This window comes from Tinamus guttatus, unplaced genomic scaffold (assembly GCF_059628265.1).
Source record: "Tinamus guttatus ecotype Peru unplaced genomic scaffold, ASM5962826v1 Tinamus_guttatus_pri_ptg001602l, whole genome shotgun sequence".
NCBI lineage: Eukaryota > Metazoa > Chordata > Aves > Tinamiformes > Tinamidae > Tinamus > Tinamus guttatus.
Window position 1 is genome coordinate 5,602,909 of NW_028290136.1, and position 288,358 is coordinate 5,891,266.

General features: G+C 39.6%; 5 protein-coding genes across 8 annotated transcripts; 2 read left to right on the plus strand and 3 right to left on the minus strand.

The window, feature by feature from the left end:
* Nucleotides 1-375: 375 nt before the first annotated feature.
* TTC3 (tetratricopeptide repeat domain 3) lies at nucleotides 376-48,676 on the minus strand. The gene is made up of 45 exons (XM_088539326.1): nucleotides 48,591-48,676; nucleotides 47,460-47,505; nucleotides 46,274-46,406; nucleotides 45,972-46,059; nucleotides 44,680-44,733; nucleotides 43,315-43,438; nucleotides 42,330-42,415; nucleotides 41,569-41,663; nucleotides 40,366-40,428; nucleotides 39,982-40,036; nucleotides 39,303-39,465; nucleotides 39,144-39,192; nucleotides 37,881-38,004; nucleotides 35,072-35,126; nucleotides 31,013-31,073; nucleotides 28,085-28,151; nucleotides 24,979-25,116; nucleotides 23,906-23,986; nucleotides 23,382-23,494; nucleotides 22,194-22,320; nucleotides 21,075-21,197; nucleotides 20,807-20,908; nucleotides 20,191-20,283; nucleotides 19,367-19,431; nucleotides 18,669-18,805; nucleotides 17,495-17,809; nucleotides 16,611-16,874; nucleotides 16,163-16,209; nucleotides 14,465-14,521; nucleotides 12,900-12,976; nucleotides 11,938-12,084; nucleotides 10,480-11,422; nucleotides 9,519-9,584; nucleotides 8,779-8,928; nucleotides 7,778-7,917; nucleotides 7,254-7,322; nucleotides 6,486-6,582; nucleotides 5,551-5,651; nucleotides 5,100-5,193; nucleotides 4,796-4,894; nucleotides 2,376-2,797; nucleotides 1,791-1,911; nucleotides 1,429-1,650; nucleotides 1,150-1,239; nucleotides 376-561 (listed from the first exon to the last, which is right to left on the minus strand). Exons 1-45 carry the CDS (start codon nucleotides 48,663-48,665, stop codon nucleotides 451-453), a joined length of 5,949 nt encoding a protein of 1,982 aa, XP_088395452.1. The 5' UTR covers nucleotides 48,666-48,676; the 3' UTR covers nucleotides 376-450.
* A 1,163-nt stretch (nucleotides 48,677-49,839) lies between these two features.
* On the plus strand, nucleotides 49,840-56,510 carry PIGP (phosphatidylinositol glycan anchor biosynthesis class P). 2 transcript variants are annotated; one of them, XR_015914350.1, is made up of 6 exons: nucleotides 49,840-50,028; nucleotides 50,830-50,902; nucleotides 51,693-51,811; nucleotides 52,827-52,968; nucleotides 55,113-55,200; nucleotides 56,390-56,510. XR_015914350.1 is itself a non-coding variant. In XM_010228382.2 (4 exons), exons 1-4 carry the CDS (start codon nucleotides 49,947-49,949, stop codon nucleotides 52,955-52,957), a joined length of 405 nt encoding a protein of 134 aa, XP_010226684.1. In that variant the 5' UTR covers nucleotides 49,840-49,946; the 3' UTR covers nucleotides 52,958-53,089. The 2 variants fall into 2 exon arrangements, 1 of the variants encoding a protein (XP_010226684.1); XM_010228382.2 differs by lacking the exons at nucleotides 55,113-55,200; nucleotides 56,390-56,510 and having other exon boundaries at nucleotides 52,827-53,089.
* A 4,177-nt stretch (nucleotides 56,511-60,687) lies between these two features.
* Nucleotides 60,688-65,181, minus strand: RIPPLY3 (ripply transcriptional repressor 3). Its single transcript, XM_088539365.1, has 4 exons — nucleotides 65,072-65,181; nucleotides 63,874-63,943; nucleotides 62,259-62,326; nucleotides 60,688-61,067 (listed from the first exon to the last, which is right to left on the minus strand). The coding sequence occupies exons 1-4, from the start codon at nucleotides 65,179-65,181 to the stop codon at nucleotides 60,920-60,922; spliced, it is 396 nt and encodes a 131-aa protein (XP_088395491.1). The 3' UTR covers nucleotides 60,688-60,919.
* Nucleotides 65,182-72,042: 6,861 nt separating this feature from the next.
* HLCS (holocarboxylase synthetase) lies at nucleotides 72,043-184,483 on the plus strand. Of its 2 annotated transcripts, XM_088539338.1 has the most exons (11): nucleotides 72,043-72,291; nucleotides 75,732-75,884; nucleotides 78,420-78,582; nucleotides 80,535-81,487; nucleotides 84,704-84,886; nucleotides 112,124-112,395; nucleotides 175,763-175,830; nucleotides 176,786-176,946; nucleotides 180,366-180,480; nucleotides 183,612-183,825; nucleotides 184,311-184,483. In XM_088539338.1, the coding sequence occupies exons 1-11, from the start codon at nucleotides 72,043-72,045 to the stop codon at nucleotides 184,477-184,479; spliced, it is 2,700 nt and encodes an 899-aa protein (XP_088395464.1). In that variant the 3' UTR covers nucleotides 184,480-184,483. The 2 variants fall into 2 exon arrangements, with proteins under 2 accessions (XP_088395464.1, XP_088395465.1); XM_088539339.1 differs by lacking the exon at nucleotides 75,732-75,884.
* Nucleotides 184,484-191,116: 6,633 nt separating this feature from the next.
* SIM2 (SIM bHLH transcription factor 2) lies at nucleotides 191,117-240,357 on the minus strand. Of its 2 annotated transcripts, XM_088539341.1 has the most exons (12): nucleotides 240,183-240,357; nucleotides 235,233-235,315; nucleotides 232,001-232,090; nucleotides 225,358-225,466; nucleotides 211,987-212,072; nucleotides 209,398-209,597; nucleotides 205,592-205,698; nucleotides 200,885-201,032; nucleotides 198,809-198,977; nucleotides 197,267-197,675; nucleotides 196,185-196,191; nucleotides 191,117-191,828 (listed from the first exon to the last, which is right to left on the minus strand). In XM_088539341.1, exons 1-12 carry the CDS (start codon nucleotides 240,355-240,357, stop codon nucleotides 191,117-191,119), a joined length of 2,295 nt encoding a protein of 764 aa, XP_088395467.1. The 2 variants fall into 2 exon arrangements, with proteins under 2 accessions (XP_088395467.1, XP_010218733.2); XM_010220431.2 differs by lacking the exon at nucleotides 196,185-196,191 and having other exon boundaries at nucleotides 191,117-191,844.
* Nucleotides 240,358-288,358: the final 48,001 nt, after the last annotated feature.

The window sequence follows — 288,358 nt, forward strand, 5'->3', positions numbered from 1 at the left end:
GCTGGGTTGTCCAGAAGACTGCTCGTGTATCCTGCAGATGGCCTATGGTATGAAAACAATTCCAGGGGGGCAGCTCTGGAAGAAATCCTCCTCCTCACAGGAGTTTCCTCAAGGCCGGGTGAGGCCTGTAAGTCGCTGGGGCAGTTCCGAGGCCCTCACGCAGCCCCACGGGCTGCCTGGGCCGCTGCTCCCGGCTGCGCTGAGCACCGAGGGAAGGGCTGCAGCTCGGCCTGCAGCAACCGGGGGGTACCGGCGCCGCGGCACAGGCCCGGCTCACGGCCTGACGCCAAGGGTAAAGTGCTGGAGTCGGGGCAAGTTCTGCTACGGTTGCAATCAAACCTGGGTTTCATCTCCTCCTAGGCTTCCTGTCACACCTGCTTTCCTTATCATGGCGGTTATTTAGTGGTAGTAACTTTGCATTTGATCAGCATTTGCTCAGCTAAAGCAAGGTTAAACATATTTGTTTCGTGCAGAAAGTTCAGGAAAGTCTTCAGGTAACAGAACATGAACACGACAGATGGGGCAGGTACTCGAATGTTCCTTAAGCCACGTTCCAACGCACTGCAAGAAGAGGGAAATTCAGAAAACAGCTCAAGTCTGGTGAAAAGAGCTCACCTTCAGTCGGCTGATATTTAGCATTCATAATTCTGATGCTGTGCTAATCAATCTACATTGGCGCCTATTTTCAATAACAAATAAGCAGTACACAAATGTGTCAGTGGATAAAGATCAGTAACAGCAGTAACGAATTATTAAAATATACTTTTTTTTTTTTAAACTACACAAAGTTGCATATGCAGCTACTATCAGGTGACAAATACAAGTTTTATAGTGCTAGCCCATGCTTTAAGTATTCTTCAAACAGAAAGCTGGGACTTGATTAGCAACCAGTCTGACTGCGCCCCTGAAGAGGAAACTTAAACTCATTCTGATCAGTTATTACTTTGGGTAGAGCTAAACACCCAAACTGGACACTTAACAAGACACAGAGTAGAGCAATTCCTGGTGTACAAACTACATAAAGGAAACCTCTGTGTCCTTTGTACACATTTCAAGTGCTCAAGGGTAGTGGTTTTCTTTTGGCTTTTAGGAAATGGGAACAATTGTGCATGTAAGCTCCCACAGAGAGGAGAACATAAAAATCCTTACTTCTCTGTGAAAACGATGCCCACATTCTAGCTCACACGAGTCTCTGCCTCGCTCCTCGTGACATATTATGCAAGGATCATCGTCGGAGGCCTGTAACAAAGTGTTATGTCATTGGGAAGCTCTCACGAGTTAATCACCCAACTCCAGTAAGCTAATGATTATAATGTTACTAAAGGTTCCCCCACTCCCCCGACACCCTTGGGTTACTCCATGTCTCATATTAGCTACAAACAGTGTGTGTCAATAACTTCAAGGCCAGTGAAAGAGTAGAGAACTTACCAGATCATCTGATTTTTTCCATTTGGATCTGGATGTTGCTCCAACGTTTCCCCATGGCTGGGAATTGGGCCGAGATGGATACGGGTTTTTACTGGGAGCACTTTTAGGTCTTGCCTTGGGTGGGCTGGGTACAGTTTGTTCTGCAGCTACTGCTTGAGCTCCGTTCTGTCCTAGCGCCGCAGGAGACACCGACTTCACAGCTCCCCCTACTGAAGCTGGTGCCTAGACAGGTAGCGGAAAACAGTTTTGAGCAAGTTTCTATCCCAGAGCCAGACAGTGACATTTTGGGCTCTTCTGGACTCTGCCACGCTTGTTTACTGGCAGAGCTGCACATAGAAACATCCGAAATATCAACACATTACCTTATTTTGATGGTCCAGAATGAGGTCTGTCACCCGACTAAGGATCTCCTCCAAGCGCAGACTTGACAACGTGTTTCCATTTTGCATTCGTACTTCTTTTATGAAGTTGACAAAGTCTGAACTGAAAGACGTAAATGATTCCAGCCTATTAGTATGATGGTTCTTGGGTTAATCTTAGTGCTAGAGAACACTGCCTCCTCCATGTCTGATTCATACCAAGAGAGCCTTTAAAATACATTAACTTTTCAAATACAATGCAACCCCGCCTGCAAGCACCTGCTTCCACACTCCCCTAATAGGTTCTAGGCAATGTAACTGTGTATAAAAAAAATCTAAAATATTAAACTGATGGTTTCAGTAAAAAAAAAAAAAAAAAAAAAAAAAAAAAAAAGTCAACACTGTAAATCTATTCCCTTACAGCCCATCCCCACAGGAAGAACAGAACCCCTTCCTCCTCCTCTCCAAAATTACTCTTCTCATGAAACATCTCCTAGAACACAAGACGTCTACTCAGAAACACATTCTTTTGTATGTTATCACTGGAGGTTTAGAAAGTTTTGCTACTAAGAAATGCATTAAAAATACCTGCTATAATTTGGGAAAATGGGCTGTAGGCTTGCAATGATGGTATCGAATGCTTTTGGAAGCGTTTTGTTGTTGGGAAGTCCGGGCGGCCTCGGCTGTGCGGCCGCGTCCCCGGGACGGCTGCGGCTCGGCCGCCCGTTCTGGGGAGCCCTTCCAGGAGCACGGGACGGACCAGCTGCCGAGACTTTATTGGCGTAGGATCCTTCCAGGGGGCTGGTGGCTGCTCTCACAGAGGCGTCGCTCGCAGCAGCAGCCCCAGAGCCCGCGTGGGTCGGCGCGGTCCCTGCCCGGGCGGTGGTGGCAGCCCCCGCCGGCACCGCGTCCCCGGGGCTGGCAGCGGCGGGAGGCAGAGGCGGCGGCGCCGACGCAGGGGAGCAGGAGACCACGGCCGGGTCGCTGAGGGGAGGGCGGCTCTGCTTCCCCTGGGGAGTAAAAGCAAATCCCCCCAAATCAGCAATCAAAGCAGCAGAACTCCTAGCAGCTACAGCGGGAACGGTGTGTGCTTGGTCACGCCAAGGAAACAGAAGTTTATCCCCACTTGCTTTCCTTGCTGAGCACAAGCGTATTTCCCAGAGCTCCTTGGTTTGCAGCACAGGGACGAACTGCCCGGCAGCAGATACGCGCTCACACGGCTGCCTTGGCCCATCTGCTTGCTAAAGAATCAGGGCTGGGGACAGCTACGAGTTTGAAGTACAGGTTGAGGCCAGCAGCAGAAAGTGCTGCTTTAATAAATGCCATCAATTTGGAAATTAAAAAACAAACAAACCACCCCACTCCTTTCAATTGATGAAGCAATCCACACAATGCAGTGTTTTTTCAAACAAACTATGTCAGCTATAGTCAGTGTTGGAAAACTTGGAGCTGACTCGATCCAGGAAGACTTTTTTTCTTCCTTTTTTTTTTTTTTCCTTTTTTCTTTTTTACCCTAGCAAGTCTCTTCCATAAATGGAAAGAACTCCTTAAAATGAGTTTGGTTGTTTGACAGCATTACTGCTATTTGTTCCAGACCTTGACTGCTTTAAAAACGTTTTTTTTCCAACCTACAGAACTAAAATTCTATACTTACTCATGTTTGAATTATAACCGCATGTTCTTGTTGTGTGTTCTGTGGTTTAACACCTTCCTGAAGTAATATTTTACCTTCTCTATAAAGCACTATACCCAGAATCTTCCCCTAAAACAAAGACTTGTCTCCTTTGGAGAAGGCAAAGAAATACAGTAACTTTTGGAATAAGGTATTAATCTAAGAAAAAATTAGAAAATCCAATATTTGCTTGAGAATACCAATTTGTTTTATATTTATAAGTAATCAATTGAGTTTTACCAAACCAAATATATAAAGGATGAACTGAAACATGACATAGTAAAGCAGTTTCAGTTTGCTAAAACTGAGATTAGTTTTTATAAGTTTCCATATTAATACATAGCCTTAAGTTTATTTTTGATGATCCCTAAGCTTTTTAAGCTGTATCAGATTATACTTCTTGCATATAGAAAAGTGCTAAGCTTCAAAGGTAGAATTAAGCAGTCAAGAAAGAAAGGATTTTTCATCACTAATGATTTTTCATTTGGATTCAGTATTTACATACTAAAGTTTTGAAGCTGAAAGAATTATAGAAGTATCTAAGAAGTTAACTTTGTATCTCTGTAGTAGGATGCTGAGCGCAGAACACGGGGATCACATTTCCCTCTCCTCCTCAACCTGCAAACGGACGGTAACCTGAGGATGACCACTGAGAGCAGCTGCACATTCTCCTCAGAAGGCTCTTGAGGATCCTGCACCGCACGGGGAAAGACACCTGGGAAGAGGCGGCGAGGGGAAGGGATTCGGGAGCAAGAGGAGCTCTGACGTCACCGTTGGTGACGGGCGGCACCGCAAGTGTGGACCCAGACCCGCTTCCTGCCTGCCCAGGGACCGGAGGCAACCAACACGACTTGGGCAAAGCAAAGTGCTTTTAATAGTGTTTATCTGGGATGTAGCCGCTAGAGATTAATTCCCATAAATGGCTGTATTCCATCTAGCTCACAACAGATGCAACGGGAAGTTAATTTTGGCATCCACAATCAGTTACACGTGTTGGCATAATGGGGCCTTGTCTCAAAGGATTTTAGTGCTACAAGAAAATCACGATATCCAAAAATATTAGTACTCATTCAGACTGAATATGAAGGATTCTGAATTTAACCATAAGCAACTTATGCCCCTAAAAGGGCTTGGGGATTTGTTTCTCACTGAGCTTCATCCTGCTAATCTGCTGACGCATTTTCCTTTAGGTTGGTAGCTGGAGATATGCAGAGCCAGGTGATTTTGTGCTCACAACTGCAAATTCTAATTCTAAGGTACATTGCTTATAGAAGACAGCCAAGCTTAACTTCCTAATAGCCTTGGAGCACATGGCTTTGAAATATAAAGTACATACCAAGACACTGGGAGGAGATGAAAGATCGTAGGCTTGCATCTTAGTGAGGCAGTTTTTTGCACCATTTTTCACCATTTGAATTTTTTCTTCATACTGAGCCTGCAGAGAGAAAACAAGAACTGCACTTATTGTTGCACTTATTGGTGCTTTCTTTTAACATCAAAAAACTGCTGTTCAATACTTGGAGGACAAGCTACTGAAGCTTTGAAAGCAGTAAATAAAAAAGAGAAATACAGAATTATTTAAAAGATACTTGTTCTTCCCTAATTTCCAAATTGGTTTGGTAAGAGAAATCAAGACTTACCTCTACTTCTTCCATTTGTTTCTTAATACTCAAAATAAATGTTTCCCAAGAATCAATCTGTGACTTCAGCTGAGGTAATGCTGATGCTGAACTGCTGAAATACAAAGGTTTGCAGTTGAAACTCCAACATTCCCACTCCATTTTAGACTAGTGTCTTAGGATAGCACCTCTCCCCGCCCCCCAGCTAAATCCAAGTTAAGGACTGGGAATTTAAACTACTGGCACCTAGATCCTATCCAGTCTTAGAAGTGGACTCCTCAAACAGAAATTAGTATGCTGGGGCAATCAAAATATGAAGAGGACTTTTTAAATACCTCACATCCTGGTAAATTATGACATGAAAAAAAAGGTTATATTTAAATACAGCACACAAAAAAAAAAAGATTAATCATGCAGTAGTTTCTTCTTCATAAGTAGCACTACTGAAATTCCTGATGTAAACTGTCCATACCTGCCCCCTGACTTTAGCACCCTGAGAGTTGCTTCTCCGTTGGCAGCTATGCTGTGGAGCCTGCAGACTTCAGTTTCCTTCCAGTTTTTGAGTACTGATACCTGAAAAGAAAAATGGTTTTGTTTGCTTATTCGTTTTGAACACAGTAAAAGCAGTTCCTTAGCACAAGGACTAAAAGCTCAAGCTGGGTTTCACTAAGGATCTCCAACACTAGTTTGCCAATACACAATGTGAAATCCATCCAGGCCCCCAGGGCTCCCAGAGCGGGGAAGGCCAAGTGCAGTTACAGGCACCACAAGCCCTGGAGCAGGACAAGGGCTACAGGCAGGAGGCATCTGCCTGGTACAGATAGAGCAGCAGTCAAACCTTTTGTAAAAGAAAACCCTAGTTCAACATAGTCATTCAACACATTTCCAGTATAAAGTACATTGGTTAGCAGAGATCTTGATATCTGTCAGCACTCCCTTCCTTGCAGTGAAATACTCAAGTGAATTGTTGAATTCTGATTCTATGAGCTACAGAGGTAACTGTATATTCACTTATGAGTGACTTCTAATAAGGAATTCTTATCTTCCTTAGGTTAAGGCATCTATTCATATATGTAATGGGGAGAAGTATTAAACTGTAGATCACTCACTGCATTTTATCTGGGGCAATACTAGATGCCCCAAGCATTCTGTCTATGCACTTTTAGTATTAAGCCAAAATAAAGTGCCTTGATGAGCTGAAAAGTTCTGCAAGGCAATTTCACAAACAGCAATTCTCAATATTTATCACTTTTGATGTATACTGCTAAAGAGCCCTAGAAGCTACTTAAAAGCAAAAAGTCTTCATTAAAACTTTTCATCAAGACTTCTCCAGGCATCTCCCCCACCTCCTGGCAGTGCAAATGACCGAGGTTCTAGCAAAAGTGTTTTAGTTTTGTTTGTTTGTACCTCTGCTGATACAGCTCTCTTCACCCACTCTTGGCAGTCAGCCTGGCTCTTTTTTATAAGTTCTTCCAGTTTTACTTTCTCATTAGCAAATTTATTACTGTGAAATTAAAAAAAAAAAAGGTGTAATTATTTGGTTAACATTTACATCTGAGTAATGATTCAAGATGATGGCAGTTCTGTACACCTGCACTAATACTGTCCAGCCTGGGGCTGGAGCACTGCGCTTGGACAGCCTCTCTGCGGGCAGCACCTTGGGATTTCGTCATGACATTTTACTGGACAAGGTAAGAATCTCAGAGGACTTTGAATACAAAACTGTTATTGTTCTGAGCCCAACATAACAGATATAAAAGATGCATTTGTAAATGGCTCCTTGGCTGTACAATACATGCAAATAAATAACTTTTAAAAGTGTTTAGATACATTTTTGTAAAATTAGAACTACAGATGTGCAAAGAACCTAACTGCATTCAACACCAGTATGTCTGTATCGCACACAACTTCTAATGTGCTCTAAAATATAGAAAAATATCATATATCAGAGGAAATACTTGAGAGTTTGTTTTCTGAAAAGCCTTTTTTTGTATTCTAAATATCTACCTAAAAGTAAATAACATTTACCGATGTTAAGTAACCCATATCGCTTATTTTGTTGGTTTACTTTTTGAAGTGCTTATTTCTTCTATGCATTCACTCAGAGTGAAACAGACAACTCTAATAAGGACAAGTCAGTAGAAAAGTGTAAATATTACTGAAAGGTAATTTTACCTGGTCTCAAGGTATGTACTGAAGTACAGCTTATACTGCTTTTCCTTCTCATCATTGTTTTTAGAATACCTGCCGTAATGAAACATTTATTAAACACATTCTGAAAAACTGTTCTTCACTGGCAAATAGGTTTCACATTCCTCTACAACCACAGTGACAGTTATGCAGTGAATCTGAACAGCTTATAAATCAGATGTATAAGTACACTGTAAACGTATATAGATATATATATATATGAACTCCTAACTAAGCACTAATCCAAGAACTGCATTTAACGCATTTTCAGGATGCTCTAATTAGGGTCACAACTTTGAGTTTTTGTTGTGCATACTTCTCTCAGCTACTCAATGCCTTTTTCTATGTTTTTACAGAAAAAAAAGTATTATTTAGGTGTAATCTACACAGTCAGTACATAAGACTGAAACTTGTAAGTCTGTTGGACATAACATTATTTACTACTGCTTGAAGAACAAAATCAAGCAAAGGGACAGTATTGTAGATCTGTATTCAAAATTAACACCTACGTTTCATTGGAATCAGTGTGCTTTTTGATTGTGTGCCTTATTGCTTTTAAGTTCTCTTGATTTTCTTTCTTCTCCTGCTGCCATTTTTTCTTCTTTTTTTCTAAATCTTGATCAAGCCACTCCAGTTCACTCCTTGATATCTAAAAGCAGAAAAAAAGCAAACATTATTTCTGAGAAACTATTTTACTGAAGTGCAGGTTAGAATAGATTGCTTTTCCATATGAGCACCACCGTGGCCAGGGAGGTCTGCAGCAGCAGAGCGGTGCTGCTGCTTAACTTGCACCCAGTGCTCAGCAGGGCTCACTGCAGCCCTCACTCACGTGGCAGCTTCAGAACACGTAACACCCTCTGAGGCAGGGGGCTGAAACAAGAAGGCTGGTTCCAGAGCGCTGTGTACATGTGCACACTCAAGTCCTGCACATGAGTGTGCAGTGAATCCCTACAGCTGTCACAACCACTTAAAAATCACCACGTCAATATGGAAACAGGCATCACAGGCACCTGCATCACCCTTGGGCAAGTTCACCTGTCCTGGCTTGCTCAAATCGCCTGAGCTTCCATTTCTAGTGAATACCCATAGGGAAACATGGACATGAGACTCCATTCTCCCCTACATGAAAGTCTGTCAGGCTCTTTGCACCCAGCGTTAAAGGAAGAGTTTGGGAGCTTCCAAGGGGCAGTGCATGGATTTACCCAACGCATTGTCTAACACCCTCTACTTGGGACTTCCTTCTCCTCAAGGAGTGGGGAGGCTCAACAGCATAGTGCTCTCCATTCCTTGGATTCAGCCAAAGCCAACACCTACCCAAGGACGGAGGCAACCAGTCCCCATGTGTGTGCCCACGATGGCAGGCAGGCAGAACTTCGGGGCTGCTGAGCTGGCTTCATGGTGGTGAGCTCTACCATATACGTCTCCAAAAGACAATTAATTGATCACATGCAATATAAAACTTAGCAGTCTGTCTTTACTAACCAAACCATTGCATGGATAAAAACGGTACCTCTATTTCTTCCGTGCTTTTTTTCACAAGTTCTTTTAAAGCACCGATCTCCTCTGAGCTTCGACTTTGTAACTGTTCATATTTTTCCTGTGCTTCTTTAAGCTGTTCTTTTAATACCTGGTGCTCTTTTTCCATACGCAGCATATCCCCCTGAAAATAAATTAGAAAAGATAATCCAATAGTCATTACCCCCAGGGCAGCAAACATTCAGGACAAGTCTGAAATGATCAGTCTACTTCCAGCTGAGATTCAAAAGTCTGTAGATTTTTTCAGAGGAAGTTGTGTAACAGTTGGAATAGTTTCAGCAAATTAACATTCCTATCTGAAATTAATGGATTATGAAGAGTTTGAAGGCCGTATCCTTGCTCATCTGCTGATAGAGCCTGAAGTCTCTATGCCAAGTGGAAATTCAACCAAACTCAGGATTTTTGACAAGAAGTACCAAAATACCCATGTACCATACTCTAACATCTAAATATCTACAAAAAAAAAAAAAAAAAAAAAAAAAAAAAAACACACAAAACAAACAAGCCCAAAACTTCCAAACCCACCTTCTTTATGGACCTACCTGAAGTTTATAAGAAAGGCAGCAAGAAATATATCTCAACACGAAGGGCTAAATACTTTTTCCCTCCAATAGCTGTTAAAACATCTTATTTACAGAAAACTACTTTTGTGCTACAGGAGATTCCTTTAACATCCCTTCATGAAAAATGTAAACACATACATAGGTTACTTACCTGTTGCACTTCAAATGGATGAAATGGCAAGGTATTAGTTTCCCTGTCAGCAACTTCACGAGTTACCTGGAATACAAAGTATCCTTAATTAAAAAGTGCTCCTGTCCATGTGTACAACTAGCAGGACCGTTTTTCTGCTCTGGAGAGCCAAGAAGACCTAATTGAAGTCTTACAAATTCACCATTTTGAAGTATATCCATCTATAATGTAAAAAGAAATTAAGCATTTGTTTGCAATAAGTGCTTCAGTCTGTAATGAAAGCACTTCCTCCTCCCCAATCTTTTTGTCTGACAATCTGACAGGTCGCCCAGCTCACAGAGGACGCGTTCTGTGGGGCCTCCGAAACTCAACATCTGCTGCACAAGCACCTCTGCTCAGCAGGGACCAGACCAGGGTCTCCAGCGCCCTGCTTGCTTTCCTCTAGTGCCACCTCACACAGGCCTCCTGCAGGAGCTGAGCTTCAGCGGTCTAATCATGCAACGCACTGTGTGACCTGGTAACACCCAGTTCACTCTGTTATCTAATGAGCTATTGCGAGTCAAATGTTGAATGACTTGCTCTACCACACACTGTTGTGCAGTGACTTTTAAGCTCTGCTTTCCCAAACTAAATCTAAACTGATGTGGACCAGGTCCCTCTCATTCTGGATCAAAGATCTCTGAAAGTTTCAGGTGTGACAAAATTCAGTGACTGCCTCTTTAAAGAATTGCAAATAAAAAAGGGCAGTAGTTGTAAAAGCTGTTAGCAACTCAGACTGGAAGCTCTCGAGCTGTTCTCTATCTAGTAAAACACATCTTAGTGCTTTCCAAACTGTGTCACGGTCTTTTTGACCATGACTCTCTCGTAAAGAGATAACTCAAAAATGAGTTGCTTTTTCAACAGAAATGCAGGGAAAGACGCTGAAAGTTTTCATTAATTATTAAAGCACACTACAAATACTTTTTTCATCTTCATTTCTTACCTGTAAAGCTGCCACCTTCGTATGAGGATTGTTTTTCAATAGAGGTTTCCCTTTCCTTTCTTTCTCCACTTTAATAGCTGGTTTGTCACGTTCAGCTTCATTCGTATTATTTGCAGCAGCAAAGTTGTCTTCAGAAACTGCGTTGTCCGAGTTCTCAAGCAGGCACTGGGGGTCTTTGTATGTTTGCATTTCAGTTGGCATAAAAATATGAGAGACATTTTCATCTGTAACTGTTGATTCACTATTATCCTGATGAGCTACGTGATCAGCATGAATATAAGGTTGCTTGGCAAAATTTGAAACAAGAGGCATTTGAAAAGGTGCTGGCAAAACTCCTTCATATTGATAACCTAGGGAAGTCTGAGGCAAAGATGCATCAAGATTTTTAGTATCAAGGCAGTCCAGTAAAACTTCAGAAAAGGAAGACTCATTTTCTACGGTATTTGCAGCATATGAAAAGGAAGACTCATTTTCCATGGTATTCATATTCTGACTATGGAAAAAATGCATTGATCCATATGAAACAGGTAATGAATAAGCCAAATTTTCTGGAATCTCATAGCTTGTGTCTGAGCTGTCAGTAGAGGATGAAATATGAGGTTGTTTAGTATAAGATAGTGGTTTGAATTCCTTAGCAGTTGGATTTAACTGTACTTTGTTCCAAGGTGAATGTCCTTGAGTATCACAGCACATATAATTTCCCTCTTCATTATCTCCTGTCTCGTTCAGATTTGTAATTTCTTTAATAAGAGGTGCATGCCTCACTAAGCCAACCACATTATCCACCATAACGAAGCGAAGAGAGTCCAGAAGAAAAGACTGCAGACCACCTGCATCTTCAACAATTTTTCGAGCTTCTTCAGGGAAATGTTCATATTCTCCAACTAATAACTTATCATTAATTTCCATGGGGCCATGCGCTTCCAAGATTTGAGAGAAGTAGCTTTGAAAAGAAAACAAAGTTGTTCGTCAAACCTCATTTAATCAAATCAATCAAAGTACCAACACAGGATAACTCAGTCAAACAGAAGCGAGAAGTATGGTCATTACAAAGTTGTTCAGTAGCCTCCAATGTAAAGCTGCTCATCTGTAAGTTGCTAATACACACAGATGCATATCAAATACAACCGTTAATAAAATTTGTCTTTAGTATGTACTACCTTACATGCCTTTATTTTAACTTGACTAAGAGCAACTATTACAACCACCAGTAAAATAAAAAAGGCAATTTCATTTTCAGATGTCAAAAGCACCATCCTGCTTACAAATGCAGGGCAACACTCCACTTTTTTTTTTTTTGTCTGTTTTTCTTAGTTACTTATATGCACATTCACAAATGTACGCTCAAGGCCTTAGTTTTCCTACACCAATTCTCTAATGCAAAAGTACAGAATTTGCATGCATACAAGCTAGAAAATTAAATCATTAAAACAACTGAACACAGAAAAGTATACATACTCATATAAACTCTCACAGGTTGGATCCAAGTTATTATCCAAAAGACTTTGGTAACTGTTACTATTTGAAACTTCACAGAGAGCTTCAAAATCCTCCATTTGAAGATAGTCTGGGATTACAAATGGTTCATAAAGATTCATAAAATCTCTGTAACAGTAAAAAAGCACATATGAACAGTATTTTTTTCCCTGCCCTGAGAAAGTAATTATATTTTTGAAAAATACTGAAAACAATTCATGGTAACTACATAGTCCTATAAAAACACCCCAACACCAAATTGTTTGCTATCAACCAGAACAAATATTATCCCCCAAAACACTTGACCACTAAATTTATTAGGATAAGACCTGCTACCAACTACAGTAACAAGGCTTCATCCTGCCTAGCTTTTTTCCCCCCACATCTAAGCCTGTCTTCCCTCTTATTAGAGAAAACAAGAGTTCAACTTCTGACAAATTTGGAGTCAAACACACTGAGCCACGGGCTGCAGAAAATCCCGAATCAGCATCACACCCACTTGAATTAGTTGGGATGGCAAAGATCAGTTGTGACTGAAAGAATCCATATAAATTTGTCAACCAATTTCTTCTTACATTAAAATGGAGTAGGAGGAAAGGAAGATCTTAATTGAAATAACAGTTTTTAGCCTAGAAAATGCACTGGCCTGCAACCAGGTCACCCTGCACTTGCCTCTTATAGCCTTTTTATAAAGTTAATTACAAAAAAAAAAAAAAAAAAAAACCCCTACACCCATCCTGGCTCTATGCAAGCTTATACCAAGTACATATATATATGTATATATATATATACACACACACACACACACATATATAAAAACAACAACAACAACAACAACTGAGTTGTGAACCCAGACTTGGTGTTTCTAAGTTTCTATCTTCTCTGTTACCTGCAAAGCACATCAGAGTTTGGGCAATGAAGCAAAATTGCACAATGGTACTTACAAAGTATTTTCTTCTATAAATATATTTTCTTCTTCTAGTGGTGCTGTACTGACTCCACTGGACAACACTAAAACAGACTAATTAAGAACAGATTATTATTTTTTAAGCTCACAGTAGTTTGTATAAGATGATCTGATCTAAACGGTTTGAGCAACTTATTGATCCAGAATGTTTTCCTGTAACTCCACTATGTTCAGATTCCAGAAAAGGAACTACAAATCTCTACCAGGTAACTGTAACTACCCATCCTGCACGCTTCCCCAAAAAGTTTTTCATAATTAAATTACCAGTTTCTTCTTCAGAACTTGGTCAGGATGGAGCAATTGGGATATTCAGCCTAGCTTGTCCTTTTCACTGATTTAATCTAAATCCTAAATGCACATGATTTTTCACCAAGTTCAGATTAAAATAATAATAATAATAATAATAATAATAATAATAATAATAAACACATCAAAACACTCTATGGCTTTGTTGTTGCTAACACCTTTGTTTGAGTTCTTTCCAGTAGGCTACGTATCAACAGTCTCTACACTTAAGAACCCATCAAACTTCAGTAACTTTACTGCAAGTTCTCAGTTACCTTCATACCAGATGAGGTATGTCTCTTATTCTTATGTTTACCATAATAAGCATGTTATTTATTTATCCAGTAACTTTAGAAAAACATAGCCTCGTATATGTGCATCTCAGACAGGAATAGAACTGCCCCCCATTAATGACAACAGTAAAGATCTTAACTTTTGAAATTCTGCTAAAAAAAAAGAAAAAAAAAAACAGGTTGGAAACATGGAGGGACAATCAGAAAGATTGTATTTGATGCTTTCAGTAAAGCAAGTTCCCCCAGAGGCAGGGCAAAAGACAGCAAACAGGCCAACTAGGATATTATTCCTTCTAACGTCTATAAAGTACTGAACATTTACTGAAATAATATTTTTCTGAGCATTAAGTGGAATATTCTCTGCTTCTTCAGTCACTGGCATACCCCTTAGAAACTGCCAGAAAAGACAGCTGAAAATACAACTTCAAATGTATTTTATCAGAGGTACAAGGACATATTTTGCTTTCTCAAGATGACTCTAGAGAGTCCATTTCCAAAATTATTACTTTTCATTGCAAAACAGGAGCATAAAATATTAATTACTTCGTGTAGCATACAGGTAACTACAGTAGTTCTGATTCTTCTTCTCATGCTCTACGGTATACAGTATGCACAAGATGTTTGTCTTTTTTCCCCCGCCACATCGGAAATGAAGACTAAAACAGGGGTTTAGTATGAAAACTTTCTCTTTTGGTGCAAAGACTGAGGGTATTTGTACAGGATCAAAGCTAGCACTACTTATAAACAACTTTTTTTAAAAATGGAAAACCTCTTTTATAGGGACATGTTCCTACTGTAACAAAACAATTAATATTGTACTAACTGGCTCTTTAGTGTATTTTCTATTTCAGAGAAAACTATCTCAAAACTGAGTCTGCACAAGTTATTTACCAACACAGCCCCTATACATATGCAGTTCCAGTAAACAATCTATTTATAACAAGCAGCTAAAAATATTACTGACCCGTAAGTCTTTTGTTTTTTTTTTTCTGTTTTTGTTTTTAACTTTGATACCATTAGTCTGAAACAGAAAAAAAACAAGTTAATATTTTCATGATCAGAATAAAATTATGTTTTCCAAACCAGTGTGTAATTTAAAATTTTCAAATTATAACTTGAAATTTTTGACTCTTGTGCGGGAAAAAAAAAAAAAAAATAAGAGCACAATTTACAGGCTTAGACATACATTTCCCCCACCTGCCCCAGTGAGAATACACAAACAGGAACAGAGTTTGCAAAATCTTATGTGTTCTGGTTTTCATCATTCTCTTCCTTAAACATGTAGCACATTTAAAAAACAAGATATTCAGTTATTGTTATATTTCTGCTGCTTAGTCTTTATATGAAGCAAAAATTGTATCTGTCATTCCATAATTAGGCAGCTGTAACATCACATAGCACAGTTTCATGTAGGAAATAAGACACAAACAGAACTTAATGAAAGTTTTGTCCAAATTTGTAGGAAGATAAGCAATGAAGGAACTAAAAAATACATCTTCGCCTTTTAAAAGGGCTGATTATAGTATCCTATCTACCAAAAGCATCATTAATCATGAATTTATTTTAAAGATAGTTTCTGACGGCTTTAGTTTCATTCTCTTGGTCATGAAACTCAAGAGCAGCAAAGGATTTCACATTCTCTTGAGATCTCTATTAGCTAATTAACTCTAAACATCTATTCTGTATATCAGAAGTAAATCAGAAGTAAATCTTGTTTTTGTACGGATCAGTTGATCTGGAAGCAAGAGTAATTTTGTAATTTTCAAGGAAAGTGCTTCAAACACAAGATTAACCAAGATCTCATTATGCATTTCTGCCAGCTAAAAAAACACCCTACCCTATTAACGCTCAAGACCAAGAAGTGATTCAGAGTGATGTAGTTTTTAAAAGTTACGGCTTTAATCTGAAAAACATCTACAAAGATTGTAGTGAGAAGGCAAAATGCTTGTCTCAATCACTTCAAATTTACTTTGGTTATTAGTAGAACAAATTACTAATTCCTAACCCTACACTCCAATGACATCTGTAAGTAAAGTTGGCTTGGGAAGAATCCTCACATGTTGTTTTGCACTGTGAAACACACAGTACAGCTAGCAACAACACAAATTATGTATATTCAGGAAAGAATTCAGCTTCATTTCCAATTCAATTCCAATATTACGGTGAATAGGCAGATATGGCAACAAGCAAAAGTCTGGTCCCCCCCAGAGCAGCATTTAACATTAAGCACTTTTTACATTTAACATCAAACTGCTGTTTTCAAGCACCATGTAAATGCTACCCCCATGCACCACACTGCCCTATTTGCCCCATCTGAAAGAACAGATGCAGCACAACACAGCATCCCTCTCCACTTCCACTGCAACTCCCTCTAATCTTCTTCTTTCAGATCCTCAAGCTAAAATGTATCCCATTGCTTCTCTTTAGAGAAAACTCTAAACAGATATTTTACAGGCAAAAGTTTAGGGAAATAGGAATGCAGTCTTCAAATACTTTAAGAGATGGGGGAAGGTGGTCCCAAAATAATAAGCTACAAATTTCTATAACATCTGAAGATGATATAAAATAATACATGTTTCTGCTGATTTGCTTTTGCGCATTTTTATGATATGCGAACACTTTTTTTTGAACTTATACCAAAATGGACATTAAGTTAACTTACTGACATATCTTCGTTTTCTTGCTTCTTTAATATAATGGTAGGGTCACCTATTGAAAGGATAACAATTAAAGTCACTTTTTAAAACAGAAACGGTGCTTTTTCATGTAACTTATAATATTGGGCTATGGATCTATTAATAAGCATTATAATCTTCCTTCATCAAACATGAGAACCTTAAGACTTAGAGAGTAGTTATTTTGATTGGAGTTATTTTGGCTAGACTGCATAAAGGTAAGTTTGGGCACCAATCTCAGACACACTTGGGAGACAAGCAGCAAAATGCAGCCTTTACAAGGACAGCTTGGTTTTTTTTGGACTATACTGTATTTTAAGCACGGAACAGAGAAGATTGTATGGATGAGGTGATTAGTGATTGGCTGAGTTTCATCATTTCATCAAGCGAAGGGTGGTACAGTGCTTTTAGGAATGAAGAGCTTTACATATTTACCCATTTTATCGAAGAATTCATCTAAAGCTTCATGAAGAAATGGATATTTTTCTCTGTTATCTTCTAAAAGCCATATAAAACAACGGGCTTTTTCTAAAGGCGCTTGTAAGAAATAATCAAGGATTTCTTTGTCTTCAAAGCTCGTCATCACATAGTCCAGTTTATTACCATACTTTTCATTCCAGAGTGTGGTTAAAATACTAAGATCAAGCTCTTTTAAAAAATGCCCATACTGAAGGAGAAAAGTCTTTGTAGCTTTCAGGCCTAAAAGAGAAAACAAAAAAGCCAACATTTCATTTACTTCACAGAACATATTTAGTGATTTTTTTTTTTTTTAGTGATTTTCTTCTTCAAAAAGAAACATTTTTTTCCAAACACTAAATATAAGGTAACTAAAACAGAAAATCTATTCTATCTTGGAAAAAAATCCACCATAAGTTATCAATGGGTTTACTTTTATTGAACAATCAGTTTAAGAAATATATAAATTCCTTAGGGACATGGAAGCAACATAATAGAATTCAAAACAAAACAAAAAAACCCAACCAAACAGAACCTTGTCCAAACTTTTGGCATCTTTCATCCCTATTTTACCTGTAAGAAAGCTCACATCTTCATTCAAATATAAATTCAATAGTAAACAGCAAGCCAACACTGCAGAAAACATCAAGTTGAATTACTTTTACAGACAACTAAATTTACATGACAAAAAGTTAAAAATAAATAAATAAAATAAAAATCAAGCAAATAAAACAAAGATAGCTTTGTTTTAGGATCTCAAGCTAAGAAGCAAGGCTGCAGGGCAGGGAGGTTATCTTTTCCTTCACAGATGAATGACTATGATGTGTCAAGTTCTTCTGTTGTCACTTAAACGTATGACCTACCCAAATTGTTAAGATGTTTCATCCACTTCTGTAATTTGGGATCTATTTCTTCCAGTTCACTTAGCACATGAATAAAAAGTCTTGTTTTAACTTTGTTTTTTTCCTGAATTAAGTAACTGATGAGCTGCTCCATCACTTCACGTGACATGCTGGTAATTTTGGAATATGACATGTAATCCTCCCCACTGATAACACACCATGAAAGCAATTCCTTTAATAGTTTGGAAACATCAAGAACAGCTGTTTTTATTTTCTCAGCATTCTGAATAATACACTGCAGGACCCTGTCACCAGCATACATGGACTGAGCATGACCTGCAAAAACAAAGGACAAAAACAAGATTTCATGTCTTTTTAAAGTTGAAATTCTTTAATTGCGGCAAAGCGGCAAAGTACAGATCACCTGGACAAAGCTGTACTTTCTTTGTACTTACCACAAAAGCTGGTTATGTTATTTAACCAAGTATTTATAGAAAATACGCTCACCATTTTAAAGTTGTGTTTGGTCAATTTTACGTGTGTTTTAGATCAAGAAACCACCCTTAGCTCCTTTCCTCAACTTGATATTGGAAGGGTATCACCTGCCAGCAATAGTAGCTTCAAGTAATTGTCTGTGCAGATTTATGCATGTGGCCTGCAGTGACCCAGTGCCAAGGCAGAAGCAAATCTTAGTCCCATCCCATTAAGGAACCATGGGCTAAAGTCCCCTTGACTTCCAAACTTCCTAATTTCCTAATAAACCTCCTATTTTCTCCAGTAAGGAAACTGACCTTCCTTTATCTGATCTCTGTTTTTATTTTTCCCGTTCCCTCATTTTTAGAATACAAAACTTAATCTAAATAGCACTTTTAAACAGGTCAGGTAAAATTTGAACCTCTGACTCAGTGCTTATTCCTGAATCAATGAAACAAGAATAGAAGAATAGAAGCTTTCCTAAAGAACTTAAAATGGTCCTGCACTAACAACATTTTTAAAAATTAATTTTACTTTTATTCTAGTTCTACTTTTAAGAATAAATACAAGTCTACTTGTTTGCTTATTTATTTATTTTAAACTCTCTTTTATAAGAGAATCACATTCACATTCTAACAGAATACTAAAAGTGATTTAGGGCATTCAGAACTCTAATTATGCTACCCCATATCTCTTAGCAATAATCTGTATTTTCACATACCACTGTGACCATTGCATTGAGATGGCTCAACTCCCACTTGGTTTGCTTCTATTTTCTTTTTAGCAGAATACAGTGCATCTTCTCGTGCACATTTTCTTCGTATTTTTTTTTCTTGTTTCATTTTCAGCTTCCTAAGACTGATAAAAGCAATGAAGCAGTGAGCCTAATGATAGCCAAAAGAAACACACTGAACTCCTCTGGCATAGCAGATTATTTTCTATTTCTTACAGTATCTATAAGCTTCCATTTCACCATAAAATATAATAAAGTTAGTTTTCATTTTAAAGCTCTTAAAAGACCACAATTTTATTACAATTTCATAAAGATCAAGTACATTAGTGTAAGAATAGCTTCAAGAATCTTGCAATTACTTTTACTCCCACTAATAATTTCCGAATTAGGATCAAGTGTCTGAAATGCTGTGAAAAGGTTTTTTAATGTCTACACTGTTATATTTTGCTCAATATATTAATATTGGATTTGACTTTTTTGACTGAGGCTATTTGTATTCAAAGGCTAGCAAAAATGTATTTTATTTCAACTAATTCAAGAACAATCTCAGAGCCAAAAGGCAACAATAGCTTTCCAAAGCATTTGTAGCAGTTTAGCAATTCTTAAAAAAAGCAAGTAATCCAATCCCAATGAAAAACTTTGCTTTCCATTTTATTCAACTTAAAATTAAGTGGTAGGGATCTTACCTTGAACATTTCTGTTTAATACTTGCCCTTGGAGGCTTCTTAGTTCTTGAGATTTTTTGTTCAAACTGTCAACATAAGTAACATTATATTGATTAAATTTAAATTAAATTTTAAGTGTGTGTATATATATATATATATATATATATATATATATATGTATTTTCATATAATGAAAGATTGACATATTCATTTTATGCCTAGGAAAAAAATAAAAGTAACAGTACAAAACAGATAACACAGCCTTGTAGGCTAATAAAGCCTTAGGAAGGCTACCTAACAGTAGCTTCCACTACCACAACTTGGACTATAGCAACTCATCTTTATCTCCAAAAAGGTAGGTTGAAAGAGTACAATAAAGGTGAAGAACAACTTGGAGGCCACTTTGCTTTACTAGTGGGCAGGAAGCAAACTTTGCAATCAGATTTTTGTTTCACCGAATCTAACTGCTCATCCAACTGATTCCATCTTCCACTGACTCTGCAGAGGGTAAAAACATTGTCCTAAGGGACCTATTTAGCAAGGGTGATTTGCTTGAATTTAAACACGTTCCGTCTATATCATGCTACTAAATATAAAATAACGCTGCAGTTCCCATCAATGAGAGCTCTCCTATGTATCCGTAAAGGAGCTACCAATACTATAAGGTAACATGTATTCCTCCAAGCTAAAAGAACAGTTAAAGTTTCTAAATAATATTCAGATTCTGTAACGAAGATAGCTAACTACAAACTCCTAGTAGTATAAGCCAAGACTAGAATGCATCTACTTCAATGGAGTAAGTATTTTAAAGATGACATTCATATTTCTTATTAATATTTACTTACTTCACATTTTATCAGACCAGAAGAATTGAAAATAACTATTTTTGAAATAAGGCCTGTACAATCAGGAGTGAAACATAACTCTTGAAGAAAATCCTGTAGGAAAAAAGATGAATTACAACAAAGATAATATTTAACTCGTACAAATTCTATGTTCTTATAGAGCTCACAGTTACGTAATTTGAGGTGACCAAGGTGTTTAATACTAGCATGGGCCTCAAATCTCACTGGATGAGAAAAGCAAGTCCTTAATACTGGTTGTCAAAGCTGTCTTTTTAGGTGCACAGGAACATCAGACTGTTGCTTCAACAGAAAGAACATGAAAGAAATCAAACTTCCTTACAGTATAGAATAAATGATGCGAGAAGAACAGGCTGAACATGGTTAGCCTTCACAGAAAGGCCTTTCTTCTGTAGAAAGCTGCAGGCTTTATCCACACTTTCATATTAACACAACTTTGCAGAGCTCTACTTCCCTGCCTCTCCTCCCACCAAAAGAAAAAGTAACCATTCAAGTATGGGTAAAACATCAAGCTGTAGCTCTCGATTCATCACAAACAACTAAAATCCTTACCCGAAACAGGAGGAATAAAATGTCTCCCTGGCGAGACATATCTTACCTTATCGCTTCTATCACTGAATTTTGTAGTTTTCAGTTTTTTCCAGCAGCTGATATGAAACTCCACTTTACATTGCTGACAGCAAGCAATACGTATAAAGCCCTAAAATTAAGAATTCAGTGTCTTTAAAAGGAACAGAAAACAGTTTACAATTTAAGACAAGATACGTCAGAACTATATTTTCCAGATATCCCTCTTCTAAGAAAGCACATATAAAATACGCAAACAGTAAGTTTTATTTCTGAAACTCTTTTAAACTAAAATTTACCTTAAAGTCAGGGTCTGTAAAAAATATTTGGACTTTAGAGTGGCCATGGCATTGCTGGTAACGGCAAACTGCATCTGGTTCTGGAGGAAACTTGCATTCTTCAATATAATTCTTTAACATCAACTACGAAACACAAAATGATATAAGACAACTTGCACACAAAACGGGAAAGGAACAAACATCTATTTATAAACTTTTAGGAAATTCTAGAGCGAGACACACATCATTTTTTGATCAGTAGACAACTAATACCAAGAAAATAAGTCTTTTCTAATGAAAGTTACAGAAGCTGGCCTTTCCATTCCAAAAATTTTTTAAAAAAGGAAAAGAAAGTTCAACTCCTGTCAGGTAAGTTAAAGACAGAGCCACTTTCATACACTGAATAACCTAGCAAGCTCTGCTCTGCCAAAACAGCTCCAAGGAGAGAGTAGCTCACATAACTAGTCTTTCATGGAATTACTTTATCAGAACTTCACAAACTAACAATGACTTGATTATTAAAAAAAAAAAAAAAAAGTACAGTGCCAGTATTCCCACTGCATTTACCAAGATCTAAACAGATAATAATACTGCTTGATTTTAACATCATCCCTGTTGTTATTTTCAACTTCACATTCTCATTTATTCTAATATTATTCAATTTTTTCTACCATTACATTGCATATACCCTTCACATGTAGTTGAAATGTGATGACATGCAACTAAGAAGTTAACCCATAAAAAATCACTTGTAAGAACAGATTGGAACCATGCTATTACATAAAAATATCCAAATGTAGACCCTTACGCAGACTCCCCTGCACTGTTACTGGACTGCCTTTCTATATACATTTAGTATCACACACACACACACACACACACACACACACAAAAGGAAAGGAACTAAACCAAAACTGCTCCTCCCTATGGGCCTTAGAATTAAGAGTGTGCTAGGCAGTGAGCAACACGACTTGCGGCTGTTCCACCCTGAACGCTCCTCTTTGCACCTCCCTTACCCTCTTTGGTCTCAGTGGTGGTGGTGACCCATGGATTCACACTACCAACCTTGGGGAAATGCACTAAAGTTTTAAAACACACACAGGAAGGTTCTGTTTGACAGAAGAGTACTTATTAACGTACCTGTAAATTCCCTGTCCGTGTCTCTTCAATGACCTTAGATGTTGTGGGCCATGTTAACACTCCGGGTACAATCTTATGATTAACCATGGTTTGCGATTTCATAAACTGATCCAGTGCATCTGCAAATCTGAAGTTGCAAACAGGAACAAAATGTTCAGAACATATATCAATAACTCTTGCACATGACATGTAAAATACTTCATAAAATAAATCACCACAGATCCAAGGAAAAAAAATATCCCCAGTCGTAAGAATCTGTAGAAAGAAGGAGATGAAAGAACATCTGGTTCATGAAGTTATTTAGTTAAGAAACATTCAGTGAAATAGAATAAACAAATAACAAGGAAAGTAACAAATTTAACACGCAGACATACAAAACAAACAAGCAGCGGTCGTGGAGACAGCAGGGAAGACCAGAACTTTTCAGCTGACTGATGAGCCATTAATAAACTACCCAGGCACAGCCTTGAATGACATCAACCTGAACTTTGTCACTGATCAAGTGGGGGAAACACGGTTAACACAAGGGGTATAAAATATGAGAGGGCTTGTGGGACTATGTAAAAGTTATTATGGGTCAAAGGGAAGGGTCAAAGGTGGAGAAAGGGAAGGAGCAGGCTGAACCTGGAGGAACAAGCCAGGGAGAATGAGAGGAGGAGGGAATAATGGGGCTGGTGACACGCAAGCAGGCTAGTGCTCAGTACATTGCCTGACTGAGCCCCACACCTGATTGCCACAGCCTGCCTTCAAACCCTTTCATATTCTTCCATGTGTAATCTCACTCTCTTCCCATGGGTGAGTGTCACTGTCTGTGGTAGCCTGTGCGGCCACCTGTGCCCAGTGCCCTGGGGCAGTCTATCTGCCCTCCTGAGGCACGAGCTCAGCCTTGCTACCGGCCACAGGCGCAAACAGCAATAACTGCCATGTCAGCCAGAGCGGGACAGAGAGCCCTGGACCTCAGGGGACACCCAGCTTGAGTGCAGCAGCCAGGAGGGACGATTGCCATGTCCTAAAGTCTGCTGGATTCAGTAGCTTGCCTAACATCCTTAATGGTAACAAATTTCAATTTGTAATAAGTCCGTCTAATATATGAATTTAGTCCTTAATAAAGAATAATGAAAGCAACACCTCCATGCCTTCTCAGCAATAATTTTTACATCAAATACTGAAGCTTTATATTATGCTAACCTGTTTTGTCTGAGGTATACTCTTCCAATTCCATAGTATGCCAAACAATCAAATCTTTCCGACTGGTACTGTTCAATTATTTTTTTAAACTGGTCTTCAGCCTTTATCAGTTCCTTCAAAATAAATTTAAGGCAAAGTATGTGTCATTTATGTAAATATTTTTCATTTTTTCTTTCTTTTTTTACCCCCCCTCCAGGAAAGCAGTAAATTCAATATATCCTATTCTATGAACAGTAAAGTGCAATTAAGAAATCTTATGCTCACATACAAAGGCTTTCTTTTCTTTAGGAAAACTTATTCTGTAAACATGGGCTCCCCAAAATAATGAACTGACTGAGCTTGTTGTGCTACAGAAACCCAGACATTTTTAAACATGTTGTCATACACTTATTTTTTAAAGAATACACAAAAAACAAGTCTTCTGTGCTAGTATTTTCTACAACCAAAAGCTTTTTTTTTTTTTTTTTTTTAAGAAAAAAATGTAAAGCTTTCATTAAAAGCAATATAGTTGTTTAATGACATACCTCAGGCTGTCCTATTCCAAGAAGGGCAGTGGCGTGTCCATAGATGATTACAACATAATTAATAGCACGAAGGTTCAGTTGCTGCAAATAGAGTTGCATTATAGTAGTGACACACACAGAAACTCTAAGCCAGTAACCAGAACTATTACTATTTACTGTGAACTGATTGTCATTACATCATCCTACTTATCACAACCTTTAAACGGATTAAGGTTACGGTTATCAATCAGAATAAAAAGTGATGGTTAACAAATTTCACCTTTTCTCATGGCTTTGTGATCACATGGTCACCCCATATATTTCAACATAACACATCCTGATTTTTTTGTCTTTAGAAACACTTTAATTGGGCCTTAATGTTGACTTCATATAACACAAGGAGTCCATGTTAGACTACAATACTCAATTTCTCAACTTATATTCAGAAGTGAGCAGATTCTACTACTTTTCAAATAAACAAAGAAAACAAAAAATAAAAAAAACTTTTTCTTATAAATAAATCATGACAGTTACAGATAGACTGATGCATTAGTTACTTTGACAATTTATAGAAGACTCATTCTTGGCACTGCAATAGCCCTTACCGGAGTGAGAGCTTGCAGTAGAAACATGCACATACACATAATAACACAAAGCTGAAACTACAATAAAGTATTTGCAGGAAATCTAAGATAAACAGATTAGTGGCCTAGATACCAGCACACAAAAATTCAGTTTTTTTTCCATCAAGGAGTTATTTGACCAGAACATACACACTTTTCACCCCTCACTAATATGAATAAAGGTTAAGATGACCTTGCACAGTATTGTTATATTAAACACTTTGACAAATATTGCACCTAAAAATCCATATGTATATGCTCAACATTAGGATATATCCTGTAATACTATAGCTTTCTTATCTGTTCCCCATTTTTCTCATTTGTGAGCTTCTTGTCGGAGCTTGCAACAACTATCGTGAAGTCAATTTTAGAGGCAACCATTCATTAATAAAGATTATTCTGGGAAGAGAAAGACTGAAACAGTTTTGAAAGCATAAAGCTGAAATACACAGGTTATTCTCCTCAATTTACCTTTAGTTCTGAAGGATTTAGCATGCTCAGTAACTGTGAAAAGGCTTGTTCAGCACTGCGACACCTTTGGTCCATCAAAGCTGTATAACCTTCATGAACAAGAGATGTCAACTTTTCTGGCAACATAGTTAAATCCACCTGAAATAATTAAGAAAACAATAAGTAAAAAGGAACATTCCTTTCTCTTTTAAATTAAAAGAGCTGTTTCCTTAAAATTTTCCAATAAACAATTGTGAAAATTCTGTTTTCTATAGCTTTATCAATTTTTAAAAAATTTTGTTTCAGTCACCTGAATTTTTAACAACTTACATTTTCCAGACTTACTACAGTTAATCTCCTAAAATCTAGTCTTTGTTCTATATCTAGATCCCATTCTCTTCACAAACTCTCACAATTTTAGTCCAAACATCATCATATCACCTCCAGCATGTGTAAAAGTACTCTTAAAAAAAAAATCTAAGTTATTTCAGCCTGCCTATTCTCTCCAGCTACATTCATAATTAACACTCAAACGTATCAGAATTCATTGAGGTATTAGCCTTTCACCACAGCTGCTGCTTAAAGTCAGCAGGACTTCCAACCTAAGGCTAATTCCAGATAGGCAGTTTCAGAATTAGAAACTTTTTTTTTTCCTTGATTTATTAAAACACTAAAATAAAGTTAGTTTTGGGAAGCAGACCATTGTGCTAGGGTAGAAGTAATTAGACTATTTAAGACGCTCACCCACTATTTATTACTGCAATCAGAAGAAAAATTAAATGAGAACAAGAAGGTCAAGCCATGCACCCTAGGCTCTTATACTACTATTAAGCTTTCCATTGGATGTCACTGTCCTACACTTTCAAGTTTTAATAAATTAACATTTGAGCTTATTTTTTCCACTGTGATTCTAAAGACAGCATTGGGGTAGGAAAGAAATGGACTGGGAATTTTTTGGCAGAATGGACATAAGAATTTTTCACTTGTCTAATTCCTCTAATGTCGTGCTTAACTGCATTCTTACGTGCTGAATTAGAATTTTGATATACTAAATTTAATGCTTGCTTAGAATACTAAAGAAGAGCAACGTGTGTTACTTTAGTGTTAATTCATGTGTTTTTTTAAACACAAAAAACAAATGTTTTGTTATTTTAAGTTTTTTTAAATGGAAAAGCAGTAATGCAAAATATTATGTTCTCTGTAGCAAAGGCCTTTACGCAGATACGTTTTTGAGTGTCTTAATGCTCACCTGGCAACAGTGTAAACTTAGTATTCAGAATAACACTGATGGCATTGCATAGAACAGAAGTCTTTTGTGCCACAACATATATACAAGATACTGTTTATAATGACATACACAACGTTTGGATGACTGACACCTGGATCTGTTCCCCCAACATAACCTAACCTAACACAGTCATTACTACAACCTAGCCAGACACTACTGCTGCATTAATCTAGTTTTTATAAGGATTTTTAGGAAGCAAGGAGTCTGAGTGAAGGCAGAACATGTCTTCTCTTGCATCTACTTCTGGCTTATAGGGTAATAAAAACAGATTAGTCAATTCTGGTATCTATTCCAAATTAACAAAGCGCAAAGGATTAATGAAATGCATCCCCATGGATTCATTAGGGAGTTTGGGGGTATTCATTAATAGTTGGTGATGAGAGTTAAGATGGGGAATTTTCAACTTGACAATTTTACTGGGTTCTAAATAGGCATTCAACAAAATGTTCCATGATTATTTTCAAACATACCTATCAAAAACAGGAAGCCACATTTAGAGGGAACTCTGGGAAGGGAACTATACACCTCTGAATGATTCCCAGTGATCTTTTACAATTTTTGCTTACAAATTGGGAAACAAGAGAGCTACGCTACTCATTTATGCTTCTAACTATGTTATTCTGTGACTACATAGGAAATCAATGTAACAAAATTCAGCAAGAAATCTTTTGGAATGTGAAGGTAACTTCATTGTACAAAAGTGCTGCATTGATTTTATAAATCTATATTCACATACCCACTTTTGTACCAAAAAATAAATGTTCAGGTGGTCTAGAGAGGATGACTTTGGTGTGACATAAAATGCTCCCTATTGACTTCATAGCATCTCTGAGGCCGATTTTGACTGGTAATGATCAATAAATTTCAGATTCACCTTTTATACCACTAGCAGTGAGTGCTGGTTTGGATCTTTTTCCTCTTTACTTTGTCTCGTCACTCAAAAGTCTTTGACTAAATTCCTTATTTTTTTCTGTTCTAGTTTTCCTTATCCAAGTATTTAGTGGCTTAAGTTTTGCTCTCCATGTTCTCGACATCTTTAAGTCAATTTTTCCCTCCTCTTCATTTGAAGGAAATCACACACACAGTACTCTGTGGCAACTGAGACTTACTTTTTAACAAAGCTGTAATTTTCTCTAGTGTTCATACATCTATATTTTTATTCATATTTCACTCACACTAAACTTAATGTTTAGGTAACAAGTTTCTGTAACTAACCCATCTTGACATGAGAGCCATAGGAACAGATTTTTCTTCCTGTTGGATGGAAAAACAGTTTGATCTGAAATCCACTAAGGGCCTGGGTTTACTGTGCAGTGTAAAACCATAGCTTATGGTCATTAAGCAGATGTATAAAATTCTAATCACCTCAATATAAAGCACATAGATTTAATATATAACCAGTGAAGTTATAATTATATACACATTAAGTAATTCTGAGAAAAGTAATAAAATCAGATGAACTTCTTGAAGTCAATAAGAATGACCTTGCTCTATTTTTCTATGGTCTCTGCAATAGATTTTATTTCTCCAAGGCAGATCTTCAATTTCAGAAGTATCTTCAGCATGAACCATCATTGAAATAGGCATACTTTCTGTCCAATTATGGTTTTTTTGTTTTGTTTTTGTTTTTGTTTTTTTTTCAGGAAGACACAGAGAGGGAAAGAAGAGTAGAAGAAAGGTAGAGAGAGCTACAAGCTAGGAGGAAATATAATTACATAAGCTTTGTTTCCTGATAGAAAACAAGCCAAACATGAAGCAGTAAGTTAGTGTTATAGCCCAAAGTAAGAACAAGGTTAAGGTCCAAATTAAGGTCTTACACTAACCAATTCCCATATTTACCTGTTGCACAGTACAAATGAGTTTATCTTGGAGGCTTTTATACTCTATCTTCAAATCAAGGTGATCTCTACAAATAAAAGAAGAATGGTATCATAAGCTTGTGGATAAGAGTAATCTAATTTTCAAGAATAGAGAAATATCTGTGCTTCTATCATCACACAACATTCACTTGTTCGCTGGAAATTATCAAGGCAGCAGCACTCTTTTCATTATAGCAATAACAATCATTGTAAAACTACCAAGATTGATACAATTGTTCAGCCTTCTGCCCTGGGAACCACTATGGCTTCAGGAGAACCAGGGCGCTCTCCATCCTCGTCTCCCCTCTGCATCTCATTCTGGGCTGATTTGCTCGCATTCAGGAGTGAGGGAACTTGGGCGGGGACCCTGCCCTATGCCCAAGGCACCAGGGCAAGAAGGCAGCCAGGGCTCCAGTCAGGCACCTGGAAAGGGGTTGCTCACATACTCAATTCCAATTACTCTTTCTCCCCAGGGAAAGCGAAAGGAGAAACCAAGCAGCAGCAAACCAGTTACACAACACTAATAACAGCTACATGACACTAATGACCTCTCTTGCAACAAAGTTTCATTTTCTAGTTACAGTGGCATTCAAAAAGTTATGGAAAAGCACAAAGACAATTATATCACAATAAATAAATATTAAAAGAGGGTAGGTTTTGTGGTCATGCTCAGATTACGAGTAGGGATAGCCAGATGCAGCTCGCAGGTTTTGCTATAGACTTGGACTCTTTTACTTGAGAAGAGTGCATTAAAAAAAAAAAAATCATGTCACTTAATAGAAATGCGGATCAGCTTCCCTATTTCAATAAGAGGTTATTTTGCTCAGTCTTGTATCTGTTTTTAATCATCCTAAACACAACTGAAAAAAAAAAAACTAACTGAAATACAAGCATCAAAGTACAGTCAGAGCTCAATCAGACTATTTCTACAACTCAGAATAAAACACTGAAAAAATTTTCCATCTCTGTATGGCCTTAAGCAATATGTCAGCATTTGCCTCAGTTGCCTTACAAAAAAAGTCACCGGTGTGTAGTTCTTCCTTTCTTCATTATATAACAGATCAGAAATCCTTCTGCAAAGGCCATCACATACAGAAGCAGCACCCTCCCCAATTCTGTTTGGATCACGCTGCCCCTAGTACCATAAGAAACACTTCTTGTGCTAATTTTTTTTAATTTTATGGCTGATAGGAACATGCATTTTTTAATTAAAATTCAAAGTACTTTATCTTATCTAACTCCATATTGGCCCTAAACCAGCAAAAGTATGCATTTACATTCAGCATGTTCTACCGGGATTATTCATGTAATTAGACAGTAACACGTTTTAGGTCAAGACTCAAGTCCCACTAAAGGACTTTAAGCAAAAGCTCCTTTTCAGTATAAGTTCAAGGCTGAGTTGCAATGCTTTCCTCATGTCCGCTTATCTTCTTCTAATTTCAGTAACTACATGAAGTATCAAAAATTAGAAACTATTTGGTACAAGTACAGAGAGGCCTTGAACGTAAGATAGAGCTTGAATTATGCTGTGGTACAAGTTTAAATACAGCAATTAGAACCTGATTCACATTTTCTTTTGTTGCAAAATTTTCACATTTATTGTTACGGCTGTGAATAGTGTGAAATGCTCTGGGGTAACTTTGAAAAAAAAAAAAAAAAAGGCTTATTAAAATTATGCTTTTGTTTAGAAATTCAATTGACCTTTAGCAAAATATTTAGTTTTCAAATAATAATTCAGGCTCCCCATGAGAACTGAATATTACGAAACTTAATCAACTGTCTTAACACGAACAATATCCTGAGGAAGATACAAGCAATGTAATCATATACTAGGTATGTTAAATTTTAAATAAAAAGTGTATATCAGATTTCTCTCATATATTCAGGCCTTTTCCCCTCACTTTTTCTTTCATAGTTTAAAAAACAACGAAAAGTTGCTTCTGTAAGAATTTCTCCTGCATACTACCAACAGTTTTTTGAGTTGCTTTACCAACTTCCATGGAAATAATCTGCAATGAAAAACATGATATACTTGTTCTGTTCTTATACTCTTCCCTTGAAATTTGGAAATAGCTAGTAGGCTGGACAAGAAGAGTGGTTCTGGTGTTATAAAGGCAAAAATCATTAAGATACAACTAAAGTGTAAATGGCTGAACAAAGACTAACTTTACTTTCTACTTTTCCTACAGGTCCTCTTCTCTATCAAAGAGAATCTGAATTTCCAACATTGATTATGTTGCTTGTCACCCTGGCAGAAAAAAAAAAAAAAAAAAAAAAGAATATTTTCAGTACACAGGCACAAATGTCATAAATGCTAGCATGAAGGCACTCCTCCTGCAACTCAGGAAAGTGTCATCATATGCACTTCTAGGAGCTGCTCTTGTGTTCCACTCATGAGGCTCCCAAACAGGGGAAAATTAGAATTTAAGTGTTCAGATTAAATCTTAAGATTAAATATTATAGAATAGCAAAAAAAATACTAGTAGTAATAACATATAAAAAACATCATCTTACTGGAAGTATTTCTGTTAGAAAGCATTCCTAAGGACAAATAACATGTGATATCTGGAAAAAAAAATCTGTGATTTGTTCTTCTATAGATTACCTTCTTTTCCTTGACTACTGAAATGATTATCTTTTATCTAAAATATAATCAATACTGCTTTGGAAACTGAGCCACTAATTAAATATAATGGATATTAGATTTAAGAGCTTACAAAGAAAGAAAAAAAAAACCTCTTAAAAGTAACTAACAAAGAGCAAATAGATGAAGCACTTTCAATAAAAAATGCATTTATTTCAACGATAAGCATTGTTCCTTCAATTGTATAAATACCAGAAGACAAAGTGACAGTAGCACTTTAAGTGCTATATAAGGTAACTCAAAATAATAAAACAAATGTCTTACTTTGTCTTTTCAGAATCACTGGCTTTGTTCTTTGATTTTCCTTTACATTGGTAACTCTGATCTGCAATGAAAAAAGAATTTCAAACAAAATGAATATTATCTTAAAGCCATAAACTCGAAATTTCAAAGTTCACAATTGACTTACAATATCTAAAACTAAAACAACTTGAAAAGTTTTTCAAAAAGCCACCTTTTTATGAACTTTGTGAATTTGATAATACATAATTAAAAAAAAGAAAAAAAAAATAGGCAGTAGATAACTAACTGCCGTTAGTTGATATCTATATTTTTAAGGGAATAACCAACCAAACGATACGACTGTTTGCCCTTACATTCAAGTTTGAATAAAGAAAGTCTCTAACGTGTTTCCTGCCTCATAAATACATTGCTAAAGGAATCAACATCAAACCGTATTAATCTTGGGATTGCAAACATATGCAATAGATCAAGGCAAATTTCCCTGATTATAAAACACAAGTGTTTGATAAAGTGAAAGTGCTGGGCCACAAAGACAAGACTGTCATATGATACCAATTCACTTCTAATTCTCAAAGCTAATGTCGAAGACTTAACAAAAAACTCTACTAATACGTTTTAATTTTTCAGGCATCTAATATTGTTGTTGATTAGCTACAGGGCTCTGCAAACTGAATAAAAACTTCATTAGTAACTACATTAGTAATTATATTAGTAACGAGGAAAAATAAAACACATTTTAACAACTACTGTTATTGTTCAGAATACAAATGTCCCACCATTCACGACAAATGATCTCTCATCTTTTTTCAGTATAATTAAAATGGAAGGTTAAGCATCTGAATGCGTATAAACGCGCTCATGAATAAATTTTTAATTTCCATGGATTTCACAAACCGAAAATTTAACACGTAGTGGTAAGCTTCCTTCTAGCAACTATATATTATACGATCAGGACAAAAAAAAAAAAAGAAATTATGTTTCTGGACTGGTAAAGAGCCAAGCAGCACCTGTGTTACTGTAAAAGTTACTGTAAAAGTTACTGTGTTACTGTAAAGTGTTACTGTAAAACTGCTAAGGATGATAGACAGCAAGTGTTCCTTAATATATGGAGGGGGAGGGGGATAGATTTTTTTTGCTGGTTAAATCTACTTGATTTTACAAGCTCATATAGGAAACTCTTCTGCCTCAGCTACCCTTCTAAAAAGAAATATAATCTCCAGCTACAATCTTTTATAAACGGTTTAGAAGATAACAGTGACTTCTTGTACTGGGAACCATCACAGAGACCGTACACATTCCAGCACTCGGATCGAGTTTACTAAAGTACTGGAGCCCAATAGCAAGGGACAGCAACTTCGGAAATCAAGCAATGTTTACTTAAGCTTAAGTTGATCTACAATGACATTTAATTAAAAACATGAGTTACATATAAAGTTTCAGTAACTACCCATGCCTAAAATGTCCACTGAGGAAACTTGGGAAAGTATTTCATTTTTGTAAGGTTAGATACAAAAACCCTGGAAGACTCTAATGCTGTAAAGATTTAACTGCATCCACTTGAGCAGTGCCGCTTAAGTCAGTAGTGTGTCTTGTGTCAAGGTAAATCATATACACTTTAATGTCTTACTCTACAAGTAACTTTTCATCTCAAACCACTCCGAGATATAAAATTTGAATTAATCAAAACAAAATTCAAGTATCATAAAAACTGGACCTGCTCAAAAAAAAAAATTTTTTTTGGGGGGGGGGAGGGGAGGGAATCATTTATTGAAAATAATACTCAAGCACTAGTTTAAACGGGTGTCTATTGACACAGTTCACACATAGCAATAATTCTGAAGCAACACTATATCACACTATTGCAAATTCCCCATAAAAGAAACCTTAAAATGCAAGAAAAAAAACAACCTGTTTGAAAGTCAGACCTTTCAACCACATTATTTTACCATACAGCAGTAGAGAATATACACCTTTTATTATTTAGGTTTCTTATACTTCAGGATTTGGTACATCATTCAAAACAAAATTTTAATGAAGATAAAAGAGAGAAAAATATGATTTTTCTTTGTATTACAAACTCTAAAGATTCCTGATAGCCTGGAAGTAAAAGGCTTTTCAAATATTATGACTAAAATCAATACGATTCTTTCTTCTCCCTACCAAAGAGATTAACTTATCAGCACTTTTCACCAAAGGAATTTCATATTAAAAGCTATTCAATAAAAATTACTTAAATCAAATTAATCCAGAAGGAATAACCTTTCAAAAATAAAAGTAAAAAAACAAATCCTACTGAATTATAATAAAAATACTTATAAGAGGATATGTTAATTCAATAGCAAATATAATTCACTTACCCCACAAATATTTTAAAATATTAGAAGTAATATTGCTTTTGTTAGTAATTCCCATTAGGAATAAACAAAGATATTTAACAAAAATATAAACATGCTCAGAAAAATAGTACATGCAAGCAACAAGTGAAATGAAAGAGAACAGCAAGATAAGATACGGTGGCATAAAGTTTCTTCACATTAATCTCCTGCAAGTCACTAGACCTCAAGTGAACAGAGAGTAAGAAAGTGAGCTCCTCTTCCCACCCACCCTAAGCTTGTATCAGTGAGTCATTCAGAACATGGCTCCTCCTTTCGAAGCAAAGGCAAATATTTTCCTCTACCTCAGTACTGAGATAATGAGTATGAGGAGGGAGGAAGAGGAAAGAACAAAGAAAAAACAAAGCTAAACAAAAAAACCACCATGGAATCAGTAAGTACTCATGTTTTTTTAATGATTTTAAGTTAAAGTTCAAGAAAACATTTCATGTTTCTATCATCTCTCTAGCCTAGAAGTATTTTCATTTCTCTCCTAACTCTTTTGTTACTCATCTCCCTCCTTAACTGCTCCAACTACTTTAAAATTCCCTATGGCAGCTGTGCAACTCACATTTTGCCCCTTCATACCATCTATTTCATCAAAATACCTTTTTCTTGCTAAATTTGCCTTCCTCTTTCTAAATCCCTTCCCCGAACTATACTTTCTCCACTAAATTCTTCAACACCTTTCAGTTTCTTTTTAATATTATTTTAAACCTACCATGTCACATTTTTTTCATCATTTTTGCTCAGCTTGTTTCTTTTGCAACCTTTATATATTTTCCATGTCACAATAAATCTCTCAGTTCTTCCAGCTGATCCTATATGCCCAAAATCTCCAAGAAATCATTGCACATTTACACATAACATTGTGATACACCTTAATTGGCTTCTTAAAATTAAATTTTCAGGTGTTCTGCATTTTGGCACCAGTGTAACTAAGTATATGAAGTCCAAAGCACAGCAGTGCGGTGCCCAGGGACTTCAGATTAACTTTTGCATAGGTAGGACTAGAAGGCCTTGGAGGTCACATCTTTAGAATACAGCACAAGAACACAGCTGGTTCAGATTCCATATTAACATCATAAATAAGAACGTTTTCTGAATGTGAAGAAAAAGATCTCTTAGGCTTTTTCAGTTATAGTAGGCTATACCAGAAGAAAAAAAAAAAGAAAAAGAAAAAAAGATTTCATTTTCAGAATGACAACCATTAAAGCTTAGAATGAACACTTCCACCACAGAATCTTTGGGACTGTGGGAGGTCTTTTACAATGGTTTGTGTGGAGCTTTGATTTTAGTACTCACAAATGATTTATGAACACTGAAATTATGCATACACTTCTCAAAATTAGATTGCCTCATTTAAATCCTTTAAAATCCTGAATCTGTCTTTGAATGAATAATAATTTCAAAAGCTTATATTGATAATTTGCATTTCTAGCCTATGACACAGCATTCTACTTTCTATTTGTACTTTCAATTCCAACTTAATCCAGATGAGTTAGAAGAAACCACAGAAACACAAAGCGAGTAAGAGCTACAAATACAGGAGAGAAAGTGTCTAAGTAACTGCATGATAACAAAAAACAGAAGGGTAACACGATAGTTTAGCATTGTAAAGACAACACTAGGTATACTTCTGGTTAATGGTGGCAACAGCAATAAGAAAAACTATCTCGGGTTTGATAAACAGTAAAGACAAACTTACCTGGTAGAAACTCCAAAGACCAATTTTTGTTTTCTGTTCTTTGTGTATCCGTTACCTAGTAATGAATACATGAATTTGGTTTTACAAAGACATATATTTTAAACAAAAATATACTCAAGCTTTATATTCACTACTTTCAATTTTCAGATTTAAAGACTGTTTTTACTGTTGATTTGCCCACTTCATTATTATCTGAAAAAGAAAGATTAAACAGTCACAGTGATAACACCATATAATGATGTACCCGCAAGGGGTGCAAAAATACTAAGATACCAGTTCATGAAGAATTTCACCTGGAATCCTCTTTAATGTGACATTCAAGACCAGCGACAAATTCGCCTGTATTTGATGGATTAGCCACTGGGAGGACAGCTCGATAGCACACAGCCACTCATCAATGGCTTCAGTCACGTCAGCGCGCCTTATGCCACGCCAAGCAAGCGGAATGCGATAGGAGCACTCCACCTCCCTCCCCCTTTTGCTGGAAATCGCTGAAATAAGTAACTAGCCCTTGCGAGGAGCTATGAGCAGCTGCGAGGCCTTGAGAGCTTCCGGGAGAGCTCACGGCAGCTGCAATGTCCACACGACACAGTGCACACGCTTATCTAACAGCTAAAGGTACATGGGAACGGCACAGTTAGACACCTGTTATATGGCAAAGGTATCCAACAAAAACATTAACCACAGCCCAGTTTGACCTGGGTATAAAACAAACCCATGGGGCTTCTGAGTTTGAGGCAAGTTCTCAGAAGCAGTGGGCCTGCAGTCAGGACAGCTAAGTCTCAAGCCCTTGAGTTCTTTCACGTTATCAGACATGTGTATGCAAAGTGATATCTGTATGAAGACAGTTTCAGCTACAGCCACAAGAAGCCGATCAGGAGACTGAATCTGTATAGTTTCAGCTTCAGTTCTGCTCTGCCAGCGACACAGGCCGCAAGCCCGGTTCATTTTCTCCTTCCTTTATTAACAACAAATGCATCAGTAATTGCACTTATTTCAAGAGCTCTCAGGAAATAGCAATGAACAAATTTGTACTGGGTAGTATGGGGGCACCAGTGTCCAACTATAAGCTGGTACTTCTGGCCTTTTCCTCCTTATTCTCCAGTGCAAAGGTTACTTAAAGAGCTTGTAATACACATTTCGATGGTAACAGAGGAGCACTGGAGCACATAAGTGAATGCATACATATATACATACATATATATATATATATATATATATACACACACATTTTGCTGGAAAATTCAAACATTCATAAACCAAAAATTTCACCTCATCAGTATCACAAAGGAAATAAGCATCCATAACAGTTTGAGCTTTGGGGGGAGGAAGCAGTGCTTGAGATTAACAGTTCTATTGCAAAACTATGATCACCCAGTGTTTATGACAAAGATTTACCATTTGCAATTGAAAAATAACCTACAACACTTTAAAGTAACCTGGGTTATGGTTAATATGTCCCTTAACAACCTGTCCCCATCATCCCCCCTGTCTCTCTCTCTCCCCTCCCCCCCACCCATAAAAGGGCATTATTTACACGAGATATTTCTAGCCATAGTTTTTACAAGGTAAATATCTCCACTACATTATACCTATGCTGTTTGGAGCTTATATATTATTTTACACTTATATTAAATATTTTCCCAACTGCATACCTAGTCCTATAATCTGATTTGAAAATACTAGTCTTTTTTTTGCAGTAGTATCAATCCCAAAGACAAATAAGATCTACATTGGAAAGTTTTCCTACCATAAAGGCAGATGAAAGTTTTCACAAGTTAATCAGAAACTTTAAGCACTTCTTGCATATTCTGCAGCTTGCTACTTTCTTTTTTTCAGCACATACTCTAACTTTTGTTTCCTTTCCTTGCTTGGTTTCATTTTCTCAGTAGTGCGTCATACTTTTTGCAGCCCCACCCATCCTGTGGATCCCAGAAACAGGATTTTCACATGTATATGCTAAGCTATGTTGATCCTGCTATTAAAGCTATATTATTTAACATCTTGCTTCTGTTAAGACATGACAGGATTGTAAAACACACTTGATATACTGATTTAGAATAAGCAATTTGTAGATTAGCTGACAACAGTAACAGTAAAGAAAATCAGAAAGAGCTACGAAAGTTTCTCTTGAAATAATAATAGTGTGAAAGAATAACTTTTTGCAAGCAGACTAAAGCTACTAAGTTATAACTGCATTTCAGTGCTGTTACCTCATAATTGCCATGGTCTGAAAGCAAATCCAACTCAGAATTAAGGCACAAACGTGGTTTGTGGCCCCTCCACAATTCTGTGCAACGAAATCATCCTCTATAACCACTCTTGTCTTCACTTAATGTCAGCGCCCGTGTCAGTGCAGAACATTACGCTATAGCAAAGGCCCTGTGTATGAGGCAACTTTTGCTCAAACATCTTCCACTGAACTTCATCACATTCCCTCACTTTAACTGGACCCTCTCAAACGCAAAGGGAAGCCCGTTTCTGCAAGCACATCAGTAGGCAGGACTGGACCACTCATTAAATCCAATAGGACTTCAAAGTCTCAGTAAATGTGAAGAAACCTGCTCTTTCTCACTACAACCTTCAAATTCACATTCAAGCAACCACTTCCAACCTTCTTTAAAATCTGAAATTCTAAACAGTTTTTGACAGTTAAACATGACTGGAAAAGTGCATTTAGCTGAGCAAGTAACACAGTTGCTACAAAATTTGGGCCACCACTTTTAATAAAACGTTTCAGGAAGAAGACACATTCAAGACTTTCAAGACTGTTAGTCTTGAAATCCTACTTGGCAATAATGTAACTTACCCTGGTATCATGTCTGTGATGACATTGATGATCTTTAAGATCAGACAGGGTTCTCTTCTCATCTTTTTCTATTTCCTTTTGTTCTTGAGAAACAACTAAATGAGATTCTAAAGAATTGCAATCTCTGACAAAGACAGAAAAAAATCCTTATGCTTCACACGTAAAACAGGTACTACACACACACTCTGAACAAACACAAGCAAGGTCTACTGCTTATAGAAGCGTCATGACATAAGCATATAAGAATTTTTGATCGTATAGTCATATTTGATACCTCAGATTGGACAGTCTATGGATAACCAAAGATCTGTAAGTTAAAAAACAAAATACTCTATTTAAAACAACAACCCCTCCCCCGCTCAACACAAACACACATTTTCTATGTAAGACACAGGAACTGAACTAGGACACGTTTAAAAAATAGACCTTGCCAAAGGCCAAGTGTTAGACAAGCGTGCAGTACAGAAAGGGAAATAAGAACGTAAGTTTCTCCAGAATTTTCCATTTTACAAAAAGCTCTTTAAAAGTTTGTTTGTTGGACTGTCTTTGAATAACAGATAGCACTGGTACTTCAAAGTGTACAGATAAAATCAAAAAGGTGTTTCAGAAAAATAGTTTCATACAAAAGTTAAGGCATATACTGTAACAGAGAACATGGGATTATGAAGTATTTCTTGCTCTCTCCATGCAAATCAAACTGTACCCGACTAAATTAGTTTTTCATTAATTAGTATGCATATTTGTTTTTACCATTGGCAAAATGCACAGATGAGTTTGTTAGCATTCAGTTATATATACATATATATATACTTAATATATATATTTATATATATAAAAAAGGAGCCAATTCAGTGTAATCTTCTAGTGCATCTCACACAGAAAAATTAGCATAAAACAGTGGGGTGATTTTACTGACATTTTTAGGCACTAAATTACCTCAACAGTTTAGAGTACTTCAGGGAGGGTGGAGATGAAATAAGAAAATATAATTGTTCCTTTTTACTTCCAAAATGGGTGAAGCTTAAAATACTGAAGGAAACTACTTAGAAGTGGGAAAATACCACAAAAGAGCTATTTCCTAATTCCTCTTCACTAATAGGCTACACTCCGATATTATTTTATTTCTTTATTTTTATTTGCTGATAGATAATGAAATTTAAGCAGTATCTATATATTGTACTACTTAATCGAATCTTACATTAAGCACTATTAATTTCAAAAAAAAAAAAAAAAAAAAAGCAAATAAATCCAATTGTTGCTTACTTTTCCCCAAGAAGTGATTTCTTCGGTTTCTGCTTATAGTGTTTAATACCTATAAAAATTATATGGGAAGAGAAAAAAAAATAGGAAGCTTCAAAGGAAAGTTACCAGCGAAGGAATTTTTTATTGTTTAAGGCAAATCTTGAAATCAGAAAATATTACCACTGATTTCTTCTATTGTCTTCTTTAACTTGTCATTTTGTTGTATAAGATCCTTCAGTCCTTCAAGAATATTCTTGCACAGTTCCTGACCTCTCTCATTAGCTTCCAAAGCCAATTCATGTTCCCCCAGTAAGGAGAGAGCCTTACAGAAGTGGTAATGACCCTAAATGAGCATCAATTTAAATGAGTATCAATTTAAATGAGCATCAGTTTTATGTTCTCTCTCTCTCAAAAAAAAAGAAACCCACTATCCAAAACAGCCTTCTTTACGCTTGGCTTTCTTTAGGCCAAGAAAATTTGGAGATATATTTTCATCATATTTAGCATCTTTTACTATGAAGAACTCTGTATATTCTTTTTGAATTAATGCAGTAGTGTAAGTACCCAAAACAATGTAATAAATGCCTTGTTCTGTCCTTGCATATTCAGTACACTATCCAATAACACCTGTAAGTATTCCAAAATAACATTTTTTAGATAAAAAGACAAGCAAACTATTTACTTGGCTGACTACAGCAAAATTTTCAGTTCATCAGATACTGCATTCATTCTTCTCTCATTAGTGAGAGAACATTTAACATCCACCATGGGCAACACTGTAATTCGGGGTTTGGGATCTTCATTGGTTTACAGTACTAACAAACGCAATTTCAAATGAATGACAAATGACAAAACAAACCTTTGGCCAATCCGGCTTCAAAATAGTGGCCCTCTTTCCATCAGTAAGGGCTCTCCTTTGATAAGGGAGGGAGGAAAAAAAAGAATTATTTATAATTCATATTTCAGAAAAATCTTCAGACCAGGGTTGCATTGTGCAAGGCACTGAAATTGTAAGACGAGTAAAAGAACATTCATCTATGATGCCAAAGCCTGGTCGGGCAGTATTTCTTAGCTGAAGTTGACCTGAGTTAAAACAGTGCTATCCTTACTATCTTACCCATCAGATATTTATTCTTTTCCTCCTTTTACTAAGTCTTTCAGCAGATCACTTTACTAAGTATATCATCAAACTGCAATTGCAGGAGAACACAGCATTTCAGATTAAAAACAAGGAGTTACTTACTTATATTGTCTTGTGTGAATTAAGCAAATAGCCCGGTTTCCATAAAGAAGGTGATTTGCAGGACTTAGGGAGGAAAAAAAAAAAAAAAAAAAGAGGATATATATATATATACACACACACACACACACACACACACACACATAAAGATAATGTACATTAATTCTAAGAAAAAAAAAGTTAAGTTTTCAGAATAGCTGTATGCAAGCGTTCCGGCAGCAACATTATAGACAAGTTACCCCACGTACTCCCACTCATTTACAAGTTCAGTCGCTGAGATGATTAGTATTATAGTTAATCATGCACTTTGATTTTAAAGATTTGGGTCCACAAATGCAACTTTCAATCAGCTCAAGTCACTAAACCTATTCCGTTTTCAAAAAAACAAGAGAAAGGTTTATACCCCTTCCCCAATTGAGAAAAGAAGTTGTGAGAAAACACAACAATTAACACAAATTTTACAAAACATGGGGCCCTTTTGAAACCTACCGGTACTTCCACAGATACACCTGAACTTGCCCAAACCAGCACCTGCTCACATATAACACAAGCAGCAATACCACAAGCAAACAATCTGCTGCTAACTCGCAGTACATATGAACTACAGCACAACCGGACAAGTGCTCTATCTGCACCAAAAAAATGCGGCTTTAATTTCTGACTGCCTGTCCCTCTATAAGGCCCAGAAAAATCTTCCAAGACATTCCACCATTGGGGGATAAATAGAACAAGAATTACAAAAGGAAATTAAGGCCATCACATAAAAAGATCTGCCAAGCACTTGATTTAAAAGAAATATATGTATTTATTGCTGCTCGCAATAGTTCTGCATCACACTTGAGATAAATATTTGCCAGTTAGTTCTGCCATTCTGCTAGAAAAATACTTAGGAGAGATAATATCAGAAGTGGCTGTTCATAAGGAATTTATTACTTAATTTTGGGTTTAAATACTTACCTTAGTAATCTTAGATCAGCTTTAAGCTCTAGGAGGACATGGAATGGAGGAGGAAGCAGGAGGAAATGGCCACCATTATCAAGAAATAAAATAATAACACAGAAATAAAAAAGTATTTTTTCTTTTTCTTCTACTTAAATATAATTTGTCCTCTTAAGAGAGCAATTCATGTGACAGCATACAAGAGAAGATGCATCAGAAAAAAGGCTGTATATGACATAACAAAACCATAACCAGCTCAATTCTTACCAAAACTCTATGGCCTTTGTATATGATATTATAGCACAATAGAAGTTTCCTTGGGAAAATTCTTCATTTCCTTTCTGTTTCATAGATTCACTGTTCTGTGAAGTCAAGGAAAAAACAGTTCTGCAACCACTGTAACTACACACAGCTGCAATGAGATGTAAAGACAACATCTGGCAAGAGTCGGTTCATCATCTTTTATGCTTGTATAAACAACGTTATATATTCACTATTAATTGTAATTTAATATTGTAATGAGCTTACAAAGCACAAAAATAAAAAAGCCACAGTGTTAAGAATACAGTTATCAACAACTATGAAGCAGGACTAACATATTCTTGGGTTCCAGAACATTGTCATTATCAAACGCAACCATGTGTCAAACCACAAGCAAAGGAGTCCAACCAATTGCAGAGCTCCTGAACTGCAGTGTTATAGGAAGGAATCAGTTGGACTCCGATAGAAGAATCAGCCTACACTAAAGGCGCACAGGACAAATATTTTTTTTCCTTCTGTGCTAAAAGGATTAAGTCAAACAATTTTCCATCAGTACTAACCACATTTCCTTGAACGTTTTGGGAGGAAGTCAGAAACATCCACTCCCACAAACACAGGCAAAATAAACAACTACAGTTCTGTTTATTAGGTCAGGAGCTTAGTTTTTCAAGTTTTTGAAACCTATGCAACTCTAACCATTCTATTCTAAAAAGGAAAAAAAAAAAAAAAAAGAAAAAGCTGAAGCGCATTCTAATCTCTACTCTTACCTTCCTACAATTTTCACAGGTCACAGCTTTAAATTCTTCAACTAAATTACAGTCTTCTAATGCAACTTTAGTAATATAACGTTTACCTGCAAACAAAAATCAAAATAATATAATAGCAGAAGTAACCAAAGACAAGAAGTTTATTTTCTGCTGTTAAGTATCATGGTATATTTTACAATTGGAAGTAAATTTTGACATACGAAATAATAGAAACAAATTAAGCAACAGAAATGTTCAAAAGCAAAGGAATTATTTATTACTGGGCAAGACCAGAATAGATTGTCACAGACAGTAAAATATTTAAGAATTTGCCTAACTACAAGCAACTGGGTGAAGCTATTAATATTACACAAAATTGGTACCTAGTACCTAATTGGTACCTACCTAGTCATAAAAAAAAAAATCCTTTACATGCTAAGTCCAACGCAAGACACACTATTTACTGTAATAGTTAGGTTAGAATGTGTACAGACAAACGGTAAGACTAGAATACAAGCAATTCAACAGATGCCAGAAAAAGCCTGTGAGCTTTTTGCCACTGCAGCAGCAGTTCTGCTGCTAGTGTTGATAACTTACAGCAAATCTGAACAGCTTTGCAAGCCAATTTTTGACATATTACTGTCCAACCTCCCACTAGTAATGCAATAAAAGGTATTCTTCTACAAAAGACAGAACAGAAAGACTCAAATAACAACTGAGACAACTACAACTTTTATCCCTAAGTTAAAGATTAAGGGAATGAAGGGCATACATACAGGATATATGTACACCAAAGTGGGAAAAGGGAAATCTGAATTCCTTTTTGGAAAGAACAGGAGCACTCTGAGTATGAGTCACCCACAGAGATACAAGGAAGAATTAATTGGTTGAAATTGATTGAAATTGGTTGAAATTTTAAAAAACCCACAACAGACACACTATTTTTTCTCCCCCATACAATTTATGGGAACTTACTTTTTTTTTTTTCAGCAGGGCTCATACTTACATTCAACGAAGAAAATTTCAAGACAGATTCGACCATAATCTCCAAGTTTCTTCAGTTTCTGCAGAATATTGACATCACCTATGTTCCTGACCCAATCGAGAGCATCGCCAACATCCAAGAAACCCTATTTCAAATGAAGAGAGAGAAGAAAATATATATAAAAATATATACATAAATATATATATAAATGGCAACTCTAAGTCTGTGCAAAGCAAAATCTCTTCAAAAAACAACCACAACAATGAAGAAAACCTTATTGGCAATAAAATGCAAGTATTTCAAATATGTAACATACAATACTGTTGCAGCACTTGTACTATGCACTTGCTCCAAATTTGTTAGTTTTTCAAACAGTTAAAACAGACAATAAATGGCTTAAATATTTTCCTAACGTATCTATCATGCTACAAGAAAACACAAGAGAAAAATGTTTAACAGTATTTATATTTAGAAACATTTTATTAAATATCTGGAGAACCTGAACACAGATTAATGTGGGAGAAGACATTTTTGTTTTCTACAGGAGACGGGGAGCCATTAAAATTACAAATCTTGCTTTAGAAGATTTTTTTGTGATGTATGTAAAATTCCTTTAGCGTGAAGTCACAAGACTAAGGTAACATTCTCTCAGCTGTTAAATATACAGACAGACGTTAAGACTTAATTCTGTAATTCATTACTCTCCTCCTATTCAAAATAAATAAGTGTTTGAGTTTGTTTTATTTGAAAGAATGGGATTACATGAAGAATTTGAAATCCCAGGTTGTTGCCTCGGATACTCTCACATTATTTGGCTCTTATTTAATTTAAAAATTCACATGACTAAATCAAATAGCAGTAAAAATTCAAGTACTGGGTTATCCAGCAGTAACATACAATTGCACCTATTCTACCTCTGCTATTGTTACCATCAGCTATGATACAGTCTTCAAAACTTCATTTTTAGCTCTTACAAACCAAGTTATATAAGCCAAGTTAAACGAAGTTGTGGGAAAGCAACAAGGGAAGCCACTAGCACATGCAGAAAACTGGCACTGAGGCTCCAGCTACACAACCGAAACCAACCCATCATGCTGCAATAGCAAACCTCAAGGGAAAACATTTATTTTCAGCCTTTGAAGTACTCCCAGAATTCTCACTAATCTTGGTCTTCTTACACAGATACTTATATCACAGGTCTTGTTATACACAGATTTTCTTTTGTGACTCACAGTCACAAACAGAGCTCAAGGACTATGTATGATGCATCCCAGTATGTATAACTCAGTATGTATAATTATTTTAACAGTTGTAGACATCTGTACACTTATTTTGTCTGTATCTATACATAAAGAAGCAATCTTAAAAGCAGTGTGAGAAACTTACATTTTCTATTCCGCTACCAATTCTCAGTATACGACTGATAAAAGATGGAACGTTCTAAGGAAGGGAGAGAAAAATCAAATGAAATAGTTAATAATTGATAGTTTCAGTTTCTGTCTGGTCATGTTCAACTCAGTATCATTCTCTGTTTTGCTTGAATGCAGTACCTTTAGGACAGTGGCTCTGGTCCATTTCAAAGTGCCAGGAAACACTAGCATTCAGTAGCAAATCCCTTACTGTTTTGTTAAAAAATACATAAATGCAGAAGTGGAAACAGTAAATACATGGAGGCCGTGCCATCTGTTTAGGAAAGTCGGCTGTTTTAACCACTTCTGCAGTTATCTACGTACCGAAGAACCAGTTGATACATCCAATGAATGACATCCAAAATAACAATCCTTTCTCTCCTCAGATCTTCTGATCCTCCAAATACATTCTACTATTGGATATACAACCTTTTACATGGAGAAAGAGATAAAGGCTGAGGAAGTAAGAAAAGGGAAGCAGAGGTAAACACAGGAAAGGGAATGCACCAAGACCCTCTAGTATAAAGAGTAAAAGGGAGACTACCACAAGAAGAACAAAGCTCCCATCACATGAGACAGAATGGAAAAACAGCATGGAAATCCTGAAGTACAAGGAGGTGAAAATAGGGTGCTCGGTCAGCCTAAAGAAGAAAGTAGCGAAAGAACATAAAGTTTGAACCCACAAAAACAACATTGTATGTGGCTGTTCAAACCTAGTAAGTTACCCACAGTAAGTGACACAGGAAAAGTAGCTTGAGGTTGCACACAATTTCAACAAATTGTAATTCTTAAAATTTTTTTTTTTTTAATTAAAATCCTCTGACCACTAAGAACATCGGTATAACCCTCTCTCCTCTGCACTGTTACACTGCCACTTTATGTCAACAACAATAGCACATTTTAAATATTGTTTACTCAATGAGTTAAAAATAACTGAGGGAAAAAAACATATTTAACTTACTAATCAGGGAAAAGCACTATTTGCCTCACTGATACAACGCTATCATGACAGCTTTTTATATAACAATCTAGAATGGCCCCCACATTGTGCGCTATACACATATTTAATAAAAGTTATCACAACTATAATAAAGGCCGTGAAACCACACTTTCTAGAAAAGTATAACTCAATTGGCTGTCAGAAGTCATACATTTACTCCAGCAAAGGAAAACGTCTAATCTAAGATATAACCACAAACTGCATAAGGTAAAGAATTAAATTATTTATTATACCTGAGAAGACATACAAAGTTAAAATATGATACTTACAGCAACTTTTTTAATTAAATCAACAAGGTCTTCCAAAAACTCTAAATCATAGAGTCTCCTCCAATTCTGGTCTAGAACCTGTGAACTGCTTAAAACAAACAAACAAGTTATCATTTAGAAAAAACAACATTATGTTACAAGGTCTTAGCTGCTAATATCTAAGAATATCTATTCAGAAACTGTGTCTTCTGACCTTAACTTAATTAACTCACTGATAAAAACACTAAGACAGTTTATCTTACTGGAAGCGTACAACAATCTTTCACAGGTAATGAAGAAATGCAAATAAAACAGTTGCTTACCTCCAGTCAGATACCAAAGAATTACTCTCACTTTTGAAGAGAAGCGGCCAAAAGATGCGTATTTTAATAATGTTGCAATATTCTCTTAATATGTCAATTGGCTGACTGCACCATGCTTCACAGGGGTCAACATCTTTAATTAAAAGAAAAAAAAAAACAGTAGTAGACCATCCAATTCAGGCATTACAATAATCAAAGTCTAATTAAACCTTCAAAAACATCCTTTTTTTTCTCTCCACAGTTTATCTTTGTGTATTATCTAACTAACTAGAACAAGATAACCTGAAAATTCTAAATATAAACAGTGACTTGTGGAAATTTTGTTTTGTTTTTCTTTTAGAGACTCTGGCTTTTATGGGTAAAGATCCTCATTCAACTACTGAGATGGTATCAACTGCTCTCAGAGGAGAAGCCGTAGTTTCAGAATGTCTGAGTATATACAAAATCTGATTCTACAAAGGTGACTGCATTCATCAGTTTCCCACATGTTATTTACTATAGGTTCTCACTTTGTATATTGAATAATTTTGAAGAGCTTGGCATAATCTGTAGCCATCTATTTTCTGCAACTATTAAAAACGAATATATATAAAGAGAAAGAGAGAGAGAGAGAAAGAAAAGATTATCTATAAATATATAATCTGTACAGAGAAAAGATTATCTAACTACAGCACTCTACACCTACAAGAATCATCTTGGACATTTCCTCAGATCTATATCACTACAATATAGCTATGATTACAGCACATGCAATCAACAAAATTTAAAATCTATGTTCTCATAACATTAACCGACTATATGAAAGTGTAACTGAGTATTCACACTGTTCTCACAAACATGTTATTCTTCTGTATTTTATATTGAAACTAGAAGATAAGAATTGTTCCAATCCAAAATTTCATAGAATCACAGAATGCTTCAGGTTGGAAGGGACCTCTAGAGGTCATCCAGTCCAACCCGCCCTGCACACGCAGGGACACCTAGAGCACGTGGCACAGGGTGACATCCAAGCGAGTTTTGAAGATCTCCAGAGAAGGAGACTCCACAACCTCTCTGGGCAGCCTGTTCCAGGGCTCTGTCACCCTCACTGTTAAGGGTGACAGAGCAATTTAGCAATGCCTCCACTCATAGAGACCAAGTAACAGAGTAAGGAAGAAAGCAAGGAAAAGAGTGAATTTACATATACCTGTTCTAGGTTTATGTGAAGACTGCTGTATAAGTACTCCATGACCCTAAAGATAAGCATATTAATTATTAACATTTCATATTCCACAAATATTTATCAAGTACAAGAAACAACTGCTTAAATGTCCCTAAATATTAAACCAATTCAAACTCCTTACATCTGTGAAAGGGATGAAGGCAATATTTAGGGTAATTATTAAAGATACTTTTACTTTCACATCAAAGATATGGGAGACCAATATCCAAGACTGTCTATGAGGATGTCTTTATCAGCAAGCATGATGAAATGGAAGGAAAAAAAAAAGAAGAATCTATAAAGCAAAGGAGCTGATGCTGAGGGCCTACTTGCACATTATACGCTTTTCAAGGGAGAGTTACTTTGCACTAGTTCAAGTCTAGTCACGTAGACTAGGCACTTATTAAAGGTTAATACACATTATATTCTTGAAAGCAAAGGTCACTTAAACTTATGCTATATATTTCTGCATGGGAAGAGGAATCATAGATCAGTGAGCCTGCATTTGGCAATACCACCACTGCCAAAAAAAAAAGACCTGTAACTCCAAGTAGCAAGAAGATGCAACTATCACATTGTTTTAAGATTCCTTAAGCATAACACAAAAGGGGGGAACAAAAGCTGCTGAAAGTATCTTTGGAAATACTAAAACAAAAGAATACTACATTTTATACAATAAAATCAACAACTAAAGTGAACACAGGAGTTACTGCACTCACAAAAACTAAAAAAAGTATAAAAGGTGACAAGAGCAAAGAACATATGGAGACTACACAATCAATTTGCACTCTTGAACTTACACAAACTTCTGTGTATTTCTGAATATTCTGTGATGATGAAACTGAATATACATGAAACCCTCAGGTATACTACCCCAAGCACAGGCCAGACAGCCAGGCAACAGATTAGTAAAACTGTATTAATAGGACGTGTATATGTATATCATTATCTAGTTTTATTTATCTATTGCAAGGGATTAGTTTACAATAGCATATTTGCTTTTCTTTGCATCAGTTGAAGGCCATCAAGACTAGTAATCAGTCTACAGATCAAACTTAAGTATAAACCGCACTGGATCATTCCGGAAATCCTTCATCACATTCCAAATCTACTCACCAGTTCACAACAAGATTTATCGCCAGCACAAAAAGCCAAGACTACGGATTCAGATTCAGACAAAGGCTCAGCCATCGTGCGTAATACTGGGAAAAGGAAAAGATGATAAGAACGATGCTGGGGGTGGGGGGGAAAGGAAAATAATGTATTGACTTTATAGGACAGAAAATTATCACAACTACAATTTCCAGTAGTTTCACTGAAGAGACGTATTTTTATGTGACGTCATTAAAAAAGACAAAGTGTTAGATAGTTGCTCAAGTTAAACTAACTAGGCAAACTGCCTAACAGCCCTGCCAGCCTCGGAACTGTCTGGTCCCTGACAGCACCCGAGCACCCTCACGAAAGCGAGGTTTCTACCAGGCGGGGAGGGGGCAGCAACGACGCCGTCCCTGTCCCACGAAGGCGCATCACGCACCGCGCCCGCCAGAGGCGCGGATGCCTCCGCTCCCCCAGGGCCACGCACGCCCGCTCCAGCCCGCCCAGCCGCCACCCCGCCCGGGAGCAGCGCGGCTCTCACCAGCGATGTGTCACCAGCTGCGGGACGGAAGAGCGGCTGCCACCGCTGCTGCCAGCTCCTCCCGGAAGGGCTCTGTGGCGACTGCCGGGGCCGCAGCGCTGGAGCAGCCCCAGGTGGGCCAGGAAACGGGCGTCCCCTCCCGCCTCCAGAAGGGGAGCAACGGTCCTGACACCGTGCGGGCCGAGGGCCCAACCGTCACGCACCGACACCAACGGCCGGCGTGAGGCCAACGGCTGCCAACGCCGCCACCGCCAGCACCGCGGCTGCGCCGCCTGCTCCCCTCCCTCCCCGCGCGCCGGCCTCGCCATTGGCCGCCTGCCTTCTGACGTCACGGGAGAGCCAAGGCCCTCACCCACGTGGTTCCCCGCCCGCCGCGAGCTCCTGCGCATGCGCCTGCTTCCCGAAGGCGTTCGGCGCGGCTTTTCTGAGTGCGCGTGCGCGAGGCGCCGCCGCCGCTAGCAGCGGTGGGATGCCTGGCGAGCGGTGTCTCCGTTCCGCCAGCCCGTAACGGCGCCCGGTGCGGTTTCCTTCGCGGGGAACCTGCAGGAAGCGGGTATACGACCGGCGAGGTGGGCGGCACGGGAGGGAGGGGGTCAAACAAGCCGCTACTTGCCCGTTGAGGGGCGGGCTGGGCGCATGCGCACTGCGGAGCGAGGCGGTAGGCAGCGGTGGTTGTTGTGGGGCGCGTCACATCTGCTTGGCGGGAGGGGGTAAATATCGAAATAAACGGTTTGTTCTCTCGTTTCCCTGCAGTGGTGTGCAGTGCTTAGCGAAACACCCTGAGAGCTGTGAGTGGCACCGCTGCTTTTCTTTTTCCCCGGAGGCGAAGGGTCAGCATGGTTGAGAACTCTCCAGCCCCGTTGCCTGAAAGAGCAATATATGGATTTGCTCTCTTCTTGGGGTCGTGGTTTGGCTTTAGTAAGTATGTGGTGTGCTAAGTAAGTCACTGAAAAGGGTCGCTGTGCTTAGGAGAAAAATAATTCACAGAAGCCCCATGACTTGCCAGATCTGTGAGGTGTTTCTTAGAAAAAACTAGCATTGCTCTAGAACACCTTATTAACAAATAAAAAGATGCTGTAAATAGATTGTAGTTGAGACATAAAGTAAGGGCATTATGTAAATCTTAAACATGTTTTGGAAGTAAGTGGCAATGCAACCAAGCTGCCTACCATTTTTTCTCAGTATTAGTTCCACAGTGAGTCACTGCAGTTCCAGGTTGTGTGTCACTGGTGACTAAGTTGTTCATCCTGGGTTTTGTTAAAACTTGCTCTGAATTTGTTGTTAGGGGGATTTTTTTTCTTTCTGAATTTGTTTCTTCCATCCGAGCCCTGCAGTTCTACCAACCCTTCTTTTAGTCATGTGACATTGTATTTTAATATTTGTGTGAAGAGTCGCATGGCATGCTTTTGCTGAGTCTTTCTGTTTTAGTTCTTAGTGCACAAAATTTCTGTCTGTCAACATAGGGAATTAAAAATTAAATCTTAAAGTAAATACAAAAATGGTAGCATATAATCAGCTACAAAAAGTTGTCCCTATACTGTGCAGCTTTTGTGCATGAGTTGTGTGTTCTGCCACATTGTGGTAGAGCTACTTGGGTTTAAAATGTGTAAAGGCAAAATATTATGACAGTATGTATTGGTATGGAAGTAAAACTTAAAACTTAACTGTAAAACTTACAGTATCACTTGCACTGATAACTTTTTTTTTTCTTTTGTACAGTTCTGTACCTTATCTGGGCATACATTCCTGAGACTTGGCTATTCTCATTGGGATTAACATACTGGCCTCAAAAGTAAGTTCAGACAATTAAAAACTCTTAAGCCTGAGAAAAAAAAAAATATATATATATATAAATAAATACACATTTATAATATACAAATATATATGTATATTCATATAAAACATATATGAGTATGTATGTATTCATATGTAATATATAATTATATGAAAATATATAATATATATGCCTGAAAATATATATATGCCCAACTATATATATTTGTGTATATATGTGAATATATATATTTTCGGACTTAAAAGTGTTCAGGGTGTTACAAATGCATACACATGCACACACATATGTATGTATGTATGCATTTATAACACACTGAGTTTCTCTATTTGGTATTTGAAATTATACTTTTATTTTTCAAATAGTCGCCTTATATTTAGTTTGTTTTTCCCAGTGGTAAAGGCCTGGTGTTTTTTTGTGAAGCATTATTTTATACCACTAAATAATTATTGTAAGGAAAGACATTGTGTGACAAAAGATACAATATAAATTTCAGTGTTTTATAAGTTTGTAGTTTAATATTAACCAAGTTTGCTGATGTGAATACAGTGAATTTTAAGTTTTACGTTTAAAAAAAAAAAAAAGGTGTTTTTTTTTTTTTGCCTGTTCTAGCAGACTGGCCACAGTGACTCTGTAGTCTTGGGAGAAACAGGGTCCATACTTAGTGGAGGTGTTTTCTTAATCCCATCTGAGTTTATGCTGGATACCATAACAGCCAATGTGTTACAATTATTATGTCATTGGACACTTTGTAAATATTATGTGCAAGTTTTAAATTTTTATTTTTCAGGTACTGGGCAGTTGCTGTGCCTGCGTATCTACTAGTTACTATTGGAATCGGCTATGTATTACTTTTTGGTATGAACATGATGAGTACAGCTCCACTCAACTCTACACATACTATTACTGGTAATGTTGTTGTGCTTTCTGGAGGATTTTGATACTTAACTGGCTATATATATGCACCTACATGCATGCGTATATATTTTTATATATGCATATATATTTATATGCATGTACACATACATCTTCACACATGTAAGTTTAAATAATATGACACAAATTTTAAGCAGTTATCTTCTCAGCTGAGTTATGTAGGAGAGGAGTTTCTGGAAATACTTAATGTACTGGAGCCAAAAGATAAACAAGAACTTGACTCTTCTTATTTTTACTATCTTATGACAATAGTTTTCAACTAATAAAACGTAGTCTGCTGATAAAATGAGCACCATGAGGAAACAGTATTATTTTATAGTGAACTGCAAACAAAAAAAAAGAAAAGAAGTCGGTCAAGGCTCTAGTTTAAATGTTGTACTCCAGTGCTTCTCCCAAAAGCTATAGTTGAGTTTTCCGTGCACTCTTAACTGTCCACTCAGTCACGTGTCATCATCTCAGTTTGTGTGAAGCCAAGAGTTTGTGTGGCTGCACAACAGATGGGATAGGAGAACGGCTGTCCTAAAAGGAACTATCTCGTCAGCTTTTTCCAGAAGGATCAAGTTTTCTAATTTTGTTCAACATACAACTGGAAAAATGTTCATGCTGATACAAGGAAGGGAGCTGCGTGGTGATGGCAACAGACCACCAACATAAACTACATTTCACAGTGGAAGTTCTAATATAAATTGTTCAAACAACAGCCTAAGCCATTGGGGAGGGGAGATGGGGTGGCTGTTTGTTTGTTTCCTATGCTTAGTTATTGTCATACAGAATCTCAAATGAAGTACCAGATAGTGAGTCCAGCAGGAAGGCAGGGTTGATTTCTCCAGTGACTTTGTGTTTCTGAATTGCTTTCTAGCTGCTTTCTAAGCAATTTGGAGTGCTTTTGGCAATACTTACACTAGCTAAATGTGTAGAATGGTGCATTTCTTATCCTTAAAGAAATAATGTCTTTTAATACACGGAATGTGTTTATTGTTTTCTATAGATAACTATGCAAAAAAGCAACAACAGAAGAAATTTCAAGAAGAAGCAATTCCTGCATTAAGGGATATTTCCATCAGTGAAGTAAACAGGATGTTTTTCCTTCCTGAAAAAGACATCTCCAATAACAAATAATTATATTTAAGGTCTATCTAAATCAAGTATTAGTACCAACACTGCAGAAGTGAAAGGCAAAAGCAAAATCTGTCCATGTCAAGAGAAGATACTTTCTGCTAATATAAGAAATGTTTTCTTCTGAGTTTCTATCTTGAAACATATCTTATTTAAACATACTTGATATTTGAGATGGCTGAGTTTTGTGAAAGAGCCTCGATAGTCTACTTCGGTCTGAGAATAATGCCAGATTAATTTAATTTAAACTTCTTGTGATTTAAAGGAAATACTATGTTAACTTATAGGTTGCTGCTATATTTTTCCCTCTGAGTGTAAAAGAAAAAAGAATTTGAGTCTCATTCAATTGTGTTTTTCACAGAATTCAGGGAGATTGAATGTACTCTGCTAGACTAATGCTTGAGGCTCTTGAAATTATGAAATCTTTCCAGTTTACTTGTTTGTCTGTTTTTTTGTTTGTTTGTTTTTGTTTTTTGGTTTACAAGTCACATAACACTGAAGTGTTTCCATTTTAAATACACAGTTTGTGTTTGTAAATAGTAATAAAGTACAGTTATTTCTACTCATTTTAAGTTATCTTTTTTTCTGTTGTTCTGAAATGTTTGTCTGGGGTCAAGGTATATAGAAGTAGATTTTCTTTACACTTGACAATCTGTTAATTTTTCTGCAAATTGGTTAGGACTTGTTTCCAGTAATCTTGGTATTTTAAAAAGGAAGATTACTGGAACACAAGTTGAAACAACCAACATTACTGGAAACAAGCTGTGAAGATTTTCTGCAGCAAGTCCTAAAAATGTTTTTTTTATGTTCATCCTTAAAAATACAGAAGAAATACAGAAACTGTAGTCTAGATCATAACGCAAAGCACATGTAGTTGTTTCACCAGTGATTCAGACATTTCTTCAGCAGTGCAAAGCATTTCTTTGTTTTCATATTTGTGTTAATGAGGAGACAGACAATACGTATTTACATCCGAGAGTCAAAAATGTAATTATTACTGCTTTTTAAAGTATATATTTTCAGTAGTAGTGAATATTAGTCATTTTCCTTGTAAAGACGAGTAAACAAGGCCTTATTCTGACTTGTTAAGTCTACAAGCCCACTTCTGATGCCAGAGAATAGAATTACAGAAATCCCTGTTTCATTAGAAGAATATAGAGCTTTCTGAAAATTTATGTACGAAGGCTCTTGGGCCTTTAGAAATAATTCAAAACAGCCATGCATTTCTGTGGGAAAATTTATGACCTGGTGGCAATCCATCAGCTTAGTGCAACTCTGAAAGTTGCTGTTTCTTGATCTTCTAATCTTTAATAGTTTGCTACTTTCCCCTTTATCTAATCAAAACAAAACAAAAAAGCTCGATCCTACAGCTATGAAGAGAAAAATACCTTCTTAATTTAGCGAAAAAAAAGCTGTTTGCGATTTCACTCTGAAGCAGTAATATTCTGATATATAGCTGTTAAGGAGCATTTTCTGAAAATGTGTCTGCCTAATGACTGTAAATATCATGCTTATTTGCTTGATAGTTTTAGGTTGTTGTGTGTATGTTTGTGCACACATGTGCTTTTTCAACTTGTCCCCCATTACTGTCATTGTCTTGTCCCCCCTCCTGTTCTTGCATTTCTATTTTCTTCAACTTATGCCTTCATACACGCATATGTAGAGTCAATTCAAGATTTTATGGTTAGCACACATGAAGATGTGCTTACTCTTTTGTCAGTAGTCTAAGCACAGAAATATTGACTGCAGAGTCATCTTTTCTTGTATATTTTCTGGCTGTGTTGTATGTTCTTTTTGATTTCTGAGAAAGCAATTTCCTTTAATTCTAAAGGGGCAACCAGTGAAGGCTATATTGCTGCTATCATTCAATGCAAGGATTAGTTTAGCCCCAGTTAAGGATACCCAAATCTCTCTGGGATCAAGAAAAGCTACTGAAACATGCCCTCAAGTCCTGAAAGCACACAAATTAAAGGGCTGTAAACCTTGGACAAAGATTTTATCAGTGATGAATCTGCTGTTTCATTTGACTACTGACCTCACAGTTATGGGAAAACTAACTGAAGCATCTCTGGGAATAGACAAACTGGGGCCATTTGTTTAAGTAAAATTTGCAGGCATGAAACTCAATCTTTGCTTTTCTATCACTGCCATGTGACAGTGCTTCAAAGACACTGCAGTGACCTTTTCTTCAACTTGAGCAGTCTTTGATGCGTCAGGAGTTGCCTCTGTCACCAAAACAAAGTTAGGTAACATTTACAGTGTAGGTTCTTTAATAAATCTGTTTAGGATTTTTGTTTGTTTGTTTTTCCCTAGTGGATTTGTAGGTGTTTGTGATCCAGCATTTTAAACGCTTGCATATAGCTGTGATTAAGGATGCACAGCCCTACCAGTCTAGCAGAGGAGAGATTATTCCATTTGTAAAGATGTAGCATCCTTTTGGCTATGGGTGTTTAGTGAGTTTTATGTAGATTTTGCCTTAGGGATTATTCCAAAAGAATTTGAAATGACTACAATGTGTTGACGGCACATTGTTTTTACTTTTAACAAAACATGCCCATTTAATGACATTAAGTATTAGATAGCCATTCTCCTCTTAGTTTGACCTGAATAAAGCTGAAAAAAGTCTGTATTTTTATCCTTCAAACTTAGTGGTGGCCTATTGTTGTAGTGAAAGCAGTAGTAAGCAGTAGAGTTAGACCAACTGCTTTGTTCCCGTTGAAGTATGATAATGATAAAGGGTCAACAATGCTTTTTAATGCAACTTCTTGGATTTTTAGGAAGCTTTCATTGAAGTGGGCATTCGTGGTGCTTTATACAATTTGGCGTAAAAAAACTTCATATTGTAAGTTCCCCGAAGACAGTAATTGAATGTATGTGTCAAACTGTCATTAAAAAAAAAATCAAAGGTGCACTGTTTCAAATGAAAAAGTTGTATGCCTGTGAAAGTAGTGGGGCAGCAATTACCAAATTCATTTGTATAGTAATGACAGAGCTCAAGTCTCTCTCTTTTCTATCTTAGCTGTAGAGAAGGGTAGCAGTGATGCAGATAGTGTGTTTACGATATTGAAGCTGAGTCGATGCTTAATTCAGAAAAAGAAATTGGGAGTAGAGAGTCATGCAAACACTCAGTTTGCATGGAAAATTGCAGTTCTTTTGATCTTTGGTCTTTTGTCACATTGCACTATATAGAATGCCATGAACTTCAACGCTTCAGGGCAAATGTGTGGTATATGTGTATCAAGTAGCAGATCACCAAAAATTCCTTTGTATCCAGATAATTTCAATTTTTATTGTAAGAAATTAATGCAAGAATTTGGCCACTGACATTGGGATAACCTACAACAGACAAGAAAAATAGAGGAACAAAATATGCAAGCAAGTAGTACAAAAAGCTAGCACAACTTTGTATTTCTTTGTGTTCACTCTTCCTACCAGTAGGGTGACCCACACAGGATAAGGAAAGAAAAAGAAGCATGGAATCTCCCATTTTATTTCAGTGAATGACCACAGCAGCAATGTCCTTGCAGAAAACTATACCAAGGAAATAAATGTCTTCTGACAGCAGTAAAATGCCTTGCAGGTAAGCACTGCTATTATAAGCAGGCCATCCTCAACTGCACCATTCCTAAAGCATTCTGACATGACCAGACCATCTTCAAACTATGTTGAACTTAACAGGGAAATCTGCCGATTTGATGGACTTTAAAACAATTATGGTATGTCATTTGGAAGGGGACAATTGACTAAAAAGTGAGTAACATTATATTTTTCTAGGCTTGGTTTGAAAAAAGTCCAGCTATCAGTAGCTACAAGCAAAGACACTGTCACATAAACCAGTAATAGGGTATCTTTTTCCTGTTCCTGTAGGCAGGGTTTCTGTAAGATTAGAAATCAGCCTGAATCAAAATGGCTTATAATGCTCACAATGTGTAGGCCTGAGATTTTCCTGAGAGTAGGAGAAAGAAGGAAAAGGAGAGAGAGAGGGAGGGAAGGAAAATTCACATCTCTGGTGAAGCTCTCACCTACAGGTACAATGACAGGCTCAATATTAAAGTTATTTTAAGAAAGACATTTTGAAGGCTTGGTTTCTTTACCAGGCAGTTCCTATGGACTCCCATAATAAAGTATTCTTGGTTTACGGTCAGTATAATTAATACATACAGGATTTCTGTGTGAATATTTTTGATTGCATAATGTACCTCTTTTAAGGGCACGTTACTCTGAGTGCTTAAAATTCTTGATGTAAAATCCTGCTTGCTTGTATACTGCTATGGTTTTGGTCAGCTCTAGAACAACTGAAATAATTTTTTAATCTCTTTCTTTTTTATGAATTGAGCTGTGTTATAAGCAGGAGGCTTTGGAAACATTTAGTCTTCTTGTGCCAGTGTCATTAAAGAAAGATTGCCAAGTACACTTGGTTGGTATGCTGTGCAATATCACAGAATCACAGACTGGCTGAGGTTGGAAGGGACCTCTAGAGATCACCTAGTCGAACCCTGCTGCTCCATCAGGGACACCTAGAGCACGTGGCACAGGGTGGCATCCAGGCGGGTTTGGAAGATCTCCAGAGAAGGAGACTTCACAGCCTCTCTGGGCAGCCTGTGCCAGGGCTCTGTCACCCTCACTGGAAAGAAGTTCTTCCTCATGTGCAGGTGGAACTTCCCGTGTTTCAGCTTGCACCCATTACCCCTTTTCCTGTCACTGGCCACCATGGAGAAGAGTTTGGCCCCATCCTCTTTACATTCTCCCCTCAGGTACTTGTACACATTGATCAGATCTCCTCTCAGTCTTCTCCAGACTAAACAGGCCCAGCTCGCTTAGTCTTTCCTCATAAGATAGATGCTCCAGTCCCTTAATCACCTTCATGGCTCTACACTGGACCCTCTCTAGAAGCTCCACATCCCTCTTGTATTGGGGAGCCCAGAACTGCACCCCCTACTCAATATATAGGATCATCTTAAATTTCAACTTGTTACTAAAAGGGGCTGATAGATTAATCCATTTTAGAAATCATGGTTATATGGGGTGTAACTTGCTTTATAAATATTTCAGTGAAGTTAGTGGATAATGCTTAAAAGGACACAACAAAATCATGAAAAAGACATGCTTCCATTGGGTATATTTATCCTTTAATAGCTTGTCATTACAACAGAGCTTGGAAGTAGAATTCAAGATCATTTTATATAATCATTTTAACTTTTAACAGGAATAAATAAAGTAGAAGCATAAACACCGTTGATATTGTGTGTAGTTACTTCTCTAGCATTCTGCCAGCACCAGTGGAAATTGTCTTTCAGTGTTGTAATTTTAGATAAAATAAAATAGAAATGGAAATGCTAAGGTAGTATTTGCTGGAAACATTACAGTTAAACAATAAAGGAAGTTCTGTGGACCAGAGATCCTGAACTAACATTTAATTTAATCTGGTCATGCCTTTGAAGTAGCGGGCTCATGATAAACTCATTGCGGGGGCAGGGGGATGCTTTGTTGTCTTTTTCCTGCAAATGATGAATGATTCGAAGGTTACTCAAGACTTCCCAAGGTCAAACCACAGATGAAGTCACAAACCAGAACCGAACACTGAAAGTTGACTGCAGTTATTTAACAAAGAGGCTATAATGAGTTCACTTTTAGCCACCTTCTTAATTATTAAGGAGCTGGTGTGTGTGTGCGGGGGGGTTACAATATATATTTTATTTAAGTGTGCACACAACAACTTCCGGTTACCCAAGGTGTTTAGGACAAATAGTCCCATCTGTTGAAAATAATCCCTCCGTTTTGAAACATCATCTTTATACAGGAGGATCAGTCTAGACGGCAGCTGAGACCGGCCTCCATTTATTTCTTGTGGACCTGCAGAGAACTGTTCCTCATTGCTCCCCTGCAAGCAGCTCTTGCTGAACAGGCATCTGCAAGTGTCCGCTGGTGTCCCCTGATGCTCCTGTGAAGGACAAGCACAGCACAGCTGCCGGCCTCCTGCAGGGCCAGCCGAGCCCCTATAAAGGAGGAAGGAACCGGCAGCGGAGTGTGGACAGGAAGGTAGGGGTCAGCAAGGAGGAACCTGCTGAGGGAGCAACAGGGAACCTCAGTGGAGACCTGAGCAGTTCAGCAATAACCAGACTGACCTAGTGGTTTCTGTTGAATCATGGGGAAAAAATACAGCCCAGCTGCACTAACGTGTGTCTTTAAAGGTGAGAAGAAGCCCTGCTAGAGCTTCTTGTAAGGAAGAAGCTGAGGCTTAATGTACAATAATTTGACCATTGTATGAAATAGGTAATTACTGGACCTGCTAAGTGACCTTGGGTACTCTTCCATTTAAATGTGCTACAAATCAATTATGATGAGCTTAAGAATATATAGAACATATACATATAGATACCTGGTGAGAAAAGTAAGGGACGTGTTATGTGTCTGCATGTTAGTTCCCCGTGTTGTGAAGGGAAGATGCATCACGCTGGGGCCTACAGATTCAACTTACTTCTCATTTCCTGTGTTAGAGGATGCTGGCTTATTGTGTAAGCATCCTTAATTACCAGATCAGTTTTTGAGTTTGTAAATGGAGCTGTTGTTGTTGTTGTTTGTTTGTTTTAAATCTCCATTTTAATATGTTGGTTCATTTGAAGTCCTCATTTCCCAGATTTACAATTTAGAACACTATCACTTTACTTAACTGCATTGTACTGAGAAGATCTGACACAAGTGTCTCTTACAACCATCACACATTATCTGACTACCAAAAGTTGTGTAGATAAGATTAAGAATGTTGGATTCTGTCTTTGCCTTGTCCCCAGAGAAAGTTTGTCAATTTTGTTTTGAAATAAGATAATTGAAGCACTGTAATTCTGAAACATGGTGTGGCCAAAAAGCCAATCTTTAAGCTACTTTAAAAATGCTGCCATAGAAGTGCAAATGCTGGCAAACTCTCTAAGCAAATATAATTTATGCAAAAAGAAGTTTGTTTTGCACAGAACAGATTTTATCAATTCTCTGAATGAAATAAATTGCACTGGAAAAAAAAATTGGCTATTTGACTGTGTTGGAATAAGTTTGTCTAAACTGTATGTAACAGTAAAGTTGCTTATGAAAATTAGTAACCAAAGTCACTCTGAACATAAGTTTAAAGAGAATTCCAAGGTAGTAAGATACACATCTACACCACACTAGCTAGAAAATGACAGAATGTCAGTTATACTAAAATCATAGATTCAAGTACGCTAAACTGTAGAAAGAAGATTTGAATATTCTGGTTAGGACAAAAACAGACGTAGAATTTAATGCATGTTTTAATGGGTAATTAAATCATAGTTTTAATCAAAATTTATATTTATTTCTGGCTAAGAAAAAGGCATTTTTCTGATTAGAGGAGGAAAATCTGGTAGTAACAGCATGGCAGGACCCCAGATAACATCCCAAGACATGTAGTATTTGTTTTGACAGGGGATTATACTGGATTCTGGAATGTGGCATATAGCATTCATATCCGCATAAGTATGCCTCAGAGAGCTAATAAGCAACAGACTTTACATTTCAAATAATTATTTATTTTTTAGAAATTTTATGTTTCAAAACCATCAGATTATTCTGGGGTTGTACATTATAGCATATACCTGTACATAATCATTTTAGTTTTAACAGGGCTGCTATGTAAAGGGATGAGTCACAAAATAGGGTGCTCTTAATATTCTTAGTCTAAGAGTCACTTACACCAACTTAATTTAAAATACTAAAATCTTTTGTTAAACTATGAGGTTTAAAAGTTTCTCAAAAAGGCAAATGGATTTCTACTTTGCTTCCAGTTGCACTGACTCATTCTTTTTGGCAAGACAGTTATAATAAACAGTTTTCAAACACTCTTTGATGTGTTTCTTCATTCAGTTAGATGTGTGTCCATATGTATGTTACAGTTCCTTTGTTTGCCTCTTGCTTTCTTTTCTCATGTATTTGTCCAAGGCTGACTGCTCTTTGTTATTGGGCTGAAATGATCTCTTCATCCTCCTCGGAGTCGATGTCATCATTGTAGAAGTGAATTGTAGCTTGCACTGGAAAACTCGCAAGAACCTTCTCTCCGATGTCGCTAAGAAACTTCAGGGATTTGGACCTGGGCAAATAAAGTCTAATAAGAAAACATGTTTTAAAAGAAAAGGTAAACCTATGTGGGTCTTTCACAACCAACCTAGTATAAGTGCTATAATTTATTTTCTCTTTTTTTTGTAGAGAAAAAAAAAGTCCCAGAGCTCCTTGATGCTGTCTCTTGCATTAAAATTTGCCAAGAGGTACTGTTGATTTTCAGTTACCTCAGTTGTATGGAGTATATCACATTTATCTAAGATTTCTCCCTGATAATGTGTTGCCAGGGCGATGACATGTGATGATTTTTTTAGCACCGTGCGGAATGCAGGTGTCCATTCCAATTGCGGGAAATTTGAGGAACATCCTGGAATTCTGGAAGGCCTCCTGATAACAAACCGAGACAGTGTTGGGTTGCTTTTTGCATAGAGGTTGATATTAGGCATTTTTCTGTCTTCAGGTGGAGGAAATGTACACTGAGAGTAGCTTGTTTCAAAATTTGTATTGTTTTGCATTGCAATTTTAACCCTACTGTCTCAATTTACCTTTCAGGTTTTCCCACAAAAGGAAACTTTTGAGGTCATACTATTTGTATATAAATATGTGTGCTTTTGTGTGCATGTCTCTTGTTTGTTTCCACTTTGGCCAGTCTTCAGTTAAATTTGACAGAGGGAGAGAGGTCACACAAAGTTTAAGCTTCGACAACTCCTGTGAAAACGGGCTTGTAAAGAGGAGGCATCCTACGGTCCTATGGTGATGCCATCAGTTCTCCTCCTTAAATAGAAAATCTGCATGAGAAGTTTGTAGATCATTAAGCCCTAAAGAATTCAACTGGGGTAAAAATTTTTATAAGTTCCCCCAACCTTTGGAAAAGTTTAACTAGATGCTCTTCAAGAGCAAATTTACCAACCTCAAGCCATTAGCAGCTCTAATGTTAATTATTTGGGTATGTAGATGCAGTATCATACTTCTAAATGTAAGTATAAATCACATTAGGCAGGATAACGCTGAGTTTCTTTTCAGATTTTTTTTTCCATATTTTCAGTATTAGCATATTGCTTCGGTTTTTGTTTAGCTTAGGCATCTTTGTGGGTGGATAACATTCTGTGGAGTTTGTTGAGTAGCTGAACTGCATCACTGAAAAGACATACTCCATAGACAAACTTTTCCACAGAAGGAATATGACTTTGGGGGAAAGTTTCACTTTTTCTGTATCAAATGATAAGGTTTATCTCACCTCACTGGATGTTGAAAACCCAGGGCTCCTTTTGATCTAAAATTTCTTAGTTGACCATCCTGTTCTGACTGCAAAGAGACATTTAACATAGGATATAAATGAAGATTTCACTATTTTCCTGTACAGATAACTGTAAAATTCTAAAGTAGTGTTGCTTTTGGTTGACGTGCTGCACACAAAATTGAGAAACAGCTATAGTCTAATATAATCTATTTATTATTAAAAAAGTAATGTTTTCTTCTTATATGCAAGTTATTAAACCTTATTGTAATACGTAAATAGAGAATATTGTCCTTTTTCTTTGCTTCACCTTTCAGTGGTTAGAATGCCTGCTGACCTGCAAAGTATTGGCATTTCCACACATACATTGCTTCTGGCAGGCAGGAAAAATGTTAACATTGAAATTAGCTTTTCCAGTTACACTTAGATTGAAACAATGCCAGGCTCTTAGCATGAAAGTGAAACACTTCATACGTGGTCTGTTTTCCCCACACAGATGGGCGGAATCTCAAGAGTGAATTAAAATTTTTGAGACGGTTAGGTAGAGTTTTCTACAAAACTGCAATTTCAGTCTAAAACTACAACTTCCTGATTCCAGAAACCTTATTTCATTGAAATTGTTACTTTAAGCATGCAGTTCTTCCTTAGCCAGTTTACAGGTGCCTCTGGCAAAGCTTGGACACTGCTAGGAAGGAAGGAAGTTGTTCCACAAGCTTGCCCCAAGTTTCCTGCCGGGAATGCAGCTCTCCTGCTGACCTGTCCAGCTACAACCTCCATTTACAGGAGGCAGCAAAAATGACAGAAAAGGCATTGCAAACATCAGAATATAGTAGAAATTTCCATCTCTACGGGTTTGCACTAAGGTGAGCCGTTTTGCACTAAGGTGAGCCGTTTTAGCCTGCTGAGCCTTTGGATACAAAATTGAAGACTGCTATGGATCTGATGTTGCAAAAGCTTATGCAGATGCTTAAAACTCAGCATGTGAATAGTACCTTTCAAATATATTTTTTACAGTTGGAAAGATTGGGACCTATTTTGAATGTGCTTATATCTCTTCTTTTTTCTTTCGAGCCTTGCTACATGAGTAAGTAAAGCCCATAATCACTGCGTGTTTCAAAGGCACTTATCAGAGATATCCATTTTTATATTGAATTTTCTGTTGATTTCATAGCTATTTCAGCTATACTATTATCCCTTCTAAAAATCAATCAACACAATTGTAATAAAAAATATGTTTTAATTTTTAATTAAAGTAATTTTCACTCAAAATCCCCTCCTACAATGCACAATAACACAGCTGGACCTGGCCTGAAAATGTCAAACTGTGGATATTCTTACTATCTTTGTAATTAAACAAATCAAAACTGATGTTAAAAAGAACATGCTTTCTGCAGCTCTTTAACAACTGATAATAAATCTATATATGATACAAAATTAGAGGTACTCTTTTAAACATTATCACGTATAGAGCAAACTGTAATATGAAACATTTTTAACACCAAATACATAATTTAAAGAACAAATGAACAGAAAACCAATCCTCACTTCCCATGTTCAAATAGAGTTTCTGCCCTAGTTTTCTATCAAGATTATTTTCTCCAGAATTTACACTCACCATTTTATGATTTTCTGTCATTTCATCAGCTCTTGCTGTGCGTATCCAGGGCCTCCATAGAGCAGGGTTGCTGAAAGATTGAGATAGATGATTGAGAATTAACACTCATCATTGAGATGACTGAGAATTAACATTCCCATAGTTAATTCGTGTAGTGATTTCCACACAACATTCTCCTTATTCTTTTGAAATAACATGATTTTTTTTCTCTTTAACACATTTTAATTTGGTGTATCTAGCATCTATGGCAATATTATTCTGTCCCCCGTTTAGACCAAGTAGATAATCACTCAAACATTTTTCACTGTGGTAATATTTCCCCTTGGGAGTTCACAATTCAAGGGACTAGAGCTGCAAATGATTAATACTGAAATCTTTTTGCTAAGCAGCATTGCATAACATACCTGCAAAATAAACATAATAAATAATCCTCCCTGCCTAACAGCATTTCTAATGGAAGAATATTACATATAGTCATTATGTGGCTGATTATTATTGATTGAGCAACTTCAGTGTTAAATCAACAAGGGTTATCTACCTGACCTAAGCAGGTAAGCGTAGAGATAGTGGTGGATGCAGCATCTGCCTTTTGTTAAGACAATTTTGGAGGGGGCTTACAATTGCACTTGCTGTTTTTAATAGTAGTTTTCTTCTCTGCAGCTGGGTAAAAGATCCATACAGTAGGAGAAGCAGAATGGTGCTTCCAGGTGGACAAGGTAAAGGAATTTAAAAAAAAAATATCGCACATTTAGTTATAATTCACGGGAGCTGACTGAAAATTAAGTTCTGAAATATTTGACTGAAAAGGATAAAATATTGACAGTTAAATTGGCAGTTTAAAATATCAAAGTGAAATGTTTTCAGAAATGTATTTTGCCATTGTTTTTTAGAAGTAGAAATTAGGTTTCATCATCTATTCCATGTCAAAATCCTTACATTAAAACTGTACTTGAAGCCCGAGCTTCCTAGTAGTCTTCCAAGGGCCTGCGTGCTCGCAGCACAATCTGCTCTATCGCTCGTGTTACGATTCCGCAGTCAGTGTCACTGTCTAAAAAGGGATATCACTGATGTCTACAGACACGCTCCCTCTCCTTGGCCGGCATCCCCGTTTTTAAGGGAGTCCTGTTGTTTCCAGCCGGCAGTTCCTCTGCTGGAGGTCTGGAAGGACGGCAGTGACAAGGCCCGCTCCCCGTCTTACCTCTGTAGCTGCTCTTGCGGCTGGGGCGAGCGCGGCCGGGCGCCTCTGGAGCAGGGGCAGATGCTGCCCGCGGGCTCCCGGGGCCGGGAAGGGGCCGCTGCAGCCTCCATCGCCTGCGATGCTCTCCCCGTCGGCGGGCCGGGCGCTCCCCTCGGCCTTTCGGCTCCTCCTTTATCTCAGCGCCCAAAGAGCATCTGCCTAAAGCAAACAAGGCCTCAGGTAAATGGCGAGAAGCTCCTTAATGAGCTTTCTCTTGACTCCTCCAGGTGTTTCAAAGACAGGGACCTCGCTCCCGTGGTCGGGCTGTGCTGGGGGGAGTAATTCTAGAGAGACAGAGGCTGCTCGTTAAGTTTCCTTAGCGGATCACATTGAAAACAGTCCCTGTCTTTTACCGTTCTGTCGCTGCTTTACAAAATCGGCAGTTGTTCCATAAGAAATACATGATATAAATACTCTTTTTGTGTATCTCTTGTCTGATTATTGGAAAGAACATGATTCTGAGCAGAAATCCTAAAAAAGCTTAATAGAGACTCAAATGTAAAATGAAAATTGGAAATTACAAGAAATATTTTCCAACTTTTAAAAAGATACCAAAATTCAACGAAAATAAGAGGATTTAAAGAAAGACCTTGTAACTTTCTCAAGACTCTAGGCTTTCATTTGATTCCTAGTTGAAGGATGGGAGAAAAATCCCATGCCAAGAAAAATTACATCATGTAGCAAAGCTGGATGGTTATGAATGCCGCTGCTTTGAGGTATCTTTTATTTCAAGATAGCTAACAAAGCTTTGACTTTTTCCAGGCTTTCTTCGTACTTCTCCCGTTTGTGCCATGCATTACTCGTAGCCCATTCCACTGCACGAGAGCAATTTATTACCTGGCTGGTGACATTATCTGGTTTCCACTGATGTGGTTCATTGCTCCAGTTCTCTTCTTTCTCTTATTTCTTGACCACTGCAGAGATGTGAGAGGTTTATAAGAACTTAAGGATGAATTCTCTCCCCACTGGCATTGTTTACTCACTGACATCAAAGGGAACAGATTGAGCTCCCAAATATAATTGGTTTCTCCTGGGAACTTTCTTCCCAGAGAAAGAAAAATAGTTCTGTTTACTGAACCAGGAATGGCCATTGATTATTTGATATGAACTGTGTTCTTTCTAGATTGCTGAGCTGAAGAAACCATCAAAACAGGCAGTTTGAGGAAATGCTAAGATAGTGCAGGCTCTCTGTGGGATACACGTTCCTGCTCTGTTAACTTCTGTGGCACTTTCCGGAGCTGTGATGCAGCTGCGGGCAGCACATACCCAGTTACCAAGAAGGGGCACAAATCACAGGTAAAGACTACTGGATCTATTCTTTTGAGAGAAAACATTTTTTCCCCAAAAGAATTTTTTTCCCTTCTTGAAGGGAATTTGCTAAAATTGGGAAATGAAATGTCTTCTGTATTAGAAGACATTGTATAGCTTTCCACGTATGTGATTCTCTTTGTGCCTTCCGCTGATTTTGTTTGAAGTTAAATGTCTTTCTTCCAGCCCCTGGGGAGGAGTTTAGCTCAGATTTGATTTTCTTACAGTGATGCAAGGTGCACAGTTGTGTTAGCTGCCTAACACTTATAACACTGCTAAAAAACATAGCACTGCACAAACTCTCATGTATTTGAAGCGATCTTTAGTAAAATATTCTAGAAGCTGATTTGTTGATGTCCAATTTTTACATTACGTTTTTCCTGTTCTTCAAAACACCTGTCCTTGCTTTGACAAATAGCCACGGTTTAAATTTAACGACCAAAGCCACTAAGTGCTGTTCTTAGAAGGGCTGAAAATACAGAATAGAGGTTGAAATCTGTCCTGTCCCATTCCCCTACACTCAGATACCGTGTAATGTTTGTAAATACATAAATATTGTATCTCAGAGGTGGTAATGTATGCATGCCCTCTATAAAATTAGAATGCAAAAGAAAGAATGAATGAAGAAGGTGAATAATGTCTAAATAAGCTATGTATTAAATAGGCAGCGTGGGTCCTAAGGAAAAAAATGGCAAACTTCTAGTAACCTAAACTGTGATCCTGCTGAATTACAGTCTTAAATACACATAAATAATTACATTAGCTCAGTTTCACTTAGGTCTAATTTAACTCGACAGTTGAAAGGGAGGTGTGCATTACATAACCAATGTCTGCAGTCTTGCTATTGCAATCAGATCCTTAGGTGAGTGTAAGTGACACCAGGTAGAATCTGCCAGCATGGGTATGAGTGCAGGAATGAAGCCTAAACTACCAGTGTGTAGCTCTTAGGAAGATGAGAGCTATCTCATCTTCATCCTTCAATAAAACCTTGCAAGTCCATATTTATTACAAAATTATTGGAAATACAAATTTGTTAATAAACCTATAATTGAATGCAACTGCTTCCGTGTCATTTGTTTTGTATATCTTTGTGGGAAACCTTTTTTACTCAGTTTTCCCATGAAAGAGCCCTCGCGCATTGGCATGAATAGAGGAGAATGCCATATGTAATTTAGTGCAGTGATGGAGACAAGATGCCTCTGAAGAAATTAGTTTTCAGTTTTAAATAATATTGGATACTAAACAACATGACACAGGCATGTATAGTCACTAATGGCATGCAAAGTCCTTCAAAGAGAAATGTGGTAGAGAAGCTTTTAGGGCACACAGAGAGAGGGAGGAGGAGGAAAAAATGTCTCCAAGCCCAGCGAGGCCAGTTTCATATTCTTCCTTTGAAGTCAGAAAAAGAGAGACTCCTCTGCCCTGAGGTTACCCGCGGATGTGGCTCCCTGTTCCAAGGCGCCTTCCTCAGGTGTCTTCCTACAGTGACTGTTTAAAGAGCCTGAGAAAATTGAATCTGTCTAGACTGAAGCTGGCCTTGCTAAGAGAGTCTCTGTTTTGGGGAGACAGGCTCAGCCAGCTTGCAGGCAGAGGTTCAAAATCAGGCCCTATTCACTTTCTTCAAGGCTTACCAAGTTCTCTTTAAACAAACTCGTGTCTCTGTTCTTCAGCTTGCAACAGAGTTCTGTAATCTTTTCTCTGTGATAAAAAGCCAAGTATGCTGGGAAGTCTGAGAGTGAGGATTACTCACCATCTCTTTCCAAGGCTTCCTTCCACCCTTTCTTAAAGGGAAAAAAAAAAAGACTGGCATAGTTATTTTGGGACACCTATTTTAGGAATTTTCCAAGGCCTTGTCTTCACAGTAATAAAAAATAATGCTTTTCAATGTAAATCACCTAACTTTTTAATCAGAGCTTATCACGACCAAGTCTAAGGTACATTACAACAGCAACTAGGGCAGGTTATCTACAGCAACTTTAGCAACTTGCAGTTGTTCTAATGGAAAATGTGCTGACATTTGGCTCTGGAGAGACTTGCCTTAAAAACAGTGTCTGTTTTTGCCCGTATATTTTTCTGCTTTAGGTTCTCTTGTATGCATGCCTACGTTTTGATTTCAGTTTTCTCATCTATTCTGGATAAGGAAGCCTTAAAAATACAAGGGCCAAAGTATAGCTGGCTGCGTCCATTGTCACTGCAGGATTAGCACAGTATGTTCCGCATTGTCCAAAGGTTATATAAACAGCAGCGTTTTGCGGTGTGCTCAGCAATGCACGTACTACTGAACCATGACAGAGAAAGTGGATTCCACAGCTTTCTTTGCAGGATTTTACTTTGCTTGTTTTTTGGGCTTTGGATGTGCCCATGCAAGTGTCTTGGCTTCCTGCATAACATAAAGTCACACAAAGAAGGTGGTCAGGACAATAGAGACTTTGTTCCTCTCTCTGCACCACACGTACAGGATATTGTGGCAGCACATGGCTGAATATTTTGTGAGCTAGAGATGGAGCGAAAGAAAGGTTTAAGCACTTTCCTTTTGCTACTGTTTCAGGCTTGTGCTGTGGAAATCAGATTTATGTCAAAGATTCCTGTCATTTTGGAGAGGCTTCTCATGGGGGTGCACATTTAAAGAAGAAACAATATATGTCTGTCACAGCAGTGGTGTGTTTTTTTTGTATGTGTGTGTTTTTGTTTTCATGTTGATGCCTGCTCCAAAATGCATGAGACCAGTTTGTTCTGTGTTTACCTCCAATGCCCAGTGTGCTGGGGCTGGACATCCATTTAGGACGCTGTTGCAGTTATTTCAGAAAACCCATTTTAGTAAATTTCTGAGCATGTACAAGGCCTTGGCTTCACAATAGTAAGAAAAAATATGCTGTCATGCCCTGTTCTGGAAATGACTGCTACAACTGTTCCTGTTTGTTTCCTTTTCCAGCTTAAATCCTCTATTTTTTTCCTCCCTTGTTTCCCCTTCTCTCTTCATTTACCCGCTAAATCTCTGCTAGAATCAGATTGAAATCTATGTTCTTATTACAGAGCTGAACCCTGTGGCTACACAGAGTACAGATACTTGTACTCTGTACAGATACAGATGCAATGAATGTTTTTCATTCTGTGAACCCAACTGCACCGAATGAACTGAAATCAAATCTACCACTTCAGGCTTGTTTTGCCCTCTGGTGGCTATCTTAAAATAGGCACGGGATCTTCAAACTGATGTTGCAATTACTGGGTTTGTAGTAAGAGAACACCTACTGCTTCTCTAAGAGATGATAAATTCAGAGTTAAGAGATGGCAATGTATCATTTTTGAGGAAGATGCAGTAAGTCCAAGCAGTAAGTACTTTGGCTGTTACTGCTTTATCTCCTAGACATACTTTTACATGACCAACAGCAGTAAGGCCAGATGCAGTTGACAGGATAACAAATTTCTTAGGTAGAAACCTGAATTCAGTTCTCTGTATTACAGTCAGTTACACTGAAGACACTAATGGGTATGAAGTACTTAGCTGAATGGCAGACCCCATAATCTTCCAACATAAAACTAAACCATTAAATAGTCACATTCATGCAAAAATTTTGTCCATCAAAACAGGGTTAACATTTGAAATCAGGAATTCAATGATTATTTGAGACTTGACTAAATTCTGAAGTTCTCAAATAGTAGGGTGATAAGGGCTGTAATAAGAGGTAGTTGAAATTTATTATTTCCATTCAGATTTTTCTGAATGGAAAAAGATGGGAAAAAATGGAAAAAGATTCCAGCAGATGAAGAACAAACACACCTCTGTGGACTCAAAACTGATAAGCTTTGCAATAATGGTTGCTTTAAGCATTAGAGATCATTGAGATCATTTAGGCAAACTGGACATCCACAAGTCCATGGGCCTTCGTAGGAGGCACCCACAAGTGCTAAAGGAGCTGGCAGATGTCCCCATCATCTTTGAAATGACATGGAGAACAGGAGAGGTGCCGAGTAATGGAAGAAAGCTAATGTCACTCCAGTCTTCAAAAAGGGAAAGAAGGACGACGCAGGAAACTACAGGTCAGCCAGCCTTGCCTTGATCCCTGGAAAATATGATGGAGCAGCTCAAGCTGGTTGTCATCTCTAAGCATATAGGAAGCCTAAGAACATCATCAGGAGCAGTCAACACAGATTCACCAAGGGGAAATCATGCTTAACCAATGTGATACCCTTCTACGATAGGGTGACTAGCTGGGTAGATGAGGGGAGAGCAGTGGATGTTGCCCAGTTTGACATCAGCAAGGCTTTTGACTGTCTCACCTAACATCCTCACAGGCAAGCTCAGGAAGCAGGGGATAGATGGGCAACCAGTGAGGTGGATTGAGAACTGGCTGAAAGGCTCAAAAGGTTGTGATCAGTGGTGTAAATTCTAGTTGCAGGCCTGGTGACCCCAGGGTCATTGACAACCCCAGGCATGACAACAGGGAGGAACAACCCCAGGCCCTAGGACAGACCTGGGAGTGACCTGCAGAGCAGCTCTGTGGAGAAGGACCTGGTGGACAAGAAGTTGAGCATGACCCAGCAGTGTGACCTTGTGACCAAGAAGGCCTGGAGTGCATTAGGCAGTGTTGGCGGCAGGTCCAGGGAGGGGATCCTCCCCCTCTCCTCAGCTCTGGTGAGGCCGCACCTGGAGTACTGTGTGCATTTCTGGGCTCCCTAGTGCAAAAGGGACATAAACCTGCTGGATAAGATGATTAGGGGACTGCAGGATCTCTTGTATGAGGAAAGGCTGAGAGAGCTGGGCCTCTTTAGCTTGGGGAAGAGAAAGTTCATGGGGCATCTTATTAATGTGGGCCAGACTCTTTTCAGTGGTGGTCAGTGACAGGACAAGAGGCAACAGGCACAAACTGAAACACCAGACGATCCCTCTGAACTTATGAAAAACCTTCTTGATGGTGAGAGTGACTGAGCACTGGAGCAGGTTGCCTGGAGAGGTTGTGGAGACTCCTTCCTTGAAGATGCTCCAAAGCTGCCTGAACACAATCCTTGCAAACTGAGCTTTCAGTGACCCTGCTTGTGGAGGGGGATTGGACCAGATGATCTCCAGAGGCCCCTTCCAGCTTCAACCCTTCTGTGATTCTGCAGCCATGAATACTACATGACAAAACAAATCCCCAATGCCCTTTTAACTTTTTTTTCCCTTTACATGTTGCTCAAACCAAAATTCTTTATTTTCTACATCTTGAAAAAAAAGCCATTTTAGGTGCATAAACGCCACTAGCGCGGCTCTACCGCTTCCACGCTGAACCTCGCCGCATACTGGGGCGTTCCCGCCCGCCGTGAGCTCGCCCACGGGGCGGGACGCGCAGGGAGAGGCCGTAACGGCGCCCCGCGCCGCCCGTTACCCACGGGCTCCTCTGGGGGGCGTCGTTGTGGGCGGGGGAAGGTTTCAAACGGGCGGGGCGGGAGGTGGGGGGGCCGCGAGCCAATGAGAGCGGCCGCCGCCCGGCCCAACGGGGGAGCGCCTTTCTCTTTGGCGCAGAGGGAGGCGGGGCGGAGGGAGACGGCCAATGGCGCGGGCGGGCCCGGCTCCGGGGGCGGGGCCTGCGCTCGGCGGCCGTTGCGGGCCGTTGCGAGGCCGGGCGGGGGCGGGGCCGCGCGCCATGCTGATCACGCTCTGCTATCTCTACCTATGGGCGCGCTGGGGGCGCAGCTCGGCTGCGCTCATCCGCCGCACCGTGCACCGCCTCCACCGCTCCCGCTGCTCTTTCACTTTCTGCTGCTGCGCTGGCCCGGCCACGCCACCGCCTTCCCGGCAGTCACGCACGCAGGGGCTGCCGCCGCCGCCGCTGCCCGAGGAGCGCGTGTGCCTGCGCATCGGGAACAAAGTCTTCTTCACGGGCGAGACGCAGGTGCGACCGTGCGGGGGGGGAGGTTGTCCCCGTGGTAACGGAGGCGGTGACGAGCGAGGCGGCCGTGGGGCGCAGCGGTTGCGCGGCGGGCGGGTCGGGCTGGGCCGGGCCGGGCGCGGAGGAGGCGAAGGTGAGAGCGCCTCGCTCTTTGCCTGGTGTGCGGGGGAGTGTTTGTAAAGCTGCGGTTACCCCTCGGCACTGCTGAGCGCTCCGGGGCCGAGCGGGGCTTTTGCTATCTGCGTATGCAACGCTGCTCCGCAAGCGCGGCTATGGCCAGGGGAGCGGTCAGCCAGGAGAACCTGGTGGTGCTTCTTGACTGATGACGTCCTTTTAGCTCAAACGTTTTTGCCTGAAGATATAGGCCGTGTTTATGCATTCAAGTTCTAGAGTTAAGAGATTTAAAGCATGGTTGAACCTCTCATGGAGTGAGAGTGTGGTTTTCAGGTACCGAGAATTGCACGCTCCTCTCAGTACGAAAACACCATTTTAATCGAGGGAGACGCGAGCTGAAAAACACGAGCTGCAGAACGCTTCCTCGCAAGGGGATGGGAGGGAGGGGTGAGGCCTTGGTGGACCGCGACCATGGAAAAAAATGCAGTACTCGAAACCGAAAGCTTTAACAATTCAGATTTAGAAATGAGACTCCCCTGCCTCTCGCTCCACCCCTACAAATCACTCGAGATATTTTGAACTACCATTTAAATTAATGTTGGACTTGCCTGCTCACTAACCACTAGGATTGGAGCGTTTAGGCGAGTTATCCTGAGCTGGCCGTTTTGTTAGTGTTTATGTGTGTGTTTGTGGGAGTTATTTCAGTTGTTTCCCATTCGCCTTAAGCGAGCATGATAGATGTATTTATGGAGCATACCGTTGACTAAAGCGTGGCTTCAAAAAACAGAAAAGCTTTCCAGCAATTGAATGGGTAAAGAGGGCAATTTTCAGAAAAAATCAAAATCACAAATACTGATGGGATTAGTTTATAAAATAGACTTTTTTTTTTGTGCTTCTTAAAAAACATGAGAGTCTCTAACTGAAAAGAAACAAATTATAAATTATATCTTCCATTGTGTAAAGGAATATAAATGAGCTAAAATCTGCTCTTAAAGTTGTGTGTGTGTGTATGTGTTCATATTTCATCCATGTGTTCAGAGGAATTTTATGTAAATTGTTCAGGATTATGGTTATGTAAATCATGCTGAAACTGGTCAGTGCTGTCCTTTGCTCCACTTCTGCTTGTTTTTGAAAATTTATCTGCTTCTCTTACGTTTTTGTTTACGGGAATTGGGAAGCCTTCTAGGGAACCATGCTGTGGCTTAAAGTTTGGCATAAAGTCATGTCAGATGATATGACAAACAGAGCTGTCATTCAAAATGTACTTATCTCCTAAAAATAGGTATTTAATGTTACTGGTTGTAACTCCTAAGTTCCTGTGAAAGATGCAAGCCTTGTTCTAAGAATTTTACACAGATGTTAAGCATGTCTGTAGTGGTTTGCATTCCTATACGTACGTCATTGGATAGGTATATCTTTATATATGTACTGTGTCTCTCTATATTTCCTAACCTAGCACTCAGGATCAAATTGTGTTGGCTGATCAAATCATATTTTCTTTCTTTCTTTGAATTCATCTATTTATGCAAACATTTTCCAAAAATACCACTTAGGTATGCTACAGTTTTTTTTAAAAAAAAAACTTTGATACTCAGTAGTGTGACAGTATAATGGTTCTGTCCTGACTGTGTTAGAGACAGCATCAGTGCAGAACTTTCCTTCTACTTTGTACATGAACATTATGAAAAGAAATAGATAACTTATCTCACTTTTCCAGCTTCTTGGAAGTTAGTTGAGCTACTTTGCTTCTGAAGTAGGTGTAAAAGCATCTGGACTGTGATTAGCATCTTCCTTAAGATAAGATACTGGAAGTCATAAATGGTGACCTCGAAAGGATTTTTTTGACTCTTCATCAAATCAAGTGCTTAAGATAATGCATAAGTTCAGTTTAGTTGACTTTCTATGGAAAATAGTTGTCTGCTCACTCAGAGCCTCAGTGTTCTGTAAGGCTGGTTGAATTGGCATCTAACCATTACATCCCCTGTAATTTTGCTACTATAAGCAAGACAATATTGTGCTGTTTCCATTTAGATTTGGACAAGTATACACACACGTGGCATGTTAGAGGGAAATTCGCTCCACAGTAAACTTTTCAAGGTGCACAAAGCATATGTTGGTTTGATCTGCTCCTAGCATAGTAGTATAAAAAAAAAGAATTCTTAGAATATTTTCCCCTTTTAAAGTATGAAAAGAAAAGAGTAAGTTCCATGCAATATCTGGAAAAAAAATGTAATATGATATAGAAACAGATTCTATATTTAGAAATTCTTTCAGAAGAACATTTAAACCTGTTTAGTCAGCTAATGCCAGCTATTGAGCTTTACTTGCTCCTAGAGAGGAAATGATTTTTGTAATGTAATAAAGAAAATAATTTACCCAATGATTTGCTGAGTGAATGGCAAATACCTAAATGGCAAATTTAAAAATGATAAATTTTAACTCTAATTCTCAGAATTGCATACTGAATGAATAATTTAGATTCTAACATATGAGGACCTACATATGTTTGAAAAAATATATTCTGAGCTAATATACTGTCTCTATTTCAAAAAAAAAGTTATAAATTAATGCTGAAGCTGTGTGTATTCACTGGCCTTAATTGACTTTGGAGAAGAAAAATAAAAAAGTCCTGGAACTTTGCAAGTTAGGTAAATTAGATATCCTGAAAATGAGACATGTATAATGTAAAGCCCTTGAGTTACTTGTGAGTCACAAGTAAAGAGATTGGTCTTTTGTCAGATAGGTTTAGCAGGTGTGTATTACTTAGCCTGTGGCTATATGTTCCTTAAAGGGCCTCTATCTGGCTGGATCGAAACCCCTTCTAACTGCTGGCCAGTCAGAGGGGCTCCCTTGTGCGTAGTCCCTGCCAAGTTGCAAACCATGCCCTTGAGTTTCCAGGAGCAGAGAGAGAAGCAACAGGGGCATCACCGGTGTTTGTGTAGTGAGAGGGAGGCAAGATAGGCTGCAGTGCATGGGAGAGAAAGATTGGACTGGATGGGAGATGCTGCCAGTCACACAATGCAATGTCGGAATGGCCCGTGGAAACTCCTAGTGGCTTTCAGAGGGTCACTTGGTTACACACTTCTGCTGTGAAGCTGGTACATGAATTGCTGGAAAAGCTCAGCTTGCCGTTTTTCACTTTACTTTTGACATGTTCCTGCTTAATGATGCAGACTTTTACCCCCTTTCCCTTCATGGGAAGTGTGAAGTTGTAGAGACTCTGCATTTAAGGTTGAAGGATTGGGTTAGAAGTTAAGCTGGGAATGATTTAAACATGAATTATTAAATCAGACTTTCTATGTAATTACTTTTTTTCTTGTTACTTTCAGTCCCTTGAAGATTTAAACAGGTGGAGTCTACTACTCATTTCTCCTTTTATTTATCCTGATAAGTTACTTGAAGCAGAACGTATAGCTTTTGTGACAGAAAGCATTTCAGTTCAAACAGATAACTCGCAGAAAATACCTGGCTGTTCAAAAGAGGTAAGCCGCTCAGTTTTCCTTGCTTAGGAAGTGGTAGTACTGGTAAGTCATTTAGTAGATATAGTTCTTAAAGCTTGATGGAAGAAAGCTAGGAGTAGACAGTTTATGCATATTTAGATTTTCTGTTAGAAATAAGAATGCAAGTTGTATGATACTGTCAAGACTACTGTGATTGTTAAAATCAACTTGATCACTGTTACAACTAATGGTTTTATATTATGCTTCAGATCAAGTCAGAGCTGTTTTATTCAGATCTTTTGTTAGTAGCAGTGCACTTCTCTAGCTGTGGCCAGAAACGGCGTTGGGAAAAGACACATGTGGCTAGATATGCTGAACAGGAAAAACTGAGCGTGAGAGCTGCATCTCTAAGCTGGATCAGAAGTTCATTTAGCCCAATGTCCTGTCTGACACTGGCTAAAGCAAATATCTTGGTAAAAATATAAAAAATAAGTGTATGTGATGTTTTCCCAAGTATTTTCCAAGTCTCCAATTCAGCCGTTGTGGAAAGTTGTATTTGAAATAGAAACCACTCTCGGAAAATTTCTTTGATCATGATTTATAAGTACAAGTTTGGAATTGCACATTTTGGATAATTTTAACCTTAATTCCAGTCCTGGCTTTCACCAATTTGAAGCTGGCACTTCCTCTTGTGCTAGAGCTGGGAGTTTGGTCCCTAATTTAAAAAATACAGCTGACCTTGTGACCTGTGCCAAGATACTGCCTGCATAATCCCTGCTTTTCCTTCTTTTTTATTTTATTTTATTTTATTTTTTTAGAATAAGTTTAATTGCTAATGATAGGGATAGGTGTTGACTTGGAAGGTACCTAGCCAGTTTTCTTGGTAGATCACCACCATGCCTTGGGGAGTAGGTGTGGCTATTAAGGTTGTGTGAAATCTAAGCTTCTTTGAACTTGTTCAAGGGAAATATTGTAAAATAGAAAGTCAGCGATAGCATGCATCATATTCTAAAATCTATTTATTGACATAGATTAAAAGGTAAGCTTACCTGACTTTCTTATAAATTATGAACAAGTAGAATGTCACTGAGCCTACGCTCATTTTATATACTCAAAATATATGCTTTCCTTACTGTCTTTAATCGGTGTGTTGTATTCTGTGTGTAATGGTAAACAGCAGAGCTTCATGATGGTGATGATAACATTGAAGTATTGGAGGTACTGTATGAAAATTGCACCGTCTTTCTGTATATTTAGAACATGCTACATGAGGAAGTCTTAAGTTTTTCTTAGGTCATGAAAGCAAGTGGTGCTTCATTGGCTCTAAAAACACCCTTGGAGGAGAACAATAACATTTTATATCCTATGGAGAACAAGGGCTGTGGAAATAAAACAATAAGTACTGATTTCCAGCTATGAGTCTGCAGACAGTTCTGTAGTCTTTAATTAATATGGCTGCCGTTCAAAACTCTTTTTGTGTCTGGTTGTGGTTTTTATAATTACACTTGCTATTTGTTCTTGAAGCCAGTGTTGTTGTTTAGTTTGGGTTTAACAGGCCTTCTTGGAAGGGGGAAAACCCAAGAGTGTCGCTTTGATAATGAATCTTTTTCTGCTTTTTCAGAGAACTTGTGCTGTTGTTGTTGTTGTAGATAAGTGACTTGTATCTTTGATCCTTTTAGTTAGTGCTTTTGACAGATTAAATTAATGAGTGTGTACTTTTTAAAACAGTAGTAATTGGCAGTTTGTATCAGTATTCTTTCCATAATTTGTGTTGAAAGCCATGTCTTAGAAATAGAAAAGGATAAAGATTTTACTTACAGAGGATGATAATGCTTTAATTCAATCTTGTATATGTTTCTTGAATCTTTATGGCCTTGATTTTCTGAGAAAGAAGTGTTTGTACTCCCTCTTCCCTTTCAGTTTGGTTTTGATGTTGCTTTGCTGCTTTGTTTCAGGATAGAATGCAAATGAACTCCTGTAGCTGGTACTGTTTGCTGTGTGACCCATTCCTGAATGGTGTTCTGAAATACTGTTTCGTTTGTATTTGGTATCGCAGATTGACATTTGTAGGCATGAAGGATACACTTTTGTGTGGAAGGAGCTTCCAACTTAAATTTTTCTTTCTAGTTGAGATGTTTGTTCAGTGATACCATTAAATGTATTAGTCATTTTAAACACGTCAAACATCATAGAAGAATATCTTAAAAGTAATTGTTCCAGTATAGAATTTAGAAACACTAAAAACAATCACAGATTGAGTGATGGTTGGAAGGGATGTCTGGAGATCATCTAGTCTAACCCTCTGTGCCCAAGCAGGGTCATCAAGGGACAGCAAACTATGCTTTTTAAAATTTTTGTTTTATAACAGTCTTTAACAAAATTCAAAGATCAGGAGTAATTTTTAGTTTGGTTATTTTGGTTTGTTAATGTCCCTGTGTTGGCTCTCTCTGTCTGTAAGTAAGTTTACTTGTTTGTTTTTGTGCATCATGCAGATTCATAATACTGTTGGTATTTTTGTGTTTTTTTTTTTTTTTTGGTAACATTTTTCAGTCTGAAAAATGTATGTTTTATTCTTAGGTTGTGAAGTGGTCAGATTATTGTTCACCTTTGGCCTGTAAACCTGGTGAGCCTTATAAATTAATTGCTGAAGCAAGTATTGATAACTTCAGTAACCTTGGGATAGCATTCATGGAAGATAGGCTGCAAATGGATAACGGGATGGTGCCACACAAGATAGTTTGTAAGTACCTTTGCAAATTGTTTTTTAGGGCAGATTGTGTTTTGTTTTGTGGGTATTGTAGGGCTGTGCCTAAAATCTTTACGTCTACCCACATAAATATGCTTTTGTTTTTGAAAGATGTTGTCTTCCACTTGCCATTTTAGGCAGTTTATCGCTTTGTCATGTTACTGTATTTTAAACTTAAGATTGCCAAATGCAGAGATTCTTGAAAAGTCAGAACACTTCTTGAATGAGTTCTTTACAGAGCATGTCACAAATGCAACATGAGAAATAGCAGGAAAATATAATTCAAAATATCATTTTTTTTTTCCTTTTGGTTGATGTTCAGTAGCCACTTTAATAATTAATTAACCTTAGTATGATGAGATCCCTCAATACCCAAGATACTGGGTTATCCTTTTGCAAGTATGTAAATGTATGAACACAAAGACAAAGATAGAAAATGCTATCTCCGTATGTTGCTGAGGTAAGTCCATTAGATCATCTGATCTGGGTGTAAAGTCTGGTAGTTGAGAAATTTTCCTGGAATATGAGAAATTTTGCTTCAGTTTTCTTTTCCAAATGAGTTGAAGAGTATATGGTTTCAAGGGCAAATGCTCTTAAGTGAAGAAAGTGAAATTTAGATCTAGTATGCTGTAAGCTAGTTGACTATTTTGTTAATCTCATTTCTCATTGAATTTCTTCGAGAAATCAGCAACAAAAATTGGACATATACAATATACAGATGACCTTGTGGGAGCAGAGAGGGATTAAGTCAAATGTTGTCTACTTCGAAACATCTGCCTTTGATATTTCAAATCAACATATGGGGGAAAAAAAAAAAGCTTTTTACTCTGAAGATTATTTTTTTTTCTCTCCTTGTCCTTAGTTGGTTTGCTGTCTGAGATTTTGCACTAACAGTAATTATCTCTGACCTTCTTGTCTCTTTGGGGCTTCCCAGGAACATATTATCTTTACATTTATTTATTTATTTTTTTAAGCAGTTGCTATTTGTTCCTTGGGTTCTTAGCTCATGTGTCTTGATATGGAAAGGTAAGTCTGCTTTTGTGCAGACTGGAAACAGTTTTGATTTTTCCTCTCTCTTTTCTTACTTGTGCCAAATTTTGATTTTTGCTGCTTTTAGTAATGCAAAAAACACTGTCAGTGTTTCCATCTTACCCAACAGCATCACTGCAAGACCTTTTTTCGAAATAGTTAATTTCAAAATAGCAGCATACAGTTTTCCACCCTGCATTCCTTAAGAAGTCAGATTTTTTCCATAGGTATTTCTCTTGCTTTCTGTCCCTTTTCACTCAAAGAGACACAGGCAAAATTAAACATTTAGAAGTGACACATTTACAAGATAGCCTCTTTACTTTCCTATTCTGCTAAGTAAGGATGGTATACAGTAGCTTTTTTGTTGTTTTATTTTTATGCAAATATGTCTGTACTCACAATGAAATTTATGCTTAAATATTTGCTCAACCGGAGTAAAATTGAGTGCTGTTCTCTGTCAGACAATTCTGGAACAAAAAGAGGAAACAGCTTGTGTTATGAGTATAAATGTATTATATTCTCGGAGTGGTAGTTTTTAGTGTGTCAAATTAGTGAGTTTTTAGTAGATGACTTAGTCTGAAATTAACCTAAATTCAGTTGCATGCTGCTATGATGAATATGATAATCTCTCTTTTGATATATTTTTATAATTTTATATATTTATTATTATATATTTATTATTTATTATTATTATACATTATATATTATATATAATTATATATATTATTATAATTATTTATTATTATATATTTTTTTATATATTTATATATTTATTATTATATATTTATATTATATATATTATATATTATATATAATTTTATATATTTATTATTATATATTTATATATTAGTTTTATATATTTATATTTTTGATATATTTTTATAATTTTATAATTTTATTATTCTTAACTTTTTCAGCTGTCCACTTACAGGAATCTATTCTGAAGGAGTTGGGGCAGGTGGAACCATCTGAAAAAGATAAAAGCATATGCACTGCACAGATGAATGAAATAACTGCTGCAGATACTTCTGGAACTCCTGCTAAATCAGAATTAGAAATAGCTGCAAATCCGGGTGATCCACAGTCAGAAGAGGAGGAATACAAGCTAGAGCAAGTAAGCAAGCATGAAGAAGAATCCAGTAGTCTGTCTGACAGAGAGATAGGTCCTGGAGAACATCATCACTTGCATCTTTCCAGCTGTCATGAATGTTTGCAACTTGAGAACAGTACTATTGAGTCAGTCAGATTTGCCTCTGCAGAAAACATTCCTGAACTTCCTGATGATTGCAGCAGCAAACCAGAAGATAAAAATGATGAATACATAACAAGAGAAATAAAAAGAGTAAACCTTGCTGGAAAACCCCCTAACATCCTGATTTATGTTGGCTGTGAAGGTTCAAAAATGCAATTTGAGCAGGTAAAATCAGTCCTTGAAGAATGTGTTGATGGAGACAGCTACACCATCTACCATCTGCGTGAGGAGCAAGTTCTGAAAGATCCCTGGGTTGATAATGCAGTACTGTTAGTCATTGCCACAGAGGAGACTATTTCTGAGGAAAATCACAAACAGTTTATCAAGTTTTTATCTAATGGTGGAAAAATTTTAGGATTTTCTTCCTCATTTGCATTTAATGGTATTCAGATAAAGCGAAAGGACAAGATGAAGACTGTTTGTGAATTAGTAGTCTCTAAACCGGACAACACTGAAATTAAGTTAGATTTTTTGATCAGTGGCTGCATTTTTGAGGAAGCGATGAAGGAAAACATCAGCAAAGTGAAACCTTTGAGCCGCTTAAGTAACGCTGACAGAGATCTGGTCATTGTTCGCCTGCCTTATGGAAACAGTGGAGGAGAAGCTGTTCTTTCCCAGGTACTGTGTATACAGAAGTACTAATTTGCTTCTGGCTATTCTATGTTGCGATAGGCACAAGTGACTTTTTTTTTTCTTGAGTATGTTGCGTACATCCTGGGGTGCTTGTCAGGGAATGAACCGAGGTCGATGTCTTGGTGAACATATGAGGAATCTGAGTGCAGGACAGTTCTCACTTTCCTCAAGCAGCTGGAAGAGAGGGAGAGAATGTTCCCACAGCTCTGTGTCTCCACCGTGTAGCTGTGCAGCTGTGGATTTTGCAGCAGTATGGTGTGACGCTGAGAGAGCAGAGGTGCTCAGTGAATGCTCATCTCCAAGAGCAGAACTCCCCGCTTCTTCCTGCTAGGGGTTGCTCCGTGGTACCACTGTGCACTCCCACACTCTAGGCAGTGAGAGCTGAATTGTAGGTGAACTCGAGGAAGTTTATATTGGCAACATTAAAAAAAAAAAAAAAGTCCTGCTTATACAAATATGAATTATACTGAGACAGAGTTGGAAGATGAGGTAAAATAAAACAAGAAACTTGAAATAAGTCTCCTCATAAGTATTAAGGTAGCCAGCCCCTTTGGAAATCTGTGAGTGGAGACTGAGAAAGTTCAAGCCTCTCTTAGCTGCATGTGATATTTAGAAAAACTGTTCTGCAGTTTGATGCTTGAAGAAATAACTATATTATAAAGTTTAGTCTCTGAAATGCTATTGTTGATTTAGGTCTGCGGGTCAGGTACCTTTTTGTAAGTATTGTTGTTTCATGTAAATTATGTTTTCTTCTTATCCTAGTGCTGCGAATGAACCAAATCACTTAATGGTGTTTTCCTTAGCAGTGTTTTGTTTAAGTTCTAGATAGATGTTAGGTTCATGGCATTGGTATTGGTGTTCTGTAATTAAAAATAGCTTTTTTTTTTTTTCAGTTTCCTCCCCCTACAGTTTATAATGAAAATTAAATTACTTCCATTGTTTACATTTATTTAACTTTCTAAAAGTTGTCATGTATGTTTTCGGTTACTAATATATACTTTGATTTTTGTGTGTTCTGCTAAAAACTCTTGCTTGTTACTTCCTCAGTCTTCCTTCAGGTTTTAGACTCTAAATTTTGCACCTAATAATACATAGCTCAGAGCATCTCTGCTGGAGGTGTGGGAGAGTGAAAGAATGACCCAAAATCTTATTTGTCCCACTTACCAGTACTAGTATTCCAGCAAGTGGGTACTTCTACAGTTGTATGGTATTGTAGTTTCCATTAAGAAACACACCTGTGCAAATCAATAAAATAATAATTAAAAAATAAAAAGAAAACAGCAGACAGATAGATAGGTACAAGTTGTTCAAAAGCTCTGTTGCTGTTACTCTGTCTTCCTGAGTAACGTGTGAGGAAGGTTACATGTTTGTGAGTAGCTGGCTAAGTATTGGGTACTTGGTAAAAGATATTATTAGCTTCGCAAATGAATTGGTGCTTTGGAAGTTTTCCTCTAAATGTCTGTGCTGTCTGACCTAGAGAGTTGTGTGCCATTTCCTAGTGTATATTTTGAGTTAGCCTCAACAGGAGCCTAGGTAAATGCTTTCACTTTAACATGGCTTTTCATTGTTATGTTGCTTACATTACATTATACTTTTGCTCTCCAGCAACACAGGAAGAAAAACAGAGCAAGATTCATTTGCCTGCTTTTAGGTAGATAAGGAACATAGTGGAGAACAAACTTTATAAAAGATGCTAGGAACTGTTTTTATTAGTGTTTTAGCTGTAAGGGGACTTTTCAAGAGTCCAGACCAGTTAATTCTAACCGCCTCCGTATCTGGTAGCACTTGCTCTTCAGCTTTCTGTAATCACTAGAAATATTCATCAAATTTCTCCAGTGTTTTCCTCTCTTGTCAGTTTATCAGACTAATGCTGCTAGTTTTTTTGAAAACTATTATACAGAGTAACATGTTTATAGTTTTGTGTGAAGGAGGCTTTACCACCCCGTGCTGCAAATGTGTACTAGAAAATCAATTAGATGCTGTTGCTCTCCATTTCTGCAAGCTGCATGGTAAAACTTGCCTTGTTGTACCATTTAAATTGACCCTTATGCTGTAGTAAAACTTAATACTGGAGTGGGTTTCCCCAGAAAAAGGGCATTACAGTATGGCTTCAGAAAATCAGATTAAAAGGATCAGAGTGTCATTTTATAATTTGAAATTACTTCCAGTCTGGATTTGAAAAGCGTTATTGTTTTCTCTTCAGAGCACTGACAGTGACATCAACCATTAAATATTCTGCACAGACTCTTTTTTTCTTTCTCTTTTTTTTTATCCTGTTTTTCTTTTGTTTCTTCCCTATTTCAGTAGTTTTCCACCAACATCAATAAATTGGTCATATATTAAAGAGACAAGAACATAATTGAATACAAAATTGTATAAACGAACACAAATAGTTGTGCTTTGTTTTTTGCTTGTTTGTTTGTTTTTACAAAATGAATGTGCAGGAGGTGGAGTACAAATGTTTTTTGAATGACCTGGTATACTTGTTTAAAAATATTAGGGAGTTCTAGACCAGATTTTTATTCTGTATTTCATTTCAACCATCAACTATCTGCTTCAGCCCTATCTGCTTAATCCCTGAAGAGTAATTCACTGCAAAGTTGCGTTTCAGATTTCTTAGTTAACTTTCAGACAGCAACATTTCTTTGGCTCCCCTGATAGTAATTTAATTCTTTTGACACTTGCTCTGAGTTTTTCTGACCTCATACAACCCCTGGATAAAGCACTTCCAAAGATAATGCAATTCTGCTCTTGTACAAGCCACAATATGAGCAGTATTGCTGTTGTCTCTAGGGGGCTTACAAATATAAAATTGGTTGGAAAAGGGAAGTTGGTAAGTATGTACAAGTTTGAACAAGTCCTTCAGGAAAAGACCAGTTTATTAAGGGTTATTTTGTATAGACTTCAAAGAAAATTGTAGTGTTTTGGCAACTGTGATCCCCCAAGGAAGTTATAAATGTACTGGGCTCTTCCTCCCCTGGTGTATTAGGATGGTAAAGCCCTCTGTGTAGATATGATGTGACGAAGACATAAGAAATTTGCTTTTAAAGCACACCAGACACACTAGGTATCTCTAGGTAGCTAACAACCATATTTAGTACAAAGCTGCTTTTAGAACTGTTTTGTCTATTTCTCCTTGCCACTCCAGAGTGTATGATACAAACTTTTTTTAATTCATTTTCTTTGCACATACTCTTCCAGGTGCACTTGGAGCTGGATATCAACTCTATGGATATCCAAACCGAAGAGGATTTTAATTCACTTAAGATAAGCAATACCAAGAGATATGAAATTCTGAAGGAGATTCTGATATCACTTGGCCTGAGTTGTGAACTAAGGGAAATTCCTATGTTAACACCTATCCATCTTCTGTCCTCTGATGAGGTAAGGCTTCTACTTCTCTTGGGTTGGTTGAAATATAGCCTACAAGGTAAATTCTGTGTTCATTTCAATATACATTGTTTCTTACATAGGTAGAAAGTTCTTCGTACATTGACAACAAAAGATGAAACCTGAGTTAGAGAGAAGGGGTTGGCAAACCAAAACTGAAGGACCAGAGTGAATGGGGAAGAGTGTGTAGCTAATGATATTCTTCGGCACAGCTTTCTGCTTGAAACTGGTTGTCGTAGCAACTAGGTCAGGCCGACCATTGCCCTTTCTCTGGTTGAATGTTGAAAACTTGCGAGGATGCAGAAGTCTCAAACTCTATGCAACCTGTTCTAGTGTTGCCATACTGTTCTAGTCCTGATGTCCAGCCTGAACTTCTCAAGCTGAACTTTATGGTCACTGCTTTTTTGTTATATAATCTTGCACTGCTCAGAAGTATTTGGTTCTGTCATTCTTTTGTCTTTCCTTTTAGTAGATACAGTATGTTTTTAGATTGTCGAAGCAACTCAGGTTGTTTCTTAGCTGCTATCTCAGCTCCCTCATCTTTCTCTTGCTGATCATTTACTCTTTCCCCCTAATAGTCTTAGTGGTACTTTGCTGGATTCAATGTAATTTCTTCATATTCCTCTTGAAATTGAGGCCAAACTTTGGTGCAGTATTTCAGATGCTATTTCATCAGCTGGTTCCCTTGATCTGCTGGATGCACTCTTTCTAATGTAGCTCAGAGTGCAATTTGTGTTATTTGCTATAAGAGTTCACTGAATAAGGCTGGCTGCTTGAAACCTACTGAACATGATGAGGTTTCTGTTTTGCTCCTAACTTAAGTTTGTGAAGGTCCTTCTGGATAGATCTGCCACTCCTAATGTTGGCCATTCCCCTAACTTAGGATCATTTGCAAGTTTGCTGAGGGTGAGCTCTGTTACAGTTCAAGCTGATGAAGACTGAATTACTTGAACTATATATTGCAACTTGGAGTACTCTGTCTGCAGGATGTCCAGCAACCAATCAGTTGATGTATGTTTTTAAATATGGTTTGTAAGAGGATGGGTTCCAGGATACTTCCAGGGACTAAGATGGTGCTGCCTGGCTTTTAGTTCCCTAGTTCCATACTTGTGTGTCCTTTTTTTCTTTTTTTGCGCTCTCCACTCTCACACTCTCCTCTTTTGGAAATTGGGAATTAATTCAGTTTTTTTTTTCCAGCTGTTATGGACCTCCTACAGACCCTGTGGCTTTTCATGGATCATATACAGTGACCTTGTAATTGCCTAAGCCAGTTCTTTTTCAGAACACTTGGTTGAATCCCACTTGACCCGTAGATGTGAATGTGTTCAGCTTCTCTTGAGTAGTCCCTAATCTGATGATCCCCCCATGTTTCTCTCCCATTTCTTTCCCAGATTGTGCCAATACACACAGATGCCTGGGAACACACTTTGCCTGTGACGACCAATATTAAAAAAAGGCATTAAATGCTTCAGCTTTTTCTGCATTGTCTGTCACCCATTTGTCTTCCCCATCTGTCATTGCACCCATGTTTTTTCTGAATTGCTTCTGAAACTAGCAAATCTGGAATCAATCTCTTCTTACTTCCAATGACCTTTGCTAATCTTAACATAGGAAGGTGAATGCCTGTCTGAAGTTTTATCTGTAGGTATGCAGACAATGCTTTTATATATTTTGTCATTATTTATTCGTAGCTGACCTCTCATAACTTTTCTTTAAAAATCAGTTTGATCTCCTGGACACCCTTCCCTTTCATGGTTGCTTTCTGAGGAATCTTAGCAACAATTCCTTGAAAAAGCCTAAATCTGTTTTTTCTAAGTCTGCTTGCTTGCCTCCCACACCTTCTTATGTTCTCAGGGTTGCTAGATCCAAGGCTGCTATCTGTGACAACATTTGAAATAAGTGGGGTTTGTTTGTTTGTTTTCTCCTGTTTGTGAGGAATAAACTAATAATTTGTCTATTTGTGTGGCATATGAGCCAACAAAACTAAACCTCATTCAGACTCTTTGACTGGTATTAAGGATGTAGTTGGAGTTTATGTCTAATTATCTTTCCTATGCTCTTGCAGTTTCCAAACTATACCATACTCTCGTACCATGAATTAAAAAAAAAAAAAAAAGGTAATTTCTATCCAAACTTGCCATCTAGTGGCATGTTACAGGTTGCAGGCCATTAAACCTATCTGTCAAATACATACGATATAGTTAAAAATTATATCAAAAATAATTTTAAAACTGTGAGAAAACAATTAGACTTTAAAACCATAGTTTTTCTGTGTTGGTTTATGCAGTCCTTCATGCAATATAATTTATGCTTTAGCCATGAAGTGCTTCCAGAATAGTGTGTGAAAGGAAGCTGTGACTTGTGAGTAAAAATGATAGTTATAAAGGAGAGACATACATTTAAAAGTGAGGAAGATGTTAAGCCTCCCAACAAGTTACCTTTTTTTTGGTATATGTATCTTAAGTTTTTTTCCTCACATTTCACTGTGTATTTTTGTTCACTGTGTATTTTTGTTCTCTAGAAAAGTATTTGATGGCAAGTAATTTGAGAAATAATTAAGTGACTTTAAAATCAAATGGAATCAGTAGCAGTGGAAATGGAGATGGAAAATGGAGATGTATCCAAAAACTAGTTCAGAGTAGGTCTTTGGACTGTGTTGGGTACTATATTCCTTCTCTGAGAAAGAGCCTAACTAATGTGCCTTCCACTGCCAAATGATTTTTTTTTTCTCTTAAGCTTCTCTAGAATGAGAAATACCACACTGGGTCAGTTGACTATCAAATTGTCTCAAAGCTAGATATTTAGGGAAAAAATGGAGGAATGAAATGCTCGTCTTGAGATTTCTGGGCAGATCATAGACTTTCCAAGCTGGAGGTTGCATCTGTACCAGCACATTTAAAAAGCAGGCTGGCCGTAATCTCCCCAAATTCGTCTGTTTCCTTCTAGAAACTGCAACTTCCTTTCTCTTATACTGTGGGAAATAGTGATTGGTTTTGCTCTACATTTTCTACTCCGCTAAGAGAATTCTAGCAACTTTTGGACATGTTTTTACTGACACTCTGTGCGGACTCAAAAGTTCTACTTCGCTTAGTTTCATCTTTATGATCTGTGCAGTTCAGTTTCCAGTAGATTTGTGCCCTCTTCTGCGTTGCTTGGTTTCTCTTTCCAAGCAACATGGAGAGCCTCTGTTCCAGCTTATTCAGCCTAATTATGTAGAATGTATTCAACATTAAAACTGTATAGACCTTATTCAACTTTATTGTATAAACAGATAGCTTCTCTTGGTTTTTCTTCTGCTTGTAATTCCTGAACAGTATGCATTTCTCCTAATTGGCCCATCAAAACTATTATGCTAGTTGGTATGAATTTGATTGTGGACTAAGACTTTCAGTTCTTCCTGTACATTCTCTGTGTCTTGAAAGGTAGATGTTTTTTGATGTAAATTTTGCATCTTTTGGGTGGCTTTTGAATTTTGAGGTGAGGGAATTAATATTTTCAAGTTTTAGTTTCTAGATCGTATATGATAGCTGTAAAGTCACAATGTTATTACAGAGATTGAACAAGCGCAGAACTTGCATTAGCTTTCTGAAAATCACTGTAACTTCAGAATTTGGGGTATCAAACTCCTCAACTCCTTTAAAATACTGATTTGGGAGAAGGAGGGGATTGAACTTTGTTTAAATGTCTGGAATCTCCTATGTATTCTCTGATTTTCTACAATTTATGTGCACTGAGAACTTGGGGCTGTGGTTTGATGTATGAAGATCTTGGCAAACCTATAATTATTTTAGGCATAATCAAATTTGAAAGGAGAATATTTTTCTTTGAGGAAGAGAAAAAAACTTGGAAAGGCAGTTTGTTTCATATGAGAAGTTACAAACTTTGTGATGTACTTTCTGCTTTTGGCATATGAAAAAAAAAATGTTTAGGGTGGAATGTAGATGATTTGGGAGGAAATATTTAAACCTTGACAGTGGTCATTGAAAATTATGCAGTTAAATTTTATCACTCAGGAAAATCACAATAGAAATGGGATGGTCAAGCTTTTTTTTTTTTTTTTTTTTTTTTTTTTTTTTTTTTTTTTAAAAAAAAAAAAAAAGTAGTATATTTACTACATTACTTAACATTATGTGGTTTATCCAGACTAGACTTATGCAGCTGATATTGTTCCAAAACAGAGGCTGAGATTTCCAGCTGTTCTGTATCCAAACTGGAGATTGGATGAATTGGAGGCTGTCCTAAATAAGCAGTGAATCTCATATACTCTTAGCAATTGAATATCTGGTTCTGAACAGTGGAAATTAGATCACATTGTTAATTAGTGTTGGGGAAACAGTTTTAGGTTACTTGCCAATAGAAAGCTGAAGTGTCAGAGATGTCAATTGGAAAATACAATTTATTCAATTTTTGTGTGTTGCAATCTTTCAAATAGATGATCCCATATCTGCAATTGATTCCCATATCTCAGGGTTTTTTTTCTTTTTTTCTTCTTATTTTTATGTTCAGCTAGTGTTTTCTTAATATGCACACAGGCTCTACCAATCTGGAATTGACATTTTGGCAATATTTTGGCTTGAAGTTCAAATAAAAGTTCTAATAATTGAATATTGGGTGATAATGTCCATCTGTTTAGATGTCTAGATCTTGTAATGTGTGGCATTACGCTAGTCTAATGCTCAGCTAGAGCTGGCTGCTGTTGGTGCTGATTGATTGCTATGACAGTGTGTGCACAGATTTTGTTCTTGTTCTACTTTCTTCAGACTAGAGTATAAAGTAATGGGCCTGGACAATAATAGCCACTGAGGCCACTCTTTATCAGAAAACTTCTTGCACTAAGACTCCTAAGTACGGCTTGCTTCAGATGTGCATGTGGACACTTGAAAATTCAGTTAATTGTGGAAAATCCATATTACATTGATACAGTGCTACCAAACAATGAAGACAGTGTTTAAACCAAGAGCAATATAGACGAAAGGCGGGTTGCTTGCTGGATAAAAGTTCAGTTAAATCTGCATGTACGTGTGCAGGTTTAACTTGGTTTTAAATATCATTTGAGAGACAAATACCGATACTGAAACACAGCACCTTCTTCCCCTTACTCCCTCATTCCACCTTTCCTTGATCTGGTATAAAGTAGTTTAGCAAATTGTAGATGTGTACATTGCAGTAGAAAGAAAATTCCATCTCACTGTGTTGCTGGGTGAAATCAAAGTGTTGAAACAAATGGTGATCCCTGTATGCCTGTTGTCTGGCACCCATATGTTCAGTGGCAGCTTCAAGCATACAGATCTGATTTTTCTGCAGCTTTGCCTTTAAACACTCAGAAATATTTACTCTTTCACATTGCCATCTCGCAGGATAACTTTTCAGACATAAAGGCTAGGATTGTATTTTATTGCTGTAAGTTTCAGCATAACATTTTGTAGCTTTCACAGAAACGCAAAACAAGAATTTGCTCCTTGAAGAATGAGAGAGATTTGTCAGAATAGTGGTGTGCCATTTTTTATGTTTTTTCCTCTGCTAGGAAGTACAGTACTGAGTCACTTTTTCAGTATCTCCAAATTGGATGGCAGCCAAATGATAAAATGCAATCTCAGTCTTCCTTGCTTTGGCTCAGCTAGTAACTGTCTTCTAAACAGTCTGTTCTTCCAGGTTAATAAGCAGTCAATATAAACATACTGGCACAAGTTTGAAGCTGGAGGTTTTAACCTTCCCGGAGGAAGAAAGAATATTTTTAAAAGTACAACTGAAAATGCTTCTTAAGAATCAGACTTTCCTTTAAGGCAGAATGTTTGAGATGCGGAGATGTGTACCCAGAAGGAAAGGGCAAGGCAGAGGCAGCGTTGCCTGTTCGGGTAACACTGCGGCACCCCAGCGCTCACTCAGGGCAGCCCTGCGAGTCTCGAGCTGCAGTTTGGGCGCTGTGATGCTATCGGCTGTTTGTAAATTCCAAGTCTATTATGTCAGCAAGGAAAATATGGAGTTACTTTATCCTTAAATAAATCTCTCTTTGAGGATGGGAAATCTGAACTCTCAGCTAACACTCTAATGAACACAGATTTCAGGGTACATTTTGAGACAATTGTTTCTGAAATGTTCCCCTATGAATTAATGTCTATTGTAGAACTTGAGATTCTGGCTTTTTCTTTTTTTAACTGCAAAACTGCAGAGCACTTAAGATTTCTAGTGCTAAAGTCTTGGATAGTTAAGCTAAATTTTAAAAGACTGTTTTTTATCCTTATCCGTTTTTTTTTTGTACTTTGAAATGAACCAAAAAAGTATATTATACAAAATAGGAGACTTATTTTCTCCTGTCATTCTTAAAGTGCAAGCATCATCCCTGTCTTTTAGCTAGTAGGACAAAAAGCTGGTGCTGTTTGCAAGTATTTTTTCCAAAAAAGAAATTTTGTTTTCTGCCAGTAGTTTAGGAATAATCTGAGGGCTGAGAAAAATCCTTGAAGAAAAGAAAAGGACACTGAGAAAGCTCTGAAAGGATCCTATTGATCATTGATAATATTTCACTGTCTCCCTCCCTTTTTTTTTTTTTTTTTTTGGGTGGGGAGAGAGAAAGGGAGGTAGAGGGCAGGGAGCATTACTTAATGTGTTATAAGTATTTCAAGTAATTGGTACTTTGTTGTTAGAAATCTTTGCCTGTACTTGAAAGCTCTGCCCATTTGTGTTTTCAGCTAAGAGGGAACACTATTGGTGAAGTTATTTCAGAAACTTTTTTTTCAGAGAAAATAAATAATGTAGATGCAGCTGTACTGGTAAAAAAAAAAAAAAAAAGTCTATTTGTTGGAATAGCTTATTCTTTTGGAGTAAACTAATTTAATCTATACCATGTGTCGTATTCTTTTTGCTCCTAAAAGGTGCATTTCTACTCGAATGGTTACTCAATGCAGTTCACTTGCCAAAGCATTTGAGATCTTGGAGATAGCCTGTTTTTGTCTTTTCAGATGCTTTCTGAAGAATTCACCTCCAAAATTTCACCCAGGGTTTGAGAAAAGAAAGTACTATCAATTCAAAAATATTTGTAGTTTACCTCCATATGTTTAACCTTTTTGTATAATAACTTCAGTCAAAGTTACCTGCTTGCTTGCAAACTTCTGAGGGGTGCATGTGGAGGACGGTTGAGTTTGCTATTTTTGATGTGTTTTGTATTTTGTGTTTCCATTACATCTGCTTCTTGTTTTCTATTCTTAGACTGGTCATTGATAGCAGGCTTTTTAATAATAAGTAAACCACATGTTTATATCCTGATTGCCTTAGTCCTATACGCAGGTTAAATTAACCTGTAAGCCTGCATACAGGTTAAATCAGTGTATACAATTAATAACTAAAACCTGTGCATATCACCTGAAACAGAATCCTGAATGAGACAACTGCTGTTATTTAATGACCCTGCATCTGTTTCAGATGTTTTTGGAGGACAGAGGAAAAGCTTTCAGGTGATTTTTAAGCGAGCCTCTTCTCTCAAGCAGTTGTCTCTGGAAGAGCAGTGATGGCTTTAGTTTGTTTCTGTTTTTCTTCCTCCAAGCAGTTCTCATTGCTCGGCACCCCTGCAAGTTATGCAGGGTCTGGAGCCAAAGCCTGCCCCTCGGCCAGTGGGCTCGCTGAAGGCGTGTGCAGATCGGGACGCGAGCGCGGTTGGTTTTGATCTTCTCTGAGCGTATGTTGCCTTAAGAGGAGGGAAGGGGGGATCCTTTTGGCTCCTTTGCACTCTGCTCTTTCCTTCAGTGTCATCATACTTAGTTTGTGAAGGTTTGCTGATAGCAGCAGTGGAATGAACTATTAGAGGGACAGTGGAGACTTTCATCTGTTGCTCCATTACCTTCTGATCCACCGTGGTGACAGTGAGTGTGATATAATAGAAAATTACAAAGCTCTTCTGTTGATTTAACAGTTGTTTGAGGATACAGCGGGGGGATACAAGCCATACCTGCAAGAGGAGTGTAGGAGATGGAGGCAGAATAAGCGCCATGTATTTTAAGGCATCTTTCTCCTTTCTCTTCAGCTGTCTGTTGTACTATATACCTTTATTTGCCTGGTTTTCTAGGAACTGAAACCTAGGGAGTTGTATATCAGTTTCTCAGTAAATTTTTAAACTCGAATTCCAGGAAAAAATGGTTTACAGGAACAGAATAACTAGATCTGCTACCTCACTAGATTCTTCCCTGTGGCTGAAAGAGGTGATGGGTACCTGGCACGGGGCACAGCGTGCTGCCATCACGCAGTGTACATCATTGCATTGCTGCACTGGCCTCACTCCTTCCTCTTCCTCTGCCCACCCCCTTCCCTGGAGGAGGCCTCCCAAGCCTTGAATCTTGACCGGGAGCCCTGGCCTGGCCTAGAAACCTCTTGGAAGCTGCAGAGAAACTCTTTTCATGGTTTTATCAGACAGAAGCAGCTTCCTTGGATCCAAGATAGACACTAAACTGGCATCTTACCTTGCAAATTTATTTGATCTTTAAAAATAAAGTTTTGCCTATGCTGCTGAGAAGCCTTTATGTGGCCCTGTTGAGACAGGAGCGAGAAGGCATGGGAGATGCTGAAGGGACGGTGCTGAGTGAGCGCAAAGGCCATGAAGTAAATGAAGATGGGGAGTTTTGCGCTTGAAGCATGATACACAGTTACAGGAAATTAGGTTTTCCTGATTCTGCTGCTCAGAGGATACCTTTTAAGCCAATCTTAGAGTACAAAAATGACTGTAAAATTGTAAATGGGTTTAATAATAACTTTTAAGACAAAATTTAAGTGTTGAGTAGAGATTGGTTTTCCTAGTTGCTAACTCTGTAATTCAGACTCGGGATCTTACTGACAACTGAGCTTCATTCTTGCAGACTCTTGCAAAATTATTTCTAGGTTATTTGTTTGTTAATACTTTTTTTCCCTCGGTGTTCTCTCTGCATCTGTTTAACAATTTATGAAAAAAAGATTGAAGAAAGGCTGGCACATTGCAGGTATAGTTGGTGAATTCTCCAAGGAACAGACTGGCTAGCAGTGTGAGACTCCAGTATTGATCCGAGTCTCTGCATGGCTGAGCTATAATAGTGTTGGCATTACATTAAAATCACTAGAAATCCCTATTGCTCTGAAAAGCTGGGAGCAATTGTGACTTTTTATCCAGCTCTTTTGGTAAAGGAAGAAGTCTTACCACTAGAGGTCTCATCTGAGCTGAATTTGGAGAACATATAGTTAAACAAAAATACGGAGGGGAAGGAAAGCGTTTTATACAGTTTGTTGTATATAGATTTACATTAAAATATCTTTGCACATTTGTGACAACTGGCATGTATAGTATTTCCTCAGTTTTAAAACTGCATCGTAAGTTCCACAAGAATGAAGGGCGTGTAGTGTCCAAATACAGTGAAACATTTTCAATTAAGACATTTTGATAAGGGAGGAGCAGTCTCCAAATGTGGAGCAATACCAGATGGTTGCTTTCTAAAGCTATCTTTTGCTTTTCTGTTATTCACATTCATCAAAGACTTATATATTGGAGAAAAAAAAAAAGAAAATGACAAACATTCCTTTTATTTTGCACTGTTCCTAGTTAAAAATGTGTTTCCTTTCTTAAATTGTAGTAAAATGTGTGCTGTGTATTCTGAGCAAGAGTGGGTCACATTTGTAGACAACATGTTACAATTTGTAAACAACTTTCAAGCTATGTATTGATTTAGTAAATATATTTAATGGCAGTTTGGAGAAAGCAAAGGACTTTGAGGCATGAAAGAAAGTATCATGTTTATAGCAATATCCGTAAAAAGGTTCTTTGTGCTGCCGTGAGAACTAAAAATTAATGCCTTTTATAGTGAGCAGCATTTCATCTTGTTGTAGAGTTAGCTCTGATACGAAATTAGCTCATGCTGGCAGCTTAACAAGTACAACTCATTGAAATCCTTTCTGCCGTGTTCCAAGGCTTGCTTAAATCTGCGTGTGTGATGCTTCACGATCATTTTCTTCAGTCGACTATAAGCCTTCTGTATCAGGTAGAATGGAAAATACTAGTTTTGGTATGACTGATACAGTGGCTATTTAAAGGATTTATGAGCTTGAAGTTCATGTTCTCTGCTAATTTCTTGCTCCTTGAATACGGGATAGCATCAGAGCTGAGTACAAGTATTCTTGAGCATAGGTCACTCATAACGCAGGGTATTGCAACTCAACAGACTAGGCTTGGTTTTTTTGGTTCCAGTTTATTTTTAGGTTTGCAGTAAGAACCTAAGTAATAAAAGCTGAAATTCCCAGTGGTGCTAATCCGAGTTTGTGTTGGCTCTGTCCTGTGCAGTCCCACATTCTAACTTGGTGTGAAGACTGTAATTAAAGAGCCTTGTCTGGGCTGCATTTGTTTCGGCGCTCAAAAAAAATGTGACTGATAAACCTGGAGCCTGGGTTTAGGGTAGTGCCTTTGAGCAGATGGGTGATTTTAGATAGCAAGACTCCGTTACTTGGGACGAGCGCTCTGAAGATTCATGGCAATTTGGCATCAATTCATTGGCTATGACCTCACTGGTAAAGATCTGACAAAAGTGGAGTATTTCCAAACTTAAAATACTGCCCTGACTGTCAGTGAGGCCTGTAGCTAATTTATGTAAGTGAGACTGGGAAAATGAGAGCAGGCTTGGCATCAGCTGGGAGCCTGTGAGATGCTATCGCATTACCATTGCTCCGAAATTGATGATACACCCCCGCAAAGAGAAATCATTATGCTGGTTATCTAACAATTTAATTACTGCTTATTTCATCTCTTTATTTTTAAGCAAATTATAGATAGACCTTGAACACAATAAGATTATATTTTAAAATTAAAGGGAGAAACTGAACAAAAATGCAGTAAACATTGGGAAATAAAAGGCTATCTTTATATATTGCCCTCTAAAGGAGACAAACTGTAAATTTTACGATAAAGACTACACTTGCGACATTGAAGGCTTCTGAATATTTCTTCAACTCTTACAATTCTTTGACAATTCAATGTCGTTGATACTCTGTGGGGGACAAAAAAGTATGATGACAAGGAAAAAAATAATTCACAAAGCTTTTTTATTTATTCATATCGAGCTGAATTTATTCAGGAAAATTATGATGGAGTTCACTAGGTGTATATTGAGTCGGAAGACTTTTCCAGTATTTTTAGAATATGGTGTATATATGGGAGAAGACAGAGACTACAGAAGAAGTCCAAGTATGGCTTGTATCAGTAGTTGATAGGAAGAGATTGACTTATGAAGTCTGTTGTATTTATCTTTTGACAGTATGTTTAAAAAAATGACCTGAGTTTTCTGGCACGTTGAGGAAATCCTGAAGCTCCAGGTGCTTTGGAAATGGAAATTGGCCCGTGATTATCTGGCTGACATAATGTAATTTAGTGAAATGCTGATTAAAGAACAGCTGTTAGATTAAATCAGATATTTGAATGATCGCTATAGTTTCAGCTTCAACTTTTGTGTAAAAGCTGCTTTAAATCTGAGTTTTAGTCAGCCTTTACAACAAGTGGCATGTGTTCCAGGTTAGCAAATCACTACACTCAATTATTTGACAGTTGTAGTGGTGAATTATAGCAGTGATCCATTCATGACAAAGGAATTGCACAAATCCTTTGAATTTTTGAGAAAGCCTTGCTTCAATAAATCTTGCTCTGTTTTTTTTTGGTATATCTTATATTCCTCTGGTAATGAGCTCCTTTGTGGAAGTGCCTGTGTAGTTAAGCCCATCAGGCGGCCTGCGTTCTTACAGTTGGCTTGTGCAGACCTGCGCTTTCTGGATTTACACAATTATCAATTATCAATTTTCTTAAAGGTCTTTTCCAACCAGAATGATTCTATGATTTTAAGGTTAAGAATGTCAGCCAGTTACTGTTTTTGTCCATAACAACGTTTCCTTGTATGCCCCAAAAGCTGCAGTGATGAGGAAGGTCTGCATTCAAGTGTGGCACTAAATCGGGATATAAAGAAATCTTAATTTATTAGGTGCATTGGCAACCTCAGGCTTTAGAAATCAAGTCACGTTTTCCTTCTTTACTCCTTCCTTAATTCCTAAACGTAATTAACTCTGTGGTATAGCAGAAAAGTGACGCAGGCCTAGAGATAAAGATAGGCCCTGGAGCAAAGGAACTCCCATCTGGAGGAAGAATAGAGAGATGAGAGTTGTTCTCCTTTGGTGTAGCTTGGAGCATGTTCCTGGACTCATGAGGATGAGAAGTTTTTTGAGAGAGAAAAAAATTGGGAAGAAAAAGCTGCATGGGAGGAGGACAGAGGGAATGGGGGCAACAGCTGAAGAGGCAGAGGTAAGGAACAAAAGCCTCGACCACGTAGAAAACAACTTGTCTTACTGCATTTCCTAGCATTCCCTGCAGCTGCTGAGTGTTACAGTGCCTGTCTAGAAATTATTAGCTATAAAATCACTAGGATGTGAGATACGGGACAGCACTGGATTTTGCAGCTTGCTTTATGCAGGCTTGTTTTCCTTGCTTCTTGTATCATTTCTCAAATGGGTGATAACGTTGTGTTGTTGCACTTGCTTAGCAGTTATTTCAAGTGCCATTTAATAAAACGTGTCAAAACATCTTTAATAAAAATGAGTAAATGCATAATTAAAACAAGTTTTTAATTAATCTAAGCCTTAACAGAATCATCATTCAGGACATTTCTGCAGTCTGTCTCTCTGTTTTAACAGAAACAAATCTTTACTGTGATTCAAATGTAGTGGCCATTATAAATGTATATTTTTTGGATGTGCTGAGAACTAAGATTTGAAGACAGAAAATAATCTAATTTTCCAACTTGAGATTCTAGAAATGAGTAATGATTGCAGAATATTTCCTAGAAATATTCTGCGGACAAACAGTCCACATGTAGCTTTTCGCTGAGCTTCTTGGTCTTCGACATAGAGTTTCTGAAGAAGTTAAAAACGGTGTTTGCTTTTCAGCGAAAGAATCTAAGGATAGGCAATTTTACTTGCTGAGATCCAAACATGAAGGCAGATGTTAGATGCTAATGTATATCACCAATTGGTATACCTAGCTTTCCATTTTTTCCTGTTTTGTCACAATGTTTTTAGGTATTACGCTTTTAATAAAATTGTCATAATTACTTTGTAAATGACCTCTCGACAGTTGCTCTAGGTCATAACCTTGGCAGAAAATATTAGATTATTCTCATTATTAAAAGAAAAAAAAATGAAAGGAAGAGCAATATCTAGTCACTGAAAACCAATCACCTTCTCCTGTATGTATTTGTCTGCAATGAACTGGAGCTAGAGATTCTCCACCTAATGTGCAAAACCAAGTTTTAATAGTTGAAAAACATCTTAGGATTCTTTTGGATGTAGAATAGAGAGAAGTAGTTTGTGGGAACATATCTCAGCGTTCCTGTGTAGTTGAGATTAAGAAATATCTTGCGGAATTGAATTTGTCAAATTTTTTTGATTAATAAGAAAAAATAGTGAGATTTTGTTGCACAATCTTTGAGATTTAAATAAAAAAATGCATACATCTTATTTTAACTGTATGACTCTCAATGAAATAAGCAATTATCCATGCATTTTTCTGGTCTGGAAGATGCACTTTTTTCCTTCCAAAATGAAAGCATTAGTGTTAGTTTATAGGCTACAGCTACCTGACAGGAACAGCAGCTGCAGAGGTAGAGATTACCTAATTAGTTTTCTATTTTTGACTACATTTTGTATTTATTCACTACTGAAACAGAAAATATGAGCAGATGCTCATTCTTCTTTTTCATTTATTGTAGAGAAAGAGATGATTTCCCAAAGTTAACAAAAGCAGTATCAGCTGCAAATTATCCTAACTGTTCAAGATGCATTTTTGAATTCCTGAAATTTTGTTAGGAATTCCTGAAAACATATAAAGGTACAATGCTGTCCCGAGCATATTTCGGGAGTTTCTTTAAAGGAGAATATTTGGTGTCAGAAGTGTTTTGCATTGGGTTCAAAGGCTGATTCATCTTTCTTGGAAGAATAATCTATTGGAGCTGTGAAGTGTCTGCCTCATCTTTGGCTCAGAAATCCTTATGATGTAGTTTGCTAGAGCAAGGGGTAATGACTTTATGCTGCACCATCTCCTAGGGGTCTGCCACTGACTGCTATTGGAGGCAAGGCACAAGTCTAAAGGGACCATTCGCTTGATATGTGATTTCCCCTCCCACCCCCCCAAGTATTTTCAGATTTTCTTCAAGAATTTTGGATGATCCACTCTCTTTAATGATGTTCTTCAGTTAACAGTCCAGCACTAGCAAATTAAATGTTTTTGGACTGCAGTAAACCTTACATCAATTTATTGCTTCATATGAAGTAATTTCTCCATATATTTAAATAATTTTTCTCTTCTTATGGGTACATTTTGAAATATTTGTAGAATTAAACTTTCACAGCCCTTGTCATGTTCCTGCCATACATAATAAACCTAGTTTGAAAAACTTGAAGTGACAAAACTTTAGACTTGAAATTAAATGATAAACACTTCATTCGTAGTCTCTTATTGTTTTGGTTATTAGGTTCTGAGAACAGAAACCCAAATAGTTTACTTATTCAGGAAATAAGTTTCAAAGTTGTATTTGTTTTTTCTGTGTTTCTGTAGTGATAAAGTAATACCTGAAATGATTTTCCTCAACTTGGTTTGTTTTTAAAAGTTAACTGTCTGGTTCAGGGGTCTCGGTCAAGTGCCTTCAACAAAGATAGTTCATACCTAATCAGCTCAAAGTTTTTCATTGGAATAGGTTTATGCAGTATTATTTTCCAGTCATTGGTAGCTTTTACTTCATTTTGACCAGGTTCTTTTTTTTTTTTTTTTTTCTTTTTTTTTTTAATACAGACTAAGTAGGGTGTAGCAGTTTTCTTCCTCAGTTCTTCAAGGCTGTCTTGGCCAGACCTTGATTTGTGCTTGAAGGGAACCTTTTATTCTTGCCAGGAGTACAACAGGGCACTGAAGTGCTGCTTCTACTCCCTTCCTGTGGACATTCTGCATGAAATATTATCAGTTGCTTTCCTGAATGTTGCTCAGCAAAATCTTATTTGAGACAGTCAGTCATCCCCGTGCACTTTCATTGATGGAAATAAACATTTCTCAGCACAGAGAAGGTTGGTTGTCCTCAGAGACAAATAGCAAGATCAAAAGATCCTCAAAATGAAGACTGTGCTTTTGTAATAAATGTCTCCGCCACCTTGTATTTGCTTCTGGTGACTATATCTTACACATCATCTGTCTTTCCCATGTGTCCTTATTTGCCTCTTCAAGAATGTTGTGTTACCTAATGTCATTCCTAAAAGACTACTTCAGCATGTGTTTGGCCTTCTGCTACATCAGCTACAGTGCTGTAAGTTCTGTGATCCAGTTCAGCCTTTTGGAGTAGAAGCTGGTGACTGCCCGCAGCACTGAGCTGACTGAAGTCAGCCCTTGAACTCAGCCCTGGAGCAGCTAATGAAAGGCTTGTCTAGATCAAGGAACTTCCTTATCCATTTGAGGACTAGATCTCATGTAAGTCCGCCTTTAATGACAGATTGAACTTTGGATTTTTTCCCCACTTCCCACTGTTAATTGCAGAATTGCTTTCAAATGGCTGCTTTCTGAGGCATCTCTGAAGGGAGTTCCAGAAGCTACAGGTGTATCAGGAGCTGTGAAGAGAAGGCACGGTGTATACTGTGCTCGCTATCTTGATATTTTTCCTATGGGGGAAATATAAATAAATAAAATTAGCTCTTATATTCTGAACAAGGAGCAGAAGAAAGTAAATTTTACATCTGCAGAAGGCAGCAAAAAGGGAGAGGATGATGGTTCCTGTTACCAGGAACCTGATAATGTGCAGATAGGATATCTGTACACGTAGCACGTGTCATTCATTTCTCTGGTTTAGCACTAGAGCACATGGAATAGAACGCCGTTTCTTCCTCTGTGTTTTTTTGTAAGACAAATGTAACCTTTTGCAATAAGATGAATATTATTGAACTTTTCCTCTTGAATTGATACCTGCATTTCATATGTCATGTTGCTCTCAGCACATGATTTTTGTGTAAGCATAAAGCATAACTCTTCTGACAAAATATGCTTAATTAAAAGCATATATTTGCTATTTTTAAAATAACATAATACTTGCATGCTAATTTTTATTCTTTCCTTTTGACAAGGAGACCCAGGTTGCAGTGACAGTCAGTAATTGTGGTCTTGATAATGTTTTCTATCTAAAATACCAAACATGTTCTTTCCATTATAACATATATTTTCCAAGGAATTATTTTCAGAAAGTCTCTTTTAGTTTATTTATTTTTATTTATAAACCCTGAATTCATCCCAAATAGGTTTTACAGAGAGTTATAAAATACAGTATGTGTTGAGTATTAACTTTACAATTTTAGGAACATATTTGTAATCTCTGAGTTCTAGTAGATGTGAAAACATCTTATGGTCTCACTCTAATAGTTCATAGACCTTTGCCTAGCTCAGTAAAAAAAAAAACCTGCAGTTTGATAGAATTGGAAGTTGCTGCTCACAAGAGGCAAAAACTATGTACAGCAGAAATTTTGTGCTTCAGGGTTAATCTACGTTTGCAGTGCTGTGCAGAGTATCTTTGGCTCCTATGTTACTGTTTCATATTCATGAACACTAAATTCAGTCACATTTTATATATATAAACCTGTTGAAAAGCAAAACAAACCAGATGGAAAGCCTTAAACTAAGAGCTGCTGTTATCAGTGCTAAGTAAAAATATTTTCTTAGGCTTTATTTACTTAACTCGTTCTACTACTGATTCCAAGGTTTTCAACAAACAATTTTATCTTCATTAAAAAAATCAAATAAAAATACCATTATGTGGTAGTTTTTTTTAACAGTTTCAGTCTTACCAGGTGAATATATTGCATTTAGTTTATTGTCCTATTAGCTGAGAACAAAATTCTTCTTTATTCTTTTCTGCTCAATACAGAATACTTTAGAGAGCAATTTAAAATAAATGTATACAACATTTTTAGTTAGATTTTATTCTTGTAAACATGTCTTTAAAGTTTTTTAAGAAAAAAACTTTAGTTTGCATAATGTTGCCTCTGCTGCAAAATTGAAATGTCTTTTCCTTTCTGTCTGCTTTCTCTGTAGTTTTTTAGCATGGTTGCACATAGACTCAATTTACTGTATACCATTCTTTTAAAAAAAAAAAAATAATGGTTTTGTTATGAAGTAGTTGTCAAGAAGAATTAAATACTCAAAATGCAATTTATTATGCCTTTTTCTTCTGGAAGGATAAATCAACACCGCCTGCTCTGTCTGATTCATGGTGCCTTTCATTGCAGCACTCGTTTTTGTGAGCTGTTACGCAGTGATGTTATGTGAGAGGTTGGCCTGGCTTGTTCTGACTGCTCCTTCACCCTCGGCCAGCTTTACTGTCAGCTGCAGTATGTAGAGGTTATCAAGGTGTTAAGATACCAGTTCACATTGCATAGGCAGTTATGTACCGTTCAATTCCTGAGATGACGAGCTACAAACTACAAAACGAAATTTTGTCATATAACTTTTAATTTCATTTAAAAATGAGCTTTAAAATGAAGCTTAAAGTTACCAATGCTAGTAAATTAATCTAAATACATTAAATTAAGCTAAATAATAAATTAAGCTAACTCTAAAATGTTGCCTTGATGCACGTGTTCTGTTCCTCACTGTGTTCATGTGCTGAACTATAAATATTCATATACTAAAGAATAAATATGCACATGCATTTTTATTTAAGTACATATTTATTCTTAAGTATATGAATATTTATCATCCAGTACATGAATTTCTATTTATATGTTAGTATAAAATTTGATTTTTTTGGTCTATGTTCTTTAGGTTTATGTACTTAAATGTAGTCCAAAAATAGCATACAATTATAACTTAAGTGCCTTTCATTTAAAACATGATTAAGTTCACATTAAGACTGGGAACTAACTTGGCAAAGCCTTGACAAAGGATTTAATTTTTATTTTTTAAAATTAAAAAACATTTTTACCATAAAATACAATTGCATTCATTATGCTGAATAACTTGCTTTCACTAGTACGTAGACTTCCACAGGTATCAAAATCGGTAAATCACCACAACAATATAAAATAAATGAAGGGGGTTCTGTGTGGAAAGACCTTTGCCCTTGCAGAAGGGTGCCCGGCTCCCTTTCACATACAACGCGCTGTTTCCTCCGTGTGGCCGGTCCGGGTGGTTTTCAAAGCCCGTTCCCGGCTGGGGCTGACGCTTGGCCCTGGGGCCAGCCCCTCTCCCACGAGGAGCAGCCTGTTGGTGAGCGCGGCTGCGGGGCAGGTGGCTGCGGAGCCTCCGCTCCTGGCAAGGTGCCTCACGGCCGCGCTGCACGGCGGCCGCGGGTCTGAGCAAGCCCCTCGCACGGGATCTGCTCGTGCGCTCTATGCACCTCCAGCACATCGTGCCAGCCCTCTGCAAGCTTTAGATACTTCCGCGTGGTCTAGCAATAAAGGCAAAAAAGGAGCTTGCTTCGTGGCGCCTATTTGTTTTGCGTGCATGGGTGGTAGTAGGTGCCTTTGAGCAATCTAACGCCTACGCGTAGCACTGTGTTAAAAACAGAATGGTACCTATGTAGAAGACTTTTGATACGAAGAACACTTTCTCCTTGCTGGTTGATTTCTTACCATATTATTTTTAACCTGGTGCCTTGCATTCCTCAACATAGCAGGAAGGTAATATCTGATGCATTTTGAATTAGTATTTTGGTCTGGGCACTGCAAACTACTTTTAAAATGGGCTGCTGCACGGGGGTAAATTTTTTACCTGCAATAAAGTGATTTTTTTAATTCAGTTTTTTTTTTTGAAAGCTAAATTTAGTTTTGGACTCGGACATAGGCAAGCATTCATAAGCAGCTGCTGAATATGCAGACTAAGACTGGATCCAAGTCCAAAGATACTACTACTTTGAAGAAGTGTAGCTGACATAAAAGATAAGAATTTTTGCAAGCTTTGAACAAATCCATGAAACAATAACTTAAAATTACTGTATTAAAATTCCTTCCATTTTCTGGACTCTGTATTCTGCAGGTCATTTGGCAAAATGGTCTTGCTTTTCCCATCCATGACTGTTTCTGCTCCTCAGACTACTGAGATGACACATTGAATAACTACTGTAATGTATTAAAAAGGGGAGGGGAAGGGGGGAAAAAAAAAAAAAAAAAGAAAAAGCAAACATTGAGGTTTGAAGACATAAATAAGAAACAGTGCCTGGAATGATTCCTGAAAATTGAGTATTTTTTTTTTTCTACTTCTCTTGAGGAAATATATAACAAACTAAAGTAACTACCGCAATCATGACGGGCCTCTGGAAATCCAGCTGGTTGCGTGTCCTTGATGTCTTTCCAAGTGCTCTTCCAAATTTGCTTTTAAAAGTAAAAGATAACTTTATGGAGGACCATCTCATTTTGCTAAATGTCTGGGTTTAGGAAGCGTTAAAAAGTTACCGAAGTAACTGTAGTGCCGTAGTATCCTGAGAATGCAGAGCAAGTCGGCCAACAAACTACTGACGTTCGTGAGAATGCGGAACGAGGATCCACCTAAGCTGTGCTGTAGGAAAAATCTTCATAAAAGTTTTTAGGGGGTGAGAAGAGTAGGTTGTGGAGAAATGGGAATTTCTCTCCTTAGGAAAATTTTTATGCTATGAGCCATAGCATAGAATCAAGAAAATACTGGCCCTCTGCCTCCTAGGAGCGCAGAAACCTAGTTTAGTGACTGCACCTAAAATATATATTTCTTTTTAAAAGCAACAATAAAGCAACCAAGTGAAATGATATAAGTAATCTGAGACTGGAATAAAATCGGCGAGTTAAGGTTTTTATTAGAGAGAAGCTCTATAGCTTGCTCTGTTTTACTAATGTCCTTGAACAAAGACTGAACTTTGAAATGAATTATATGTAGTTAATATTAGAAGAATTGCATTTTACATATGGTTTCTGAAAATTAATTCAAGAGAACAGAGAACAGTTCATATATTTCTAATTAGATTGTGCATGTTGCTGGGTTGTGAATGGCCTTTGTGTTTTGCAGTTCAGTTCTTTTCTGTGTGTTTGTTTCCGTTGTTGCCAAAATCCATGTAGCTAATTTTATTTAAATGTAAAAGGGTGACTGGTCAGGACTCTAACTTTGATTGTATAATTTGGTTACGCTTACTGCATGTTAATGACATCTGACTGTTATTTAAAGAGTGATTATCACTGTCTAGTGAAATCTTCTAATGTGATTGCCAGACTAGAGAGAGACATAGACTTTGGCCAAAAAAAAAAAAAAAAAGGGAAGGAAAAAAATTACAGTGGCCATTTTTTGTTAGCAGTGTTTACCTTGGGAAGGAAAAGTAGCCTTTCCTTCATCTTTGCAAGGGTTTCTGTGGAGCAGAGTCTATTGTGCCAGTTCCTCTGTATTGATAATGTTTAACCTGGGTGATGCTCACCAGCAGTTCATCTTTTCCTTTCCTCATTCAATGTGTTGAGAAGTTACTTTTTCTCTCTCAGCCTTTTCCTAAAAACAGAGACATTGTACTGGGTATTCCCAGTTAGAAAATGAAAGCAATGACTTCTGAAGAGTGGCTGAGATACTACATATTTATAAAATATTACAAAACCTAAATAAAAGGTAACATATATATGCAAGGGTATGAAAAGGATAACATAGCTTCACATTCTCTCTGCTATATCTATCTGTACAGTAACATTTTGGGTGCTTTTTTATTAATTATTTACTTCAGCTTTTTTTTTTTCCCTGCATAGCCTAAGTACGACTGTGGTTTCAAGCTGGATTTACGGTTGTGTTATGAAACCATCGTGTTCTTCAGATCTCCAAATATGCCATTATTGCAGGAAGTAAAAACACAGACAGCATCGGAAAAGCATTTTGTGTGCCTCATTAGGAGGAAAGGGCTGCCAAGAGCTTGCCCTCTTGTGCTAATAGCCGAGTTTTCCTGCCGCTCGCCTCCTAAGACGCGAGCGGTCTGGGCTGCAGTTGCCACTGTAGGTGTTTCTTGCTGGCGCCAGCCTACCGCTTACTACCACGTTGGACTCGAGTTTGTTTCTATTGGATTCAAGGGATGCTATGGGAGCTCTCCGGAGGCTAATTTAACACCTTTAAACTTGTATGGCTGTTAAGCAAAGCTGTGTAAGGCAAGGAGGGTGTGCTTTGTATGGGTGTTCATACGTGCGTGTGTTTTTTGTATTTTAAAGTTGAAATCGGATTCCAAATGCTGTACCGTGCTTTCATTATTTATTCTTTTCTATCAGTACTGTTGTAGACAAATCCACATAAAATATACACATTTAAGGTCATATCTGAACCCAGGGTTTCATATGCGAAAATGCCCAGTTCAGAAAAACAGCAGGTTAGCTGTATGAAGATGTGATGTCTATAAAAACAGTTATGCTCGAAATAGGCGATTCATGTCCTCTTCTAAATGACCAGTACTCTATTGCCATGTCATCTGCACTCTTTTGCAGTTAATAAATGTATATCATGTAAATATGTAATGTGTCTTGCTGCAAACTCAGCTGATATCTCAAAAATCTAGACATATTTTCTGCAAGACTCTTTTGTATGATGTTTGTGCAGACTGGCTTACGGCTGTTAAACTAGATGCTGGAGAGTTCCCGTATCATTCCTAGAAGCCAGTATAAGTATATGGGAGAGAAAGTTCAACAGCAACCAGTATTATTACTTAGATCAAATTCTGCTAGTCCTATCTCTCTATCTCTTCCTAAGTCAGATCTTACCAAATTTAGAAAATTGATCCTGTCCTTGCATCTTCCCTCTTTCTTGTCTCTTTTTTTTTTTTGGCTAGAGGCCTATCTTTTTTTTTTTTTTTCCATGTAGTCTCCAGGCCTTTTTCTCTGCTGAGATGTCCCTGCTGGCAAGTGTGGGTTTAGAGGTGTCCTTACCCTCTCCCCCGCACCCGTTAGTCAAGAGCACCACTGCGGCCCTGCACAGATGCAGAGCACACGCCGCACTGCGCGGGTGGCCAGGCACCCGCTCTGCACGCTCCCGTTCTTGCGTGGGAAAGCAAGGCACGTTCCTGCTGTTGCCCCATAGGCTTCTGGGGATACTGGTGCTGGATTTAAATTAGGTTGGGCACTGCAAGAAGCAAAGCCGTGGTAGCCTCAGCTGGGGCCGTGAGCACTGCAGCTCACGGGGTCACTGACCGCTCCTTGAGCGGCCTTTGTGCTCCGGGGAGCTCTGCACCACGTGGCTGCGTGGCTGGCACCAACTCAGCTAGTCAGGTGGTCTAAACCAGGCTTGGGTTCACTTGTAAAAGCTTGTAGTCATCCTAGCAGCATCCAAGGGTAGTCTTAAGTTATGCCCATAGCTGACCAATTCCTAAGAAACAGAGAAAAGTATTAGCCCGGGGGCTTGCTCCTATTGTAACTGAAATGGTTTTTGTTCCTGAATAAATTTGTGTAAGGATGAATTTATGTGAAAATAGAGGATTATACCAAAGCAGATACCTGCTTTTCACTTTGAAGGACTGTCTGTTATGCGGCTATGGTTAGTACGTTTTGTATTGCAGCTCTTTTTTGTTAATGTTATTTCTTGGAAGTGTAGCGGTTTGGTTTAAAAATGGTTATTTTGAGAAAATAAGGAAAGTCATTATTTTTCATTAGGTTCCATAAGAACAGCATATCTCTGACTGATATTTAACAAATGAACTCAGTAAAAATATCTTTTCAAAGTTTACAAATGGAAGTTTTCATCCAGTGTAATTTTGTTGTTTATCAAATTACTCAACTGTAAAGTTTTGGCTCTAGTGCAACAGTCTATTTATTTACAAAAAAAAAGGAAGTGTATAAAGAAGATGAAGCAATTTCTGAAATCTGTGCAATGTTGGTATGTTATTTATCTTTTTTGTTTTTTCTTTTTTTTTCAAGATCAACATCTGAGTCTAGGATGCACAGGGAAGCAAAAGTAGAGACAAGTACATTAGAAATATTTGCATTTAAGAAAAGGGAAGGAGAAATGCTAACTGTATGTCCACAAAATGAGCATTTGGTTTCACTTACTCAAAAGACAAGAGTTAAAATAAATGGCTATATTAGCCACATTATTTAATCACTGGGTAGAACATCCATGGCTAAATTGGTCTTGTTTTTTTTTCCCCAGGAAAGTAGGGTGCTAATGAATGTATAAGGTTTGTTCATTTTATGGCTTTATTTTTTTTATTTTTTATGTAATTTTGCCTTCATGTTTTTAATAGAAACCAAATGAGTATATGCTGGGACTTAAATTTTGTCCCAACAAAGAATCCCATTGATGCAGAATTTAACCTCTCTCATCATATAGTTTGGTGGAAAGGAGCAGCTCCCAAACATGCCTGTTGAGAGACATGTATATCTATATGCGTGTGTGAACATACAAGCATAAATGACAAAAAGTGAAGATAACATTTAAAATATATCTAAATAAAATGGTAGAATTTGAGGTTATTTTTAACCATTATAACTTAAAGTTTGTGCTTTGTGCCTAAGTCTGATTGGTTGATAGAGCCCAGATGCAAATAAAATCATCCCCATCAGGAACTATAATTTTTGTTATTTTACACTACAACAGGGAGGGGAAAACCATTTGCAGATGGTTTTTGTTTCTTATGTCTGCCTGTTTTCTCCTTTTTATTCAATTTCAACTGCTAAATAAACACTAGGAAAACATGAAACCAATGATTACAAAAACAAAAAGATTTTTAGAGAGCTTGCTGTGCAACAGTTGCTTCACATACCAGACCAAATGTTTATAAACATACAAAAGGATGTTAAATTGTTAACAAAATGTGTCTTTTGCTGTTTCACCTTACAATTACTGTTCCAACCTCAGTTCAACAGCTTGTGCGGACAGACCTCGAACCCTCCGTGCAGGAGCCCCTGATAAACCTCCGTGCCGCTCAGGGGAGCAACTGAGATTCGCTGGTATTTGGTAGCTCAGCTCCTTGGCTCTGTGAATTTTTGATGTCATGCCCCCTGTATTTCCCCAGCTGCTTCACAACAGCTTGTCCTTTAGCGATGCGTTCACTCTGACAGTTCAAACTGCGCTCATGGAAGAGTTTGTCCCTCTGTGCCGGGTCATTTAGACCGTCACCACTTGGAAATCTGAGGTTGCTTCTGTGCTGAGAGCTTCCACCTTGCACCTTGGACTGTCTGGGGACAGTTTGTTAGAAAAAAGGAGCCATTACCACATTACCCAGTTGAAATCTCCAGTTCAATTCTTCTTTTATGAGAGAGCACGGAGGAGCATCTTTGCATGAGAGGATAGTATCCAAAACCATGATTTTTGGTGATAGTTATTTTTACAAGTATCTTCCTCCTCCTGTATGTACATGTTTAATCTCCTGTACATTTTTGGTCTGCTTGTGTGTGCAGGCAGCTGCAGGCACCGTTGCCAGTGCCCGAGGACGTAGCAGGGCCGGCGTTCCCGACGGCACTCACTCCGTGCTGCTCCCGCACGCTTGAGGACTCGGCTGAGGAGCCACAGGTCGGGCAAGCAGCGCTGGGGAGCTCAGAGCTGCCCTCCCGCCCACCGCGGTTTGGGGCCTTGTGGGCCACCCCCGAGCTGCTCCCCGGCGTTGGCGAGTCCCGCCGCCCCCGGGAGCGACTCTGCTCGATCCAGCGGCCACCAGAGGTTGCTGCCGAGCGGCGGCCGCAGCCGGGGAAGCACCGCGCTCGCTCGGCCTGCAGCCCCTGGGCCGTGCGAGGGTCGCGCACAGCGGCAGACCGCGCCGTTCCGCTGCTGACCTCCTCATGCGCCTTCCCAGCAGGGTTGAAATAAAGGTTAGCCCTGGCTTTTTGGGTAAGCGTGTTTCGTCGTGTAAAAGCCTCCCTGATATCCCGCGCGACTGCGTAGCTGCGGGGACAAAAACACATCGCTTCAGCATCCGTGCTTCTAATCCCGTAAGGGACGTTCTTGCACTAACAGCTACTTTTGCTAGTGAGCATTTGGAAATTATTTTCCTTAAAAAAAAGTTTATAGTTTTTTCTTAGAAATTTCTAAAAATCAAGTGCTGCTTTAAGTTGCATGCTACCCATGTTTATATTTCTGATCAACTCAATAAACATTAGGGGGAAAATGGATTTGTAATTATATACACCTAACAAATCTTAAATGGTTCAATATGCTTTAGAAATGAGAAAATGAAATTGAGAAGTAAGCCTAAAGCTATGGAAAAAAAAATCACTTGAATGAATATACTCATGAATGAATATATTAAAAGGGTGAATGTTGCAAATTGTATGGCATATTTGTAATAATATAATATTGCACTTAATATTGTTTTAGTCCTTAAAATATGCAGTAGCAAGGGTGCACAGGATGTTCTGATGCATCGTATCAAACGCTGTCATTGTTTGCTAAGAACTACTTGATACTTTAAGAACCTTTAGACACTTAAAGAACTTTTAAAATTAATGTCTGTTTCTATAAGCCTATAAATCTGCTCATCTGTGAGTTAAAATTACGTTTTTGTGTTTGGGACTTTGCATGTTCAGACATTCATGCTAAGTGGATTTCTATTTTCAGAAAGCAATAGGAAATGTGCTTTCTGCCTAAGCAGTTTCTGTGTAGCCCTTCATGAGAATTAAAGCCATGACTTTTCTAAGCACTACCAACTGTGAATAAGTTACTATGTGGGTAAAAAACAAGCAGGATTGTACGTAAGAATTTATCAGCAGTCTGTCAAGGCTATAATACTACTCTGAGTGAAGATACAAGTGGTTTATGATGATCCATTCAAAGAAGTGCTCATAAAACTTTTAATGTCACCTCATCATGTACTGTGCGTGTGCCAAAAAGAAAAAAAGGAAAAAATGTTTAGGGCATATTTTGTCCAAGAAGCAAAATGGAAAGAGTTCGGTTGGAGCTTTAGAAAACCAAGAAATGAGAAGTAATTTTTCTGTAAGTAAAATTTAACCACTGACTGCAGCACTGTTAGATCCTTTTGGGATTTAGAAGCTAGTGCTAGATTGCACTAGGAAAAAAATATTCCCTTCTTCATATTATGCTTTCCTACTTGTACTAGAGGTCTGCAAACCAGTAAGTCTGTTGACATTCAGTATATAAAGAGCAACACACAAGAAGTAATGTCCATCTGAAACTTTAGAAGATGTCATTTTTGAAGATGGAAAATTCATAAAAAGGTGTTACAAAAAGAAAAACATTTCTCCTTCTATATGGATATAACTGTGGGATTTGAAAGACTGGAGCAATTCTTTAGGTAGATAGCTATTTATAGGAAGTTAGCTGTTAATTGCAGTTTGGGGATTGGACTGGAGCTCAGGAGCATCTTCTTCAAGACAGTGTAGCTTGTTTGTAGCTTAGGAAAACTTGGAAGTTAAGTCTCCAAGCCACTGCAGTAGTGGGAAGGAGGGGCACATGCTGGCTTAGAGGATGCATTTATATGCAACAGTGTAAAATAAATGAAAGTCAAAAGCCTTCCTCTTAGAAAATTGCAGGGTAAGAATCCTTGTAACTTGTTTTCAGTAGAATATAATACCTAGCTTCCATTGGCTTTTTCAGGATAACTGTTATCCTGGAAAGGAGAATATAATGAAGAGTGCCAGATTTAGAATTGTATTCTCAAGTGCTGTTTAGGTAGCTATGCTCATCTTGTAATATTTTTAAGGAATCATTTGTCCATACATTTCAGCATCCTCTTGTGCTTCCTGCACTTTTGTCCCCCAGAATATTACTTGAGTTTCCTACTTCAATCAGTGATTAAGTAGCTTTTACTTCTTGCATTCAATATGTTGTTTAATTAATTTATCTTTTGATACCATTATCTTTCTTTTTTTATTTTTGTAAATTATCTCCTGATTCAGTTTAAAATTTTCTTTGAAAAACAAAACGATGATACACATGCAAAAAAGGCTGTTTTGTCAATAGGACTTGTCAAAATCTAAGTCCCATACCTGGTAGAAAGAAGTCCCAGCTCTTGAGCTGCTAAGTTAGTGACCTAAAGAAATGGCAAGCATTCATACTACAGCTCTCAAAATAAATTTAGATGCTGCCAGAAAAAAAATCTATCAATATGTAACAGTTGTTTCAGTGCATCACCAATGATAATGTTCCCAGTAATTCATCTCTTTATTTCACATTCAATACAGTTTATTTCTAAATAGCCTAAAATAAAGGAGAGAAAGGTCCAAGTGTGGACATACAACATTATGTGTGTATACAAGGCATTTTTACTTCATGTTTAATTTTATTTCCCTTCCTCACAGGAAATCCACCTTGCTTTTCTGAAATGGCTTGAGCAGAACGTAGATGCTGAAGGATTGGTAGAATCCAGGAAAGTGTCTCTCAAATTTGTTTCATCTTGTGAATCAAAAATGGAGGTAACTCCATCTCTCATGTCAGTCATCACTCAGATGGGAAGCTTCTCATCAGAACATTTCAGCCTGAAGACGTATCAACAGAACCTGCAGACAAAAAAACTTGGAAAGATCCTTCTATTCACTGAAGTTACCACCACAACAATGAATCTTCTAGATGGGTAAGATGCTGACGTAAGCCATCTTGAATAAGCTTTCTGACTTGGATTTCAGAATTGTAGTACATATTTGTATGTGCTGCATACACGTATATGTATACAATATACAATGCTCAAAAGGAAGCTTTTTTTTTTTTTCCCTCCTCCTTAGGTTTATATTTGAAGCCTACAGACCATCCAAACTCCAAAAAGCAGATCCTCTTTTTTTATAGGACATAAAGAGAGATCTATTGCGAGGTGTTATTGCGGCCTTAGTGTTAACAGTGTGGTTTTCTCTCATACCAATTCCTATCCCTTTACTGAGTACTTCACAAAAATATTCTTTTTTTTTGGTTAATAAGCTGTGAGATACCTTTGAGAAAGTAGTTCATCAAAGTTTAGTTTAAATATGACAATCGCAGTCCCTGAATTTTAGGATGGAATTTATGTACAAAACTGTTATGTTTCAAAAAGCGGAATAGTTTGATGGAAAAACTTGTTTTCTTTGGGAAGTTGTTCCTCAGGACAGGTTTTTGTGTATGGGTTTCTACTTGCTGCTATAATTCCTGACATCCACTTTTTGTGTATCAGTGAGTACACTCATTTGCAAAAATCTTCTGTTGAATTTTACTGTTGTAAATAACGTCGGTCCTTCCAGATTTTCTTTTCTCTTTTTTATCATCAATTTAACCTAGATGTTATAATTGATTAGCTCATGTGGCTATGAGAGCTTAAATTTTCAGCTATATGGCATAAATTGCAAGGGTGATGTAAATTATAGAGTATGTTTTCTTGCAAGTAGTGGAGCTGATACAGACTAAATGTGTGTATGAGTACATTAGAACAGTGTAACAGTAAATAAATTTGTAGCCTGACTATTGACGCTCTTCCATTTACTAAATGCTATATGAAATTAAGCACTTACAGTTTTGTAGATGAAAATTAGCAAATAATAATTGGTGCTAAAATATTGCAGCTTAGGCACAGAATCAATTATCATTAAAGAAAAAGATTCTGTGTTTACGTGTGTGTGTGTGTCAATATTTGCATACAGAAAAATGTTTCTGATTTCTGTCACTTCACTCAGATTTAGACCCCAGCCTCTGACTTTACAAGGACCTTTGGACATAGGCAGACATGTTCAGTAAGAGTCCACGGAGAAAATGGCTGTGTTATTGGTATAATTTGTAGTATTTGTTCCTCAATTTTTAGTATTCACAGCATTTCCCACCCATGGGGTTGAAATCAGACTTCTTATTGTGTAGCAGCTGAAGAAGTGGTGTTTTGGTGTAGTCTGTTAAGGCTCTTCAGGTTTTGGTGATACTCTCATGAGCACCATCAACACAGCCCAGTAAGATGAAGTACATCGTTTACTCAGGCCTCTGTGGTTTCGTTTAGATATGACAAGCTGAACAGAATCGGGTCCGCCAATTCATACGTGATTTTATACTCAAGAAGGACAAGGGAGCAAAAAGAAAGGTCTTGATTTTTCAGTGAACATGGGACCTTTCTCCCTCTGAGGTGATGTTCCAGCGGAGCATTCAGCACCCAGGCTGCTTTCTTGCATAGGTCATCTAAACGTAATGAAGTGTTTCCTGATCTGCATCTTCAAGATTTTTCCCATCATGATGCATCTTGAATAGTTACTTTTTAGCTATGATGTAAAGCAGAAGTCCTGTCCTTAAGCAGCTTCTTACTGGGAAGATGGTCCTAGCCAGACTGTAACTTGATCAATTAAATGTAGCTTACTGAAAGCCTTTTGTTTTAATTAATCAGGGTATTTGTGGTAAGTATCACAGTTGATATTGTAAAAATATAGTTGTTGTGACTAATAAAATAATTTTCGTGTGTGTGTGCATGTGAATGCAACTCAGCAAAGTGCTTGAAGATGTTGCAGAGGATGGCAACTCATAAATTGCTAGAAACTGGTGCAAATATGTGTTGGATTATTTTCACTGAAGGAAAAAATGTCCCAGTTTTAACATACAAGCAGTAGCAAGAGAAGAAAGGTTTCCTTACACGCAGAAGAAGGACCTATTTGTAAATTCCACGAAAAAACGGATACGCCTATGCAGTTACACACTGCAGTAAGCAAGCGTTGCCCGACGGAGTCCTTAGCTTTAGCGAGGCCTGCGGTGACCGAGGGCGCGGGGCAGAGCCGCGCGGGGCCGGCGCTCGCTCCTGGGCGAAGCCGCGTGGGCTCTGCTGCCGCAGCGCGGCCTGTCCTGCGCCCACCGCGCCCACCGCAGCCCGCGGGACCCCCCAAAACCCCGGCGCGAGGAGGGGAGAGGGGGCTGGAACTAATTTAATGGCTGAGTGACCTCACGGGGAGAAACAGCCGGAGCCTAATGGGGGCTTTGTCTGCCTTCCCACCCGCGCTGGTACCGTGCCAGTCAAAAGTCAAGCAGGAGAAACAGGTGGAAACTATTAGGCCTGTCATAAAGTTTGAAAAATTGATTCTGGAGCCGAAGTGAATAGATTGGACTTGACAGTGTTGTCCTAAAGATTCGGAGGGGCAATCCTGCCGTTTCCCTCGGAAGCCCCCCGGTTGTTGGTTAGCGCCAGATGGCGCGCGGCGGAGCGGTGCGCGCGGCGGTAACGGGTGCGCGGTGTCACCGGTACCGTCTGAAAGCGACGGGCATTATCCCAGTGGCAGAACAAAGGTTTCCTTAAGCATCACCTCGTTTAAAGAGCGGCTGCTGGTCTTGTGATTTCCCACTGAAAGCTTTCCTTGAACCGTTTGAGAGTGTTTTTAAATATAGTCCTATTTTTACTTCTTTGATTAAAGTCCAAAATCCATAGTAAAGATGAGAATCTCCAGTTTTTTTGTTTCTCTATTTTTTTCTTAAAAGGAATTTTTTTCTGCAAGCCACATTTCAGAAGAAGTTTATTCCACTGTGGCCGGCACAGGTTATCCTGTCCCCAAGCCATTCCACACCCACCACCTCCTTGTAGTTGAGAGGAAACCAGGATGCAGCAAGTGCAGCAGGACAGTACAGCACTACGGAGATGCACTTCTGAGGCTCACGGCTCTTGAGAATGATAAATATTTCTAGCACTCATTTAACTGGCTTGAGTTCTTTACTGCCACCAATTTTCTGTTTTAATATTCTATTTGGCAGGAGGTTTGATTTATACCTGATGAAGGCGGGATGTGATTATACTGAATATGTCGTGTCACTGAGGATAGCTTTATCCCGATCTTTAGGAAGAAGCAGCAAGGTGTGCGGGAGGTGCTGTTGTTAGGAGGAGCTTGGTGCAGGAATGGTGGACGTCAGTGGAAGTGAAATGCAGGAGAAAATTGCTTTCATAAATGCTGAATAGGGTATTTAAATAAAATGACTGCTTAGAATAAATAATTTCCAAATGGTTAAAGGCTTTGAAAACAAAGTGCACCCTTTGCACTTCTAGTTTTCTTGTGCTTTTCCTTGTTCATATTGTTTGAAATCCTTTAAATTGGACTAATTTTAAAAAGTCCTAATTTTGAAAAGTGAACATTAGAACTCCCTTTTTCTCTATTTAAAAACGTGTACTTTTTAAAAACAAATTCAAATCAGGTAAGGAGAAGGGAGAGAAGTTACCTGAAGGTAAATATGGCTTTACCTGAAGGTAAATATGCTTGTGTTGCATTTGATCATGAGTTGTGTGGGTTTAAAGCCTAACCTGTCAGGTACTTGCATCATTCTGTTGTGACTGTGACTACAAGCAAAGTGGTCTTACAACTGCTGAGCTTGATGGCCCTTTTTTTCAAAGGTATGAAACTAGTTTATAGTTATTTTAGTTAGCTACGTTGTCATCTAGGCTTACTTGGCCGGGTGGAGGAAGCGATTTTCCTCTATAATGGAAACGGTGCACAAGTGACGTTACTGACCTTGCATTTTCCTCCTTGGGGAAGATGCTGGGGCTGTTGGATTATAAAGGCTTCAAGGAACAGTCCATGTTTTTGGCATGATCAGAGTATCTGAGTACATTAATTGTCTTGTATAAATAAATATCTTGTCGCCAAGGCGAACAGTTCAGAAAACACATACTCCTGCTTAACGACAAAAATTATATCCTAGCCCAGCTTGGCTTTTAAATTTAACGACAACAAATTTCCTTTAATTATAGATCTGTAAATTTATTTTGACATAGAGACCGTCAGCGACATCTGTTTCAGAATTCCTGTCAGTGCCAAAGTATTTCGGTACTGTTTCACTCGTGTCCTTAAAGGTGGGTTCTCAGTGACTGTGTGATGATGAATAATGCCACATTCTGCTGCTTTATGGTTTCAAGTCCAAGTCATTTTTAACTTTTGTAAAAGTAATTCTCCCTTCCCTCTCCCCAAATACGTGTGAGAGAGCAGGAAAATACTGGTGGTCAGGAAGGATGCCTTTCTCTCAGGAAATACACTTTGCTGTTGGATGTTTAAAAAAATGTGTGATAAATTCATCAGCTACATTTAAATGTTGCATGCAGAAATATCTTTCCTGCAGATACGTAGCTAAAAGCTATTCTGTCATTTTGGATAGCTTGTCCTTCCTTCTGTAGAAAACTTTTGTTATAGTACCTATTGCTTTTTAAGCAACAAAGCAAAGTTTCTTGCTTTTACTTGTTTATTTAAGCTCTACTAGGGGATAGAAGTGCTCTGCTAAGTGAATGTCTAACTTAAAACCTAAAATTGGATAGTAGTGGCAGTAGACTTGCACTTTAAAAACTTATAATCTTTTAACCTACATCACTGCTATTTAATTTGTTCTTGATAAATTTCTTCGATCTTTAGGTCATGACAGTTTTGGGTTGCTAACATGTAAACTTCTGTTTTTGTTACTTGCAGGGTTGAAATTGAAGCAGCACTTTTGGGGGAGGAAAAAAAATGTTAGTGCTGATGGAATAACTGCTTCTCTGCTCGTATTCCTTGAGAATTTTCTATTTTCAATAGCTATTTTGTGCCTTCCTGTGGTGATAAAGATTATCTCAAATAACAGAATATGTTAGTTTCCCTTAAATCAAATTAATTTAACAGTAACTTTTGCTAATTTAGTCTTATATGTATAATATTTCATACTTTATTCTTCTACTCACTGAGTGGTGCTCTTTTGCATCACCCAGTATTAGAGAAGGCTGTCCTTCATCCTGATAACAAAAGGTCGTGCAAGAATTTTTGTAATGCAGCCAAGAGTCTGTTCCCTTCTTTGCCTGTAGAAAGTGAGGAATTCGGAAGTTTTTGGCACTGATTTGGTTCTGTGCCATTCCCAGACTCGTCTCTGCAATACCATTTTTCATTACATGCTTGCTGAAAGATTTCTGTATTAGGATTTGTCATCTCCCTCGCGTCAATTTTCCTTGCCTTTCTTTCCACCTGTTGTGAACGGTTCTTGAGGGCGCCTAACAATTAGGTCCCTATTTTTCTGTCACGCACCTTGTGTATCTGATTTTTCATGGAATTGAAAGCAAAATATGTTCCTTTTTTCCCCCCCTGTTATGTAAAATTAGTAGATTTTCTTCCTGTTAATAGAGTGGGCCCCCTACTTGCATGGTTTCTGTCAGTTTAGAGGGAGGCTTGATGTTCCCAAAGGGGATTGGGTCATAAAAAAAAGATACCCGTTTTGCAGAGCAATTAACCCACCCTGAACTCTTATAGTAGATTATATTACCCTGCTGCTGGAAGTTCCCGAACAATTCATATTGTTGTATGAATGCACATGTATCCTTGGAAAACTCATCATTTGTTAAATATGAGAGGTAACCCTGTAAGACTGCACAGTTGAAAAGAAAAGCTAGAGAATGGAAATGGAAGGGTTTCAATAACAGATTTTACAGCTCTGTTTAACACAGTACTTTTTCACGCACCCATTTTGAAACAGACTTTTCCTATTAGGATGCATAGCTTAAAATTATTATATTTTTTGGAGAAAACAGGATTAACTTGAAAAAAAATCTTTGTATTACTCTTTTGCTAACTTTGTGACTGTTAACTCTGCCTTTGAATTTTGACCTTTTTCTCTTACTTAGTAAAAAGAAATGTTACTTAAGCTTAAACCACCCAGAATTACTTACGTGTGCTTCCAAAGAGGCTCCCTGCTTTTTCAAAATAATGGAATCTGTGAGTGTTTAGGGAAGAAGAGAAGGCCAGTAGGCTTTGCTTTGGCAACTCCTCTGGCCGTCACACTTGCTTTAAGGGATGTGTAGGACCAACTTCAGCCCTGGAAGCAGAATTATGCCTACGGAGCAATTTTTGTCTGCTTTAAGCAGCTGATGAGAGGAATACCTTTCGTCATTTATTACGTGAAACTGCAGTAAAGATCTGAACAAAAATTAAGAGCAAGCACACAAGCTCTGACTTACTCTTTGGAGATACTTTTTTTTTTTTTTTTTTTTTTTTAACCCTGACTCTACGGGAGGTGTCAGATAACTAGACTTGTAACTTAGAAACTTGAGATTAGATCATGGTTTTCTGTTTCCATGTTGTATTTTTCCAATTCTTTATAATTGGGGAAAAAAAAGAGACAGAAAAAAGAAAAAGCACTGGAATTACAATGGTATAACACAGGTAGGCATTAAGGCACAGCACCTGTTCCATGTTATTATGAATAAACATACTGATTTTTGTCTCTTCTTATGCTACCGGTCAAGAGATTGGGATTTGGCTTGTGCCAGAATAATTCACTGATTGTTTCCAAGGCCTAAACCTTTCAAAGCTTGTATAATTTCTACCTGAAGCAGTAAAAATAAGAAAATCCTACAGAATCTGAATTCTTTACCTAAATCCCTCTGGCCTAATTTATTTTCACTCATACTCCTAGTTAAAATATCTTAAGAATCTGTTTGTATTCAAACGAAGGCTTGCATTTATCACACCTCATATCATTTAGCCAAAAATGTCATGGTCTGTAGAATGGTGTGTAAAAAGTGAGGTTCCCCCACTGCAGTTTTGTGATCCCCAGGATTGCTATAAAACCCAGTACCTCATGTTCCTTTCAAAGGAATTTATTAGCATTGTTCTTGTTGCTTAACTGCTAAATGTGGATGGACTTCCAAAGGCCCCCCTTTTTTTTTTTTTTTTTTTTTTGTAAACTTGATGTTATCTTTTTTGTAAACTGATGTATATTTGTATTTACTGATTTATCAGTTTATACTTATAAACTGATGATATTGTCTTACATAAAAAAGCACAAGTAAGTTTAAAAACAGCTCTTTAGAAAACCAAAACCTGTGTATTTTATAAAGCAGTGTGGAATACAACTAGAAACTGTCCCAAATTTTCCTTTTTAAGTGTAACCGAATGGATCAGCCCTCTGTCCATTCACAGATGACTAAGAAGGCCAACACTGAAGAAGAAGTAGGAAGGGTAAAAAATGTGTGGAGATGAAGGGTGATATATAGGAAGGAAGAAATAAAAGCACATCCATAATTCAAGGAAAGCACATCCTATTGGTGTTTACGTAGTGTCTTTAGTAAACATGTCAAGCGTAGGGTAAAAAAAAAAAAGTGTTTGGCATGTAAGAAGATTGCAGTATTAACTGGGGAAAAAATCCACATGTTGTAAGAATGTTTGCATCAGTTACTGCTGAGAAGCCTCATGCTCGCTTGTTCAAATGGCAAGTTATCTGTGGATGGATACTTTATGTAGTGTTGGGTTTTGATTTCTTCTGAAGTCATAGAGGCTGCTAACTCCACTTAACCATATGCTGTTTTGACTGTTCTCTGTTTTTGTTTGAAAATTGAGTATGAGAAAAGGGGAGATCCCTTTTTTTAGGGATGTTCATGCTAAAAACAATTTTGCTTATAGTCTGCAAATTATGACGCCTTGCTCTGCTTGTTTATTTTTGGTCTCTCTCTTAAACATTTCTTCCATCATAAAAATAGTTGAATACCTAACCAGACTCTCAGGCCTGTTGGTATTTCATGCTTTAAAAATGTGGCTTACAATGTATTACTGTCTTTTTGGATAGATAGTTTAATAAATTGGATATTACATGATAGTGGACAAGCTTCAGAATTCATTCTGCCTGACTCTGATGTTATCCATCCATTAAATTGCCATTTTAATTCAAATCCTAGAATATGAAGTTAAAATTTCAAAATAGAAGATGAAAATTCACCCATTTCTAAAGCCCCCCAAAGCTTCTAGGTAAACTTTGATGGCCCATGGGCTCAGTTAAAGAGAACAAGATATTTTTATACTACTGTATCATCCTTAAGCTAAAGTATTTCACTCATGCAATCAACTGCTTTGTTTAAATGTGAGCTTTATTTTTTCTCATATCTCTAAAGGAGAAACCAATTTGTTCACACTGACTAGTTTCTACAGACACAGATTCCTTTTAAGCATGTGTACTGTGCAGTATGATTGCTGTACTGAAACTGTAATTTATCTTGAACACTTGAAAAGTAACACACAGATAGTGTTTTAGTGGCTAAAAATAGTATTTCATTCTTCAGTGGAGTAAACCAGGGCTGATGCCCTTAGAACCAAATAGTTATTTAATATACTGGTGTAAATGCAGGTGTAAGTGATACCAAACAGGCTTGCAATATGTTTTAGAACCATTTAGTTCTGCCACTGGATATAATTAGCAGGTGAAGTTCTGGTCTGGTACCAAAACCATTTTATTTGATAGTTGAATATGGATCCTTTCCCAGCCCTAAGAGGAAGACTTTTCCTGCTTTCTGTTTTCTTAGTTTTCTTAACCTTTTTCCTCCAATAAGCTCTGTTTGTGCTACTGGCTTCTGAAGCAGTTTTGTCAAGAGCATACGTTTATGAAATAAAACAGAAGAATGCTTGTATGATCTCAATAAGCCATCTGTTAGGCTTCCTTGAAATAAGAAAATAGTCTAAAATATCATCCATAGATACATGAAAAAGAAATAATATTATTTCACAGCTTTAAAGTTTCAAGAATGGAAATTAAATAAAGCCATTCTAACTCGATTCTTTGTTTATTTACAAAAGGTAAAGCATGTACCTTGCATGGAGTACGGTACCAGATGTGAGATATAAAAGAAAATGCTGGTGGCCACCTGCTTTAATGCATATGTAAACTCTTGTGTGGTAGTTATGTCATACAGAATGCGTGTGATAGAGAGTAATTCTAAGTTAGTAGACCATATCAGGATAGTAAGGATCAATGCCAGTGGAATGTTTAGAATTTTCCATCGCAATTTATCCATCTGTTTCCAAAAAAAAAGAGAAGTGAAATAATCATCTTTTGCCAAGGGATTTGAAAAGAAACAGTTGAGCAACTTGGATACTTCTTGTGATATTAGCCAGACACCGCAGAATATTTAACTGAAAGGTGTTGGAAAGCCAGTAGGATGCTGTGACCCTGGTAATTTGGCTTTCTTTTTGTTTTTATCCTGACAGTATTAACCATGCAGTTGTTGCACTTAGGCTGTTTTCTTTGCTGCAGAGGACCAGTTCCTGCTGAGGTGTGTTTTACCCATCAGAAGACTGGCAGTGTGCTGAGAAAGGCAAAACAGGAGGAAGGCACCCTCACACCTCACAGTACCAGCAGCCCTTGAGGTTTGAAGTGAAACAAAATTCTTTTCTCAAGATGCTTCTGATTTTAAAGGCGTAACAAAAATCTAAGATTTCTTTGATGCAGCCAGCTCAAATGTTCACAAAAACACAGTCCAGAAAACTAGCTTCAGACACAGCATGTCACCTAGCAGTATATCCAACATGACGGTGCAGATCTTGTCCCTAGGAATTGAATTTGGTTTGATTAACTAGGATTTTCGCAAAGTCATGTGGTGTAGCCACCGTGCTGGAAACCATGACTGGAAATTGGTTGCAGATACACATATCTGGTAATTTGCTCTTAACAGTAATTTCTTTGTATATTTTAATTTTTGTATATATATATATATTTTTTTTTAATTTCATGTTTGAGGTGGCTAATGTATAAACTTACTGTTGCCACAAATGAGTTAGTACCAGTAGTTACAACCTGATATATTTTTTAAGATAACTCCATATTAAAATATTTTGATAGTTCTGGCAGTTTCATAAGATACTATTGACAATATTTGGAAGAAAATTAAACTAGGAGAAATCGGTTTGTTATTTCAGTTAGTCATTCGGATCTTGATCTGGTAAGCGTTTTGGGGGCAATTTTTGTAGAATTTGGTTCTTTCTGTATTTTGTCATCTTTAAGATTCTTCATTGGTCTATTTTTATTCCTGAAGTTTGCAACATGATTTGGAATGTTTAAATCTTACTGGCTAAATGCCATTAAAAATGAAGCTTTCTTAAATTCTTCCATCCCCATTTTCTCTAATGCCATCTTGAAATGAGTGAATTACACATATTTCTGACCTGTGTCATAATGTATATGCATGCAGTTTTCTCTATATTACCTCTTATTTTTATCTGCTTTTTTTTTTCCCCTAAGTACAGTGGGGACATGACTTATGCTAGAGAATGGCTTCAAACTTCTGACTCTTCTCACAGCAGAGCTAAACAGTGTCAGGCTTAAAATTCAGCACTACTCTCTCTGATTCTTTTTAGCTAACAACGGTAAGAGTTCGAAAAAGGTAAAGCCAAAAGGAAGCGATGAACTGATAAAACTGAACTCTTTTCAGCCGTAGGTAACAGAAGTAACACAATGCAAGTATTTTCCAAGAGTTTTGTGCAGAAATAGGCCTAGGCAAGAAGAGAGAGGCATAAATGTCTTTGGGAATGTCTGAAAAGAACAGATGTAACAGATTGTCTGCTTAATGATAATGGATGCTATTCCTCAAGGCTGACCCGAAAATTTTACTATTTCTATAGAAACCAGGCAGTAAAGGGCTGTTTCTTCATTAACTGTGAAGATTTTGATAAAATACAGTGAAATTTTAGGCAGATGGAGGGAAGAGAAAGGGAAGCAAAAGTAAATTTAGGTAATTTTCCTTTTATGAAGTCCAGGCTGCTCCATAGCCAAGTTGTGTGACGTGCTGGCTCTAACAGGGGATTCGGTCTGCTAGTGATCGTTGCCTCCACGAGGAAGGGTTGTCAGTCTTCCAGACTCTTCTCATTTTCATTTCAACATGGCCTGAACCTACAAAGGATGGGGAGTACCAAATAATTGGAACTAATAAGGGTTCTACCTGATAACCTGTTTGTCATCAGACCAGCTTTTTTTTAAGTTATTTACACAAAAGTAATTTCTATAGCTGAATAAACGGGTGCCAACAGGAGAGGTCAACAAGAGCTAAAACCTTCTATTTTGATGTTTTGCCAAGTTAAGCAGTGAAATATTGTGAGTATGAACCAAGTGAAATGGAATACTTTCTACTGGTTAGAGTTTTTTTTGTGTTTCCAACCAGAAATCTCAGTGAGTGAGTGATAATTCACAAGTAGTAAAGTGTACAGGAGATAAGTAGATAAGTGCCCTTCCTTTCCCTGCTTCCGGTCCCACTGAGGAGAAATTGCTGAGCTAAAGGCCGAAGTGCTGAGGTGTTTATTTTAACACTGGGAAACACTTATTACTTCAAGTATTTGCCTGCTTGTATATCATATCTATTATACCAGATGTGCCACATACAAATTAGACATGGCTCATAAAGTGTGGTAACCCTAGATTTTTCAAGATTTCTGAATGTAAATTTTCCCTTTATTTAACTGTTCTCCAGCTCGTATATCAGGGGACTTTCTAGTGAAGCAGGGCTTTTTAATTAGAACTCCCAGTAGAGGTCTTCCCATACTTCAAATGCACACCTTATTCACTTCCTCATTAAAAAATAAAGAAGGAAAGACGGAAAAGGAAGAAGGAAAGGAAAAAATCTTTTGATAGCATTGCAACAGGAAGTGTAGAAGTGGAGGTAACACTTTCTGGATCCAGAGTCAGGTTCTCTTAATTGCTTGGCTTGGTCCATGGCTGCATTTACCACTTAGCAAATACTTTCTGAAAACAGAAGAGATTTTTTCCAGTGATGGTAAGTAAGTAGACAAAGTCTCTGCTAGATTCAGATTACTAAATGCTGTGTCAGAAACTGGTAAAATATAGCAAATGAAAGTCAAACTGTGCTATAGTTTTTTTCACTTTACCTTGTATTATGAGTTAATTCGAATGAACATTCTGTGCAAGTATCTGTCCTGTACTCTAATGTATGTTTGCTTAGAAAACTTCACCACGCATATTAAATTTCTTAAAGAGAAGGTAGGTTTTTGACAGGCCATGCTCCAGGGGACTTCAGAGAGGAGATGCCAGACAGCTTTGCAGGCTGCCTCTTCTGTGAGCATGCTCTCATTCTATTTTCCTGTCTTTTTTCCAATATATTTAACAAAATAATTTCTAAAACTTGTCTTGAGAATGTCTTTACAATTCTGTTTTCCCAAGGTGAGATTAGGAATTGCTTTTTAATTTAAATAAATCACAATCTTTGATTGTTTTGTTTTCAATCTGTCATGTATTTCTCTTTTTTTGTTGTTGTTGTGTAATATTAATATCATCAAGGGAATGAGCTATAGGGCGAAAGTATTTGCTTATTGTGTGTTTTCATTTTAATGTGTTCTAGTAAATCTGAGGTGCTTCGTTCTGGTTTTCGAATTTCAAAATACATGAACCATCTCTCCATCCTATGCAGTGGTTCATACCCACATCATTACAAGAAGCGTAGGAATATGATCCTTAGATGTGGTTTTTCCTAAGTAGGTGATTATTGGTATGTATGCCATTTATGCATAGATTCCTGCACTGGACCATGTTACATAGAGTATTTAGCCTTCCTAGCATTAGTTACATTTACATGAAGTTTTTTTTTTCTGTGTGAATGCATTCTAGAGGGTGGTTTTGAAACACTGATATTCGTGTTACTACGGCTATGTACGGTTTCTGCATTATTTGCCAGTAATCTGAGTTGGATTTGGTTTCAGAAAATCTGAGCTAGCTTTATGTCCACTCTGATTTTACCTATGCATATTTTAAAAAAAAGCACCAGCTGTATGGCAGATGCTTATATTAAGGTTTTGCATTTCAGGCAGAATCCAGAAAATCTTAGGATACCTTATTTGCTTGCACTACAGATTTTTCTACTGCGGATTTGACTAGTCCATAGTCATGGATATGTAACAGTTTCAGTCTTGTGGCAGAATCTTCTGGCTAGATCATAAGTGGCAATGTGATCTACATGGGGAAAGAAATTCCCTTCTGCTTATTCAACTCCACCAGTTCAAAAATTTGTCACGACTTGCAAGAAATAAGAATATTACTATATTTTGGGTTGTTTTTCACCATATCCATAGCCCCGAATATTCAAGAGTCCAGTCAACTGCTGCCTTTATGCAGCTCGTGTAAGTAAATGACACAAGTGATCTGACTCTCTCAGAGCAGAGGTCCTTATCCTATCCTGCTTGGAGATCAGCGCTTTTTTTTGATGGCTGTGACTGACACTTTTTTTTTTTTTTTTTTTAAATCTATCCAAGTATCATAATCTAAAGCCTTCCTCTTCAAGGTGGTATAACAGTATCCAAGTGTCCATCCACTCTAGCTCTGTGTGGAAGTGTACTGGTAGATTAAAGACGAAAGTAGCACTGGCCGTAAAAGGCTTGGTATAAAGTTCTCTTGGGGCATTCCTTTTCTGTCAAAATTGACTCATTTGTGTTCTTACTTGCATGTTGAATCACGTATTTGTTGAGACAGCGTGTGGTTTTAAGGATATTTATAGGCTAGATCTTGATGCTGAAATGTGGCCTAAATTTACCTCTCATATTTGAGCCCTTTTCTAACCTTTTTCTTTCTAAAAACCTGCTGTTGTTTATCAGTAGGCTCTAAATTTACAAATTCAAAATACAGATTGTAGCTGAAAAATTGCAACTGTAATTTGACTTTCCCTCATGTGGGAATTTAACAATCAAGCTTGGATTTTCTCAATAATTCTTTTTTTTTTCCCTTCTCCATACACTTCTGAATTTTGATTAGAGAACAAAAGCACTGATTCTCTAAATACATTTACGTAAATTTTGAAGCAATGGTGTTATTTTATAAATATGTCTAATGGAAAATATTGGAGTTCTGGTTTAGAATGTACTCATGTGCGCTTGAGTACACAAAATGTATTTGCGGTTGCGAGCCTTAATTTGGAAGAAATGTTTTAAGAATTTAGAAGAAGGAGGGAAAAGAAGGTTGAAAGAAATCCTGTGATTTGTGGGTAAATCATAAAGTTCCTGCTCTGTCAAAGAACTGCAGAAGATACTCGGGAGAATTATAAGTTCAATATTTGGATGACCAACTATTTAGTCCAGTTTTCATCTAAAAATAAAGTTGAAATTCTTGTCACATCATTTACATGGTTGTATTATGAAGACCATTATATGACCAGTACAAAAATAATAATGCATCATCATTTCAAATATTTATTTTACATGTAGCAAACCATCAAAAAGGGTTTAATATCTAAATGGCTGGGTTAAAGCAGATAGTCTGGGTGGGCTTGATTTTATTCAGGCCAAAGTTCCTCTGCATTGTTATCTTACTAATTTTGAGTATGAAATAGTCACTGCTTTTACGATTTTTAGAAGTCTTGCTGAAGTATGTAAAATACTGCACGTTTCTATCTTGAGCTTTTAACATGCGTAATGTTTTGTTAAAGATTTTGATACGTAAACTAGGTAAGAAAACTTGCTGTAATTGAAAATTTCAGAACTTGAAAAACTTGAGAAATGTTTAAACTGAAAATATTCCCAAATTATGAAGTAAATTCTTGTACTACCTAGTAGATGAGTGGGAAGCAGACAGATAAGTATGTGCAGGTTTCTAAATGGAAACAAGCCTTTATAATTTCCAGCGTTTCGTGTGATGGGTTTTTAATCTTATGAAGTAATTTCAGCATGATGTGGTGCATTGCTTTCATACTTTCATATGATGAGTTTGAATTAATAAAATTTACACTGTGATTTCTTTTGCATTTGAGAAAGCTTAGTCCTTTGCTGAATGCTGGTTGGAATACTTTTCAAGAACCTTTTTAATATAATATTAATACTTTGTGTGTTCTCAGGGACAAATCCAGTAAGACTGGATTATTAAGAAAATAAAGTACAATTTGTTCCTTGTCCCTCAAGCTTTAGTTTTCATAAATCCATACATCTTTGGTTGACAAGGTTTACGATAGTGGAATTTTTTTGTGGGAGCTCTTTCTTACTGTGTTGACAGGACATCATTCAGGGAATTACTGAAATAGCATGTTATTTCAACACTTAAGAAGCTCTTAATTGTTGGCTTTCATTTCAAAACTAGCCAAAAAATAACTGAACTGAAATTTGCTTCTCAGATTCAGAGTCATATCAGAACTGCTCTCTTCTCTGTGAGAGATTTTATAGCTGTATGTATATTATAAGATGCATTGAATAAAAGTTGCACAATATAAAAGTTTATGAGAAAACAGTTTATTGCATAGTATCATATCCCAGAGAGGAAAAGGCAGAAAACTTAGGAGAGGCCTTTTCACATTACAATGTAATGGCCAGGAAGTATTTAAATGCAATTGCATTTATTTTGTTATGCTGCACATGTTGAACTGAAATGCCTTAAATGACAGCTCTGGTCTCTGGGAAAGCCAGTGAGTGTTTGTGAAGGGAGAGCTTTGCAGGGGATGCTTGAAAATGTGTCAGTTGCTGACTTTTTTGTAGTTGGGCACAGTACGATTCATTCCTTTTAGACTGACACCTCACTGGATTCCAAGACAGCACAGAGAGAAGGTAAAATAGATGGTTTCTGACAGCAAAATGGAAACAACGCTGTTGACGCAAAGGGAATATTTTATCGTGCGCAACAGAAGCAAACAGGAACAAAGCTATAGAAGTTCAGCCAAGAGTGCAAGTTGCAGCCTTGGACTGTTCCCTACCAAACTGAAGGGGCTTTTTTTTTTGGTTTTGTAGCATAGATTCTAGCTTAATTCTGCACCACTGAGGCCAAAAAATGCTGCAGCAGCCCTTCTGCATGGCTTTGCAAACAATAACTGAAGCTTCCTCTACGTGCCTTTGGTTGCTTTGCTATTCTCCAAATATCTTTTTCACCATAGACCGTTAGTAGATTCAATTTCATCTGCTTTAAACGTCTGGTCAAAAGTAATCCCCCAGATCCCTTGTGTGTCAAGTCTGACAAGGCAACACCCTGGAAGCCCCACTGAAGGGAAGGGTAAGAGGTCTTCCAGCGAACTCACTAGAGGTTGTGAAATATTGCCCAAAATGTTTAGACCTTTTTGACAATATCAATTTAAATGTCCTCAAATAGCAGTGATGCCTAGATTTGGGAGTACAGTAGACAGCTACTGTGTTTCTGGCAAGTGAAGCTTCCAGCTCCACTTGGATTCATCTCTACACATATGAAACTGTTCTATAAAATAGATGTCTCCAGAGGCCCAAGTTTCAGAGACTATAGCTTGTAATCTGGTAAGGGTTGCCATTCGTTATGTTTGTGTTACAGCTTCTGCCAAGTGCTTATGACAGAATTATGGAAGTATGAAGTGCTTAAACAGAGAACTTGAGAGAGAATTCCTCGGAGGAAACAATATTTCCTTACTGTGGTTAGGTGACTGGATGACTATAGACCACTAGTTCATTTTCACTGCGTAGGGTAAGTGCTGGTTCATGTGGGTGGTTTATGGATTTGTTTTGCTTGGGATGCAAGATTTCCTTTCCACTCGCCGTTACTCCTGATAGACCATTTAATGTTCGATGGGGGATAGCTGTTGCTTGTTTACTGTGAGAGGAGCGCCGGCGGTCTTCTGGGGAACGTCACATAGGAGGACCACTTTCACGACCTTAAATTACATTCGTTTCTCAGCAGAAGTTCATCTTTGCTTTGGGAGATGTTGTGTCCCCTTGCCAATCTTTTCCCAGAGGAGATTCCCGGGCTGTAATATCCGCAAGTCATTGCGTATCTGAAAGTGCCTGTATTTCTGCATGGGAGCCTGACTCATAAGCTACAGAGCCTATCACCTGTATAGCTCCAAAGCTTGATTTTCATCTGCCTCAGCTGAGTCTGAAGTTTTCAATGCACTTAGCTTAGCAGCGCTGTTGGCAGGTGAGTTTGCTCTGGAGTCTTGAGCCTAGGGCAGAGTAGACACCTAAGCTAGATGAGAATGAAGGTCTGTGTGCCCTGGCGGGCAGAAGGAGAGGGTCTGTGGTGCCTCTGTGGGGGAAAGCCCAAATATTCTTCCCTCTCCACCAGCTTTTGCAGAGTTTAGTGTTTGCCCAAACACCAAACTATTAGCGAGACTCGCATCTCCCGGGTTTGTGAGTTGGTGCGTAGGCTTGTATCAGACGATGGAAATTTCCCTTAGTTGTGTCACCTCTGGGTAGATCATGGTTAAGAAGCTTGATTTCAGAAGCTCATACTCTTGCTACCATTTAATAAGCAGAGGACCAGGGCTGTCAAGATGAATTCCTTTTAGTTGGATTAGAGGCATGCTGTTTTAAAATGATGATAGTAGTGCTAAAATGAGACATTAATGACATTTCTATTAGATGTCTCCTAAAAGCTGCATGTAACGTGGTAGCTGCGTAGGTGACAACTGCAAGGGAAGAAAAAAATCCAGTTACTTCATTTAGAAAAATAGAAACAGAGCAAAACTGTATTATCCCTTTGTGGTGAATGCTGTATTTAAGATGTTTATTTTAGCTATTGTTAAGCCTGCTGTTGGAATTGATGTTGACACTGGAGCAGAGAAGAGGAGGAAGAAAAACAAACTAGACATCTTAGTTATAACAAGATAAGAGCAAGTAAAAAGAGACCCTAGCTAGATTTCCTAGTCAAAATACCACCACAAGGGTGTATGTTTCATCTGGCATAAAGGAAGTATCCAGTGAAATCGGTCTCAATACAAAGGCCGTACTGATTCTCTGAGCTAGCACAGTGCTGTAGCACATTATAACCCCTGGTCCGGCCTGGATTCCTGCTTGGGGCTAGCTTGTGCATTGTGTCTTGTGGCCCTCATTACCTCTTACTGACACCTGAGTTCACCGGTGAAAGCAGGTTTAGGATTGACTCTCAAGGGCTGCTGTCTGCTTGCTGGGATCCTAAAGTCTTAGTGCCTGGGCCGCCTCAATCGTCGGGCCTTGTGGAGCTGCAGTCCTGCTTCTAGGAACTTCACATGCCCAAAAAGAAATCCAAAAGCTGTACCTGGCAATGAGACTTACTACAGACTGGTCCATTATCTCTTCTATCCTACCAATGAGGGGAATGGATTCAAGGAGGAGAAGGCAGATATCGCAGATTAACAACCGGCTGTGCCACTGGTTTTCACAACAGGGTTTTGGCTTCTGTGACCATGGGACTCTGTTTGATGACCACCAGCTAGTAGGGAATGATGGGAACCACCTCAGCAAGAGGGGCAAACATCTCTTTGCCAAAAGGCTGGCCAACCTGGTTAGCAGGGCTTTAAACTAGGCAAGAAGGGAGAAGAGGAGTGTCACACAGACAGGGTGATCAGTACCACACAGCCAAAGTCAGATGGCATCCAGTGGGAGTATGGTAGTGGGGAACTGAGAATGGGAAATGATTATAGAGGGTCCTCTTTCACCCCTCCTGGGGAACCTGCAGGGTCGATTACTTCTCTGAAATGCCTGTACACCAATGCGCAAAGCATGGGGAATAAGCAGGATGAACTGGAGATCTGTGTGCGGTCCCAGCATCATGATCTTGTTGGAATCACAGAGACGTGGTGGGATAGCTCGCACGACAGGAGCGCTGCCGTGGAAGGCTATGTGCTCTTTAGGAAGGACAGGCTGGGAAGGCGAGGTGGGTGAGCTGCTCTTTATGTGAGAGAGCAACTGGAATGCATGGAGCTCATCCTGGGGGTGGATGATGAGTGAGTTGAGAGTTTGTGGGTAAGGGTTAAAGGGCAGGCTGATGTGGGAGACACTGCGGTAGGTGTCTGCTACAGGCCACCTGACCAGGATGAGGAAGTTGATGAGGCAGCTGGGTGACAGTGAGGGTGACAGAGCGCTGGAACAGGTTGCCAAGAAAGGTTGTGGAGTCTCCTTCTCTGGAGATCTTCAAAACCCGCTTGGACGCAGTCCTGTGCCACGTGCTCTAGGTGACCCTGCGTGTGTAGGGGGTTGGACTAGATGATCTCTAGAGGTCCCTTCCAACCTTAAACATTCTGTGATCGTTCTATGATTCTATGATTATGCCAAGGATATCTGTCCTAATTACAACCAGATGCCTTCCTTTCTGTCTTGTCTTTAAGGAAAGCTTTCCTTGACTGGAACCTAACAGTACATTAATTTTAACATAACATGTTTAAGTTATCTAGTAACTGGGGGGTGAACCTGTGTGCTAAAGCTTCGGTCTACTTGCAGTGTAAGGGGAGAAAAAAATCCCATGGATTTCAATGAGTGTAGGTTACGTTTTAACTTTGTAAATCATGCTTAGGAATGTATTTTCAAACCTGCAAAAGATAATAGTGGAAGAGGAAAGTCCAAATGGAAGATTTTAACATTAGAAAGAAATTAGTTGTGTGCTACAGTAGTGTATATACTAGACTTGCTAAAACAAGAGGTTACATAAATATTTTAGCTTTTAAGTAGTATTGAAGTATTGCAATCTTTTAAAAAAATAAATGTTTTAATATTCAAATTTGTATATAATATATTATTTCAGGAGTGATATTAAGTGTCTAAATGGCAAAAATGTAGATTTGTCACGTAAGTAGTCATGGTTCTGTCTTGTTTCTACCTTGGTAAATCCAGCCCTACCAGGAGACGAGGCAAGATTATTTTCGTGCTATAGAAATCGTTCCAAAACAAACCCTTTCAGTAGTTACATTATCCTTCAATGTAAGGAACATATTTGGCCTACATATTGCTGACATCTGCCAAATATTTCTCTACCAAGTGTTTAGTGTAATTTGCAATGAGCTGGTGAATATTTAATGGTCTTTGTAGAACTTCATCTTTTATGTCCTCCTCAGCTAGAACAAATCCTTTCATCATCAGTATTATCTTTGTGTTGTTTTCTTTTGCTGTTTAAATCCATGCAATTCCCACATGAAGTTTCTTTGGGATTTCTGGGATTTGCTTTAGAAGTTTATAATTTTTTTTAATTAAGTGGTCTTGAATAAAATCCAATTAAAATATGTCGCATATTGAAGGAATACATTTTTTTTTATCACTTAACTCCTAGTAAAATACAAGTAGTCTACCTTCTTTGGCATCCCATTTTAAGTTGCATAAGGCTAGGCTGGATCAATATTGAAACAGGAAACTTTCTGTAAGTGGTCGCGATAACTTTGGTACTGTTCTGTCTGGGTCTTTATGTATAGATGTCCCTTATTCTGTTTTTATTAGCAAATGTTATTTCTTTACCTCTCTTTTCAATCCTCCTTCGCTCCTCCCGTCAAGAAAAATCCCCTGAGCAGATCTCTAAGAGCAGGCTGGGCCATTAAAATCACCTTCGCACTGTGAATCCAAACAGTTTTGAAATGGTTAAATTTTTGAGGGAAGACATTGGGAGGTGGGTAATTTGTGTTACTAGGATTTTCCCTTTTGGGGATGCTCTATATCTGTAGTCTCTGGAATTGCCTCTCTGTGGAGTGGTGGATTTTTTTTAAATAATGAGTAACGTTAACTTTTCCTTCTCAGTCTCAAAGATAATTAATGACATTCTGTTTAGCTGCGTTTAGCTTGAAACTTCTTTAAAAATATAGAAGTAAAGAAAAATTAGTTTACAGATTATCAGTGGTAATCTCCCGACTTCTCAGTGCTACAAAATTAAGCCACCCACTTCCTGTACAAGAAATAAAGAAATCCACAGTCCATATAGACTCTTATAAATGCTACATGAAGGAAAAATGGCTTGGAAAAAAATCTGAGGACATTAAAAATATCCTTTCTAGTAAGTCACAGTGAAGATGGATAGGGTGATAAGTTTTTAAAGCAGGCAATATTGGGCCAAGCTGAGTAAAGACAAGTCTTTATTGATGGGAATGTTTTCTGAGAGCTCTGATGTTTGCCTTCAGATTTAGCTGTTGTTTGGACAAAAAGGCCTTATATTACTTTTTCAGATCTGTATGAACAAGGCTCCAAGTTTGCAAATATAAAGAACTTTTACAAATTTTACACTTTCATCTATAATATACTTAATTTATTTTAATGGTTTTGACTGGGTACTTCTAGTACACTGATGGTAGAAGGTGGTGTCTCATGCTAATTTCCTAGGCTGGATTTGCTGTAAAATGTGCTGCAAAGAACTTGAAGAAGAAGAAGAAGAAAGAAGAAACTTCTTCACGTTTTGTGCAAGCCACAAAATTCAGAAGCTTTCACATCCAATTTTCCTGTACAACTATTAACTTGCCTGTAGCGAATTGGAACAGGTAATAACAGAATAGTACTTTAAAATTACTCATACAATATTTCTTTGCCAGAATATTACAGGGTTTTAGCTTAAAATCTAGTATTTGCTTTTTAGTAAATCATCACTTACCAGTTAATTTATGAACTTGATTATACGAATGCAGACTGTCAGGTTAGTACTCGTGAACCTCTATGTCACTAAAATCTTTAGGGTTTATGCGTTACAGGGAGCTTTTCACATCTATAACCACTACATTTCCAGATGAGAAGCAAGTTCTTGAATTGATTCAAGAAGTTTTTCAGCAGCCAGTCACTATTTGTAGTGGGGCCCTTTTTGCAGCTTGGCTGAGGGTTACAGATTGGATTGAGCACAAAGCCACCTGGTTAGTTGCACATTGGGGTAACACATTGAAGTGGGTGTCTTCTTGAAGAAACAAGCTTGGAAACTCCAGTAGAAGTTCTTGCCTTTTGGAGCGCTGCCCAATGGCTGGAATAGCAATGGTTTGGCCCCCTGTGGTTGTTTCTGGAATTATGGTCAGGGGATCATATCTTGAGCAGGTCAGTAGAAACCCACTGGGTTTGCACTGGGTTGTTGGAGTCTGACAGAAAGGATTTGAGAGTATTTCCAGTCAGCGAAATGTTGGAGACTCGCTTGGACGTCTGTCTCCTCATCCCGAGCCTTCCAGGCGCTCTTGGTTGTAGTTGTAGTTGTTAAGGCTGATTTGCATCTCTCAACTGCACCTCGGAATCAGGACTCGTTTGTCTTTGGTCCAGTGGATGAGGCTTTCCTCACTGGGTACATAATTGGTTTTTAAAAGTAAAATCAATCATTTCGCTGTAATTGGCTAATTTACAAGCTTTCCTTCGCCTTGTGCTGCACCTCGGAGAAGCATGGCAGTGTGCTGTAGGTAAGGAGAAAAAAGAGGAAGGAAAATGGGTTATTTGGGGAAGCATAGGGCAGGCGATTGTTGTTTGTTGTTGTATGAAATCACAATCAAAATTGACACAAGTTGCTATTAAACTCCATTTCCTGTGTTAAAAAAAAGGGCCAGTATTAGCTAAAAAGAAACCTGCAGCAGTAGATTTGCACATAGACCTTAATGAGCCCAATTGACCTTCTGTGCTGTATTTACAATTGCCTTAAAATTGTAAGCAGATGTTTGAAAAACTTTTGCTAATAGGTCCTTACCATCTGTTTGGCCAATGATACTGCCCACCAAAGCAGCCGTAATTAGTAGAGCACCTAGCGCATGCATCTCTCCTGCTGCTGCAGCTGATCGTGTTTCTCCCTCAGGTATTAAAGCCAAATATTATTGGCACTTTTGTTTTAACAAATTCTACGACGTTGCTTTTGTAAAGAGCAAGCTTTTCCCACCAAATGCAGCATAATTTAATAGTTCTTCCCTGTGAAGTATTGGAAAAGTCAGTGTAGTATCAATATGTCCACTAACACTAGGCAAAACTCAGCAAATGGTGGAAAAAAAAACAGAGTATGAAATTCTGTGCGTAACTGCAACTTTACATAGTGCTTGCCCACTTGTGCTGCTCATACACATGGCAGAAGGTGTGTTTCAAGAGGAAAGAAAAGGAAGAGTGAAGAAAACCTTAAACTGTGGCAAACAGCCATTGTCATTTGCCCGTTCACGCTGCTTTCTGTGACAGTTTCCATGTACATGAGAGCACCAGAACCTGTCTGCATGTGCAGTTTATACAGCAGCCTTTTCAAAGAAATTGTTATGACAGTCTGTGGGGGTAAAGGTTCAGCTTTAACCTTGTGTTGGTTACCAGCCGGCATAGCTATCACAGCATCTTTTTTATTTTCTTTATATATAAACTACAATTTGAAAGTTACTCTGTAACTCCTACTTTATAAAATGTAATATGGAAAATGCGCCTGGCGGGGAGCTGTGCAAAGCTGCCAGTACCAAATTTCCACAGCAGTCGTTTCCCTGTGGACTTTGCTGGAGATAAGTCACTGACAGAGCAAGAGCCCCTTTTCCAAAGAGGAGAAACGTTCTGGAAGGGCTTTGCTTGTTCCTCAGGCAACCGCTGGCTTTTACAAAGTACAGGAGCTTTCTAAAGCATCCCCCCGTGTCTTTTCAAACCTCTGAAATGAGCACTGTGTTATTTGGACTGTTTAAATACAAGGGATGTAGGCTTTAGCATTTCTGAGTGCTACAGGTACAGGCAGAGCAGTGCCCTAAACACTGGGAGTGAGGGAGGGAGGATGAGGGCAAGGAATTCAGGAAAGGGAGTTCCTGAAGCGTCACATCCATCGTGGTGCCAAATGAAGAGCAGAATACAAGAATGTGTTCCTTATTTTACTCTTAGCAACACCAGTTTCCAGACTGTTTTAGTGAGTTGGTTCTTATGAAGCTTCCTGTTTTCCAGAACTTCTGAACTCAGCCTCTGTAATGACTGTGCAGATGTACTGTTACTTCAAAAACAAAACAAAACCCCAAACTCCCATAATCTCTCTCTAGTCTCCTTTTCTTTCCAAGTGTAAAATGAAAAACAATTTACATCCTATTCTTTATGTGAACCTGAAATTACAGGAATAGTAATGAAACAGGTTTTCCCTCAAGATGTGAGAAGGAAATGGCTTTGAGAACAGTAAGGGAGACGTTTGTTCATCGTTTACCCCGACAAATGTAGGAGTAGAGAACACGGTTATGAAAACCAGCTGATAGAGGCACTTTTACAAATCACTTCTTTCCTGTAGCGGAGGTATTTTCATTGATGCTTACGGTTACGAAACTGAGGAACTGCACAGTTATGACTGTGAGTCGCGTCCCACGTTGCCCCGGTCTGATTAAAGTACCTTCTTGAAAGCGGTGATAGTCGTAGTACTGAGGCAGCCAGCGGTGTGCGCACCTTGGCTTTTCAAACATTTTTTTTTTTTGTCGTTGCTTCATTTCAAAGTGTTACTTTTTTACTTGTCAACCTTCGGTTTTGAAGTAGGTTAAACTAAGCTTAATCAAGTTTGGCAACTAAAAAGCAATCTCAGGCAGCAAAGAAAGCCAGAGAATTTTATCTTGTGAAATCTCCAAAGTGTTTTTTGCCAAGGTAGAGCTCAGTGCAGCACTTGGATAAAACTGCTCAGCTTTTATCTGTCACCTTGAAGGAGGGAGAGGGTACTGATGTGCCCAAGGGCTGTAGAAGCCTGAAGGTCCTAAAAAAGTCAGTCACACTCCTAGGGATTATTGGGAAACTGTTTCGCAGTTGATACTTCACATTCATTTGAAAGTGTCCTTGGCATTTGTGCCATGTAATGGAACTCGTTCTAAATGTCAGTCCTCTGCGAAGATCATCAGCTTTTAAAACAACAAACAACTTTCTTTCAGAAATGCGCGTTATAATTCCACTAGGATTTATCAAATGTTTCCTTGTTTACCTTGCACAAATACCATTAATAAATGGCAGCTTGTGCTATGCTGATATCAAAGGAATGCATTCCTGGACTAAACTCCCCCCCACCCACCTTTTTTAAGGTTAAACGTGTCAGTGAATATTGAACTTGTTTTTTTGGTTAGGCACTATCAGTGAAAGTGATCACATTTCCATGTATGTACTAATAATTGTACTATAATGTAATGCATGATACTACAATGTACAGTACTACATATACAATACAGTACAAAATATATAATAATATATGTACTAAAATTGAACGACTGCATGTTTTCTCTTGATGTGAACAAATGCACAGATTCTGTAGATAACCTTTTTTATGATATTTATTCATTCTACTCTTCCTCCATTCTTTCTCTTCATCATCCCAATCCTCAATAAGAAGCCCCTCTTTCCAATTACAGAAGGGAAAACAGAACATGATTATGAGTATTTATCTTGTTCTGTTTGTCAGCGAGACCTTTATTTTTAATGGTATTTGTATTTTTGTATTGTGATCATACTCTTAAAAATCAAAAGCTATGATCTGTTTACATGGCAACTGGTCTTGTATACGAAGTGACTGTAGGTCCCTTTTTCTGTGCACAAGCATGTCAGTGAAACAGCTTTTTTTACCAAATTCCAATACTGAAAATGCCATTAAGCCTAAGTGAATTAAATTATTTAAAGTTAAGCATTATTTTTGATTGCAGATAAATTATCTGAAGTGATTTATGCTCTTGGCCAGCTCATTGCTCAGTCTGGAGGGACAGTGACAGCATCTCTGGTGAATGTCGTGGAGGCTACTAAAGATTCAAGTAGGGTCATTATATTTTTCCCCCACTTCCAGTGGGGACATGAACTGGTTCAGGGATGTATATATTAAACCACTTCATGTTGAAATAATGCAGTTTTTTTTTTCTTTGTCATCGTATGATTTGCTGCCTCTCCTTTTTTATAATGACTTGTTTTTAGTGTCTTAGTGACCTATTCTGATATCTGAAGTACTGAACTTTAGAAATATTGCCTGTCTTGTAATGAAATCAGAAGTATTGGTAACACAATAGTATGTATTGATGAAATCACTAAGGATTTGTTTTATTGCATTTGCATGCTGAATTATAGCTAAATGGGCTGCTTAAAAAAAAAAAAAGATAAGCTCCTGGGAGAAAGCTGGTATTTACTCTTCACAAACATTCTTCAGTATAATGCTTTTTGAAAAGAAGATGGGCTCAGGTCCCATTGCAATCAACTTTACTTTATAAATTTACAAAGCCCTCAAGTCAAGGGACATGAACTAATAACCTGACTGTTCTTTTCTTCTGGAGCAAGACATACGAAGTGAGATACTATGTTTAGAAGTTGGGAGACAGTGAAATATGTCAGTAAGAATGGTGTATGTACTGTTGCTAAAAATTGCTTTTGGTATTTCAGGAGACACCCTAGTATATTTTTTTTTCTAATTTATATGTTGCTGCTGTTCTTGAAGAAACCAAAGCAAACAAAAAAAATTGCTGCTGAGGGAATAAGCAGGAATCTTGAGTGTACCTAAGAGAAAGTCTGACTGAATGTATAGAATTTCATGGTTTCTTATGGGCAGTATGGAAAACAGTAGCATTCATTATATAGTTTGACAAAATGTTCATGATTGCAGTTGACTTGCAAATTTCCCTAAAATTACACTTCTGTGAGAAAACAGCTCTTTCAATGTGTAAAAATTACCATTCGTTTCTTTGCGTTTGACCTCTGTTGATCTTACTAAGTTATTCTCATATGTTCTAGTTTTGCTGGGAGGAAAAATGGGACTTTAAAATATCTTATTATGTTCTGTCAAAGATGTGAGGAGGTTGTTTCAAAGAGTTATAGCAGCATCCGTTAGCTAAGGTAAGGCTAAATTCCCTCTTCTATTGCAAATTTCTGAAAAAAAAAAGGGTTTATAACCCCGTTATTTGAATTCCACCTCCAACAGAACGTGGCGGGGACATGGCAACGGGGATGCTCCGTTGTCTGTCTTGAGAAATTACCTCCATGTTGCTAAACATTTTAAACATTGCACTGAACTCTTCAGTAAGCACCCTGCTGCATCCCTGTGGTGGTGTTACGATGTTCAGAATTGCTCTGTGATTATAACATGAAAACAGTAGTCTCCGAGGTCCCTTCTGAAGGAACTGCACTGCATCAAAGGCCACCGGTCCCACAGCCCTCATGTGCTGAGGGGCTTCCCTTGCCGTGGCTGCTGCCTCAAGAGGCCTCTTGTCCCGCCGGCCCCTTCGCCTGCCTGTTAGAGGCCTCTCAAAGGAGCTGGAGCCGGGTGAATAAATAGTTGCCTGCCTCAATATTGAGTCCCTCTCTGTTAGTCAGCTTGTATTGGGTTTTGATACTATAACTGGTTTATTTCCATGAGGTGAATGACAAAAGATATTTTTCCCCAAGTATTCATGTGTTTCACTATGTAAAAGGATCTTGAATGTCATGACAGCTTTATTTACCTTGTAGTGGTCTAGATTCTGATGCTGCTCAAGGCCTCTCAATTCGGTTGTTCAGGAGTTTGTAGCAGTGACCGCCTACAAAATCTGCAGTTCAGAGGAGAATAAAAGAGGAATTGGAAGTTCTGCTTTAGCCCGTGAAGCCTGTGGAGTTGTCTTAGATATCCTTAAATTAGCACCCATCATTGAATTGTCTTCATTTATGCTGTTTGAAATGCAGCTGTTTCAACTAGACCGATAAAATATCTTGCATCTACAGATAGAAGTGGAAGTTTGGATGCCTTTTCCCTATAAAATGGTGTTAGCTACAGCTGAAAAAAAATCACTCTATTATTAAATATATTTCCTTATTTCTTTTCATTATATATCTTATCTCACTGCCTGTCATTTTCATACTTCAATTAATTTCAATTACTGGCACTCACCTGCTTCGAATTTAGTGGCTTACCTTCAATACTAAGATTTTCTCTAACAGTTTAATACCATTTTAACCTGTAGGTTAGAGGTGTGATTTTTTTTCACTGATATTGCTGTATTTCCTCTTATTGTATGTGTAAATTATGCTTATGGAATACTTTAGCAAAGAGGATTTACTCAATTAATCAAATTTACAGATTAGTTTATTTATTGATCACAACTATTTTATGCTGGAGATCAATGCTAATGTACTTTAAATCTTTAACTGTTAATCCATTTTAAAATTGACATTGATATTTGTTGATATAATCCCTGCTCATATAGAATTTGATTTTTTAGGGTGCAGAAAAATACTTCCTTATCCATTAAGGCATTCATGGGACGGAAAGGACACAAAGCAGTTTCTTTTCTCTGCATAACTGAAGAGGTTGCTCCTAGCTAATGAATTAATAAGCTCGTCATACTAGTTGTTAGATATATATTGGCATGCCATACATTACATTTTATACAGAGATATATGCAAGATATGGGAAGTGTAAAAAAACAAATGTTGTCCTGGTTATAGAATTGCAGTGATTAATTCTAGTGATGATACAATGTGAATTGCTAACTGCGATACCAAATGTAACATAGGACAAAATAGCAGTAGATTTTATTTGCCTACTCGTGCAGTAGGTAGGAAGCTACCGTTCCCTGATCTCTTTGGAGAGTAGGTTGTGAATAACAGGACAAGAGCTGAATGTGTTATTTTCCCAGGTTTCCACCCCTTCCTCTTCCAGACTAAAGGTCCACCAATGTCAGCCCCAGTGTTTGGTTGGGTGGCCACGGTTGGGCGTCCCAGCTGTGCTGGACCTTGTGGGAGGCAGATGAGTGGATGGTCTAGGCTGCATCCGTGTGGCGGCTGGATCAAGCAGCTCCTCGTGTACTGCGCAGAGTAACAAAACCTATGGCAGCCACAGAAAAGGAGGGAAGGGGTAAATTAGGAAGCCCTCTAATCTACCTTAGCCACATAAACTGGAACATGGCTGTGTAGGAGCTCCAAAGAGGGTCCTGCTTGGTCTGACAGTTTACCTGATGACACTTTCTCGTACTAGTATTTTTTTCTGAAGGAAGGAGAGTGACTTTTGGGGGATCAGAAGTTAGGCCAGCAATGCCATTAAATCCTTATCTGTTGCACATGTTACAGGTTGCCAAGAGGCTGTGGAGTCTCTTCCTTTGTTGATCTTCCAAACCCGCTTGGACGCAATCCTGCACCACGTGCTCTAGGTGACCCTGCGTGTTTGGGGGGTTGGACTAGATGATCTCTAGAGGTCCCTTCCAACCTTAAGCATTCAGTGATTCTATGATTCTAAATATATTGGGAATTTATTTTGTTCTCTTTTTTAGCAATTATTTATATATAAACTTTTAAATCGGAAACTCTGAAGGAGAGGTAGAATCAAGCGGTTAGATTAACAGATCACCTGTATGCCATTTATTTCATAATTCTATTTATTCCATAAGGCTCTGAGTGCCCTTAAACACAACATGTAATATGTTGTAGAATCAAATATAGTAAGTTATGTAAGTTGTTCTTACCAGCTCTTAATGTGTTTAACAGAAAATTTTCCTAGCAGATGAACGTGACAGTAAAGACACAGGAGAGTCAGCTATAGATGTTAGTGTTGTCACTGCTAAAAATATATATATATACACATATATATATATTTATGGGGATTATGAGGATATATATATAGAGAGAGAGTTAACTAACTCAGAGTAAGCATCTTAGTAAAAGAAGAGTGGTTCCCTTGTATTTTAATTGATTTAACAGGTGAATGAGTGTCAATGAAAAGAGCATCTTTCCTTTCCAAGCACATTCTGGGTTTTCATAGTCAAGGGCCTGATACAGTTTTAAGCTTCTTGGCATATGTAGCGTGACATGGACAGCATTAGATGGATTATGCGTTCTATTATATTTAATTCTATTTTGTCCTTAGAAATATTGTAGGTTTCAACATGCAACAAACAATAATAAATCTTCATTTGCAGCTTGGACAGAGGGATTGTTAAATTCATAAAAAACGTGTTTAATCTACAAATACAGACTCACTGTCATCTCCTTGGAAGCATTTGCTAATTCACAGGCCTGGGTGCTAAAACCCAAAGAGGTTTTTGTTCTTTTGTAGCAGCTGAAGTCGTGGCATGCATTGAAGTCAGTGGAAGTGATGCGATGAATTGGATACATTTTCTTGTTGATACTCCATTATTAAAAAGCAATGTGTACTAGCGGTTAAAAATCTGATTCCATTTTGCTATGATTTATACTATCGCATGGGGGAAAAAGGTACCCTTTTACAATTGCTGTTTGAAGTAAATAAGCACTGAATGTGTTGAACGCATGATCAAAACAATCTTTCTGAAACGGCTCAACTTAACAAATGTCTGCTTGTTTTTAATGACATACTTGTCAACATGTAACCTTAGAATATGGACACCATGGTAACACTTTTAACACAGTCTCTTTAAAGAGCATAATTGTGTGGAGCACAAATAGAAACATCTTGACTCTTGTAGTCTTTTAATCCACTTAAAGAAATGCTTTTCAATCCATCAAACAGCATTTTCTAGATCCTGCTGAACATCTGTCTGTCTTGAAATGACTTGGAATGAAAGAAAAGTGTAAGCAAGTCCATAGATGCCATTCTTGCTACAGCCCTTAAAGTGCATTTTTAGACGATGGTAATATTTTGATATCAGCTTTGAATTAAATAATTCTGAGCAGAAAGAATTTTGATCATTCACTTGGCTGTGTTGTAATAAAGATATGCTTCTAACTGTTGGCTGTACAGCAAAATGCTTGAGCTTGTGCATTCTTTTAGGCAAGTGAGGGATCAAATGTTCAGTGTCCTGCAAAATTCACGTACCCAGTAAGTACGTGGGCTGTGTTAGGATCAGGGTGGCTAATGACTGTCTATGCAGGCTTTGTGTGCCCTGGTGCAATGTAAATGCACAAGCTGCCCTGTTTGGTTTTAGTCCTGGTATATGTGGTTTGGTTCTCTCTGTTGTCTTCTGCTGTGCTGCTTATGTTAGGATATTAGAGATTTCTTAAGTTTAAAGTTAAAAGGCAGTTAAACCTTCTCCTGTTCTTTATATCTGGCTAAGTTAAAAACAAAATCAGAGCTGTGCCCCTGTGGAAATGGAAACTTATCCAACTCATACAAATACTGAACCTGTCTTAAAAACAGTCCTTCAACAAGACTCATGAATGTGGAGATTTTGCACTGTATGTCTGAGATTTTTTTCGCCCTTCAGAGCTAAATATAGAGGTTCTAGTAGCCACAAAAATAAATTAAACAACGAGGAAAACAGCTGGCTTAGTTTGATGATAAGGGTTAGAATTCAGTAGCATTTTGGGGCTGATCAATATTAGAGCCTTTTACCAGTTCGGGTCAGGTGTTTCCCTTATTAGCACTCTTCAGTAGCGAGCAGCACAAGTAGAGAAGCAAGCGAGGAATCTCCTCTGTGTGCTCTAGGATCTTCAAGTGTGGGACCTCACTGTCTGATCATTTCTAACTAATTTGCCAAAAGACTTATTTGAGCTCCCCCGGCTTTGGGTTAGTAGTAACTAACCTTGTGTTAGTGGTAACTTCCCTGACCCTTAGGAGCTGCATAGTGCCTCCTTGGTTTCCAGCTTAATTTTCTGCATGCTAGTCAGAAACCATCATCTTATTCTGCTTTATATACTTATATACTGCATTATTTGCAATAGTGATGGAGCTCGGCAGACTGCCCTTTGCATTTCTTACAGCCATGTTTTCTTTTTAGATAGCGGTAGGTGATATCTTTGGCTAATCACCTTCTTGTGGTATTAGAAAGCTCTAATAGAGGGGAATTTTGAAATGCAGCCATTTCTGGTTGTTTGACCTTCGAGGTTATCTGATTCCAACAGGAAATTTTCGCTTAACCTTGTAATAAGGTGGGCTAATGGCATCAAATAGCAATGTAAATTAGGAAGCTTATAGCTGATTTTGTTATAGGGCAAGTCAAAGTGTTTAAACTTAGATAGTTCTCTCTTCAACTTACTCTTTTTCTCTGTGTTTTTGCAATTGGAATAGACTTTATCGTTACATGAATGCGTTCTGTCATTGACTCTTTCACCATAATGTATAACACTAGGAAGTCCCATGTGCTAATATCTTGAAAGATAAATGTGTGTTTTTCAAGGAAGTTGCATGCAGCTATCAAAATAATAAAGAAACTGGCAATATCTCTGCTAGACATGGTAAAAAAAATGAATTTCCTTGATCAGCTATATACCATCTTGCCTGATACCTTTTGATATTGCAAGTATGCTTTTACCAAATGCATTTCAATAGCTGTTACCCTTTCTAGGATGTGATGACCCTCTTCTTTACTGTGACAGTAGCAGTTTATCTCCTATAACTGGCTTAGCTTTGTAACCTGATAAAAATTGATATTCTAGCATGGGAAAGCAAGTGTAAAATGGCAAGTGTTGCAAAAAAAAGTGAGCCTTTAAAATGTGATATCACCATTGTCTGCAGGCATTTTTCTGTAGTATAGATTTACTTTTCTAGAAAAATATTAATAGAGTAAAAATAAGGTTTATGTTGGATTTCTATACCAAAGGATATATGTCTGGGAATAATACTACCCAAAACATTGCTGGGGGCATTATTTTCCAGACACGCTATATGCTGTTAATCAGTGTAGCATTTACCTACACAATAGCAGCCTTTTTCTTTCGTAGTGTAATTTAATTCTATAATTTAATAATTAGTACATGAAAATACATTGTCAGTATAGACAACTGGAAATGCTGTGTATTGCTTAGCTTCCTTCTATGATATTGCCTTTGTTTCTATAAGAGACGTTTTAAAATTTGTGAATTTTGTCCCTTCTATGACTTTTTAAAGAGTCATATTGCTCTTAATAATGTCAGAAAATCGTTACATTATTTATGAGGTGGAAATGTGTATTAAGGGCTGCTTAGCAATATTATTTTCAATGAAAAGTCAGTCTTTAGCTTTTAGCTGCAATACTGAGTACTGAACTAACATCTGATTTCTTTTTTACTTTCACTTGACTGTTTTTAATGGACATTTTTCTTAGCCATTTCTTATGATCTAGTTCTTTTCCTGAGCTGAAGTTTTATCCCTTTAAAAGCAGGCAAGCATGTGCCAGTCCACTGTATAGTGGAAAATGCATTTGGGTCATTTCCTGTGTTTTTAGGGTGTGTAGCATTTTATCGCCAGCATTTCCATATTTCACTTGCCCTGAAGTTCTCTTTTTTGAAAAGCTAAATGGACGTAACTTTTGATGAGGGCAAAAAAATGTGTTAAATTTTTTTTTCATCTGTAAGTAGGTCAGTTTGTGGTATTCAGAAATAATGGAAAATACTGGTTTTGCTTTTCCACCTATTATTAAAGTGTCTTCAGGATGGTGCGTGTGTGCTGGTTGCAAGAGTCTATCACTAAAGCAGACCCAACTACAAGCGAGAAAGTGGTAGCCCAAATCCCTGACCCCCTTGTGAGGCTGCTCTCTACTCAACTGCTTGTGTGTTTGCACCTTATGTTTAGGGCTTATTTACCCTTAGATGTGAGCAAGGTATTGCGATAGTGCTGACTAATAAACGACCAACTGAGGTTTGGTTGCAGACAGTTGTAATTTTGGGTTTTTTTTTGACAGAGTCTTTTGGCCTGGAAAGCTGAATTCCATTCCTTCTCTGAATTTAAGGCATGCTGCAGATAGCGAGACCTTAGCTCTTGCTCTGTGGGGCTGAGAAAATCACGCCGCTCTGGATGGGACGTGCACGTGATGAGTGTGACAGATGAGGCTGTGGAAATGGCACACAGCTCCGCTGGTTCTGCTTCACTCACTCGATTTCAGATTTTATCAGGTTACAAATGAAATGAGCCTTTCCTAGCTGGCAACGCTCAGGTTTATTCTGGGATCTGAGGATCAAGATTCCATGTGAAGTATAGCTCACCAGGGGTAGTAAGTTGTGTGAGCTGTGTTAGCTTTCATTAGCAGTGATGTGCTTGTGTGATCCAGGAGATACTATAGCACTTTTTAAGCTTTGAGAAATAAAAAGAAAATAGATTTTTTGTGTATGTGTGCATCAGAAAAGTAGAGTTCATGGTGTGTATGTAAAGAGCAGTTATGTTGAATGAACACAAGATATTTTTACAAAGCTTGCTTTGTAAAAGCACGCTAGAATGCTGCTTTCAAAATACCTTGTGCATAGTGTACTGCCTTATCAAGAGACTTCTTTGACTGGGTTTCACTAACCCCCTGCTCCAGTTCTTAGTGTACCTCTGTTATCTCTTGCAGGCTGAGAGCAGCCAAAGGTTCCAGATTTGCAGATCATGTTCTGTGCAGTCAAGAGTCTCCCAGTTACAGCCCAAGCTCAAGGCAGCTGCACTGAAGAAAGTTTTGCTGCCTTTTGGTATTCCTCTCACCTGCAAATCGATAATTTTGTCTCATAAAGATAATTTAGACTGACATAATTCAAATGCAAGTGATCTAGTTTCAGTCTACTCTCATTATGAGTAAGAAGATTTACCTCATAATATAAAATACATCTCTCCTTGCAATTCCCGTCTTTACTGATGAAGGATTCTGCTACTGGCCTTTTTCAAGACTGTCAGTGTTGCTGCCCCCACAGCAGAAGGTACCTTGCTGATAAGTAGACTGTTCAGAGGTTTCTTTGCAGTATAACTTGTGAATGCTTAAATTGGTTGACCGTGGTACAGGATTCAGTTTAGATTTCTAAAAAATTGCTTAATTGCATCATGCCTTGCAGCCCAAACATGCAGTTGGCAAGGGGTTGAGCCCTGGTAAAACTCAACATGGGCATGTTAGAAGTGCAGAGTTTTCAGGTAGAAGCTAAATTATGTGCTTTTATTTCTTGTTGAAATAGAAGAAAACGGATAGTCTAAACATATTTTTGTGCACAACATCGTTGTAAGAGATACTAAATAAGTTCCGCATGTAAATATTTATCTAAATCAGATTTGACTGTCCTCTTTTAGAGTGGGTTTGAAATGTTATGGAAACTGTGACAATTCCTGCTTACAACGAAGGAACGTTAATACAGGCTTAATTTTATTTATTTGAATTCTTAAGTTTTTCATAGCAAATGATATTGTCTGCAGGTGCATCACAAAAGATGTGGTGAGTATTTTCTATACGACATATTGTAAGGAAAGTCGGCTCTTTAAGACCTTGCACTTCTAATGAACCATCTTATTGTCGACTCGCAGCGTCTAATCGTATGCCTTTTGGTGACGTTGTTGAGAATTTTAATGCATTTTAGTTCTCATTCGGCACGGCCTATGCGCTCCTCACGGGAGGGTCTTTAGAAATAGGATTAACTTCTAGAGGAATGCATTAGCCATGCCACAGAAGTAGGCAAAGCTCTAACTAGCCTGATAGATTGCTCCACGCTTCAAATCCCTCTAACTACCCCCTCCCTCTTTTTATTGACAGCTTCTCATTGAGCGGCTAGAAGCATTAGTGTATTTAGGAGTTAGATGTTTTGTATGATCCCAGGCTGATCTCATATTCGCTTTCTGAAATTAATTCGACACTGCTTTACATGTTAATCCGCAAAGGATTGATTTTGGGAAGGTCAGAGCAGTGCAGCCTCAGAAAATGGAAGAAAAGCTCCACTTAAAACAGCTCATTTCAGTTCCCAGAAATACGTATAGATGCCTTTTCATTGTGACACTTGGCCAGCTGGAGGAGACTTGGTCATCTCGCAGAATACATCAAATAGTGCTGTTTGATGTGATCTGCAAGGAAGTTGAACTAATTAAATTTAGCTTCATTAACCAATTGCAGTTTGCAAATTGCACAACTCGAAAATACGATCTTCTTTTAGCCACAAATTTAACAGCCGAGCAAAAGCAACACTAAACAGAGCTTAACATAATTTGATGCCTTGCATTTAACTTTTGTCTCATCTAACTTCAGTTTTTTAGAACTTTCAGAGCTGCTAAAATTGAAGATGTATGCACACAAAAAACCAACTTCCTTATTTTGGACATGTTGCTGGGCTACTATGGATAAATAGTATTTTTGATCTGCAGCTACACAAAAGAGCAAGGGACTTGAATGGTAAAGTAACATGGCAAAGGATAAGGATATCTAATAACTTTCTGAATACTAGTAGAACTTTATTTTAACTCGGTTGTAGCGGTAGTTTACTGAAATGATTCTTCTCATTTGAAAGCAAATGTTTTTGATAGGCTGGTAATTCCGCTTGGCACTTAAGAGTGTCATACACATGTATGCACTAAAAAAAAGTCAATTGCAAAAATGGATCATACTTTACTATGTTAATTAACTTTTAAAAAATGCTATGTATATATTTGCATTAAAATTAAGTAGAAGTTTTCGTTATAATCTGCTTTTGACTTGTAGATTAATTAAACCATCAGAAATAACATACCAGGACATTAAAAAGCACTTAAAAGTTATTATTTTCACCTTTTCTATTAGAGCGTTCATTACAAGAAAAAGAAATAGGATTCACATTTAGTTTGCAAGAGTTCAAATTGTTTCAGGTAAATGTTGTCCCTCAGCTCATACGAATATGTAAATTTAGGAAATGCTTGAATCCAGCCCAACCCCAAGTAAGGCAAATCAGTTCAACCATTGTGAATGCTGTGGGAGCAGTGATGCACTTGCCTTGGGGCCACTTTTGCAGGGAATCTGGACCTTTTCAGCCTTCAGTATCAGTTGATGCTGTCTTTTCATAGTGCACTTAATTTAGGGGTTCATGTACAATGCTTCTTTTCTTTAAGTAAGTTTTGTTATCTGATTATTTCCTTTTAATTGCAACTATGTAGGTGTTTAATATGAATGTGGATGTTAGGAGACATCAGCAATGAAAGGGTTGTGTATACTCTCACCTGGTAACATTTAGTCTGAAAGTGTTACCTTCATCATTGAAAAATAAGATAAAGGAAAAAAAATGAAGCTCAAATTTAAAATTTTGTCAGGTCACCATCTCTTGTGAGTTACATAAGCACCTGTTTTGCTAGTTTTTTGGTTTGTTAATGACAGAAAGCCCACTGAGAGTCAGGAGTGTGCAGATTAGCAGAAATCACAATATAGTTTACATACTGTTACAATAGGTAAGGCCAGAAGACCTGTCAAGTGTTTATATGTGCTGAATCAAAGATGCAGAAGATATTATGATCAGAAGACATTATGCTGAAAAATGGTATGTATCTTTGAGAAATATCTTTGCAGCTTAGAGTTTCACCAAACGAAAAAAATCCTCTGTAAATCTGTAACTTTATTTTTGCAGAGGTTGACAGGCCAACTGAATGCAGATAAAGTAAGATTAGATCCTGTTCAACACTGAGTTCACTCATTTCATTTGACTGTCAATCCTAAAAGGGCACAAAAAGTTAATGATAAAGTTAGGACTATAACCTAAATCTCATAAAGTCCTCATTGTTTAAAATTTCGGGGAAAAGACATTCTAAATTAGCTTTTATAAGAAACAAATTTAGAAGTGGTACTTCCAAAATCTTTTTTAAATCTCAACAGCAGGTGAATTTAGGGACACTAATGGGCATGGCCTGTTAAAACCTGATAAATTAATAATAACTCCTTGTCTTTATACAAAAAGGAAGACATAAGGAGAATACTCCTTTTGTCTTCTGACCTGCATTTTATAATTCATCATTTAAGGGTGATTCTTCCTAAGTACCTATTTAAGTTTCTTGTATTCCTTTGTTACAGAATGAATGGGCTACAATATTGTTTTGCATAACAATATTGTAATTGATTTCTTAGACAGCACTTAAAAGGAATAGGAAAAAGGCATCTCCTGAGTACCAGTGAAAACATTCACCTTGATAGTTTGAGGATTCACGGTGTGACTTTGGACAGTCTAATGTTATCATTCAGCCTTCAGAAAAATGCTACAGTTAAATAAATATTAATATGACCAAAAGTTACTTCTTGATCAATTTATTTCAGTAGCAGACTCAGAAAATATCAGTAAGAGAGATCCCACAGTGAAGTCTAGTAGTTTGACTATTAAAATCTTCATTTTTGCAAATATGTATGTGCAGGGAGAATTCATTTACAGAAAAAAGATTAAAGAAAATTCTTTAAATAGTTAGATACTGATCTAGACTGACTTTTTCAAAATGCATGAGAGGACTGGAACTTGTTAGCCTGGTGTAAGTATTTGTTTTGCATTATGCCAAGTAAAAAGTTGTCATAAAAAGGAGCTCTGAAGTCTAGTAATTTCTTCAAAGAAGAAATGCATGATCATATCACAGCTCTCTGTAGATCTTGACAAGACATTGTAAAAGGCATTCGGTCTTTGCTGATGGGTCATATTCCCTCTCTGTGCCTCTGCAGAGAGGGTGCTCCTAGGAGGCGACGTTCCTATGAGCGGGGAAAGATGTAAACGAACTTGAAGGGGTTCAAAAAAACAGTGGTTAGGTTGAGTGCATTCCAACCCAAGGAAGACGACAATAACTACTGTTTGGCTGAATGTCGACTGGGGTGATTCCTTCAAAAGTATGTGTACAAACATACAGGGAAGTGACTTAGCATAGCTGGAGAAAAGAACACCCACAGGTACTGAAGGGAATTTGGGATTGATATTGAAGAATAATTTGTGATATCGTTATGGTTTTAACTGTGATGGTCTAAGTATTAAAGTTGGATAGAGCATGCAAGGAAAAGGAGCATCTTCTGTTAGACCATCTCTTCTTGAACTGTCTGCTGTTGCTTCCCTGAGATTCTGAATCCTCCCGGTGTTTGGATGATCGCTGCCATCTCTGAAAATTAAAGGTGGCCAGCTGGGGTTGTGTCAGCTGCTGAGCAGTTTTTTTGCAACTGTTAATTCGTTCTGTGTCAATCACCCCAGTAACACAAAAAAAAATCCTGTTCTTTTGCAGCTTAGAGAATTATTTCTAAGACTCTTTGGGTAAATATAATTGAAGAAAACAGTTACACCACATGTAATAATAACAACTTGCCCTAAGAAAAATGAAAAAGCAAAATTCTGTGCACCACCAACAGTCTTCTGAGAATAGTTTATACTGTGATTGCCAGCAAAAGGCAATCACGGTTTGTAGGTGTCTTCTGTAAGGTTGAGTCACTTCCTCTATTTGCAAATAAAGCCTTTTTCGTCTTTGACTTTTAACCGAATTTAAGATTTTTTGTCACTCCTCCCAGCAAAGTGTTTTGAGAGTGTAGAAATATGACTTATGAGAAGCAGTCTATCCGTGTGCAAGAGAGTATGAAATCAGCTTCAAACATGAGATGACAGAGGTCCGATGAACCGTGCATGCTTAGAAAATATACTTTTCCTGATGACAAAAACATATGAAGACATAATACATCCTCACATGTAAATAAAATAGCTGTACAGATAAGTTCATAGAAAAGAAATCCCTAGACGGTTATTGCATTCAAAGATACTGCCTTTGGCTCAGCCGGCCTTTTGAAAGCAGGGAGAATGCCGTGGGGAGGTGTCACTTTGTCCAAGCTCTCGTCTTGGTCCTTGGCCATGTGTTTTAGGACATTGATGGTGACAGGATGCTAAGCCAGCTGAAGCCTTTTTCTGATGCAGTGTGGTCTTTTTTTATGTTACTAACTCACCCAATATTATGGCTAGGTCTAAAGGAATTAAGGCACGTAGCACAGTTGAGCGTAGCTCTTGGCAGATGCTTACATCAAAAATTCAAGATGAAATGTTGCCTTAAGGAGGTTTTTCTGTGTAAAGGATTAAAGTTTCTTCCTCCAAGAGAAATGATCAGTCCAGATTTAATCAGTCGGTCTACAATCTGCTTCTTCAGCTGCACTGTAGCTAGTGTGCAGCGAAATGTATGAACATTTTTCCTGAAAGTTTTTCTTTTATTTTTTACCCACAAACAGATTCTTCAAGAAAGAAAGTCTCCTTGAATTTCAGAGAGTTCGTTTTAAAAAAATATATGCAGTTACCCAAACCAAATTCTCCCACTTGTTATTAAGAGTCAGAGGTTTTACATTTATTTCAGAGGCCCCCATTCTGGTAGAAATTTATTGATGAACTAACTAAGGCTGTAATTGCTGTTTTTCAAAGCCCTTAAACTGCATAAAGTTAAGTATGTGCCAAGTAGAGTACAGTACGATCCTCTTAACATATGGCATGATATGGAGTACCATAGTTGTATCTGGAATGCTTTGTGGAATAAGAGGCATTTTTTAATCCCTTCCTCAAGCCTTGGGCTGGATTTTCAATGTCTGTCACTCTCGCCAGATTCTGAATTTTTCCTTTCACAATTCCACATTCCTTATACTTGCTAAAAATCCTGTTTTAAGTCTGTTCTTCCTTTTAGCAGTTCCAAGTTGTGGAACATACCTTCTTTCAACCTGAATACAGCTGTTTCCCATTGCAAAAAGAATTGCTGGTTGTGCGGGGAGATTTGAATCGCCATCTTCCCAAATCTAATAGATGACTTAAAGATACCTTTAATTGAAGCCGTGTTGCCTTTGAGCATTCACCAATGGGTGTTTTGGAAAGCAAGCTGCTTTGAGGAAACCTGAGGCCTGCTACAACACGTAATTACGCTCCCAAGTGAGGGCCGGAGATTCGGAGCGCAGCTTTCCCCTCCTCCCTTGCCAGCTCAGCCAGAAGAGACAGAGAGATGGTTTGGTGGAACAGAAGTGGCAAGGCATAAGCAGCACTTCCTAACGCTGTGGGGAAGAATGGAGAGGACATGAGTGGATATTTCCTGTTAAAGGGGGATGTACCTGCAATCTTACAGTTTTGACATTTAGTGCTAGAGTTATAGTGACTACCCATCCTTTAAGGTAGGAGGAACTGCCATTTCCTAACGCTGCTCACAGTGTTAGGCAGGGTTTCATTTAGGGTATGAGAGCAAGAGAGGCCCCTAGCTTACTCCAGTGGGAAGCCTTCTGCTGGCAGGTGGCCAGCGCAGCGGGCTTCCTTTCCTAGCGCTGCGTGTCCCCGCTGGGAAAGCAGCAACGGCCAAACTTACTTACCCTGCTTCTGTACACTTCGGGCTTAAATGCAGCATAAAAATGGGTCAAGTTTTTCCATTCTGATTTAGCTCAAAGAATCTTCATAGGTACTGGCTGTTTGACCTGCAGCCCTCCTCCTGGGGCTCTGCAGTGCCCCGTTCAACATATAAGAAAAATGTTGAGGGAGCTGGAAGGAGACCACAGGAAGGAAGCAATTAAAAACAAACAAAAAAAAGTTACTGCCCTCTTTCCTATTTTTATTTGCATTTAAGGAAAAGAAATGGTGTTGGTGCCAGCTCTGTAAAGTCAATTACTATTGATTCGAAAATACTTAGATTAAGAAAATACAACTTGAGGTGTATTTGCTTTTTAAAATGTTGGGTCATGTTTTTCCTTCTTACATATGTAACCATCATGGGTGATATATTGTTTTTTTTTATCCAAAGTACAAATTTGCATGATTTGAGAAGATGGGATGCCTTTAAAAAAACAAGCAAATAAGCAAACAAACAAAACACCCACCATATTGAATAGCACAGGGTTTGCAATAAAATCTTAACCATTCTGCGACTAGAGATACACATTTCGGAGATGCTTGAATTATGCCAGCTGCATCCTTGTAGGCAATTCTAGTTCCTCCCTGTTTGGTGCTGAATATGAGCCTGGCTTGGATACCCTTGATGCCCTAGGAGGATAATATTTGAATGCCATGCTGACTACTGAGACATCCTTGTATTTAGTTTAAATTGAATGTTCAGTTACCTTATTTGAACTAGAAATCATCTCAGAAGGAATTGAAAAAAAATGAATAATAATTAAGTAACAAAGTATTTAGCACAAAGCATGCAGTTCATGTCTTATGTATTATGTCAGTATGTATTTATTTCTGTTTTTTTTTACATTAGTGAAATAGAAGTAAAGATGCCTTTCTTTAAGCACTTTATGAAAGCATTTGCTTGCTATTCTTAAAAGGAATTTTGGTTTTTAAGTGAGCAAAAATATAATGCCTTCTTTTAGATTCATTCTTCCTAACATCAACTGCCGTAAATTTAAGGCTTCATATAAGATGTAACTAAAGGCGGGTGCAGGGGGAAATGTATGGACTGAATTGGTTGAAAGTACATTTTTAAACTGAGGACCATGATTGCTTGTAATCAGCATAACCTTCCACAACCTGTGTCAACCTATGTCACTCACAGCATTTTGCACTGGAGATTACAGTTGAACACTGTAATAATTTATGTCTTGTAATATTTCTCTGATAGTCATTTAATAGGCTTTATTGTTTTAAATATTTTAAAATAGTAATAATTATTCTTCCATCTCCATAACCTTCAGCCCTTATAGTAAAGGTTGATGGACTTGATTTTAGGATCTCTGTGCAGAAACCGGATACTGAAATCATGCTGAAGAATAAATCACTGTTTTGGAAAAGTGACGAGTTAATACACTAGGCCGCTCTTCTGTTATTCTTTATCATCTCGGTAGCCGCTCTTGTTTTACGTGGGAGTTAATCTGTACACTTTGCCTAATGAATTTTATGTAGAGGTAGCGTTAAGAGAGCCATCCTGAAGCCTGAAATCCTGTATGGAGCAGGTGCCGCAGAAATGGAGGAGAAGCTTCCTCGGCCGGCTCTGGGAGCGGCATTCCCGACAGGTCTTCAGGGATCGCCCTTCAGAGCCGCAGAACTATCCTAATCAGTGCAGGTGCTGGCGGAGGTGCCGGCAACGTGCCCGGGGAGGCAGGGGGCTGCAGTATTAACCGCCGAATGCGAGCGGGCTGTGTTTTGTGGAGAATTTCACTTCGTACGCGTTCTGCGAGGTAGCCTCTCCTGTCTGTAGAGGTAGACCATGCCTCTGGAAACAAGGTGATGTGCATAGTCACAAAGCTGCAGTTTGGAATGCGTCCTAAATATGTAGAAATCATATAACAAATATGTTTCAATAGGACATTGTATTTTTCACCAAACCTTTTCCCTTTTCATCTGCCAGCTTTTGTTGTGGAACTTAATTCTAGTAGTCTGATTGCTGAACAGTAGTTATTGATTTTGACACCCTTATGAACAGAATTATATTTTAGTTTTCCTAATAAAATATTCTTTACAGAATTATTCCCTCTTACCTCCTGTGATTTGTAGTTCTGTTCCCACAGTTCCCAGCTGCATTTTCCACCCCCCAGTGCAGAAAATTAAGTCAATGTAAAAGTATACTCTATTTTTTAAAAAGAGGTCACGAATAGTCTTTCTTCCCCCGGTAGCCTCCAGCGTTCTTATTACACTTCATTTATGTCGTCGGAGGATTTGGGAGCACCAGCTGGGCCCCCTGTCTGCGCTCATCAAGAGCTAATTTCTGCGAGAGGTGCTGCTGTCATGAACAAGTGCAGAAGGTGCTCCGGTGGTCCTGCCAAGCAACGAGAGCTCTTAATTAGCAGCAATGTTCAATCAGGCTGCTTAACCTGCCGCCGAGCCGAGGAGGTCATGTTCCTTCCTGCGGCAGCGCCGGCGCGAGCGGAGCCGGAGCCTTCCCCCCGCGCCCTTCCTCACGGCGCCGCACCAGCCGGTCGTGAAAACCGCCAGCTGGGGAACAAAACTTTAGGCTTCAGGACGACACAGGGGTTTTTTTCGTCTTCGCTAAGAAATGTTCTCTGGTTTTGAGGGGAGCGTGATTCTCACTGCTAGGCTGAAGAATATGGAAATTCGTAGACTTTTCATGGTCTGATTCTAGTCCGTGTGGGCTTGCCATGGACTCTAATAATTTTAGAGAAGATTTGCCAGTGCACAAAAATAAAAGTGAAGGGGGTGATGTTTTGCAAAGCATTCTTTTTTTTCTAGTCAGCAAATTTCATTGCGATACTAAACACCAATGACTCATAAATGACTCGTAATGTGTGTTTCTCAGTTACTGTGAGAAAATCTCCAAGATGAACATGGCTGCTTTTGAAGCCACCAGCAGTGATGGTTGAGCTCGAGCTGTAAAACAAGGTGGTGAATTCCCTTAAAAATCAAATGTCTTGAATTACTACTTCTTGTGTGTAAGTTATGGGAAATTGGAAATGAAAATACGCAAAACAAGCAAATGAACAAATGTTACATCTGAGCCAGATCCCACAGATCCATATCTTTGGCTTTGAACTGTTTATGGTCCTCTTTTGGAAGGACTTTGAGGGAAGGCAGATTACTAATGCATGACTGTGACACTTCCTATTTTTTATGCATTCACGTTTTTTTCTGTGCTGGTCTTCCAAGCCTGAAAATCAGCATATACTACTGTATTGATGAATGCTTGCAAAAACAGGAAATAAAAACCCCATACCCCATAGAGTAGAATAGTCTTTGTTTCTAATTAAAGATGTCATTATGGAGTTTATTTTGCCCTAGTACTGCTCACATTGCAAAGTATCTTGCTAATCTAGTAATACAAATCTGATGAGTTGCAAAAGATGCAAAGTACGGTAATGCTCGCAAGCAGTACAAGTTGCAGTTTCAGGTGATTAATGTAGAAATCAAGGGAAGGAGAGAACTGAAGCTGTTATTGGGGTTTCTGTAAGTGCGCAGAAAACTTGGTAGAAGTTTCTGAAGGAGCTTTCAGTCTTCAGGTCTAAACTAATCTCAGTGCTCCTTTCTTTTTACTTAATATCTGTGAGAATTTTTAAATATAGGAAAAAAAAAGTTCCAGAAAGGTTTTCTGTTTGTTCCATAGCATGAGACGATATTGTAAACCGCTGAGCTACAAGTAACTAACTACTTGCAAGCTTAATTTAATGAGAACCAGACTTAATACTAGTGCTGTAGATAATCATTCTTTCCAAAATAGAATATTTTTCAGCATTTTGCAAAATTCCATCTTTTAGATTATTGAAATAAAATTGCTCAAATGATTCATTCGGAAGAAGAATGATGTTAGCAAGACATAAAAATGCAGTTTCTTTAACCCTAAAGACAGGACATATATTAGTGGAAGTTTCCCAATGCGTGCACACACAGATCTATGTACACATGATCAGCATGGGGCCCATCTCTCTTAGCCTACTGAACAGAAGGTTGTGCTGAGACCTCTCATTGATTTGAAGGTAGAAAGTACATGTACATTACGGTACATGTGCTAAGTACGTTAAAATACAACATCAAAATGAGAGATTTGGGGCTGAGAAGAGCTAAGTGTTCTTCTATGTGAACAAAGTCTCAGAGTATAAAAAAAAGTTTATTATTGCTAAAATATTTATCTTACAAAACAAGATGTCTGATGATTGCTTTATAGATGTGTAATAAAAAGTTGTTTCAGTGCTTCCAATGCCTGAATATATTCCCGTATTGAGACTGATGCCACATACCATACATTATATAGCAGGTTAGCATATAGCAGTTATGTGTGGATGATACAAAAACACATCTTTTAATGGTTGTAGATAATATTTTTAACATAAAGCCATGAAGTTTTATTGAATTTGTTGGAATGATGATCACCATCTACTTTGGGTAATATAAATTAAAATGACCTTTTAGCATATTTCTAGTGTAAACAGTTGGATATGTAATAATGGAAATCTGCAGTATCAGATATTACTTATTTTAAACTTGGTTCCATTCCGAGTGAAGTGAAATTACAGCTCAGCTTGGATAGAGGAGTTGCCTCATTTCAAGAAGAAAAGATAGGTCAGTATTGCAAGCTCCTTTCCCATAGCAAAAAGCAAGAATTACATTTTATAGAAATTATTGTATAATGTAAATCAGTGCTTCCTTTTCATTTTTAAGTTTTCAGGTAGGATTGATTCCACAGTATTTCAGAGCATAAGGATTTTTCTTTTACTTTTGCACGATTTGTGAGATTGAGTAGGTTAGAATTGTGCTGGGCAACATTATTCAGATTTTTTTTTTGGTGCTTGTACTGTTAAGAGAGGGGAAAAAAACAACAGACCTTGAATATATTTGCCATCAGTATTGAAGAAACAGCAATACTGAAGAAGAGCTTAATTACAAAAGGTGGCTGGCTGGTAAGCCTGTTGTATTGACAAAACACTGCATAAGGCAAAACCCGGGACCGTAACCTTCTCCCAGAGCAGAACTCTGCTGGAAATCTTTTTCACTCACTGTGTAAGTGCAGATGGTGCAGTAATCCTTTTGTACATATATGTTTATCATGACAGCCACATTGTTCTTATGGTTTTGTACAGCTCAGAGAGGATTCAGTGTATCTGTTAAGGAAGGATTTGAGGAGAGACTGTTTGCTTTCTGTCTTAGAAGTGTCAATGCTGGCATCTTCATTAAGCTTGGCATTTGCAGGCTGCCAGTCCTTATTTTCTGGCTTTTTTTTTTTCCCCTCCAGTTGCCATTTTATATAATGGTCTGTTTTTATAAGTTCAGATTCAGAAAGATAAGAACAAAAACATATAGATGCAGGTGAAAGTAAATAATTTTAGTTAATAACTGAAGATGTTAGGTACCTCTTCAAATGAAATTCCTACTTTCGACCTGTTTGCATCTCCATATGTCTTAATTGCACGTGTTGGATTTATTCTTTGTTCATAACCCCATTATTGTGAACTAGGACATTTAGATTAGGATAATGGTTTGTTGTGGAATAATTCATAGTGGATTTCAGGGCCAATAACTGAAGCTTAAAATCGGTGGCATGTGGCAAAAAATTCCAATCCTTGAGATAGCTTAGTTTTCTTAGCTTTAGTGAACGTTTAGTGAACATGAGTTAACCAGTCCACCAAAAGAAAAATGAAAGGAGAAGAAAAAAATACTATTAAAGTACATCTTATATTTATAAGTATATCCACAATATTTGAATATTCAAATTGCACATGACATTAATGGTTTGATCACTTCTTTCCTTTAAGGATGTCTTGAATGCATGCTGTCAGCCTTCATTTTTTTTTGTATTCATGTTCTGTCTTGTCTTAATTCTTAAATTTTCTCTCTGGTCTCTTTGAGATAGAGACCAATTTACCATACAGTGAGTAGCACAATAAGGTCCCATTCGTAACTCAGCGAGGATCATTATTTTCTGGTCTAAACCTTTCTTGCAGTTGGAAAATATTTTTGTTTCCCAGCTTGCTGTGAATGTATAGGCAATACTGGGGATTTTTTTTGCTGCTAAAAAGAATCATCTTTTGTTCCTTGAGATGATTATATATAAAGAGTAGAAGTAGCACTTTCTTTTTCCATTGAGCTTTGTTTTAGACTTCTGGGATTCCGTTGCTGAAGCGTTTTCAAATGACCACATAAAAAAAAGATGTTTTAAAATACTATATTGATTCTTTTGTGTGAATGCCTCACACAAATTATTCTCTTAAATATAAGTGAGATGACCCGTTCCTAAAATGAAGCATCCTTAACCAAACGTGCAGCCAGGCATGTTGGGGATGGATGGCAGGAGTTCGGGATGGATCACATAGAGTACCATAGCTAAATGAAACTGCTTTGGAATTTTGTATCGGCAGCAAGTAATTGCACAGCTGGCATTTAGCCAAGGATCTGATATTACCATTCTGTAATATCATGACTTAATTATTTGATAGAATAGAACCAGAATGCAATACAATGCAGTTTATCACAATGACTTTGAAGGGCATTTGTACTGTATTATGCTCATCATTCGCAAATAAATAATCAAAAAATCAGATCTTAAAAATATCTTTATGTTCTATGCAGACATAAGTGTATGTTCCATTGTGTCTGTAATTTCATGGGCTGAAGTGAGAGGTTTTTTTTCAGTGGCTGTACATGTGTTTTTCAGTTTTTGCATCAGCATCTTGGGATTGGGCTATATTTCTTGGAATGCACTTGAAGTATCTTGGGTAGTTTCAGATTTAGCTGATCTCCTTTTGTGACACTGCAAGCAGAAAAAAATCAGAATATTTGGTGAAGTTGTGAGGCTTGCACTTGAGTGGCTGGAAGAACACTGTAGAATTAGCATCAAAACACAGATTTTAAAAAGGAAGGCATTTCATTGATGTTCTGTTTTTTCGTCTTGGAGAACAAGTTTGTACATTTGATTAGCGACCTAAAACCATATCCACTTAAATTTTGCTATATATTGCCTAAGTCAGTAATTTGTTTCATGCCTGTATATTGTTTAATGTGACAGAATATATGTAACTTGTCTTAGATTGCTTTGGTCTAATCTCTGCAGCATGGATATGAGGTATGGCTGCCCATCCAGACAGCACATCCAGAAGTCAGAGAAACTGCCGAGATCTCCTACCTATGAAAAGTGTCCTACATATAATATACCCTGGACTATCTGACATAACAAGTCCTGTGGTTTATTGCATGACGACTGAAATATGAGGTGGCTTTGACATGCAATATGGAGGATGGCATATGAAAGTCCAAGTGACTCCAGTACAAAGGCCTACAACTAGAAGTGATAACGTGTGAATGTCTTGAAAGCATTTTAGTGGTGCCTTCAGTGCAGAGCAGATCAATTTAGGTGTAGAACTGCTGCCAGATAGGAGTTGTGCTCTTCAGGCAAAGGCGTAGCGTGCTTTGAAGTAGCAATGCACTGTGGCCCGGGAAAGCAATAAATGGCAAAGCAAACTGTGGTGGCAGCCGGCGTGCTTGCCAGGCGTGTGAAGGGGTAAGTTTCCAGGAACACGATGCCTTCCATTATGGCGGAGTTGGAGGTTTTGCGTAACTCCTTTCCTGCAATCAGTCTTGCCGTTGCTTGCACGTCGGCCGTGTTTGATTTGTGTCTCTGTCACCGAATTGCTCGTGGCATCAGCCATGACGGATGTCTGATAAACAGGTTGAGGACAGCTCAGTCTTAGGTCGCTGGGCTATTGTCTCTGATTTTAGAAATGTGTGTTACTGCTTCGCATCGTGTATGGGCATGGGAATAGTATGGACAGACCCTTCTCACTGCTGCCCCAAAAATCTGAAGTTCTGAGTCTGAGCAAAGCCGACTCTTCAAGTCACTGCATCTCCCTGGGAGGCTCTGATGACCATGCAGAGCTCCTGTGCCCTTCCCAAGGTCCCCGAGTCACCTCTGCGAAGCAAACTGCACAGACAGAGGGCAGAACTGCCATGAAGCCTCTTCGACCAAAGGTGCTAATTTTCAGAGGAGGCACTAGGATGCTTTTTGTGCTTTTGTAGCATTTTCTCTCTGGTTTTTGCATTGCTTTGTAAATAGTTATTAAGCTTGCGAAGAACTCTTTAAGAGACGCTATTGGTAAACATTAAGTATATACTAAAATTGGAAAATTGAAGCACAAAAGTTATGATTTTGCTTTGGATCCTAAAACGACACACATGAAATGTTGCTCATGTGAAGATCCCATCCTAGCAAATTGATACTGAATTGTCTCTACTGACATCAAAGTTCTTCTGATTGGATTGAATATTAATAACGTATGACATAGGCAAATGAAATAGGTTTTATCCAGTAATAATCGATTTAAACCAAAGTTTTAGCCGTTGTTTGCCTGAAGTCTTGAATCTTCAAAACTGCTTGGGGAGGGAACTTTGAGCAGACTTTCAGTATTATTCTTGCCCCCTTTATTTGACATGAAAATTCGCATCTTGAATATGAACCTATAGTTAATCCTATTTAACCTCTTGCTACTGTGATTTGAATGTACAAATATATATAATTTTTGCTTATGTAAGTGATGTCTAAGCTTAATTCTGCTCTGTCTGTGCTATTCGAATATTTGAACTCGTACCCAGGCCTAGCAGTGGGGTGAAGACGGCTTGCCAGGACTGCAGAGCTTTTGTGGCAAGAGAAACTTAATCCCAGCTTGTCTGAGAAAGGGGCAGCCATGCGAACAGCTGCGTTTCGTGAGGCCTCGTGGCAATCTGCCTTGCAGATAATGTTTTCACTGCCTTGCGAGTCAACCCAAAATATCAGAATATAGCCCAGAGAGGCTAGACAGGCACGCAACTAACTTAGTGTTCATACAGGGAAGCCATGTCTGCAGTGAAGTAGTCCTTTAAAATCCTTTAATTAAGATGAATTCTGTTCAAGTGGATTATCACAGTGTTCCTGTGGAAAAAGTCCATGAGATTTTATTGATTCATACTTGCACTTACCAAAAAAAAAAAAAAAAAAGAACTGAGGAGGCACCTTAACCTTGCCTGCAAGATAGGTTTTTTTTTGATTTTTTCCAGTTACTACAACTGGCTGTTTTTTTCGTGTTTATGTGTAAGTGAAGGATATTAGGTTTTGTTTGGATTTACAGTGGCTCTCCTACTGGAAGGAATTGCCTAAGTTATAGTGAGATGTGCTGAATGGACATAGAGATAAAGCATCCTTCTACTATCACATTTTATATTTTACAATCTGTCTTCTAAAATTCAGTCATGTTTTCTTTGAGAATATCTGAAAGCTAAAGAACATAACAGAAGAAGTCGTAAGAGCTCTTCAGTAACAAAAGTAAATGTTCGTGTGAAAGGAGGGATGGAGTGTGCTAAGTTACCAAAGATGTATTTTGTGTAAATTTCCAAGAAATATTTTTGATGAGTTTTTTTTTTTTTTTAAATTGAGGACTTGGCAGTATGTTTAAGGTTGTAGAGGCTGCCTTGCTTCATCTCTTTTTAGAATAGCTAATATAAGTTTTATCATTTGAAATATGTAAGTCAGGGGAGGAGTTTTTAACTATTAAAATTATAATAACTTTCAAAACTGGTTGATTCTATATGTAATTACTTAAAAGTAAGAATACTTCAATGAGGCAGTATGCCAACTTTATTTGACAATATCCAGCCATTCAGTTGCTGACATTAAAATAAATAAATAAATAAAATCTCTTCCTCTTTTCTGTTGCTAAACCACTGAGCATTTCCAGGTAGCGTCACGCTATGAAAAGCGCGGGGTGCGTTCAGATGGAGAGTTAAGCTCCTTTTGTTGTGTTTGGCTTGCACTAGTGCATGTCTCAGCTTTCAGGATTTGTGTAAAGGTAGAACAAAAAAAAACCCATTGGAGAATTAGGTTATGTTCTGCATATTAACAGAGGTCCATTTGATCATGTCTGCATTTGATTTGGGAATGAATGTTCCATTTCTTGCCTCATAAGGTTATCTGATGTGTAAAAGTATTCCGCCCGAGTCCAGTACTTAACATATATCTTGCTGGTTAGGAAGCTTCAGGTTCTGCTCAAGTTCTGATGTACAGCCGTGGAATTAATGTAACACTTCTGCAACTCGATACCTAGAACAGTTTTTTCAGCATACCTGGGAAATGCTATTAGAGATCCACAAAACCCGTATGCTCATGATAGGAACATGCTCACATCAAGGACCCACATGTCCACCGACAGCTGATTCGTTTCCTGCTCTCAAAATTCAATTCTTTCTCTGCTCTGCTGATACTATTGGGAATGTTGTCTGTTTGAGAGAATTGTGTTTCCCTGCCATGGATGGAGTGCAGAGATCAAAGATCTGCCATCACCGCCTGAGCCGTGTGTTTTGTCTGCGCTTGGTCCTGTCGGCCTGCAGGACCCTCAGACTCCATTTCTCTTACTGAGTCGCTTGAGCGTCCCGGTGATGGAGCAAATCCTAGGAGCTTTACAAAAATGCAGAAGGTGGTTCCTGCCCCAGATTTTGCAAACTGCCTATGGAAAAAAGACTTCCAGGCAGACTGGCGTAGGGATGTTAATTGAGTAATCGTGAAAAGGGTCTCAGGGGGTGAACACAGGTAGCTTATAGGTTTACTATGGAGAAGGTACCCTGTACAGTAAAACAGAGTTGGTGAGATGATGGCTTGTATAGCTTGGTTCTGGATGGAGAGGAACATAAAGATCTGCTTTATGTCTGTCTTTGTAAATTCAACATTTACAGAGTACTCATTGGAAAATGCCACTTTAAAAAAAAAATCTGAAAGGAAGAGTATTTCCTCGTCCTATTCTTTTTCTTTCTCAATTAATTTCAACACTAAATATGTTGTTAATGGTGGAGCATGAAAGCTGCTCAGGCTGCTAAAATTACTCCAATTTTTCCAGGACTGCAAATGCTTTTTACCTAGAAAAGGTATGTTAGCATCTAATACTCAGAAAAAAAAAAGTGAAAAGCGCTTCATTAAAACCACCTTTTTACATTGCTTGGCAAGACCAAGAGCTAAACTAGTGAATGATATTCGTTTATATAACTGGCAGATCTGTACAGGGGTGGATATATTGACCACAGTTTTATTAGCAAGGGTTTTAACACAGCTCAGCTTAGCGCTCAGAGAGGGTGAAAAGTAGTTTCCCCAAATCACTTCCTTTACCTCAACCAATATACTCATTATTTAATTGCTCATCACTTTTTCCTCAAATGTGGGAATTTAAGGTGCTGTAGCCAACAGTCCTATTTTAACTGTACCATAAAGACACATTCAATTGACTTGTTCCCATTTCTGCTGTACATGTTGTTGGAGTCGTGCTGCCTTCTGGTGACTGGCCTTTTCTTAGTCATGCTTTAATCTAATCCTCTTTGTGCAAAGTAGGTGGCTTCTAAAGGCTTATTGAAAATGATAGTTATTGATCTCAGCATCACAGATCATATTTTCATTAACGGAAGAGGGGGTCTGAGAAGATGCTCTCCATTTTTCTAATTTCACTTAAGCTATGTTCCTGTTCGATGCTGTTACCTGTGTCCTTAGTGGTGATGCTCCTGCACCAACTAGGCCAGTCTGCTAAAGCTTCCCATCTCTCCAGGCCTCCGAGCAGCTCAGTCATTGCACTAATAATGTGATTAATGACAGCTCGTTTGGGGTAAGTGTGGCCAGGGGAATAATCACATGCAAAGGCATTCAATGAAAACTGGGCGTTTGGATACCAGTTTTCAAAAGGAGTTCAGGATGTATGAATTGGGAACTGAATGTGGGCCAGAAAGCCTCGTGTTGAAAGAGAAAATGAGGACTGAGAGCAGAATTCATACAAAACACGTTGCATATAAAATGTGTGGAGGGATCCTTCCAGGTACGCTCAGTAGTGGGAATGCTGAGCTGGAGTTACTGGTCCAGGCTTCAGATTTACTGGCTACTGGAGAAAGCAGAGGAAGGAAAAGAGTTCGGGTCTGGGAAGCCTGACTCCTGAGCTGAGGAGAAGGGAATATAAGAGAATTCGGTTGCTCTCATCAGGAGAAGATGTGACTGAGGTAATAAATCGTTTACTCAGGTAAAAAGCCCCTTACAGAAAGGAAAGAAATAAGCATTTCTGCATTTTCTACTGGCTGTAGGACAATGCTGTAAAGCAGAAATACATTTCTTCTTTAGAAATTGCTTGAGAAGGGTAATTTGCCTAATAAAACTGTAGCTTCTCCAGCACCGTAAGTTTTTGACAACGGTCTAGGCAATGTTCTCTGAGGCATAAAAGAGGAAGGGAGGCGGACTTGGCGCTTGCCGTTGCTGCCAAGCCTCTTCTCTGGGGCGTCTCAGGCCCACGCGGGGGCTGTTGGCGCTGACCTGTCGCTGCCGGAGGGTTTCAGCTGCTTTCGTGCCCGCAGCCAGGCCTCGCCTTGTCACGATTGCCCATCCGGGTACTGCCCCTCTGTTGGCATGGTGGGGTTTTGCGCTGCACAAATGTGCTAACCACACATTTTTTCTTCCACATTTGCGCTCATTTCTAAGAGTAGAGCATGTTTGCACAGTTATTTCTGATGCTTCCCATTTAAGCAATTCTATCCAACCTTCTCCAGAGGCAGGGAATTGTTTTTCACAGACCATCCTGCCCGTAGATAAAACCTTATTGTTTCATTTAAAGTGAAACACCACCGTGCCTGTCTCCCAGTTTCTTCTTGCTTAGTGGTAAGTACTGCAAACCCTCATAGTATCGTGTAACTAATCCTGCAAGTCTTCCACCTGCTCTTTGATCCTTGCTTCTATTGCATGGGATCTGAGTGGTTCTGCTGATTCCGTGTTGCCTGGAACATCTCTGCCAAGGATTCGCGTCTGAATACGCTTCAAGGCAACTCCGTCCAAACATCAGTGTCTGCGGAGCACCTGTTTTGCAGAAATGTGCCAGTAAAGCTGAATGAGAAGATTTGTTTTCTGGGCCCACATTTTGCTTTCAAGTTTACACCTTTAAATCTAAAGAAGGCATGCACAGAAAAATAGGGAGCCCACAGGTCTGCCAGGAGCTTCCGTAATGATTTATGACCTATTTCAGCTGTTCCTGGATGGCAGTCTGTGATTTGATTACTTATCTGAGAAGCAAATGCAAGTAATGTGATCAAACACAGCACATGAGAGCTGGGCACAGACCCCAGGACCCCCAGACCTCCAACAGAATCACACTGCAGTAGAGCTTTGGGGAAGAGGGAGAAAAATGAGGGTGATCCATCCTACAGTTTCCTTTGCTTTTCATTCAGGAATGTTGAGATACTGCTTATAGAGGCACTCCATTTGAATGTGACATGTTATATTTATCTGCATTCACAAGTGATATCAGAGTGTACTGAGGTAACACATGAATGAAAGGCTTTTCTTCTTGTTAGTGTATTCCACAGCATTTGATCTGCTCGGACTTTGTTGTCCGTTCTGTGCAAAGATCATCGCCCGGAGAAGGGCTGAAATGCCAAGATCCAAGCAGATTCACTTGGGGACCTTGGGGAAACCTATTTGGTTTCTTGCCCCTTAGCAGTTGCTGCCTGTGTAGCAGGTGGGAAACTCAAAATTACAGGGATGTGAGGGAATCTTGGGATTTTTTGCTACCAGTTCTGACAAAGAGAATCCACTCTTTTGGGAGTTAAAGCCAGCTACATTTTGTGTTGAGTCTGTGGTTCAAGTCTTCAAGATGAGGACTGCTTCTGGAGTCTACAGAGGATACTGTGGCCACCGGAAGGTAACTTCCTTATTTTGAAATCCATTCTTAATCACCCATGAAATTAACTATTGGAGTCTGCCTTTAAGTTTGCACAGTCTAATAGTAGGGGTTTTAAAAGTATTTGACAACATATTTGGAAACAGAACTTTTCTGTTCTTTATTTATATGTTTCTGGATGTTGGCTCTTGCATGAGAAAAGTGCTGTATGCTTTAATACTGAATTTAGAAATCTTGTGGTTTCCCTTGGCACTGTAGGGAGCAGCTAGAACAAGACTCTGGTACTTGATGAGAGCAGTTTTGTGCTTTAACAATTAGATGCATGAACACAGTGCCAACTGAGTCCCACTACTGTGCTTATTGCCCATTTTATCCCCCATAAAAAAATCTTATTTCAATATTATTATCTCTACCATGATCTGCAACTTAAAGTCAAGACAAGAGCTGAAGTATGGTTAGCTACTCCCTCACACGGGAGCAAGAAGTTGAAGAAAAAGCTCTGTTTTGGACTATTGAAGTGTAATGCTTTGAGTTTATAACCCAGCTAGATGTTTCAGGTGAGCTCAACAACAGCTTGACCTGCGCATATGGGACTTAAATGCCTTGTGAAAGTGCTAGTTCAGACATCCCACACTGCTTCTGTGACTGGAATGGGAGAGTCCTAATCCAAAATGCATCTCCTGGGCTGCCTTTGCCTTTGCAAAGGGGAATCTCAAGCTTGGTGGCCAGTGTAGCTTGTTAACACAACCTTAATCTTCGTGGGAAAGTCGACGCATGTGAAACCCGATTTGTGACACCATGGATCCTTTGGAGTTGAAATGATTCAAAACTTAGGCCTTTCCATATATTTGAAGAAACTGATATGTTTGATGAGGTTGAAAATACCTCAAAAAGTGTTATTTTTTTTTAATGAAAAACGAATGTTTCAAACAAATTAATTTTTCCATCTCTTAGAGAGCACTGGCTTTTCCAAATCTGCAATTTCGGTGAAAAAATGCATATCTGGAAAACATTTGACTAGGCCGAATCATGTTTCTTAAAAATAATATTTTAGTATTTCAAATGACAGCTGAAGTTTTAGACTTAAATAGCTATTTTGAAAAATTTCACAGAAATATGTCTCTCACTGAAATGCTTTTTCTTTAAAAAAAATAGTATTATTTCCCCTCACTAGCACATTCAATTTCTAATTTTGCTTTAAGATTTTATAGCATGCTTAAGACCTTTCTAGATGCTATACATCTAGGGGTTTTAGTAGAATAGGAACAAAACTGACATTTTTCATGGAGTGGGAGTTCTCCTATTAAATTATGATGTCTTATGGACATCATAGAAATACATTACTTTTAAATTGTTTGGCACAACAAAAAACTGTTAGTAGTATTTTAATATTTTTTTCAAAGATTTTGTATTCCATGGTACTTAATACTTTTCAGAGGATTTTGTTCCATGGTACTTAATGGGAAAAAAGATACAAATAAGGTTCTGCTTTACCTGACATTTTATGAAACCATAGTTGCTTTATAATGGTTATAACACCTGGACAAAATTACGAAGATTTGACTTAATGCCAAATAATGTGTCAAATTGCCGTCCACAGGACTATGTTGGTAACACGCATTGTGCAGGGTAGCACATATTGCAGAAAATAAGAATATGACCAGGCAGTCAGAACTAACAATAAATTTTATGTGTGTTTTTAAATCACATGAATTGTAGACTGGCTGATAGTCTTCCACACTGTTGCCAAATGCATGCAACTTATTTTTCATGTATAATGTTTGTCTAAGTCATAGCTTTACCCTTCAGCAAGAGCATAAATATACAAGTAGCTAAGTGTGGAGAGAAAAAAGCTTAGAAATTGATACTTGATAAGGGACATTTGAAAATTTGGACCCGTTAGTTTTGGCTGATGAGACCAGAGGTACCTGAGAAATTTGAATGGAGCTCTAGTTGTTTGTTTTTCACATAAAAGGTTTTTCAGAAAGGTTGCCGGGCCAGCTGACAGCTTCCCCAGAGATGACAGCCAATAATGTGGACCACAGCTAATGTGAGATGGTACAACAATGTGCTACCTCTTGTTTGGATGTCGGGAAATGGTAGAACTTCTCTTTAGACAGAGGAGAAAAAGAAAAGGAAATTATATTTCATTTAGCATTGGGTTAGAAAGACTAGAGCTGTACTGCATCCATAGGCTTTTCGCGGCAACCACGTTATCAACAAAAACCTACCAGAGACTAAATTTGGAGCACGATATAGTTGCAGACATGGAAACAGGCAAATCGTGCAGAAGAATTCAAATGCTTTCCTGGTATTTTCTTTAGTGTAAAGTAGTTTGAGTAGTATAAAATTATTTTAATTATAACTAGTTTTGTTACAACTTTGACTAATAAAGGAGTAAAGGAAAAAATATGATTGTAAGTAAAGTAAGTGTTAAAATTAATTTTGTAGAATTTCTACAGTTACTTAGCAAATAATGGATTTCTGATGAAGTGTTTTATTCTTTCCCGGGATTGCGAAGGTTGGAGGGGGGATCTGATTAATTTCTGCTTCAGCAGAATACTTCTTCATTCCTATTTTAACTAACGTGACATGCCCAGTGTCTTTTGTTCTGCATCAGCCCCAGCTATTTGACAGGCTACTTGGGAATCATTTCACCCTCTTCTATGGTGGAACTCGGCAACTATTTAACACCACACATGATTTAAGACAGGAAATGAAGGATTGTCTAAGTAAATTGCAGAGAAATTTTCGTAAGGAAATGTAATTATCCAGACTGGAATTTGGCCTGAGTACAAAGTTAAAATCTCTGTGTATGCAAAAAGTTCTCTGGTTATTTTCATTTTCTTATCTGAAAGGTGAAATTAAATAAAGATTGTATGAATTCAGAATTGACTGTGGGTTACTTTGAGATCCCAACACTTCAGGTTAATCATACTATTAGAGAATTAATTAGCAAATCTAGTACTAATTTGACATAAATTTGCCACCTGGTGAATTGCTGTTGTTCCTTGCTGTATGGTGCGGCCTTCAGGTTTCTCCCTCTGGCAGTGGCCAAGGTTGTACAAGTGTGATAAAGTTATAGTTAAAATTGACATAGCTACAAGCTACACTGATCTGTATATTTTAAACTTCTTTGTAGCATCTGTAACTTGCTTTGCTTTGGATAAGAGGAGGTAAATCTGTTTTGCATCAATATGTTTAGAACTTTTTACTCCATTCTGAGGATTTTCTTCTTACCATGTTAGGATAAATGGATTTCACTGCATTCCAGTAACTATTCTGTCTCTTAAATTTTGGGATTGGAGTCCATTTTCAATGAGTTCTGTTTCATTTCCATTCATTCTGTGTTAACTTTTCAATACACTTCAAGTAGCCTTTTCAAGTAAAGGTCATGGATTAAAATGATTATGTTTTGAAGGAAAAAAAAATGAATTGTTCAGAATGATTTTTTTTTTTCATTTCAAATTAAAAACTGAAGCAACTTGAAGTCCTAAACTTTCCTCACATGCCTCTTGGAAACTCCCTGCTTTACTGTAACTTTGTGGTCTTGATGATATTCACAGAGCAGCTGATTTACTGAATAAAGAAGTTCTTTAAGTTTTGAGTTTTGGAACATTACCAGTGTGTCTGAACCCAGGTTTCAAATTTTACTGGCATTTTGTTGGCAAACCAATTTTTTGGAGTCCTTTCTTATTTGGGTATGTTTCCTGACACCTTTGGCTGTATGGTACTATGTTTTAAATTCTCTTTTTCTTTTTTTAAGAGGAAAAGTCTATAAACATATACAAAGAATTAATTATAAAATAGCTAGTATAAAATAGAGAGACAAGAAAATTACCAGCTGAAAAATGCAGTGAGCAGAAAAAAATGAGCATTTAGTGGTGGAGGTATACACTGTCTGTTCTGCAACCTTGATTCTCAAAGTAATTCCGCAAGCAAAACATGTACTATTCTGAGTAATTTAAATCCAGCATAAGTACATGGATGGTAAGACCAAACCAGCTCTTTCTTCCCTTCTGTCCAGTGGCCCCTTGTTCCTGTTGCTTCCCTTTTGCCAACTGCTGTGTTCGTTTGTGGTGAGTCAGATTAGAGAATTAGAGATGGATCCAGCTGAAAACGAGCTCGCTTGACTTCACCTTACTTCCAGTCTTGCTATTTGTTGCAATGAAAAAAAAAGTATGAAATCGGGACCTAAAGTTGGAACTATATTCTTGTTAATGTCGTATTGTCCCAGATTAGGCCAACTAGCCAAAAGGTATATAAATTGCTAACCTGTATCATTTATAATGTGATACTATGCTGAAAATGCACAACTAAAATAGCACAATCTTCTTTTTTCAGTTTTCATTGCAGTAAGGTAGGAGAAGGTAGCAGTCCAAGGTTCCAGGGTGCTTCGTAGTTACGCACAAGTCTGAGACATTGTAGTCATCTGTGCCTTTTTTCACTGATGTGGGACATTAATATATCCAAAGAGAACTTGATACTAAATGATCCTTTCAGCAATAGTGTTGCTATAGGGAAAGCCACTATAAAGTGCAAAAAGCTATGAATTTTTGCAATAGAACAGAGGAGCGTATTCATGTAATAGTGTATTCTGGCACATATGGTACCTGCTGGATATAGGCAAAGTTATAACAGTGCCGAGCAGTAAGATTCCTATCACTTAAATAAGCCTCAGTAGGATTAACAGTTTAGGTGTTCTTCTACCTGTCTCAGCTGTGGGAGTCAATCTTTTGGCAGCCTTCAGTTTACTTAGGAAGTCAGTGATTAGGGCACAGAAAGAGGAAGATGGGTAAAATTAAGTATTAATTGAGGCTTGCAAGCGTGCATGTAAATGACTTTACTCTCAGGTTCTACTTGGGACAAGGGATTTCAGTAAATAGCCAGGTGCCCAAGCTAAATTGCTGATTTAGTGATTAATTGCTAGTCACTGATTGCCGGCCAATTTCAACCAATTTAAAGGACAGCTAGAAATACCAAAACTACCACATTTCTGTACATTTCTTAGAACTGTAGCATCCTTCAGGTTGGATGGGATGCCTGCAGGTTTCTTGTTCAATCTCTTGCTCCGAGTTAACTGTGAATTCAAGACGGGTTGCTCAGGGCTTTGTGCAGTGAGACCTTAAAGACCTCCAAGGCCAGGGATACTCCACAGCCTCAGTGGGCACCCCATTTCCGAGCTTAATTATCCTCATAGTTTTCTGTCATTTGCAAACCTGATTAGAAGATATGCCATTTCATCCTAAGGGTCAGTGGTAAAGATATTAACAGGATGGGTGTCAGGATAAACCTCTGAGAAGCTCTGATTGCAACAAGCCTCCAAAGAGAGTATAAACCATTAACCACTACTTTTCAAGCCCAAAATCCTAGCATTTTTTTTCTCCTCTAGTAGTCCACCTACAGAGACCACAATAGCCAGCTTGGATATAAGGATGGTGGGAAAGAGCCTGTTGAGAACCTAACTAAAGCCAAGGTGCTCTCCCTTCATCCACAAATTTAGTCATTCCATCATCGATGGCACTCAGGCTGGTCAGGCATGATGCTTCTAAGCCCAAGATAGAGAAGCTTATTTTTGGATTTACCCTTGGAGTTATCAAAAGCAAATCCAGAAGCAGCAGCTTCTCAGTCTTCTGCTCCGTAGAAGACGGCCATAGGTTTGACCTGCTCTTCCATTCATAGAGGTTACAGGTAGAAGAGAGAAATCTGAACTGGGGTGCTCTCGATAAAAATAAATGAATATTAAATGATAATAAAAAGCCGTGTGGATGTAAGAATTACCTGTTGTGTTTGGCCAGCTGGCCAAGCTTCCCGTGCCTCGTGTCAGGCCGCTCAGCACACACCTTGTGGAGCCGGCCACGGCATCGTGCAGCCTGAGGGTTATGGAAAGGAAAGGGAGGGCTGTGGGGGCTTAAGGAAACATATTAGTAGGTACACTGCTCATTTCCAAAATGGGCATAATGGGTTATAGCTATGGATATAAAGTAGTAAAGCAAGAATTCAGGCCTCCTTCTTGCCCAAAATAATGTAAGGAACTGATCAAGGGGGGTGTTCCATTCCGCTAGACTAAAAATACATACTTTGTTTTTATGTGTTTTTCATTTATAATGTCTGTAAGTAGTATTTGTAAACAATGTTTTTTGAGGGTGAGATTTTCAGACAAGAAACTGGGAAGAAAGAGAGAAATCTGTTCATAACTTACCCTCTTGTGCCCAGATATTTTAACATCTGGAATGTTATGCTGCCTCTTGTAATACCTCTGCAATACTGTAACACAGCAGGATGCATTAATGAGAGTTTCAACCTTAAACCCACAACATCAATGAAATTTATAGTTGTCAGGCCGTTAACATTATTCAAACATAGTTTTTGTGGTTTCAATTCCCATTTTATGTTCGCGTAGGAAGAAAAGTCATTGTGTTGACTAGCCGTGGAGACAGATTCCTCCTTGGACTTGAAATGTCTATAAACCAATTAAGCATTGTTTATTACTCTTGACAGCATTCATAGAGTGCATTACTTTTTATATATATATATTTGTATAAAAAGTAGTGCTAGAAAATCTCTCTCTTAATATTTCAACTGCTTTTAGTGCTTCTTGAGCACTGAAAGTGCCTTTCTCACGTTTTGGAAAATACCACAAAAATGTTCAAAGCAGGGAAAAAATGTATATAAAATCCAAGTATCTTTTTTTTGAATCCTAAATGCTGTCTAATATCCCACCTAATGAGAAAATTTGTTTTCATTTGTTTCATGCTTTTCTGCTCTTGCATCTCAGTGTGGTCTTGTGGTGCTTAACTTGTAGAGCAAGATGGTTGAAGAACATAGAAAAGAATGGTGAATTTCTTATAGGCAAAGATTTAAGAAAAATTGTGGTGAACATGGTGATTAAGTCACTCTGTAGTAAACTAAAATAGTTAAATCTGCAATTGATTAAGTTAAAAGGATGAAGGGAAGTCAATAAGTAAAAAAGCACACGTACGGTTGCTCTTTCTGGTAAGGAAAATACAATTTGTTTCTTCTAGAAACAAACAATGCCACAACATTTACAACGTTCAGAAGTTGGGTTTTCTTATTATCTTAGGCTTTGTGGTGATTCCAGAGCAATCTCAGGAAGCAGTACAAAGAAATCTATCTGTCTCTTGATGTATCAAGCTGGGTATTAGCAGCTTCCCCATGTTGTGTCCGTCTTCAAGAAATTCTCTGTGGCTCTTAAAAGTGCAAACCCTGTCTCTGTGTTCAATATGTTACTCGCTGCTGCCAAGCCTCTAATAGCTGCAGGCATGTGCTGTGTTAATCATCTCTCTTTGTTCTGGAAGCCCCTCTTTTGGTTTCCTAACAATTTTTTTTCCTGCTCTCATTATTTTTCTCCTGTCATTGCAGCGCAGGACATTTCTTTTGGTTTGTTTTGGTTTGTATTTTTGCCTATTTAACAACAAATATGAATGGAGAAGCAACGGATATCCATGTATTTTGACAGCGCCTCTCTTATTGTGCTTCCAAAGTTAAATTAGATTTCCATGTTGCAGTCCCACGAGTGCGGTGCCGAAGCCGAAGTCTCGCTGTTCCCAGCAGACAGTGTTGAGGCCACATGGGCACAGCAAACTAGTTGGGATTTTCTGCCGGGTCCCAGCATAAGTGGAGGTGTACTTCCAGTGTTAAAGGTTGGTGGTAAATGATCCTAGTCCCAGGCAGCAATTCACGGGGTCCACAGGAAAGACTTACTGAGCTGCATTGCATGTGAAATGGGAGGGGACTGGCAAAGGGATCTTCTGGCTCTCGCTCTTTGAAAATGCCTCATGCCGATTCCTTAATAATGTGGGAAAACATCTGCTGGGCTTTTCCTAGGCATGGGCTGCTGCGATTTGTAGCAGCCAAGGTTCCCATATTTGTCATCAGTGAAGGCGGATCAGTGAAGGCTCCTGTCTTCGGTCGGGCCCTGCCAATGGAGCGGCTCTGCCGTCGGGACAGTTTCCGAGGCCTTGGGGCATCCTCCTCGCGCCTCGCTCCTCTGCTGGCCCCGGCAGCAGCCCCTTCCCATCCCCGAGGCCGCGCAGAGCAGCAGCCCCTTCCCTTCCTGCCCACCGAGGTGTCCGTGTGCCCTCCCGGCAGCCGCTCCGGGGCCCGGCAGAGCTCCCGCCGGCTCTGGGAGCGGGATGAAGTCGATATGAGCGATACCCGCGGATCGGGATAGCGCTTATCGCCCGGACAAGGCCTCTTTTATGGGAATGAACAGCGCTGCGTTTGTGCCCGTGTTGCGCGTGGCGGTTGGGCCTATAAATCACTTCACGGGTTTACCTGCCGGCGACGTGCTGAATATCTGTTTTATCTATTGCTAAATTACTCTGTGCAAACATGCAAGGTGAAGAGGGATCTTGGTACAGTTCAGATCGGCGTTGAAGTGGCGTGAACCAAGTTCTCACCGTAGTAGTATTATTTTTTTTCAGTTTAGCATTGACTCATTTGATGGTGTTAAAGTGCACTTTCTACTTATCCCCAGAGGAAAGTTAGTATTCTTTTAAGTGAAACTATTTTAAAAGCAGAACACAAACCTAAAATAAGCCAGTGTTCTCTAGAGTTCTCAGAAGGTGTAGATTTATTTACTGTAGTTAAATCATAATTAGTTCTCAGGGGATAGTGTATCTTTTAAACTGCTTTACTGCCACCATATTGGTTTTCCAAATAATCAGAAACTGATGCTGTTATGTTCTGTACTACAGGCAAAAATTTGCTCTAAGTAGAAACAAATGTCTAGAATTGCTAGTTGTCACTTACTGAAGATAGTGACATACAAAAAATAAGCACTTCAAGAAACGTGAAGAAATACAAAACGTATGTTTTCAGAAGGTACCTTAAATGAACTACAGTTGTAACTTTTTCCAGCATAACAGATAGAGTAAACTTTTCCTTAATAACTTTTCAGTTAATCTTTTTTCTTTAATACTTGAATGCTTTTTCATCAAGAATAAACATTAACTGTTAATGGATAAATGGTAATATCATGTTATGTAAGATATTACCTTACATTTAAATATAGATTTTTATGAATGTTCCACCTGATAAACTCTTTTTTCTTTCTTCCAACTGGCAGGTTAATGTACAAGTTGCCTGAGGAGATGGGTTTAATAGCAATTGCTGTTAGACAAACACAAGGGAAAGGTCAGTATGTTTCCTTCCTAATAAATGCATCTTAAATGCATGGAATAGGGCATTTTAGCATTGTATACCCGTGTTAGAGATATATTATGCTTGTTTTCAATGTAAGCTATTGGGTAGTATCGGCCTCTTCCCCCACTTAAACTATGGAATCAAACTTGAAACCTAAGTGATTGGAGACCAAAGTAAGCATTTTTAGGATGTTAGGTGGCTTAGCAGGCTTCCAGTTTCTGCCAGAAAGTCTCTGCAGTCATGGAAGCTGCCATCCCTACACTTGGTGTAATACAAGTTGGACCTCCCAACCAAAATTTGCTGGTTTAACTGGAACAAGATTTGCTCTGAGCTAGAGGTTGTTTGCATCTACTGCACTGTGAAAACCTATCGTTTGGGTTTTTACAGTCTTTTGCAGATAAATAAAAGCAGTTTCTGCCAGGGAGATGCTAGCTCAGATTTGAAAGCTGTGCCAATTTTAATATTAGCCTGAACTTGTAGCTCACCTGAGCATAGCTCTGCATGAAAATGCTTGGCTGGCTTTGGGCTCAAATCTAGTTTGTGTCCTGTTGAGTCACCATGTGGATGGATTTGTAGATACGCACAGAGTATCTTTACAAAGATAATCTTTAAATACACTTTGCACTTTAAAACACTTCAAATTTTTTGAAGCATATATGTTACAGAGTACCAGGAAAATCCCAGAAGAAAGTCATTTGTGCCGTTTTGAGAAAATTAGTAGCAGGATGCATATTAACTACTAGCTGTTTTTAAAAAGGGAAAGGTTTGCACTTTAACATTTTTTTCTTTAAAAATTAGTTTGAAAACTCCTTTACAGGACTTCCTGCAAATTCTCGGATACCACTGAATCTTTTGCTTTTGTTATTGTCTCTGTTAGTGTTAAGGTAAGAATGTATATATATATTTGTTTTCTTCTTTTGGAGTTAATTTTTTCCTCCCTCCACAGGTCGTGGTGGAAATGTTTGGCTCAGTCCCGTGGGCTGTGCACTGTCCACTTTACACATGACCATTCCTCTCTATTCCAACCTGGGCCAGAGAATCCCTTTCATTCAGCATCTAGTGTCCTTGGCAGTGGTGGAAGCAGTTAGATCAATACCAGGATACGAGGTATCTCATTTTAATTTATGTCAATATTCCTATTTCTGTTTCCACTAAATGTAGATTTTGACCGGTATGTTGGATGACCAAATGTATAATGTAGTTCCTCAGTGCTAATGCAGTGGGAAACTGTAAATGGTAAATTCAACCTTCGTAATTGTTCATGTATATTAAGAGAACTAGCTACATATGGTGAATACTGCATCCTCTCGAGCAGGTTAAGAATACTACACTCATTTCACTCATAATCTGATGAAATTTAAGATTCCGTCTTCAGCAGTAAAGACAGTTCAATTCTGGTTTGTCTAACAATTTAGTTAATTTGTTTTGATTTTTGAAAGAGCTGAGGAAAAGGGAGGAGTGGAAATGAATAAACCTGACAAATCCTTTTCTGTTGCTTATTTATTTATTTATTTATTTATTATTTCTTGGTGGTGCTGTTTCAGTGGTCACTTTATCCCTTTTAAAGAATTTTTCCAACCCTTGTTTAAGGCTGAAAACGGATTTCTAAAGCAAGAAGTTAGGAGTATTGCTCTCAAGGGGGAATCAAGTGTCCTGTCATCAGTATTAAAATGAAGAACCAGTCTTCTTCTTCACCTCATATATCTCCTTTTTAATGTTACCATTTCCTAATATTTGCTAACTATAAAACTTTGGTATTTTACAGAAGTAGTTAACTAAAGCATATGTTTCCTATATTACACAAAATCAATGACTTATACACATTTACACATGAACTTTATTATAGTGGCACCCAGTAGCTTTGCTGTAGTTTAGGGTCTGTCAGCCTTTCTATTAAAACCTTCTAACTTCAGTTCTTCATGACTTGACTATAAAAACAAAATGCTTCAGGCTAAAATTTGCAATATAAAATATTTGGCTAGGGGTGAATAATTTAACTATTTAGAAGAGAAGGGACAGAGGACTTAGTTGTATAAAATATCAGAGTTTGAGGGAAGGAGTTAATTTATGAATTGAGGTGTTTTTGCCTCTGTGAGCCTACCCTAGTGTACTGTGGCATTTTTATTTTATTCCATTCAAGAGGAAAAATGTCACTGACATATTAAATATTAATATAGAAACAGTATGGATCAGTAATACACATCCCAGGATCTACCAATCTTATTCTGATACTTGCTGTTTTTCTGGTACTGTAGTTTGTTATGCCCAAGGCAAAGCTATCTGTTTTACAATAGAGAATCACACATGAAAAATTCTTTTAGCAATTGCCCCGGAAGATATTTGGAAGGACTGAATTCTGCTGTTAGTCATCACAAAGGTAACCAAAACCGATGGTTATTACAGTTATTGATAATTTTTCCATCATCCTAGGCTTGGAAGGACAAAGGGCTTTTGTGGCGTTGTTGAGAAGTCTTTTTTCTTTTTTCTGTGGTAAGAAAGGAAACCAAACTCTAGAGAAGGTCTAAAACAATGTTCAGATCTGGATCCAAGTTATGTTAGAGCAAGGAAATACAACGGTTTGTGAGAAGCTCAACGCTTACGTCTCCACTTTGCGCGTGGACAGTGCAGGGCTTTTCTTTACGTGAGACGGACACGCGCGGCCAGCAAGCTGCAGTGGCTGGAAGCAGCGGGCTGAGACAGAGCCGAGCTTTCCTTCTTCGCTCCGGATTTCCATACCTCCGTGGGCGTAGGTCAGAACCTTAATATTACTTTAACATACTTCAATGCAGTTTGTTATGCTCCAAGTCCATTTCGGGGTTTCTGTACGGAGGTATCAGATGCTGTGTCTCCGTTCATCAGCCAGGCGTCATCGGTAAGACTGTGTCTGAAGGGCCAGCAGGTGAGGCTCTGCACAGCTCTGCATGCTCAGAGAGAAAATCAGATAGCTCAATCAATAGCAAGCTTTCTTTGCAGATGTTAGTGCTGTGAATGCAAGTGGGCCTTATATCTGCTTTCCCGTTCTGAGAGCAGGTAAAATCTCTCTCTAGCGAGTGAAAATAAGAACGTGCTCCGTTCTTTTGGAGCTTTTGATTTTTAATTGTCCAGTGGATTTTGTAACCTTCTCATAATTTATTTGCTGCACTGATAGTTGTGCAAGACTTTATCTTGTTGCTCTGTTTTGTGGCAAATAGCTTGGGTCACCACCGTGAAGACTATGGCATGAAAATACCTGACTGACTGGTTGGTTCTCTGTCTTGCCAGTCGCTTCACTTGCAGCTCCAAGTGTGTGGTGTCTTACAGGTGTATGTTTTTCCTTAAATACGGTCTATGTGAATGCACAGTGATTAATTTGCAGGGAGAATAGCGACCTCTCCCCTGGGTGCCTTCAGAGGATCTCTTAACACTGATAATGCCGTTTAACTGTGGGATACTTTGCCTGTCTCAGGAGTCCTCTGCAAATGCTTTTGCAGTGTGAGGAGTCAAGTTGTTTTCCGTAATGAATATGAATTGGTCATAGTCACTTAGAGCCCTTTGATAGCAAAATCAGTTAGTGTTTCCTGTCACTGGATGTATAATGGACTCCTCTCTGGCCTTTAAATCTGTCAGGAAAGTAGCCATGGACCCAGGTGCAGTTTTCACACATCCTGTAAAGGGATTTCATAATCTACAATAGGGGGGAATGCGACTCTTGTAGTCCTGGAGCACCTCCCGTAATTTGCCTCTTGGGATACAGTCAGATGCAGTTTTTCAAGCTCCAGGAAGCACATTTGCTTTCTTTTTGTGTTTAAGTAGCTGGTGCAAAGTTCAGTTCAGTTCTGTGGTTTCAACAAAAACCTCTCTATTGCACTGGAATGGTGTCATACAGCACAGTTTGTGTTTCCAGCTCCACGGTGTTGCTTGAGCGTAGCTGCCGAGAGCGTGAATATTTTTAGGACGTTTGTGGAGTATTTGCATAGTTGTGAACTGGAATTTCTCCTGTCTGCTGAATTTCCTTTCTGAAATTCAAGATGTCATTGTCCCCGGGTCTGGTTCCTGCCAGGGTCCTCGCACGCGGCCGGGGTGTCGTTGTGGATGCAGACTGGTGGTTTATTAGATCCGTAGGTGCTGCCACAGTTTGCATCTTTCCTGACTAAACCTTTGCCAGTCCTTAGTGGGTACTCATGAATGAATTAAATGAATTCTTTAAAATCTTACGGTTTGCAGATGGAAAGTCTCTAATAAATATCACTAGTCCCTTCTTTGGATTCTCTAAGCTATGATTATCTACAATAATTGTATTTTTTCACTAGACACTCACCTTTTTCCAACGGCTGCCAGCACCATAGTAAACCATGTACCATGATTTGATCAGTAATGCCTTGGGAACACACACATAGGTTCTTATTATGAAGAGCTGGCTGTATCACGTTTGTGGTGGTACAGGAGGTACAGAAAATGCAGAAAACAAAGTGAGGAGTAAGTTGTGTTTTTATAGGCAATACCTGAGAGCAGAGTGTTTCTAAATGTCTGTGTTCTTGTCTTTTTAGGGTATTGAACTGCGAGTGAAATGGCCCAATGATATTTACTACAGCGATCTCATGAAGCTCGGTGGAGTGCTGGTGAACTCTACGCTTATTGAAACAACGTTTCATATACTTATTGGTAAATGCCTATTTTCAAGCTTTTTTATATTGCTTTTTCTAAAGACATTTGTCATTAATGTCTTTATGAGTTCAAATGATAAGGACAAGAACAAAAAATGACAGAAGCCTGAGGAAATAAAGTGTAACATTAAATTAAAAGATAGCACAAACAGTATTTGCCTTAATTCCTCATAATAATTCCATATGCTTGGCAAAGAAACCTAAATGCAAGCATCTGAGTTGGTGTAATGAGCTTCACATAAAAAGCAGTGCGTGCATGTTACTGATGTTTTCATTCCTCCTTTTTTAATTTTTTCATAACTTTTTTCTGCTGATACCTTTCCAAAAATTGGACTATTGCTAGTTAAACAGTGAAGTAGCAGTGAACTGATTTGATTACTTAGTCACTAAAATTTGCCAAGTCCTTGGGAAGGCTGGGAGAGAAGGGAAGGATGATCTGCTGGTTGATTTATTTGGATTGTTTTGAGGATGAAGAAAGACTAAGAAAGACTGTCTCAGAAAGACTGTGCAAACATTTTCCAGCTGGTCCCAGTGCTAAAACAGGGAAAGATTTCTGAGCACACAATAAGTATTGACATGTTCCTATCATCGGTCTGCCTTTTTCAGGTCTGATTGATAAGCAGACTGCAAATGGATAAGGAATATTTTTCCCTTACCCAGCAGCAGGCAGAGATCTGCCCCCATCCTCAGAAACTGCCACAGGAAGCTCCAGCTCCTGGGGCCCTCAAGTAATTATCTGTGTTATATCTAAAAAAATGAAAACTTCTTGCCAAGTCCAGAGGGTTAAACAAGAAACTGATAGTACTTGTCTTGCACCTGACCATAGCTCAGAATTAAAAAGAGTATTTTGCACAGTGGGTGTGGACGAGATATATGGTTTCTATCAAGACGGTCTAAATTTTAAGGCAAGCAAAACAGCTGATGTAGCCATCACCTTCTGCTGTGAAACATGCTCAGACATTGAATGCTCTGTTTAATTGTTATGTGCCCGTTTTTAAAATAATCTATGAGCGCAGCATGGGAACTGCAGAGACACTTAGGGTCTCTCTGTGCACTTTTAGGTATTTACTGATTCCATGTGTTTTTTTCTGGAGCTTATATTTCAACTTGACGTTATCACAGGGTAACACAAGAAAAGCGAAAATGGCTCAGAAAATAGCTCACCTTATCAAAAATCTATCTGCATGTTTTATCTTGGTTTTGAACCTAGGGCTGTATAGCGTAAACATCAAAATTTTGAAATTTTGTGGATTTAAGTGGATACTTACTCTTTGTAGTCTCTCTGATGTCCATAGGAGTCATCTTGGGGAGGTTAGGCCTGAGGTGTGCACAACGACATACGTTTTCAGCAACGCACTTGCTGCTGGTAGCTTCTAAGAGTGAGAGCTGTTTGTCACATACGAGTCTAAGGATCTTTTCCATCATTTCAATGATGGTGTTGACCATGGTAGTGGGTGATTTGTGACATCCAGCAGTCGTAGCAATGAGATCAAACTTCCGTAACTGGAAAAATGAGCCAAATGCACCGTCCACTCTCTACAGTCGTGCAGATTCCTTTCCTCGACGTGCTGGTGCTGAGCACTCAGAAAGGTTGGTGCAGGTGTGAGGGGACAAAGTCAGGGCCATCTACAGAACCACATTGCCAGGAGAAGCCCCTCAGGAGAATAGAGACAAACCTGCCTTTTCGCCTGGCTGCGGGGTGCAGGCTTTGCAGGAGATGCAGCTTAGGTAGTGAGCGGTTGTGCAGAGCGTCTGCTCATGCCTTGCCTTCTTGTGGAAGACACATCCCTGCAGATGCGAAACGTCCCCTCGAGCTGCACCGGGCGAAGGCTGCAGCAGCCTCGAGCTGGAGAGCGCGCGGGCCCCTCCGTGCGCTCGCGGTCGTGGCGCGAGGCCGCGCGGGCTGGAGCGCTGCTGCTGCTGCTGCTGCTGCTGCTGCTGCTGCTGGGCTCTCGGCAGTCTCGCCGTGGGCTCCGGTCCCCTGACTCACCCTGGCAGCACGAAGCAGCGTCACGAGCGCCCTCGTCCTCGTCCTTTCTGCACTCGTCCGTGTCTCGGGGTGAGCGGCGGCGCTGTGACCCGTTAGCTTGGCACTTTTTTGGTGGCGCAGCAGCTTCCTCCGCACACATTCTCTGATGAGTTAAAAAGGAGAAACTCCTTTTCAGGATTCCTTTTCTCTCTCCTTTCAGAAGAAAACCTTCTCATGATTAGTATGAATTAATTCTCTATATGCACAGTCGCATTAATAGCAAATTTACAAAGCAATCCATGTGGACATTCCCTCAGAAGAAGGTGTATTATGTCTGAGCCTGATTGACAGGACTAGTGTTTTGTCCCAAGTGTCTGAGGACATTAGGAAGAATAAACAAACAGGTAATACAATATATTTCTTTACATCCCTCGAAGCCTGTTTCAGCATACTGCAAAAAAGGCCCCAAGAGACATATTTAAATAAGAAAGGCATTTGGCCAACATTATTCAGGCTGGAGAAATCTCAGTGAGAGATTTGAGGCTTCTAAAGGATACACTGTGGTAAGTTAGATTAAGCAAACTGGAGTCTTACCCCACAAACTTAAATCTTCTGGGCTTTTCAGAGCAAGGCAAACAAGGCTTGTCAGCCGAGCAAAAAGGCTTAGTTTCAGAAAACAAAAGCAGCTAGCCATAGTAAACAGAAAAGACCCTTGACTAAGTTTTAATTGGAAAGATAAAAATCCATCTCAGAATATGATCAGTGATTTGCTCTCAAACAGCTAATTACCTATCAGCAAATTAAAAGGTTTCCAGTTTCGATGTTGCCAACCAACGGGTACCCAGCGTGCCAGTCACCAGCCACCTTCCAAACCTCCCTGCCAGGGTGGTGGTTTGTTGGAAGGACTGCATTGGTTTTGCTTCCACCATTTTGGGGAGCATTTTAAGGACGAGAGGCACAAAATCTGGACTAGGATTTGTAGTTATACTACCAAGAAGATTTAAACATGTAAGAGAGCAAAAAAAAATGTTCACTGAAACTAGTGATCATTGCATCAACTAGTTGAAAAAAAAGTACTAACTTTTTAGTGGTAATAAAATATTCACATTTACAGGAGAATGAACATTTTCTATCCTCTTCTTTCGATTTGTCCTCCTCAGGCTTTGGATTTAATGTGAATAACAGCAACCCCACCATATGCATCAATGATCTCATCAGGAAATACAATAAGGAAGAGGGGACACAACTGAAGCCTTTAACTGCAGACTGTCTCATTGCAAGAACTGTAACTGTGCTAGAGAGGCTGATAGATATTTTTCAGGAGAAAGGGCCCAATGGAGTTCTTCACCATTACTACAAGTACTGGGTACACAGGTAAGTGCAACTTTCTGCTATTCCCTGAACATTTTTTCTTTTTTTCCTTTTTTAAGTAAGTAGGAAATAACTCATGGATGTTTTGTCTTCCACTGAGCATGCGCTATGAGACTGCCTTCAAAAGCAGTGACTTAATGAAGATACATTCCTAAGCAGGAAGTAGTTTTGTAGGGGTGAATAGCAGTAGCACAGAGTAAGGTTAACACGCTGGCGTCGGCTAAAGAAAGCTCCTAGGTGTTTCACATGCATCACCCTGGAGCAAGGGCGGTGGAGAGTGATTTGTGTAGCTAGTGATGGAGTTGCTGTGCTCCTGCCTTTACAAGAAAAGCAGACTATTAGATTAACTGCTGATTTAACAGAAATAAAGTAAAACAGGAAATAAAACATGCTCTTGAAAAAAAAAGCAGTAAAATGAGAAAGAAAAGTAAGAATTCAAGGCAGTCCCCTGTGCTATTTTTGACAGCTTGCGCTGTTCTTCTTTGCAGCGGGAAGCAAGTCCGCCTGCGCGGCGAGGAGGGCCCGCTGGCCTGGATCGTGGGCATCGACGACTGCGGATTCCTGCAGGTGCACGAGGAAGGCAAAGGCATCGAGTCCGTGCACCCCGACGGCAACTCCTTCGACATGCTGAGAAACCTCATAGTCCCAAAGCACTAGGAGTCCTCGCGCTGGCGGCGCTTGGCAGCAGGCAGCCCGCGGGCCTCGAGGCAGGCAGGGTGGCTGGGGGCTTCGCAGGGCTTCCTTCTTCTGATTGCTGATGTCTCTGTTCTTTGGCACGGGTAGCATCGAGGCTTTAAGAAAAAGTAATTACCTCGTTACTGAAGACCTTTATTCTTCCGTAGCAATTGAAAAATATCTATTTTGCTGTTCTCTGTAAGCAGCTGTTCTTTAATAGGAATCTGATTGTAGAGGACTACTTTGCAATGAACTTCCTGTTCATTTACATACTATATTTAGAGAAACGGAAGTAGCTGCTCATTTTCAAAATGTGTCTGTGCATTATTTTTATTGTGCTTTCGCGCAGTGCAAATCTCTATCCTTTTCCAATATTTTTCTTAAGTAAATTCTGTTTTATGGATTGCCTGTGGTGGAGCTGGAAAGAGCTCATCATGTATTTCTGAATGACAGAGCTTAACATTCTTTGTATTCAGATTCAAGTCTTAAGAAATAAAGCCCTTCAGAGCCTGGTTAATTTGGTTCTTCTCCACGTGGGCCTGTTTAACCAAACATCCCACGTGCTCATCCCGTGATCCGCGATCGTCCCACGGTTTGATCCGGCGCCCGTCGGGGCTGCCGTGCCTCTCTGGGGAGTTTCCAGGCAGCCCCTCGGAACTGGGGATTCTTGCAGAAAGGTCTTCGTGCTGTGCACTTCTTAGCCTGGTGCAGGTGAGTAGATCATCTCGCGTCTCTTTGGAGTCGTGGTCTTCCCAGAGGCTTTTGCCTAGTTGGGAGGTGGGTTGCTCTGTGTGTCTGTGCCCTGCTGCTACGAGCTCCCCAGGAGCCTGCAGCACACAGGGCTGCACAGCAGCGTTTCATAGACATTTATGGCCGAGCATAAACAGCTGTTAATTGGCTTAGTTAAAATAATATGCAAGAATCACCATTGTTGCTTTTTTCCCACCAGATGCTTATGAAAAGGAAAATGTATTTTTGATTTCACAACTGCTGTGGGCTGTAAATTTTTGGCTGCTACTTTTATTTCAAATATTGATGCATGTTGCAATCAAGTGAAACTTGGGTCTGTGTTACTAAAGTTTAAATACAAAGAAGGCCCCAGTTTTGTATATCAGAAAAAGAAGAGGAGGGGAAATGTAGAAAAGAAATAAAGACACCCAAGGAAGATATGCTCAAGTCTCCAGGCACCTTCCATGTACAGTTTCACTTCTTTGCTACTTTTACTTACGAGTAGCTTACGAGCAGCCAGTGCTGCTGGTGGTCAGCTGTGGAAAGCCTCCTTCTGGTAGGGGTTTTCCCACCATGTAGTTTTAAGAAGCTTCAGATCGGTGTCGCAGTCTGCAGTGTGCAGCGGGAAGTCTCTGCCTGCTTTGGTGCAGCAGGATGTGCCTATAGGAGACACCTCGGCTTTGACTCCGCTTCCGGACAGCCCGAGGAGTGTCTGCTCCGGCGTCTTTAATGACGGGTCGCACGGCTTGGTCAGCTTGATTCGTGTTGCTGCCTTGAGACCTGCTCTCCCTGGATGGGTACAGTAGGAGGATGACAGGGAGGGAATGGTAAACCACACTCCTGTGTGAGCAGGAGGGAGCACCTGCGCAGCTTCACTCTCAGCTCTGCACACTGAGCTGAACCCTGGTTTTCGCTCCAGATGTGCCAAAGAACTTGACAAAGAAAAATCCTGTGTTATATGGCACATCTGGATAAGGTCATTCTGCTAACGTCAAGAAAGACAGCGAATCTTCTTATCTGACTTATGCTCACCTTAAGGTATAAGGGGAAGATGGCCAGCAATCTTTTTGTGCCCAACTTGGCACACCCAGAGAGGCACAACATTTAGCTATGATAACTCATTTTTTGTTCTTTATGTAAGACAGACAAATGTGCAGAAAAGTCTCTGGACTGAAGTATGGACAATCACACAACTCTAGATCCAGAAGTGATGCACTGAAAATCTGCATTAAAATATCTAAATTAGTAAAACACCTCTCTCATCGCAGGGCAGTCATATCTTCAGCTGTCGTCTTGATGAAGGGCTTTCAAAAATCATCTCCCATGGTGCCTGTATTTCTGTGACTTCAGTTTTCACATGTTGTGAAAATATCTTAGTGGTTTTTTTTATTGATAGGAGGACTCCTATGGACCAGGGAGGATGCGTTGCCTTGTGTTTATGTTCGGGAAAATTAAGCAGGTTGTGTCCAGACGGAACCAGTGCAGTTTCCCAAGACTTGAAGAAGTTCATTGGAATATACTTTAGAGGTCAAGCAGCGCATCTCACAACTATTAAAATGTTTTATGAGACTTCAGAGCATTTTTAAATATATACCTAAGGGCTATTTCAAGGGCTATTATCTGTAAATAGTATTTTGCATTTAAAACCATTTAATACAGCTTTTATCTCTTTGCTCATTCTAACTGAGCTGCAAGACTTTGGCAGTCCTGAAAAGCGCCCTCTCTGCACCCCCCCTGGAATATATGAGGGCTGTGTAAAGCAGTCCGAAATGCGGCTGGATACCTGCCCTGGAAGCGGCTCCTGCGAGAGCCAGAGCAGAGCTGCTCCCTGGGCAGCCGGTGGGGCTTCTGCCTGCAGAGCCCGTGCGGCCTCGCTCGGGCACCAGAGACATCGGATCTAGGGCGAGGTGGGAGCGGAGGAGAAACGAGGTGGGAGCGGAGGAGAAACGCGGCGGCGCCGGGCAGAGGTGCCGCCCGCGTCGCGCTTGGGCGTCTCGAGCCCCCCGAGATGCTCCTCTCAAAGGTACTGCGGCCGGAATGGAACGAGTGCCATCCTCGTGCTTGGTGGTACGCAAGCCGACAAGCGTGTTTGTGCAAATTAAATAAATTTTCAAAAATACAACATCTGCTATTCCGACTGAAGCGCTGGTTTATATTTAGAAAGGAATCAAACTCTTTATTCCTTTGGCTACAGGATTTTATTAATATTTTAACAGTTTTGTTTTACATAATAAATAAGCAAAAATGCTTTACATTTTTTGGGAATACATATATAATTCTGAGCATTAATAGGTTGTTGGTTTTGCGTGCTTTTCACCTACATTTGCCAAATAGCTCATACCTGCATCATATAAAAAAAGCAAAATCTAATGTTCAGGAAAAAAAATGGAATAGTAGGGTTTCTGTGTTTTTCTGAAGTATAATTGAAAGGTTGAAAAAATATTTGTGTCATGTTTTGTGGTTTTTTGAGAGAAATGCCATATTCTGGCAGGTATCCCATTCGTAAAAATAGCATTTCAATCTTACCTCAGTGATATATTCTCAGAATTTGGACCTATTGTCCACTGTGCTTAAATTCATTAAATTGCTTAAATAACTTTCTTGAAACTACAGGGCTGCTGTGATCCAGGGAGAAGTCTGTTACCTATTTACACTGCAGAGTTCCTGTTAACAAGACAGAAACTTCGAGACATAATTCAGAACTAATGTTTCCAACTTCTTAGAAAAATGTTCCTTCTTTTTTTTTCCTTTCTCTCTCCATATCTCCTACTTCCTATGCCTAAACTCCCTCGAGATTTAAAATGCTATCAAGTCACTTGAAAAAGATACCTATGGCTCAAATAAGTACAGTAGAGAGAAATGAGGTTACTTTTCATAGGGTTTTCCGATTCACACTCTATTTACGTGACATTTTTTTTCTGGTTATTATAGACATGGGCACTGTCCATGGCAGCACAGCCTGCTGCATCCTGTGTGTACTGGGAACATCTGCAGCTTATCGGACTGAAAGTCTGTGCCTGAACTCTTGCTTTTCTCTCATTATAATTTACTCACATTCCAGATGTGAATATGCAAGCGGTGTTTCTATTTTGGAATGGCAGGAAAAATGCTTCACACACTTTTTTAATCACAGATCTTTTCCGAAGCCTACTCGGTGTTATCACATGTGAATGCATAACCGATTCATTATTTCCTAACAGGGAAAATTCATGTATCTGAGTATCACATGCTGTACAACATGTGCGGGAGAACAACGCAACACCTCCTTGGCTCGTGCTCATTTAATAAAGCCTGAAAGTGTGAGTAACAAGGTAGACACCGGAAAATACTTTGTGGTGTTTTACTGAAAATTATCAATGGCATTTTTTAACTGAAGCCAAATTTGTGTGTTCCTGAAAACATGTTTTTATAATGAGACGCACTTACAAGAACAGAAAAATACACGAGACGACTGACTTTGTGTGCAGCAAAGCCACTAATGAGGTATAAAGAAAAGTGCAGTGTGAAGGAGCTGTGCATCGGGTTTCTTTTTAATGATGCACACAATGTCCGCTAGGCCTTTATAGGGCATGTTTTTAATTTAACAAAATCAGCATTCGAGGCTTAGCATAACTGTGTCTTTTGGAAGTCAGTCAGGTCTGGTTGCTGGTGGCAGTGGCTGGGAAGGCTGTTAAGCAAAGGGCCTGTCAGACACCTTTGAGTCTCATCGTTCCGATTTCTAGTCAGAGCGATAATAAAATTCACTCCTAACATTTCTTCAGCTCTGCTACTTTCTCTAGCTTTAGAAACACTGTAGAGTGCAATTATGCTGAATATGTTGGCTTGGATTTGCTTTTTTATCCTAAAAAAAATGTTACTTGGTAATGGATGAGTAGGTATTTTTGTTAATATTTATCCTGAACGATACCTTTGTTGCTTTTTTTAGCAAACCAAGTCAGACAACTGTGAACTTCCAAGTGTATTCTATCGATTGTACTTCAGAGAAGTCTCCTCTGTTAGCCTTTTAATTGGAAGCAATAAAAATAGTGAAAACGGTTTTCAAATATATGTTTTTAAAGCATTCGTTTTACTCATAACAATAAATATTCATACATGCAAGGAGGTAATTGCGTTTTATTGCTGCATATAGAGACAGAGAATGTGTAATTAAAAAAATGTGTGTATTTTATTACGTCTGTTAAAGTGTTTTTATCTGTCAAGGTGCAATCCATGAAGAAGTATATTTCCATATTGCACAAGCCAGGTAAGCGTTTTATTGAGAGAGAGTCTCCTGCTACAGAGAGCCGGGTAAGAGAAATAAAATGTTTGTAAAATGTAAACTAGGCTGGCGCTGGGCTAAGAGGTGGAGCTGGACGCAGCCGGGCCGGGCCTGCAGCCGCCCTCCCATAAAACCTCCTGTGGGCCGACGCCGCAGCCGCTGCCGCTTGGCGCGTCATCCCGGGAGCCGCTGGCCGTCTTGGCGAGAGCTCGCGGGGCAGGTGGGGGCTGAAACAGCGCGGGCCGACTGCTGCCAGTGAAACACGCGTCGATCCGGACGTGTCCTCGTCCCCGGATTTGTAAACTTCACAAGTTAAAAAAAGGAGGGGGAAAAATCTATTCCTAATACGCTGGGGAAAAAAAATAAAATAAATGCATGCTGTATACATTTTGCTTGCTACAGTTTATTGGTGCAAATTGAGCTGTGTGCACTGTTCGGTCCATGTACTCCAACTCTGCCTTCCTTCAGTCTGTTCTCTGTTTCCTTCAATCTAAGCAACCTGTTTTCCTGTTCTGTTTTTTTGGGGTTGTGCAATGACTTTTCATATGCAGACTGTCTGCACACTTTATTTGCGAAGTGCGTGAATCAGTCAAATATTCATCTTACCTTTGTGCTGACAAAAAGATCTATGCTTAAGGAAGTCCAGTGTGTTAAAGCTGAACTCTTCAGACTTCAGGACACTACCAGTAAGTTTAAAATAAAGCGTAAATGTTCTTTATAGCCTGGGCTGTAAAGAATACATTTCGGGTGTTATTATCAAGATAGATAGATACATTTTTGACTAGCTGGTTCGAAAAACAACTGCATGCACAGTCTTCTCCTAGAACAGGCGCAGACACACACTTTTTAGAAGTTTCTTATTTCATCATTTTTATGGGGAATAGTCTTCAGTTGCTGTGATACAATTTTCACCAATTTGCCATTTCAAGACCTGTAACCTCTTAATATGTATTTTTATATGCATTAAGCTACCATGGTAACGTTTCTTGTCGAGATGAACGGTTATGGCAGCACTCTCTGAACACTGAAATCTATGTTAAATAAATCAAATTTAGAGTTAAAACAACTTCTGGATAATTAATAAATAAGCATTTCCCAAACCGAGTTTTGTTGAGTTAGTACAGCTGTATCATGGATACTAAAATCACCACTCCAAACAAAGTTCATTTGTCAGGATGTTTAGCACGTGGATGGAGAGTTTCACACAGTTTGCCAAAAAATACCTAAGCTAGAGTGTAGAGTGCATGGTCGTGATAAAAAAAAGAAAAAAAAAAAACTTGAATGTATTTTGTGAAGCAGGGCTTAAGGGAAAAGAAGTTCTCCATATAAATCTCTGCATATAACACCTATCGTTTAATTTTTTTTGCACACTATAAAATAACAAAAATAAGATCTGTTACATGTTTTCTCACTGGCACCAGAGCTTAATCTGTGACAACGAAGCACTGAAGCTACATGGATCTTTTTTCCTGACCTTCAAGGTACTGTTACACACGGCTTGCCAGGAGCACGCAAGTCTGTCCCTCCTTGACCTTCAGCTATGCTCAGTAAATGTAACCATGTTTTCTCACGCTTTTTGGAAATCACTGCAGTTTGGCTTCTTAATTAAAAGTGAATACTTCCCCATTATCGTCACCTTCCATTGGCTATTATTACAGAAGTTCCGATATAGTGGGGTAGTGCAGATTCCTTGTGGTTTTCTGGAGAAGAAGCTGATGAGGGGCTTTGGTTCTTGTAAATAAATGTATTTACTTCCTCGGAACTGTATCCATAGTTTTCTCCTACGTGTCCTGCGGCTGTACACGATGAGGTTTGAAATGTGCCGTGCTTGGCTAGGACGTGGTGGTAGTTCAGCAGCACGAAGGGGACTTGTCCAGAGGCTCTGACATCCACCACGCGATCGCTCTCGGAGCCGTGGTCGAGCTTCGCAGCCGGTCTCTCCTCGCTGTCCAGCTCATCTAGATTCGTGGCGTGGTGACTAATATGCCCATATTTGGGTTCCTTCATACAAATCCTTCTTGTCTGCTCATAGACTGAGGGCACGGGCAGCAGATGACTTAATTGTCCTATAGCTTTAGACTGGAAACATTCGGCTTTTGGCAGCAAGGAGCTGGCTATTGAGTTTGAAAAAGAACTTTCATTAATGCTCATTTTTTCTTGTAGGTCTCTGTTAAAAGCCAACTTGTTCTCTTCTTTAATGAGATGGTGAGATGGTTGAATCCTGCTTTCTATTTTGTTGGGCTTCATGACGCTGGAATCATAAATCTCTTCTTTGTATCTGCTGCCTGGCATGGGCGCTGTGCAGCTTGTGAAGTTGTCAGATAGAGCATCCTGGCTGTATCTTCTGTTTGATAGGGGCACTTGCAGGGAAGAGAAAACATGTTAATTACCGGAGACTGGCACTCGTATATTAGAGACTGACACTTTTTATGACTGAACTTTAATACCCATTTGGTTTGGGCCAGATCCAAGTCCCACTGAAGTCATCAGAGACATTCCCATTTGCCTCAGTGGCTTTGGATAAGTCCCTTTAAGGCAGTACTGAAAAGTCAAAAAACACACAGAAGGCCAGTTAGTGCTGAGCAATTCCAAAAAAAAAACATTTTCCTTATTACTACGTGAGATGCCTGCTTGTTTGTTTGACTGCGTAATTACAAATCACTGTCCCCATTAATAAGGTGAAATTAGGAAATAATTGAAGATTTAAGTATTTCGAAATGGGGTTTGCTCTCAAAAACACTGGGCTTCAGCGAGCTCGTTTGGAGCTCCACAAAAGATGTATCAAAGGAAAAGTAACATTGACTAAACATAACATTTATGGTCAAATAGGATTCATCTGTCCATATACCAGACTCTTGACCTTGTAAAAAAAGTGAGGAGAGTAAACAGGTACTGACTTGTGCCATATTGGTTTGTTTCTTTGAAAAACTAGCATCAGGTACTGAAAACATCAATTGAAAAAACAACAGAAAAACTTATTGAATACCTCCGCTTCCAAGGTAATAATATAATATAATATAAATTATGTAATATAATATATAATTATATAGAGTATAAAATTTACAACATATACATGCTGAAAATACTTCAGTTCAAATAGTGGAGTACTAAACAAGGTATGTGCTGAAATACAGAAGCCAGATTCTTAAATTTTGTGGTGAGTTTACACCTAGGATTTCTATTCTGACTTTTCTTCTAAAATATGTCGAGCAATTGGCTAATTCTCTCTAAAATTTCTGCATGGTAGCTAAATTCATTTAACGAGTTTTTTAATTTTTATCACTTTCTACCTGGCTCCCATAGCTTTTCCTTTTTGTACAATCCTATCCGCAAATGGTAAGAGAAAAAGCCACTGTTTTACTCCTATCATTCCTAGGTGAGTACTATTTTTTGCACTATCATCTTGTATGTACAGTGTAACCATTCTGTATTACTGGAGCTGGAAAGTACTTGGCATATTTGAAAGGTTTGCATTAAAGTTTAAATGAGACACTTACCAAATTTTGCAAATTAATACTAAGCTCCATTTTTTGCCATGCTCACTGAAAGTCCTGAACACCTAAGTGCCTTTTGAAAATGGGATTTTATGTTTTTCTAAAACTTTAATTCAACGTCTTAAAAGTTTTGGAGTTCCCCTGTAGTGGTTGCTGACATAACTGCACCCGCTAATAATTAAGTATTCCCTGTGCTACAGTAGACTGGCAAAGCCTTCATGTACCAGAGAAAGCAGAAATAGCTTAATTGTAGCCTTTTTATATGCCCAGCTTCATTAATTTCAGAGGGAGTCGCACCACATAATTAACACCAGAATTTAAACTGGAGTCTGGATCCAATTTCTCCTGGATCAACCCACCACCCTCTGCGAAACAACAACCTTTCAAGTTATTGGTTCTAATTTCTGCATATTCATTTTGTACCAAGAAGTACATGCAGTCCTAAGTGAACTGCATTCTCCACAGCTGTTGGAAAACAGACTTCTGAGCTCACAAATCAAAACGGGTTCAGCCACATGCTTGAGTATAACTTGGAAGTGTTACTACTATGATTATGCTACGATAGCGTAACCCCATAGCTGGCATCCTTACCATAAAGTAAGTACCCGTGCTGGGAGTTACCTGTGCAGTGTAACTGCAGCGATTTAACTCATCGGGAAAACTTGTGCCAGTGTTTTCCTAAGCTCCCTGCACTGAATGGAGCGATGGGCTTGTCCTCCCGCTGCAGCGTGGAGCCCGGTTTACCTGCTGGCTCTGGTCTAAGCTCGGAGCTGGAGTGCTTCCTTTTCCACTTTGAGAGCTAGCACTTGTAAGAAGCTGAAGCAGCACAGCAATCAAAGGGCCCGGTCTTGTTATCTTCATTTTTGTGAGCTCATGTTCTGCTGGGCTGGTGGCTGCCTTCTGAGTAGCAAAAAGTAATTTGTATACTTGATTTATAGGACATTATCCATTTTGTTCTATCCTTTTCTGTTTCGCAAACATGGTTTTGATCTCTTTCCTCGAGGAGGAAGGTAAGCAGCCCTGGCTAATTGTTTGCAGGCTTCCATCGGGGTTGTCAGCACATTCGTGGAGCTGGAGCAGAGGGCTTAGTCACGTGTTTTCAGTGCAGCAGAGCACGGTAGTTTTTGTCTGCTCGCACTCAGACCAGCTACAGGAGCTGGACTAAAACCTGCTTTTGTCTCCCTTTGTAGACAAGAGCCTAAGCAGGCCCTGGGAAAAACTCCTCCTGGTGAGTTTTTTCATGCGGGATTTAACAGACAGCTGAGCAGCCGCTCCAGGAGGGCACCATCCTGGGGCTGGTTCACCCCCTCAGGAGCAGGCAGGTGCGCAGGGATCCCGCAGCCACTGTGTGATCTCCGCCACCAAAGCGAGCTCGCAGTCACGGAAGTCGGTGCGTTAATCCGCGATGTTTTCCAGAGCAATTCGCCCGGGCTAAGGGAGGCAGCTGGACTGCACGTCTACAGCTGTGTATCTGCTATCACCCTGGAGCGGCAGTAGCTCTCTGAAAGGCCCTTCCTATGTCTTACTCCCTCTGGTCACAGCAGCCTCCAGCTGCAGCAGCCACCCTGGCCTGCCAGGCCCCGTGTTTCTGCTCCTGGCAGCCCGGGCGCAGGCCAGGCCGACCCAGGGAAGGCTGGAGACGGCAGCCGCGCTCACCGGGCCGCCGGCGCCGCGCTCAGGGCGCAGCCGCCCCAGCGACAGCCGTGAGCGGCCCTGGCAGCCCTCGCTCTGCCCGACACACGGTGCTGCGCAGAGGGAACCCCGGCCGGGCGCGCGAGGGCGAGGGCGCTGGCGCGGGGCGCTCCGTCTCCCGAGGGGCCGGCAGGCAGGGCTGGGCCTTGTCTCCACATCGCCCCACCTGTTTCAGTCCAAAGGAGGGAGCGATGGCTTAAACCAGCTCAAAGCAAAGGGAGACCAATACTTGGTGCTGATCTTCAACTGGAAGGTATGCAGTCCTTATCAGCAGAGAGTTTTGCATCTTGCTTATTAAAATGCTGTGCCCATTCTGTGTGATTCTCTGATTTTCAGAGCAGAGCTGAATCCCTACGCATGCCTGCTTTGCCTTGCAGTTTTTCTTGGGCGCTGTGATGTGCATTCATCACAGAGCAGTGTAATCCTGACAGCTCATACGTGTTCTGAGGAGGCAACAGGGCAGCACTTGCCTGTTCATACGTAGCGCATCGTGTTTCACTCTGCTTCCTAATCCATTTTTTGGGCAGGGCCTTCCAGGAAGAGGAGCAATTACTCATCATCAAGCTGAGCTTTTCAAGAGACCAGTGACCACAGCCCATGCATGAAAAATGCATCTTTTAGTCCAGGCCAGTATCTGTGCTGAGTCCTGGTCTGAATCCTAATTTCTCCATTATTCTCCCTCAAAATACAATAGTCAGAGAGAATGTTCTCTTGGACCTCTTTGGATTACATTTTCACTGAACTGTCATGTCTTGCTTCCAGTAGTCCTGGGCTCAGCCCATGAACTGGTTTGTGTGGGGGGAAGGCAGAGGGGAACTTTTTCACAGGTTTCCTTGGTACTCTTCAGGACTTCCTGAGCTATGGCGTGAACTGTAGGGCTGTGCTTCGTGCAGATAGGACAGAATTTCCTTGCTGAGTAGTAGGATGTTGCAGTATCTGCAGTAGTAATGCACCCCTTCAAGTGCATCCCTGACTGAGAAGATGGTTGCCTTCTCTGAAGAAAGTTTCTTTTCTGAGGACTAGGCCAGCTGGAAAGAAGTGGAAGAAGCTTCAAAACCAGATTCGAAGGCAGCAGCATCTGATTTGCAGGCAGCTTTATCTGCTACGTGCTTTTCCAGAGCTTTGATGGCTTGGCATGATAATCTTAAAATCTCTGATCTCTCCTAAAGAAAGTATTTTCCATAGTGAAAAATGTCTCTGGCCTATGGCTTTTTTGGCAGATGCCTCTATGGATGTGATGTGGAATAGCCCTAGCATCCAACCCGGTTGCCAGATGTCATATTTGGCATTGCCTTTGGATTGAAGATAATGATGCTAAGCAGATCCTCTCTGCTTTGAAGCTTGCTGGCTGTCAGTATTTCAGTGAATTACTGGAAAAAGCAGTAGTTGACAGTGTAAGGCAGATCAGATGCCCCTTTCCATTCAAAGCAGAGAGTCACTTGCAAAGGTCCAGATTTCTGCCCCAGCCTCAGCCAAAGTACAGCAGGGCTCATTTTTCCCTGGGGGAAACAAACTTTGGAGCTATTAGAGATAAATCCTCCGTACGCGGGAGAGGCTCTGTGTTTCCTCCCATGTCCATGCATTGCCTGTGTGAACTCCAGCAGTGATCTCTGATCAGGACTGAGTTTCCCTATTTTCCTTCTTGTCCTTCCTCAACAGCCCAATTGTAAGTGATCTTCAGAGATTTAATTGCACACAGTCATTTTTCATCAAATGCCCAGCACTTAAACATCCTTCAAAATATATCCCTGCTCAAAAAAGAGCCCATATATTCCAATTTAAGCAGAAGAAGCATAATCAGAGATAATTATTGCTGGCCAAAGCAGGGGATCCACTTTCTCAGTCAGTCTCATGTCATCTACCAGTTTGGAAGCAGAAAAGAAACCCTTGGCTGACTTCTGTACACCTCGTACAGCTTCGTTCTGAAAACTTACCTGGGGAGAGTTTACTTTAACTCTTACACAAAAGAGTTTCCCACAAAGATATAACCTTTTTCTTTTCCACAAGGTTATGGCATTTTTAGAGAGGACGAAATCATTTCTAAAGCATCTCTTACTCATTGGCTGAAGCCATTCCTGTTCACTCCCAGTCCACAACAACAACAAAGGGAAGCCAAAGTATTAGACAAGCATGAGCTCAGAAAATAACTATATATAGCATTAAACTATATGACCTTCAGTCTTGCCCATTTGCAATCCAAATGCAGAGCAACAAAGTAATATACTGCAGTCAGCTGCATGAGGACAAAACATGGGGCTTGGGCCTCTGTGGGAAAGACTTTCAGTGTCTGGTACCTACTTCTGCCCAACGTAACAAGCAGGAAGACAAACTCGGCAAATATTAAAGGAGTTGGATGGTTTATCCACCTTGTGATACGTTTTTGCCACTGATGCATTTTACTAAGCAAGTGCTTATGGTAAAGGACAATGGGATAAACATGTCAATTCTGTAAACATACTGGACGCTCTGCTTCACTATTTTTGGTTTTCTGCATTTCCTAAACTCCTTGTGTTTCTTATTTTCGAACTACAATTGCAAATCTTTCCCATGCACCGCACCTCTTTCCTTCTCTTTCTTTTTTTGAAGTGACACCCACCTTCATAACTCTGTGCAAGATTGTGCCGGACGATGTTCACTGGCTGATCAGAAAGACTTTTGGATGGCGACTGGCTGTTGGGTACCAAGGAGTTGGCATAATGCCACTGGCACTCTCCGTTCGCCTGCAGCGTGCTCAGGAAAAACCGTGCCACTTCACAAGGTGCTCCTTGAGACTGCCCGAACTTGGACGGCAGCATTTGCTTTTTGCTACTGAAGACATGAGAATCTACAGGGAAGTGTCCATAATGGTAAGAGAAAGGCAAGCTGTATGACGGGGCATATAAAAGTTCACTGTTTTCTGAATGGAAGTTTTGTTCTTGGATGGTGGCGGCGTTGACTGCAGGGCTGGATCGCCAGTTTCCCACCTGGCTGCATTCCAGTTTGTCTGTTTGAAATGAGCTGTATTGCTGGGAGAAAGAAAAAAAGGAGGGGAGGAGAGTTAAATGACTGACTTTTATATGAAACCACATAACATGCAATATAGGGGCCCAAACCCAGGCCTCCTTGAAATGCAATCTCACTGACAAACAGGACTGGCTCACCAATGCATCTAAAGTTCCTTCTCTTTAGTATAACTTTACCTTTGCTTGGCATAGAACAAAAAAAAAAAAAAAAAAAGACATCCTCATGTTAAGGGCATATTTGGTAATTTTGCACGGCTGGATTTTAGCTAGTCAGTAAGTTTAAGCAGTTGTAAATATCAGAAGACATGCGTTCTCTGCAAAGCATGAGAGGTCATTGATAAATGAAGCTGCAGAACATGAAGTTGATCTGCGTTTGGTAATGACAGTTTGTTGGCATGTCAAGCTTCAGAACAGTAGGAAGACAAAATCTATCCTTTGAATCAACCTCTATTATGAGGATCTCCTCCCCTCTCTCACCCTCTTCTCCAGACTCCACACACTCTTCAGCTCTTGGTGTTTTGAATGAAGTATATGTGCTAGCTGCATGTGGTGCTATATGAAGACAACACTACTAGTAGTAACCATTTTGAAGTCCCAAAATGTCCCCAGATGGGTATCAATCCCACCAAACCTGTATTATGGACAATCTCCCTGGTTTGCTTTTGTGTCTGCTTCCAGCTTGCCCAGTGACAGACATCCCAAGTCCCACTCCAGTGCTCTGTGTACTGGGTTTTCCTTTCCCGAATCACTCCAGCATAAGGAAATTGCCTATATCCATGTGACATAAAAACTCTTGTCTATCAATGATAAGCAAAACTCATTCTACAGTAGCTTGAGTTTTCACAACCCCTCTATCTTCAGCACATTTTTTCTTCTTTTTACTGACAAAACATATTGCTTCTCAAGCACTTTACACACTCCATAATTCAAACGTCTTTGTGTTTGCATCAGTTGCCAGAGATTGTTTGTACTAATTAATTGTGCCATCCCCTGAGAGGAGAAGGATCTTGCTTTATTCTGACCTACCTGTGACAGAGAATGCTATTATCAGTTTTACAGTAAGTTCAACTTCTGATGATCTTGTCCCAAGGAATTTACCATAAAAACTGGGAGGTAAATATTGCTGGAAAGGTTACCTGTTGTGGGTAAGGCGTTGTTCGCAGTTTTGCCTTCATCTTATTACTTTTGGGTTTTACTACTTTCCTTGTTTCCTGTGAGGTAGATACTGAGTTTCTGCATGAAAACTGTGACTTAGAAATGGTGACCTGGTCCAGTGATAACTGAAGTTCCTTATACTCAATATCTCTGCAAAAGAATAGTCTAGTAAATACATACTCAAACATACTGCATGAATCCAAAATAGTTCCTTTGGAAATACATGGTAGCTTTCACAGTGTTTTCATTTTCACTCTTCCTAGATTTTCATTACTTTGCAGTCCTGGGTTGGGGTCTTAGGAGGCAGTGAAATTTTTCATCTGGCCATGTTTCCACTGGCATCTATTGCAAACGTTCCATCAGGAACATAGTAAATATCTTTATATTAAATTTCCCCACTGTCTGAATCTAAAGTGTACCAGCTTCTTCTTTAAGCCATGCCTGGCACCTGCGTTTTGCTGCATTACTTTGCATTATATTGCATTGCATCATACTGTACTTAGTCCCCACAGCTATGAGGAAGATCTGATGGGAAGACACAGGTCAGGCTGAGGGTCTCCTCCTCAGTCCAGAGCTGGTCTCTTCCCTGGCTCTCACAATTTGCTCCAAGGCGAGGAAGAGGCGCAAGCTTCCTTTCCCACCAGTCTGTGGTGCTTGTAACATGCCATAGGAGCTGCAACATTGTTTTGATAGTCTCTAGATTTTATTTCCTGTTCTATTCCATTTTACTTGCCCCACAGACAGATTTTTACACAAAAGAGGCTAAGGAACAAATTAAAGTAAGACTGTGGTGCCCCTGCTGCAACCTTAATTCCTATAGTTTTGATGACTAAATTGCCTCATTTAGTTTTGTTAGCGGTCAGTGGAGCATATTTTTGAAAGGGTATCTAGGAAAAAAACATTTCTTTCTCCCTCATTTTCTCTCTAGAACTCATTTTCTTAACTTTTTGATGATGAATAGCCTAGAACTAAATTCAGCCCAAGGATATGCTGTTATATCCCTGACATAGCTGCCTCTCTTTACCCAAATCACTTGCCCCAACTCACTGGACCCAAGCAGGTTGAAGGACTGAGTCTTTCCTCAGTGCTGCTGCTGGCTCACACATCTTCACAGGCATGACAGAAGCACAGGCCCCTAAGTCCAGGGCTCAGTAGCTTACAGAAATACTCCTGCTGATGCTCATTTCATACAGTTTAACTCTTCAATAGCAGATGCAGCACTACAACATGCAAACACACATGACCCCAACACAGCCATCATGCGAACTTCTAACACATCTCATGTCAGAGCCAGGTAAGAAATGGACCAGCCAGAAGAAAAGGGTGAGTGGTTCCCTGCTTCTCTTAACTGCTGACTAACATCTGAGGTGTCCACAATCACTTCCTTACAAATTGTCTTTGTGCGTTTCACCATTGCTTTGCCCTCTTATCTATGCACTACGTTACTGGCTTTGACAAAGCCAGGTAACACAATTAGGCAAGGTATAAATACTGTCTATACGTGTTTCTCTCTCCCTTCCTTCAGCCCCTGCACTTTCACACGGATTTCTGAGTCTCTCAGCTTTATAGCAAGACAGGAATTTCACGATTAGGACCACAAAGCGTCAGCTGCAGTTCCAAGCCCCTGTGCGTGCACAAGCTCGGTGGGAGCTACTTGCCACTGAGAGACAATAATTTAGCCCTGAGTATCCGTGGAAGCAGCTCCTTGGTAATTCACCTGCCTTTGACAGGGGCAGCACATTCCACCACCTCCCTGTCTCCCTGCAGGGTGGCAGCGGCCCTGCCTGTGTCTCACACGAGGGCCCGTCAGCGACACGCTCAAGCACAAGCTCTACAGTGTGCGAGGCAGCCGTAAGAAATACTAGCCCCTTTCCCCAGTGTGCTACTTGCAGCTGCTTTCTGTAACTAGGAGGGGAAGGATGTGAGGAAAGAAAAGTGGCTGTAACTTGCAAACACAGAGTGATACTGGAAGACACGAACATAGCAAGCCTAAGTGATTTCATTAGTAATGAATTAATTACTGATAACAGGTAATGGTACAAAGTATTTTGACTTACGTAAGGACATAATTGACACTCACTATGCAGTGAGGCCGTGAAGAACGGCTGTTATGCACAATGGTGGCATAGCTCTGTACCCACACCCAGCCTCCATGCTTGGACAGTAGTCGATAGTACTTGGTTGTGACTTGGCCTTTCACCAACACTGTAAATACAATGTAAATACATTTCACATGCCTTGAACTTGTGATCAGTTCCTTGGGGGAGGTTATGTGTAAGGGGGTGCTTTCCTCTCTCCTCCCACTCCCTTAAATCCCCCTTTCCCAACAGACTTCAAGTAGCTTTGTGGCGAAGGTGTTTGTCCTGCTCCTCTACGTGGTCTCACAATGTCACCTCACTGCTCACAAATCCTATGTCCCATTCTGTAAAAACACTTAACTGAAAAAGAAAGGTAGAAGGCAGCAAAAGAATTTTGAGGCAGACAGAACTGAATGATTTTTTTTTCCCAGTGTATTTGCAAGCATTTTGACATTGCTGGTTTGAAAGATTATTGTGTATTTTGTGCATATTGCATTGCAGGCTATGCTGCTTTTTCCTCTGTAAGCTCCATGCTTCTAAGGCTGATTTAAAAGGACAAATTTAAAATATTATTTGATTTTGATTATTTAAACATACAAAGACAAGGCCAGAGAGGTGAATCAGTTATCAGATAGATCTCGCCAGGAATGTAAATCCTCTGAACACCAGTTTGGATTCTCTGTGGACAAAGTTGTTTCGGCTCGTGGCCATGCTACGGTACGAGCTGTGCAGCATCTCTGACTACTTAAGCTAGTCACATATCTGGTTTGGTGCCAGGCATTTATGTAATGATTCACAGCAAGAGAACATACCTGCTGGCTCTCGAAGATCTATTTGCTCTTGTGTGACCCTAGAGCATTTCTCTAGAGAGTTCCACCTTCTTACTCTTCTATACAATCAGTTATTTAATATAAATTAAGGCATAAAATGCCAATTTTGATACTCAGATTATCACAAAAGATGAATAGCAGCAATTCCTTGTAGCTTTGCAGAAGACAGGATAAAGAAATGGAATTACTGCTTGAAAATGCAAGGCTTGTACTGAACAGAACTTATTAGCAAAGCTCAAATCATTTTGTTCTCTTACTGTACATGCCTGGTGCACAAGCAGATACATAATGAACCAGTCAAGCAACAATCCTCTCTTTCAGACAACTCTAGCAGAGCAAACAATGACTTAAAATGAATATATGGCCCTATAATAAGTATTTAGAGGAGATATTTCTGAAAGGGATGGTATTAATATTAAATCTGGAACAAAAGAGTGCATAATCTTTTTGTTTACTTTTTTTTCAAATTAATGACACTGTTTTTATTCATAAATGAGTAGGAGGGGGCTTTTCTTTTTTAATTCACTTGCTATTTGGGGGTGTAGACGATAGTAATTCCAATAGTAATCTGAGACCACAATAAAGTCAATAATGTGAACAACCAAGTGGAAGACTGGCAGAAATACAGCAAGTGGCTTGTTCTTGGCTAAAGGTCCTTTAAGTTCAAGTCTGTAGCATATGGGTCACCTCTGCGGGCTGCTTACCCTCTTATCCATCTACACAAGTCACCAAATATTTAATTTTTTTAACCTGGAAGTGTCAGTTCTCCTTCCACTATGATCAACTTGTAATCAACAGTCTAATTCTAGCAAATGATGCTTTCCTTTTGGTCTAGTTCATCCAAAAGACTTGTTTATATGCTCATATAATTGTGGTGTAGGAATTAGAACTATGTGTTTATACCAGTTTAATGGTCAGATTTTCCTTGAATTCACAATGTCTTGCTACTCAGTTAAAAATTAATGCCATATGGATCACTAGGTATAACAAAGTTCTTTGTATCTTTTGAGACTACTTTTGATGATTCTTTTTATTTCTATCCTTCCCAAATCCCTCTTTTAGCTTTCCAGTTAAGGCAATATTTTAAAAGATGTGAAAATCCCTGAGGGCTGCAGTGCTCCGTTTCCCTTCCTAATTGTATGGATAAAGCAGTATTTCAGCTGGGACCTGGGGAGGGCTCTGCGTCTCCTGCATTTTCAGCAATCTGGGGAAGGTCTGGCCTTGGCTGCAGGACGGTAGCTGTGCTTCCGATGATACAGTAAATGAGCTCAGTTTCCTCTTGGCCCTGTGTTAAATCACCCTGTTGGTTGCTGAGGGGGAAACCTCAGCAGCGGGGGTGAGACAAATCCACTACCAAGACGGTCTGTGCAGGCTCAGGCTTCGGGTGGCCCCCGCGGCGACCAGCTGGGGAGGGCAGGGTGGCTTTGGCCGTGGCTCCTCGCCGTGCTGCTCGCAGCTGCCTGTCCTTCTCCAGCGGCTCCGTCCCGGAGAGCCGCGGAGCGCCGAGGCACCGGCCCCGCAGGGTCTGGCCCAGAGGGTTGCGGGTTCTTCTAAGAGGTTGCAGGCAGCCCCTGGGGCTGAGCCTTGTCTTGCCAAGGCACAGGGATGTGACCCGTGCAGGAGCTTTCTGGGAAGAGCAGGAGGGCTGCACAGGCTCCTCTGCCCAGCAAGAAGATGGCGCAAATGAAAGCAAATGAGCAAAGGCCAGGGGAATATTTGGTCTGTACTGGAACAGCTTCTCGTCCTACCTTTCAGAATGCAAAATCTTTAGGCAGGGACATGTTGTTTGTGTGTCCACATTTCCCCAGTTGCAGAGGAAACACTGTGTATATTGATGGCGCTATAGAAATAAATAACACTAGTTCAAACTTCAGAGGCTTTTTCGTAGTGCTGGAAGCTAATCAAATGTTTCAAACAGGAAGCTCTGTTTGCCGTCAGCACACCTTAGGCAAATATGCACATTTACATTTTCCCCATAGTTTGATGCTCTTGTTAGACCCCTTCTAGCTTGCTCCCCTCACTGTTTCCTTTGTTTTGCTCTCTAAACTGCTTAAATTAAAGGTCTGTTGCTTTAGGTCTTCACTTTGGAGTATTTCTTCCTCTTTGAAAAAGCAATTGATTATCCTAGTTTAGATTTTTTTTTTCTTGATACCCTTGCTAAGTGTAATATGTTTCTCTCCAGATTTCATCATCAGATGACACTTAATCACCAGGTTTGCTTTATGGAATGCAATGTCAAACCTGCCAGCCCATTGCTGCGTGGGTTCCTCAGACATTTACTGACGGATGGTGAGGGAGCTGCAACGGTGGCTCCCCAGAGGCACAGAAGCTTGTGCACTTTACATCTGTTTCAACAATTACTATTGCCTGGTATTCTGGCCATGATTCTGCACTGTTCCCACTGTTGCCATTACTTTTTCCTCTTCTTGGCATTTAGTTGCTTTGAAACTTTCATAAATTTGGATTCATCTTCTCATATTTTTCTTCTGTTTTTAAACTTTGCAATAGTTTATCTATGTAATTGAGGTAGAGCATCTAGAGAAGTTTTTTAGCTGTTCTGCTTGGTTGAGAGAGCTTTTTGTGTGTGCATTTTTTGTTTTGTTTTGTTTTGTTTTAGCAATCTAGCAAGCATCTTTACTAAAACTTCAATCATGCATAGATGAAACTTGGGGCCGAAGTGAAAACCATCTACCACCTGCACAGAGCTATCCATTGATAAACTGTTTTCCATACATGATTGGGACTATATTGGAATCATCTATATACCTACCAGTTGACGTAGGTATTTCAAACAGCCCTGTGAAAATAACAAGTGATATTTTGAACACGTCAATAGTTGCACCTGGATGCAAACGCTAACCCTACAAAAAGGATGTTCACAAGGGGACACTGCAATGCATCCTGGTGGTTCTTGTTTTTAATTTGTTATGGCCCAGAGCTTTCAATGCTTTTTTCGGTTAATATGAACTTGCTGTAAAGATCAGCTTCTGCTTTCCCAGGTGTAGCACCCACTGCCATCAACAGTATATGGTGCTTGGAATTTCAACCTTGACCTGTGCCAAATACAGTTACGTCCTCCTTTATATTCCAGATCCACATACATAACGCACAGGTGAAGAACTGACTATCCTCTCCTCCAGGGGAGCCTAAAACAGGGATTTGCCTCTGATTACTTTCAGCCTACAAGAGCAATCACTAAAAAAATCCACTAACATTGGTTTTGGAATTTCATCTTTGTATCATATGGTCTGTGGCAGACTGAGCCAAATCCAGAGTTCAGATATTCCCTCAGTTTGCTTCTAAAATTAATGTGCTACTGAATGAACTACTTTCCAAATCCAGATGCTTGAAGATATGATTAGTGTCTCTCTTGGCAGATGGGGAAGTATTAAATGTATTTTTTCCCTCTGTTTTTCAAACCTCATCCACATGCTATTAATGAACATTCATCTCAAGATTTTGGGGGTTTGCATTCACTTCAAATGTGGGCTGAACATTACCAATATATTTCAGAAGAATGAGGAGCTGTTGCATAACTTTATTTTATTTTAACCAATCGAGGTTAATAGTCCAGATCTTTTTTTTTTTTTCCCTTGAAGAGCTCAACACCCAGAATCAGGTCTAGATTTTCAAAAGAGACCAAGTCCTTTAAGCAGAGCAATAAAAGCAGCCAGATATTTTTTTTTTCTGAAGCACAGCATATTAAGGATCTAGCTTATTTGCAAAAGTCCCAGTTTCCTTAAGTGACAGCCAAGCACTTTTGAAAGTCTGCCTCTAGTCAAGATGTGGAAAGCTGTTGTCTGAAAAATTTATCATTCTACTTAATACATTTAATTCTAACAATCCCCTTACTTACAGAGATGATGAGCATATCGTAAATGGAACACATCACAGCCATGAACGTGGTGATAGAGGGTTTTTTCTATCAGGTCTTGAGGCTCATACCCAGTTAATTCAGTCACCCTAGAAAAGAAGGCTTCATAATAAGCAAAATCTCCATGGACATTCAGATTATGCCAACTAACCAAGTACCTAAACACTGCAGGGCAAAATGTTAGTTTTGGAAACAGAATCCTCATCTTCACCGGAAATTAAAACCTCTCAGCCCAGCCAAAGCAAGGTGCAGCTATTCCCTGGCCTGTCTCACACAGAGGTAGGAAAAAGACTCCCTTTACTTTTTTGAACATTGGGCTTTTGCCACTGTCATGCATGATCCTTTGCACAAGGATTCGTTTGAAGAGTCATTCATGAAACAATAAAATTACTGTCGTGCACTGCTGTCAAATTTTCATTTGCTTTTGGAAGCATATAAGTGTAGCATGTATGTCAGTCCATACAGACTTTAATCATGAATACAAATGAATTCTGGGTAGCACTCTAGCTAAGAATGTGAAAGGACAAGGAGCTCTGAAGGTCACAAGCTAAAAAAAAAAAAAAAAAAAAAAGGAAAGAAAAAAGGACATTCAGAAAAAGCTTATTCACATAATGAGAAATAGGATAAGGGAGCAAATCTGAAACAGCAGCATCTCTTCCTATGTTAATGGCCAGGCTACCGACATAACAGCTGTACCTGGTCAGACCTAAAAGTCACCTGACAAGTCAGACTTCCTGGTTCAAAATGGTCTTTTGTTTATTTAGCACAGTTGTTTGAGAACAAAATCTACTTAAAGTACATCGTACAAATCTGCCACAATCTGGTTGTTTACCTAGTGTTGCTGGGGCTTGTTTATGATATCCTGGGCTTTCTTCATCTAAAAATGCAGAACAGAGGCACCATGCAAAGGCATTCATGGCCTTTGTCTACATTAACAAGCAACATAGTCCTTTAGCAGGAGATCTGTTAAATAAAACGGTCAGTGCTGAGGATCTTTGCCTATTTTTTTACTTGGGACTAGTTCCAGTCCAGGCCCATGGAAGGAAAACTCACTAGTCCTTGGAGTGCCTTAGACCTGCTCCTGAATGTTGTCTTCCTGCTTAGGTTCATCCAAAAGGAATCCAGTTCATACTCCTAAGATCTCTTTGTGCCATGTAGTGAGCAGGGATGGTCAGGGTGCTTCCAGTCAGAGCTAAAACGCTAAGGTGGATATGCTCTGTATCCAAGAATAACACAGTACTATCAACAGAAATGGGGAATGGAGTCTCAAGTAGCATGTGTCATTGGGGATTGCATAAGGTTTGCCTTTTTTTGTTTTTATTATTTACTCTACATTTTATTTACTCTCTCCCTAACTCTAAGAAATCATGTGGACCTCACAGGGACTGGGGACTGTAGTTAACATTCTCCTTGGAAGAGAGCAGGATGCAGGGAACTGCTCCTGAAGAAAACCAGGAACAAACAAACTAACAAACTGACAAAAAATACCATTGTGGTCTGATTTATTAAAAATACAGCACAAACATATCCACACCTCCCCAGCCATTCCTGCATCTGGGAAAGCCTTGCATGCCTTTGCCTCGGGGACTGCCAACGCAGAGCGCGCACATGTGCTACCTTTCTGCAGGGGGCTATTTGAGCACATGCTTGTGTTTCTCCTCCACACTCTGCCCTGTCCCTCTTGGCTTATAATTCCAGGGGCTCAAATTCTGACTTAAGCCAACCAGCATGCTGAAATACTAGGATAAGGTCCTATTCTGGCTTCAGTGCCCCTTCTGACTTCAAGGCAATCAAAGCAAGGTGGCAGTTTCATCTTGCTCTCTTAAGCAGGGTAGTAGAGACACAGCTAATCTAAAACACCAAACATCAAAAGCCAAAGCCTAAGCTGGGTGTGAATTTTTGTGGAAATGCAACCTCACTATGAAACTGGTCCCATGGGCCAAAAGTATCATGAAGAGTGTAAGAACACCCAAACTTTTGGAAAGTCTCAACCTGGAACTAAGCCTAGCTGCTCAACTTTCTTAACAGAAAAACAACCCTTCAGGAAGCCACTGAAGGGATCCTGGACACGTAGGCACACAGAGTAGGAAACAGAGCTTGCCCTCATGATCAGCGCTGCCCTCTAGACTTCTTTAAAGCATTTCGATGCATGAACTGCACCACCAAAATCAGATACTGCAAATCACTTCAGGTGGAAGTGACTGTCTCTCTATTCCAGCAACCTTGATAAATCAGCTCCCACATGTTTTGCACTGTACTGGGTATCTTATTTTCTTGCTCTTTCCTACAGTGGAGCACTGGCCTGGTTGCTGTAACAGTTACCTCTCAAGATCTAGCAACGCTCCTGCTGCACGGGTGCTAGAAGCAAGACAGAACCACTTCTGTCTTATTGCTGATACACCCCTACCGGGAGCAACTATAATTTGGTGTGCTCAGTTGGAGGAGTAAAGGGCTCTGGTAACACTTAATAGCCCAGGCTGTCCCGTGTGTGGACAGAGATGACATACATCTGCTCTTTGGTAAACACAGCTACACAGCAGTACTGGTTGTATCTGCACTCCTGTCAACACCTCTGCTTAAACTGTCTCCTTTGAAGACGCTTCAGTCTCCAGGCAGTTCCTCTTAGGCACATCATTTCCTTTTCTCCACATGCAAAGACATGTTGCTGAACCCCTTGTGCTTCTTTGTAGCTGTTACATTAAGGAAAGCGTGCCAAAAAACGGTTTCCAGAAACAGCTAGCTCTTTGTATTCTAGCAGCCGATGGCCCACTATCTCACTGGCCTTAGCTAGATAGAGAGAAAATGTGCTTGCGTAGCTGACCTAGCATGCAAAACGCCCTCACAGTTGTGGATATGGATTATTTTTCACTATTATACATAAATATCATTTCTGCTTCTTACAAATCCAGCATGTCAAGGAAATGAAAAAGTATGTCACATAATGCTTCATATTACAGGGATTTTTAAAGAACCATTATTACATCGATAGTCAAACATTGTTATTAAATTGGGCTTTTCCCCTCAAGGTATTTCAAACTGCACTGTACAAAGCATCACTGTATAGTAAAAGATACAAGGGTTCAAAAAAGGATGAATGAATCATTTCACATCTCCTTGCACTGAAGTTTTTGCGCTTGTCTTCTTAGATGACATGCAAACTATGTTGGCTAAGAATGGAGATGAGGTTTTCTTTCTTAAGCACTAGCCATTTTTCCAAGCTTTTTTTTTTCTTTTTTAATAATGAAGGTTCACTCTGCTTTCATCTGATGCCCCAACTGAATTTGTTTTCATCCTAACAACCTCATTAGTAGGTTGGTTTTATTGTTAAGGCATTAACACTGAAGTGCTAGAGACTAAATTTTCTTACCACTCTGCCTGTCAAAAGCTTCCTGGATGACCCTGGCAAGTCATTTGATCTCAGTGTCTCAGTTTACTGTTTATGAATTATGGATGAGGATATGTCCTTATCCCTTTTCACTAGTTGTGTCTATTAAGATTGTATGTCCTTTAGGGCAAAAATATAGTACTGTTTGCCTGTATTTTGCCCACAGCAAGGAGACTTCAGCTGATTTTGAAACTATTGATTACTATTGATTCTTACATGTTGATATTCAAGCCTTACAAGCATCCAGAAGAGCTTCAAAGGCCCTCATGAGCTTTGTGTTCCAGGTGAATTTTGTATTGCTTCATCTTTTTTGTTACTATTTTGATTCGTATAGAAACCAGTGTAATTTATTATAAAACTTGCCTCTCAAACATTTTATGCTAGAAATGTAACAGACGCTTACCTGGAATCTAGGAATATTAACTTTAAGTCCAAACTTGCTCTGAACATAAACATGTTGCTGTGAAGCTTGATCTCAGTGATTGCACTGGGAGGTAAAGATTGACCTACAGCCACCAGCCCAACGATTTGGTAACAGGAGTCATACAAGGACATATCTAGCATATATTGCCGTATCTTCAAGTAGCCACTGCAATGGATCACCTGGCATGAGAAGAAAATACACTCACTGATTGGCAGCTGACCCTCCAGCCATCCACCCACCTCACCTCAGTTTTAATGAGGTTATAAACCAATAAACCCTTCTAACGTTTTTAGCTACCGCATAGTCTGATAAGGCTTCAGAAGTCTGGTAATTTATAAATGGACCCAAAAAACACAGTATATGCAGTTTGTGCATTTACTGCTAGCAATGCTGGATTAATCCAATACTGAAACACCATGCCGTTTGGCACTGTTAGTGCCTAGTTAATGACTTCAGCTTTCTTTGGTATAGATTTCACAGATTTCTTGTATAGCTTTCTTGTGCATGCAGTCAGAATTCCTGCTCCTTTAAAAACAAAAAAAAATCTGGAAATTGCTTTTAAAAGTGACTCAGTCTCACACATACACACAGACACATATAGGTATACCTGAGCATCTGTTTTTTTAAAAAAATACATATTGTTCTGATGAAAAACAGACACTAAAAGCCCAGTGATTATGACGTGGGCAAGCTACTTATGAAACTTAAATACCATCTATTTAAACACACTGCAGATGAGTTTTGAATTCTTCAATCGGGGGTTGGACTAGATGACCTCTAGAGGTCCCTTCCAACCTTAAGGATTCTATGATTCTATCAGGCTCCAATTACATTCTACTGATACACTAACAAGGACAGTATCTTGAGACTGTATTTTTGAATCCCCATATACAATTTCTAGGGACAGGAGTGATGACTTCAACATTACCCTTTAGCCTATAACAATTCACAATGATGTCAGCTAAAGAGGAGGTAGAAATTGCAATCTGAAGGATCTTCAGGAACATAAGATTTATTAGCTGTAGGGCTGGCGTTTAGAAATCATTTGTGCTCTTGCCAATGTTCTGTGCCAAATAGTTCACAGGAGACTTGGCTTTGTGGAGAACCAGAAATACAAACTGTGCATCCTTCAGCTTAATATCTGTGTTTGTTTAGTTTGACTTTTGTCTGTGTCCAGGGAAAAGGAATTGATATTCATTGTACTTGGTACTCCTGAACAGTCTACTAAACAGTCACCTAGAAATAGGCTCCTGTGCAACCTTCTTCCCTCCTTTCCAATCAGCAAGTGATAATACATCCAGTAGCAGAAAAGCAACAATTAAAACTTATGTAAGATCTCACAGTAGATATATTAATTCCCTTACTATTTGATTTGTGTATTTTCCCTGCATTTCAGCTATTTAGGTGATATTGTAAAAAGCTCTAAGCATGGTCATTTAAACCAGTAGCTATCTAAATAAAAACATCCTTAAAGTGATTTGCTATGTAAGATGTGTAAACTTGTAGCAGAGAACAAAAGAAGAATGAATGTGATTGCCCTGGCTAGCAGACTAAACCAAAACAGAAACAAAATGAAGACAAAAACAAACACATGACTACAAGCTCTGCTTTCTTAACTAATTTCAAATTCCATTTTGGGAGAGCACCATTTTTGCTGGGAGGCTGCTGAGTAACCTGGGCTCCATGCAATGAAGAATAATTATTCCAGTATAAATAGGTGGATATATGCCTGGACTTGAAGCCATTTCATAAGAGAACTCTGCTTCTCTTGCAATCTTTTCCTTTTGTTTGGAATCCTCACAAGACTGTATGCGAAATACTCTTGTCTCACAATACATAAGGGATAGAACTGCACTGTGTTGGTCGAAGACCAGCAAATGCACACACAAAAAAGCTGAAAATAAGAACTATCTAAATCATGTTTCTGTAGAATTTCAGCATTTGCTGTTGGTTCTGTTCTCGTGTAATAAGTAAAAAGATAATACCAGCAATGAGACTTCTAAACAAACTTGATAGTTCAGCAAGATTCAAACCTGAGTTAAACCTGTGGTTGGTTATTGCGAGCAACGTTCTGGTCTCGTTCATGTTGAGGTAACTCTGCTCAGGCCAATGAGGTGACCTGTGCAAGTGCTGCCAAGCTGAGCGCAGACACGCCAAGGCTGAGGAAGGCTTCCCCACCAAGCCTGTGGGAAGACTTCCAAGTTCCTGCATCTGCATTCCTGCCCCACCTGCCTCCGCTTCCCTATCGGAGCAAGAGCCAGCCACGCACACTCCTTCCACCGTTGTTTTTGGGCTGTTCTCCAGCCAATTTTCCACTCTGGGACATCAGGGAAGCAGGATGTGGGATGTGCCACAAAGCACACTCCAATCTGCTGCTGGAATCCAAATCACCACGCAAGACAGTTGCGTTACTGAGGGACTGTCCAGCCAGCAGTGGCACTTTTGTATCTGTTCTGATTCTTTCTGTCAGGCTGTGCTTCCAGCTACACTTACGTAAAAAAGTAAGTAAATAACAGTATTACTGTTAAATATTAAAAAAAAAAAAGAAAAAAAGTTTATATGCATTACCTTGTAGCCACTGCATGTCAATCCTGCATTCCTCTTGGCTAGAACACACTTCATTCTCAGGAAAAATGATCTCTCAATTTCATATTCTGAAAGCATAAACCATACAGATTATTTATTACTAAAAATTTCAAATCAATGCATTGCATTGCCTTCAATGGTTTAAGATGTCTTTACGTCTCAGCCTTAGACAGAAATAGAAATCAGCGATTCCACCTTCCCACTAAACCTCTTCCCATGGGATTTATTTCACCTTTGTGTGAAAATTCTCAGTGAAAATTAGACAAGTCAGCACCATTAGGCCTCCAACTTTCTGTTTTTACTACCTTTCACTGGTAAATCACCTTGATCATGAACAGCCAGGAACCAGCCCATATGGGTAAAGGGAAGGAAAGATTTCCTTTGGAGTTTAAGCAAACCAATGTACAAACCCTCAAAAGTGAAAACAAAAATAAATAAGAAAATTCATTGTTTTTGTAGTAATTTGAGTGTATGTAGTTAGTCATGTCCAGGCCTTCATATGCAGTATTATACTATCTGTTTCACTGACTCGCAAGCTCTTCTTGATAGGGGTTTTTTTAGCTTCACAGATAACCTCAGGGAATTCTTTTGAAAATTAAATGTTATTCAGGCAAATAAGTATTTTGTCATAATAAGAAGGTATTATTCTCTTTTAAAGAAGTAACAGTTTAGATGTCATTAATATTAATAGTTTTGACTATTTTTTAAACAAAAGCTGCAGTTTGGCCAAACATAACTATATTCAGAAAAGTTATTTGGTACTTCTATGAATAGGAAAATCAAGGGCCCAGAGGGATTTTCAGGTTTTGTTTCAATGTCTGTTACCTTCTAACTCCCTGCATGGCTTAATCCAAGTCCGCTGTGATCAGCTGGAGTCTTGTTTTAATTTGATTTTACTGCTGAGTTGTGTTCCTGATTTTTGTGCAACCATCACCTAATTAACACCTTTTAGCCACACACCTGCAGTGGTTTGAGCTTCAGACCACTACCTGGAAACCAATAAACTCTCTACATTATGTTCTGAGTTTGGACATCTTAAGATACAATCACCAAAAAAGGACTTACAGAAGAAGAAAATGGAAGAAAAATCTATGCAATATATTGTGCATCCCAATTAGCATCAGACTTCTTGAGTATTGGAATTTTCCGTTTATCTTGCTAATACAAATTAGATCCTTATGGGGGAGGGGAAAAAAAAAGACCCTTAAATGAACTGGCACATGTACTATAGCGTTTTAAATACAAATGTATACAATTTGGTGGGAGGAAGCCATACTGTACAGATTGCTATTGCTGAAGCATGATCTCATGATTAAAGAATGGGCCTGAGAGTTGGGAACGTTGGTGAATACATAGCTCTGATATAGATTTTCTCTGTGACCCAGCACTAGTCCCTTGCATTCAAACTAAGGATAACATTTTCCCTTCTTTATTTAAAACTCCTAATTCCTTAATTATTTAAGAATAATTTCATCTTCATGATGGTGGTTTCATCCTCATGATTTTGTGGTGATAGGTTGTAAGCAGTCCTCATAGAACACCAGTCCTCATAACCAGTAAGGGCTCTTTAGGAAACCAGAAGATTCATTAAAGTAATTCAAGGGCAAATATCCTATAGAAGAGCAAAGAGGGGTAGATTTTCACCCTTGTAATAGGTGGTTTGGTTAGGGAAGGGTGACAGAACTGCAATTTAACAGTAGTTTTATGTGATTTGTGAGATTGAAGAGTGATAATCAGTAGCTTTACAATTGTGTGTAACAGAGTACAAAATGATATAATTATAACATAATGATAATAATGTCATTATTAGTCACTGAATTATTTGTTTTTAGCAGTTTGTTGCTTAATTGATAGACACTGCAGTCTCTTGAATCATTCATATGTCATGCCAGCAACCTAAAGGAGGAGACTTACCCATGAGGTAACTGACCAGGGAGCTCCAAGTTTGGGCGCTTGAGCTAGCTGACATTAAAATGTCTTGGTTAAGCAAAAGAAGGGTTGACCCATGTGGCCAAAAAACAATCTGGAATCTGGATCTATATACTCCCTTTTTATCTGAAAAGGCTAAATGGACATACACCTGGTCATAAGTGATCCTCCAGCTTTACTAAGTATGATAATATTTCTATGTGCCTGGTGTCTATCTGAGAGATGCCATTGTCTTGGGAAAAGCTGAATGTGTCTGAAGAGGAAAAGGAGAGCTGGATCCCTCCTGGATGCTCCAGGCTGTGGGAGCCTGTAACACAGTTGCTAGCAATGCTGCATGCCCCGTAGTGTCTCACTGCTGGATACAGAGCTGCACGTTGTTAACCAGGCAGCTGGGGCTGTGACCCCGCTGGTTAAGGCCAGTGCCAGATAGTTGAGGCTAAGTTTGTAAGTAGCAAGTAATCTTCGATAAGAAAACCTTCTAAGTTACTGAGAAGGCACAAGAAGGTTTGAAACAGAGTGGAAAACAATGAAGTGGTGTCAGCTCTGAAGAAGTTAAAGGTTGAGAGAATTGTGGGTTAAACGTGTGTATATGAAAGTGTGAGAGAGGGTAACGAATAGTGAAATATTATGATTAAATCAGAATAGAAGTACCATTGAAGGAAGCATTGTTAAGTATTACAGAATACTCATACCGAAGCTTAATCACTGTATTTTTTCTGAAAAGTTAAACGTATAAATGCATCAAGGTATGAGGTGCATTAACATTTTTCCTCTAAAGGAAAATGAAGAGGGAAAGATGGTAAAAATTATGAATAAATGTATCAACTGCCTATTCAAGCTAAAGTAAAAATCTTGCCTTTTTCTTGCAGAAGAAATATGAAACCAACAAGTTGCAAACCTGAATAGAGCAAAAAAAAAAAAACGCTACTGATCAGATCAGAAAGTGCTATGGAAGAAGAAGTTCCAGGTGAGGTAACAAAGAAAACTATTGTTAGCAAATCTTTTGTTATTTTTATCTTCCATACATAACACAGAAGAATCCTTTCCATGACTGTTATATTGATAACTATATGTTGCTAAGCTTTGCTTTTGTCTTTTTTTATTTTTGGTTTTGTTTCTGCTTCACTAGAAGGGAGAATAAGAAATAAAAATGGATCTAAATGGAAGGTTTCTTCATCTTGAAAGAAAAAGAAACCCTCTTTCTCTAGGTGAGGATGAATGGGCCTCATTAGTGAAAATGATTAATAGGTCACTAATACCTGACCTGATTAATAGAATCATAGAATCGTAGAATCACAGAATGCTTAGGGTTGGAAGGGACCTCTAGAGATCATCTAGTCCAACCCCCCTGCACACGCAGGGACACCTAAAGCACGTGGCACAGGACTGCATCCAAGCGGGTTTTGAAGATCTCCAGAGAAGGAGACTCCACAACCTCTCTGGGCAGCCTGTTCCAGTGCTCTGTCACCCTCACTGTTAAGAAATTTTTCCTTAAGTTCCTATGGAACTTTTGGTGTTTCAGTTTCCGGCCATTTCCTCTAGTTCTATCAGTGGCCACCACTGAAGAGAGACCATCACCGTCCTCTGCACTCCCTCCCTTGAGGTACTTTAGACACTGATCAGATCCCCTCTCAGCCTTCTCTTCTCCAGGTTGAACAGGCCCAGCTCCCTCAGCCTCTCCTCATAGGGCAGATGTTCCAGGCCCCTGATCATCCTTGTAGCCCTGCGCTGGACTCTCTCCAGAAGCTCCACATCCCTCTTGTACTGTGGTCACTAATAGTCACTAATGCCTGTGTGTGTTTGAACGGATGTAACATGATGTATTTACAAAATGTAGTATTTTGAGAGCTGTAAAGAACAAAAGCAACTAAGTAAGCACAGAAACGTTTATCCACGCTAAGCTGTACTTCGACGGATTGTGCAACATGAAGTGCACCTTCACAACAGGTGAAACCGAGAGGACGTACCTTCATGTAGCGTGGTACCTGGGGATATGTGAGACCAGAGCAGAGCCTCATGTCTAAATTCACATTTGTCAGCACAGGAGGTGTTGTGCATTATATTATTTCATATTCACCACACGTCCCTGGTATGATGTATTCCTGGAATAGTCCTCGAAGCCTGCTGCTGTGCTGCTGTGCTGCTCTTAGCACAGCAGACTGTAGCTGTGCTAGCAATGCTGCAGGCGGTGCTGCTCTTTACCCTTTTACGCACTCTTTATCTGATATGGCACAAAAAATACGCCTTCATGCCCAAATGGAGATGTTATAGACTCTCATATACATCCCAAAGGCTGTGATGAACGTTAGATGATTCTTACATAGCACATTTCTGAGAAGTCTGCAAGGTTTCAAGGTAGAGGCTGTGCATGAGTAGTTTCATGCATTTGTGAGTCTCTGAGAGGATGGCAGTGAGGAGGTCGCTGTGTTTTGTTTTGTTTTCCAGAGTACTCCCCAGTGTCCTGCTTTTCCATATCCAACCCATTTCCCCACAGATTTTTGGCAACAGTCAGTTCAGGTTCCAATTAAATGAGCACTTCTAAAACATGGAGATTGCAAAATTTGCTTCAATTCATGATAAATGTCACTGCTGTTAGATCTCTTTCTCAGTATCATTCTTTTCAAATACCTAAAATGACCACTAAGTCATCCACATACTGTACACATGCAATATATCTGCTTAAAATAATTGGGCAATTACACCTTCTTTCCATAACTGAGTTGAATAGTTTTTAAAAGTTTAATCTAGGATTTTTTTTCAGGTAAGTCAAGAAAATGTCTCAACAGCTGATCTAGCTAAAAAGGAAGCTCTGTCCCCACCCCTGAGCTGCTCAGTCTTTTGAACTGATCTGAGGATCGTTTCTTGAGAAGCAGATCAACCATCTTAATACAGCTTTTAACACTTTCCAGAGCTTTACTGATTGACATTGCATGCAGGCATTAGCAATGAAAAGTAGAGCTTTAGGGTGCTTTCTGAGTGCTTACCCTCCCATTTTTGGTGTAGTGCTTTTCTTTATCCTGTTATGTGGATTGTGACTCCTGTCCTATTTTTCTGTTCCTGACACTTCCAATATATGTTACAGCTTGGATTTACTTATCATAATGTATTTTTGATTTTGTTTGCTCCATTTCAAAGTGATAATCCTCTCCCCATTGGTCCACAACCCTTTGTTGAAATCTTTAAATTTCGATTAAGTTAAAGAATTGAAAGAATGACCTGTGAAACTCCTGAGTGCTTTTTTTCTGGAATTGCAATTCCCGCCATTTTTCCCCAAGCGATGGTTGGTAATATTTGGAAATGCAAGCCAAACCAAGGATAACATTAATTTTGATCAAAGTTATTGCATACATTTCAGCAGATTTCTGCAACTTTTCTGCTTTTCTTGTTTGGAGGGGTGTAGTTGATGTTACTGAGATTCTGGCTTTTTCAATACATCTACTATCAGATTTTTGAGGGGGCATTAGAAAGTAACGTGTCATTTACATTGAGTTTTACAGGGATGAGGAGTTGCAAGTCAGAGTTTATATCCATGTCTGAGACAGCAATTGAAAATGTATCATAATTTATTTTTCAGGCAGAACATTATCAAAAGGCACGCTTTCCTTCTCAGATTCAGGGAACATTTTCTATTCCAGTAGTGTATAACCATACTGCCTGGTTATCTTCCAGAGGCTCCTTCTGTGAAGAACTGCTCCGTTAGATTCTGTGAGCACTACAAATTCAGCAGGTAGCAAAGGGCTTAATTCAAACCCCACCACATAATCTTATCTGTACATTAGCATCCTCGCAGAGCTGAAGCACAGCAACCTGTGCCTGAGAACACAGAGAAGCGCTGTTGTCTCTGCACGTACATAAGATGTGTTTCCTTCTCGCAGCAGGAATATCATTTGCACGAGTAATTCAGTTATCCCCTTTCTTTTCCCAGCCTGGTATATCAAGCAATATATTCTGACTGCAAGCACTCCTTAAGAATAAAATAGCCTGTTCATATTTTAGAGATTTGTTCTTTTTTTCCTCTTGTAAGCAGGATAAATGTCATGGTACAGAAAATGAGTCTTGCTATTTTGGACACAGAATTTGAGTGCTTGTTCACTCATAGTGCACATGACTGCCAAACAGGATTCTCCAAGCATTTCTGTGAAATTATGGTTAGCTTTATGGAAGCCAGGATTGTCCATCCCTGGGGGTGCAACTATGAAATCCATCTTTGCTCTGTACTCCATCTTTCATCTCTTTTGAAAGAAAGCACTCAGAAAGCAGGAATTTTGTGGTTTGCCTGATGCTTGTACTCTGAACTGAGAAAATATAATCACTGCTTTTCCACAGCTTCACCTCTTACGCCTTCAATTTCTGCAAGGTACAAGCTATTATTTCATATGTCTTTCCGAAAGTTCACAAACTTTGAGGTTAGCAAAACAATTGCATCATTCTGCTGCAGAGCCACTTTGTAAATTAACAGTACCAGCCTGCAAACTGCACAGAGCTGCAACATGCACTCTTTTAAAAATGCTTGCCTCTCTGTCACTATGAGAGATTATGAAGAGGCATTAAAATGGAGAGGTCTTTACCCTGCTGTGGCTGTGTCATATCAATGCAAAACTCAATCGCTGTTCATTCTACAGGGCAGCCTGGATGCAGTGTCAAAGCAAATGAAAATCTCTCTCGAAGTGCACTTAGACTGCAACACTGCGAGCACTGTCACCTGCTTCTACCATCTTTCAAGTCCAGCATGTGTGGAGGCACACACCTACTTCAAGCTAGTGCAATCCTCCAGAGACAAGGCATGAATGTGTGATAAGCTGTGTTCCATGTCCCTGACGGACTGTTTTACAGGGTGGAAACACAAGGCATCATGAGTTCATTTCTGCCTAACACTTTTCTGCCCATCCCCCAAACACCATGCATATTTTTTCCCTTTCAGTGGGTTATTTTCATCTTACCTCCTCTGTACTATAAAGCTGCACATGTTCTGTTCCTATTCTTGTGTAATCTGCAAAGCATCTGGATCCCACACAGCACACTGCTGACTAGAAGAGCATGTGAGCATCTTGGCTAGCCTCTTTTGAGAGCATAACAAGGCTGCAGCTTTTCTGGAGGAGCATGAGAAAAAAATGTCACAGAGCCCACCACCTTCCCTCTCTGTATTCAGAGTGTGGGTGCCTTCAACTTCTAGAACAAAACAAAACAAAAAGGTAGAAGTACTATAGGGATCCTGCAAAGAACAGGCTGATGCAATAGTATACAGAGTTTTAAGGAAGACCCTGAAGCTGAGAATCCATATTGACCAACAGGCCTTTGATGGCCCTGCCACAGGACAAGTTTGGGAACAGGTTTGGAGAGGGCTAGTGCAAAAACAGGAATAAGAGCTGAAATTCTGCTGCGTATCAACCGCTGTCTTCACTGCTGCTGTGCCAGAAAGAGCAGTGCAAAAGTGAGGCTGTCAGTTGAACTGTTCTGTGGAGTGAAATACAGCATGCGAATGGAGGAATGAAAACCACAACTCTCCCCTGTCCTTCCTTGGTATGTGTGGTCAAGCCTGGATTCTAGGTAAGGGAGAAGAAATAAAACACGGTTAGATACACTTTCCCTCCTCCCTGTTACGGCTGCAGCATCTGTAGATACACATGCAGAATACAGGCTTAAGTGAGTATACCCTTGAGAATACTCCTTTTTAGTAACTGAGTGGCACCACTTGAAAGACAAGCTGTAAATGCCGTAGGTGGCAAAATTGTGGGTATATATAGACGATAAGTTCTTGCACACATACTAAGTTGAAAGCTGAAGTTTCTGGGCTGATTTTATTTGCTCTTGCGATGCTCGTGCAGTGGTAGGAAAGCCACAGCTCTGTTGTTAGACAGCCTGTCTTGCAAGCTTGGTTTGCAAGATATGCCCAGATTTTCTCCCCTTTTGAACAGTTTGTTCTGGATTCTGATTGCATCCAGGATCCCATCAGTGTTGAGAAGAAAGATTGTTATCATTCCTCTTATCCAAATTCAGCAGTTTGCTAGCATTGGCCCAAACTCTCTTTCGCTCTTCAAGTGACATTTGCCAACTTCAAATAGCAAAGAAGATCAAGAGGCACTGCGCAGAAGTAAAAAGTCCAGATGCTGCATTCTGAGACACCCTACTCTTTGATTCACTCCCTGATGATTACCCAAAACAATGATTTTTTTTTAGTGAGATGCCAGCAGTCTGCCTTCTTTTCCGCTTTCAGACTTCTAAAATAGTAATGTTTCCTCTAATTAGCATGCTAAGAGGAACTGGTTTAGTTAAGGGTAGGGTAATTAGTGGTGCAGTCGTCAATGCTAAGTCCCTAAAACACAGCCATGGACAAAGCACCCTATTAGAAGTACCTTCGCAAACGTCTGCTAGTATTTACCCCTCCCCATCCCTGCTCCCTTCCCCTGCCATGCACTGTGTTGTACCAAATTTGGCTTTTGAGCTGCAGCAGATCAGGTTTACCAGCCTGACAGGTGCTTAGCTCCACGCTACATGTAAGCAAAGGGGCGAGCTCCTTACCCGCCTCCATGAGTCTCTGGAGGTATTGCTGGCCAGGCAAAATTTTGCACGGCACCACAACCACAGCGTACCAGGGCCAGAGACGAGCAGCTTGCGCTGAGTCCCTCCAGCTGTCCACAAATGTATCCTCACAGCCTCTGAGATTCAGAAACTCCTGTTACCCCATCACTCAACATCCTGGAGCCCACGCCTCCTCCGGCCGCTATGTAAATACCTTCTGCCACTGCACAAGGCCCTCACACAGTGCACTGCTTTGTTAGTTCCACTACAGAGCAAATAGAAAAGAGACACTTCCAGAGCTCTAAGTGTTCCAGAAAAGACGGCACATATCAAAACCACTTCCTTACATTGAAGAGAGCGGTTCCTTGACACCACGCTACGAACCAACAACCAGAATGGTTCCCGTTGAAGTGTTGCAGATCTTGGGACAGAGGCACAGGAATCTTGGCTTTGCAACAAATACAGATGCATAAGGAGCACGAAGCTCTGAGGTGTAAGACTTCACAGGTACAAGACTGAGCCAGGACACAGACACACGTTGCAGACCAGAAATACTCTAAGCGATATTTGCAAAGAAGTGAATGGCCAGTAAAGTCACCTAAGATCTGAGCACAGCCAGTACACGCTGTTTGGAAAAGACATCAATTTATTCTTTATTTTTGTTACTAACTCATTTCATTTAAATATAATGGATTTATTTTTTTAAAACTGCACTCTGGGTACAAAATTGGTCCAATGACTCATGTGAGTTGATTCACTGAGGCATACCCTACATTTAATGTGTATATGGAAAGGAGACCTTTATTCTTCCCCAACCCCGTCACCATAAGAAAGAGAGTCCAGCTGTTGACTTCCTTCACAGCAAGAGATCAGTACATATTGCTTTACATTTTCAGTGCTGGTCATGCAAGGAAGAGGGCGGCTTAAGGACTTTGTAATTTAAAGCTGAAATTCTCCAAAGCCTCCACAGATCATGGGGCTTATGGCTTTCATTGAGTCATAGCTTATAGATTTTTAAGGCCAGAAAGGAACATTAGATCATAGGTCCAACCTGCACATTGCACATCATTAAACTTCACTCAGTTACTGCCGAACTGAGCTCAGTAACTTCTGTTTGCCTTAAGTGTATCTTCCAGAAAGCATAGAGCCTTGATCTGGAGACATCAAAAGAGGAAGAAACCACTGCTTTCCTCAGTACTTTGTTCCTGTGGTTAATCAAACTTCTAGTTATAAATGTATGCGTTATTCTAATTTGAGCTTCTGTGGCTTGGTTTTGCAGACATTGGTTCTTGATACTATTTTTTTTCTCCTAAAACAGACAGTTCTTTAGTTCCCAGTGTTTTTTCCCTTAGAAGTATTTATACACAGCAATCAAGTCACCTCCCAATCTTCTTTTTGATAAACCAAACAGATGGTGTTCTTTCATCTCTCATTATAAGCCTAACCAGCCCTTCAATCACTTTTGTGGTTCTCTTGTACTTTCTCCAATCTGTCAGTTCTTTTTTTTTTTTTAAGTGGACAACAAAATTGCATACAACAATTCAGTGTCCATTTCACTAATACTACATAAAGAATACAATCATTCATCCTCGCTACTCCCGTTTACTACTTCCCTGCTTACATACACAGGGATTTTCCATTACACCTTTGTGCCACAGCACCACCACACAAACTCACACTGAGCTGTTTGTCCCTTATGACTTTTAAATGCTTTTCAGAGCTGCTCCTTTCAGCTTCTTGGCCCCAGATCTTCCCTTACCAAAACTCACTGTAGCATCATATTTGACTTATCTGAACAAAGAAGACACAACAGCTGGTTTATAAACTCTCACTTTTCCAATTCTATTACATTTAATCCAGTTATAAAGACACAGCTTCTGAAAGCATGTGATTATTCAAGAATCTTCACTTTCATTTCATAAAAGGAGGTATCTAGCCTTCATGTTTGAAGGTGTGCCTCGTTGTACCAGAAGTGTTAGCAAAGTGTGAAGGATTTTTTAGTAGCAGTTATAATTTAAGAAGGAGTATGCTTTCTAAACTAATACATTATTTTTGAGTACCAAGATGGGGTTTTAAAGTGAATAATGGGACAACTACCACCATACAAAGAAAAGTGTGTTATGTCTGATTTTATGCAATTAGCAATAGTTTGTTCTGCCTGAGAAATAAAACTCATGCTAATAAAACTTCTAGATTTCAACACCTTCAAAGCTTAGAGCTTTCTCATGTACTATTTGGTCTTTTAGAAAAGCTTATAAGGAACTGATGAACCGGTGGTGAGAGGGGGGAAGGTTTGAAGAAGATAAAAGAGTCAATGAGGAAAAATAAGTGCAAATGAATAAATAAAGGAAAAGTATCCAATTGGGAAAGTGGAGGGGAAAGGTTCAAAAATAACTGGTGCTCTGGCTTATTCAAGATCTGTAACAGAACACCACAACGTATAGATATGTATGTTTACCTTCATGACTTCTACCATAGGAGATCTTATAAAGCTGCAACCACTGAAATAGCAACTGAGCTAAAAATACATGTATGTCTAAGGTGTAGCTGAAGTGCACATGAAGAACAAGTAAAGTTATATAAGTCAAACTGTAAATTTGTGTTACAAATATCTGCCTCTGCAGTGCAATATTGATTTTACTTCTGAGGTATTGCATGGTAGTATCACAGGCTGGAGAGTTCTGTAATATAATTAGGTTATAAGGCAAAGTTTTTATTTGATCCAGTGACTTGATGACTTAGACATATTTTAAGAGATCAAAAGAAATAAAACCAAACTAAAATGACAAAAACTGATCATTAAAAAGGCTCTTGTTTTTTCTTTTGTTAGAATATAAAATTTCTCTCACTCAACCTCCCTCTATACTAAGTTAAAAGTGGAGCTCCATGCTTTGTTTAAATATTCCGAATGCCTACTAGGATTTAGAGATAACTTGTTTCATTTGTGCCATTCATTAAAAAGTTGCAGGGCTTCACTGAATACCACTAGGAAAGCTGCTTTGATTCTTCTGGGCCAAGTATTTCCAGTTATACCTCAAGATTAAATTCATCCACCAAAGAAAATGACACAACTTGCACAAGGAAGGCAAATATGATCAAAAAGTATTCAATCAATCCTTCATTTTTTAAATGTTTAGGTAAGGACTCTGCATACTTTAATGCTCTAGTTCCATATGTTGTGTGGGGAAGAGATATGGACAAGAAAGAGGTGCATAAAAATCACTATACAAATGAGAACACAGTACACGAGAGGAACCCTATTATTTCTGAGAATAAGCACTAACAGACATGATAGGCATCCATTTGCATACAAACATAAGCAAGAAACAACTAATACCTTTCTCTGAACAAAAATAACTTCTAGAACTGCAGCACTAGTGTGCTATCCTACTGCTTCTAATAAGCCAGAGCCATAACATTTAATAGACAATAGCTGAGAGCTTATTTATATTTGACACAAAAATTATTTTCATGGGACAGTTTTAAATTCACATAAATTTTCCAATTAGCAAATAGAAATATATTACAATAAAAACATCAGACTATTGTCGTTGGCAAGATATTGAATATACTAGCCAGCAGAATGGATACCAGCAGAACTGCATGGGAAGTCATGGATTTGTATCAGAGGCATCCCCTCTGCTTATCAGTAAGGTAGAAAAAAAGGAAAAAGATAAAAAGATCTTTATTATTATTATTATTTAATTATTAAACCTGGAAAAAAAAAATGGGAGAAAACAGAATTAATAAACTATGAAATAATCAAGTAGCAGCTAAGAACAGGCCAGTAAAAGGAAAGGAAGGTTTTGTTTCTTGCGACACTGTGGGGTTAAAAAAAAAAAAAAGAGCATATGTGGGTGGGTAAGGAAGAGAGAGGAAAGCAAGAATGGTTCTTTAACACCACCTCACAGCAGTGCACATGCTCCCAGGCACACTAAACCTGCCTGCATGGAGAGGGTATGTGGTTCTGTGCAGATGGAGTCATAGGAGACAGAACTAGGGGGAGATGATCAAGTGCAGAAACAGCCCAGACACCAGAAATTTAAGAAAAAAACAAAAAAAAAATCCGATTCTCACTAGGATTTTCATGTAAGCCAAGAGTATCTCATGCTTTTAGGGGATGTGTCTTAAGGCAATCAAAAGCTGGCATGATGTGAAATACTTCTGATTAATTGATTACGGAATGTATGTGAAAGTGTGTTGAATATAATGGAGCAAAAATCTTCTAATATTTTAAAGTTCAAAGAACTGCCACTAAGAAATGAAATAATCCGTAAGAATCTTCCCTACCCTCCATCCTGCTTAGCACCGAGCCGCCTGGGTGCGTGTGGGTGAAGCGCGTGCAGTGCGTGCACAGGATCTGTGGAGTGGCGTGGTGAATCATGGAGCCAGCACCTAGGCAAGAGGGTATCCTTTTCCCAGAGAGATCATCTTCTAAAATGATGATCATTTACAAAACCCGTTCTTGCTCTTCCTACCGTGGAGGGTATTAGTTCTGGCTTTTTGTTCAAACTACAGATTTAACGGTTATTTTTTAGAGCTTTAAAAAGTACCTTCTTAATTCCAAATTGCCTAATGTATTCTTCCTTTTTCCCTCCCAAGACTGTGTAGCTGCAGCCAGGCTGTCACAGCATCCCACAAAACAAGGATTGTGGGGTAAAATCTAAAAAAAAAAGTGTTTAAAACTGCATGGGGTGAAAAGCATTATTTAGACTCGGATGCCTTCGTTTCTTTACTGCTACAAGCCAAAATGGTGGGTCACAGCTTCAAGTTCATGCTCCTCCCCCATTTGTGTACATAGCTTCACATCCGATAGGTAGGAGCTTTCATATTTCACATGTCAGTCTAGCGTGGTTACTTTTTGGAGTTTTACCAAGACAGTTTGATAACAGATCATACAGGTACCTTGTAAGAGGTGAGGATGAAGGGGCTGGTGGGCAGTAAGGACGGCTGTCATCTCGTCGTGGTCCGAAGGGTGTATGTATTCATAAATGCTATTACCAGTAAGCTCCACCTGTGAAGAGACAAGTAACATATGAAGCACTGCAGCTGCCTTTTCCTTTCTCCTTTCCCCAAAACATTGTTCAGTGACCAGCATATACTGCATCTGCATAACTACATACCATTTTTAAACATAAATCTAGTGTATCAAAACTGTGTTCCGAATTATACCATTAAACTGAAATAATTCCTTCTTTAGCAGTAACTCCTAGGGGCTTCTGTGGGAATTTCTGGTGAGGATCTGGACACACAAGAGCTGCTAGAGGAGAGAGCTGGCAAATGAAGTGATAAACTAGAGCAGCTGTAGAAATGTTAGATTGACACAAAATAGCATAAAGTCTCTGTGAACAGTGTTAACTCAGAGAGACAGATACCCTAAAGAATGGTTTTAAAACTTCCCCGAAGCAATCACCTTACATTCAGCCTGCAGCTGAGCCATCACAGCCAACCCATTAGACTTACACATTTCTTTTGTGTCTTTTCAAAGGCCATCCACCACACTCAATCCAGAGTAGTACGTAGGGCTCAGAACAGTAGTCACTGAATTCAAAAGATAGACTTCCGTATTTTCATAGATACTGGACTGAGCCTTTGCTGCTTCAAGTAAACATGCACAATAAAGAAAAAGACAAGATCTGTCTTAAGTATCTATGTTTTTCCTTTTCTCACTTTAACTTTGCTCACACAGGAACATGCTTCTGCTTTTCCCACTGCCCTACCCATAACTACTGTTGTGCAAAAAAAGAATGGAGCGCATCGTGTGTCCTCTTTGCTAACACTGTTTGCCATGTATAAAACGCACCAACAAAAGTCTCAGATAGATGGAGTAATTGATTTAAGGAGTGAACCAATACATTGAGCCTGTGTTTTAAATTAGTGTCAGGCTGCCCAATTGTTCAGTGTGGCCTGATGTGCCTTGGGCCCCCAAGATCAGAGACAGCTGAGAAGTGAAGTGATTTAACCTATTCTTCTGGGCCAATCCTACTGGTTTGCTAAGATGTGTGAGTTGCCTTTTCTTTGGAATAAATGAACTCATCTACCCGCAAAGCAATCTTCTTCCGAAAATGTTTCTCATAGTTCCATTTTCTGCATTATTCATGGAATGTCTATTCCCAGGACTATGCAAACTAACTTTTTCCCCTAGCCATCTACTCCCCCCTGCTTCTTTCCAACAAGCCCTTTCTACAAAAGTAAAACATCTGATATTCTAACCAGATATTCGCCCATTTATTTAAGTTGAATTTCACAAGATGCAGGAAGAGAGAAAAGAGAAAGGAGAGAGAGAGAGAGACAGAGAGAGAGAGAGAGAGAGAGAGAGAGAGAAAGAAAGAAAGAAAGAAAGAAAGAAAGAAAGAAAGAAAGAAAGAAAGAAAGAAAGAAAGAAAGAAAGAAAGAAAGAAAGAAAGAAAGAAAGAAAGAAAGAAAGAAAGAGAAAGAAAGAAAGAAAGAAAAAGAAAGAAAGAAAGAAAGAAAAAGAAAGAAAGAAAGAAAGAAAGAAAGAAAGAAAGAAAGAAAGAAAGAAAGAAAGAAAGAAAGAAAGAAAGAAAGAAAGAAAGAAAGAAAAGAAAGAGAAAGGGAAAGAGAGAAAGGAAGGAAAGACAAAGAGAAAAAGAAAAAGAAAAAGGAAACAAGCAAGGAAGAGAAAGAAAGGGAAAGGAAAATGAAAGAGAAAGGAAAGAAAAAGGAAAAAAATAATGAAAGAGAGAACCAGATATTTAATTATGTTGCCTCTTTTATATCATATTCTCTAAGAGTTCTCCTTAAAAAGTATTGACTGTTCCTGTTCAGGATTATAACAGGTGGGAACCTGTTATAGTAACACTCTATATTCAAGCTTTAGTGGCGGGGGAGGGAAGAGAATGCCCAGTCTCACTCTGAGTCATGCTTCTTCTCAGTGCTTCTGTTCATTTGTAATTATATGAAAGAAAAGAAGCATCCACAGCTGTCTCTGTAAATATCATAATCATCTATAGACACACAAAACTATGATTTTTCTCAAGAAATATATTGTAATTCTTATGGTGATGGGTATTTCACTGGGCTATATGCTTAGTAAACCAGAACAAGAAAAACTGCCACTGGAGTGGCCACTCAGCTAGCGTCAGTATTCAAATTGAAAGGAATGTATTCCTGTTCTTACTATTTTGACTTTGGCTAAAAATTGTACTGCTGAAGAGCATATTTTGCCTCTGATATTAAAGGCATTGCATCAAAGCATACAGTTTACAGACTAACGTTATCGGTAGCTGTCTTCAAACCATCTCTCCCTTCAATATACAGACGTTGTTACAAAAACACCACCAACCAGCCGGACTAGAGCTATCAGCTGTAGTAATTCCAAAAGATATCATCGCATGTCTGCTAGTACTGCTTATATTCATAATCACATTAACGTGCATCTATTCTTAAAATCTGTACCTTGTGGTATCTCCTGCTTTCCCAAAAGTAGTTCCTTATTTCAGAAGGACTGCTCTCAGGTGTACGTGTTTGTTCACGCAATTCACAAGACTGGGCTCAAGGTCCCAGTTTTATTCAAAACGTAATTTGCATCACAGGTCCTATATCTAAAACTCAAACCTGGAGTGCTTTGTCAAACTAATGACTGTTTTTTCTCAATATATAATATATACATAGGAAGTCTTTCTACGAGGATGCATGCATTTGCAGCCCCAGCAAATTCAGTTTGGGGTGAACGTCCAATGATGAAACAAAATTGATTGTAAAAATGCGAGCGGAAACATAAAGCTGTCTGCAAAAAGACGGGGGCTGAGCAGGAGTCAAATAACCAAAATATGTATATGTAATTTCAAAACTGACCGCAATCTCCTGCTAGGCATAGTGGACATTTGCTATTTTAAAGCCTACAGTGAAATAGTGAATACTTAAAAAAATAAATTATATGGTTCAATTCATGAACTTCCTAAAACCTCACGCCTCAGGCTTATTAAGGCTGCTTCCTCAGCACAGCTTTTTAATATCTGTAAATACCTGCTTACTACCAAATAGCGCTGTTTCCTAGTAAGAGCTTTTTTATGTGTAACTCAGCTGCACGTTTTCTTCCTGCCAAGAAATGATTCATAGTAAACACAGAGGACTGAGTAGATGGATTCTAGAGCAAATAATTACATATTTTGCCTTTCATATACTTATTTGATGAAAGTAAAATAAACTCTGGAAAAGTTCAGATGTTTGTGGTTAAATGCTTCATGATTTATCAAAAAAGTCAAAGATAAGCTTAGCTCCCCCGTGGACCCAGAAAATGGCTGGAATAAAGTCCAGGCTCTCAAAATTAAAAAAAATATGTATCTTTCACTGTTGTTTCCTAAGAGAATTATGTTCTTCATTCGGTTTCTGGACTTCGAGTGGAAAAAATATTAGGGGAATTTGAATCTATTTGTTATCCATGAAAAAATGAAGCAAGGAATTGGCTCTATCTGAGCTGGTACAAGTCAGTTTGACACTGGTCTGAGGCCGATTAAAACTAGATGAAGGAAAGGGTCCCAGCCTTCAGTATGTGTTAATACAGTGCAAAGGAACAGATGATCAAAATCCAAACCCACAAATTAAGTGACAGACCCACAAATGAAGATGTTGCCTTTTCAGAAATATTATTTCTGATGCTTCTGTCTGTGCTGTCAAAAAGAGTGAAGTAGTGGTGAAAAACAGGACGTAAGAACATAACCTTTATGTTTTTTGTGTCCACATTTTTAACTAGTAGCCCTGTTGGCTACTGAAGGGTTATTCAGAAGCTGTACATTCTTGCTGCTAAAGTTAAATTCAAGATCAACTAGAAGATAAAGACTACTGTAGTAGGTCTCCAAGAATATCTTGTAAATATTTTAAATGGACTTTTTATTTAGTCTAAATATATCTTTTTAAACAAACTACACTTTAACTGGAAATTGATGTGTAGACTAGTTAATTGTCAAAATTATTAATAAAAAGGCCTTTCTATGTACACGCTAAAAGATTTTCTACAATCATCATCACTCTGGTCTCAGCTTGTATTGGCTGGAGCTCTGTAAGAGCTCTTGTTGAAAATATAGTGCGGGATTATAACTTTGGGGAGGGAGACTTGCAGAATTTGCTTCTAGAGACCAATCTCATTCTTGTTGATGGCAGTGGCAAAACTCCCAGTGATTTCCAGAGAAGTAGGAAAAAGAACTCATTTAGAGCCCTAGGAAGCTTACAGGAATACCCTATATTAATTTCTCAGTATGTAGGAATTATCCTACTATTAATCCTAATATTGTTTAAAGAAAAATTGTCCCTTGAAAAATAAAGGATTGGGAAATTGTAAGAGCAGACTAAATGATAAAACAATAGGAGGAAAGAGGGCGGAAAAAAACCTTGTTTAGCTGTTTTATTGTATTCATAAATAAATCCTGTGTGCTGTGAAATGTCTGAAGCACTTAGTGCTTTAAGTATCTAAAACACACCCTTAAATTTTGCATCTTTCTGTCCTCCCTGATCTACAGTTTTCTGGGAAATTCAAGAGTATATCCAATTTCTTTACACACCTTTGCTATAGTGAAGTATTTTTGAATTTGCCTGTTAAGCTTATTTAAACCAACAATATCAGCAAATCCTCTTTTATTTATTTTTTTCCCTCAGCAAAACTCTTACAGCAGAAGATTATACAGATTTACCTGAGCAACGCACAGGGAATTCGGTCTGTGCAAAAGGCCATAGTGCCGTAGGAGTTAAGCATGACTAAAGCCTGTATGATGCTTTCATTCCCTTCTCCTTTAATGTGGCATAGTCTATTTATTGTCCTACTGATCTCACAGTTCTTTAATTTCATCAGATGCCTGTATAACACTGAGACCTATAAGATCAGAAGACTCCTCCAAAAGAAAAACAAAAATAAAGACAATTTCTGAACAAAATCTAGAAAAACGGTTACCATTTACCAAACTGCAAACAATATGGGAGAATTAAACTACTTCAGAAAGAGTAGTGGGAACACTTTGTGCTTTGGAATAATTGTACGGCTTAAGTGAATCTAGTTAAGCAGTTATGGTAGGTCTCTTCAAAAAGTTAGGGAAAGAAAAACGTTTAATGAAGCTGTTGAATCAGAAAAGAAAACATGGCTGTAGTTTAGGAAAGTTTATTCTAAAGCAAGGTAATATTTAAAGTTATTTAAGCATATATTAAATGTTATGAAACAACTAATACTATACTGTAGCAGACTCAACTGAAGAAATTGCTTGAACTACGAATGTTCCCTAAACACATTTTTTAACCTGCCACAAAAAAAAAAGTATTTACACAGAGCATGGATTCTCAAAATTACTTTTTCAAAAAGGGATTAAAAAACAGGGAACATAAATTGCTTTTGCATTTAGAAATGGTAAGTTGATACACTTGTTTTTTTCTAGCTATTTAGAGTTCTGCTTTTCTTATAACTACTAATTCTAATACTGCTATTATAGAAACACATCCAACGTGCTTTACAACTTTTCATTCAAAAAAATAAGTACTACTTTAGTTGAAGTACACTTACAACCAGCACAACTCAACCGCTTCTCTGCTTATGGAAATAGTGCATCTTGAACAGACTTTTTCAGTCTTGCCTGAAGCAGAACATCTTGCCCTCTCTCACCTTCATCTTCTCTTTGCTATTTATTCTTAATTTGACTTTATTTAATTCTGAGAAGTAGCTGCAACTGCTTCTGAAGAGATAGTTCTCTTTCTTGCAAGTCTTGTCCAGGGCCAAGTGAAATTAATTAGTTTTTCTTTCTGACTTTGGCAAGTTTTAGATCAGGTGTTACAGATGAATTTGTGGAATACATTTCCACACAAAGGTATGGAAACCTGTACCCTGCAATAAATACATGTCATTTTGTCCTTGTGCCTATTCAAAGAAGGCAAAAACTTAGAAATGTCCTTCTAAGAAAAAGAAAAGAAAAAAAAAGAAAAAACAATAAAACCCCCTTATACTTCTTGTGCAGAACAGTAGTAAACTTGAGTTTTATGAGTTCTATCACAACCATATAAAACGCTTTACTGAAAAGACCACTGAGCTGGAAAAACTCAGGAAAAATTACCCTGAATTCCATGTGAGCACTCATAAATCTGCCCCCCTTTTCTTTTTTTCCAAAAACACATTTACCATAAAACTCATGTTCCACATCAGATTTCCTCTCTATTTCATAGCAAGTCTCAATATCTTACACCATCTAAAACATATAGACTTGAATTCTAAACTTTATTTCAGACATATAGCATTACCACACAGGCAATGGGTTTGGGTTTCAAGCTCAGAATATATCTGCAATTTGCAATATCGTATTATTTATTACCCTTCTTAAAGGTAATGAGGAGTAAAATACAATGAACAACAACAAAAAAGATGTAACGATGATCATGATGTGGCTGAAGTGAAAGAAACTCAAATATTTAAGTAAGGCCATTTATCAGAGAACGAAGTCAAAGCTTCAAATACCCCTAAAAGCCAATGATTTTGTATATATGGCAAGATACTTACATAACTTCCAAATCTACTATCATTATTTAACAGAGAGACAAAATATATTGCTCATACCTGTGATAAGCCAAGATGTACTGATGCTGTTTCTGAGATGTACATTATTTTGCCATCTGATGCTACCACAAAAACAAAGCCATCCAAAGTCTGAAAGAGATAAATATGTAAGACAAAAGAAAATTCTTTTTAAAAATTTTACACTGATTTTTAAAAGTCTTTTGGAACTCAAGAGCGGCAAATACAGTATTATATGAAAAAAAATCCTTATCTGATCCTGCTCCTACAAACACTATGACACACACACACACATTGTGAAATCCAATTCATTTCCCTTACAGATGCTAGCTTTACTGCTTCACTTTAAGTTAACATTCTCCTGTTGATTCTGGTTATTTTAGTGCTTAGCACAAATCCTGAGCTATGTGGTACTTTTAGCGGAAAATCTAGTACTATGCAAGCCATTTTTTATGGTGTAATTGGCAGACACAGCTTACCGCTATTCACAATATATTTAATGATACTGTAAGCAATGTTTTAAATTTATTTGGATATATTTTTGTCAATGTATTTGTGAAGAGAAGACTGTCACTATGTAACTATGTGAATTTGCAAAGGACAAAAGAAAGTAAAATAAATCAGCATGAGAAAATTTATCACACTTGAAGAGATATTTATAGTCACAAAGCTATATTTGATTCTCAACTAATGGTAGTATGTGAGGCAAACTCAAGAGCCAGTCCTGCAGATTCTTATTCACAGTAATATTGATCTGAATATTAGTTGTGTGAGTAAAAACAGAAGTTTTATTTTTATCATAAATCTGTCATAAAACAAATACATTGGAAATGGTTCGGGTTAGCCAAAACTGGTCCCCATTTGTCCATACAAACTGCTAAACTGGGGCACCTTGATTCTCCAGGGCCCAAGTTTTGGCATTCTTTTAATAGCACCTGATTTCCCCAGCCAAAATTTTTAGTATCCAATATTTCTAATCAATTCGGGAACCCTTAATCAATGTCTATATATACATATGGCAATCACTGGAAAATAAATTTGGAATGGAAAATTAATTTTAAAAGTAGACAGATAAAACAAATACCTACTTTAATTCATATTTAAAGAACCAGGAGAGACATAATAAAAGTCTGTATGTTTCATGCTCTTATAGTGCTGCCCCAGTAAAAAAAAAAAAAAAATCCAAGTTATTCCTTGGCCTACTAACGATTCTGCTGCATGTAATTGAAACCAGGTTACTTTTTGCCTTTACTTTTTTGTTTGTTTGTTTTTCGAACATAAATTAACCTTCATAGCAGTATTAAAAATGGAAATAAATTATGGCATCCTTATGCATAGGTTTGCTTCTAAACATCGTCATCTTATGATTGCCCTTACTGGTATCATAATTAAGTTGGGTTAATTTTTCCATTAATGCTTCCATTAATACTTCCATTACTGAGACTGTTAGAGGTCTCTAAATAATCTCGCTATAATATATAGGCACATAGAGAGAGAGAGAAACTGAAATTTTGTATGTAAAGGTTCAGTCTAAGAAACCCTTTTTAAAAAAAAAAAAGGTTTACAATAAATGTGCTGTTTTTATTAAAATGTTAAGCATTCCTAGTGCCAGAAATAACTGAGCTGTAAAATGAGTATTACAGGTGATTAGTATATAGTATTACTGAAGTTTGCAACTTCAGTCACTAACAGCTAACAGGAAGGAGCAAGTGTAACAACGATTTTTATGATATAACTACATGTGTATTTCCAAGGTGGACCCAGTGATTTCTGAAACAGATGATCCGCCACCAGCTACTTTAATCACCATGGGCTGAAACCCCTCCACGAGAGATCATGTGCAGTTTTATCAGCATCTATTTATTTTACTCAGCCAACGGGGCGTGCTTCAGAGCCCGCGGCCCAAGGAGCGGCTCTTTTCATCCAAGGAGGGCGGATGGTGCCTTGCAGGGTGCTGTGGCAGGCAGCAAACGCCTCCCTTGGGACGGCGAGAGGCTTCACGCGGTTTGTCCCCTCGTCCTGCCAGCGGCGCCATTCTGCCTGCGCAGCGAGTCACCTCCCTTCAGCTGGACATGGCCGGCGCGGGGGACTGGCTGCTACCTGCAGGGCTGCCCCTGCCCTCCTGGCGAGCGGGGAGACCGGGTTATTTCCCGAGCGCAGCTCGCCGCCTCCCCGCCTCTCAGCACGGGCAAAACGAAACGCCAGGGCCCGGCCCCGGGGGCCAACGGCCGCGGCGGGGGGCGAGGGGCGCCGCGCGGCCAACGGCTAACGGCCAGCCGCCAACGGCTAACGGTAACGGCCAACGGCTAACGGCCAACGGCCGGTGCGTGAGGCGAGGATATTTCAAGGGACCGAGGGCCAGGGTTCGCCCCCAATGTCACCGCCTGGCGGGGACCGACGTCGGGGAGCGGGCGGCAGGAGGGGGAGCAGCCGGGGACCCCGCACGGAGTTTCTGGAGAGCCTTTTTTTTTCTTTTTTTTTTTTCTTTTTTCTTTTTTTTAAATCCCCACCCGAGCGAGCAGTTTAAAACAGCCTCGGTTCTCTATGACCAGAAATGAACCTTCTACAATAAATAATAATAATAAAAAAGACCGTTAAATGATTACGGTTTACTAGGTCTTTAAAATCAGGAAAAGAAAAAAAAAAAGAAAAAAAAAACAACTTGCTGTATTAAGCTCACATACAGCTATTTTTTTTCCTTTTTTTCCCCTAAGGCTGGCACACCCGCTCCAGCTACGACTTCCTAAACTGCCCTACACAGGGGGAATTCAGAGGAATTCCAGCGCAGATCAACGGGATTTCCAACAACTGTATTTTCAGGTGCTAACGTAAATAGGAGATTTAATCCAGATGTGCACCTCCTGCCTTAGGAGCAGCGTGAAAAAAAAAGAAAAAAATAAATGTTTCTCCTGCTGAATTATGGATGGGGGGGCTGCGGCGCCCTGGCAGGCGCCATCTCGTCCCCTTCCGCGATGACCGCGGGGCTGTTGCGGGCCCGAACGGGCACCGCGAGCAGCGTTTCAGCGCCCGCGCCGCCGCGGCCGGGCGATACCCTGCGGGCACCTAGGGCGGCACCGGGGCCGCGCCAGGCTCGTGGTGCTGCTGATAAATATCGGAGAGGGCTCCGGGGTGAAAAATGAAGCCAGCTTTTTTTTTTTTTTTTTTTCCTTCCTCGGGGTTAAAGGCAGAGGCTGCCCTGAACGGGCAGGGGAAAGGGAATCGCACTAAATAACCGGGCGCGGCACGTACGGGACGGGGAAGGCGTCCACGCTACCTGAAGCAAATGGGATCCGAGCTCCTTTGCCACGTTATCCAAGGGCCCTATCCTGCTCGGCTGTCCCCAGGCGTCGCCCAGACCTGCAAGGGAACCAAGGCGATGGTTAGCGCGGGAGCGGGGCGCACCGCGAGCCCGGCCCGCCCGCCCGGCCCCGCGGGTAGACGTGGTGCCCGCCCGCCCCGCCGCCCGCTTTCTATGGGTCCAGAGAGAGGGTTTGATGGGGCTGGAGGGGAATATGATCTCGTGGGTGGTGTGGGGAATTTTGTTTGTTTGTTTGTTTTTATTATTTTTAATTCCTCCAGGCAAAGAAGGCTGGGACCACTAGCCGTGCCAGCCGTGGTGGCCCGCGTGGGCACTTGGTGGCCAGATCTGCGGCGTGCCATTGCCCGCAGGAGGGAAGATGCATCCATTCAGTGACTTTTTTATAGTTTATTTTTCTTCTTATAAGAATTCTTTCTTAAACCCTTTGAGGCTGCAGCACAGCCTCCGAGAAGCCACTGGAGCCCTCGGAGTTTTTCACATACACGTGCGGCGAGTGTGCCCGTGCCCGCAGCGGGTACACCGCAAGCCTCGCAGTGCTTTTCATGTCCTCCTCTTCTCTTCTCTTCTCTTCTCTTCTCTTCTCTTCTCTTCTCTTCTCTTCTCTTCTCTTCTCTTCTCTTCTCTTCTCTTCTCTTCTCTTCTCTTCTCTTGTCTTCTCTTCTCTTCTCTTCTCTCCTCTCCTCTCCTCTCCTCTCCTCTCCTCTCCTCTCCTCTCCTCTCCTCTTTCTCTTGCTTTCTTTCTTTCTCTTTCTTTTATTTGTAGGAAAAGAATACTCTCCCTTCGCTAAAACTGTTCTGCCACAAACTGGAAAATCTGCTTTCAAGAGCTAAACGAAAAGTCTAGCGTTTCTACCACCGTTTCGCTCCCTTCCTCTTCGCAGCTTGGGGAAATCGCCTAAACTTCCGGGCATCCGTCAATGTATTTATTTATTTATTTTAATTTTAAATTATTTCTGCTGACACGCGCTAGCCACGCGGGTAGGAAATTGAACGGACCACGGGGACACCCTGGGCTCCCTTTCTCCAGGCGCCGCCAAACCCGACGAAATCCTCAATCCCGGGGCCGTCTGCCCTCATTTCGGTTTCCTGCCTGCAAGTGCCGAAACATTGGGACTGTAAGACCACAAAGGCGCTTACACACAACAATAGATAAACTTATATATATGTATATGTATTTTTGACGAGTCCTGAAACGAATCCCATTTTCCCGAGGCTCGCCGCAGGTTCGTTCCTTAAGTCCCTCGCCCGCGCAGCAGGTCGGGGCTCCGAAGCCTCCTCCGACATTTCCAAGACTCCCGTCTAGCCCGGACGAGGAAACCAACTTAAAGAGACTTAAAGAGCCTCTTCCGAGGCTCTTTTTTTTTTCTTTTAATAAAATAAAATAAAATCTGGTTTGCAGTTGCAAACTCCTCTCAGACGTAAACGTGTCGGGTGGATGAGGCTGACACTCGTCTAAGCTTATTTTAAAGCCGATGATTTTGTCGTTTAATCCACCAGCAGATCACTTTTAAAGGTGGAAAGGGAACGAACACAACGCTGCAGTTCAGAGCACGGGCTGCCGCGCGTTAAACTCGCCCTCGGAGAGCTCTGCGGGCGCCGCAAGGAGAAACTCCTGCCCGGGCAGCGAGAAGCGGCAAATAGCGCTCATTTCACACACTGCCCTGGAGCGAGGCCAAATAAACATAAATGAATAATTTTCAAAAATGATGCTCGTACAAAGCCAGCGTTCTGACGTTTTGCAAACGGGTTTGAACGCGGGGCTCGTTGGGCCGGCTCCAGCCTGGAAGGTGGCTCCGAAGGAGCAGGTCTGGGACACTGAGAGGGGGCTTTGGAGGTAAATCCCCAAAGACGAGACACTTTTTTTTTTTTTTTTTTTTTTTTGTTACTTATTTATGTATTTTGCCAGGGAAAGCCGTGGGGCTCCTTGTATCTTGCATATATCCTCATATAACGCGCCCTCTCTTCCCGCGGCCATCCCGGGCGCGAGGTCCCTCCTGGCGCCTTTTGCCGTCGCCTTTTTTGAGTCCTCCAGCCTTGACTTTACACCAGTTCCCACTTTCCAGGGATGAGAGCGAGTTAAATTGTAATAAGGCCTGCGAATATTTGGGAGTAATTCCCACCTTTTCTCTCCAAATATATGAATTCGTCCATAAACGCTTTCGAAATCCCGGTAGCAATTTTCCTCCCCTTTTCCCCCTTCTTTTTGGGACCTGCTAAAAGGTCACCGGGGGCTGGAGAGCGAGGCCGTGTGCCAGGGCCGTGCGTGGCCAACACTTGTATTAAAAAGAGACAAATCTCGCTCAAACGAGCGTGGCCCGAAGAGGAAAACCAAGAGCACCCTCCTCCCCCCGCCCCGCGGCACAGCATCCCGGCGGATCCCAATCCCTTAGGGAAAAAAAAACAGAAACACGGGAGCGAAGAGGCTGGAAAACAGGAGCTCCTCCAGCGCGGCGCTCCCGGCACGAGACCGGGATCGGCACCGGCACCGGCATCAGGGCCGGCCACACGGCAGCCCCTGCTCCGCCTGGCTTTAGCACATCCTCTGACAGCACCGCCGACTTCCTTATTATTGTTGTTGTTGTTATTATTATTATTATTATTATTATTATTATTATTATTTCTCTTTGGTTTATTTGGTTTTCCTCAAGCTCGTTAATAAATCTCTTCCCAGCACATCAGCGAATTGGTGGAAATAGTGCAATTTGCCTGGGTTTTCTTTACATTTCCTTTACTGCTTTTGAATAGCGCTGGAAAGCGCCGCGCTTCCCGCTGCCACCATCGCCCGCCTCTTGCAATAAGGAGCGGGTCTCGGAGCTACTAAGGAATCAGTTTATTCCGACTGTTTTCTATAGCCAACATCGCCTTTCGGATCATTCATTAATTGCGCGCGTTCCCGTGCGGCTTAACCATCTCTAAATGCGCAGTTTTAAAGTCGGTTTTGGGAAGCGAGTCGGGTAGGGGACAGGTTCACAGTTTAACCAGATTGCCACGACCTGGTGGAAGAAAAAAAAAAAAGGCGGGGAAGGGGATCTTGGTCCTTCCTAAACGCGATTTTTTCTTGCTCCCCTTTCTTTCGTTGGTTCATTATTGGGGGTGGGGAGCAGCCAAGAAAGAAGAAGAAAACGTCTAGCGGTGTATTTTTGTTCTACAGAAACAAATGCCTTGGTGGGAAATCAAAACACAGCAAAGACGGCCTGGGGGAGGCGGCGAGCGGGGGAGGCTCTAGGCTGCTGCCTCCTGAACTCTTAATTCATGAATCTGAAGGTCAGAGCCCCAAAAAACAAAACAAAACAAAACAAACAAGCAAACATATTGCAAAATGTATGGTCCTGGAGCACGAAATTGCGCCTTTCGGGGCACTTCGGGAAACCAAAAAACAAACAAACAAACAAACAAACAAAAACCACGACGATATAAAACCCCCTTTCGCCCTGAGGCGGCCGGGCGCCTCTGCAGGAGGCTTCGGGAGCTCTATCCAAAATGGGAAAAACTCTGGGGCAAAAAGGAAACCTTTGGCAGAACCCTGCCCGGGAGGGCGCGGAGGGGACCCGTTTACACTCATTTACAGCAGCCTCGAAGCGCTGGGACCCTCGCGGCGCAGACGCCTCGCGGAGGGGCTCCCGCTACGTCCCGGCGCGCTCTGGAAATAGAACGGGGGGGTGGAGGATCCAGCGGGGTTTTTAGAAGCGCAGCCCCTTCTCTGTCTCCCCCCTCGCCAGCCTAGACAGGGCGGGGAGCCGCTTTTCCAGGCGACACCGTTGCTGATCCCGCTGGCTGCAGCCCCCGGGCCCGGGAAGCCGCCCCACCTGCCTTTAAAGGTGGCTCCTGGCTCAAGGAAGCACCGGCGCCTGCGAAACCACGGGCCCGGGTGAAAATCCGCTCTTGGCACCGGATGGATCCATCGGCAGCAAGCCTTCCTCGGGGGGGGGGGGTAATTTCATTTATTTATTTTTACTCACTACTCACCCCCCCACCTTTTTAAAAAATATTTATATTATTATTTTAATCCGCAGCCTTTTAACAAAACTCCTTAGGAACCGCGGCGGACTCCAGATCTTCCACTCGGGAACCTGCTATTTCCCTCTCCCCCCGCCACGGCCACCTCCCGCCGTGCACGGGAGGGGCGGGGGGGATCCCCAACAAACTGCAACGCGGCCGCGTTGAACCCCCCGCAGCCCCGAACCGGCCACCGCGAGGGCACAAAACGGGCCCGGGTCCCCGGGACGCCCCGCACGGGGCCGCCACCTCCCTCCGCCCAAGCAGACCCTCAAAATCACCTCTTTTTGGGGGGGAAGGAAGTTGGGGGATATTTTTCCCCGGCCCCCAGGGGAAGGAGGTTTCGGGCCCCGCTGCCGCCGCTCTCCGCGCAGAGCGGGACTCTCCCCCGCTCGGCACCAGCCCCCCAGGCCCATCCCGGCCCCGCTCGGCACCAGGCCCGGCCCGGCCGCGCGGGAGGGCGCCGGGGGCCTCCCCACGGAACGCGGCTCCTTCCCCAGGCCGCTCCAACCCGCACGCACCGCCGGGGCCGCCCGAAATAACCACAGCCCCCCCAGCCCCGCAGGACTAACCCCCACGGGCGGCCGGGCCTGGGCCCCCGCGGCCCGAGCCCCAGGGCCCCGGCGGCAGCAGAGGCTGCCAGGGGCTCCCGGCCTCACCGGGGCGGCAAGAACCGGGGGAGCGAAGGGAGGGTTGGCGGGGGGACCCAACGAGACGGCTCTGCCTCCTCCCTCCTTTCCCCAAAGCTCCAGAGCAGAGCGGGGGTCTCCTCCTCTTTGCAAACTCTTCTGGGCTCTAGGCCTCTCCAACTCCCCCCCCTCCAGCGCCCGGGATGTGAGGAGAGGAGGGTGGTGGATTTGGGGTCCCCCCCGTCCCGTCCGCTGCCCCCCGTGCGTCCCCCGCCGTTACCTTCGGGGAAGACGGCTCGCATCTTGAGGTAGCTGGTGGTGAGGCGGATGATGGAGGCCTTGTCCAGCTGCGAGGTGATGGCAGAGGGCAGGGGCAGCAGTTTGGCCAGTTCGTAGAACTCTCCATTTTCCTTTTCCCGCCTAGTCTTTGCCGCGTTCTTGGATTTTTCCTTCATCGCGACTGCTGCAAGGCGAAGATGACACTGGCATATTAGACCCGATGATTCCGAGCGGCGCGGGGCATGGATTTCGCCTTCGGAGTTAGTGTTTTCGCTTGAGGAGGGGAGGGAGGGAGTTCAGGCCGAATCAAATAATCAAAAACAAAAATAACAATAAAACGAAAAGGGGAGGGGAAAAGGAAAAAAAAAAAAAAAAAAAAGCCCAGCACCAGCAGAAATGGTGCGGGGAGAGGGAAGGCGATCCCAGAGGCACGACAGGCTGCTCGGGAGAAGGCAGCTCTGCTCTGCCCCTGCAATATCTAAGCGCCTCGAAACCGACACTGAAAGACCTACGCGAGCCCCGGGCTGCAGCTGGAATCGGATCTTCTCCTCGACAGGGAGCAAATCACTGGCTGCCCTTCACACGGGGGGTTCTTCTCTTCAATCCTTCCCCGTCCAAAAATAATAGCAGTAGTTAAAAAAAAAAAAAAAAGCAGATGATAATAATAAGAATAGAACGTCCACGCAAGAAATCATAGGACTAAACAGGCATTTCTAGACTTTTTTTTGTCCTTTAAAAAAAAAAAGTGGGAAAAAGGGGGAAAAGCCCAGGTCAGCCGTGTGGCGGAGTGCGGGGCGGTCTGGTCCCAGGGGCGGGGATGCGGCGGCGACGCCGAGGGCGGCTCAGGGGCGCGGGCGCTCCGGAGCCTCCCGCTCCCGCACGCCGCTCAGGGCCGGCGGCGCCGCGTGCCCGCGCCCCCCACCGCCGCCTCGGGGCTGCGGCCGCGGCTCATGCGGCTCCGGCGCCGCTGCCTCCTCCGCGCCCGCGGCGCCGCCTCCGCGCGGGCTCCTCGCAGGCGAGTCCGAAGCGCTGCCGCCGACGGGCGCGGGCTTGATACGTATATATTTTGTCGTCTTTATTTATTTTATTTATATATTTTTTTCTGTCCGAAAAAAAAAAAATCGACGGGTCACGAGTCGGCTTTAGTTGTCACGTATTTTTTTCTTTTCTTTTTTCTTTCCTTTTTTTTTCTTTTTTCTTTTTCTTTTTTTTTCTTTAAGAGCCGATGCCGAGCGGTGGCTCTTTCACGCGCGCGTGCCTCTCAAAGGAAAAAAAAAAAAAACCTAAAAATAATAATAAAAAAGGAAGACTCGCTGGCTTCACCTCCCGCAAGGAGCAGCGACCCTCACCAACATGGCCAGGAGCGAAGGCAAAAAAACCCTCCCTCCTCTCGGAAACCTCGACTCCTCGCCCGAAAACACTGATACCGTTTATTTTGTTTATTTTTCCCCCTTTTCCCCTCTTTCCCTCCCCGCGCGGGGGCAGAGGGAGCTCCGCTGCGCGCCCCTCGCCCGCTTCCTGCGCGCAGGCGGTAGGAGCAGCCGCAGCGCGGGGCGGGGAGGGGATTTGTAGCCGTGACGTGGCCCCGCGCAGCGCCCGCCGCGCAATTAGCGCCTCTGCCGGGGGAGGGGGGGAGCCCGACTTCCCCCCACAACGCGGGCGCGCAGCCCCCACCCGTGCCCCCCCCGGCGCGCGTGGGGCAGGGGTCCCCGTGCAGCCTCAAGTCACGCGAGCGTCTCCCCCCTCGGCGCTTCCGCGGCAGGAGAAGGGGATAAAACGCACATGCATATGCATGCGCACATATGTGCGTATATGTGTGCGTGTGTATATGTTTTTGTGTGCATAAATATATATAGTATGAGTGCACAGAGGTCTACATGGCACATATATAACGCATATATTACCCACACACAGATAATATATTTATGCATATATACATATGCATATAATATTTTACGAGTGCATTATATGGGCTCGTGTATGCAACACATGCATACACATACACGTGTGTGTGCACATATATACATATGTATATGTACAGAGGCACATAGATATACACATATAGATGCTCATATGCGTATAGATGCACATATACACGTATACACATACATGCACACACACGTATCGCGCGGGGCCGAGCCCCGGGCCCCTGCCCAGCCGCCCTCCTGGCCTCCCCGTCGGGGCGGCTCTGGCGAGCGGCCCTCGGGGTCACTCGCCCCTACCTGGCGGCACCGCGCGGGGAGCCGCCGCCGTCGCCGGCTGCTGACCCCACGCGGGACCCGCGGCTTCCACGCAGGGAGTCCCTCCGTGTGGCGCGAGCTGCAGCCGCCGCTGGCACCGCGTCCCAAGCGGCGGGACGAAGCCGCTCGCAGCCCGACTCCTCACTAAAGCCGCCCCGTGCGGCCCACGCACACGCGTGGCAGCAGCACCCCCGTCCTCTCCCGCGTGGGGTGAGCGCCCTGGGAGCCGCATCAGGGGGTTATTTTATTTTATTTTATTTTATTTTATTTCCGCGCGTGGGGGGACGGCGCACAGGGAGGCCGGGGAGCCCTTCGCGCTGGGCGCTTGAAGGCCGGGGAGACACGGGCCGCCCCGCCACGCGTGGGCCTCCTGCAAAGCCGCAGGTCTGGAGCGCCTGTGGCGCGGGGCGCTCCCGGGTGCGGGTGCATTTGCAGCCCTGTGCTCCGGGCGGCATTAAGCTCGATTCGGATCTCAGGTCAGAGCAGAACGGTTGCTGTGGGCAAAAACGGCCCAAAACGGTCCTGGGCGATGCCCCTCTCGCGGGGACACTTTGCGCGAGCCGGGAGACGGCACTGGCCGTCGGTGACAAACGAAGCGCTTCTCTATTTTTTGCTTCTTGTGGACGCCTGCCCCGGCTGGGGCTTTCAGCGAGGGAAGGACAACAAACGATTCGGGAAAAACAACAGTTGGAGAGAAACTTCAGCGCTGCGGGGAAATTCTCCAAACAAAATAAGCACCTCCGCCGCAACTGGAGTCGTTAGCAGAGGGACAAAACTTCTCCGGGAACAACAGAAAAGACCAGATACACGGGGAAAAGTAGCTGCATTTCAAGGCATGTCCTACGGGCTCCTGTACAAGGGGCTTCGTGATCGCTAACCCCGAGGAGGAAACTTTACGGGACACTGCTGAGCAAAATTTACACACATATATATATACACACACATATATGTACACATATACATTAATATATACACATGCGTATATATGTACATGTATACACATACATATAGCAAAAACCGAATAGGTCTCAAAGGAAGGCACCGGGGAAACGCGTTCCATTTGTAAAAAGTCAGGGTAGTTTGGAGAAAGGGCAGGTTTGTGACTACCTGAAACGCAATTCCGAAAGAAAGCGGGGACAAGGGGCGCTGCGGGAGCGGTGGCCCGAGGGGAAGTGGCAGAGCCCGCGGCGGCCGCAGCCCCGCCGGGGAAGCGCCTCCCAAGGCCCCTTTTAGCCAGAAACGCAGCGCAAGGGACGGAACCCAACGAGGATAATGAGGAAAACAATTCACGATGTAAGCGCTCAGATCACACTTCCAATCCCGCGCTATATATATGTATATATATGTATGTATATGTATGTGTGTATATATATATATATATATAACGGCAAGCTACTAGGGCATAAAATGTCCTGTTATTTAACATCCTGATTATCTAACACCCCCTGGTCCGAGACAGAAACTCTTGGCAGTTTGGAAGGCTTTTTTTTTTTGGGGGGGGTGGGAGGGGGTGTATGTGAAATGCGCTGCAGAGGAATATTCCGACTCCCTCCCTTCTCCCTCCCTCCATTTAAATAAAAGAAAAGAACAAGAAAAGGGCGGTGGGGAGGAAGCTCCGAGCCGCCCCGTCTCCCTCACGGCCGGGCCGGGCCGTGCGCGCCCCGCGGAGCGGCACCTTCCCCCTTGGGCGCGGAGGGCCGCGCGGGGCCCCCCACGCAGCCCGCGCGTGTCCGCGCGCCCCGGGCAGCGCTTACCTCGGCCGCGGGGCTGCGGCGGGAAGCGGCCTCCGGGCAGGGGCGCTTCTGCGGGGCCCCGGCTTTGCTGTGACACATTCAGGTAGTTTTCGCCTCTCTCTGTGTCACGGGGAGGCGGTTTGCGCGAGGCTCGCAACGCTGGACGCGCCCGAGAGGGGGAAAGGCAGCCCGTCCTGCGGAGGCAGCCGCGGGGCCAGCGCCTAACTTTTGCCCTGTGTGCTTAGCAGACACGTCAATAGCGAGAAATATCTCCGTGTTTCCTAGGAAAGAACGAAGCTCCGGGTATTTGAACGCTTAGAGCTTCTACCATCTGCTTTAGCGCGAGCTCAAGCACTAGCACTGCTTATTCCCTGCACAAATCCTATAAACGCTAACAAACTGCAGGATTTGCCTAAGTTTCCCGGGCCTCGCAATCTTATATGGATATTCAGTGGGGCCGCCAGTGTGCGTGAGGATTACGGGCTAAGCACGGGCTGCACCATCAACCGTCTAGGGTGCCACTTGAGCATGTCCTCACAAATGAGGAAGGCAGCAAACCTAAGCAGCGACAATACAACCGCTTTGCGCTGGATACTTGACGGGGGGAAAAAAGGAAGTTAAATCAAGGTGCTAGAATTATGAAGCTGTGCAGGACTGAGGCCTCTGGTTGCGGGGGATCGTTTTCGGCCTTTTGCTTGAAGCCCTATAAGCCGCGTTGCTGCTATTGTCCAGCCCTCACCGGCCACGTGGGGCAACGCTTGGCAGAGGGACAGAAAGTTATTTCTACTGGGCAGAAACTGGAAATATCCAGCTGGGCTGCGGATTCCATTTCTAATCAGAGCAGAGGGCAGGAAAAGCCAGTGCCCTTTCTCGTTACACAGATAGCAGGTTTAGAGTTTGTTAGAGCTGCTTGAGCTGTCCAGAAAATACCTGCTGTTTAAAGGTGAAATAAATAAAAGAGTGCTTTCTTTTTTTTTTTCTTAAACTAATCAATTTATTTATGTTTCTGCACATAATGTACGTAACGCGTGGTTTCTGCACACCAAGTGCAGTGGTAATATAGACATACAGTGCTGCAGGAGCTGTCAGGGTTGATGGACTGATCCAAATGCATTTGCAACGTTTGCAACAAATAGCTCCAAGTTAAAAACATGAAAAACTTATGGTTGGATGTTTGGGTCAAGTTTTCAATTCCAGTTGGGATAAGGAGAATAAAGCCCTTTATCTTTTTTTTTTTCCAACCAAATCTGGATTTTGATGATTTTTCTGAAAGCATATTCATAAAACCCAGATAATTGATATTAACTATCATGCCCAAATGTTTGTTTCTGTTCATATAAATTGAAAATCATATTTTTTTAATTAAAGTAGATAGTTTAAAAGATGAAAGGCATCCTTGGGAACTAGAGACAGAATGTATCAATCACTGAGAGGAAACTTTTGGGTTGAAGAAATAGGAAAAACCCGTATGAAAAGCACACTGTGGAATATTTTTGCACTATTTGTCTGAAGTCCTTTGAACATTAAAGAAGTCAATGTAAGTATTTTAATTTTTTTTTTAAGTTATGTTCAGTGATTCAAAAGTAGTTTTCTCAATGGCCTTCAGCTTGTATGAACACTGTGACTAATCTAGTGGAGATGAGTAATGGATCTGTGAGGAATAGAGGAATTCTGATGCAAAAACATCCCTCTCTTTTTTGTTGGTGTTTTATGCTGCTTGGCATTCAATATATTATATAATGGTTGTCAGAAGAACTTCAGTAATACTGTATGATAATGTTTATAAATAGTTTAGTCATGATTTAGAGATGATGAATGGAAAGTGCTATTTACACATAATTACATCATGTTTTACTATGTTGTAAAAGGTACCCATAAGCAAATGTATGAGTTCTCATTTATTATTGCACTTTCACAGTTCGATGTAACATCCTGGTTAGGTATTTTTGCATTTGTCTACTGAACTCTTTCGAACACATCCAAGAGCTTACTCCTTAATAGGTATTTTACCTTTTACGGGCAGAGAAATTTAAATCAAGATTAATCTGTTCACATGGGACTGGAACATTACCGCAAAAGCCCAGGGATGAAGGGGAGAAGCAAAGTTGCAGCAAAGTCTGCCTTCACAGATGTAAGACCTCAGCCCTGTGACTGCCTGTGTACCAGCCATTTCTCAAAGCCACAAGAAATCCCATTTCATTAATCAAGCAGGCTTTTGGTCTGGGCAAACATTTCTGATGCACATGCAAGCATATATCATATTTGCCTGCCTTTTCCAATGTGACATGACCTGGATCCTATGTGGCCCTCCAGACTGCTGGGTACCTCCTCTAACATCTGTCCTTTCTCCTGCTCCTGGATTCAGGTGTGGACATAGAGCTTCATTAGCTTTGCAAAGCTTAAAATATTGACATCATGTCACCTCCAGAGCTTTTCTAGGTCAGAAAGACCTACAAGTCCCTGCTGAGAGAAAGAAGAGGGATTTGCCTCCTTGTTAGTGTGGTTGAGCTGACAAAGAAGGTTTGGCACAAGAAGGGGAAAAGAGGATTCGCAAGCTCGGCCCTTGGGGGATTGGTGTTGTGGTCTCCATGCATGTGATCCCGTTGGGATCAAAAGGCAGAGAAGTGCCTTGTTTGACGTGGGCTGCAAGTCTCCCAGAAGTCATCCTTGCAAAGGCTGTGCTCTGTACATATGCAAGGAAACCACATGAGATGCGCTATCCAAAGGCAGAAAGAAAACAGTTTGCTGTAAATATTCTGTTGCATTTCTAGTTCATTTTCTATGTGCCTTTTTTCTTTTGGTCACCACGAGCTTGCCCAGTAGCAGCAAAATTGAGTAGTTATGCCATTTGAACAGTAATCACCACAGTACAATTGCATTTGACACTGAAACATTTCAAAAACATCTTGCATGGGCACACGAAAAGTTTGGTTGTAAGCAGCACCTCAATCCTCAGAAAACTCACATGAGCAGATTTTGAACTGGAATTGCTAGTCAGTCAGCAAACATATATGTAAGTATAGCTACTCTTGGTATGGGAATTTACCGTTATTTCTCATTATTGCTTCCAGTTCTGGTTATATCTTGGCATGCCATTTTTCCTTTGTTGGAGTTCAGATTATCGTGGTTTCCTTGCTTTTATGATGGGAACTTGGACTATGTTCACTCTTACCTGAACAAAGATGACCTAAGGTCAGTCTCTGTTAACACCAAGAAGTTGCTCAGAAGATACTACCCTCTAAAATGATTTGCTTGACTTTTAGATAGTGATCTGACACTTGGTCTCCAAGACTCACCAATACCAAAGCATTAGACACATCAGTCTCTCTGGATGCCATTTGAATGTGCTCCCGGTTTTGGAGTTCAAGGTCAGATCCGGAAAGGGACTCAGGAAGAATGCAGATGCTGACATCTCAAATGGGAAGACTGAGCACTTTCACTCAGTTGCTGACTAATTTTGGATATATCTGAAGCCCAGTTTTCATAATTTCGATTCCCCAAGCACACACCTGGTCACACCTCGGCCTCAGCAGGGCAGAGCTGCAGTGGTACCTAAGCAAACAGAGGAGGCAAGCGTTTCTCTGCTTCTTCCCCTTTGACTTGGGCCCAAAACAGTCTATGAACACACTTCAAAGATGTTCTGCTAACTTGTTGCTCTCCAGATCAACAGGAGAAGGTGTCTTCATTTCATATAAGAGATTGATCAGTCAGGATGCCGAAGACCCAGATTCAGTTCTCTCCTTTGGCCAAAAGAATTATAAACTCTTAGAAGAGTATGGTCAAGGTATCAGACTTTTGACCAGTTTATTGTGCATGGAGTACTAAAACTCCTATTGAATTGACTTCACTGTGAACAGAAAAATGAAGATTTACTGAGGAAGAGAGGAGAAGGAGAATACAGTTCTGTGCTCCCATAGTCAGGGCACTTTGCAGGTAAAAGACAGATCTACCATTTGGCGACTTTTTCTGTTTGTTCTTTTCTTCGTTTTTCTCATTTTACTTGGAAACAGATACTGCACACAGATGCATTAAAAGTCTTTGGAACAGGGTGAGAAACAGGATTTCCATCTTGCAGCCACCTACCCTGTCAAGGAGGCTAGGGTCATATTCTTCTTTTTCCTCTTTTCAATGTATAGTGCAGTCCAAGGTGAACAGGACGGACTGAGTGTCTCAGTCGTGTCTGTATGCTGCTCTTGTGGTGTGCCCTTAAAAAGCAGGAGGTAAAAGCTTGACTTCCTCAAGAACAACTAGTTTTTCCTCTTATTTCCTGATTGCAGAACCATGACATGGTGTGGCAGATAAATGAGAATATATGTTATTTTCCTCCCAGCCTTATAGTTTGAAATTATTTATTTTGTTCTTCCTCTTAAAATCCTAATTCAATTAAACAAAACAAACAATAATCCCAGCAAAACCCCCAAGGGAAAAGACTAGAAAAAAATCCCATCCAGGAACCCAATGATGGAAGGCATCTAAGTCTGAGGTAGGAACAAGGTTGTAAGAAGCAGCTCACTCCCTTGGCATCTCTTTTACGGATGGTTTATATGTATAATTGATGATAGATTTTTAATGAATTCTCTCTAAGAGAATTCTGTTTCATAGCAGTTTAGGTGACTAAGAGTGAGTTTGGAAGTTACATTGGGACTGGATTATTTAAGAGGAACTGCGATATTTAGTTTTATGGTTCCAAAGTTTATAAACTTTATTTATTTATTTATATATATATATATATTATATATATTATAATATAGATTTATCTTTAAAAAGAATAAGAAATCTGTATTCATGTTGCATGGAGCAAAATCTGAAATCTGCACTGTTTTTTGCTGTTACACAGTAAGAGTTTCAGAACACTGTAAAGTGCCCTGAGGTTATCTGTTCTCATATAACCATCTCTATACAACCAACCTCAACCAAATGATATCTGTCAGCAAAAAGTGGCTTAAGTCTCCCAAATAGATGTCACCAGGCTGTAACGGAAGAATAAATAAATAAATTCAAAGAATTTTCTTTCATTGCTAGAAGTATAATTTATTTTTACTCTGGGAGATGCAGAAAACAACAGATTCCCTTCATGGAGAAACTTGGACATACTGTTGTCTGCAGACACTTCTTTTATCACTTGAATGGTTTCAGTAGATCTTTTATCTGTTCAGTCCCTACTACCCAATACACACATGAAATTATGAATGTGTTTTTCTCCTCTTTACTCCTTTTTGAACCCGGAGACTTTTTTTTTTGCCCAAGATTTCCCTATTACAGGATTTCTCCAGCACCGGAGACATGCAATTAGCATATCTTGGGAAACCTTACTGCAGTGGAGATTTGGAGACAACTGTTTACCCTGAGTAGACTGCAAGTATTGGACAGTACAAATATTCACAGTGGGATTGCTTACACGAAAGTCTTTTGCCCTCTGAACATGTGAAGTGTGAACCAGATGATCGTATGAAAAAACAGAGAGGGTCCTAGGTTGAGTGGAGCATTTGTGTAATTAATCCAAGATGAATATTCTCCCAGCTGCCTATCCAGTGCTCTAACTATTAAAGACCCATAGCTGAAGAAGTTTGTACTCCGGTTCCAAAACCATATGGGATTTCAGGCAGGTCAGTAGAACAGACTGTAAACTGAGACATACAAAAGCAAGCAGAGTGTGGGGAAATAGGAGCATGAAGAACAGAGAATATTATTTATCATGAATGCCTGAGAGAATCAGCCAGAGAAATGAAATGAATTCAGAGGCAGATAAAGCTGTCAGATAAATCTTAGACAAATCAAAGATGCGAGAACAGCATGATTGGAGAAATAAAATAGATGTGGTGATGATAGCTGCTAGAAGAAGAGTGAAGCTCTGCAGAAGTTCAAGCCCATTTTCAATAAGATGTTTTATCTTTGGAGATTACTCAGACAGAAACTACAACTCCTCTGAGATTTGCCTCAAAACCAGTAAAAATGCAGAGGTCTGATACTGCAAACAGGGTTCTTGTGAAGAGGCTAAACTCCTCATGAATCAACATCATGGTCTTGAGCATGAACATGGTTTTCAGTCAGCAAAGCTTTTTCAAATGATGTAATGTTTGTAACTTGATATCCTACTATATAATTCTGGTGAGGACAGAGAGATTTTGTGGAACCAGGCCATACTGCAGTGATCTTTGCTTCCCCGTGAGCTTTTAGTTAAATGGCTTAATCATTTCTTAGCTTCAGCACCTAGGACACATAACTTGTCTCGAGAGGCCTGTGTTTGCTGTTTAATGAGACCAGATCTAGGGCTAAAATATTCAAAAGGACAACCTTAGCTGTGCCTTCCTCTGTTCTGGTCCACCACACTTTCAGATTCAATGTCCTCTCCTCGTTGCATATAAAATGTAGAAAACATTCACACTGGTTGAGTATGCATGTCTGTATGTACATTCACTTAATGCAGAGACATTTGATAATTTGATTTTAACAGCAAGGCAAGTTAAGCACAGAGTTTCAACTTTTAACTCTGAATTTCCTAGGGTTTGACAGATTAAGGCAAACCCTTAAAGATATTTTACCATAGGCATTTCTATGTTTAAGTGTGTGATTTACGTCCTCCTTTTATTGCACGAACCTTTGTCTCAGGACTATTTGATTTAGTCTACTAATGGCTCTCAGCTGATTTTATTTTACTATCTGTAAATTTTTGCACACAAAACTAGACAAATGCGGTGCAGGGCTAAATTAAATTGTGCAATTTAAGTAAAAAAAGCAACTAACTAGAGAACAAGATTTTAACTGTTGATGCAAAACAGCTCTACATGTAAACAAAGGATCTTTGGTGTTTACTGTATACTATCTGTCTAAATACAAGGATTAGTGTTTCCTCTAGTGCAGCAACTGGCTGGAGGTTCTCACTGGTAGCTGTTATTAGTAGCAATGACACATTAATTGAACTTCACTGTTTCCAGGTGTGTGGCACACTCCAGGGTCACCCAGTGCACTACAGTTTCATGTGTATTCAATTACTGTAGCGTTATGAAGGAATGCAACATGTCATACATTAAAATGTCAATTACCACTTTTTATGGGATAGTGGCTAAAATAAAGCAATCCGCTTTCCTAACCTGAATTTTGCCTACTTAGCTGCTGTAAACATCTAACTAAGCACTCTTTTATCCCCTCCCTCACCAACGCAACCCAAATAGAAAAGCAAATATAGTTGGAAATTACTATTCCCTGTTAGAAACTGTGAGATTACTTGTGTATAAACGAGTGGCTAACATGAATGCCTTGTGCAGTGTGTTGTTATCAGCTAGGTGCTGTCACTTGTCATCCTGTTATAAACAGGGACATCCAGTAACAACCTGCCTTCATGATCTGCTCTAAAGCCCTCAATGTCATGGTCACAAATCTGGGGTGTTTTCAGGCACATGAAGCATTTGATATTCTGCTCTTTGCTTCAACCAATGATTGCGTCTTTGCTAGGGCAGATCCTGTTGAGCTACATGGGAATTTCCAGAAATTTTTACAGTGCATATATGCACCCCATTTATATCCTCAGAAATGTCCTCCTCTGAAGAAAAGTACTTTCCATTACGAAGATATTTGTTCTTCCCTTGAAGGTCTCTCTCTTGCTACCCTCTTAAGCATTTTATTAGTGGGAAACCATTTAAAATCCAATCTTTTGGACTGGAAGGAAGGTAGAATCTTTAAAACAATTCTAACTAAAAGAGATATAATTACAAATATTCTTACAATGCTTATGTTTGGATAACTGAGTTATATTCTCATATCTCTCCATGCTCAGCTATGTTCAGTGAAGCTTCAATAGTCATGGTCTTCTCTGGAATAATGTTTTTAAGATCTCCTTCAAAAACATCTGGTGGGTGTGAAGGTGAGTTTAAGGAGTGAATGACTTTAAGAAGTGAATGATTACCAAGCTACCTGAGCCATGGTGATCTGTACGCTTGGCAGCAACATTGTTTTATTAGTTGGCTTAAGCTTTATATTAGTCAGATTTGTACATATATGCTCATAAGCATCAGGATAAGTAAATATTGCTGAATATAGATAAAGATATTTTACAATTTTGCCTGTAGAGCTTTCTAGTCCATTTCTACATTTGGCTTTTATTTTGAGAAAGGGAAACTAGATTCATATTTTCCAAGAACTCCCCTGAATTCAGCATAGCCTCCCTGCGGATCTTCAGAGCTTGGAAAATGGCAGGAGGAAAAGCTTCTCCATGCTGGTAAAGACCCTCAATGGACTTTCTACATCAGTAACAACCAAAAGAAACAGTTTAACTGCTCCTAACCAGATCTTTTAATGGCTAATGTAGACTGTGAATAAAAAGAGCGAACCTTTTAAATGAAAGCCTGTGAACAGAGGAAAATAATGTGGTCTAGTGTAGTCCTGCATCCATGCATGATACATTTTTTACACCATTAAATTTCAATGGATTATACTTCCTACCATTGCAGGAGATTTTAGTTGTGGTTTTCAAAGTCATTATTAAGGAAAAAAAAAAGCAAAAAAAAAAAAAAAAGAATTGGGCTGGGATCACAAACAGCAGTCTAGGAAAAATAACTGCATTTGAGTGCCTTAGTTTCCCCATTTCTCAGCTGGGAATGTGCTGTGAGAATGCATGGTCCCAAGGAGGTTCAGTGTTTGCCAGAGTGAAGGCTTGTGGCATACGACTATATGATGTAGAGTTCAGCTTGGGAATAAGACACTTTTTGCTGCAGAATGCGACAAATTTTCCATAACTGAAGTCCTTTAGAATTACCTTGGGTGTATGGACACATACCATCTTGACTTAAAGGCTCCAAGTTTTGTTTCTAGCTCTTTAAATGTAATTCTGCACCCATTAAACAGAACACACAAGTCACAGGAGTGGCATTTGCTGGCCTGGATCCTGCAGGAGATGAGCAGACATGCTCATAATCATTCCTTCCAATCTCAAAATTGACAGTATTGTAACAGGTCATGCAGGAAGATGATTGCACTCCTGTTTCCCAGGCTTGTCTCTTAACTGTAACTGCATACACTGCCGGTTGCCTATTGAGGGAAAAAACTGTACAGAGCTAAATGAATTTATCCTGCCAATTTTAAGCCTAAAATAAAATGAAGTAAACCAGCAAATTAAAACAAATTAAATAGTTCTTTAAGTGCCCTAGCATCAGAAGCAGATTTACATGCATTCTTCGAAAGAAGGTAGTTGCCTGAAGAATTACATTAATCCTGGTTGTTATGAGCACCCTCTTTAAGGTTACAAGGATACACATCCACGATGTACACACAAAATTACACACAACTTTTCCTACACAAAAAACACAAACATATCAAAAATATTTATGAATGATTATGCAGAACATTTAAAAAAAGGCAAACATCTTTACCTAAAAAGCACAATAAATAGCTCTTTCTGATCTCTGTGATTTGCAGGAAAAAACCCCATCAAATTCTAGATCACACTCAACATTTAAAAATGAAAGTGAAAAATGTGGACTGTCAACATTTCTTATTTATAAACGCATGCTACAAAAACAGAACGTAGACTTTATTTTAAAATTTATACACGGAAAATATTGTTTTAAGTAGATATTTAAAGGAGCTGCCTTCCAAGATCAACACTTAAAATGAATAATACAGATAACCTGAACAGCACCACTGAAAGCAGGAAAGTTCTAAAGCAGCCTTTGACTTTACAAGGTTGTGGCAAATTCCTTGATGCAATTATTTATTACAGGCATGGATGGATGATATGACACAATATTTTGCTTCAGGAGATGCAGAAGATAGATCAACCTCTGGTAAAAAGTTCATACACTTTACCTGTATGTTTTTAACCTAGAGAGCAAAGGTAAGGGTTGGGTCCCCTGTATGATCAATGAATAGATGTAAGATTGATCCTTCAGAGTACCTACTTGAGGATTTTCCCTAAGCCTCTATCTTAGGCAATCTGAAGTACCTGCCTCTTACAGGATGATAATTTCTCTCCCCTCAATGAGATCCCCTCATATCATTTCAAGGAGCTTAACAGAGAGGTTTTTCTGCTCCATTAAATACAAGTTCTGTCACTGTGTTTCGGGAAGAAGGTCATCCACCCATTAAGAGCTGGGCACAGGCAATTCAAAGAATGGAAATGTCTCTTGTACTGTATTGACTGAGGCCTCTGTGAAGGCAGAATATGCCTAATTTTAAGTGGTCTCACTGACTGCTGGGACTGCTGACATGTTTAAAATTAAGCGCAAGTTTCAGTCCCTTCCTGAATCAAAGTTTAAACGAGATTCGAAATGGTTGCTTGACTTTACATCGCATTAACATTAGCAATTTCCTGGCTATTGTTTTTCTTCCCTCACAGTGGTGACTTTTCCAAAAGAGATCCCTCATTCGACTGTAAGGGTAAATGAAAATCAGGTCCATTAAATTTACTGTCTGTAAAACACTAATGCCTAACAAACAGTATCTTTACATTTAGATGGCATTTTTATCCTGAGGAATCTGAAATCACTCTATAAAGCCTGACCCTGATCCCATGAGTTGCTTACATACGTGAGAAGCTTTATATCACATATCAAACAGGTTTACTCGTAACTGTAAAATTAGTCATATGCTTAAGTGCTTGCACATTGAACATCTCAATATGCAAGGGACACTCTGGTCAAATGTCATTAAGATTATAGTTCATGCATAAGCAATTAGTATGTTCCAATGAAGATTCATTCAGATTTCAAAAATGCACAGTTTACCATGTGCCAAATAATGTTTCTCCTCTGCATCCTCACAGCTGTTGCCTTCCTCCTTTTAAAGGAATGCAAATAATGCCACGATTTATTGGCAACTGTCACAAGAAAAGTGTTAATGAAAATCAGCACTGCAGGTCCCATAAACTAGGCATCACTTAGCGTTTTTCACATTATATCCTCAAATACTGTACATGCCAGATTAAGGTTCGCTAAGCATGTGATGACATCTGGCTATTTGGCCAGATTTCATAGTCCCATTATATTGACTAATCTGATGAAAAGGTAAGTTGACTGAGTCCATAACAATATCACTTATAACCATAACTCATATAAATTCTCACTGACTGCAAACTCCACTTAACGTCCGCACAAAGCACTCCTCTGATTTGGAAGGAAGCTTCCCTCAAAATGCTCTAAGGATTTTTTTTTGTGGGGGGAAAGGGATGGAAATTTAACTGTGTTTTTTCACTCTCTCCTCTGTCTCTCCTTCGCAGGGCTCTTATAAACATATCATCACCTTTTGAGTTACATTTTATAGGAGGACAATATTGAAAAAAAATCTCTTGAATCAGAAGACTCAATCTTTTTTTATCACAGACACACATACTGAGAAGCCCTTTTTCAGTTGGATCAAGCTGCAGCTTAAATGCAGTCAGGTTACTTTTTACCCTGTTTGCAGTCACCCAACTCTTGCACCAGTAAATGTCTGTCATCTTCCAGGCACAAGGTGACAGCATATTTACATGAGACCTGGTGGGTTTTATATGCTAGTCTCTGAGAGAACTGCCTTGGAGCCTTAAGTAAATTAAGTAATAGGTTCCCATGCACTGTCTTTAGGATCCTTTTGAATGAGCAAAATATCACAAAAAATGCAGGCAGGTATTAGATACATGCAGATGCTCAGAAGAAGTGTTTTGACTAAGGTGAGCTGAATCATTTTAAAGAAAGATTTAGAGGACAGATTTTTCTCTCTTATTTCTTGCTTGACACTTCGGAAGAAATCTTGCCTCTGCCAGGATCTGCAAGAGATTTGCTCTTTCACCCTCGTGGGACAACATTACTCTTGGTAGGAAAGATTCTGAGATTAGTCGCCTTCCTTGAAAAATAAATAACCTCTCTCCTCCTTCACTGTGCCACTCAGTCTTTTGCTTAATTCCACATATAATCAAAACAGTGTGACAATGACAGAAAATATTCTGTATCAAACATTAGCTTTCTGGAAATTCAAGAAATGAATTTGGTCATTAGTTCCCTTATATAATTTAGCATGTTATGAACAGCAGGGGCACCGTTGTACTACCACTTTAAAACACATTATAGTTTAGAAATCTATTTTGATTCAAGACAATTTTTTGACACAATTGTATTTCATCTATTTGTTTCAGTACAACAAATTTGGTTTGCTAAAATCATGTGGTTAAAGTTTCTTCATTGTTCACAAATTGCATATTATTTCATGTACTGCAAAAAAAAAAAAAGGCTCATACATCTGAAGGGCTCTCTCTGCATTCAGAAGTGATACACATGCTAGATGCTGATTATTCTACTCAAGCACTCTCATTATTCTGTTTAAGTACTGATCACTCAGCATGGCCTGAAGATAAGATAAAAATCAGCTTTATTTCTTATCCTGAGAATAGCTGACATTAGGATCAATAAATCCTGACAGAAGCTATTAACATTTTAATGAGTTACTCAATAATATTCTAAAGATGTGCTAGCAAGTCAAGACTTCTCTGATTAAGGACAAATTTCTTAGACTACTGTAAATATATATTTCAAGGTCCAGAATGTAAAGCTGTCACTTGTCAATCAAGAAAAAAGGGCAAAAGTCATGAATAAAGAATCTAAGGAAGAACCTGCCTGCATGATTATAATGATTACTGTACTTCATATAACTTTTTAAAATGGCATTCATCTTAAACCAACAGAACTAAATATTAGTCAGGGGATTGCATGGCTGGTTGCCATATAATTGAAGAAGTGTCTACGACTTCTTCCTGCAATGTACAGAAATCCAATCGCATAAGGAAGAGCTGGACACGTCTCTACACGGTTGCATGGAACAGCAAATATGGGCAGCGAGCCAGGTGAATGTGAAAGCAAGTATCTGTGCAAACTTTGCTGAGCCTTAAGAAAAAGACTGATCAGAATGACACAAGGAGCCAATAGGGTGCCATATGTCTAAGGGTGAACTTCATCTCCCCTAAGTCTGAGCGTTTGACTTGCACTAGAATGGATCAGGATTTGACCTAAAGGAGAGATGTTACTTGGGTCCAATGTGCAATATGGCACGTGGCACATGGCATTGCAATAAATCTGTAGAGAGGACCATGTTATTGAACATAATGCCAATAGACTATAGAAAAATTCTGGTACAGTTCCTGTACTTACCTAATACTTACTTCAATGCAATGTCTTAATAAATTAATATGAGTCTTAGAACATAAACTCAAACGTGACTCTTTTTAGTGGAGGCAGTCCAATATAATCAAAAGTATCCCAATAAAGCTGGCACAGCAAAGAACTGTAACTGTAATGGTTCTTAGGCAGACCATCAAGACATAAATGAGAGAAAGTCATATAAAATTGCATTAGCAAGGCTCACCTGTAAGTATGAGCAAATGGAAACATGAATCATAAAACCAGTCAAAAAGAAAGTCATGTAATTAGATAAGCTCTTCTATGAACTTGACTTACTCACAATGAAAGCATTCATTGATTTTGATAGGATTAATTATACCCACATAAGAGGCATTTCTCTGAACACTATAGGAAGCTTTCGTCATTAAAATACAGAAGAAAAATGCTGCAAAGACAGAAGAGGCACCAAGATGCTTCCAAATACTTTGTGCAATTGATACAAACCCCTTGTTTTGAAGATTACTTAAGGCATTATAACACCTCATTTACCAGCCCCAAATGTGAGAAATACAGAAAATTCAAGGGCAAAACCCAAGACTTTCTTTTCTTCTTTCCACACCAGCACACGTAGCCTCAAACATGGAATTGAAAGTCTGGTGTTGGATGCCCACAGTTCCTAGATTAGTTTAGAACAGGACTCATAATTATCTCACCTAGCATGGAGCTTTCTGATGAAGGAGAATATTTTATAATAGAGAAATCCCCTTCCCCATGAAGTAGGATAAGGAAAAGGGAACAAAAATGAAAAGCACAACACAAAATTTAATGATTCTAATTCTCAACTAGCTTCTCTCTTTTATAACTGTCCCTACAAATGTGTTTAAAAATTCTACTATATCAAAATACTCTGCTCTTTCATCTCTTGATAAGTTCTTACAGCCACCTCGCTTGGCATGAGGGGCACTGTGACTTCTCAAGCAAGTGGGTCATACAGCGGGTGAGTAAATAGAACTGTTTTATACCAAAGCGGGAAGAAATCCAGGTTTCTTCTCCTCATGCTTCTATATATTATATATAATGTGTATATGTATGTGCATGTGCATAAACAAAACAGAAGAAATTCCAGGACTTCAGGAGCAAAATGCATAACGTTGGCATTCATAAAAATATTCCACAACTGAGGCTTTGTTGCAATCAAGTTGCTGTTGGCACTCACTAATAGACATGACATTCATTTACCTCTCTGATGGCCTCAGTGCCTCATGACATAAAACGGCATTTAGCAAGACTAATCCTTTAAAACAAAATTTTTAGGGGAGACATAAATGCTACTTCAGTATATAGGACAGGTGGCAGAGGAATGGATCTCACCCAGCTCAGTTTTACATCCTTATTTTTCCTTTATTTTTTTAAACGTTTACCAGGCATGCATTGTGAATAAATACCAACAACGAGGAATAACTTCATGCACAGTTGTATTTTTTTAAATTCCTATTTTGACTGAAATGCCTTTCTTGGGATCTGTGCATGCATGATTAAGATTTCCTTGGTGAAATAAAAGAACAAATTATAAAGAGAAAAAAATGTGAAGAATGCTAACTTCCTTTTTCTTATGTAATGAAGTTCTTCCATTAAATAGAATCTTCCATATCATCCAAAGGTGAGGGAACAGGCCATCCTGATGTAAAGACTGAAGAATATATAGTGCTTCCCCATGCCGTTTTTTAGGTACATAGCTCTGCAAACAGCCAGAACTGTTGCTATCCTAGAAGAGTTGTGCATGTTGACACCTAATCCTTTTTGGGACCCTCATATTTGTCGTGTCTCTCTGAGAGGCTCGATCCAGTCTTCTTACTCCCCAGGGTGAGCACTGCACAAGGTGCCAAAGTGGGGGCAATGGTATTTAGGGATATGGCAGCCTCTTACTGACCTTGCCACAACAACAGCTCATCAGCTAAAATGGTTGCAGGGGCTCCATCTCCTACCACCAAGTGCAGTTAAGACGCTTCTTTGGGAGGTGGGTGGATGGGGTCCTAGGAGCATCTAGGAGTAACTGAATAATTTTATCCATTGCAGACATCATGTATAATGTATAAGCTAGCCTAAGAACTGGGCTAAGCCCCTGTCTCTGCTTTCCTACGTGAGGAGCCCATGCACCAGATTAGAGCATCATGTCCTTCTTAACACAACTCCTGAAAGCTTTTTGTGTGTGCGTGTGACAGCACACAGAGGAGCGCCCAGCCTCGCCGTAGCTTGGTCCCCAGGGTACCGTCTCGCAAGAGCCTTGAACAACCTGTGTCCTGAGAAGTGCTTCAGCTGCTGAATTAGTGCACAAAAGGACATTGTGACCACTGCCACCTCTTGCTCTTTTTTAGCCTGTATGTTAACAGAGGAGAGTGACCTCTTGCTACCTTGCTGAAAGGAACAACGCCTTGGGTTAAGAGCCTACCCCACAAACGAAGGAAAATTCATGACATGCTGCTCTTTAAAGCATTCCTCACTGGCTCATTTGTGTGGATCCCTGCTTAGCGCGCCGGCTGCGTCGAGCGCCCAAAAGCACACGGAGGAGCCAGGCGTGCAGCCTGGGCCGGAACCGCCGCGTGGATTTGGGTCTGACATGGCCATGTTCAGCATTGCATCAGGTCATCTCCATGGGGACCTAGTTTCAAGGCATGATTCACATGTTAAGTGAAATATGAAGGTTAAATTGAATTCTGACATAAATGGAATTCTAGTGACTTCTCTGTAAGCTGCATAAATATAAATAAGATCTCGTATTCTTCACAGGTTTGTGCGGGTCAATTTGTCTCCGGTTCTTGTTAAAGGCATGGTTTTCAAAAATGCCTCATTCTTCTCTGAGACACTTCCGCAGAAGATGTGTCAAAATCTTCTTCATTGTTTCTAGAGTTCTCTCAATCAGATGGTACAATTTAACTGTTAAATTAAGAAAAAGTAATCAGAAATGAAAAAATTCACCTCTTCCTCTCTGCAGCAGCCTTTGAAATACTTAATATGCTATTTTGTCCTTCTCTATTCTCTTTCCCTGCATGGTTGAAGAACTTAATTCAAATCTTCCCTCCCAGCCCCTACTTGCTATATTATGGGCATTTCTTATTTTTGGATTCTTTCTAATAAATTCATGCTATGGTGAAGAAGAAGGGTTATTTCTTCCATCCTGCAGCTTCTGCTCCTGTACAACCCCTGGGTTGCATTCATTCCTTATAACTGAGCAGACCCTGTTTCATCTAGTGACCTGCTATAACAACTAGATCTCTTTTTTGCAGAGCTGCCACCTACTTATTTGCTCTCTGCTCTGTCTGTGCTATCCGCTGCATAGCTCTTTGCTCTCACTCTAACTGAATTAAATATCTTAAATGTTATTTCTCAAACGCATAACTGTCATTTAGAATTTAATATCATCCTCTCAGTATCTACAGCTCTTCCCAAACTGGGGTCACCTGCAAATATGATTAGTATTTTTCATGTTTTAGCATCCTAGTCAGTGATGAAAATATTGACTAGAACCTGACCCAGGTCAGACTGCTGCAGAACCAGACTCAGTACATCCTCCCAGGCTATTAGTGACCACTGGTAGCTCCTGTCAAAGTACACTAGACCAAACAGCTTTTTGTCCAGACTGTGTTTGCCCTTTTCCAGTCTTCCAGTTCACCAGCATGACTTCAAACACCCTCAGTCAGTAGTTTACCCATGCCAGCATTGGATCTTCCTTCTACTACTCACATGTACTACTCACATTCTCATGGCTACATCTGGATTTGAAAGGAATCTTTTCCTTCCCTCAGTCAAACTGGCAAAGACCATTTATGCTCTGTTCTCAGCAGTATGAAGCCATGAAGCATGGCTCTTTTTGTACAATGTTCTGGGCGCTGTGAGAAATTGTGCCTTATTTCAGGGTGGTAAGACAGAAGCAGCATACTCAATCCTCTTCTGCCCTCTTTCTGTGGCACAGAGATAACCGATTTTTTTGAATGATCTAGATTTTTTTTACAAGGCTTTGGATAGAGTTTGTCTTAGCTTAATGCATTGAGTCAATGTTCCATGGCCCTTTTGGACTGGACATGTATCCCAGGATGGGAAGCCAAGTCATCCTTTCCTAGCCATGTTCTTCTGTGTCAGTGTTCCTGTTATTGCAATGCCCTGTGTGCATTTCAGTCACTTCATGTTTCGGCTTTTCCGATTTTGTCACTACACGCTGAGGCTATGTTTCTGTGCTCATCTGGAGCAACTTGATTTAGGTTTTACCTTCTGCATGCTTTCTTATTGTGTCTGAGGTCATGAAAAGAACTCAAGATTTAGCAGGTTGCTCTTCTTCTTGTTCCTTTCACAACGGGATAATTTGCAGCTGTGTTTGCAATACCATTTCCCCAGGAGAGCTGTCACACGAAGTCTGTGACTTTATTGAAGTCTCCTTTTCTGAATGGATTCATGGTTTTTATTTTGATGTTCTTCCTTCCCTCTCCTGGAGGTTATAACCCTGAGCCATCCTTACTCAATTTGCCTTCTACATGAGCTTCTACATTGAAGGGATGTTGAGCAGAGGGAGAGAGAGAAAATTATAAAAGGTGAAAAAGACAGGACTTAGTAATAGTCTTCTCTCTCACTCTCTACAACTTTGCTTACTTCAAATTATACTTCTGAGGACATTGCTTCATATTTTTGTCCCAGTTTAGAGCCATCCTTATTTTATTAACAAGTTTGTGTACAAACACAAGATTAACTCTTTGCTCAACAGCTCATGGGAGTCATGCTCAACAGCTCATGGGAGTCCTACTCAACCTCCTACCACCGCAGAAGCTCAAGGACATGAAATGCATCACCTGGACCCCTGGTCTGAACCCAAGTGCAATTTCTATTAATAAATTAACCTCTTCCATTGCTGATGCAACTGCAGACCTTGCTCTCTGCTTTGTTTTAGATTTCCTGCTACATTGTGCTGCTAATGTTCTCATGACCATAAATGCCTCTCAGCTTCTTTCCTCCTGCAGCTCTCTTGTATGTCTCTAAAGAGACTTTACCAGCAAGCATCTCCTGTGCTGCATATGTTCCCTGTGCTTATTTTGCTTGCAGAGAACTTACTTGGACAGCCCTTGTGTGCTGCCTGGGTGCCTGCATGGCTCTCAGAGGTGGAAGGAGAACACCGCTTCCAAAGTACAACTGTGTACACTGTCTGAAGCCCTGGAGAGCCATTCCTTCTGGGTTCCCTTCTTCCTTTTGAGCTTTAATATTATCTGTAACTCACCCAAATAATTCTAAAGCTTCTGCAAATCATTAAAACGATGTCTTCAGAGGGTTTAGGCCATTGCCCAAATGTGTTTGTGAGGATTCATGGGCAGCTACTGTGCATAAGTTCACCAAAGCCAACAGCACTTTGGAGTTGCATTGACCAATGATCTGATCTGTCTCTCAGGAACAGATGCATTTCAGTGCACCACCATCAGCAACAGTAAACCAATGGCTTACATTTGGGAGTCAGAGACATAGCGATCACAGAGGTTCTGGATTAAGAACGGCTTACAACCTCCCTAAATCTCTCACTATTCCCCATTTGAAGAGAGGCTTCTGTGGTCTGTAATTACCTTTTGCCTACTCTGACCACGATTCTCTGAGTCTCCTTCCTCCACGTGCTCCCGAAGGGCTCTCTGCAGGTTTTTAATGAAATGGGCTGAACAAACATGAAGTGAGGCAACGCGATGCTGGTTACTAAGCAGCCTCTGCAAAGAGCCGGCGCTGCCTGAGCCCCCTCTCCTTTGAGCACTTCGATGCTATCTGCACCACAGACCCAGCTGCAGGTAAAGGAGCACGCTCGGGCTTTCTGCACCCGTGTTGTGCTTGTAACATGCTACTTATCTGGAGGAAGCCAAGCAAAATTCTGGTGATGATTCTCAGTTAAAACAACGCCTGGGGCACGCTATCCAACGAATCTTACAAAAACATTAAATATGTCCCGGGAAATAAAATTTATAGTGCAGGAAAGGTTTAGTGACTCCATTGCTCAGATTACCAGTTGGATATCAGTTTCATTGTCAACAACCTTCAATTTCCTGTTTTGCTTATCGTAGAATTACTGTTTTCCTTTTGTAATGTTTGCACAACCCTTATGGCAACAGTTATCCAAAGATTAGATACAGGATTTTTCAATGATGGATTAAAGACCATGTTTGTTTTATGATATTTAAAGAAGTAATAATTAAGGAAAAGTCAGGAGCCGAATGCTTGTAAAACAGTAGTTCTGCTTATGTGCTTTTCTTTTTTTACCACTGGAATAAAAATGTATGATTCATGGCTGTATATGCATTACAGCACTGATTTGTGTTCTGCTTGGGAACTGTTCCTTTTAATGAGTAATAAATGCCACTAGACCCCTGGCACTTAATAACAAAATTATATACTTCTATTCTTTATAGAAAGTTACTTGCCTCTGACAGAAAGTTGCTTGCCTCTGCTATCTTTACCTGCATGAATCAGACCCTGTGTTATCTCTTTGTGCTTACAAGTATTCCTGTTAAATCTGTAAGTTGCCTGGTCTTGCACAAGTTTGACCCACCACATTGTTTCACTCCTTTGTGAACCTCCGTCATCACAGAGTAGATCTTTTTCCAGCATAACTATATTCCTTTATCATTCCCCACTATTTTGCAAAACTGTAACTCTTTTTCCTCAAAAAAATAGGTCTTCATATGCAAAAGAAAGAGATCCTCAAAGTCCCTCTCCAACTGGAAAGTCTCTTCGGCCTCTTGAAAATGCTGGTAGGTTCCTAAGCAGAAGGCTTGATGCTGCCTGGAGCCTGGAAATTACCCAGCCTCAGGCACTTGTGTTGATGCCAGCAATGATTAGGTTGCCCAAAAAAGATCTTTACTCTAGTGTTGGTACAGAGACCTTTTCACTGGGCCTATAGTTCCTTCTGTTATTTTGAATCTAACTTTTAAAATGTATAGCTTGCTGCCGTCAAAACCCAGTGACAGCATCCCTCCAAGTGACTAAAATCCCACTTACAAGGTCTTTCTGTGGTGAAGAAAGAATAAAGGAAAAAAAATGCGTTTGCGGGTTAGTGAGTGGTAACAGTGTGAAGTTATTAGATAATGCATATTCACGTAGTGTGTATGTTCACAAATGTGTTATCTATATCAGGAGAATAAATGCTTTCACTGGTTATTTAGGATTAAAAAATAGATGGACAATAAAAATAAATCTGCTCAGTAAAACAGTGCAAATAGATGAATTAAGAAATCTGGATTAAGCTATTTGAGAGAAAAAAAATCTTTGAGTTAGGTTTACTAATTCATTGTCAAGATTTTTTAATGTTGTATTGGAAAAACATATTGTAAGATATACTGAGAAGCAAAAGGATTACTAATGCACAAAATAAATTCAGCTTCATGACTATATTAGGCACACATAAACATGCAATACGTTTATAAATGCAAAAGCCTACAGAAAATTTCCCTTGTCTTCTCTTGCAAACATCCAAATCTCCTGGCTGAAGAAAAACTAGTAGCCAACAGAGATTCAAATAACAACGAAAAGTATTATTTGTGCAAATAATTATTTCCTCTTTCCAAGATCTGCCTTTTCATGTACTTAAACAGCTAGGACACAAATTTGAGAGTATCTTTTTCCACCCCCCCCCTTTTTTTTTAACCATATTATTTAGAAAAATATCTCTTCTGGTATATCTGAAATTAAGCTCACAATGCCATGTTTACACAGACAGTTTATCACCTCTAGAAAACAGACTACCCATTTACGTACATAAACTTGGATAGCCAGCCTCAAAAAATGTTGAGCAGAAGTCTATTTAACATCAATACAAATCCTTCTCTAGCATTTCCTTTGTTTCCATGACAAGATGGACTTCTCAGTGAACATTTTGCAGACAATTTTGCCAATTAATTGGATTAATGGGGGAAAATAGCAGGGCTGGTTGAAAACTTGTCCTTTGGGATTCAAAAACTCTGTGCAATTTTTTTTTTCCTTCACCAAATAGTACATTGCAAGGAAGAGGGAAGAGGAATCACATTTATACACATGCACACAGTTTTCCCTCTCCTCCCTCATTCAGACTTACTTCTCTGACTCTTTCCTCATGTGAAGGTAGCTGGTGGTGGCACTAATGCCAGTGGGGGGAAACTGAGGAAACGGTGTCTCATATTCTCCTGATGATGATGTTTTCAGCAAGTTCAGGATTAGAAATTAACTGTTCTACAGAGGACTCCCCTTCCTTTCCCTTCCCTTCCCTTCCTTTCCCTTCCCTTCCCTTTCCCTCCCTTCCCTTCCCTTCCCTTCCCTTCCCTTCCCTTCCATTCTGTTTTTTTTTTTCTTCTTTCCTTATACATTTTGTGAACTTGGCACTAAAACTTTGTGAAATATTAAATTTTTGGCCTGGAGTAGGTTAGACTGGATGAGGAAGAGATTTCAATATGCCATTTGTGGGACTGGGCTCTTTTGACACCAAGAATTTTTATAAGACACTTGCAATATCACTGTAACTCTAACAATGTTTTGTCTAAATGAATAAGCTAGGGAATAAAGTACTCCAAATATATTGCAAATTTAGATATTGCAAAAATATATCTGAACATATGATTTTGAACAAGTATAAGTTGTTTTGTTATGAATGGTGTCCTTGAGAATCAGTTCCTAGAAGCTTTCTCCAGAATTAAATTGCGAAAGTCAAGTAAAAACAAACTGTTGGCAAGATTCAGCTTTGCTGGACTGATTTTCTGGTTTTAGTAATAAAGATTATTAAAGAGAAATCAAAAGGCATGGTAATGCCAAGTTTCTGAGGTGCCTCACAGAAAAGTACTACTCAGAAATTACATTTGAAGGCCCAGGGGATGTCTGTCACTTCACTGTCTACTCGAGGTCCATGGGCCATAAGTACTCAGTCTTTGCTGGAAAGAATCATTAATGTGAAGATGTTGAAAACTTACATTTGTAGTTTAGCTCGCACTATTTTTTTCTTTAATTCTGTGTTATGTTGACACTAAGTGGAACGTTCCTAATTCCAGATAGTCTCTGAATCTTTTGGTGAGTTTGCAATATCCAGCGTTATTACATAGCTTGTGTGGGAGGAAATAAAAGTGGCTCTGGTACAGAAACAGAACCTGCAATGCTCACAGGACAAAAAAACTCATATTCACTGCAAGAAAGTAGTGGGAAATACATAATTCAAAGCAACAGTGCCTTACCCTCACAAATCTACCCACGCATTTACGATGCAAGTAAGAATAAAACTGCACGTGCCCTGTAGTGGGTAACGGCACTGCAGCGGATGGGCCTTTCAAAGGCTCTCTGAAGTTCCCAGCTACGACCAGAAGCAGAGAGGCCAAAACGCCCATGTTGAGGTTTCCATGAGTAAATACAGAATACTTTATGAGAAAGCTTGCTCACACGTCCAAAACATTTGAAACTAGGACAATACACTAAAACACTGCTTTTGGCGTATGGGAGCCCAGCCACGTTTTTTTTTTTTTTTTTTTTTTTTTTTTTCCAGTAGCATTTGGCTAAAGCAGAAGCTGTGAAAGCCTCGTGTTCCACTACAGCTTCTTGTGGCCCAGGTCTGAGCTCTCCGTGGGTACCCAGGTGTCCCCTGGCTTGCCCAAAGTGAACCTGATCCCTGCTCGCGTGTGATAGCCACATGCCCATGCTCAGACATGTATGTGGTCTTACCTCCGCATTGCTCTCAAGGATCGCCACTGCAGCGTAGCCTCTTTTGCTCTCTAACTGTATTTTATTTCAACAGGTGCCTTTTCAGTGAAGCAGCAATTCAGCTAGCACTCACCTCCCGTCATGGCACACATCGGCAGACCTGCAGCTGCTTATGCCAAGCCACATTTGTCCTACTCACTGTAGATTCATATTGCATTTCTGGTAGGACTTACTACTAAAGAAACGGGTCAAGCATGCAGGAATTTTTGACAAAGACTTCTTTAAAACAGCCCTATCAATCTATTGTGTACTGTATTTCACTCGCACGTTATGAAATAAGACTAGGGAAAATGTTCATCTGTGAAAAATTCCCCAAGGAGAAGCATGTCAAGACCGCTAGGCTTTCCATATTGTTATGAATGAAACTCGAAGTTTCAAGTATCAACCCTCAAAAGAAATCACTAGGGATTTCTATTGATTTCCATCCCTTCTCCATTTTAAAGTTACTGCATTAAAGTTAAGTGCATTTATACGTTAGGGCATAATGCACACACATACAGAGCAGCAACTGTTATTCCTGCTGCAGTGAATGACAAAAAAATTGGCTGTGGTTCAGAGAATACTCCATTTTTTGGAGACTGTCATGACAAGCAGGGATTAGACTTTACATGAGTGGCGATGAGGAGACTTCTGCTGACATGTGGGGGCTGTATGTTTTCTTGTCAATGGGGCTGAGCCACATAATTCATCTTTCTCACTGAGAGGGGAACAGAAAGAACAAAAAACCCTCCATATTTACACAGGGAGGACTACATGGCACACAAATGGAGCTTAGCTGTATATTGAATCCAGCACTACAGATTATTAAAGCTGCTTTCCTCCCTGTTAATTATTTAGGATTTCTTACCCTCTGTAGCTGAGATTGGCAATGCAATTTAATGACTGTGATATCTGTCACTCAGCACAAATAGAGGAAAACCAATTACCGTAAGTTTTTGAATGTACCATTTTAATATAATTTAATGTACATTTTGTTTCAAGAATCATAATCTTTTTTATGTGAAGGTTATTACTGGGTTACAGGCATATAGGGCATATAGGTCAGGTTTCTTCAGTCTTTCTGTAATAATTTTCTAATATTTCTCTTTCTTTCATACCTTTTCATACCTTGAGAATATATTCTTACCGGTGATGGGACACTCAGATAACATGGGAGGAACTGCAGTATTAAATCCCACAACAGCTTATTATTAGTCGATAGCTACAGATATTTGCTGTATCATTGGTTTAGATACCTCATTGATAGAACAGTAAAATCTGAAAAAATTGAAGGTTTCACAACTGCATCATACTGGCTATGTTGACTTTCACACAATATTTTATAAATAATTTATTTAAAGACTGTTACTCGTGGTGCAGCAGTTTCATAGAGAATGGATTTTGTGGACCAGAAAGACTTTAATTTCAAACCCATGTATTTTTTAACTGGTAGAAATTATTAATCTTTTTCTGCCTACAGATGTGGTGCAATACTTAATGAAGCTGGCAAGCACTAAAAAAACCTGGTAAGCATGACTCACCTTCTGCCAGAGTGTCTGTATGACCGTGTGGGTTTGCGTTTTGAAATTTCCCCCAAGCGATGCAAGTCACGATAGGAGTTCTTGTCTGTGCAGTATATAGGTATGCACATGAGCCATTTTCCCCCTCAGAAAGACGTTTTGTAAGCGACACTCACACCTATCAAACGAAAACATGAGATTAGCACTTTTTAAAATTGTTACCTTCCATTCCAGCCTGGCAATTCTGGTTACTTTGAGTAAGAAAGATCACAAGTAATAAAATGGATACAATAAAAGAGGCTGTTCTCATGATATTTCTGGAGTGGCCAGAGAGGAAATCCCAGCAGGCAAAGAGACTTCCAGCACACCTCCAGCATACCTCTGTTTATACAAACCACTGGATGGTGGTTTGGATAAATAGAAAGATTTTATCAGTCATCATTTGGGTCTAGTATGATCCAGCGCTTGTGCTGCAAATGCACAATGCAGCATTTGCAAATGCCATGGCATGCAAAACATCCCACAATCTTCAGTTTTGAGTCTGTGGTTCCAGTGAAACCAAAAGCTAAAAACCTGAAACTCAGCTATTACTTTGTTTTTTTCCAGTTTCCATCCCAAGTAATGATTTAACTTATGCTTGTCTGAACTTTGGCCTATGCTTACTGAAAACATGCCAAATGTTAGTGAATCTAATTCAAATTTGGAGTTCATCATGGTGGCATGATAGTGGCAAACAGATAGAGAACACAGTGCCAGGGCACATATAGTGCTATAAACTAAACAATCCTTATTTGAAGATTTTTAAAAGTAATATTAAGCCTCTTTTATTAGAAAAGTCATGAAGAGCTACAACAGGAGGACAAGTGATTTCTGCTCACCAAGTCCAGGAGACCTCCTGAAACTTGTTAATAGGCTCTTTCTAAGACAGCAAGAGCATGCTTTGAAGAATTGCACGCGTGGAATGCTTTCCTCTGGCTCTAGTAGTCAGATTTTAGGGTCATGACATTCATTTAATAAACCCTGCGAAAGTATCAAAAGGGAAGCCAACCAGTAACAACAAGGGCTGTTGGGACTGAAAACTCGCTGTGGATTTGGGACATTCAGTGGTCCACAGCAGCTGTTGTGCAGATGGGACAGGACCCACCACACGCTCCCATCTTTGCTTCTTGCACTAGGTCCTTGAGTGTCTCAGCAGAGATGAGGCAGCAAAGCCTGGTCAATCCCCATGGAAAATGTTCCCAGTGATGGGCAGCATTTGTGGGAGGGATTACCAGCATCCCTAGAAGGCTGCGTTGCTTTCTGCCATGAGACACACATCTGCAATTTCAGCAGTCCTTAGGGCGCATCCCATTTAACCTTTGCTGAGGTGTCCTGAGAAGCTCCTTATTGGTCTCTCTGGCAAGAGAAAGGAGGGAACTGTTCCTTCAGCAGCTGCAGGTTTCCCTTGGGATGTATGTTTGAAAGGTTTGTCTGAGGTCTGAGCTGGAGACCAATAGGTCTCTGTCTGTTATGGCAGCTACATCAAAAGAAAAAAAGAAAAAGAGCATGTTGAAATGAACAGGCAAAAGAGACTTTGGTACGTAAACCTGCAGAGAAGAGTAAGTAGCAAGAAGCACTGCCATTAACTTATGATGCTGTGACTATATAGCTATATAGACTATATAGCTTAGCACGATATAGAACCAAAGAATATGTAGTCTATGAGAATAACAACCACAGGCTCTAGCTGAGATCACAGTCCCGTGGTAACAGCACTGTTGGCCACAGTAGAAAAAGTTGGTGGAAGATGGATATTGTCTCACATGAATCAAACAAAGACTACGAAAGATGCTGGAAGAAGACCAGTACTTTTTTACCACTACATTTTATAGCTGGAAAGCTGATTAATGCGAGGATTAATGTGACCCCTGTTGAATCCAGTCTGCCTTGGCCTTGAGAACCAACTGTGATGTCTAAAGCCTTGGTCCAGTGCCTTAGTATACTCTCATTCCCCTGCTTCCCTCTTCATTGAAAATGCCTGGTGCAAGTCTGAAGTACCATTGCCAAAATACCCGACTCACTAATTCTTCTTTCATTGATTTGCACAACCAAATCTTGCTAGAAACTGCAGTTTCTCCAGACTGCTGGGTGATTCCTCCTGAGGCTGCAGAACAAAGCACATTTTGCCCATCACATACTCCCAATGGAGTATTTTGTTCCTCGCTTGCATCGCCTGTGTCCTAAAAACACTCTGCTCAAGATGCAGAACTAGCAGTTCTTGCACACGTTTCTCACCTGTATCAGCCCAAATGAAAAAGAGCTTACAAAGAAAACAGAACACAATGGTTTTATTTCCATCTTCTCTACCTCCAGATCTCATCCCCTATTCTTATAGTCCATGTAACACAGTAGCAAAGAGAGAAAGAGAGATACTTCGGATGGCAGCTATGGTAAAAATGAAGCATGATATGTACTAATACTCTCCTCTTTCAAGTGTATTGATGCCCCTGAGAAAATGCTGAATGTATTAGAAGAGCCACAGGCATCAGAGTGCAGAGGCAAGCTGACTGAGAGCAAGGATCCTGCTGACTTCAACGAGTCTTTTGTGATCTCCAATGCACTATGAAAAAATGCCTTCAAATTACCCAAGAAGTATGTTAATAGCTGACTAATGCACAAGCTGGCAGGATTCATTGCTTCTGGAGTATGGCTCATTAATCTTACCTTTCATTTAAAAAATTCCAAACTTTTTAATAAACAATATTTACTTAGGAAGTCAAGAACAATAGACGGTGCCTATTTGCTGGGAAAGCGAGCTCCGTCTGAAACTAAAACTTTGCTTCTTTTGCCTGCAAAGCCACCTTTCATCCATCGCTATGCTTGGAAGCATGCTCAGTACTTTCCACTGCTGTAGGCTCTCAGGGCTGATTTTCCCTTTCACTTTCCAGAGGTTGCCCTTCCCCAGCTGGGAAGCTCATGCCGTGCCTGCATGAGGCAGGGAGCGTTTCGCCCTGGCGAGGAGCTGGGGAGCTCTTCTCTCCGTCAGCTGGACAAGATGCCACATGTTGCGTTGCAGGCCCCAAAGTGCCAGACCACATCAGTTCAGACCCATTTCTGGTCCTGTTTCCATGAGAAAAGAGACCTCAGGGACCTTCTGCTTCCAGGATGTCCTGGGAAATTCTGCACTCAGATTCCAAGGAAAGGATGTTTGGGGCAATTTATGCTGGTGAAATTCCCTTCATATTCCCTTTTGTCTGGAACTGCAACTCTCTTGTGTGTCTTATAGATTATTAGACAGCTCTGTCCAGCCTTATTGCTTTGGATGCCTTCATCTGTGCAGCCTGACTTGTCTGAATCAGAAGTGAAAATGCAGGATAAGCTGTATCCTCTCTAGTAGCAGAGGAAGCATGACCATGTTTTTCAGTGACACTTTGTCCACAAAAGCTAGGACAGAAAAACTTAAAATTGGTATTGCAGAGTCTTGATTGCACAGAGCTGAGAGCTATGGAAAATCATGCAAAGGACATGAAACATGAGAAAGAAAAACCCCAAACCTTATCAGTGTTATCATTGCTATTTTCCTTTCACATGAATACTCTCTCTGCGCAGGCATAGGCTAACTTTTCTGAGTAAATTCTCTTCAAGGCTTCCACAATAATTTTATTTGCCTTTCAAAACAACCCAAGCCTCAGGATTTATTAATGCAGCAATTAGTATGCTGATCATGCCCAGCATGCTTAAATCTTTATTGGCTGTATGCACCACCGAAAGTTTTAGTTTTATTAAACCTGAGCCTCCTACATACTGCTGTTTAGTGTGTGTTACAAAACTAAGATCAGCTCTGAATGTAATGTAACCCACATGTTGGATTGCTTGCTTCAGTGACTTACAGAAATATTTCAGGTAGCAAGTATTTTCTTACTACTCTGTTATAAAAATATGTCAGGCACACAATGTTTGCATTATATGTTCCTTTTCTTTCATAGAGAATTATGCACCAAAATCATGTGCTCTGTTTTGGTCCTCGCAGCATAGTCATTTGCATCAACTGTACATCAAACTACTCTGAATCATCACATTGCAGTAAAGATTTTGCAATGAGGCAGACAACAGGTTAAGTTAGAATCTTCATTAAAGGGATAGATGGCAGATAGATGGATTAATGGATGGGTGAATGGAAGGTTGGACGGATGGATGGATGGATAGATAGATAGATACAATGGATGCTAAATCTGCCAAGAAAAACTAGAGTGAGATTCCAAGTTTTAATCACATGAAGGAAGGGGCAAGTGCTGTGGTGATTTTCTCTTTTTCTTTTTTTCCCCAAGGAGTGTCAGGGGCTGCAGGAATTCTGCCAGGCTTAGGATAGCTATACTGATCTTTGCAGACTGATCTTTCTTTCTTGCTCTGAAGGCGAGCACGTCAGCATGGTGTATTTGATCCACTTCAGTTAGACTTTGCCTACAAGTCCAGTTTCTTCCTCTGCTCCCCAGCATCCAACTGTGATACTGATGTTTACATTATCCATAGGGAAGAGAAAAGGCAGGGACAAAACGATAATGTAAAAAAGCTTTAACAGGTGAGGCAAAGGCTTGGCCAAAAAAATAAAAAAAGAAAGCTTGTTCTATTACACCATCAAAACAAGAGGAGCTTTGCCAAGTTCATCTCAGGTTCGATCTTTGGCGATTTGTACAGTTAATCTGACTAGGTGTTTCCCCATACAGTTTAGTTTTGATTCTTGCTGTGGGACTTTAGCTGTAGGTGGCATCCAAAGCTGTCAGTCTCCCTTTCATCCTAGGTTATGATCTCTGTAAAAGCAGAAAATGGGCTTGTTCTTGGGCTTTGGTTTTTGACTGCCAGATGCAGAGCTCTGCATTTGCAGAATGAGGAGTCGCCAAGTGACACCAGCAAGGAAATTGCAGTCTGGCAGAGGAACCCACCCCCATGGCAAAACTACCTATTTATACCAATTGCGCTTATTTTTTTATTCTAAGATGACTGATAAAGACTATCTCTGGCCAAAATAAATACAATTAAAAAAAAAAAAAAGTAAAAATAGATTACTGTTGAAGCTAGCCAACAAATTTGTGCTCCATCAGCTGAATACATTTGAAAGACAACACACTCAGGCTTTGTTGGAGTTAATTCCAGCACTTAGCCTTTAAGTGGGAATCCCCCTCCCTTACCCATAAATACACACATTTAGATGTGTTCGAGGGTTTCAAGTCATCTCAAATTCCATGGCACCCACAGAAAAAAAAAAGCCAGTCTAAAGTCAACAGAGCCCACAATGCTGTTGTAAAAAGGAGTGCTTTTGGGAATTCATTTTGGTTTTCTACGTTATATTCACCACTGCTCACACAGCTTGCAAGCCCGGAAAACACATCCAGAAAACAAGTCAAATTGGCTTTATCTTATTTGTTGATCATCATAGATGGAAATTAAGATCAGTCTTTCAGATTTTCCAGGTTATGGAAAATCCTACAATTGTTAAGTATCGTACAAAACAAGTGTTTGGGGGATTTTTTAAGTGTGGGTTACTCTCAAAACTCACAGTGACTGAAATCCAGAGAGTAGCAGCAGACATTAATGAAACCCTAAAGCTCCTAAAACTAATGGCAAATTTTCTGATTGCCCAGAGGAGGGTTTTACCTGTTGCATCCGCTGCCGCTTCCACATTTCCCTCCCAACCTACCAGATTCATTTCAGTTGTGTCTGTATTGAATCTTGGCCCCGTCAACTCGCATCTTTTCCTCTTCAACAAAACATGACCAGCCTTTGCTACCACTGGATAAATAAATCACAGTCTTTAGCTCGGGGTTATTCTTTCGCCCTCCTTCCAGCCTTCACACAGAGCAACTTGGCTCCCAAAGCAAAGCAAAGTTTATGGGTCTATCTTGTGTTCTCCAGCTTTATGCTGTGGGGACTCTGACAATCACATGTGCATGTTTATATGGAAAATGACCCCCCAATCCCATATCATTAAATTGCCTACTCATGTCTAGCAGACCCAAATACTTCCGCTCTTCCTACCCTTTCCTTCCCTCTCCCCGTAATACGAGGGAGTCCAACTCCACCTGTGTACACAACTGTATAATTTTCCACAGGTTAAATGCCCTGGTGTTTTACATCTGTTCAGAGGCACTGGCAGAGAGAATACAGGAACTGCTCTTGACTGTCCTGTACATTTTACTGGGTCTTTTCGAGTGCAATGCCGAGATGGTACTTCCGAGCCTAGGACTCTGCCACTTTTAATAGCTTGCCTCATACATTGCAAACAAGTTTAGTGTTATGATAATAAAAAAAAAATGTAGAGGTGTTGCTGCAAAACCATCTGTTCAAACATCATCAAGAAGGGGAAGTCCTGCATTTAAAATACGACTTTCTAAAACCTGGCATGGCTGAGCAGCCGGGCAAGCCTGCCGAAGCAGGCAGAGCCTTTGTTAGAGAGGCTTCTTTAAACAAACAAAGATCCCTTGCAGTTTGCAAGGATGAGCTGAGTCACATTTATTAGCTTATCTGTTTTTCGCATGAGCTCTCTTATGACTCAGGTAGAGGCCAAGAGAGAAGCAGAGCTATGTGGAACTCTGTTTTGTTCTGTCTGACTTTTGCCTAAGCATAACATATCTTCACCATTCTTAGCAAGTGCTGAGATCTTGAATCGCTGCCCTCACTTGCCTTTCATTGAAATTTCATCACATATTTACCTTAAGGCTGAGCTGAAAGAGTTATCCATGTTTCAGAGATGCTCTCCTTCAGCCTCCACAGGGTCCGAAGTTTGGCTGTTGTTTGTATGAAAACCTGAGGCTTAATTTCATTTTCACTTACCATGAAGTAATTCCCCACACACTTCAGAGAAGAAAATATGAGATGAAAATGTGTTTGTGCTTATAGGATGCCCCAAATACTGGGCTGTCGCTGCAAGAGGGTGCAACATTTTAAAGTTTTGATACCACTTAGTGACAGGTGTCTATCAACTTGTAGCAGCGATTTGTCCCATCAGCACAGTCTGCAGCAATGAAGCCTGCAGCACATTTTGGTCTGCTCTGCTCCAAAATAGCACAAGTGTATTGAGTGTAAGTATATAACATAATCATCAACATACTTTTTTAAAAAAGTGTGTTTTTTCTTAAAGAAAATAAAAATATTTTTATCTAATATACGGGATACCTTTTTTCCCTCCTATGAAAGAAGACCAGGATTTGAAATCACAAAAGTACTTAAACATGTTCCAAGCTTTAAATACCACAGGGGATTTATTCAGCACTCAAGCATGTGTTAATGGATGAATTTAAGTACGTGCTTAAGCACATTGCTGAACCGGGGCCTAAAACAGCACATTTTTATTTTATTTTTATTGTCATGAAATTTCTCTAAAAATCATGCAAATAAATTGGCAAAACTTGACTTTGGTGAAAAAGCATTTACTGGAAAATATTTCTTAATTAAACTTTGAAACCAGAAATGCTTATCTACAGAGGATGATGAGGATTTTTCCGATGTGAATTTGACATGGTACAGAATTTCAAGTATAGGTAAGAAAAGAGGAGGAAAAAGTGGACAGTCATCCAAAAATCTAGACAGAAAACCAACAGCAGCAACTGAAACCAGCAAGCCCATATATCAAATATCATAGAAATACCTTCAAAGGTTTCAAATGTCTATTTCTGTGTTAAAGATGAATTCTTGGAAAACCGGGTGTTTGGTTGCCTCACACAAGTATCTGTGCAGATGCAATTCAGCAGCGGGATTTTTTGCCATACCCTGTCCTTAGAAATGAGATTTTTAAAACCAGTGGAGCACAGTGAGCAGCCAGGAAGAAATGAGGTTGAATTCTGTGAGGTGCAGAGCTTAAAATGATGACTGGGTTTTAATGTTTTGCCGAAGACAACCTCTGTGTCCCCCACCCTGCTGGGTTATTTCCTGGCTGCAGCTCTTGTGTTTGAGTTGGAGCACAACAAAGCAAACCGTAATAACAATTGTAACTCAAAACCTACATATTTCTCAAAACTACCTTGCACCTTTCCAAGTAACCAGCCTCTTTATGGCCCTGAACTGCAAATGCCAACGTATATGGGAAAGTATAATTTGATTACCAGCCTCTCAGAGAGAGATGAGAAGGAGGTGCAGCTTTCCATGTGTTTTAAAAAGACTAACAGCAAAGAGTTCCCATCTGTACACTAGGGAGACACACAGGTCAAAATGGGAAAATAAAAAAAAAAATCGTACTTTTAAATCTCCTGATGTGCAGACAGAGACCTGCTGACTACTTACATACCCCCAGGGTCAGGTTTTGCAGCATCTGAAAATGTCAGATTTTAGAACCAACTACCAAGTTGCTGGTACAAATGAGATGCTGCTTAGAATATAGTTAACCCTCCTTTCAAGCGCTCACCTTTAATGAATTAATGATAATAAGAAAACAAGACTGATAAACCTTTCTGCTCATACACATGTTATTATGGCAATCATCCTGACAGTTGTTGTGCTGTTACAACTCAGCATGAGCAGAGCCTCACAGTAGCAGCATACGCGGCACGGCAAAAGTATTCAAGCTCTTTTTTAATGCAGCTCCAAAGGGCCGAACTTAGATCAGTAAATATAATACAAGGTTTAACTTCTGAAGAAGTTGAGATTTTATGGTTAGAGGTGTTTTGGGTAAGTTATTGCTTGCCCCTTAAAAAAAAAGCTCACTCTGCCCCTTTCTAAATCCATCGACCAAGCTGTCATTGATGGAAAAGGCTGTCAAGTGGGTATGTTCATGAGCCCAGTTTTCCTATATTTAGGGAATCTGGGAGGAACCATGCATGTCAGTGACAAGAGTGGTGGATGCAGCGTGACTGGGCACCTGGGAAGAGGGAGGACGCGGGATGAAGAGCACTGAGCCCTGCTCTTTCACTGAGCCGGTGAAAGAGGGTGGTTGGGGTAGGTGATGGAGGCGAGTGTGCAGCCGAGATGGGGAGGGGGAGAGCGATGGACAGCAGCACAAAGTAGCAGGATGTCTTTGGGTTTGATACCTGTCAGCTCTCCCACTATGCTTGTTCGGTCAAAATAAAAAAGCATGTGAACTCTGGGTAACAAAAGCAGGACACTGCAATTGCAACATTAGAAGACAGACATACATAGTTGCATAATGAAGTAATATTAATAACAGAAAAAACCCTTTTTTTTTCTGAAAAAAAATATTTCTATGGATTTAAAAAAAGAAAAAATATCCCAGTAATTTGCCTTCTACTGTCCTATCACACGAAGATAAACTGTCTGAGGAAGGGCAGCCAACCCCACATGAAAACTTCTCCCTGCTTCTTTAGGGGCGCAAATACCTCTTGTCTTTCTTTCTGGACTTGTGTCTTGGGGCTAAAAGATGCTGGTGAAGAATTTGGCCTCCCCGCATGGGCACCATTGCCAAGGAGCATCACACAAGGCTCAGCACGGAGTCAGCAGCTCCCACAGCTGCAGGGGAGCCGTTTCTGTGCAAGGTAAAGCGGGGTTAGGGGTGAGGGCTTTGGGAACAGCCCTAAGGAGCAGGACCTCTAAGAGGGCTGTAACCTTGTGGATGGGTTTCCCTATGAATCCTGATGCTCTCCACGGCTGGAGGGGCAGATCCCCGAGGCATCATCCACCTCTACTCCATACAGAGGGAGGTGACAGCTGAGAAACTAAGTGATGAGCTGGGCAAAAGTTGTTAAGAAAGTGTTCTGTTCTATTCTATTCTATTCTATTCTATTCTATTCTATTCTATTCTATTCTATTCTATCTTATTTGTGTGTGTGTGTGTGAGAAAGAGCATCCAGGCCAAGTGGCAGAGGCATGTGTGGTTGCTGTACATCAGCTAAAATAATGTAATTATTCCCTTGGTTCTTTGATCCTACTCTTTCTTAAAGGTTTCTTTCTGCACTCCCATTTTCCTAGTAGGTTTAGGGCCACTTTGTTGCTTAATTCTCCACCCAGGCCCCACCGCTGGAGTCCTGAGTGGAAAATGAAAGCCAAGAAGGACGCCACTGGAATGGGTGATTAATCTGTTTAGCAAAAATATGAATTGGATCCCATGCAGTAAATGCTGTATTTGATAATTTCCCATTCAAGGAATTCGTGTGCAGGAGAAAGTAATAAAACCTTTCATCTTCTGAAAAAGTACTTGAATTAATCACTCACCTTAATTGATTTTTTAAAAGTCCTTCCAAGAGAGAGCTTACATACAGAAATATATCCTTTTACTTCCTACCTGTGATCATTACTTACATTTAATACAACAGCTAATCCCCCATGCCTGGTAATTTATGTTCAAGTAAGTTCCCTTTTCAGCCAGAGGGAAAATTTTGATTGAGTACGGGGAGGAAAGGCATCGGGCCCCTCATCTACTGGCAGAGATCCTGGGCTCCTTTGGCCAAATTGCTGCACTCTCTCTAAAGACCAAGTAGAAATTTAGTCCTGTGTAAACTATGTGACTAAAAAAAAGAAAAAAAAACAGAGAAAGAAAGAAAAAAAGAGAGAGAGAATAAGGGGAGGGAAGGAGAAAGGCTTCCACTTGTGTTTCTGTGGAAATCAACAGCCCTATATACTCGTATTTGCTCTGTCTACAGGAACATGCCTTTAAGCTGTTGAGTTGAGTCCAGCCTTGGTGTAGGATCAAGCCTCACGTCCAAACCTCTCATCCTATTCTGTGTTAAGCCTCATTTGAAAGCAGGTGAGATCCTGGTGTTAACGATCCTCTTCCCTGACATTTGTATCTCTATGGCTAATGGCTCATACGTCCTCCCAGTGGTCTTGACAAGCAGGAGAAATAAATATATGCCTTTTCCTTTTTATTTTTTTATTTTTTTTAAGAAAAACATCTACTTTAGAAGTGACAAGTGCTTAAAGCAATTTAAAGAATACTGCTGTGTTTAAAAACATGCTACCTGCAAGCATTTGTATTCGTTATCTGAGAGCCATAAAACCGTGAGGAGCTGTCGAAATATTTTTCCTCTTTTGGCTCACACAAAGAAAGTGTCAAGGTGGGATTTCAGTTCAAAAAGAAGATGTCCTTTTTTCACAATTGTTAGATGGGAGGAAGGAAGGAGAGACACAAGAAGAAAAGGATGAGAAAAAAAAGCCAGAAATGGCAACATTGTAATTAGGCTGCTGAAATCACATCCATGCAGAATGATCCCACCTGGGTGTCCCTGGGTGGTCTGGCTTCCAAAGCACTATTAGGATCCCATATCTGAAGCATTTCACTGCATTAAGCTTTGGGAAATGCAATATGGCTCGAGGTTGGGGAGTTCCTTCATTCGTGGCCACCTCTGCTGGGCTTTGTAGGGCACCAGGATCCGGCACCCAGGACTCCTCAGCCCTAGGTGGTGAAGGCAAAGTAATCTACTCCACCACCAACACTGGGAGTTAACTTGGTGATTTCACACATTAGGAAAGTGCCCTCACGTTGGGAGGGCATATGATCTTGCACATTGTGAGTTTCTTACAGCAGGGTTGGGTTGCAGGTCTTGCTCATAGTTCATTAAGAAACAAAATCCAACTGATGTAGGCATGAGGTTTCTGCTGCCCAAGGCCTCTCCATGCACAAAACCAGAGAATGGAAATTCCCAGGGCAACGTGCACACTAATCTGCGGTCCCCACTAATATCATAAGTGCTGCCTGTTTCCCTTCTCGCTGGAGGCTCACTTCAGAAATGAAAAGCAGCCTTCTGGAACCGAGCGTCGCTGTCCCCGTTGTGAAGAGTTTTGCATATGGAAAACCCGTATTTTAGGATCAGCTCTTCTACCCACACAAACACACGCACAGCTGTTTTGACAGAGAAAAGGATACTTACTGTATTATTCACTTTTCAGAAATGTATACAACCATGTCGCTAGGATAATTGATAACAGATATGCAAACAGTCACTTCCAAAATAGCAGGTGGCAGCATAAGTCACAGACCTGTTTTAATAGATTTATCACAGGCTTATGGGTACTTTAGCTCCGTTTTACCCACTTACACTATAGACCTTAAGTGCAAGTGAATTAACATTTTAAAACCACATTATCCCCCTTGTCAGTGTGAAGTTACCCGTCATTAGCTTAATTTCCCAAGAACTAAAAGAACAAGTGACAGGGTGGTTTGGGAATGCCAAGAAAGTCCAGTGCTGAGTGCTACCAGAGCCAGAAGCGAGCACTCGTTCATCAGGCTCTAAGCTGCTTTTTCCAACAGACTGAGGAAAAAAGTCCTAGTGCTGGCAAATCAAAGGGGTGGCAGATCAGATTTGCATCACCAGAAAATTTCTGTTAGATTTTGCACTAAAAATCTGTGGTTTCTTTGGTTCAGTTGCCTTCCATTTCTTGAAAGAACTTCACATACAAGAAAATATTACTTAACCTACCTCTAAAGGGAAATGTAGTTCGCTTTTCTTATATATATTTGGGCAACTGAGCAGGTTAGACCACAAACCAACAACCTCGGTGCACGGGGGACCAGCTCTGTGCCCTTGGAAGTCGTCCACAAAGAAAAGAAGTATTTTTCTTGCCATGGAGGTTTATTTAAGATAAAAGCCAAAAGCCATCAGCCTCCACTAAATTATACCTCCAGGTTATGGCTGGCATGAATGACAGGCCATATATCTGGATAAAGTGTTCACCTAAGAGGCTGTAAGCCCATGTCTCCCTTTAGAAAAAGAGGGGGGCATAAATGCCTCTCTTCCCATGTCTGCTTTCCTTCTCCCCACCTCCAGCTAGATATGCTGCCTCTTTTCACAGTGCCCCTTTTCCCACCCCCTCTTTTCGTTATCTTGATTTTTCCCTTCGTCTCGGTCAGCCCGGTCCATTCTGGCCCCGTTTTGGGGCAAAGGCTCGAGCTGACTTGTGTGAGGCAGAGATGCTCCCTGGCCCTCACACCAGCGGTGGTCCCACCACAATGTTGGCCTGCACAGGATGAGCAAAATAAGACTGAGACAGAGGAACTCTGAAAGAGATGCCCTCCTGACATCTTTTCCAGCAGGCCATACACGTTTTTGACCTGCAAGCCCTTTAGCTTGACACTCTTGTGACTCAGCCCTGACTGGCAGGAGAAAGATTACGGCACGTTGAGCATGAAGAGCTGCACTAGAAACTCAAGTAATCAAAGAAGCCAAGAAAAATACACACACAGAAAAAGAAATACTCTTACTATAGCTTATCCTGCCTGGAGACTGCGTGGGGCTCAGCTCATTGCTTGCTTTCCTACCAGATACAAACAGCGCACTTGAGTCAGCGAGTCTGTTCTCACCTCGCCACCGCTTTTGCTGCAGTGAAAATCCACCGCTTTCCTCATTCCCAATTTGCCTTGGCTTAGCAAGGATGCAGTCCATTTTACTTAATCGGATGCAGTCCATTTTACTTAATCGGAAGCGAGGTGCTGGGACTGGAGGAAAGCAGATGTGCACAAGCCAAAGCAACACCTCAAAAAGTGGGACGCGGCTGCAGCTTTGCTTACAGAGGTTAGGATAAGTTTAAAAGTCCACTGCTTTGCTTCCACATAGGAGAAAGCAAAAGAGTTTTGTGATGGTGACTTCCACGCGGGAGGGAAGCAGGAAAGGAGAACGTGGATGGCAAACTCCCCGCTAAGTCAGACTCTCGGCCCGGCACTGCCTCTTCATGGCGAAAACTTTCACACGCAAACGGGGAGCCTTTCATCCACAAAGCTAATTTCTTTTGTTTGGGACGCCCAGGAAGCCTCTCGCGGCCCGACATTTTCACAGGATCCCCTGAAAGTTTTCGCTTTGGTCTTAAGAAGATTTTACCTACAAGTGCTTTCCTTTTTGGACAGATCCAAACAAGACTCCCCGTTTTCTATGAAGATTAATTTAGATTTTCTATTGCCTATTGCCGACATCCCCCCGTCATGTGACTCCCCTCCTTTTGAAAACTCGGTAAAGCCTGTAAAGAGGCAGCTGTGTCCCCAGCTCTTTGAACAGTGTCTCTTCTGTAAGGGGAGAATAGCTAAGCCGTCCCGCAAACACTGGTAGTAGAGGCTGGCAATCAGTGCACAAGAAGTCTGCCCTGGGGATGAATGTATCAATTTACTGCAGGCTGTGCACTTCAGAGATGGGCTTTTCCCTGCACTGGGTCCATTTTAAGCCCAGCCTGTAGCTAAAATTAAACCACTTTGTTATTGCGTGGGGTTTGTTTCCAAATTGCAGATTTTCCCCTTTGTGCGGGGAGGCACAAAGAGGGCGTTCGAAACCTGCCGCTTTGGGGGTTTGCACCATGAATACATGCGTTTTACATGTGAACACCCACTGACTCTGTGTGTGTGTATATATATAAAAATGTATAACATATATAATAAACAAATGAAATAAAATGAAATTCATGGATTCCCTTCTCACCATGCATGTAAGCTGCCTATAATCAGTCACTAAAAATGACACAGACTACAAAACATAGACTTCTTAATCTGCACATGCTGTGCCCATCCTCACTAAAAAAAAAGATTCCTGGGAGAGAATGCATCAGTATTTGCATGAATAGCAGTGTTTGCATCTTCTTTTTCTATTTTTAATCCATGTTAAAACTGTAGCCCTGTTACACATTAGATAAAAAGCAGAAGGTTGAAAAGTGATAAAAGTATGAGACTGAGAAGTGCTCTCTTCTAGTTTAACCCTGTGCCAAATGAGGTGAGAAAACCACTCTGGGAACATCAGTTGAAAAATCACATCCCAGTGATTGCAGCATACCTGGTGTTTCATCACTACCAGGTAACAGAGACATACTATTTATTATTGACTTTCAGGAAAAAAAGAAATTTAGATCTTGGAGGAAGATAAGTAAATCCAGTTCTGGGAGTATATGGTCAAACACTGTGAAGCTGCAACAGCTCCATGTTGCTTCATAGAAGAAGGGAAAGTTGAAATACGGGGAAGAATCCTTTAAGAAAAAGAGGAAGAAAATCTTGACATAGAAAAGGTATGTTTCAAAGGGACTAATCTGAGAATTAGTGAAGCCACCTCCAGGACCTGGATGTGGAGTAGGCTTCAAATTTCCTTAAATCAAAAGTACAAAAATGTTTATAACAAAGATCTTCAGACCAAATGGATAAATAAATAGCCACTTAACAGAGAGGAGAGTTGATGAAAATGGAGAATCTGCACAGGTGGAGAGAACAAAATAGAAAAGAGCAAAAAGCTGGGAGAGTTGTGGTATAAATACATGGAAAGTGAGAATTTGCAAAAGTCAACTTGAGCTATTTTTTTTGCAGGGGAAGGAGTATGTGCTGGGAGATAGAGCAGCAAAAGATTAATCCAGGATATTCAGAACAGAAAAAAAGTTGGTGTATCACCATCCAGTAAGAATAAGTCAGGCATTCAAGTTCATCCAAATCTCAAATGAATACCTTGCCTTATTTTCTGAGAAATATGCAGTTGTTGAAAATGAGGAGCTACAGATATACAGCTAATGGGAAGGTGACTGTAGAAATGGAAATGGCTGCGCTGGAGGCGAAGCTGAGAATTCAGCTTTCTCCTCTGAGGACTCAGATAACTTCTATTCCAGAAGTCTCGGGGAACTAGTTCAGGAAATTGCAGTTCCAGTGGATGAAATTTTATCAAATCTCTTAAGTGAAGAAGTGGGACCATAAGAATAGGGATTAGTGTATATATTTTTAAAGAGGTGGCAGATCAGGTCATCTACGAGTCTACTAGTCTAACCTCAGTAACATGTTATAGACAGAACAAATGCTGAAAAGCATAATTAAAAGGAAAGTTCAAGAGGAAATAAAAATATGAGACAAGAGGTTTACCTAAGAGATCATGCCAGATATTTAGAACTCTGATTTTATAGACAAAGGAAATGTAAGGTATCTGCTCTGTCTAGCCTTCGTAAAACATCAGACATGGTGACACATGGGAAAGCTTAGAAAATACGAAAGATGGGGGTAAAGTCAGCTATTCAGAAGAAGAAAAGAACTACTTGTGAGGGAGGCAATCTTCTTTAAAGATGAGTCTAATATTCATGTGAATAACTATGGCACAGAAAGTAGGAATTTTCCCCAAAACTTGGGATGAATTGCCAGTACATGGGAGGGTCAGAATATTTATGGAGAAATGGGATCATAATACTGGATTAGCAGTACAGACTACAATATCCTGTATTTTGGGAGCAGCAAGTATTATAACTTCTTTTTACTGAATACTAGGAGATAAAGAGAAGATACTGTTGCTGAGTTACAAAGAGAAAAATATTTTATTTTAACATTAGCTAAATGATAGATTTTTATAACAAAATGACATTCACAGTGCGATATATATCTAAGCATCTTCTAGAAAATATCCTATCCATCTGGGACAGATTTGTTATAGTTAGTTTCACAGCACTCCTGAGAAGTAAGGGAATATTCTCAATTTACATGAAAGGACCTGAGGGATGTGAAGAAAATTGAACTTCTGCCTCTGCAAACCCCTTGAACTTCTGTGTTTGTGACTAGTCCCATCTACCATACAGAGACAGGGATTGCACCTGTGCTCAGGATTTAGGCGCCAAATGGACCATAGGACTTACGGATTTCTGGACTTGCCTGAAATCAAAGGCAATATGGCACAACCGAGAGCAGAACACAGTCGTAGCTTATATATATGTCACTCTCCTCATCTATGGGGAGCTGTTCTCCAGAGGAGATTTTCTTAAGATGAGCATGTTTTGGAAAGGGAGTATGTAACTGCAGATACTCCCCGCTGCGAATGGCACCACCACACCATACGGCATGAGGTTGCTGCAGCCTTGGGATGAGGAGAGACCTGGTGCTCAGACAGACCTCATTCACTATGTGAGGATACAGCGATTCAAGCGCTTTAGTGAATTTAGAATCCTTCTGGGATGAAATTAGAACTGGGCCCATCTCAATCCCCTGAAGAGGAATCCGATGTCATTTGCCGATAAAGATGTCGATAGTATGATATAGGCATGTGGGGTTACTAAAGATCGTGTTCCTATTCCCTATTCCAGAAGATAAAAGATTTGCATGGGAGTCTCTGATTGAGGTATTCTCTCTCTTTCAGTCATTAAAATGTTATTTTGCTTTTTGCCACAAATGCTTCTCTGATTTAGTGATATATATAGCCTCCTGTGAAACCCTTCAGAAGTTAATAAAAACACTCTATAAGTGATATTTTTAGGGCCATTAAAATGATATACCACATACCAACAAAATCACTAATTAATTGCAATAATAAAGCAAACAGCAAATCAGACAGGTGGGGATAGGGCGATCATAAGGATCTCTCAGTAATGGTCCTATTCTGTTAAGTTAAAATTGAATTTACCACTGGTTTAAACAGAAACATTCAGGCTACTGCTTTCCCTTCTGAAAGATGTGGTTTCTCCTCTGTGTGTTAGACCTGATTACACTTTCTTGTTCTAGATCGGCAAAGAGTTCAATGTCAGCTAAGTTAAATTTCTTTTTGGTTTAGCCTATAGAGCCCTATCAGCGCATAACAATGTTCCAGCTATGCTAATGACTGCATTAACAACATCCCTTCATAAGCACTGGAGGATTCAGGCCAGAGTAATTAGCCTTATGTGTAAACTTCAAAGTGATTAGAAGATTAGACTTTTCTTTTAAATCACCATTTGGGAGAACTCTTTGTAATGGTTATACTTTGCACAAAGATCATTTGTATTCATGTAGCTGAAAATGGTATCTTAAAAGGGGCAACATTTCATTTAAACAGTGTATAAATATCTCATTACAATAATAGCAATAATGAAGCCACTAAACCTCTCTCTGTGTGATTAGGAAGATAAGCTGACCTGGCATACAAGTTGGTTGCAGAAATACATTGGCTAAGAGGTTGCAGGAATTACTCTGAAGAAAACAATTTTATGTATACACACATGCATACACACATATATCTATATATATACATGTTTTTTCCCCAGAAATTAACCCTACCATGCTCACATTAAACCCTTATCCTTCCATACTAGGTTTTGAAAGGTTCAAGAACACAAGAAAACCCCGTAAGTTACTGAAACGAAACAAAATTATAAAAGGAAATGATGAGTAGATTTATTGCAAGACAAGAAATAATGAAAACTTTTGGCATACTTTTCAAGTCAACAGGAAAGTAAGTGAGGTGTTTTTGACACTTACCCCTTTCACATTGCACCCTTTAAGGCAGAGCTCCAACACAGCTGAAAACATAGATTTTCTTCCAGAAATAAAATAACTTGTAATAAATGAAAATGGAATTCAGTAGCAACCACTAATGATTACAAAAGTGCTTGGGAGATATGATAATATGAAATATTGCTAGTTAACTATGAAAGTAATCGAATAGTGACAGAATAGCATAGACATGGATGGAGAAAACAGTGGCAAGCACTCTGTCAGAATTTTGATAAAATTATCTCTATCCTGTCAAAACTTCGGCAAATTCTTATACATTCAAAGAGAAAAACTGAGAACCTTAAATTTGTTACTTGAGATTAATACCACTTCATACCAGAACTGGTTTTGGACCTTTCCTAGTTTACTTTGGAAGTGAAATCTCCCAGCTCAAGGAGAAATAGCCCTCCTTCTAATCTATGTAGTCATCAGATGTAGCTGCATGGCCAAATCCTAGAAACATATAAATGCCTACTTTATTCACTGCAAATATTTATTTAAGATAAAAAAAATCAATCAAGAAATTATCTATGATGCTTTAAGAATTTTTATTTCTTTCAAAATGCCTGGAGGAGTCTTAGAATTGCAGATGATATGCTTTCAACATCTTCCCTGCATGCCTATGCTTCAAGTCACCTTCAATATCAGGGTGACAACTATTCACAATTTCAAAACTTAAGGTCTTTACAAGCAATTTTTGTATTTCATTTGCTCAATGTGCTTTTGCCAAGTGTTGCTACAAAAGTGTAATTGAAAAGTGAAACTAAAATAATTATCCATTTACTGCTCATTTCCACCACAACTGCCAGATGAATTAATTGCTTTGGCCTTTAGTGTTATTCTGTATACCCTCCAGAATTGCTAGAGGAGCATAATATAATTTGTTAGAGGATTGTTTCATTTATAGTGAAACTCTCATTGCTCCAGGAGAGAAGAATCTCTAATCAAACAACATACTTCAATATCAGAATCATGAAAAAAAACCCACCAGTATCATTACTGTTATTTATGTGCATCAGTGAGACTCATAGAAAGGTACAGCTTTAAAATAGATATACAAATCTGATTCTATTTTTGTCATTCTATGTGCATGCTAGAATTAATAATTTATACAATGGAAATAACACAGTACATTTATTAACATAAGAATTCTATTTAGTAAGTAATTGTAATTCTCTAAATGTTGATATTTAAAAACTGCCATCATGCACATTATGAAGTGACACTTCTTCCACAGATTTAAGGGAAACAAGATTAGGCTCTACAATTGTTTTTGTAAATTTATGTTAAAAAAATTAGACAGCAACTATCTGTAATGAAGTTCTGATTTCTTTAATTAAGAATTCGAGAGTGTGAAAGAGAAGATGATAAATTGTTTTGCGAAGTTTGGTAAGAAATGGAAGCAAGGTAGCCAAAGTTGCTATTAACTGCACATCAAAAACACTAAGCCAAAAGAAAAGAATTAGTGGATACATGAACAAGTGGTCAAATGGATAATCGATTTCTTAGGAAAGAGTCCACGTCTCTTATAGATAGAAGTTAGGCCTTGTAAATCTCTTAAAATTACCTGAAAGAGACAAAAAAATATATAGACAAGGCAGATCCAGTTGCTACAGACTGCTCGGATTTCCTAAAGATTTTCCTCCAAATATTCTTAGGGAAAAGCAAGTTGTCATGTGATAGCAGGGGAGATTGTGACATCTTTAAATTATAGCTGCAAAGGCAAGGGATACAGATTGAAAGAGAAGTGATCTGCTATGGAAAAGAGGGAGGTCATGAGTGGATTTCCTCAGACTTCTGTAA

Bases quoted from the DNA above. Each gene is read 5' to 3' on its own strand.
- TTC3 (XM_088539326.1), bottom strand. From the start codon at position 48,665: ATGGCTGAGCCTTTGTCTGAATCTGAATCCGTAGTCTTGGCTTTTTGT. The intron at 16,210-16,610 runs GTAAATATGTAA...TCCTTTCAATAG, and splicing joins TGAATTCTTCGATAAAATGG to GTGACCCTACCATTATATTA. The intron at 12,085-12,899 runs GTAAGTACCATT...TTACTGTTACAG, and splicing joins TTTATAGAAGAAAATACTTT to AGATTTTATGAATCTTTATG.
- PIGP (XM_010228382.2), top strand. From the start codon at position 49,947: ATGGTTGAGAACTCTCCAGCCCCGTTGCCTGAAAGAGCAATATATGGA. The intron at 50,029-50,829 runs GTAAGTATGTGG...TCTTTTGTACAG, and splicing joins GGGGTCGTGGTTTGGCTTTA to TTCTGTACCTTATCTGGGCA. The intron at 51,812-52,826 runs GTAATGTTGTTG...TGTTTTCTATAG, and splicing joins CTCTACACATACTATTACTG to ATAACTATGCAAAAAAGCAA.
- RIPPLY3 (XM_088539365.1), bottom strand. From the start codon at position 65,181: ATGGAGGCTGCAGCGGCCCCTTCCCGGCCCCGGGAGCCCGCGGGCAGC. The intron at 63,944-65,071 runs GTAAGACGGGGA...TCAATCTTTCAG, and splicing joins CCGCAAGAGCAGCTACAGAG to CAACCCTGCTCTATGGAGGC. The intron at 62,327-63,873 runs GTGAGTGTAAAT...GTCTCTTTGCAG, and splicing joins TGACAGAAAATCATAAAATG to TCAGAACAGGATGGTCAACT.
- HLCS (XM_088539338.1), top strand. From the start codon at position 72,043: ATGCTGATCACGCTCTGCTATCTCTACCTATGGGCGCGCTGGGGGCGC. The intron at 175,831-176,785 runs GTCAGTATGTTT...CTCCCTCCACAG, and splicing joins TAGACAAACACAAGGGAAAG to GTCGTGGTGGAAATGTTTGG. The intron at 180,481-183,611 runs GTAAATGCCTAT...TGTCCTCCTCAG, and splicing joins AACGTTTCATATACTTATTG to GCTTTGGATTTAATGTGAAT.
- SIM2 (XM_010220431.2), bottom strand. From the start codon at position 240,357: ATGAAGGAAAAATCCAAGAACGCGGCAAAGACTAGGCGGGAAAAGGAA. The intron at 232,091-235,232 runs GTAGCGTGGACG...TATCTCTTTCAG, and splicing joins TCGGATCCCATTTGCTTCAG to ACTTTGGATGGCTTTGTTTT. The intron at 198,978-200,884 runs GTAAGTCAAAAT...ATTCTTTTGCAG, and splicing joins AGTGTCAATTATGTCCTTAC to AGATATTGAGTATAAGGAAC.